At 51.9% G+C, this 282485-nt stretch overlaps 3 protein-coding genes and 1 long non-coding RNA gene across 8 annotated transcripts; 3 read left to right on the top strand and 1 right to left on the bottom strand.

The window, feature by feature from the left end:
* Positions 1–1082: 1082 nt before the first annotated feature.
* LOC104020599 (1-phosphatidylinositol 4,5-bisphosphate phosphodiesterase gamma-1-like) lies at positions 1083–21557 on the bottom strand. The gene is made up of 32 exons (XM_009474043.2): positions 20739–21557; positions 14467–14616; positions 14264–14357; positions 14103–14150; positions 13384–13468; positions 13189–13269; positions 13064–13098; positions 11525–11597; positions 11311–11412; positions 11113–11231; positions 10926–11011; positions 10611–10731; positions 10327–10495; positions 9920–10039; positions 9598–9705; positions 9308–9495; positions 8950–9150; positions 8698–8817; positions 8183–8366; positions 7792–7869; positions 6637–6740; positions 6321–6417; positions 5804–5870; positions 5186–5349; positions 4967–5063; positions 4604–4828; positions 4163–4311; positions 3274–3388; positions 2874–3035; positions 2502–2590; positions 2194–2378; positions 1083–2116 (listed from the first exon to the last, which is right to left on the bottom strand). Exons 1-32 carry the CDS (start codon positions 20956–20958, stop codon positions 2065–2067), a joined length of 3888 nt encoding a protein of 1295 aa, XP_009472318.1. The 5' UTR covers positions 20959–21557; the 3' UTR covers positions 1083–2064.
* A 13316-nt stretch (positions 21558–34873) lies between these two features.
* ZC3H3 (zinc finger CCCH-type containing 3) lies at positions 34874–216304 on the top strand. 5 transcript variants are annotated; one of them, XR_015700085.1, is made up of 14 exons: positions 34874–35000; positions 37117–38527; positions 40279–40475; positions 112168–112318; positions 156690–156883; positions 171317–171398; positions 174020–174175; positions 176712–176781; positions 182495–182626; positions 199426–199601; positions 201339–201547; positions 209621–210239; positions 214320–214400; positions 214581–214849. XR_015700085.1 is itself a non-coding variant. In XM_087737893.1 (13 exons), the coding sequence occupies exons 1-13, from the start codon at positions 34955–34957 to the stop codon at positions 214610–214612; spliced, it is 2937 nt and encodes a 978-aa protein (XP_087594019.1). In that variant the 5' UTR covers positions 34874–34954; the 3' UTR covers positions 214613–214849. The 5 variants fall into 5 exon arrangements, 4 of the variants coding, with proteins under 4 accessions (XP_087594019.1, XP_087594222.1, XP_087594085.1 ...); XM_087737893.1 differs by lacking the exon at positions 209621–210239; XM_087738096.1 differs by lacking the exons at positions 209621–210239; positions 214320–214400 and having other exon boundaries at positions 214844–216304.
* Positions 58162–62160, top strand: LOC148057224 (uncharacterized). Its single transcript, XR_015700229.1, has 3 exons — positions 58162–58653; positions 60675–60905; positions 61485–62160. It is a non-coding gene; the product is annotated as an uncharacterized LOC148057224 (long non-coding RNA).
* Positions 216305–220160: 3856 nt separating the features above from the next.
* MAFA (MAF bZIP transcription factor A) lies at positions 220161–222185 on the top strand. The gene has a single exon (XM_009474041.2). It carries the CDS (start codon positions 220958–220960, stop codon positions 221822–221824), a length of 867 nt encoding a protein of 288 aa, XP_009472316.1. The 5' UTR covers positions 220161–220957; the 3' UTR covers positions 221825–222185.
* Positions 222186–282485: the final 60300 nt, after the last annotated feature.

Genomic DNA, 282485 nt, shown 5'->3' on the forward strand with positions numbered 1-282485 from the left:
GCCCTGTGTCCCCAGAGCCGTGTGTCCCCGTGCCCTCTGTCCCCAGAGCCCTGTGCCCCGTGTCCCCATAGTTACTGCATCCCCATAGTTACTGCATCCCCATAGCTGTGTGTCCCCATAGCCCTGTGTCCCCATAGCCTTGTGTCCCCATAGCCCTGTGTCCCCATGGCCCTGTGTCCCCACATCCCCATAGCCGTGTGTCCCCATGGCCCTGTGTCCCTGTGTCCCCATAGCTGTGTGTCCCCATAGCCCTATGTCCCCAGAGCCCTGTGTCCTCATGGCCCTGTGACTCTGCATCCCCATGGCCCTGTGTCCCATGTCCCCATAGCCCTGTGTCCCCCAAGCTGTGTGTCCCTGTAGCCCTGTGTCCCTATAGCTGTGTGTCCCCATGGCCCTGTGTCCCCATGTCCCCATAGCCCTTTGTCCCATGTCCCCATGGCCCTGTGTCCCCATGTCCCCAGAGCCGTGTGTCCCCGTGGCCCTGTGTCCTTATGGCCCCATAGCCCTTTGTCCCCATAGCTTTTGTCCCCAGAGCCCTGTGTCCCCATGGCTCTGTGTCCCCGTGTCCCCATAGCCATGTGTCCCCAGAGCCCTGTGTCCCCAGAGCCCTGTGTCCTCATGGCCCTGTGACTCTGCATCCCCATAGCTGTGTGTCCCCATGTCCCCATGTCCCATGTCCCCATAGCCCTATGTCCCTGTGCCCCTGTGCCCTGCATCCTCACGGTGCTGTGTCCATTGTCCCTGTGTCCCCAGAGCCCTGTGCCCTGTGTCCCCTGGCCCTCTGCCTCGTAGCCTGTGTCCCCCTGGCCCTGTGCCCTGTGTCCCATGTCCCCTCCCTGGCTGACCCTGCCCGCCACGCCACAGCACACACATCCCAGCCCCAAAACCACGCACCGCCTGGGTGTCCCCACCGCCGCTGGGACACGTCATGGGGGCAAGGGTGACACAGTGAGCTCAGGGGTCCACGACCACCCAGCCACCATCCTGGGGACATCACCCACCCCGGGGGACATCAGTCACCCCAGGGACATCGGCGCTGTGGGCAGAGCAGGGGGGAGCAGACCACGGCGACGCGGTGTAAATATTGGCTAAATAGATTTATTTTCATACAAAGAATACACAGATCCCCCCGCTGGGATGCCCCGATCCTGGGGGACACCCCCAGATGTCCCCAGCCACCACCCCACTGGGCACCACCTCCGTTGGCTTTACCGGCAGGATCTGTCCCTGTCCCCAGGGTTTGGTGCCAACACTGGTGTCACCTCAGGGACATCCTTGTCCCCTCTGGGGCCACCTTGGTGCCTGTGTCTGCCCGGTGCCCGCTCCGGGCACCCTGTCACCGGCCACCCTGCCCTGTGGGCCACCCCCAGACCTGGTGCCCCACTCCCTAGTGCCCATCCCAGGGGCATCTCCGGACATTTTGGGGTCCCCCCCGTGCCCTAATACTGCGTCTGGTACAGACACCCCCTCCCCTCCCCCGCGCCGTATGTACACGCTGGATAAAAGAAGAAAATACAGATATTTATAGCAGAGGGGGCAAAATGCCCCCCTACCCCCCCCCCCAAAGTGTCCCCTGTGTCCCCATCCTGGTGCCTCACTGCCAGCCAGTCCTTGTCCCCTGTCCCCAGGATGGAGGTGGCCGGTCCTGCCCCATCCTGGGCCAGCTGGGCACCCATGCCTCAGTTTCTCCATCGCTTGTGGGGCTCATTGCCCCTCCCCACCATGGGGTGGTGGGACATGGAGGTTGTGGGGTGAAGAGGAGCTGTGGTGGCCACCCCACAGGGATGGGAATGTGGCCACCAGCCCCAGGGGACATGGGACGAAGCTAGAGGTACCCCAGATTTACACTGGAGCATCCCACCTCCTGCCTCGCCCCAATGGAGAAATGTCACAAGCAGAGCTACCCGAAGTCCCCTTTTGTCCCCAGATTTGTCACACCGCTATCACCGAGCCCCCAGTGTGGGGGGCGGTGTCTGGATCTGGCCACCCCACCTCCCTTTGCCGCAGGAGAGGAGGTGGCGGGGGGGGGTCCGCAGCAAGCTGGTGGGCTCGTGTCCATCCAGCTCAGCTGCGTTTGGTGACCATTTGCCGGTCCCTCTTCTTCTTCTCCATCAACCTGGTGGGGACCAAGGCGGTGGCCTTAGGGACCCTCCTGAAAGGGACCTCCTGAAGGCACAGGGAGGGGACACTTACTTGCGGTTGCGGACTTCAGTGAGCTCCATGAGCCGCTCCTGGGCCGCCCGTAACTCGTCGAGGCGCTGCTGGTAGCGGGAGTCGCAGCCATTGGTGCGCTCATAGCTGGAGACCTGGCTGGAGAGCTCACTGGCACGGTCCCGTAGCTGCTGGATGGATGAGTAGAGGTTCTCCTCGTCTTCCTCCTGCTTCGACACAAGGGTATGAGGCTGGTGAGGTGGACAGAACACCCCAGGGTGCTGTTCCCCACCCTGCTCCAGCTGGGGAAACTGAGGCATGAAGTTCCCCAGGTCGCCCAGGCCACCTGCCTTGGCGTTGATGATCTCGATGTGGATGAGGAGGGCGGCGAGCTCCAGGTCCTCGGTGTAGCTGTTCTTCAATGGCACTGACCGGTAGCCTGGACACAACACCACAACAAGAGCTCAGCCCCATAGCAGGGTCTGAGCCCCTCGCCATGGCCAGATCCCCAAGAAGATGATGATGATGATGATGATTGCAGGGGGGTTGGACTAGATGACCTTTAAAGGTCCTTTCCAACCCAAACCATTCTATCATTCTATGATTCTATGATGATGATGATGATGATGATGATGATGATGATGATGATGATGATGATGATGATGATGGTGGTGGTGGTGGTGGTGGTGGTGGTGGTGGTGGTGTGGATGGAAGGACCATACCTGTTTTGAGGCCCTTGACAGGGAAGGTGGCTTGTGCCAAGAAGTTGGGGTCGCTGAACATGTCCTCCTCGTACACCACGAAGCGGAGGAAGGCGAACTCGGGGTTGTTGATGTCGAAGACGAACTGCTTGAAGAGCCAGACGGGGTTGAAGCCGTTGTCAGCTGGGGGGTGAGGACAGAGCAGGGAAGGTCAGAGTGGGGCTAGATGCATGGACATCACCAGCATGGCACCAGCACGTTAGTGGGAGATGCCTCTCCTCTTCACTCCTCCACGAAAGCCAGCCCCATCACCCACATGCCCAAGAGGACCCCAAAGGGCACAGTTAGGGTTGTCCCGGTGTCCCCGCCTGTCCCCAGGGTGCAGGGGCTGGGTGGGAACATCACCCGCGTGGACCCTCACCTACGACGTCCGTCTTGTTCTTGCTGTTGTCGTACTCGGAGCCGCACACCTCCACCTCCACAAAGGGGCACACGATGCTCCTCCCATTCTTGGGTAGGTGCCGGGCACCGAGGATCTGCAGGAGGAAGAGGAGGGTGACGTCTGGCTACCTCAGATTAGGAAGGACTCGCCGGGGCAACCCCATAGCTTGGCCATTTTAGAATCATCGAAACGTTTGGGTTGGAAGGGACCTTTCAAGGTCCAGTCCCCACTGGAATGAGCAGGGACATCTTCAACCAGATCAAATTGCTCAAAGCTCCGTCCAACCTGACCTTGAGTGTTTCCAGGGATGGGGCATCTACCACCCCTCTGGGCAACCTGAGCCAGTGTTTCACCAGCCTCAGCGTAAAAAACTTTGGAAGTTTTGGGCTTGCCAAAAACTTTATGGCCATAATTAGTCACACCACACCTTATTTATGACCTTGGACAGTTTTTAGCTTGATTTTAGCTGTATCCACCAAATTGTTTAAAAAACTTTTGCTGGATTCATGTCAGGCGCAAGAGTCAGGTGCCTACAGACCAACCTGTCCCAGCTCTAACACCGAAATTACCCAAGGGTTGGAGGTAAGGTGTTTCTGGGCTTGTTTTAGCTACTTTACCCTCCACCTCACTCTTGCTCAAGTTGGGCTCAGCCCTGTGTAATTTTGGGGTTCTCCCCTGGGAAAAATGATCCCGCAAGTGGAGAAAGAGCGACAAACCGAAGAAATCATGTGGTAATGATGTCCACGGAGCAAAGATGGGGCTGAAACATGTAAAAACCACCCCCAGTTGACCCAAAATGGAGGAAGAAGCAAGCCCTTATCTTGGTGGTGACCATCTCAGGGTGGACTTGCTGTCCTTGCCCACTTGCCTGCAGCTGCACCGTGATGGGCTCCACGATCTTCAGGCTGTTCTTGTCGAAGGGGTCGAATGTTTCGTCCCTCATGATATCAGGCTGCAGGACGTAGCCGCTGCGGCCGCCGAGCATGAAGAGCGCCTGGTTCAGCTGCATTGGCTTGTCTGTGGCCATGGGGACAGAGCAGCTTTGAGCTGTGGGGCTCAGGGACTCCATGAGGTCCTGCCCTGGCAAACCCCCTGCTAAGAGCCCCCAACCCTGGTTGAAGAAGGGATGCAGCTGGTTTTGGCATGAAGCACCCAAGAATTGCATGGAGATGTCCCCATCAGGATGAGGACAAAGGTTGGAGAGATCATCCAAACCACCTCCAGCAATAGGATGGGAACCACCAGGGATGGGAATTTTGGGTTGACCTGTGGGGATGAGCCCAGCAGCCACCCCAGGAGCAGGATTTACCGGGCGTCTGGAAGTTGAGGGCCACGAGCTGGCTACCACAGATCCACATGGGCAACGGGTCGTAGTTGGAGGAGTCCAGGCGCTGCCCTTTGGGGTAGATGCGGCTGAGCTGGCGCCGGTTGTACTGCAGGAACTTCTTGCCCTTGCTGCGGTTAGCGTACTTCTCTGCCTTAGTCTCCGGGAAGGAGGACATGTCCCGGTAGCACGCCTTGTCCGTGCCAATCTCTGAAAGTACCGAGGCGGCCATCAGCAGAGGACATGGGGCTCTCTGGTGGCCCGGGGGCTGGCCCACCAAGACCGCTTGGTTCCCCCTACCCATCTCTTCCCATGATTCTCCCATCACCCCCCTTCTCCAGCTCTTACTGTCCTCGTCGAACGGCACCGGGCGGCAATACACAACCAGCTCGGAGAGCTCCAGTGCAATCTTCTTCCTCCGCTCCATGATCTTCCCCTCTTGCATCTGCACAAAGGAAAAAAGGAGCTGAAAGTCTTGCCCCAACCTCCTCCTTTGGAGATGTTGGGGACCATCTGCTGGGGGATGGGACCATCCACCCCCATCCTCTGCACCCCGGTGCCCCTCACCCTGGCGTCGGCGTTCTGCGTGGCCTCTCGGATCTTGGCCACCCACTCGCTGAGTTCCTCCTGCGTGTCCGCGGCCACGTCCAGCGACTGGGCTGCGTGGGACATCTGCTGGGAATGGATGGTGAAGACAAATGGTTTGGAGCTCCTCCCGTCTTTGGAGATAACTATAAGGACATCAGAGGGGGGCTTTACTCGAAGACATTCCCAATGGATGGCTCTGTGGAGCAAACGAAACCTCAGCGGTCCCGCTCCCGGGCCCCCGCCAGCCCCTCCTGGCACCCCACCAGCCATCAGGGTCCTCCTCCTGCAGGGGTCCCATTTCATTAATGAATGGTTTCAGCTTTCCGTGCTGAAATGCATTTTCCTTTCAGGCAGGGGTAAATATCTCCCAAATCATCTGGACCTCTGAATTCCTCCAAATCCTCCCCAAAATCAGCCAAATCCCCCCAAATCCAGCCCCATGTTGCTCCTCGGCATGTTGCACCAAGCATGAGCCTGGCTAGCAATTGTGTGATGAGTTTGGGGAGCCTCAGCTCACAGCACCGAGCTTCAGCACGGGGTGCATGCCATCCCGGCGGGCTCCCGCAGCTGTGGCCAGGACGTGGTGGGGACACTCACCGACGTGGCAGGACGGCACATCGATGAAGCCCTTCAAGAAGTTTCCCAGGGGGCTGTTTTCTGACGACTGCAAGAGAGGAAAGAAGAGGGGGCAGCGGTGGGCGGCTGTGCAGCGCCAAGCCCAGTGCCTGCTCCATTCAGCAGCCTCCCTCCAGCCCTCCAAATTGGCCAAGTTTGAGCAAAAGCATAGAAAAAACACCCTCTTGGCATGCTCTGCTCCGCAATCGAGCATCCCCGAGCCTCTGGATAAGGATCCAGGCTGGAGCCAGGACCATGAGCATCCCCCAGCTTCCAGATAAGGGTCTGGGATGGAGCAGGACCATGAGAATCCCCCAGCCTCCGGATAAGGGTCCGGAATGACATGGGGCCAGGAGCATCCCCCAGCTTCCAGATAAGGGTCCGGGATGGAGCAGGACCACGAGCATCCCCCAGTCTCTGGATAATGGTCCAGGCTGGAGTGGGGCTGGAAGCATCTCAGGCAGCCTCGGTCCCGGGTGCATGGGGACATGGCACTCACGGCCTCATCCTGCTCCTGTGCCTGCGTGCTGACGATCTCCTCCACGTAGTTGGCTGGGAACCACAGTTGCTTCTTGCCCCCGTAGTCCCCCCGCCACCTGCAAGGGGTGAAAGGATCAAGGCAAGCGGACTGATTTGGGGGGGGACAGGGGTGCTCATGCTTCATGCAGTGTCGGGGAGCAGTTGGAGAAGGGGTGGGGGGACAAAAAAGGAGGCAGTTAAAACCCACTGTGGGACGACCCACAGGAAAACCCAGAGTGTCCCCTCCACCCCCCACCCACGGTGATGCCCACCCAGGGCCACCCAACCGCCCTCACCAGCCGCCGTCCTGCTTGTCGACATTGTGGATGATGGCCTGCTTGCAGAACGACAGCTCGTCCTCCCGCTGCGCTTTGTAGTCGTAGAGAGCCTTCACCGTGCACTGGGCCACCGGGGAGAGGGACATGTGTCACCACCCAGCACCGGGGACGCTGGTGGGCAGCACTGCCTGCTCAGCCCAGCTCCTCGAGCCCCCATGGTGGAGCACGGAGGCTCCTGAGAGTCTGACACCACAAATGATATCCCCAAATCGCCTACACCAGCAGTGAGACATGTTAGAGGGGACAGGAGGGCTGGAGGTGCCCGCGGTCCCATGGGACCACCACGTTCAATGCAAAGCGGGTTCCTCTTCTGGGTCCCCCAATGGTTTCTTCTGGTGCACTGAAAGGGTTAATCCCCTGATATTCCCACAATCCCTGGAAAAAGCCCTTTGGGTTAAGCTTTCCTGAGTCTGGTCTTAGCCTGAGAGCTGCTCTGCTGCAAAGGGACTTTTAAGAAACAGCAGTGCTGGACCATGGGATTGTAGGATGACAGAGATGGGACCTTGCTGCTCCAGTCCAGCCTCCTCCAGGGTCAGCTCTGAGACCAGCCCAGTCCCAAAAATGTCTGAGGATGGACACTGGGTCAGCTCCAAGAGTAGTCCGGTCCCAAAAACCTTTGAGGATGAACACTGGGTCAGCTCCAAGAGTAGCCCTGTCCCAAAACCCTTCAAGGATGGACACTGGGTCAGCTCCAAGACCAGCCCAGTCCCAAAAACCTCTGAGGATGGAGACTGCACCACCTGGGAACTGACACTAAACCTGCTCTTTCGGGGTTCCCCAGTGCAAAAGGATCCATGGGGGTTTCCCCACTGTTCGGGCAAACTTGTGCCAGGTTTTTGCTTCTGGCTGGGCTCTCTGCAGACCTGTCCCCCCCACCACACTGTGACAATGCTGTTGCTGGAGCTCGGACTGTCTCCATGTGATGGTGATGTGGGAAGCGTCCACCTCCAGCATTGCTTGAGGGTCAGAAAAATGCAGCAAAACAACACCACTTCTCAGGTCAGTGGTAGGAGATCTGGTAGGTCTGGGGGGGGACCACCCAGAGGCTGCAGCACTAGAATCATCATGTCCCACCACCCTCCATCTCCCATGGACACCAGCTTGGCCCCTTACCCTGGCCATTGGCATCTTGTTGGCCTCTACGTAGAAGTGGGGGGTCCGCACCTCATACAGGGCTCCATAGTCCAGCTCCTGCAAGGAGAGACACTTGAGTGGGTCACCTGGATGTGGGCAGGGGCTACAAGGGGATGTGGTGGGAGCCAGACCACCACGTGTGACCGAGAGGAGGTTGAGAGGGATGTAATATCCCTTTGCAACTCATTGGAAGGGAATTATGGTGGAGCTATAACCATGGGCAACGGCTGCAGTGCTTGGCCAGTTCTGGTTGGGCTTCAACCACGAGGCTGGAGGAGACCTTCCCACCACAGTGGACCTGGAGATGGGGCTTGGTTGCCCATGGCACAGAGCCCCCGTCCCCACCATCCCCAGCACTGGGAGCACTCACAGTGGTGCCCATCTTCTCCAGGGTCTCCTCATTGATGGGGTAGCGCAGCTTCATCTTGCGGTAGAGTGGGTGCTTCTCGTAGTAGCTGACGAGGTCCACGAGGCTCTCGAACTCGGCTGAGCTACCCAGCATGAAGAGCCGACCTTCCTGCTGGATGCGGCAGTGCTTGATCTTCCCCTCCGCCCTGGGGCCAAGAGAGCCGAGGGGGATATGTGAGGGGTGGCCGGACCCTGGCTCCACGGTGGGGATGGGCAGGAGGCGATGCCCTGTCCCAGCAGGGATGCCAGTGGGGTGACCGCCCTGAGGACATGGCTTTTCCATCACCGCAGCTAGGGGGTCCCCCCCATGACAGCATCATGCGTCCCACCGTGTCACCCTGCTGACCCAGAGCAAACCCCTGCCACCTGGTGCTGAGTCACAACAGACATGAGCCAGGCTGTTCTCAGCTTGGCTGGTAATGTGGGCATCGTGGCCAAGCCCAACCGGCCTCAGGGCGCCGGGGTGGCCACACTCACCGGAAGGAGATGGCGTAGGAGTTTGGTTCACTACGTTTGCGCACCAGGAAGGCTCCGTCCCGTGGGACCCGCATCAGCATGTGCTCGGCCTGCAGGCGCGTCAAGCTGGCATGGTACCACCTGGCCAGGCAGAGAATGGAGGCGGTGGGCTGGTGCAGGCATCCCCACATCCCGGGGGCACCCAAGACCTGACACCGGGGATGGAGGAGGCTGGTGGACCCAGGGGATCAAGGGGATGGGGACTGTCCTCACTCTTTGCTCTCATGGGCATTGGGTTGGGGGACGGGGTCGGTGAGGCGCATCTCGAACTCGTTGCAGCGGAGTGGCACCTCGCGGTAGTGGCAAATGAGGCTGTAGAGGCTGTCGAAGACCAGGTTGTCCGTCAGGTAGAACTTGGTGGCGCCGGCCTCCTGCCGCGAGTGGATCCGGCAGTGCTGCACCCGGCTGGACCTCCTGCCATGGCAGTGGGGGGAAGGCAGGCGTGAGTCAATTCAGTTCCATGTCCCCACCATCCTGCGCTTGGGGGTCCACATGCTGCGCAAAAAGGTGGCATTTCCCCCCCAAAAACACCATTCCAGCCACCAAACTGCCTCCCCGCTGGGCCTCTTACCAGAAGGAGAGGGTGTAGTCGCCCACAAAGGTCTCGCTTTCGCGCACCAGGAATGTGCCGTCCTTGCCACCCGTCTCAGTGCAGTACTCATGCAGCAGCTTCTCGGCGATCTGCCGCCCATCACGGCCGCCTCCCAGCTTCCCGTGGAACCACTTCTCCGTGAAGTGCAGCTCATTGTTGTTGAACTCCTGCAAGTTCACACCAAAATGGGCATTGCCACCCTCTCGCCGTCCCCACGGAGTCCTCCCTAAATCCCCCTGCCACGTGGATGCATCCTGCCCCTCACACACCTCCTTCTGCTCCACCTCCTCCTCATCCTCATTGAACTGGTAGCGGGATGTCTCCTCTGAGTAGTAGATCTTGTTGCTCGTCAGGACAAAATAATGGGGGCTCCAGGTCTGGGAGGGAGGAAGAGCATCACTGGGATGGGGAGGATGGCGGCATGGAGGGACGGGGCTTTGAGACCTCCATTTCTGCCCCTGCCCCATCGCCCCATGGCATTGCAATGGTCTAGGAGAGCCTATGCCCCATGCCCACCCCAAACCCCGATGCTCATCCCCATCCAGCAGACCCTGCTCGGCCCCTGGCTGCCATTGACAGGGAGATCCTTACGTGGTCGATGGGGTCTTCAAGGTAGAGGATGCCATTCTTGATGGAGTTGCTGATGTCATTCTCCGAGTAACTGGCAGTGGAGACCTCCTCGTACAGGTTCCCTTCGACCAGTTTCTTGTGCTGGGGACAGCCCAGGCAGGGGAGCTCAGCAGTGGGCATGGTGTCCCCATCATGCTGAGCTCCCAGCCCTCAGGCCACGCTTGGGCTCCTACAGGTCCCCCTCCACCAGCCCCTGTTCCCCCTAACCATCTCTTGCAGTAGGACGTCCCTCTGATGTCCTACTGTATGTGCATAGAGAGATATTGCTCTTGAGTCCCAAGATTTGGGATAATCACCACCTTTCCCAGCCCAACATGGTCATTGTCCCTCCCACCAAGAGGGGCTTTGGGGTGGCACCTGGTCCACACCTTGATTAAGATCTTCTTCTTGAGCTGGGTGGGTGAGGGCAGCTCGTCGGCATTGATGTCCACCGGCTTGGTGAGTAGCATGTCCCCAAAGACCTTCTTGAAGTGGGAGGCCATGTTCCTCTGCTGGACGATGCTGCAGTGGTCTTCGATGGAGAGGATGATGGGGAACCTGGAGGAAGCAGGTGAGAATGGTGGCTTGGGACGAAGGTGAAGGAGAGGGGAATTCAGGCAGGGGTTACCTGCCTGTCCCAGAATTGGGGTGTTGTTGGGGGTCTGGGGCTTACTCGGAGGTGACGAACGCATGCTCCTTGATGGTGTGCAGCACATCCAGGAACTTGATCTTGGAGGTGAGTGTGTGGCCATGGTAGATAATGGGGAGATCATCTGGGCCATCCCAGCAGTCCACTGAGTGGGGAGACACCTCAGTTAACGCATGTCAGTCACCGACTGTGCACTGGGGACCATGTTTTTGGCCCCCCAAAGGGCATGAAAGACCCCACACCCAGTGCCATGGGATGGGTGCAGGGGACGGTCTGTCTGATGGACCGTGGGGTGCCGGGGGGGACTGAGCATCACCGCTGGGTCCTGGGGGGACTCACGCTCAATGCAGCGGCAGCCCATGCGCAGGCAGCGGGCGTACGCCTCCAGGGAGGACTCGCTGGAGAACTGGTCCCCTGTCAGGTACCTGCAGAGGAGTGAGAGGGACCATCAGCAGCCAGGGCTGCCCCAGGCAGGGGTCATGGGATGCTCATGGGGGTCCCCGAGGAGAGCCTGCCCCATCCTTACGTATTGTGAGAGGAGGAGATCCAGTACTGGGACAATGGGTGGTTCATCTCCTCAGGCACCACGCGCTCATACTTGGCGTCCATCACCATGTTCTCCTTGGAGAAGAGGTATGTGAGGAACTAGGGGGAAAGCAGAGAGGTCAGAGACTGCCAGAGCTGGGGAGACACCCCTGGGTGGGTGCCACGTGGGGCCACCCACCTCGTCCAGCTGGAAGGATGGGTCCACCGCCTCGCTGGAGCCCTCTTTGAGGTAGGTGCACATGTAGTCCCGCACCATGCCCACATCGCTGGCCCAGGATTCCTGTGGTGCAAATGTGGCCGCCGTTATGGGGCAAACAAGGCTGAGGCATCCCATGGGGGTCCCCGAGGCTGGGGCTGAGAGGGACGCTGCAGGGGTCTCTAACACCACCCACCTTCTGGTCGTGCAGCAGGAACTTCTGGAAGTCATAAAGGGAGACTTGGCACAGCTCGGGGCGGTCCACATTCCTGGGACACGGAGTGGCCATCAGCAAGGACCGGGAGCAGGAGTTGGGATAGACCCCATGGGGGAGTTGAGGCCACCAGCGTCCACCTGCAGCTTAGCCCCCTGATGCCCCCCACTCCTGCCCCACTCCTGCCAGCTGCGGCAGCTGGCAAGGGGCTCAGGGAAAGTGCACACTATGGGGGGTGCGAGGGGCACCTTGAGATTTTGGGTGCTGCTAGAGCAAACACTCCCAGTGTCACCCTGTGAGCTGGGAGAGGCAGGCACCCAGCCAGAGCACGCAGCGTTGCCCAAGGATGTGGGACGGAGGGCAGTGCGACATGTCCCTGCATCCCTGGAACCCATCCCTGCTTATACCCCCGCTCACATCCCCAATCCCATCCCCGCACCCATCCGTGGTCACATCCCTGCTCCCATGCCCACACCCATCCCCGCTCAAATCCTTGCTCCCATCCCTGCACCCATCCCTCCTCACACCCCTGCTCCCATTCCCCCTCCCATCCCTGCTCATCTTTGCTTATCCCTGCTCCCATCCCCACACCTATCCCAGCTAAAATCCCTGCTCCTATCCCTGTGATCCCTACTCCTATCCCCACTCCCATCCCCCCTCACATTCTGCTACCCCTATCCCCACTCACATCCCTGCTTCCCTCCCCTCTCCCATTCCCACTCCAATCCCTGCTTATCTCTGCTCATCCCTGCTCCCATCCCTGCTCATCCCTGCTCCCATCCCCACTCACATCCTCGCTCATCCCTGCTCCCATCCCCACTCCCATCCCTGCTCCCATCCCCACTCCCATCCCTGCTCCCATCCCTGCTCATCCCTGCTCCCATCCCTGCTCATCCCTGCTCCCATCCCCACTCATCCCTGCTCCCATCCCCACTCACATCCTCGCTCATCCCTGCTCCCATCCCCACTCACATCCCTGCTCCTATCCCCACTCTCATCCCTGCTCCCATCCCTGCTCATCCCTGCTACCATCCCTACAGCTATACCCGCTCCCATCTCCACTCACATTCCCTCTCCCATCCCTTCTCCCATCTCTGCTCATCCTTGCTCCCATCCCCTCTCCCATCCCTGCTCATCCCTCCTCCCATCCCCTCTCCCAGCCCTGCTCATCCCTCCTCCCATCCCCTCTCCCATCCCTGCTCATCCCTCCTCCCATCCCTACTGCCATACCCACTCCCATCCCCACTCCCATCCCCTCTCCCATCCCTGCTCCTCCCTTCTCTGATCCTTGCTCCTATTCCCTCTCCCATCCCTGCCCCTCAGACCACCCTTGCCATCCCCACCATCCCCTCCACCCCAAGCCTGCCCGGATGCTGGGAGATGCTCCGGGGCCACGCGCACTGCCCAGATCCTCCGCTCTCCCCAGGCTCTGCCCCGCAGCCCGGCTGCATTGCCCACCCGATGGATCCGACCCTCGGAGGCTTGGCTGGGATGGGAGCCGCGGGGCTCCTGGGTACTCACCGCAAGGGGAAGGAGAGCTCCAGCTGCTCGATGACCTGCAAGGCAAAGGAGAGGACCAGGCTTAGCTGGCCGGGAACACACCACACCGGGTGGGGATGCTTGGGAGGACAAGCTGTGGCTCTTACCGACTTCTGCGCATCAAACATCAGGTTTTTGTAGAATTGGATGAAGTGGGAGAAAGTCATCTCGTTCCTGGCTTCCACCTCCTGCCAGAGAGGGTGCTGCATGAGAGCAGGGCCACCCAACTGGAGCCAGTGACGCCGAGGCTGGCTCCAGCCCGGCTGTGGGGGCTCGAAGACCCTCTCCTGGGGGTTTCTTACCACGAGCTTGTCCCTCAGGAACCTCATGTTGGGGACGCGGTAGTTCACTTGGGGCAGCATGGCCTTCAGGTCCTTCACCGTGATGCTGCAGGAGGGCAAGCCGGTGTCAGGGCACTGGCCAGACCCCACAGAGGATGGACAATACCCAGATGGGTCTCAGCTCCTGATATCGAGGGTCCCACCCCAAATCCTGGTGCCAGCGTGGTCTCTGGCATGGGGCTCCCACCTACCGGGCTGTGGATGCCCGCAGTGGCACAGGTTATTAATTAATTACACGAGGTCTGGCAGAGGGTCGAGGAGAAAGAGCGCATCCAAGAACCAATCGAACGCTTTAAGCCATCATTCCATCTGCAGGTGATGCCCATCCTCATCGCCATAATCATTTAAGTCCAAATTCACTTGATTTGGGGTTTTTCCTGACTTGGGGAGATGTTTATGGGCTGCGTTAATGGTCCAGCCCCTCCTGGTGGAAATGCAGCAGCAGGCATGGAGGCATCGGCATCCCCATGGTCCCTACAGCGGCAAGGAGGGGACTTGCGCCCAAGTCTCTGATTTTTGGTGCCTTCAAGAACCCCAAATAACCTGGTACTACTTTGCCGCACAAACCCTGCTCCCAGCCTGGCTCAGCCTCCAGATTTGGGGTGCAACTGGGGGGGATACGGCCCTGTCCAGCTGAACCCACTGGCCGCTTCCCAGCATGGGGCCGTGCCAGTGCTCACCTGCCTTCCCGCGACCGGTCCATCCCATCAAACTGTTTCCGCAGCCACCTGGGAAGGAAGGGATGGACAGACGGTGCTCAGCTCCAGGGGTGGACCAAACCCAGTGGGGTTTCGTCCCTCAGATGGGGACTGGGAAACAGGAGCCACTGGTCCTTCCTCACCTCTCAATCTGCAGCGGGGTCTGGGCTTTCTGGGTGTCCGCCACCAGCCAGTTGAGGCCCGTTATCCACAGGTTGATGTCCTCCTCACAGAAAGCTGGAGGAGGAAGAGGAGGATGGTGAGGCTGGGATGGGGGAAATGGGATGCTGGGGAGGGGGTGAGAGCCCAAAGGTGGCCAGCGGGAGAGGGAAGGGAGCCCACGCACCGGCCACGCTGAGAGTCCGCAGCCTGAAGTCCATCCCGTAGAGGATGATGAAGCACATGGTGAAATCAAGCTTGCGAGCGTCCTCGGGGTAGCGCTCGAAGTCCCGTGAGTTCTTCCCCAGGCGGATCTCCTTGATCTCCCGAATGTCGACTGCGAGGAGAGAGGGACATGGGATTGTTCCCTGACACCCCGCCACCGCGGACCCATGTGCGGGGGCTCAGGGAGGCTGCAGGAGGTGGGACTGCCAGGAGACCACATGCCCTCTGGGGACCCTTGTCCCCAGGATGGGGTGTCCCCATGGCACTGCCCATGGGTGTGTGATGGCATTGGGGTGCCGTGGCCATGTATCCTCCAGGGAGATATGTCCCCGCAGCCCTGCAGTGACATGTCCGCTAGTGCAATGGCACCATGGCTTGGCATGTCCTTCAGGGAGCTGTGTCCTCAAAACGAGGTGTCCCCATGGCACTGATCGTTGGTGCATGATGGCATTATGGGTGCTGGGTCCATGTGTCCTCCAGAGAACCACGTCCCCAGGACAAGGTGTCCCTGTTGCAGCTGCGTGACAGCATCATGGGTGCCACGGCCATGTGTCCTCCAGGGAACCGTGTCCTCAGGATGGGGTGTCCCTGTGCACTGCTGTAGCTATGTAGTAGCACCATGGGTGCCATGGTTATGTGTCCTCCAGGGAACCACGTTCCCAGGACAGGGTGTCCCTGCTGCAGCTGCGTGACAACATCATGGGTGCCGTGCCCATGTGTCCTCAAGGGAACCACGCCCCCAGGATGGCATGTCCTTGCAGCACTGCTGCAGTTGTGTGACAGCATCATGGGTGCCACGGCCATGTGTCCTGCAGGGAGCCATGTCCCCAGGACAGGGTGTCCCTGCAGCAGTGTTGCAGCTGTGTCACATGGGTGCTGGGTTTATGCGTCCTCCAGGGAGCCATGTCCCCAGGATGGTGCATCCTCACAGCACTGCTGCAGCTGTGTGACAGCGTCATGGGTGCCACGGCCATGTGTCCTCCAGGGAGCCATGTCCCCAGGATGGGGTGACCCTGCAGCAGCTGTGTGACAGCATCATGGGTACCACGGCCATGTGTCCTCCAGGGAGCCATGTCCCCAGGATGGGGTGTCCCTGCAGCACTGCCCCCAGGTGTGCAATGGCACCTCACTCCTGTGCATCATCGAGGGACTCGTGTCCCCGAGATGTGCCGTCCCCACAGTGCTGCCCACCGGTTTCCCGGCTTTGTGAGTGCCACATGTCCTCCAGGCTCAGCCTGCCCCATCCCAACCAGCACATCTCCAGCCACCCTGCCTTCTCCTCCCCAAGACAGACCCTGCTCCGGGGCAGGCTGAGCTCATCTTTTAATTGAAGACGTCTGCCCAAAGGTGGCAATTTGGAGCCCTGGCAGCCCGGACCACAGGGCGTTTCTTTCCTGCCATACTGCTCTCTCATTATCTTGCTATATAAAGCCCTGCCGGCGGCAGGAGGGCTGGGTTTCCGGACCGCAGTCTTCCTCACCGCTACGCTGCCGGGGGAGATTTCCAACCCCTGGTTTTGCCAAGCAGACACATCCCACCGGGAGCAGAAAAATAATATGATGATATTAGTAATAATACCCAAAGTTGTTCTCGATACCACAAGCATCACCCCTGGGCAGCTTTGCCCTCCGGGGCTGAGGCACCGGCACCGGAAAGGGCTTTGTGTGGCCGAGGGTGGCCGGACCACCGCGCCGGGGTATTGTCCTGCCGAGGAAATGGATCATTTCCCGGAGAATTTCCAGCCTGGCCACGTTTCCGATGCGGCGGTGGGGAAGGGTGCAGGCGTGCTGCTGCCTCGACAGAAACCCTCGGCCTAATCCAAAGGGGATAAATAAAAGCTGAGCGTGAGGAGGAATAAGGGATTGGGGAGAAATCAGGCTGATTAAGCAAGAAAAGAGGTGCAGAATAGTTTTTCTTGGCAGAAAAGCTCTGGGAAACACTGGAGGCTTTATCCAGCCCTCCCTCGCTGGAGGACCGCAAGCCAAATTTCACGGATCGGGGTGGGATTTTAGGACACGTGATACACGGGAGGTCTGCACCCCTGCATGTGCTTTGTTTTGGGAGTAGATCTCAAGAAATGAAACCCTGTTGCTGTCTCTGTGCAGCCCGCATGGCTTGAAGCAAACCCTCTTTGGTATAAACAGGCAGATATTTGGGGGTAAAAATGGGTCTGTAGGTTAAAAACAAACTGCTCATCCCCAAATCACAGGGGGATGCTCAACCCCAAATCCATCCACAGGCGCTGGAGCAGGGTGAAAAGCTGGTGGTTACCAGGGCTCTGCCAAGAAGTTGCAACGCAGCCATCCCCCTGATTCAACTCCTCCAGGATCTGGCCTTGGACCCAGCCTCTGGGTGCCACCAATAATCATAGAATCATAGAAGGGTTTGGGTTGGAAGGGACCTCTAAAGGTCATCTACTCCAACCCCCCCCTGCAATGAGCAGGGACATCTTCAACCAGATCAGGTTGCTCACAGCCCCGTCCAACCTGACCTTGAATGTTTGCAGGGATGGGGCATCTCCCATCACTCTGGGCAACCTGGGCCAGTGTCTCACCACCCTCAGCATCAAAAATTTCTTCCTTAGATCTAGTCTGAATCTCCCCTCTTTTAGTTTAAAACCATTATTCCTTGTCCTATTGCTACAGGCCCTGCTAAAAAGTCTGTCCTCATCTTCCTTAGAAGTCCCCTTTCTACATTGGAAGGACGCAAGGTCCTCTGGAGCCTTCTCTTCTCCAGGCTGCACAACCCCAACTCTCCCAGCCTTTCTCCATAGCAGAGGGGTTCCAGCCCTCGGACCATTTCCGTGGCCTCCTCTGGCCCCGCTCCAACAGGTCCATGTCTGTCTGGTGCTGGGGACCCGCGAGCTGGAGGCAGGGCTGCAGGGGGGTCTGAGGACATCGGAGCAGAGGGGCAGAATCCTCTCCCTCGCCCTGCTGCCCACGCTGATTTCGATGAGGCCCAGGATACGCTTGGCTTTCTGGGCTGTGAGTGCACATTGCCAGCTCATGGCCAGTTTTTCATCCCCCCAGTACCCCCCAGTCCTTCTCTGCAGGGCGAAGAGCCCAGCCCCACGAAGAGCCGAGGGAAGAGGGAGCGGCGCGGGGCTGCACAATGCAACGCAGCCGGCGGCTTCCTGGAAACCACATCTGCAGCGGATTTGCAGCGATCATGTCAGAACTATGTCTCCAAACTCCTCCCTGCATTGTCTCAGGGGTCCCGGGCGATTAAAACACTCTGGAAGTCGGTTCCAGCTGCGAAAATCCCTTTTCTCTTCTAATGCAAAGTGAACAGCGTGGTGCAAAGAAGGTTTTAAATATAGGGATGGTGGGAAGATGATGTAGGACCTGGGTCTGCCCGATGGCTTTTAGGGATGCTGAGAGCCTGGGAGTTTTCTTAATGCATTAGGAGAAAAGCAAAGCAAAGCGGTCGGAGGGAATGGTTGTGCTGGGAAATCCCGCTGGCCTGGCCAGAGCTGCGGTGGCATGAACCACGTTCCCTCGTGTTCGCCTCAGTCACCCTTTCTTGCAGGACACGTGGCAGCTCAGACCGTCCTGTAGAGGGGGGATTGGGCGACCGCATTCCCCAGGGCTCCCCGTGGTATTGTGAAGCTGATTTAAAACCTGAAATAAAAGATTAACTCCTGGCCCAGCAGTGTTAAAACCCATCTGGATTTTCTCCTCCCCAAACGGTCCTATTTCTAATTATTTGGTGTTAGCGAGGCTGGAGGTGTGATCCCAATTAGCTGTCGTTGTGGCAAACCACCCTTCCAAAATCCTTTTGGGTTTGCCAAGCTGCCTTCACCCCTATTTCTTTTTATTTCTTGTAAAGATCCCTTTTGGGCTGTTTTCCACTAGATTTCATCCTTGCACTGGGGACTGGGGTCTGTTGAGGGCGATGAGCTGGAAAACCCTCCAGGATGAGGTTAATTTTGGAGGCAATGCTACAGGCGACCTCATCGGCATGGACACGCGTCCATCGGCTTCTTAACGAAGCGTGTAATTAGCCTGCATGGTGTGGGGCATCTCAGGGAGAGCCAGGATCCGTGTCCTGGCCCTGCCAGTCCGTAACAGAGACATCAGCGCTGTCGGTCATCCCCGCTAATCCCTCTGCAAGCGGGGTGCCTGGTTAAAGGGGGGATTTAAAATGGCCTGGGCAGGCGTGAGGTTGGGTGCGGGGTGGGAGCGAGACCCCAGGGATGAATTGGAGATCCTGGCGCTTCCATAAAATCACGGCAAGTGGGAGGACATGAGAGCACGGAGCAGGGCCGGAGCAGGGGGTGAAGATGCTCCATCCCAGTACCAAGACGAGGATTGCTTCCACCCAGGGCTGGGGGAAGCGGGTGGTGGGGCTAGATGGCAGGATTGTACCATTTCCAGAGGGATTTTCCTTTCTTTTCCCCTTTCTGGATGACCTCGGAGGATACCCACTCATTCCCACAGGGGGTTTTGGGCTGTCGCATGGGAGAGGTCAGATTCCAAGGCACTGGTGGGGAAACTGAGGCAGGGCATCGGGAGCAACCTGAGACCCCGACTCGGCAGCGCATGGTGCTCCCAAAGGAAAACAAGCAGCCGGAAACGCATTATTTCCGCGAGCGGAGAATGAGCTCTTCCCTGCGAAGACCAAAACCACTTCTCCAAAAATGGGTGCCCTTCCTCCCCTTGCTCATCCCTCCTCCTCCTTCTCCCACAAATCTGCTCCCCGCCAAGGGCTGGTGGTGAGTTTGCCTCCTGTGCCCAGCAGGTCTGGACAAGCACGGATCCTGCTTGTGCCAGTGCTCATCTCCAGGTGTCACCCTTCTTTCCGGCTCAAAGCCTCTCCACGGCCAGCAAGCCCACCTTGGCCCCTCTGAGCAGGAGCTGAACCCTCCCGGGGATTTTGCTCCATCTCATGCAAAATTAGCAGTAGATGGTGGGTTTTGGGTGGGTGATTGGTGATTTTTAATAACACACTCTGAGCCCCACCAGGGAAAAGGCACCTGTCATCTCCCAAACCTCCAGGGTGGGATTTGCCATCGTCCAGGTGAGATGATACCCCAAAACTGGGTTCCTCCCTGCATGGGGATGTGGGATGAGGTGACGGTATAGCTCCATATCACCCCAACCCCGTGTTTTCATCCACTGGCTCTTTTTAGCTCAATTTAAGTAAAAGTGAAAGCCTTGAGATAACAAATAACCAGGTACTGAGCACCAAGGCGTGGAGCCCCACCGATGCCCGGTGGTGGGAGTATGCCCCAACAGCCTACTAGCCACCACTGAATCCACAAGTAAGGGTGATTTTTATGGATGCTCCAGTGGGAGCATCTCCTGTGCCAGACACCAGTGCCACCAGTCCAAACTTTGCATTGACGTCATTAATGCGTGTGGGGCAGAGCTCAGCTGGCCAAGTCCTCTCTGGGCTGCGTGGGGCCACCACCATGTTCCACCCCATGCTGCCGCCTGCCCCAGAAACCTGAGAACCCCTTTTTGGGGGTTAAAAGCATCGTGAGCAGGCAAGGGGGTGGCCGGCTCCTTCACCTCCTTTCCAGAGAGGGTATAAAACCCCAGGGATGAAATGGCAGCAGCTTGAGTCCCACGGCCACTTATGGACCACATGAGCTGGGATGGAGGAGGTGAGGGCTGCTCAGCCCAGCAGCTCCTGCATTTATATCTCTGGGCATCCTACCATGGCCAGGCACCCCACCATGGTAGGGCATCCCACCATGGCTGGGCATCCTACCATGGCAGGGCACCCCACTGTGTCCAGGCACTCCACCGTGGCCAGAGACCCCACCGGGGTAGGGCATCCAAATATGGCCAGGACCCCACTATGGCCAGGTTACCCACCGTGGCTGGGCGCCCCACCATGGTCAGACATTCCACTGTGGCCGGGCACCCCACTGTGGCCAGTCAGCCCCCCATGGCCAGACATCCTACTGCAGCCGCGCACCCCACTGCGGCCAGGCACCCCACTGTGGCTGGACACCCCACGGTGGCCAGGCACCCCACTATTTCCAGGCACCCCACTATTTCCAGGCACCCCACCACAACTGGGCACCCTACCATAAGCAGGCACCCCATCATGGCCAGGCACCCCACTGCCAGGTACCCCATCATGGCTGAGCACCTCACGGCCGGTCACCCCACCACAGTAGGACATCCCACCATGGCCAGGCACCCCACAGCCAGGCACCCCACCACAGCCAGGCACCCCACCGGCACATCCCCAGCCCACAGCGCCGCTGCCACCGATACTCACTGTCCCCTTCCACCTTCTCGGGTGTCCGGCTCCAGATGATCTGCCGGGTCTCCAACTTCACCTGGAAGGTCCTTCGCTCCGGCCTCTGTGACTTCTTCTGATAGAACAAGGTGAGGACGGTGCCCATCTCCAGGCAGCGGAGGATCCTGCCCATGTCCCCTGCCTCCATCCTGCCGTCCTCCAGAAAGCCATTGACGCTGTTGAGCCTGGCCACAGACATTTTCACTGCGCGGCCATCGCCCGGCGGAGCCGCAGAGCCGGGGTTGTCTCATGCAGAAGAGGACGAACCAAATAGCCGAAACCTCCCCGGGGATTTTCTCCGCTCGCCCCGGGCACGGGTTTCCTCTACGGCCGACGTCCCCTCCGTCGCACCACGGCCACGGCACACAGCTGGACTCGGTGGCAGTGGGGAGGAAAAGGGTGGGCTGGAGGTACCGTGACCTTCTCGCCGAGGCTGAATCTGGCCCCGGCGTTGGCATCCAGCGGCGGTGGGAGAAGATGGGCAGAGCCGGCAGCGACGGCCTTGCGGTTCAGAGCCAGGGGGGAGAAAAACCATCCGGCCACCGCAGGATGGCGGGGGCACCTTTGCGGGCGAAGAGGGTGGCGTGGGGGGAAAACCCAGCCAAAAAAAAAAGCAAAGTCACCCCAAAACTGATGGTGCCTGCGTTGAGGCGGCGGATCCCCCCCCGGCCTCCGGGCCAAGCGGGGCCGGGGTTGGGAGAGGGGTGCGGCGAAGGGGTGCCGAGGGGTGCTCGGCCAGCCCGGGGAGCAGCGGGGTCCCAGCGGGATGGGATGCGGGATGCAGGGTCGGGGTGGTGGTGGGTGGGGAAGGGGGGGGGCTCCTGCCAGCCGCCCGCCGCCCCTCTCCTCCGCTCCTTAATTTCGGGCTGATGAAATGGACGCCCAGAGGAAACTGCAATCACACATGGCCGGAAAGAGATCAGAAAGGAATTTAAAAAAAAAAAAAAAAAAAAATGCAGGGTCTTGGAGAAAGGAAAATCCGAGTGGGGGAAAAGACGGCTGAGGGTGACATCTAGAGGAACTCAAGATGGGGACCAGCTTTGTCGGGGTGCCCTAGGCCCTGCTACTGGCTGGGGGGCACCCCGGGACGGGGATGGGGTCTCCTGGGTGGAAATGTGGTTGTTTGGCAAAAAAGGGTTAAAGATAAGGAAAGCAGCTGCCGCGGCTTTAGCTCCTGGCTGTCCCTGCTGTGACGCTGATCTGGGACTAAAGCCACATGAGTGACCGGGACTGGAGTCACTGCTGTTATGAGTTTTGTCCTGCCTCAAATATATGGGGAGAAAGGAGCTGGGGACTGCAGTGGGGGGAAAGAAACACAGCTGGAGAGAGGGGGGAAGGCAGCAAGGAACAGGGCTCAGTGTCACAGCCCCTGATTTGTCCCTTTGATGGGTGCTGGATGGGCAAAAGCCTCGCCGGTGCTGTGGAGGCTGACTTTGCGCAGGGATTTGGGGAAGTCAGGGGTGCGAGGTGGGACCAGGGGTGTGGGAAGGGGGCAGGGGCTTCTTTCCCAGCCCCACACTTTGAGGATTTGGACCAGGAGGGGATCTTGCAGTTCTGGGACTCTGAGACTCCTGGAGTATATTGGGCTCCCGGCGGTGGAGGCTCAGGCACCTGGGGGTCCTGGTGATGGAGGCTGAGCAGAGCCAGGGCTGGCTGCCAGCCCTGGTGGGAGAGAGGACACAGGATCTGCCATGAACGGAGAGCTGGGCAGACCGTTTCAGGCCTAAAAATCCCTGAGAAACCATTTTACTCATTAAATACGGGACACATTTAGAGTTGGTCTGAGCCCTCCAAAATCCTTATTCCTTCCCTAGATGCTGCCAAGATCCTCCTGGCTTGCAGGTTTACTCCCTGCTTATGGGACCCATAAATTTCTCTCCTCCATGGAGAAGTCTTACCTTTATTTTAACTCTTATCTTGCTGGAAACACCGCCTTTCCCCTCCCTCTTCCCCAGCCATATCCGATCTTCTCATCCCAGAGGACCCCAGAGCCCCGCAGCAAAGCAGGAGCAGCTCAGCGTTGGCCACCAAGCAAGGCATGTGTCCCAGCGTCGAGGAGGATTTAGGGTCAGGAGAAATGTCCCATCCGTGTGCATACCCATCCGAATTGCAGCAACAAGAGCTGAGGAGCAGCGATGGCCCCTATGGTGGTGGCATGTATGGAGCCACTGGAACCCACTGGGGTCCCCAGTGTCACGGCATGGGGTGGGCTGACACATCTTGATGCTCACACGTATGAGGGGCTGCAAATTAAAGCAGTTTGTACCTTCACCCCTCCAAAAATGCAATGGTGGGACTGGAACTTCGGAGCAAAGCACCATCTCGCCAGGTTTTGCCAGTGCTGTCTCCAGATGCCGTTGCAGGGGCAGAAATTTTGGCAGCCCTGGCAGGATTTGGCCCATGCAAACCTCATGAAGGTCAATGAGGCCAAGTGCAAGGTCCTGCACCTGGGTCTGGGCAATCCCCAGTATCAGCACAGACTGGGGGATGGAGGGATGGAGAGCAGCCCTGAGGAGGAGGACTTGGGGATGGATGAAAAATGGGACATGACCTGGCAATGTGCGCTCACAGCCCAGAAAGCCAAGCGTATCCTGGGCCACATCGAAATCAGCGTGGGCAGCGGGGCGAGGGAGAGGATTCTGCCCCTCTGCTCCGATGTCCTCAGACCCCCCTGCAGCCCTGCCTCCAGCTCGCGGGTCCCCAGCACCAGACAGACATGGACCTGTTGGAGCGGGGCCAGAGGAGGCCACGGAAATGGTCCGAGGGCTGGAACCCCTCTGCTATGGAGAAAGGCTGGGAGAGTTGGGGTTGTGCAGCCTGGGGAAGAGAAGGCTGCGGGGAGACCTTCTTGTGGCCTGTCAGTGCTTAAAGGGGGCTGGTAAGAAAGATGGGGACAGACTTTTTAGTGGGGCCTGCAGTGACAGGACAAGGGGTGATGGTTTTAAACTAAAAGAGGGTAAATTCAGACTAGGTATAAGGAAGAAATTCTTTATGATGAGGGTGGTGAGGCACTGGACCAGGTTGCCCAGAGAAGCTGTGGATGCTCCATCCCTGGATGTGTTCAAGGTCAGGTTGGACGGGGCTTTAAGCAACCTGCTGTAGTGGGAGATGTCCCTGCCCATGGCAGGGGGGTTGGACGAGATGACCTTCAAATGTCCCTCCCAACCCAAACCATTCTGTGATTCTGTGATTCCATGACTTCAGCAGGGCTGGGCATCCAGGGAGCAGCTTTGAGCTACCTGGCAGTGGCTCAGAGAGGATTGGGGCGTTTAGGCATTTCCCCCCATGAGGGCTGGTCCCACACTAAGGGTCTTGGCTGGTTGGGGAGCAGGGAGAGGTCTCCATCTTTGCACTGACTGACTGCAAAACTCCCCTTTCCCAAAGAACTAGGGGACAGATGGGGTGAAAATGAAATCCCAAAGGTTTTTTTTTTTTTCTTTCTTTATTCATGAATTAACTTCTGTTTTCCCCCTTCTCTGGAGCGGAATAAGCTTTTGTTTAAGGCAATAAGCTGCAGAGATACTGGCTTCTTGTGTTTATGTTTTCCATTTCCAGGCAAATCCCATTTCGGAGCCCCCTGAACGCTCGTCTGGGAACTGAACCATCCCGACCGCAGCAAGCCACGGTGGACTGGGGATCAGAATAGAAGATTGTTTTTGCACAGGGGATTTAACAGCCTGGGTTTGGCTTCTGATGTCCATCCAAAGCACGCGGGCGGAGAAGGAATGCTCTGTTTTCAGTCTGCAATGGAGTCACTGTTTTAATTTTAGCTTCTCTGGAGCAAAGCTGTAAGCAAGCTGTTACCAAAGCAAAGCACCCTATGGAGGCTGGAAGGGGCAGAGGAACTGGAGCCTCCATGGTCGCCCGCACATGGCCCCCATGGGTACTGGGGGGGTCCCCCAAATTGGAGATGCTGAGCACCCAAAATCCATGCATCCCTCTTTAAAACCCCAAAGTGACTCATCCATGCAGGTCAGAGGAGGTGTTGGGACACTGTGGAGCTGCCAGTGCCGGCGCAGGGATGGCAGAGCTGCACTCAAGGAGGAGCCATGAATGCACCAAAGGACCTTCGTTTTGCAAGAGCAAAGCTCCATCAAGAGGTGCCAATAAACCCCCACCGAAACACAGAGGAGCTTCAGTGGGTGCAATGTATGTGTATGGCAGGAAAAAATGCTCCCAGGAGGAATCAAGCAGGTTTAGTTTCTTCTGCAGCTTTCCATGGTTGATAGTTACTGCTGGATGTGAGCATCAGCCTTTGCTTCGCTCGTGGCTCACTCGTGTCCCAGTGGGTCGGTGCTGCCCGCAGAGCTCCCAAGCCCCTGTCGGGACAGCAGCCAGGTCAAAACAAACCCAGAAAGGTCTCAAAATTTCACCACCTTCTTCCTGAGCATCCTTTCCTCCCTGCCAGGGCTTGCAAAGAAATATCTGATGCTGCTTTTCCTTCAATAGCTGCTGTAAGATCCAGTGAATGCCACTGCTCAATCACTAACTCGCAACTCGGTATTTGTCGAGAACGGTTTGCTTCCCCTCTCTTTGGCGGTATTGCGAAACTCCTGAAACCTTGTTGTGCTGAAAGAATTTGCAAATGTTTTTTAGCAATGGATCCCCGAGCTGCAGGTTGTGCAACATGGGAACATTGCAACGGCGGCTGGTGTTGCAACTGCACTAGACCGGGATAAGCGCGGATTTCTGGCCGAGCGCGCTCTCCGGCAGAGCTCCGCCGAGCAACGCCGGTCAGCGGTGCAAGCTGAACGGGCAAACCGTATTTCTAATGCAAATATTTATAATTGTCAGTGTATGGATTTCTTTCTTAACCTTTCCAAGCAGGGAAAAGTCCAATGCCCAAGCGCTTGGGGAGCAAAGTCTTCCTCCCTTCACAACTGAAGCTGGAGCAATATGAATTTTTTCATGTGAACAAATATTTATGGAGATGCCACCATGGCCTCATGCCGGGTTGGTCGTACCCCTTGGAAATGAGGCATTCACCACAAGGGAAACAGCCATGGGAACCAGGAGCTGGTGGGGTCCCGCAAGCCACCGTGGTCACAGACACCTCCTCGCTCAGTAAAGGAAAATGCATTTTGCTGTGGGGTGTCCTTAGCCCGCAGGATCCCCTGCCCCACCGAGCAGAGGACTTGGGACGTCATTGGATTAATTTAGGTGTAGCTGCTCTTGCTGCTTAGAAAGGTTTATGGTTCGTGGTCGGTCCTTGCTGCCTCAAACGATCCCAATTTCAGTGGGTGAACATGAAGAAGAAAAAAGAGGCTTTGCTCTCTGTCCCCATGTTAAATATCTTGGAAAATAATCGCCCCGACTGGGAACGACGGTGACGTGGAAGCACACAGATCATCGCTCTGATTTCTCCCCTTCCCCAAATACATGTATTTAGGTCCGCATGCAGCTCATGTACCAGCAGTGAGACTGCAGGCAAGAAAGAGGGTCAAAAAATAGACATCGCAGCAGAAAACTAGTGCCCACTTGATAAATGACAGTGCCTTTTCCTTTAGGATCGTGCAGCAGTTTCTTTTCCTGTTACTGACATTTTCCTCTCCGTTTTCCATCTAACCCAAGAGACATCTCCTTCCCTTGAGCCCGCGCTCCTGAGTCTTGCTATTATCAGCAAAAATGCGATTCTAGAGCTTGTTTGCCCTTGGGAAGCACTTTTTTCGCCTCAAGTTAAAATAGCAAAAGCTTTTTGGAGAAGAAGTAACTTTCTTCAGCGGTAAATAACCGCTGAGCTCCTCTCACAGCTGGAGGCTGAGCATGTCCGTGGGTTGCTGTACGAGTGGTGCTCGCGCTCCAAGTCGCAGCGGCACGCAGAGCCCAAGACGACGTCAGGAAGGGCTAAGACTGATAAGCTGGTGTCCCAAACGGGTTAAAAACAGAAGTGGGACACAAAAAGACACAAAATAAGCTCCTGGATGGTGAGCCTGGGAGGAAATAACTGCCCAACTACTTGACCATGGGCAGGGTGGTTTATCTGCATGCGTTTGCATCTACGTTAAGTTGCCACTGCACAGCAGGGTTGTAGAGCTGCAGGACGCAGGGTGCAATCTCCTTGGAGCCTGAGCTCAGTCCTCTGCTCACCTCTTCCATATAAGCCCACTTGGTTCGGGCTCTGATTCTTAGGAAAATTAGAGGCATCTACTTAGTTTCAAGCCTAATTGTAATAATCCAGTACTAACTTCTTGTGTTTCGAGGTCCTGCACTTGGGTTGGGGCCACCGCCAGTATCAGCACAGGCTGGGGGATGAAGGGATGGAGAGCAGCCCTGAGGAGAAGGACTGGGGGGTACTGGGGGATGAAAAGCTGGACGTGAGCCAGCAATGTGCACTCACAGCCCAGAAAGCCAAGCGTATCCTGGGCTGCACCCAGAGCAGCGTGGGCAGCAGGGCGAGGGAGGGGATTCTGCCCCTCTGCTCCGATGTCCTCAGACCCCCCTGCAGCCCTGCCTCCAGCTCGCGGGTCCCCAGCACCAGACAGACATGGACCTGTTGGAGCGGGGCCAGAGGAGGCCACGGAAATGGTCCGAGGGCTGGAACCCCTCTGCTATGGAGAAAGGCTGGGAGAGTTGGGGTTGTGCAGCCTGGGGAAGAGAAGGCTGCGGGGAGACCTTCTTGTGGCCTGTCAGTGCTTAAAGGGGGCTGGTAAGAAAGATGGGGACAGACTTTTTAGTGGGGCCTGCAGTGACAGGACAAGGGGTGATGGTTTTAAACTAAAAGAGGGTAAATTCAGACTAGGTATAAGGAAGAAATTCTTTATGATGAGGGTGGTGAGGCACTGGACCAGGTTGCCCAGAGAAGCTGTGGATGCTCCATCCCTGGATGTGTTCAAGGTCAGGTTGGACGGGGCTTTAAGCAACCTGCTGTAGTGGGAGATGTCCCTGCCCATGGCAGGGGGGTTGGACGAGATGACCTTCAAATGTCCCTCCCAACCCAAACCATTCTATGATTCATTGATTCTTGCTTGAATAGGTCTTCCTTCTCCTGCAATATTGCCTTCTTCCTCTGACACGTTTGCAGAGAGCAGCCGTATCATCCCTTGGTCTGTAAGACTAAGAAAAGTCAGCTGTTTTGGGCACCTCTGGTGAGAGGCTCTCCGTTCCTCAGAGTATCTCAGCAACCATTCCCTACACCTCTTCCAGTCTGGGTTTATTTAGCTAACACAGCCATGGCATCGTGCACACCATTGCACGTTAGTTTTCACCACTATCTTGTACAACGGTGTTACTTGTTCCTGTCTCTAATGAAAACCTGTCCTACCATCCTCTCCGTGGTCAATTTTCTCCCCCCCCTTTTTTTTTTTTAATCTTTGTATTGCTTGAGTCTAGTCAGCAAGCTGCTGCCGCTACTAAAATTATCTCCTCCGCTTGCTGCTTGGCCCGTGTCACGCCTCCTCCTGAAGCTTTGCATCAGCTCCTGGTCTCCTTCCACGGCAAATTGAGATGCTCCGTCTTCCTCCTAAGTGCCTGCACAGCTTCTGCTGGCTCCCCGAGCTGGGTGAGCCCCTGCCATCTGAGCAATGCATTTCCCAGAAACAGGAATCTGGACAGCCATGAGACTGGAGCAAGCGGGAGGCAGAAATTTCTCAGCAGCTGGAGCTTGGATTTAGGTCTTCTTTCTAAACCAGGGTCTTTTCATCTGGTGATCAGCTGGACTCAAAGCCACAGGTGTTCTGAAACAGCGTGGGCTTGTGCTCGGTTGGAGCGCTAGAGGTCCATGTTACTGCCTAGAAAGGAGCTCCCTGTGCTGTTCTCCTCCCATGGACCTCTGTCCCATCATTTGCACTCCATACACTGCATGCTGAATCTCAGTAGAGACCAGCTCAAGCTGAAAACTAAACCAGAAGGAGAAGGAGAAGGAGGAGAAGAAGGAGAAGGAGAAGGAGAAGGAGAAGGAGAAGGAGAAGGAGAAGGAGAAGGAGAAGTTGTTTTGCAGCCAGATCACATCCCATGAGTCCATGCCATGGCTGTACAAGTGCTGGTCCTGGTGCTGGGAACTGGGAACGCAGCTCAGGACCCTTTTCTTCACGATGCTTCAGCAAAAGGATGCGGGACACAACCACTGATGTTGGGACTGCACATGCAAGATGCCACGGAGCTGACAAGACTGTAAAAACAGAGGTTGAAAACAAGCTGAGGAGGACACCTAAATCAGAGCCCCCAGCAGGGTTCTGCATGTATCAGCCACCCCAGGAGCACACTTACCTTAAAGCTTCCCATCTTCCCCAGGTAACCTCTTCTCTGGAGAGTTGGAAATTTTTTCCTGAGCTGTAACTTGAATCTCCTTTACTGCAAATGAAGCCTTTTCTGCTGCCTGGCAGAAAAGGAGCTGGGGGTGTTGGTTGACAGCCGCCTGAACATGAGCCAGCAGTGTGCCCAGGTGGCCACAAGGGCCAATGGCATCCTGGCCTGTATCAGGAACAGTGTGGCCAGCAGGAGCAGGGAGGTGATGGTGCCCCTGTACTGGGCACTGGTGAGGCTGCACCTCAAATCCTGTGCTCAGCGCTGGGCCCCTCACCCCAAGGCGGCCATGGAGGGGCTGGAGCGTGGCCAGAGCAGGGCAGCGAGGCTGGGGCAGGGGCTGGAGCCCAAGGCTGGGGAGGAGCGGCTGGGGGAGCTGGGGGGGCTCAGCCTGGAGAAGAGGAGGCTGAGGGGAGCCCTCATCGCTCTCTGCAACTGCCTGAAAGGAGGCTGGAGCCGGGGGGGGTCGGTCTCTTCTCCCCAGGAACAAGCGATGGGACGAGAGGGAACGGCCTCAAGCTGCGCCAGGGCAGGGTTGGGTTGGGTATTAGGAAAAACTTCTTCCCCCAAAGGGCTGTCAGGCCCTGGCCCAGGCTGCCCAGGGCAGGGGCTGAGTCCCCATCCCTGGGGGGATTTAAAAGATGGGTAGATGTGGTGCTTAGGGACATGGTTTAGTGATGGACTTGGCAGTGCTGGGTTAACGGCTGGACTCGATGATCTTAAGGGTCTTTTCCAACCTTAACAATTCTATGATTCTAATGCCTCCTTTACTACCACCGGTGAATCAAGCACACTTGATTAGATATCCATTTCTAATATTATTTACCTTTTTTTTCATCAAAACCTGAAAATCTTCCAACTTTTTTTTATAGGTGACTTTTTTAAACTTTTACTCTTTTGATTTTTCCCTTCCTTCTGGATTCTTACCGATTTTTCTACATTTTTATTAACACGTCTCCCCGAAAGCTTGACGCAATGCTCCAGCTGAGACTCACAGGTGCTCCCAGAGCGAATAATCACTCTGCTGTCCGATACACAATGCTCCTGCAAATGGATCCCAGGCAGCGCTGGGTGTTTTAGGCAAAGCAGGAGGATCCGGGGATCCTAGGAGATCCCTGTGCCTTTGTAAACCCGCTTGTGGGAGCAGGCGGCAGAAACACCAGTGCCTCCCACTCACCCTGTCATCAGGTCTCAGCAATCTGCTGGTGCAGCGCTTAACGAAGTTTGGTGGTTTAGCTTGTCTCAGCAAGTTTACGGAAAGCCATCGAGAGACTCCAGACTAAACCAAAGCTGATGAGGCCATGATTTCAAACGTGTGAGCAGCTTAATTGGGTCCTATTGCCTGCTTGTCACTAGATCCACAGTTCGGGTGATGTTTAAGGCCATTAGAGGGATTAGCACTGTGTTTATTCTGGGCTGAATGAGACAATTTAATTTCTCTTAAATGTGCTACCCTCTCTGGGGTGTTTTCTCACATGCAGACACCCTGCCAGCGCAGCATCAAAAACCTGCACTTGCTTTTTACTGTTTTTTTAATTAAATTAGACTTACAAACAAGCGTCAAACGAGCGTAGTGCTATGAACAAAGAACGAGCACCGTGAATTCCTGTAGTTTTCAGACGCGTTGCTTGTAACAGGCATTGAGTGGTGAATGGGTGAGCGGCTGAATGGGTAGCGCTTCCTCACGGTGGGCTGGAAAGAAAAAAAGCATTTATTTTAGTGATGCAGCATCCTTGTTTCTCCTTCGACCTCTGCATGCATCTCAGGGGAGATATGTGCAAGGACTGTGTGCCTCGAGGGAGGATGCTCCTCTCTGTTGCCTGGAGAAGAGCCAGTTCCTGCTTAAAATGGTGTCCCTGCTCCTCTGGATGTCCCCACCCCACCAAAGCTCTCCTTGTGGGGAGCACCCAAGGAGCATCAGAGGAGGATCCCAAGTAGCCCAAGACCCTCCAGCACTGCCTTGCCCCATACTTTGCTTTTTCTAGTTACGTATTTTGGCGTAGATTGGCAAAACAGGGCCCACTGCTTTTAGCTCACTCTTTCCTGAGGTTGCGTTTTGTGGGAGTGGTGGATACATGTCTTCCCTATGTTAAAAATTAGCTTTTCCTCTGCGTGTGCTGAATTAATTTTAATTCAGAGCAGCCCGTTCTAGCTCATTTATGCAAGCCACTCGAATCCTTGTGCCAGCACAGGAGAGGGAACGAGCAGCTGGGAGCGGAGGAGGCTTCTTTTGGCAGAAGTGCCAATTTCTGCCAGTTTAAAGCGGTTACAAAACTCTGGGTGGGGCTTTGTGATCGATGGAAGCTGATCTGAGGCCGCGGAAAGGGAGGAGATCTGCCATCTCTGCCCGCCTGGTCCCCAGCCTGTTCCCATATGTGCAGGGCTTTGCAACGAGAGAGGCTGCAGGTTTTTTTTTTCCAGGCGAGGCAAATCAGGGCCAGGCTCCCTGACTACGTAGTATTTTGAAGCCTTTGCTACCATCCGCACAAAGTGGTTTATTCCTATGGGCTGGCTCTTCCCCATTTTCCACTCCTGAATTGCTTTAAAAGGCCACTAAACACACCGTAAATAATTTACTAAATCTACCTTTCCGAGCAGGCAAATCGTGGGCTTGCCCCGGGGATGTTATTTGATCAGAGCTGGGACAGGCAGAGCTCCCTAACTGCGACGGGAAGCAAGATGTCCCAAGGGAGAGCCTCTGTTTTAAACGATTTGAGGTTGATGATCGGTTGCTTTTATAAAGTTCCCATCATGGGAGCGTTTAGAAGGAAATAGCATTGTGCTGGTACAGCTACTTGGCTCCGCTTTTTTTCCCCAAATTGTTTAAAAAATAATTTTAGTCTGGATTTTTATCTCCTCTGCAGACTTGAGGTTCTGTTATGGCTTTGTTTAAAGTTACGGGTTTTATTCTCTTAGGGAAAGAATGAAATTATTCAGAAAACAAACTCCTTAAGGATAACGTCCATATAAATTACGTTCTCTGATTGTGCTCTGGATACACTTTGCGGATGCTCCTGATTTATACTGGCAGCACGGGGCTGTCTGACTTTCAGGATGGGGCACGTGCTCAGGGGGTACGGTTTGGGTCAAAGAAAGTCTTTTTAGGGGCTAAGGACTGGGACCAGACCCAAGAAAACTGCCTTCTGCTCCTGGTTTCTAGGAGGAATCAGGAAACTGGGAAGAACATGAACTGTCCTGACAGCTGCCAATGAAATGTGTTACAAACCACGACTCGCAAAGCCACTTACCCCCTTTTCTTGCTTAATTAGAAAGTGCAAATTCCCATGCTCGATGTCTCAAAATTACCCCGACTGCAGCAGCTATTTTGCTCTGCTGCTGCTGAAGCCTTACTGGCACATCTAATGCACAACAAAGACTTTAAATTAGGAAACAAACTTGCCCGTTCTTGCAGGAAGCTGAAAACCTCTCTGGTTTTCTCCACTAGCACAAGTAACCTTTGCAGCTCAGCTTTGGGACTAGTTCTCCTGCAAAATATTTTAAAGAATTACAGATGAAGTATGAGAAATAAGGACTCACAAGGCTGATGTGTGAAATTAAAGTTTTCTTGCTGGAAATGGTCCTATGGTGTCACCAGGAAATCCTTCTCCTTGTGCCTGCAAGCGCAGACTGGAGCGGTGGCAGGCTGTGGGCAGGCACTGGTGATGGGAGAGGGCAGAGATGGGCAGGGGGTCTGGCAGGGCAGGGGACAGGGGCTGGGGACAGGGGATGGCTGGATGAGGCTGGGCAGGGGAGAGGGGACAGCTGGTATAGCTCAGGCTGGGGACAGGAGATGGGGAGAGCTGGACCAGGCTGGGCTGGGGAGAGGGGACAGCTGGGATAGCCCAGGTTGGGGACAGGGGATGGGGACAGTGGAACTGAGCTGGGCTGGGGACAGAGACTGGGGGCAGCCAGAGCAGGCACGGCTGAGGACAAGGGACAGCTGGGATAGTCCAGGTTGGGGACAGTGGATGGGGTCAGGGGACAGCTGGGCTAGCTCGGGCTGGAGACAGGGGACAGCTGGGGACAAGGGATGGGGACAGTGGGACTGAGCTGGGCTGGGGACAGGGGATGGGGACAGCTGGAATAGCCCCAGGATGGGGACAGCAGGACTGAGCTGGGCTGGGGACAGTCTGGGGACAGCTGGACCAGGCTGGGCTGGGGACAGGGGCTGGGGACAGCTGGGATAGCCCAGGTTGGGGACAGGGGATGGGGTCAGGGGACAGCCGGGTTAGCTTGGGCTGGGGACAGGGGACAGCTGGGATAGCTCAGGCTGGGGACAGAGTCTGGGGTCAGCTGGACCAAGCTGAGATGGGGATGGGAGATGGGGACAGATGGAGCAGGCTGGGCTGGGGACAAGGGATGGGGACAGCTGGAATAGCCCCGTGATGGGGACAGCAGGACTGGGCTGGGCTGGGCACAGAGTCTGGGGACAGCTGGACCAGACTGGGCTGGGGACAGGGGCTGGGGACAGCTGGGATAACCCAGGTTGGAGACAGGGGATGGGAACAGCGGGACTGAGCTGGGCTGGGGACAGGAAATGAGGACAGCTGGACCAGGCTGGGCTGGGGACAGGGGACAGCTGGGATAGCCCAGGTTGGGGACAGTGGATGCAGTCAGGGGACAGCCAGGCTAGCTCGGGCTGGGGACAGGGGACAGCTGGGATAACCCAGACTGGGGACAGGGGATGGGGACAGTGGGACTGAGCTGGGCTGGGGACAGTCTGGGGACAGCTGGACCAGACTGGGCTGGTGAAGGGGCTGGGGACAGCTGGGATAACCCAGGTTGGAGACAGGGGATGGGGACAGCTGGACCAGGCTGGGCTGGGGAGAGGGGACAGCTGGGAAGGCCCAGGTTGGAGACAGGGGATGGGGACAGGGGGACAGCTGGGCTAGCTCGGACTGGGGACAAGGGACAGCTGGGATAGCCCAGGTTGGGGACAGGGGATGGGGACAGGGGACAGCCGGGTTAACTTGGGCTGGGGACAGGGGACAGCTGGGATAGCTCAGGCTGGGGTCAGAGTCTGGGGACAGCTGGACCAAGCTGAGATGGGGATGGGAGATGGGGACAGATGGAGCAGGCTGGGCTGGGGAGAAGGGATGGGGACAGCTGGGATAGCCCCGGGATGTGGACGGCAGGACTGAGCTGGGCTGGGCACAGAGTCTGGGGACAGCTGGACCAGGCTGGGCTGGGGACAGCTGGGATAGCCCAGTTTGGGGACAGGGGATGGGGACAGCGGGACTGAGCTGGGCTGGGGACAGAGTCTGGGGACAGCTGGACCAGGCTGGGCTGAGGACAAGGGACAGCTGGGATAGCCCAGGTTGGGGACAGTGGATGGGGTCAGGGGACAGCTGGGCTAGCTCGGACTGGGGACAGGGAACAGCTGGGATAACCCAGACTGGGGACAGGGGATGGGGACAGCAGGACTGAGCTGGGCTGGGCACAGAGTCTGGGGACAGCTGGACCAGACTGGGCTGGGGACAGGGGCTGGGGACAGCTGGAATAGCCCAGGCTGGGGACAGGGGATGGGGACAGCAGGACTGAGCTGGGCTGGGCACAGAGTCTGGGGACAGCTGGACCAGACTGGGCTGGGGACAGGGGCTGGGGACAGCTGGAATAGCCCAGGCTGGGGACAGGGGATGAGGACAGCCAGACCAGGCTGGGCTGAGGACAGGGGATAGGGTCAGGGGACAGCCAGGCCAGCCCGGGCTGGGGACAGGGGGTGGAGGGATCCGGAGCCCGCCAGGCCCGGCGGCTCAGGCTCGGCTCAGGCTCAGCCTAGGCCCCAGGCCCGGCTTAGGCCCCGCCGGGCCGCGCAGGCCCCGGTTGCCTCCGTTGCCAAGCGACGGCCGCCGCGCCTGCGGACGCCACGTGACGGCGGTTGCTCACGTGACCGGCCAACGGCCGGCGCTGGGCGATGACGGCGGCGTGCGGGGCGGTGCGGGAGCGTTGCGGGGATGGAGGAGAGGGAGCGGCTGTGGCGGCAGATCCGGCTGCTGCAGGGTACGGCCGGGGCCCGGTGGCGGGGGGGGAGCGGGGGGACCCGGGGGGACCCGGGACTCCGGGGGGAAGGGGCGGGTTGTGAGGGGGACCCGGGTGGGGGAGAGGAGGGCTGTGAGCGGGGGACCCGGGTGGGGGAGGGGAGGGTTGTGAGGGGGGACCCGGGGGGGGGGAGGGGAGGGTTGTGAGGGGGGGACCCGGGAGTTTGGGGTGGGGAGGGGAAAGGAGAGGAGCCCGGAGTGGCGGGGAGGGCTGAGAAGGGCCCAAGGGGGGTGGGGGAGGGCTGGGGGCTGGGAAGGGCCCAAGGGGGGTGGGGGAGGGCTGGGGGCTGGGAAGGGCCCAAGCGGGGTGGGGGAGGGCTGGAGGCTGGGAAGGGCCCAAGCGGGGGTGGGGGAGGGCTGGGAAGGGCCCAAGGGAGGGTGGGGAAGGTGGAGGGGACGCAGGGGTGTTTGGGAGATGGAGGGAGGGCAGAGGACCGAGGTGGGCCAAGGCAGGGAAGGAGCAGAGACCAGAGAGCGCTGGGGGTGGGTTGGGGGTCCCCGCTGGGGGGGATTTGGGGGGAGGGATCCCCGCGCTGCTGGTGCCTGTGACCCTCCTGGCTTGGGGGGAAGGGGGTGTCCCCTGCCCCACAGCCCCTGGGGCTGGTGGCACACGGGTGGGATGTGCCCGTCGCCCTCTGCCCCTTGGCTCCTCAGCATGGCGGAGGAGCACGGGGGGGGGGGGGGGGGGGGCGGATATTTGTGTGCCCTTTCCTAGCTCTGGTGAGCATCAGCGCTTATTCTTAGCACTAACTCGCTCTATTTATAGACCCCAAGGTAATTTTTCCTCATTAGTGAGGCCACAAACTCCGCTTAGGCCTTGCGGGGGATCTGCCTCCGTCCAGGAGCTCCTGCCTGGGGGAGATGTGATGAGACGGAGGAAAACATGGTCCTCACCTCCTCCAGGAGGGATCTGCAGATGCTGCTTTTCCGGCAGCAGTGTGTAGGAAAAACTTTTAAACATAAGGCTCAAAAATCCTTTGATAATCCCTTTTATCGGAAGTGTTTTCTAAACACTGAGGCTTAACAAGTGCAGCCCCTCCCTGATTGATACACATCTATTATCCAAACGACTTCTTTAGTAGAGCGAAGCACCGGGGAGGTGTGGTGGCTTGGCAGAGGGATGTGCAGTGACTCAACAGCAAAGCTCAGAGCCTCCTTGTTGCTGCTTTGAAGAAGAGCAACGAAGCTGGGGAAGGGTCTGGAGCACAAGTCCTGTGAGGAGCAGCTGAGGGAGCTGGGGGTGCTCAGCCTGGAGAAGAGGAGGCTGAGGGGAGACCTTGTCGCTCTCTACAACTGCCTGAAAGGAGGCTGGAGCGAGGTGGGGGTCAATCGCTTCTCCCAAGTAACAAGCGATAGGATGAGAGGAAATGGCCTCAAGTTGCACCAGGGCAGGTTTGGATCAGATATTAGGAACAATTTCTTCACGGAAGGGGTTGTCAGGCCCTGGCACAGGCTGCCCAGGGAAGTGGTTGAGTCCCCATCCCTGGAGGTATTAAAAAGCCGTGTGGATGTGGTGCTTAGGGACACGGTTTAGTGGTGGGCTTGGCAGCGCTGCGTTAACAGTTGGACTCCGTGATCTTAGAGGTCTTTTCCAACCTAAACGATTCCATAATTCTTTGTTTTGTGTTTGGGGCTGGTGGTGACCGTGCTGGGCTGTGTGTGTGAGCCGACCCTCAGAGACTGCTCTGAAAAGATATCTGGAAATAAAATTCACATTTTTTTAAAATTATGCTCCAAACCCAGTAATTCAAGCATCTGTTTTTTGCACATAAAAAAGAGCGTAAAGGGGCGAAAGGTGGCTGACAGTGTTAGTGCAGCTTGTTAAGGGTCTGTTGGTGAGTCTGTGGTTCAGACCTGTGCTGAACTGTCCTGTGAAATAGCTTTTGTTGCTGATTTGTGAGGATTGAGGGAGATATTTCTCTTCAGTTTTTCCTTCCAGCACCGGTTATCTGAAATGTAGCCTGTGCGAGCCTGCACGGAGCGATCGTCCTCATTGCAGCGCAAGGAAAACCAGCGCTGTGATGCTGTCAAACTCCCATGGGACCGGTGATTAACAGACGCTGTCTTCTTCTCCGTAGGTCTCATAAACGATCATAAAAACACACATGGAGATGCGCCGCGGACGCTGCCATCCGCGCCACCGAGGTGGAACAACCCCCGCCAGCCTGCCTTCAGCAGGAGGGGGGCATTTTCGGCCAGGTACCCTCAGCAGGCTCCTAGGGATTTCCAGCTGCTCCAGGGTCACTCCTGGAGGAAAAAATATTCCCTCGTCAACCGGCCACCGGGATCGGCGTATGACGTTGGAAGCGGTGGAAGTGCCAGCACGTCTCAGGCTTTTGGAAGCCATGGGGACAGCCAGGCAGCTGAGCCACCAGAATCGTCCCCAGAGAGACATGTGGACTTAACCACGGATGGTAATATAGTTGTGGGGATCCAGCTGCCACAGAGGGCTGGCCCGTACGTAGATACGAAAGGTTTTGCTGATGTAGGTTCTTACTGTGAGTTTTCTGGGCTGAAAACGGTGGTCACTGCTCCAGGTGACAGTAAAAATGTGCAGAAATCTCCGTACACAAGCCGAAATGAAGAGAGAAGACCCTCTCTCTCTGTTTCATTTAGTTCATCTCACCGGTTTGTGAGCTCAGCGTACGTGAGCGTGTCAGATAAGCCTAGAACGGTGCGTCTGGCTGGCGACGTGGCCGGGAGCTCCCCTGCCTCCTGCGGAAGCACCAGTGAAAGCGCTGTGACGCTGAAATCGGAGCCACAGCAGCCTTCTGTGTTGCCAGATCGCGAGCCGGCTCGGCACTTGGTACGGAGGAAGGCAGAACCGCCAGCTCCAGGGCAGTCTAGTTGTGAGCAAGTCAGGGATGCGTTCAGAGGGCCGAAGCTCCTTGGAAATGGTGAGACGTGCTCTCGACCTGCTCAGGCTGCGGCTTTGGTGGTTGGGATGACACCAACAAAGAGCAAGTTTTCCGTAGTCTCCAAAGCTGCCGGTCTCCAAAGAGCTGCCTCAACATCCATCTCCAGCAAAGCTCCAAAGTTCAGGAAAACTAATTACACGTGGGTTGCAAACCCTGGTAAATGCTCTCGTACTGTGAAGAGATGGGTCAGCCCTAGAGCTTCTGAAAGTGCTAAGAAGGTTGCTGGTGGAGCAGACAAAGGTGCTAAACTATCGCCAAAAACAGACTCGGGAGCAAAGCTGAAGAAATCGGGACTGCAGACCAAACTGGGGGTTTCTCCCAGCAAGTATAAGTGGAAAGCCTCCAGCCTCCAGACCTTGCCCTCCACCTCCAAGTCAGCATTCAGGTGGCGATCCGAGGATCAGAAAAAGCCTCCAGCCCCCAACCTCCCTCGAGCTGGCGGCGCCCCGCCGCCTCCGAGCGCTGCGTCCCTTGGTCTCGGCGGGGTGAAGTCCTCCTTCGGCGATGCCGCGCTGTCCAGTTACAAAGTGAAGAGTCGGACAAAAATTATCAAGAGAAAAGGAAGCTCGGGGTAAGTTGCTGGTCGCCTTTGGAGCGGTGTCGTTGTAGTCGTCGTATTTGATGTCCGTTGGCCTCACATAAGTCATGGCCATGCGTACGAGTGAAATTCCACCGAGGGTTGTTGTATACTGGAAGGTATATTTGCCTTTCTCTTTCCAAGTGCGGTGACTTTGTTCTGGGTGGAGGCATCCCGCTTTCCAGGGCTGAAAGGCCTCATGTTTTAATTGTTTCAGCAGTCTGTGTAACTCTGACTTGAACCTTTCAAACAGAGCTGGGTTTTCTTCTCATCTCCCATCCCTGTTCTCCGAAGACTTTGCCACAGCACTTAGGAGACTCCTCCCTGACCTGAATAACAGACTGATATTGAAAGGGAAGGAAATAGCTGTCTTCCTTTATTGATTTATTTTCTAATTCCCGTAACTTTGTTACATTGGGGGCTGGGGAAAGGAGGAGAAGTGGCTTAAATCGCTGTATCGTGTATGGTCTGTCCCTGTAAAGCATTGTGGGATGGAGCAGGGATGGGAGGTGAGCTGTGCATGCTGGGAAGAAGTGCTGTCCATGATGCTCTGCTGGTACTTTCCTCCCTTGGGTGCCATCCTTTTGTGCTACCCACCAGTAACCCAAAGGGTCCTCTCTGAAGGCTCTTGCTCTTTCTTCTCCTTGTTGAGTCGGTGACAGATCTGTGGCCGTCGTAGCTACCCTGGGAGAGCGCACTGTGCCGGATCAGCAGATAATCCTGGGGTCTTGTGGAGCAAGTTCTCCCTCCGGCCGTGTCTGATAGGAACAGAGTGCAATGGGAAGGTTGTAAATGAAGCTTGGCGGAAGGAAAAGGTGGGTGGGCCGAGTTATCTGCAAAAGGGCTTTGCACCGGGCTGGGAGCCGAGGGGAAACAGATAAGAGATTGGGACCAAACTTTCTCTGAAAGCTTGTGTGTCGTGGAAGTGTTGCGAGGGCTTCGTTAAGTTGTGCTCCTGGTGGGAAAGCTGTTTTGTGCCACTTTTCTTGGCAGGGCTGGATGCGAGCCCAGCCTGTGCTGCAGGGAAGGGATAAGAGGGATGGGGTGAGGGTTGGTGGCACATCTGTGTGACCTCTACTCTACCACTGAACTTGGAGATATCCTCAGCGTAGTGCACGCGTGGTTTGGCTCCTTTGTCACTGCAGTAACTCCAAGCCTGAGCTCTTGAAAATTGAGGACTGTGGCTTAAGTAATTATTCTACGTCATGCAGTGAGCTGGTAACACGGCGCCGACTGAGGATCTGGTGCCTCAGTTCCTGGTTCTGTTTCCCAGATCCTCCACTCAGCACTTCACCACACATTTCCATCCTTGCCTTGCCCTCCTGGTTTGCTGGGAGACATGTCTGTGAGTGGATTGTGCTAGGAAGATCCAGCAAGGATCTTGCTCCAGCAAGGTGCTTGGAGAAACTGGGATTGTATTGGATTTTTGGCAGTCAGGGAGATGAGACCCCCCTCATCTCGCTAAAGGACAGCATCCTCTCCCCTGCATCTGTTGAGCAGAAAGCAGAAGGGAATGAGTTGAGTTCGGCTCTCAAATGCCTCATTCTCCATCAGTACTTTGCCAGAAATTCATCACGCTTGCCTATTTACTTGCAATTTTCTCTTTGGTGCTTCTTCTCACCCTTGGGTAGGGGAGCAATGTGGAGTTTGGTGACCCAGCTTCTCTTCTCAGCTCTGGGCAAGGGGACCAAGTGCGTTTTGGTCATGTCTACCCTCTTCTAACCGTGTGGCGTTCCCCTTCGCAGTTCTCCGACAGATAAGAAGAACAGCTCCTCGCCCACCACACCTCTGAAAAGCCACTTCCATCTCAGGAAGAAAAACTCCTCACGGGGGAAACCTTCGGCGACGCCGAAACGCTCCTCGCCCAAGGGCCTGGTGCAGATCACCAAGCACAGGCTCTGCAGGCTGCCGGCCACCAGGATGCAGGTCTCCACCAAGGAAGGTAGGAACAGCCGTCCCAAGGGATGACTGATGGTGCTCACTGACCGTGTGCCGGTGAAGCGGTTCCAAGGGAGGCTTTTGGATTTGGAAATGGGTTACCAGGTCCTCCAGGAGGTGGATCTGCTGTTGTTGGTCCCAGAGCAAACATTGAGGAGCAGAAGTTTGGCTGGAGTAAGACTTCTGCCTTACCCCAGAGCTGTCTTGTGCTTTGACACCTCCAGACAAGGCCATTTTAAAGCTGCTTCTTGCTTTTAACGTGGTTTTGCTGGACTTACAGGCATCAAATAGGAAGGTGCTTCAGGAAGGAAGAGGATGGCAGAGGCAGTAATGCATCTGTAAGACTAATCTCTCTTTTTGGCACTGGGCAAAAGCTTGTGCATGTCATGAAATACTCCTCTAGCAATTACAGACCTACCTAATGCACCTGTATCGCAGTGCGATGTCTGCAGGCGTCTAGGTTTTGTATGTAATTTGCTTAAAATTGCAATTGTTAGAGGAATACCGGGTTCATCGTGTTTGTGAACAGGTAGTTTGCGTCTGTGTCCTGCTGCCTTGGGTTGGCAGTGGTCAGAGCAGAAATCAGCGGCTTGGAGAGCTGCACCTACGCACGCGTGAAACGTTTTCGTGATGTTTCTGGCTCGAAGTCTGGTTCTGCTATTCCGTGGTGATGTTATCGTGGACAAGTGGCTTCACCCCTCTGAGATTCAGTTTTCTCAAACGTATATGAAGCGCGTTTTCCTTATGTGCCTGCGCTGTGCTTGTTCACGTACGGCAGGGTGGCCGGTGACACGGTGGTAGGCATCGCTTGAGTGGGGAGGGCTGTTCAGACCACAGCTGTCTCCAAAAGTAAAGCTGTTGAGCCTCTGTTTTCAGGAAGACGCTTCTGTGGTTTCCTGTTCTACGCTTCAACTACCGAGTTTACACGTGATTGTTGTTATTTCGTGTTCAGCTCTGCGTTGAGATGTTGCTGTGTTTTGACGGATGAAGAGATGAGAATGGGGGCTTGCGGTTCAGGAGAGGGAAAAGCTTTTTGTGGGAGGAGAAGAAAAATATTTTTCATTTGTGTGTTTGAAGAGGGGTTTGGAGGGATGAGGGGGATGGTGGGAGGACAATTTTGGATCTGGCGCTTCAGGAGGTGGGCAGTGACTCACGGGAGAGGCAGGGGCAGGGAGAATAAGATGTGTATTTGTGCGGTTGCATCGATGGTCCAGCATTCACGCAGTTGCCTGACTTTGGGGCTGAGTCTTGCTCTATTTAAGGATGTCAGCAAACCCTTTCGTGTCTGAAGAGGCATGAAAGCTTCACCTCCAGACGCTCTGTGTTGGAAGTTTTCATGCAGTGCATGAAGGCAGCACGTACGGTTGGAGGTCTCGGTTGTCTTTGCGCTGTGGTTGCTCTTCTGGGATCTCTGAAACGAGATGTGGTGGATACAGCACGTGGCCAGATCCAGCTGTGATGATGATGTGGGGGCCACGAGGCTTTTCCTCCTTGGGTGACGGTGATGTGTGGGGTGGGGAATGCAGCACTTCATCCTCTCAAGAAAAATCCGCTGCCTATTCTGGGGTGAATTTAGGACTCAGATCTCACAAACTGCTTGATGGGGACCTTTCTCCAGTGTGGCATGCCCAGTACAAGTTATTGAATAAATCTGTGCTGTAGAGCTCCTTTTTAAAGAACTTAACGTGCTTGCTGAGAACCTGATATGAGCAGCTCCGCTGTGGCTCTGGAGACGCAGAGCAATTTGGGGTTGCAACAGCATTTTACGTACGAGGAAATTGAGACACTGCTAGTTTCAGGAATATAAGCTGTTTGGGTGATCCAGGAGCAGACCTGAGGTTATACCAGATCCTTGTTCTCCATGTAGCTCCGTATTTACACCTGGGTTTGCTCCGAGCAGAGGCCTTGCTGTAGTTTGCTCAGCTGCGCACGGCGTCGAGGAGATCACAGCACTGAAGCTGCTGCCTTGGGAAGGCTCCTAGCACCCATCGAAGCTCGCTTGACTTGGCAAACATCTCTTCTTTTTAGAAGCTGTCCGTAAAGCTTGTGCCCAACCAAAGTGAAGCTTCACATAGGTTAAGAATATACAAAATGGATCAAAATCTTCTGCCCCCCCTGGGAGCCTGACTGGCAGCTGCCAAAAGCCTGTGTCTTTTGGGAACGTATTCTGAATCCTAGTTTCTTGATTGAAGGTAATGTTCTCATGCTGAAAAGATTTTTGATCTTAAACTGCGTAGGGCTGAAAATATGTAGATAGAGCAGAAATATGGTTGTGCTCCTGGCTTTGATCAAAGTAGGAGTTGGCAAATAAAAAAGTTTAGAGAAAGTAGGAAAAAAAAATGAATAAGGGAAATAGCTCTGGAAGTGACTTTGGGAGAGCACGTAGTTCATTCCCCTGTCCAAAAGTGGATCAGCTTATCAAACCATTCCTGATGGATGCTAGCCAAACCTAGCGCAGACAAAACCCGGGGTTTATAAGAGTTGAGTTGTCTGTGTTGAAGTGACTTACGTTATTTTCCAGCTTGGATCTGCGCACCTCACAGTCTTAGCTCAGAGACGTGGAAACGAGTATCTGCTTTCCTAAAACCTGGCGACCATGCCTTGTGGCTCTTTTTCTTTGCAAACCGCAGTACCTGCTGTACAAATGTGTCTTGATTTGGTTCTTAAAATGACTACGAGCAAAAGAAAATGTCCTGCCTGCCTTTTCCTGCGTGCACGCACACGTGAGACTGCTCTTCCTCACTTCATAAATGCCACAAATGCTTCTTTTCTCCGTGCCTCGCTGTGCTAGTGGGAGCACGGACACTGATGCCTTAGATGGTGAATTAAAAATGCTTCCCCACCGTAATTATGAAATGGCTTCTAAATGTCTTTCTTGCTTTCTGCAGTGGAGAGGAATTATACTCCGGTAGATGAGCCGTTATTTGGACTGGAAAATGGACTGGCAAGTGGCAGTGGGATCCGTTCACTTGAAGCTCTGGAAGGACTCCTTAGGCTGCCTTTCTCTTCCCCAGGGAGGAGGGTACAAGGTTGTTTCTGCTGTGTTCGCTGCTGCTTTCTCCAGCCTCTCTGCAGAGCTGAATTAAATACATCTTTCCGCTAGGAGGACTTTGTGCAGTTGACATCTCTTGCTGGGTGTATTTTCTGTTGACGTGGTGACTGTGAGAACTTGGCCGTGTCCCCTTTTCCTGGAGAGGTTCTCTAAGATGCGACGCAACGATGTAAGTTCGCAAGTTCTTGTCGTCTTTTCTCTACCGCGCTTACAGGCTTTCCCCTCGCTGCTGGGGCATCAAGTGCTAAATGCTGCTATCACACGGGTAGATGGTTGCTGGTAATCTAATCTCTGTTGTACCATCGTCTCGGGGGATCCCAAAGGACTTGATTTGCTCCTTCCCGTGCCGTTGGCAGCTCTGTGAGGCAGCTGCTGAGCGATGCCTGGCTGCTTTGCTTCTCCAGTCAGCAGAGAAATTCAGCGAGAGTCTTGACTGCTTTGGAATTGCAAAATGAATTTTGGCAGGGTTGGTGCTGCTTGTGGGGCATCTGGTTAAGGCTGAGGACTAGCAAGGTGCCTGCCCCACGCATTCCTGCTTTTACCTTCCTCTTGGCAGCAGCAGCCTTGCATGTAGCATGGAGGTCGAGCAAATAAGTCCAGCAGATGCTCACCTTCATAATTAGCCCGTGGATTTGGTTCCTTTGATTAGAATTGAGTTTATAGGTTTGAATCCCTTATACCTTAAGGTTTTTCTTTTTTTTGAGAGGGTTCAATCCCAGGCAGTGCATTTACAGCTTAATGTGTTGAACTGTTCTCATGTTCTGGGTTTCTACAGCTGTTGAATTATTGCTGGACTTTTCCTACATGTGCTAGGACTTTTTTTTTTCTTTTTCTTTTTTTTTTTTTTTTTTTTTCCCCCCAGGGAGACATGTATGGTCTAGTACAAAGAGATTGTTAGATGCTGGATGGGCAGGGACATTTTTAAGGCAGCATCCCGAAGTCCGATGAGAGAGCCTCGCCACTGATAGGGCTTGGAACAGCTCAGACATCGCTCACGTTGCCCCTAAATGTATAATTATGTATACAGTGGTAGGTGTCGACTGCTTTCACAGCAGTCCTATAGTGAGCTGGGAGTAAGTAAAGGCTTGTGGGTTCAATTCCTGGCTTTCAGGTTATCTGAGAGGTTTTGGGAGGGTTGTTTTGTCATTGTTATTTCTCTCTGCTTGTGCGAAGTGAGGATATTAATCAGGTGGTGGAGGTTTAAGGCTTGCCATTTCTCGCAAGACAACTGCGAGGGACGTAGGTGGGGTACAGAGGAGCTACTGGGAGCCTCTGGGAGCAGAGCAGGGCACGAACGGAGCCGCGAGACCGATGTTAAAGTCTCTGGCTTGATGCCGAAGCAACACCCATTGCATCTCTTGCTGGGAGCAGACCAGTGACAGTCCTGGGCCAGCCGAGTGGCTTACCTCGATCAGCTTGTCATCCTGAGTCTGGACACGCACAGCCCAGCTAACAAACCGATTAAAAAGCCGGATGGTTCACGCTGGGCTCGTGATCCCACCGGGTGGATGTGGTAGCGCTGGAGCCCGGATCCGATGGGCGTTGATGCCTGTGCGGTGAGTGAGCATCCAGCATTCCCAGGGAGTTGCGAGATCCCACGCTGGACACAAACAGCATGTGTGTCAGGGCTGAGGACGGAAGGACGGCTGGGGAGGAGCATGCCCTACTTCATGTACCGCAGCGTGGGTGCAAAAAGCTGGGTCAGCCCCTTCCTTCCCCGCTGATGCGGTCGGCGTTGCGACGCAGTTTTGCTGTTTTCTTGTTTGCCCTGTTAAACAGGCTTTTGGGATACGTGGCAGGAGCCCTGCGGTACGTGCCGAAGGCATCGGTCCTGCCTTTCCCAAGTGTGTAACACAAAGGCCTGTCCATCTCCTGGTTCTCCAGTTCTCTTTTCGGACCCAAATGGACCTGAAACTTGGTGTCAAATTGGTGTTTCCTGATGGTCTGTGTTTGGAGGCGCTTGCCTCTGTGGGAATCGCCGTGTTTTCATTTAAGGATCAGCGATCGTACTGGAGAGGAAATGGAAAGTGGCAGACTGGTAGCGGTTCTCAGGATTATTTAGGCTGTTCTCATGATGAGTGTTATACCTGCAGCTGTTATCAGTTAACTCCAAAATACTCATTGATTAAGTTGGAACATTTAATAACCACTCAGAAATTGAGGGATGTCCCGAACTGAAGTTGCTCTGATGGGACGGTAGAGCGGCGAAGCATTTCTAACGCGGTTAGCGGGCTCTTCATCCGCCTGTTTAACGCAGGGCTTGCGCTGGGGCAGAACGCGTGCGCAGGAGGAGCTCGAGTGCTTGACCAAAGCAAAGAGGAACAGAAAGTGTTCTGTTGCTCAGCGGAGCCAAATCAATGTTGATAAAACAGCCTTTAGACGCTGGACTTCTTGACCACTTAGTACTTAATATTAATGTGCCATTAATATTAGAGTTCCTTTTTTTTTTTTTTTTTATTCTTTCTTCCCATTTAACTTCTTAGGCTCTTTTTGGAGGGAAGGAGAACTTGGAGATAATTGCTTTGCTGGGAGTCGTGACTCCACTCAGGTAACACGTCCCTGCTTCGGGCACGGTCGCGAGCCTGACGAAGCCGCTGGCCTTCCCCTTGTTTGAGCGGGCTTCGCGACTTCTGCACGGGGTCTGCTCCGTCCGGCACCCGCAACCTGCGTATTTCAGGCTTCTGTCTGAATGCCAGGCTTCCGATATACATTTGTGTATAGAAGTGGCACATACAGGCTGTCTCGCTTGCCTCTGGTGTAGACAAGACAGTTTGGATCTGAATCAGGTACGAGAAGGATAAAAGGCAGCGGTTGCTTCTCTCTTTATCCAGGGAAAAGCTGGAGGACCAACAAGGATCATCAGGATGCTGAATATGGTCCTCGGGCCACGGGTGTCACTGTGTTGCGTAGAAATAACACAGCCTGTTTCAATGCAAGCTGAAGTTAACTATGCGATTTCTATTTTATTTTTCTTCAAACACGTATATTTACTTTTTTCAAATGACTTACCGTAATTGGAAGTGCTCTTACAGCCTGAACTTTTAATTCCTCTGTTAACTGTGTGGGAGTCGCGCCGGGGAGGTTGCTGGGCTCTGCCCTCATACTGCAATCCCTTTTTGGATGCAAGAAGCCGGGGGAGGCTAGCTGGTAATGAAGATGTGGGTGGAATTTCCACGGATGGCAATTCCCCCAACCATCTTTTTTTTTTTTTCCTTGGCATCTGAACCAAAGGATTTGATTTGGAGAATAAATACTGGGCTCCTGCTCTGTCATTTCCCGAGTAACTTCCCTGCCAATAACGGTATGTTGTAATTATGTTGTCTAAATGGCAAATGTCTGTCCTGAATTGGCTTTTTGTTGCTTATTTGTTACAGAAAATGGCCAATATAATCAAATTGCGTGCGTACGTTGGGACAACTCCGCTTTCTGCAGCGCTTTTTGGCCCTGTGCTGCCCGATTAGCTTGGGCAGCCTTTATCCGCTTTTTCCAAACTAGAGATGGGGTTATTCCCGAAAGTACAGGGGCGTGATCTTTTTATCACCAGTTTTAAGGGAAAATACCAACTTTTAAGGGAGGTTTGACTGATCCAGATGCGATGGCAGAGGGATGTGCCTGTTCCTCCTGTACTAGGAGTCCTGTCCCAGCAGTGCGGATGAGGGAATCTCCCCGCTTTCCCGACAGCCTTTTACTCCCAGCTCTAGCTGGTCGCTTAGTTAAAGTCTTGCAGGATGAGGCCCTTTCTCAACTCTTGTTTTTGATGAAAGACAGGTGAGTGCTTGCAGTTGTGAACCTGTAATCACCCCTGCAAAAAAAAAAAAAACCAAAAAAATCAATGCTCTTGCCCTCCTTGGCTGCCACAGCTCTTGTGCAACGCCGCTGCGCTGGTAAGCGTTCACCCTGCTCGGGCATTCGGCATGACAGCGCTGTCGTTTCTTATTCCCCTGGCTTTTTCTCTAGGAGAAACTAGAAGTAAGTGCTTAAAATGATTTATTTTTTTTTTTTAAATTTCTTCTAATGTCAAAGATGTGACAGCTCTATGGATGGGGAGCAGCACCGTGGCTGTTCGTCGCGTGTCCGGCACGGGAGCGGCGGCTGTACGGTGCGTTGGGACAAGCAGGAGAATTGGGGATTTTGGGGAGTCTCTCGTGCCGCCCTTCCTTGCCCGCAGCCCTGCAGAGGGCACTCGTGCCCCTCGCATCTCCCCGGTCCACCTTTTTCTGGTTATTGATGGCCTAATTTCGTCTTTATGTGAAAGAAAGCAGATATCAAGTAATTTGCAGCAATAACCTACTAATGCTGGGCCAGTATCAAAACTCCCATGTTCATTTCAAGTGGCAGATAAAACACTAATATATAATTATCCTTGCAAATTGGATTGTTTTAAATAACCAAAAGGCTATGGCCAGGAGAAAACTATCCCATTTCCCTTGAGTTACTATTGCAGTGTAATTGCTGCGTTCAATCAATTTCCTTGGCATTAGAAATTCCATCACAATCAACATTAAGCTTTATTCATTGTGATGGCTAAGAGCCGGGCCATTTCTCCTCTTTTCCTTAACTGGCAAAATTAATCAGGGAAAAGATTTTAAACATTTACCCGTGCGAAAGAGGTCAGCTCTGCCACTATATTGCTCAGCAGATAAGGGGGCTAATAAAAAGAAAATTGAATTACTAATGATCGCCAGGAACAGAGTATATAAAACCTGGCAATCGCCCGGTTCAGGAAAAAGGAGAATCAATTTTCTTCGGACAAGGTGCGCTCATTTTTTATTTTGGCGCATATTATCAGCAATTTAATTTGAAAGCGCATAAACAGGAGGAAACAGTTAGAAAATAATGAGCCTGAAGGTGTAAAATGCTGCAGGATATATGCTGTACACAATTTATTTGGCACAACAGATAATCACTTTAATTGAATTCAAAAGTGCATTGTTCAGCAGCAGTGCGGGCTGCCCGCCTCGGCCCGCGGGGATTACAGAATATTACAAAGATGCCGGCAAGAGGCTCCTCGGTGTCTTTTCCCCTCTGTAATGTCCCCTTCCAGGCAGGACTTCTCCGCCGTGTGCCCGGGATTGCTTAGGCACAGTCACAGCTGGCTGAAAGCAGGAGATGGAGAAAGTGAGAGGCAGATTTCTCTAGGGACCCTTGTATCGCTATGTATATTTGTTTCTTAAATAATTTGGTATTTGGGTTTGATGGTTCAGCGCAAGATCATCACGTAAGCGTGCAGCGTTAGAAACTGGTCATGTCTTCTGCTTCACGTGAACTTATTTCGCTGAGTCCCAGCCAAACCTACCGAGTTAAAAGCCTAGCTACCTCCTCTGGCTTGTAGTGATCTCCTGGTCTGCTTATTAAACTGGTTTTTAAGTGGTAGCTTTTGGATTATGCCTGGGTGGCGGGAGAGATGCTTTTGCCGCTGCCGGTCAGCGCGATTGCCATGCGAGGAGCTGTGCTGCGAGGGTTCATCCTTTAATTTCTTTTGTTCTTTGGGTTTGGAGAGCGGAGCGGACTCGTGTCTGGGCGCGAATAACACCGTCATTCGGCACTTTGCCTGTCCAGAGCACTTTGCAGGCATTAACTAATGAAACGGTGGTTTGGTAAGGTGGCACAGGAGGGGTTGTGTTACCATCTCCGCCGTACGCGTGCCTTGGCAAGGGAAGCCAAATAGATGGGGAACAGCAGCAACGACCAGTCTGTGGCCTATCCTTTGCTGCATCTGCTACGTGCACAGCTAGGAGACTAGTTTTTGTGTTTTCCCCCTTTAAAACATTCCTTTCCTGCTTATCTTTGCCTTTCTCCTGCTCCAGACTGAGATAAGGCAGCGCTTCGTGTCACCGGCTTCCTGCACGTCCTCTGTTGCCGCCACCAGCGCTGAAGCTGGCTTCTGCGAACGTGAACAGAAGGAAATCCTGTTTGTATTTCCTTTTTTCCAGAGAGAAATTCCATCAGGATTTGTAAGACCCACTTCACCCTGCCACCTGCAGAAGAGTTTCTACAACTCTCTTAATTTCAGGCAGAGCGATGGTCACCTTCCAAAAAATTCCCTAAACCCTCCTTTCCCATTCTGCTCGCCCAGTAACGCGAGCCGTGCGGCACGAGGGTGTTGGGACGAGCAAGGGGCGCTTGCTCGGAAAAAGGCTGGCGGCAGAAGTGGAAGGAGCTGGTTTGCATTACTCGTGCCCAGGCGAGTGCAGAAAGTAAACGGGGCGTAAATGGTGAGGAGTAAGTTATGGCTGGCATCTGAATGCTCAGCTGCTGTTAATTTTATTGACACTGGGTGTTTGTATCCCTCTGGCAGCTTTGAAAATCTCAGCAATGGATTTTATACCCCCTTCTATTTTTTTTTTTTTTTTTTCTTACAAAGTGAAGACCAATCAGTAAATATTTCTAATGGGGAAATTCCTGTTGGGGCACTGTGTTTTTTGTTTTTTTTTTTAATTAAGTTGCATTCCTTGCTTCCTATTTTTTTTTTTTCTTTTTAGTAAATTGCACAAGGTGCTGCTGCTGTTTGTAAGGTGACATCTCAGATCACGTTACGTGGGAGTTAAGCTGGTGCGACATCTCTGTTACGTCTTATTAGAAGGAGTCGGAGGCGGCGATCCCTGCCCTCGAAGGAAGCCCTTGTATCATGCTCGGCACTGCTCAGGACCCCTTGGAGTTCGTCGCGTCTTTTCTTTGCTCCATCATTAGTCTCGTCTTTCAGAGCGGGTCCTTTCTAGCTCATCCGAACCCTTTGCAGGTTCGCCGCTCGAGGCCAGCAGGGCTAATGTCGTTACGCTGTCATACGTAGGTTTGACCTTGCCCGTAAATCATTACGTTGTCAAGTCTCTCTTCTCGCTTTTGCTGGCTTGTCCTTGGGAGCCAGGGGTGGAGTGTGGCTGGCGAAGGGGCTGCTCGCTCCTTCGCGGTAAGTGGGAAAAGTTCACGTACTTGGCTTTTTGCCGGCACCAGTTAACGTCAGCGTTCGTAAGTAACGGTTTTGGGTTTCTGGCTTTACTTGGCATTTACAGGTGACTTGTCCCAAGCTGCAAGAGGAGCTGCGGGCAGGCAACAGCAGGGATTCTGTTTTCAGAGCCCTCTTTTAAAAATAACAGGCTGCTTTGAGCGAGGGAAGTCTGCCTTGCTAAACGAGGAGGTGTCACCATGTAGACAACCTTTTCCCCAGCGCTCAGCTCGAGCGTTCCAGCGTTTGGATTTGGGGTCAGGTAAAACAGCGACTGCAGTCGGGGGAACATCCAGGCTGAAATGCCTCAGAGACGTGATTTGAAGGTGATAGTCTGCCTCTAGATAAAGCTGGGTGCACGGTGCTCCTGGCGTGGCTGAGACCTGTGGATAGACCTCTGCCAGGGGTAAAGGTGTGGAGCAAGTGATGAAGGTCTGGGGAGCAGCAGGCGACGGCGTATAAAACCACTCTGCTCTTCACGTAGAGTTGCTTTAAATTATTCTTAGTTTCTGTGTCCACTCTTTCTCCCTTTTCCTGCAGAATTCAAACGGCGTGCTCAATTTAATGTTGAAAATCACCTCTCAGTACCCGTCTCCCTTATTTCAGAGACTCTCCCGTACCTGTGTGCAGTGCCAGCTACCATTTGATTGTGAAATTCTGTTAGTAGCAAGCAGCTCTTTGGGGAATAGTATATTTATACGGTAATAGGAAAAATATTTGGCTTTGAGGATGCATGACATCCTTTCATTGGCTATGACCCTTGATATTTTCAAGTCCGTGGGGGGCTTTTCTAAGAATTCAAACCTTTCAGGGACGGCGCGGTGCAGAACAAAAATAGAAGGGGGGGGGGGGAAAGAGAGGGGAAAAAAAAATAGAAAACAGAGCAGTAGGTCTTAGCAGAGCGGTGTGCGCTTCTCGCTCGTCCTCCTGGGGCTTGCGTCACGCCGCTTCTTGACGAGCGCCTGTAATCCTTTACTCCGAGTAGCACTCGGATCAGGGTGGCACAGTGTAATTTTGGTCATCGGTGCTTTCTCGTTGAATGCTGGACGTCTCTCCTTGCTGTTATTTTTACGGTGAAGCTAGTATTCATCGCTGGAAGGGCAGGGAGTTGATAAAAAGAGCCTATGTTTATAGCTTGTGCTACTAAAGAGTGGAGGTTGGACGCTGTCGTGCTGACTTTACGAATGCGTAGTGTGTGATTTCTCTGCTGTTTGGGATCTTTTTTTGTTCGGAGGGGTTGAAAGCTGCAAACCTGGCTTGTAATTCTGAGCTGGGTTAGGCCCTCGCTTCTCCCTAGCGAGCGTGAACGGGTTTGTCTTCGTGGGGACGCTCCGGCTGCGTACTGAAGCTTTTTAAAACAGTTTTCAACCTGTCTGGCCCTCCCTGCTCCTCTGAATTGTGCTGAATTTCAGTGCTGCTGCCTCTTATCCCCTTGGTTGTCTTTCCTTGGGCTCTTAAAGTAAAAATAAGGAAAATAAAAGCGGGCATTTAGGGCACTTAAAAGAAATATGAATGCCTCCGTAACCTGAAGCTTGACAGTGAGTCTCTGGTTTTCTTTTTTCGTTTCCTCCTTTTGCTGTTTTCTTTCACCTAATACCCAAACCGACTGAAGGTATCCCCGGCACAGTCGCAGTTGAAATTACCGATGTTTCCCGTGCTGTAAACTGATGATCGGAGCATCCTCCGCGGCGCTGTCAGGACTCCCCAAATCCCGCCCCAGCAGATGGTCGACTCTCTGTAAAACCTGGGTAGGTTTTTCTGTTCTGCTTTCTGCTTCCCGTTCTTCTCCAAATCCCCATTTACAAGTCTTTTTTTTTTTTTTTTTTTTTTTTTTTAAAATTTTCTTTTGCGAACACTTCCCATTTGATTTTCCTAGTAACAACTCACAAGCTCCGTACGGCGATTCCTCTCTATTGCTGCTGGGCTGAGTTAGAAGCCGTTCATTCGAGGACTTGCCTGTTCACTTTGCGTGCTCTACAAAGTGATTTAAATGAGTAATACCCCTCAGAATACGTAACAGATGCATAAGTGCACCTGGGGTAGGTGCTTTGCGGACTTGACAACATCTCACGAGTCCTACAAAACTGTGCTGTTGCAGCAGCTTTTGCGGTTTCAAGTTTCTGCTGTAGTCTAAGGGATGGGGAAACACGTTTACTTCAGTTGTCAACGGGAATTTTGCTATTGCCCCCGGGAAATTTAAGTTCGAGGAACGTTTCATCCGCCCTTGTGCCTCTGTATAATCCACACGTGTGCGGTTTTCGACAGACTTCTATTTTGGATCGTGCTCGGGGTTGTTTTGGATAGTATCAAGGAAGGGTGTTGAGTGGGTGTACCGGCACGGCTGGTGAACTGTGGGTCCAGATCTGTTCTTAAAACTGATCCTACGTGTTATTAGCCCTTAAGCCTGCCCTTGGGGGCTCTCCGGTGGAAAAGGGCATGAGCATACTTGGAGCCTTAGCGTGGGCTATTAACTCCCGCGTCGGTCGCGATGGCGACGTGTGTGCTGTTGCTGACTTCACCAGCAAATGTCCTGGGACATCTTGTCCTTGGGTGGGACAGAGAGTGCCTGGGAAGCGTCTGCCTGTGGGTGGGATGTGCCACACAACTTCTTCGGTTTTCCTTGAAGAACCTTCCCAAAACAGGTCTTGTGAAGCCCTTCAACAAACAAACCGGTGTGTATTGGCACCCCATTTGTAGCCTGGGTAAAAATCAAAGAGTTCTCTTGAAAAAAAACACCCCAAAATCAATAACTGCTGAGCTTATTGAAAAGTGCAACGGTGCTGTGTAACGAACGGCTTCTGGTTGTAGGAGAGAAGCGGCCACGTTTTTATGGAGAAGTAAGGGAAGGTCCAGCTCAGGAACCGTGTTGAGGAGGTCCAACGTGGTGCCAGATGTCTCGGGGCAGCCTGCCTTCGCTGGAGGGGCTGTAGAGCTCCATGTGCCGTAGGATGCTCTGGTGCATCTCCTGGTAGCCTCAACTCTGAGCTTTTTGGGGTGACAAGGACACGCTTGAGTCAAAGGGCTCGGACAGAATAGCTTCAAATACCGCTTTTTGAGGGAGGAAAAAAAAAAAAAAAAAGAGATGAACTCTCTTCTTCTGAAGAAGCTATTTGAAGAAGAGACCAACCTCTCGCCCAAATGGTGTTTTTTCTTGGCTGGGTCATGGCGATCGGGTTGATTGGTGAGCTTAATCTAGCCATGATGACTTTGAAATGGTTTCCTCGCAAGGTGGTTGTTTGCTTGCTTATTAGGAAAGCAAGGTGCTCGGTGTGGAGGTATCCGTTATCAACGAGAAAAATCAAAAGGGGATTTGATAGGGTGAAACAAGTTCATCAGAGATACCACTCTGTGTGTATATATATATATATATATATGTGTGTGTATGTGTTTTTAAAATAAGATTTACTCTACTATCTCAGCATTAAGTGGGGCATTTTACAGTGCTCCCCTTCTGTGAGCTTCCGCGATCCATCATTTCCCTGCTAGCGTGCTGTAGCGGCTGTTAGATTTTACTACACCAAACACTGTAAAAGGGCATTAGAGCAGTTAAATCTGGAGTCTTGCTTTCATAAGGAAAAAGAAAATGCTGAATTAGGCAATGGAAAAGGCAACCACAGCGATACTTTAATCTTGCATAAATTATCAGAAGAGTCAGAGGCTAGCAATTTTATGTATTGTTATAGCTCTGCTAATTAATTATTCCAGAATAATCGATGTTTAGAAGAACCAAAGTTTGGTCCTTTTCTGTCTTAATGGACTACGGTATTTACTTTCAATATGGCAGCTGTATTTTTTTTTTTTTTCTGATGTGGCAATGCTTTAATTTTACCCCGTGGGGTTAATGCACTAGCTTTTCTAAATATGTACAGTCTAAATGATAACCAAACAGGGAAACGTTACTCCGCAAATTGTCAGTGGGTCTAACTCGCAGTGTTGGCTTTGGAGCGAGGCATTCCTGACGTCCAGGGAAAGTTGAGTCTCCACCATGAATATTTGAAGGATGAGGTGCTCTAAAGAAGCAGAGGAATTATTTAAGAGGCTATAAAATGGTCTATAAATTGAGATGAAATGGTCAACACGCTGGGAAGATCTGTGCAACTGGAGCGAGTAAGTTGATAATTTTTTTTTTTTTAAAGTAGATGGTGAAATTCTGGCCCCGTTGAAATTGTCTGGGCTTAAACTTTTACCCTCATGCTTCATGGCATATACATTTTAAACCCTAACGTTTGCTCTGGCTCATATACTGGGGCTAGAGTAGCGGTGTGTCACAGGTTTGTCTCTATCTCTATGTATATAGATAGATATAGATATGTATAGATATATAGGGAAGCGAGCAGGGGAATTTGGTAAACTGGGTTATATTAACATTGCTATGCTACCATTCTGTTAATCTGACAGAATTCACGACATTTATTCAATTTCTGAGTTAGGGATCAAGCTAAAGACAAATTCCACTTATGGAAAGTTGAAGTATAAACCTTCCAGAAGTGGAACAGCGGGGCTTGTTGTCACGTAAATAATTTTGTGACAGTCGGATTGTTTTCTTAATGTCATGCTTTGTAAAGGGTAAGTAGAAAATCATAAGACAAGAAGAGGTCTCTGCCAGCTCATAAAAAAAAAAAAGTTTTGCCATTTTAGCGTGCTTTCTTCGTGCGCTTAAAAAAATCTCGGTGCTTTGGCACGGCATGCTTCGTTCAGGAGGGACCCCCTTGCAGAAGGATGGTGCTGACTGTCTTGGAGCACTTCCCTGCCTCATCCTCGTATCAGAAAGAGGAGGGAGACAGCTGAGGGATGCCTGGAAAAGAAAAGTGCAGATTAGAGAGGATGATCAGGACTGTTATAGTTGAGATGTAATTAAATATTTAGTATTTAAATCATGTCTGATGTTTGCCTAGGAATAATTAAGTCAGGACACTTGCTTTGGGAAGATAGATTGAAAAAAGTAAGTACTTTGCTGTGCGTTGCAATGTAGGGAGCAGTTGAGCCTGTGGCTCGTCCTGGTCCTAGTTTCTAGACTTGGCAAGTTATTATCAACTTTGTGCTTCGTTTTGAATATTCTGTTCGATAGAAAGAGATTACCTTCCTCTGAACGGTGGAATCGCACAGAGCTGCACATCAACGTCTTCATCTCTTTCTGGAGAGTTTGAATTCTTTGTTTGCAAAGGACTTCGGATCCCAATAAACTCAGTGCCTTGAAACGGAGCTCTGGAAACCTATAAAGTCCCAGCGTCCTTGGATAGCATGCACCTGACCTGATGCCCTGGGAGGCAACTGGTTCAGTAGTGGCTTTGGTAAAACGGGCCTGGGGCTGCGTTGGACCCGAAGCTGGAAGCTCCCAAAGTGTCCTCTCATTACAAATAGAGCAAACTGGATTGGGCTATGTTAAGAGGAATATGGCCAGCAGATTCAGAGATGATATTAACCCTCTTTCTGGTGCTGGTAGGGCCATACTGGTACACAGTGTCTGGTTTGAGGCATCCCAGTTCAAGAAGGATGCGAAGAGACGGTCCAGTGGCAGAGCATCTTGGCATGACCTTGGGCGTGCAACCTAAAGTAGGAGGTTGAGGGTGCTGGGCTTGTCTCAAGAGGCTGTGGAGCGTCGGCCCTTGGAGGTATTTCAGATCTGGGCAGGTGAAGCTGGGGCTGCCCTGATTTGGTGCTGGTGATGCTCGCGCTTTAAGCAGAGGGTTGAGCTGGAGACCTCCAGAGATGCCACCAACTTTTCTGTGATGCGAAGGAAGTAACTTCTGCTACAGTGCTGAAGTTTTCCCTTTAAGCACCAAAATCCCTATGCACCTTACGGGGTTTTGCAGCGTTCGTGACTGATGTGTGAAACCCAGCTGATAAAACCATCCAGTTCCCATCTAGCTGGGAGGAGGTTACTCTCAACAAGACTGGTGCAGAACTGCCGCTGTGTACTCGCTTCGCAATCGCGTCTGCAAGGACTTTGGAAACTACAAAAGTGCCAGAGATGCCGTGCCAAAGCCCTTTTATTAATCTTTCCTGAAAAGAAGGAAAGTAGTCGTAAGATTCGCGGCATTAGGAGTTGATTCTGGAGCCCCGTCGTAAAAAAAGGAAATCGCTTGTGCAAGGGATGAGGGTACCATGTTCTCAGATGTGAAGGTAAGGACCAAAGCAGGAGCAAATCCAACGACTGTATTTCCCTGCTTGAGAGGACTTTTAATCTAGCCGGTAGGTCTAAGTTAACCCAGCGCTCCCAGACCGCAGCAAATGAAGATCTTTTTTATGGACTCAAATTAATCTTATATTCACAAAACCGAGCGTTCCGCTTAGCACGATTGCCTCGCAGTAGCCCCGCTGTGGCTAGGGCTTGCTTCATTTTGCGTGTGCTGTTGTTCCGTGCCGTTATTCACACAGCGCCAAGGCTGTAAATTATCCTTTACAGTCAGGAGAATGTGCCAAGCAATTAATATAACCGGTGTCCTGAAGAGCTGGTGATGGAAGGAGCCTAGGAAAAGAATGATGCAGAAGAAAAGCTGGTTAACGAGCAACTAGGTCGGCTTGTGAACAGGTGGGGTTTGCCGTGATTTGCTTCTAAAGATTGTACTTAAGCGAAAAGATCTTATAAAGAAAATAAGGGCAGCATCCATTCCTTGTAACAGTGTGTCTCCAAGCTTTGAGCTGGTGCTCCATCAAATAGCCTTGCGAATCGGTTGAAAGCGTACCGGCGTCTGGATTGCCCAGCTTGGTGCAAACTTGTCTTTACCTTCATTTATAAAAAATGCTTACCCGAGTGGATGACGCAAATAGTCAAAATTGCATTAGGGCTGAAGGCTTTTTCATGAGGCTTCGCTACCAGGAGCCGCACTGTGATGCGCTGGTAACGCAGACGTCGTCCCCCCGTTCCTGCAGCACGGAGGGAAATCGCCCGCTGCTGACGGCTCGGAGTCTTTCCATTCCCCAGGAGGGAAAGCTGCTCTGCTTCTTCTGGGTTTTGCAAGACTGCGTCTAACCTGTCTTCTGGTGCCGGAGCAGACTGAGGATCACTGCGGAGCCTCAGCGAGGACGTGGAAATACCCCTGAATATGCGGGTCTCTCTTTTCCCTTCCCTGCTGGTGGCTTGTGGCACGTCCATCCCCATCCATTGCTTCCCAAGTGTCCTCCTGGGCTGCTGCCTGTTGTTTGGAAGGAGTTTCGACCTCTGAGATGCTGTAGGTGCCTCTCTGGGATGAGGTCTCTGGGATCACGAGCCCGTGAGGATCCTGCCTGTGGATGTTGCTGAGATCAGCAATTAAAAACACAGCTCCGCATGGGCAGATTGGGCTTTGCAGTTTCTTTCCAGAGCTTGGAGAAACATCTGCTTTACGGGGTTTTAATTTCTCTCCCTAGCACATCCATCCCCTCCCCGGCAAATTTTAGGGCCGGGGAGGATATGTGCTGCAGAGGACAGGGCGGAGCGGTATGTGAACAAACAGTCGGTGAGCCAAAAGGGTTAGAAAAACCGGGACATACAATGCCCGTAAAGTGATCTCTGCTCCTGAGCAATTCCTCCCACCCGTACCAGGGGGATGCCCAGCCCCAGCGACTCTCCCACTGTCACCACTTTCCTTCTGGGGCCGGGCAGGGCGTGGGTGACATGCCATTGCCTGGACATCGCGTGGGGAAAGCAGCTTTGTTGAAAAGCTTTCTAAACTTGATATCCTTGTTTATCTCTTCGCAGTCCCTGCCTGGCCCCTCTAGATAAACAGGTGCCAGAGCGTGCAATTCCCAACAGCCGCTTCGCTGCCTGGATCGTGCCGAGAGCGAGCCGTGTCTACGCGGGGAGTTATTCCTGCCTCCCTTCAGGGTTGGAGCATCCCTATGGCAAACGGGCCGTGACTCTGGAAACGGACCCAGGACCTGGAGTTGGCTCGGGGAGGCTGGTCCTGGAGGTGGCGGCGGCTGCTGCCGTGCTCGAGAGCTTGCGGGATATTTATTTTGGAGCGGTTAGACTTGTGCAGATAAGCTCTCAGGCCTGTCCGAGCCGGGGGAGGCAGCGTGTTGGCTTTCTAATAAGGATAAAAACCTCCTTGCTGTGCTGAAAAGATCTCGTATATGGCTAGAAAGGGTGCTCTGACCGACGGCTCCACGGCTGTTCTAGGACTCGTCTCTATTAGTGCTGCAAACCTCTGCAAAATGGGTTGTTTAGAGGCGTGTGTAAGACAGCCCAGCCATTTAGACTCATTGGTAACTTAAAAAAATGCCATCCTTTGACTTTCTTATTTTGCTTTCTTTCCTCTCTCCGTGCCCGGCGAGGATCCCTGCTGCCAATCCCCGCGCCGGCCGAGCGCTGGCACGGCTTGGCTTAGCCCGGTGAAGCCGCAGCACCTCTCCCGGGTGCTCTCGGCATTGCTTACGTTCCCCGAGATGAGCCGGCGGTGGGAAAGCAGTGCCCCGCTGCGGGATTGTTTAGTGTCTCGACTTGAAGACATTCCTGAATGAAACCCTCTTAATTCCCACCTGAACGCTTTGCGGTGGCGACATAAAGCCCAGTAATAAAACGTAATGAAGAATACCAGCATGAAATCAAGATGTTGAACCTCTGCTGGTGACAGGCGGTAAATCTGCAGCCTGGTGTTTCCCTTTGCTTTTTAATATATATTAAAGCGAGCAGCTTGTTTTATGTCTTCTTGTCTCATGGGCTTTTAAGCGGAGCGGTGCTCAGTCCTGGCTGAGCGGGACTTTTTCTGTTCCCTTTCTTCCATGCTGTACCTTGCAACTTTGGTCTCCTACTTCAAGGATTTTCAATCGAGGGAATTCTGGCTTTCGGAAGAGTTGCTCTTTGGTTCCTGTGTGTTTTAAAGGCTTCGGTGCATGGGAGCTTTCCTTGCTGCTGCATGTGAGCTAAGCTACAAGTTTCTTTTCAGAGCAGCAAACGGCGTTAGATCTGCTTTGCTCGATGTGACCCCTTGCTCTCACTCTCTCTATCTCGAGGCCAGTGCGAAGCAGCAATGGTTGGGAAATGTGGACGTGCAACTTGATTTCTCTTTCAGAGTAGTTCAGATTTATCGTAATTAAATTTTTTCCATTTTTTTAACGTGGTCTCAGATTTTTCAGGCTTTCTGGTAGTACATGGTAAGAAACATCGGTTCAAATAGTTCTTCTTTAATCCGTGCTGTGTCCTCATGATTCCCAGGCAGTTTTACCTTTAAAGTGAAGGGATATTTTTGTCTTTATTATGTTTCCCTTAATGGATACTCAACGTGGATTCGCTTTCTGTTGCACGTCAGTAGCTGCGTGTGCCGAACGCGTTGCGGAAAGGCTGGTTTCATACTAACTGGGGTGGGATAGGACCTTGCCTTTTCCACTTCGTTCCCTAAAAACAAAAAAAAATAAAAAAAAATAAAACCTGGACATCACACTGGCCACTTTGTATGTGCTGACGCTTCTTTTGTCCTGTCCTCTCTTCTCGAAGATATTAGAGCTCATCCCAGGCTGCGTAATGCTTTGCTTTTTCTCTTTTAAATATTCATGTGAGCAGAGTGGCTGGGTTACTTAATGGAGCAGCATGGTCTCTCAAATCCAAAGCAGAAGTGGACTTGTTGTCGATAGCTTTTAAAAACTTTTCACTAATCTGGCTGATAGCCTGTCAGATTGACATATTTCCCCTCTTTTAAAGTTTAAATGAATTCTGGTGCAAGAACGGTTGCTGCTTACGAACCTGGCCTTGATGTGTTGCGCTGGGAGAAGGGCAACCTCCGTAAAGGAGAAGAAACTACCGATCCCCCATTAGACAAGGAGAGTTTCTGCTATCGAGAGGATCGCTGACATGCCTGAGGGATTTTTAGTGGGTTGCTTTACCTGTAAACCCTGGACAAGAAAGCAGTCAAGGTGGTAAGGAAGCAATTCAGAGGAAGAGAAAGTAGAGTTGAACGAGTATTGCGAATATCTGCAGCGGCGTGGTTTAACGAACCCTTGATTGAAGAAGGGAACGAGCTCTGGGCTGTCACGGGTTGTGTAAGCTCCCTGGAGAAAAGTACCTCATCCTTCTCGGGAGAGGACTTTCCCTTTGCTTTCTCCCATCTTTTCTCTCTGTGGGGTCTTGAGATGATGTCCGTGCTGACAGGTTGTTGTTGTCCCGGTGATCTCTCTGCGCAGTGCAAACGAGATGCAATATTGTTTGGGGCTTTTAACTGCTCTGGTAGCATGAGGAGTCATGTCCAGCTCTCATTTCTATTCAGATTTACAGCTCTCTGCATCTCTTTCAGGAATCTGAGGGTCTTCTGCACCTTGCTCCCTCTTTAAGGGTAAAACCCTTCATCTTTTCCCACTGTCACCGGAGAATTGACTAAAGATCGAAGGAGTTGGATGCTGTCCTTTCTTCTGCCGCGTCAGGGTTCGCGAGGGTTCCTCTCTTCAGCTTGGTTTATTGGCTTCACTCGCCAGTCACCCGTACCTTGTTGTACAAATGAAGGATTTAACTCTCCTGGATTTGTCTGGTGAGTGAGAGTAGTAACGCCATGGTGTAGAATAGTAAAAAAGGCTGTGCTGGACCTAGGGTGCTGTTTAGTCTCTCCCCTGCTCAAGGCACCCATCTACATCGTTCCAGCCTGGTGGACATCTAACCCTATTTTAAAGACCTCTAGCGATGGGAGCTCCGCAGCCTCTCTGGGTAACTTACTCCATTTCTTCTTTGGCTGTCACTGATGCTTCTCGAGCCGAGCAGGGGGGAAGGATTACAACCGGCTTTCCTGTTTATGCATCCCACTCTGAAATTTGCCTTTGTGCAACCGCATGACCTTGTCAGAGGATGAGCGAATGCCGAACGACATAGTGACAGAGGATTTTCACTTGCTTTGTTGTTTGTTAGCACTTCCTACGCGGCTCTCGTGGCAAGGGAAAGCTTTTGGGAATGGCTCGGCGCTGGTGTCCTGTGGTGGTGGTGCAAGGATTGAGGAGGCACCGGGTTTTAGATCCTCAGACAGCTTCCAAAAAGTTGGAGAAAGGATGGAGTGAGGTGAAGTTAGAGGGGTTAATAGGGCTTAATGCTAATAGGTCTTCGGTGTCTTATTCTCCAGTTTATTTGTTTTAACCTGGTTTGAGCCTGGCTTTCATCCACTGGTTTGCTGGAGGCCATCTCCTGTGCTTCTGGGCTACAGAATCGCTGCGGTGCCAGTACCGATGAGCGTGTGTGTCACCGGTCGTGTCTGGGATGTCGAAGACCAAATTGATTTTTCAGCTCGGGGAAAGGATTTTTCCTACGCGTGCTGGTCAGGTAATGCGAAGAGGAAACCAGCTCGGAGCTGGAGCGATCGGACCTACTCCGGGAAGATGTATCAGCCTCTTGCTCTGCCATTTCCCATCACGAGAGATCTCTCTGCGAGTGAGGAAATATGTCTCTCTGACTTCTCCTTCTCCTGAGCGTGCTGGGCATATTCCTCATGGTGACTAAATGACCAAATCCCTTTTATTCTTTAAAGTCATCCGCTGCTGCTTCTCGGAAAAGATAAAGGTGAGCTGCTGCAAGGAGCTAATGAGCCTAGAAAAAAAGGAGACTGAAGGAAGAATCATCTCTTCTTGTCGGACAGGACTATCTCAGGGAGGACCCGAGTTTGCTTATGGCTCTGTAACTCTGGGCGAATCACGTAATCTTGATGCTTTATTTTTTTTCCCCTCTTGGGTAAGGTATTAATAATACCTTTACAGTAGAATCAGGGCTCTATTCAGTATCTGCAGCTTGCTTTGAGGTGCTCTAGAATATCGCTTGGGTTATTTAAGAGTAAAATAACACGCTGAAGGAATGTCAGAAATTTTTCAGAGAATGTTTTTGTTTCTTACAGCTCTGCCAACCAGTCTACTCCCACTGCATTCAGGTCACTGGTGGGATGAGGGCTGGAAGTCTGACTCTCCTGCTATTAAAATAGCCCGTAGATTTAGGAGATCGCGCCTGACACATGGCCTGGAGAGCATAATTTGACGTGGCAGCTGAGTGAAAAATGCTGGATGCGATTTTTATTTTCAGTGCATGCAGATGCATGAAGTTTTTCACAAAGGAAAACAAAACCAAACCAAAAAAACCCACCCAAACCAACAACAAAACTATGTTAAAATCAACTGGGGTCAAATGGGGATTCAGACAAGACACTAGAAGAGCGGGGGGATTTCTTTTCCCCGTTCTGTAATTTCTGATGGCCTGAAGAGGTCTTCTCTGCCATTTTGGTAATACTTTTAAATTTGAATACCAGACATCCCTGTAAGACCCAGGGAGTGTCCTTCAAATACATTTAGAGTCGATTAAAAGCAAACAGCCTTCGCTGCCGCTGGACAGAGTTTTATAGACAGCCCTGCAGGCTGCGTCAGTGGAGGGTAACAGTTCCCGGCTGGTGTTGTTGCAACTAATTTTCAAGCCACTTTCAACCTAATTTTCAAGGACAGAAGCAGGCATTTCAATTACCTGAATAATTGGAGGGGGAAGAAGACACTTGTGTGGGGAAAGGGGCCTGATAGAGCAGGCTAGGAGCCAGGAGACTTTGTTATTAATATGCACTTCTGCTGCCGATTCCCTCTGTGACCTTGGGGTAAATGCTTTTAATGGTGCACCTCGGTTTTGCTGCCTGTGTGATGGGAAGAGAAGACCACAGCGCTGTGAGAGAAAAACACACACACACACACACACAAAATCACCCGTGAAACAACTGTTGCTGCTATTCTTCGCGACAGACTTTGCTGTTTGCATCTCAGTTGGCCAAAGAGGGTTTGCTGCCTTGCTCGCTCCGAGGGTTTTTGAGGCTTTCTTCCCTGATGTGAATGTGATGCCGGGTATGACTGCTCTACCGCAAAAGTGAGAGGTTTGGACTTTGAGACCTGATCCAGCACGGCTGGTTGCCCATCTGTGGTCTGGGTTAGCGAGCAGATCTGGATGAAAGAGCCTCAAGTTTTGCCTCTGCCCTCCGTTCTCCAGGCTGGGTAATAGCTGGTGGATGGGTTGAAGGCCATGGCGATGTTCTCGGCAAGTAGAGCAGTTCCTAAGACCATGTGGTTACGTGGTGGAGGAGAGGGTTAAGCCCAAGACGTTGATCTTTCTCTCCCACCCGGAGGAAGGCGATGGTGGGTTTGCAGGACTGCTTGGAGAATGCCGAGGCCGAAAGGAGATGCTGAGCCAAGCTGAGCTGAGACTTGTGCAACCTCAGGTTTAGTCCTCGACCCCGCAGCATCTAAATGAAACCAGGTACTGCTGTGGGAGCCGACTTGCCTGTGTCTTCCTTTTCTGAAGGCTGGAAGCACCGAGAGTGCCCCAGGTAGGGTGCTGTGAGGTCCAAGGCCGGTCCACAGATCCTAAATAGTTTATTCCCCTCTGGGGTCACACTTGTGTTCCTGGAAAAGGGGCTTTGTTTTGTCTTGTCGAGAGCAATCAGGCCACCGAAGGGACTTTTTGTCCCCATCCACCCTGAGTCCTCCTGCCCTGGGGTTTGCAGAGTTTTGTTGATTATGCAAGTTATTAACTCACAGAAGATACAAGGGAAACTATTTGCAGAAAGCTATGAGAAACGTTCAGCTAATGTGTTTTTCTTCCCCTGACGTTTCGGAGTGGTTGTGATATGCCGGCAGCCGGGTACCGCGGCTCAGCTCATGCACACTAACTCATTGGCCATGGTATTTCATTGCCTGCCTCGATGGCAGGAGAGGATTGGGATGAGTAATCTTTTGTTTTAGACCCCAAATAATCAAATTGCAACCTGAAATAGCTATGACAGCATAAAACCTGTGCGCCGGTCTCGTTTAAACCTGGATCGGGTCTATATGGGAGGTCCGAAGCCTTAACGTGAGGATAAACAGATTATAACTGTACCTGCGTGAAATGTAGGTGCACGCCAGCTCTGAAAGCGCCAGCGCTCGCAGGAATTGGGCCTGCGAGCACTCCCTGACCCGCTTCAGTCAAAATGAGCTGGCTTAGCAAAGACATGGTATTTAAACCGTCTCGGTTAACGCGGCTTATATTGACTGATGCCGATTAAGGGGCGCTCACGTGAAGAGGAAGGTAATTTCTGGCGCGGGAGGGATGATGCTGGTGGATAGCTGGGAGCGGATCGACAGCCGTAGCTTCTTGCAGGTGGCAAAGCGAGGTCCAAAAAAGATGCTGAGCTTGGTGAGCCGAGGCTGTTCCTGTCCCTCTCCTGAAGATGCTGCTGCAGGGGAGAGCTCGGGGTTGCTTATTTTTTTATTCCTTAGCCTGGAATAAACACAAAGGTGCGGACACGTGTCCGGGCTCTGGCTCCGTCTGCTAAAGAGCTTAATGTTCCCCGCTGGTTTTTGTACTTGGCTGATCTCAGACAATATCAACAGATGGACAGAGGTGGCAGAGACGATGCATTTCTAAAGGTTTCATGGAAATCCGCTGGGTGTGGATAAGTGGCTGGATGGGACTGATTGGTACCCTGGAAAAGCAAAGAGCCGTTGTCCTTCTCCGTGAGCTGCCTGTTCCATGTACGTGCAGCATCAGGTCACCCCCGTGTCCAGCCAGCACGCCTGGCGTGGGGCATTGGGGTGAGGTACATGGGTTCAAGAGGGACCCAAGAAGTGCTTGGAAGGGTCACATCTATTGAGTTTATTAAATGCCTGATGTTCATCAGGCTCAGGAGCTCCCCTGCTCTCTTGCTCCTTCTTGGGTGCCCACTTGTGGCTGTTGTTCCTATAGATCCCTGTTCCTGTAGGATCAGGGGAGTGTTGGGGAGATAAAGCATAAGAAAATGGGGAGCAAACCGAAGGAATTTGGGGATGGCAAAGAAGAGTGGATGGGGGCCAAAGAAGTGGGGAACTGGAGGCAGAGAGAGGGCGGCGAGTGTATCTGTGGACTCTCAAATGAATTTGGAGACCAAGCTGGCCCATGGGCTCTTCAGCAGTCCTGGTGGGAAGGGCTTCCTCAGAAGCATGTTGTGCTTGGATGGGAAAGAAAGGGATGAAGTGGACATTCTCCCAAGTGACAAGTGATAGGACAAGAGGAAACAGCCTCAAGTTGCACCAGGGAAGGTTTGGATTGGATATTAGGAAAAATTTCTTCACTGGAAGGGTTGTCAAGCACTGGAACAGGCTGCCCATGGAAGTGGTTGAGTCCCCGTCCCGGGAGGTATTTAAAAGCCGGGGAGATGTGGTGCTTAGGGACATGGTTTCATGGTGGACTTGGCAGCGCTGGGTTAACGGTTGGACTCGATGATCTTAAGGGTCTTTTCCGAGCTAAACGATGCTACGATTCTAAGTGTGCCCGAGCTCCTAGACGTGTTTCTGAAGAGCAGTTTGGAGGCATGTTGGTGGGATGTCCTGCAGCCTGCTCAGGTGGTGGTGGGGCTCTGAGAAGAAGCTCTTTGGGGCTGGAGAAGGAGAAGTAGCAGGGACTTGGGGCCGGTGCTGGGGTGAGCTCAGTGAGGGCTATATCAGTGAGAAAGAAGAGGCTGAGGATATCGTATGAGCAGGTTTTTAAGACGAGAGAGGAAACTTGGAGGCGATGCACTTCTCCAAGGGATGCAGGAGGGAGCTGCGCAATGGGGGGACCCAAGCAGAAGGGGAAAGCATCAAACTGTGGGGTTTTTTTTAAAACTTTTTTTTTTCCCCCTCTATCTTTCTCCGAGTTTAGAAAGTTTGTTTCTGAGGCAGAACAGGGGAGCAGCGTTCTTCCAGTGTGTAGTGGTGTTAATTGGTTTTTGTTTGAAATATTTACTGGATGGGAACATCAGTGATGATCAGCTCTCCCTCTAAGTGCGCCTGGGGAGCAGGTGTTGACAGGTGACATTCCCGAGCAGCTAAAAGTCTCTGCGGTGCAATCATGGGTGTATTTTAGAAGTGCTGACTTAAAAATAAAAAGGTTTATGTATCGGCCTAAATCTTGTCCAGCTCTTCTGTTTTCTTTTGGTTTTCATGGAAATGTTTCATGTGAACTGTTTAATATTTTTTGATCTTGGCAAGTTTTTCTGGTTAAGGCTAGTTCGTCTAAAATACAGTGCAAGGTGTTCTGATATCCGTAAAAGTCCATTAAAAATATTTTCCAGCTTATTTGTCGGTTGTGGTGTCAGTGAGTTCCTTGCACACATTTGCAGGAGAGGGGAGATGTCCTCCCTAGGTGGTGAGGATGAAAGATGGGCTTGATTTGCTTCAAGCTCTTGGGCAACATTCATCACCATCCTGTCTCCAAGCCCTTTGCAAGGGCTAAAAATCTTCTCTTAGAATTTAGTGAAATATTCTTTTAATCTCTGAAGTAGGATCTGATGATAGACGGGATCTCTTTGTCCCAGTACGAGGAGGAGATGGAGTTTTAGGGGCCGGCACGTGTTTGGTACGTGTGCCAGCCCTTGCAAACAGCTGAGCGGTACCAGAGGGCAACTGTGACCCCGGAGGTGCTGAACCGCGCACGTGGCCGAACACTAAAACAAACGGAGAGGCAAACCTGCACCTGAAGACATGGAAATAGCTTAGAAGGGAGTGTTGAAGGAGACTGTGGTTCTCCCATTATTTTTTTTTTTTTTTGGTTGCAGGTGGAGCTTTTTTTGCCCTGGAGTCCAAAGATTCCCAATTTTCAGAGAACCTGGCTCCGTAACCCTACCGATTGCTCTAAGACAAGGTTGTATTTTACGCAGGTCCCGCAGCCGCAATGTTCGCGGGGCCGCTTAGAGCAGGCAAACCCCTTGTCCAGAGGTGCTCAAAACTTGGGTTTATAGGTGCTGGGCGTTGCAATCTCAACAAGATGGAGCTGACGGAGAGGAATGATGTGCTGGGGGCGAGGAGGTGACGCCGCTGCCTGGCTGACACCGGTGAGGAACGCAGCTTGGGTTGCACCCACCTCCGGCGAGTGCGTGTCCCTTCTCCGGATGGAAGGGGTGCTGAAAGCGGGGGGCCTGGCCAGGGGTGATCCTCGGAGCAGAACCGGTATCAGGCTCCTTCTTCCTAGTCCCTCGGGGCTTTTCTTGCCTGTGCCTTGTGGCCCCGTGCTGTTGCGCTGCTCGGGTTGTTTTTGGCGCTGGGAAGCTCGCTGCGTGCATCGAGCACGTTCCGCGGGAATGCGGTAACCCCATTCCTTGGGAATACAATTTGAGCTATGACATAATCCCTGGAGCAAGTGAGGAGCCGTTAGCAGCTTCTTCCTTACCGCAGTTGGTGGAGCGGAGCTGCGCGTCTTGGGATTCTGCTCATTCCTGGGTATTTTCTCATGCTCCAAACGCTAACAGGTGGCACCCTTCACAGCGGAATGGGTGGGGGTGAATTATGTTTTAAATCATTCAACACCTCGGCATGGCTTCCCCTGTTTGTCTGAATTATGGCGTTGACCTCCAGAATTCATTACGAATATGCCTTTAATATCAGCTCAAACTTGAGACCGGAGTGCAACAGGAGAACCCCATCCTGGAGCATGACATTACCTGCGTCCCATCAGCTGTCCAAAAGGTCTCTTCTTGACTCTCTCGGGAAGGAGAGAATTGGGGTAAATGTGAATGAGAAGGAAAAGGAGCTTGAGATGATCCCAGCTAGAATTACAACTGGGTCGCAAGTGTTTAAAAACATTTATGGAGAAGGTGGTCTGGGACCACGTGCGGCGTGCTCTGCAATGATGGGTAGGGTTCAACACATTTAGGTGCCGGTCTCCAAGCTGTCCTGCACCCCCCTACGCGCCTGTTAGGGTGTGGGTCCAAGGGTCCACGCCTGCCTGTTCTCTGTGCCCCTGAGGGTGAGCATCCCCTCTGTCTGTCTAGCTTTCCCTTTGAAAAATCAGGCTAAAAATTAATTACTTTAATTAGAGATGGTAGTGGAGGATCTCAAAGCACTTCATAGCTGCTGGGTCAAAAGCACGGGGTGCGGTGAGGCATCAGGAAGGGAGAAGGGCTGCAGGGAGCAATGCTGGCTTTTTCCTTTTTAACTTGGAATTAGGGAACAGTTGGGTTTCCATAGTCAAAATACTGCTTTTCTCAGCTGTCCCTGCTGCCAGCGATTCTCTTTCCAGAGACGGGATTTTCTCCGAATTTCCGTCCCTGAAAGCAAACACACATTGAAACCCTGAGGATCTGCGTGCTCAGTCCTTTATCACCCAGTTCCTGAAGATATTTTGGTGACCTCTTCCACAGCACCAGAGAAGAGGGCCAAGATTTAGCTGGTTGTTGTGAAGTTTATCGCTAAACCTCTTGGCCGGCGGGGTCCCCGGTCTGAGCAGCAAGTTCCTTGGGAAATGCTCGTGGGAAGTAAAGAGCTTAAATTGAAGGTTAAGGAGAAGAGTGAAAAGAGAGATCCGCCCGCGGCATGCTGCCTGCCTGGGATCGCTGCCTGCGGGATGCTGCCCTGAGCGGTACCCTGGTAGCGGAGCATCACTTGGACCCGGCGTAGACAACGGGAGACGGAAAGCAGCAGCACCTCTGCTAATACTCCCTCCTTTGCTGTCTCTCAGAGAGCTGCCTCCGTGGGTGAAAGGAGTGGGAATGGATTAAAAAATATGTAATTAGTGCAGATAGAGCTCTGCTGTAGGCTCCAGCGTGCATTAATTAGTTGTCCTAGCAATTGTTGCATTGTTAGGAGAAATAAACTCATTAAAAGCTTTTTGTTTTGTCTTTGTTTGGCACCTACCGTGATGGGATCCTGGACAATGACCGTAGTTCCTCTGCGCGCTGGCGTTGCAGGCAGAGAGCACCGGTGAAGGCAGGCAGACAGGACTGCTGAGCGGCTGCCAGCAGCCTGGGTGATCCCATCGAAGTAATTCCACCATAAAGTCGATCTAGAAACCTTGCTGCCAGAGCCAGCATCATTTTCTGTTGTTGCTTGTTCAGTTTTTAGTGCGTAGCAAGGCCTTTTCAAACCAGGGCGATACATCAGAGGATGCTGCCTCCTCTTCGTCACCTTTCCCCACCTGCATTTCTGGGAAGGATTTGTTTGTAACCTGTGAAGCCTTACATGAAGCTCTTCTGCCTTCTTTAGAGCTGGAAAACGCGTAGATCTGTGCTCTGATTCAATTCCAGCTCTGAAGACTGTCCTGGGAAGTTTTTCTGTTGCTCCTTAGAGCATCCCCAGCTCCTGCTGTGCTGGTGACAAAGCAGTCTCATGTCGCCACCCCTCTGAACAAGCTGCCTGAATTACGACCGTTGCGGTTTAAGGAGCGATATTAATAGAGCATCTCCCTTTTAATACCTAACCTCTCCCTTATTTTCCTTCCTGTAGATGCGCCCTTGCTTGTGCTGGTCTCTGTGCCGTCCCTGCAGCTTTCCGTGCTGGGTTTTGGTGCTGAGCGGCGGTGCTGGGCCAGGAGCCTCACCCCTGTCAAATGCAGTTCATTATCTTTGTTTGCTCCCAGATGCTTTCTGTTCCAGGTCACTGCTCCCTTCCCTCCCCGACACCTCCGGGGGAGCACTCTGCCCCGTGAACAAATGAAACCATCCGTCGTTGGCTAACTGTTGGGGAATCGTAGGGAAGCAGCCGCTTGCTTGGAAAGCTCCGAGTATTTTCTACCTATGGAAAACAATAAGCGCCGCTTTCTTGGGTCTTGTTTCTGGTGGGATTTCAGGGGATTTTTGTGCAGAGGGGGAGCAGAGGTGCAGCTTGGGGGAAGAAGCATCACCTCTGACGGTGGATGCTCGCTGGGACTCCTCTGGATGCTGCCGGTTGTGTTGCAGCCAAGCTTTGATATCTGTAATATTCTGCACTTGCGTAAATACCGGTATCTGAATTTGGTCCTGGGAACAAAACATCATGTAAATAATGATCGTGATTTACTTATTTATTACTTATTTCCAAGTGTCAGTTTGGCAAGCCAGGAAACTAAAGCCCTTGCTTACGCATGGGATGGGCAGAAAGGAGGCGCAAGCTAGCGCACGTCGGAGGGTCAGCTCGGGCATCATCCCCTGAAACTCTGATGTGATCTTGGACAAGACGCTTGCTACTGGATTTTGAGGGTACGTTGGTATCTACAAGTGAAACTAGAGAACTTCAGAGATCTGCTGGAGCCGATCAAAGGAGGTAGCAATAAAGATTTAGGTAATTACCTAATTAAGACAGTAAGGTAGTATCCTGAGGTGTGTTCAGTGCGCTGAGGTTGCAGATGAGGGCTGTCCTCCCGGAGGGATGTGTTTAAAGGCTGTACATCAGCACCCGAAACAATCCAAAACCTGCATTTCTTCCAAGAGCTGCTGGCTGGTCATGCTTTTCATCCAAAGGTTTGCTTTCTGAAAGAGGTACGCGCATTCATCCTCTGCACGGCTGGAGGGTGCGGGCAGGGAGGTTCCCCGTGGTCACGCACGGACCAGGGATGGAGCCAGAGTTAGAACGGCCATTCCTGCCTCTTGGTCTCTGGTCGTACAGCTCTCCTCTCCCTGGCTCCAGCTTTGCCCTTTGGTTGGGGTTTAGACACTCAAATTACAAGTTTTGCAGCAGTTTGAATGACGCAGGTAAGACTTGGATGCAGTCTGCAGTGGCCATTTCTCTGCACGGTTCGGGCAGTTTGTAGGCAGGGTGGTTCCTGCCCTTTCAGCTTAGGTAAAGTTTGCAGTAAACCAACCAAAAATATCCTCCACCCTGGAATAAAGAGCCTTTTCTACCAGGTAACGTTTAACCAAGTAGCGGATTAGATTTTTATTGGGAATTTTTAGTGCATAACAAATTGAATCGAACCGAGGCTTGCTTTGGCTCAGGATGACTGCAAGGGCCCTTGAAAGCAGTGTGCACGCAGGCCGTTACTTGCTCGGGGCTTAAATCACTGCAGGGAACCCCTGATATTTGCTTTGCCTCTTGGTGTTCGCTCTGGTCCCTTCCCAAAGCTGTGGTTGTGACCCACATCTCACGGTCCTTGCAGGTCCTCGGTCCTCCCAGGGCTGCTGCCTCCTCTTTGCTTGTTCTAGAACAAAAAGTGGGTTGCTGAAGGGCTGCAGCTGGTGGCCAGAGTGGTCCACCTGCGTGGCTGGGATGCTCCAGCAGTTTGTCAGGTTATTCTTCCACCAAATTTTCCTGAATAATACAGTAGCACTAAGCAAAGATGAAGGAAATAGAGCTCGGGCATTTTTTTTTTTTTTTTCTCTTTGAGGATGCTTGAGCATCCATGGGGGAGGAGAGCTGGGAAAGGATAAGGGAGCATTGCGGCTCAAGGTAATTTATTGCATTGTAATGATTTATATTGCTGAAGCAGTGTCGGTGTTGCAGATACATAACCCAGAGCATCCTTGTCCCAGAGCGTTTGCAGGTTTGAACTGGATGGATGTGGATGTGGCAGGTACAGGAGGGTGTTGTAACTCCTTGTAGGAGAGGACAGGCCTTTCTCTTTGTTCTAGCAGTATTTAAAGTACTTACAACTCTTGCTAATTAAGACTTATTCCCCCCCCTTGTGCTATTTGTTCTATGTATTTTCTTTTCCTATTACGTTGCTCTACGTTAATGGGTGATGTTTTCTGTAGCTTATTTGCCATGAATAGTAATGAACACTTCAAGAGCATCACACACGGATGTTTTTGAGGTGACACTTACGGTTCTTACTCTTTTGAGGTGGCCACCATGACATACTTGTGTGTCTTTAACGCCAGCCTGGGAGAGCAGCTGTCAGTGCCACCATCATCTCCGATCACCCAACTCTCGTATTGAATCAGCCCATGGAAAATGGACGAGGGACGTCCTGAACTGCTCCTTCGCAGGGCTGCGTCTTGGGTTTGACTCCTGGAAGGTGGTTTCTGCGGGCTGTGGAGACGTTTCAGCTGAAATCCTTAGTGAAAGCAACTGCTCCAGCCATCGTCTTTTCCGCCTCTTCCCTTTTCTATCTCTTGTGTCCATATATAACAGCAAATGCTTCCAGCAAGAGTGATGAAAATTACCAATTAACTGCCTGTGAGAAAGCAAGGGAACGCCAGCTGTGAGCAAGCCCCTTCTCCCTCCCCAGGCTCACAAGTAACCCTATCCCCTTCCCAACTTGCCTCCCAACGCCCCGGAGGATCTAGCCGACCCAGGTGGGTGTATCGCTGATGGGGGATAACGGGGAGATGGCACACGAGTAAGAAGGGAGACGGGGAACAAGAGAAACTTCAACTGAAGGTTTATTCTGGTGCGCAAGAGCTATCTTTACCCGTCTTGGCTCAAGATGGCACTTCCATTTGTAAAGTCCCTACAGAAGCATCCAGCTTGGCATCCGACTCATGACAGGCATGTCGGCCTTGGCTTGGCCTTCTTGCCGCAGCTTCAGGAAGCTTCTCGCTCCCTTCCACAGGTGCCTTTCCAATTTTAAGATTTGGTTCAAATGCGTAGAATTGATGGAATTTCGAATTGAAAGCTACAGTCAGATGCAATTACCGTAAATTAAAAAAGCATCCAGGGCCGGCACGGAGAGCTGTTGGCGTTGGGGGCCTGGAGATCAGGGCTCTTGAGGCCAATGGGGAATCGTGTGGTATTAAAAAAGGGATTCGATGCCTGACACCAGTAATTTTTGCTGTGATGATCTCACCCCAATCCTCTTGTTGATTTGCCACTTGGCTCATCTGATTCCTTGTGTCTTGACCCCCCCACCCTTATCTGTCAATCTGGGTGGGCTGTGAAGGGTAATTAGTTGCAGGAGCTGATGGAGGGCGTGGGGTTATTGCTATGGCCATGCTCCCTTCTCTCTTTCCCTGGGTAAAATCCCTGCTCGCTATTGGGTTAATGGCACTTGCCTTCCTGCAGGTCTCCTTCAAAAATCAGAGCTAGTGGTGGGGAAAGTCTCATGAGGTCGTGTCACCAGGGCCGGTTTGGGTGCAGACGTGTCCCTGTGGTGCTCAGAGCTCCTCTTGGGCTGCTGAGCTTGCGTGTGAATCTGCTCCATGCTTGGAGGGGCTTTCAGGGCACCCGCTCTAATGCTGAGGAGCTTCTCCTTGGGTTCGGACCTTTATCTGCTCCGTGGTGGATGTCTCAAGGAGTGGCCTGAGGGTCTCTGCTCCCTTCCCAGGTGGCTGCTTCTGTGCGTCTCTCAAGTAACCCCCAAAGATCAGCTCCTAAATCCTTCCTTTGAGTTAGGAACAGGCCGTTTCCATCCTCCTGTGCCTTCTCTCACCCATAATTTTGCAGGACTCTTGGCACTTCAGGATGCCTGCGGACTGAGAGTTGGGAGCAGAGTTGGGCAATGTGTCCAGGTGTCTCAGCTCTTGGTCCCATCCTACCACATGGGTATGGTCCACCATGAGGTCGGCCTCACCATCAGAAAGGATGCTCTGGAGAGATTCCTTTTTCCTTTTTCCACCCTCAGCGTGTCTATCAGTGACCATTCGGAGGCTGGACATGCCAGTCTGGTATGGGTATCCCCTGGTTATCCCCTTTGCTCCCTGTAGTAACAAGGGCTGCCCAGGTGCCCTCTCCCAAACGCGTGTTACCGAGCTCCAAGAGAGAGCTCTCCCAACACCACCTGTACCTGCAAATCTCCACTTTTTTTTTTTTTTTTTTGGAGCCTAATCCAAAGCTCTGAAACAAATGGGAAGCTCTCGGTCAGCGTCCGCAGCTGTCTGCATGCTAAAGCCCTGCAGCTTGTGATGAGCTGCAGCTTGCAGGAGGCAAACAAGTGGCGTGGGGTTTCTTTTTTTTTTTTTTTTTTTTTTTTCCTCCTCCCCTTTTGCCCCAGGGAATGCGACAGGGCTGGACAAATCCAGGTGTCTGATTAGCCACGCTTAATTAAGAGCCTGGTATTCTGGAGTAAGCCTGAGGGACTCAATGCCGTCTTCAGCAGAAGGGAGCCTGGAAAGGCTCAGCCTGTTCCCCGTGGGCACGGTGGATCTGGGCTGCCCCGAGTGCCGTGTCCCCGATCTTCCCAATTTGATGTTTCTTTTGGAATAAGCAGCAAGAATCATAGAATCGTTAAGGTTGGAAAAGACCCTTAAGATCATCAAGTCCGACCCTTCACCTAACACTGCCAAGCCCACCACTAAACCATGTCCCTAAGTGCCACATCTACTCGTCTTTTAAATCCCTCCAGGGATGGGGACTCACCCCTGCCCTGGGCAGCCTGGGCCAGGGCCTGACAGCCCTTTCGGGGAAGAAGTTTTTCCTAATATCCAACCTAAATCTGCCCTGGTGCAGCTTGAGGCCTTTTCCTCTTGTCCTATCGCTCGTTACTTGGGAGGAGAGACCGACATCACGAGAGGTTGGAGAAGTGGCAAAGCACAAGTCGTCGTTGTTGCTGGCAGTGGAGCAGAACGTTTCTGCGCCCCGTGGAAAGCGTGGCCGTGTTGGCCGTGCCCCGGTTTGTGATTTGGGATAAACCAGGGTTGCTGCGTGTGCAAATACACTGATTTTTGGCTCCTCAAATCGCACCAGGAAAACACTCTGCTCCCTGCCAGATGGTGCATTTAAAGAGAAGCAACCATCCCCTTCCCCATCCTCAAACGCCCCTCTGGCTCGCTCTCGTGTCGGGATATTCCGTTACCGTCCCCGCTTGCAGTAACGCCTCTCCGCGCTGCCGCCGTGCGCCCCGTCCCCTGCCCGGGATGGGAGCCTTCACCTTGGCAGCTCCTTCAGGCAGGAGCAGCCTCTCTGCGTTTTATTTCCCTGCCTCATTGACTCCCCGTCTGTTTTCAGTTGCCGCCTGCAAACGTACCTATTCCTTTTGGCTTTTGCCTCTTCTTTTTTTCCCCCCCTTCCAGTTTTTGTTTTAATTGTAGCCGCGTTGTTGAGCTCAGCACGTTTCCAGCGCTGAAACGCGGAGCAGCAAGGAAAGAGGTTTGCGAAGGGAAGGGCGGTCAGTGAATAACCCCCCTCCGGGGTTTGCTTGCTGGGAGATGGGCTCAGTTGCCCCTGAAGCAAGAGTCCATCCTAAAGACATCATTTTTTGGATGATTTTTAGAAGGACCTGGGCTCAGCCCAGCACCACCAGCTTCTCCGATCACTCTGGGGTAGTGAGCTTAACTCCACGTACGTCTTGCTCCAGCGAAAGCAAGAAGGGGTCCTTTCAGGGGGTTCCTTAGTTTGGGATCAAGCTAGGGTTTAATTACACATCTCCTAATTAGAAAGGAAAATTCTGAGCAATATGTAGTTACCCACAGCCTGTTCTGCAAAGTTTTATATTCACGTATGCCTTCCCCCCCGCTCTTTTCAAATTCTTTATATATCATATATTTTATAAAGCGTATTCAGGCAGAGGTGTGCAATCTACGGCAGAAAATGGCTTTTTTCCTCTCTTCTTTTTCCCATTTGGATTTAGAAAAGCAGATCTGAAGCCCGCGATATGCAGACCCTCGCACGGTGTGGACCCTCGCACCGCCGGACCCGCGGCGGTACCCTCTAGGGGGCACGATGCATCCGCGTTCGCGCCGCGCACCGCCGGCGAAACCTGTGCCGTCTTTGCAGAGAAGGGTTGTGGTTTGGTTTTTTTTTTTTTCCATAGGAAACCATGGTAGGGAAATGAACTGAGAGTTACAAGAAACAGCAAAATATCCGTGTGTTCAGCAGGAAAAGCAGCCTGGCCAGAGCTGGTGGGCTTTTACCCGTTAAGTGAAGCTCTGCTTTAGTTTTTGCCGTGATTTAAGATGTGGGGCTTGCAAATGCTCCTGCATTTGGTTTTAATCAGTCCTGGAGGTTTAAAAATCGCCCAGAAAGCAGCTGCGTTTTGAAGCACGGTTGTTTTAAACCAGCAGAAGTATGAAGGGCAACTTTTAAAAAGCCAAATGCTGCCAAATAAAGGATGTGGTTGTGCAAAAGCGCTCGCGTCCCCGTGAGAGCTTCAGCTCCGGTGCAGCGGGAGAGGGGACAGGCAGCTACATCGCTTGCACGGGGGACCTTGAAAGGCTCTGCCTATCCTATTTTTTTAAGACAGGCAGCACACTTGTGATTTCTGAGCTGGCTTATTGGGACTTTGCAGCTTGCTTTTTAAGCCAAACCTAATTCAACCCTTTTAGCCCCGATAAAGTGAGTGCTAAACCAGGCAACGCTTGCGACCTCCTCTTTGGTTAAACACCCGTGACTGTCACCGTGCTTCCAGGACAACTCGGGGTCTGTGTCAAGGGCCAAGAATTTAATTTAAACAGCACGCTGGGGTTTTTTTTTTTAACTATTACACAGCCTGCGTTATTGAGCTGCTAGGCACGAGAGCTAGTGGCATTAATACGCAGAGAAAATGACTCTACGTGCAGTAAAAACCTTTCGGAGTAAATCCTGTTTTCTGGTGCTCCTGTAATTACCTGTTACCTCGCCGCGTGTGATTACTGCGTTAGCGATAGAGCTTGCATTGCTTTTGTGCTGCCTCCGTGATATTTCCTATACAGTGCTGATTTCTGCCCCGTTAATTGATTCCTAATACTCACGTGAGTTGACCGGTCATTTTTATTTGGTCTTATTATTTCAATAAAGCCGGCACCCTGCCTTCCCATGTGTCTGGGAGTGTCACTTAAGCTTGTCACCCTGTCCTCTCTGCTAGGCTGTGATTAATTGTTTGCTGTATTAATTGCTCTACCAGGCAGAAAGGAGATGGTGTGGCATCACCTCCGGACCCTGCGGTCAGGCTCCGGTCCCGTCTGTACAGGCTCCCTACTCGAACACAAAAGCAGAGCAGCGGAGGGAAAGGCTCTGCCGTTTAATTAAATGCATCTTTGCCAATCGGTCGACCTGGATTGCCTTGGATTAAGATGGTAAATAGCTGTCTTCGTGCCAGAGATATTTAGTGACTCTGACCAAGTTAACGGGCTAGCAGAGGGCTGGCAGTTGTTCCTGCTTGTCTAACGCCGCCCGCGATAGCCCAACGAAGACAGTTGCGCGCGGTGTAATTCCTACAGGCGAATCAGTGGCGTACACGGCGGTGTAGATAAACCTGGGAGCCTGGACGTTTTGCTTTCTGGGTCTGTAATTACACAGCGGGTAACGATGCCGCTGGAAACAGCCCGGGTCTTTGTTATCCCCGCGAAGGGTGGCTGCAGGAGTGATGAGATGCACGTAAAGGACAAGAGGAGGAGGGGAGGATACGCAGCCCCCTCTTTACAAGGGCAAAAATGTGGGATTTAAAAAAAACCAACCCAAACCAAACCATGTTAGTATAATCTCAGTAAGCGCGAGCATTCCATTTTTATAGCATAAAATTTCTTCAACCACACAAAAAAAAATAGGAACCCCAAAACTCTTCCAAACCCTCACTTTTCCATGAAGCATCCTTTAGCTGGGGTATTTTATTTTTTCCTTTCTTTCTCTTTTATACTTGCCCGTGAGGATTTTGTTCTGTTGAGGAGCACGGCGAGGCACGAGCACCGTGCTGTAACTCTGCTCGAGCCCGACACTGCTGCGTCTGCCTCCTTCCCGACTTTTTCTGCTGGTTCAGTTTTTTTCCAGCTAGTAATCGTTTTAGCAGATGGTGGGATAAAGTGATGCTGACCAGGAAATTACCTGTAAGCTGAGAGAAAAGGCGCTTTTATCCATCACAAAACACAGAAAGTCAGTTTTTGGCACTGCTTGGCTTGTCCGAGGAGGGCATGGAGTTATGGAAAGGGGTGGGAAAAGCTCTGCAGGCTCTTTCCTGGGACTCTGTTGAACAGCACGAGGGTTTCTTGGCTGTATCGGTGATTTAAGACTGCTGTGTTGGTGATTTAAAGTGGTTTTGGTGATACGCTGCAAAGCAGTGCACGTTTCTGCAGGGCCAAACTGGGTGCTCCCATGGCTTCAGGAGCCAGAGTGGGATCTCCGGGAGATTCCCAGAGGAGTGGGGCAGAGCCTTTGGGATGTGTTGTCTCTGCAGGGCACGTTTCTCCCATGATTTTAGCACCCAGAAAGGAGGGAAGTGAAAGATGATGTGATTTATCTCTTCCTCCCTCCTGCCCTGTGCCCCTTTTTAAGGGATATCAGCCAGGGAAAAGCTGCTCTGGGGAGATGAGGCTCTGCTCCCATCTCCCCGACGCCTGCCCCGGGCTCGGCAGAGCGCGGCACAACCGGCTGCGGCATCGGTAACGCGGCGCGGGCGGCGTAGCCGGTAAGTAAGACACTCGCTGGCTCACTACATTGCGGAGTAATGAAGTGGAAATGAACTCCCTGCCTGGTGAGGAGAGGGGGGGATTAGCTCCCGACAGCGGCACTCGGCTGCGGAGATTGATGGGATGTGCTGACGTCGGGTACCAAACACGACCATCTCACTTTGGCGAGCAATTAATCTAAAGGTTCGGTGATCTGTCATCCTCTCCTGCTTCCTAAGAGCCGGGAAATTTGTTAGGAGAGTTTGAAAAGAGCTTCCACGTTGCGGTTTTTGGCCGGTCGCTCCCTCCCCTCTCTCCTTCACCCCGCGGAGAAAGAGTCGAGGCGAGATGCAAAGGCATCTTGGGCTCTGCGCCGCTGGGGCAGGAGTTTGGGGACAGGTTCAGGGCCCAGAGCTTTTCCGTGGGACCCCAGGTCTCTGGGCACGTTAATTCAGTGACACACATGAGTCTAAATGTGCTGAAGCGCTTGGATGAATCTGCATGTATAGGAACTGTTTGATATTTTAAAAAAAAGTGGTTTACTGCTGTTTTTTTAAAGAGTGGGGCCAGAGTGGAGAATGGGTAAAGAGATATATCATCTCCAACTTTTTCCTGTTCCCCTTGTTCCTTTTGAGGTAGCTGTGGGGAGTAATTCAGTTGTTCTCTGCCCTTCCCAAAACATTGCATGGACCCCTGAAGATCTGCAGGCAACAGGTTGAAATGCTGGGATGAAACATTGCTGTGCAAGATACCCTCCCCAAACCCAAACCCGAGCAGGTCCTTGTCTGTGGAGACGCGTTCCTTGCAACTACACGCACAGTTTGACATCTCTTTTTCGCTCTGCACTTGCTGCATCCCTTTGCAGGGCATTTTTCCAGCCATTGATTTAAAAATATGCATTTAATCTGAAGGCAGGAAGGTTGGTGACTGCAAAAGTGATGGCTCAACTGTGCTCCCGGTACCAGGCCGGTCTGCAGGGTGAATAGCTAATGCATTAATCCGCCGTGCTGGGGAGACTGGGGAGGATGATTTAAAAGCAACCAGCACGCTGCTCCACTTAAGGCAGTCGAAGAAATGTCAAAGCAGCTTTGGAAGGAAGAAAAAGGTTAGTTTGGGGTGGGTTTTTTTAGTTTTATCCCTGCTTCTGCTGTTGATCCCTTTGTCTGGTTTAGGAAGAGTCCGTTCATCTTTCCCTAAGTGGGGGGAAAACACTTCTGGGAGGTTGAGGAATGACGTTAAGAAATTCCTTCGAGGTATCCTAAGGGAAGGACAAAGTATTCTCCGTTGCGCTCATCCCTGAAAGATACAGCGAGAGAAGGTGCCTTGGGACGCTAAAAGCTTTGAAAATAATGTGCAGGTGGGGCAAGATTGCTGAAAACAGGAGAAATAATTAAGGAGGGGGAAAAAAGGAAGAAAAAAGTTGGCCCTTAAGTTCAAACATCACTTTTAAACTGGCTGCGTAGGGTTGGTGCACGGGCGCTACCCGAGCACACGCGGCTCTTCGACCGGGGGCTTATCGACCATGGGGGGATTTAATGGCACGTAATATGTTGATGGCTATTACCGCCGAGGCATTGCTTGCCCGTTTGGTAGTTACCACGGGCAAGCAGGCAGCTGCCGGCACCGAGCCGGGCGCTCCAGGTGATCGCTTGGCCGGGGCTGCGTGGGTTTTGCTGCCGTGCCGAAAAGCTGCCCCTGCCTTTCTCTTTGTGTGCTGAGATGGATCCTGTGGTTTTGTGATGCTGGAGGAGCCTTTCTCAATTTTTTTTTTGGGGTAGCGCTTGTGTAAAATTAATTTGCTTTCGGGAGGTGTTAGAGGATTATTGATGTGGGATTAATTTGATACATGGTTTTCGGTCCCAAGTAAAATTGACGCTGCCTTTTAATCGACGTCTTGGCTTGGCAGAGGCTAAAGCACCTTTAAACCTCAGCTAGAGGCTTTTCTGTGTGGGTTTGTAGCAGAATTAAACCCAAAGACTGAGTAAGGATCCAGTTTAACCATGTTTTATGGGTGCATCTCAGGCGGTGGAGGGCAGAGCGGTCCCTAGAGCCTGGGACCTGGGCTGTGGCAGGGGCTAAAGCACCTTTAAACCTCATCTAGAGACTTTTCTGTGTGGGTTTGCAGCAGAATTAAGCCGAAAGACTGAATAAGGATCCAGATTAACCACGTTTTAAGGGCAAAGCTTGAGATGCGGAGGGCAGAGCGGTCCCTAGAGCCTGGGACCTGGGCTGTGGCAGGGGCTAAAGCACCTTTAAACTTCAGCTAGAGGTTTTTTTGCATGGGTTTTGTAGCAGAATTAAACCCAAACGCTGAGTAAGGATCCAGATTAACCACGTTTTATGGGCGAATCTCAGGCGGTGGAGGGCAGAGCGGTCCCTAGAGCCTGGGACCTGGGCTGGGGCTGGTACTGGTATTAATAAAAGGGCAGCACAGTCGTTAGTCCAGGCTTCCTGCACACAGTTGCTGCAAACCCGGAGGCACAACTGGCATGCCATGTTAATGTCCTAGCGTTTAACCCCCCCTCCAGCAGGCGAGGATGCCTCGCAATATTAATAGCCATACAGTTTGTGAATTTACACGGCTGTACCGAAACCCGACGCCGGCCGCTTTCCCACATGTCGCCCTGCAGATGGACAGAATTACTTTGGAGAGTCGCTGCGAGCTTGACAACACAACGCTGCTGTTTCCAGCGCCGGCAGCCCCGGTGGGGAGGGAAAACTGCAGCCCTTGTGTTTACATCCCGCTTTAATCCTCTCTCCTCTGCTTCGGACCGATGCGGGGAGGGGGGGAATGGATGTTAAATTGAAGCGAGGGGAGTCCTGGAGATGAGAGCCATCAGTGATGTCCCCTACTCGTTTTCCACCATGGCTTGCAGCAAGTTGCCCTGGCCACTCGCTGCCTCAGTTTCCCCATCTGATCAGTGGGGCTATCACCTTAATGCTGCTGAGGATAAAGCCAGTAATGTGCTGTAAACTGCTGGTTTTGAAGGCAAAGGAGCGTGCCGGGGTGGAAAAGCAGCTACGTGTGTTGCAAAGCTGTGTGATACTTCAAGGCTGAGCCCTCCCTGCAGCCAGGAGGTTTCTTCCAGCCCTTGCAACTCTGATTTCCCCTGCCTGTGATCGAAGCAGTGCTCTCCCCTCTGCAAACCCTCTTTTCCCGAGTAGGTGCCTCGCTCTCCATCCCTTGCTCTGGGTAGGCTTCTGTTCCTGGACGCGAGGGAGCAGCAAGCCCTTCTTCTTAATCACCCAGCTTAATTGCCCCCAGGATGGGCTACCCTGCGTGGATCAAGGAATTTCTTCAGGGAAAAGCAGCTCTCTGCAGGGGGCTGGAGCCCTGAGGAACAACTCTACGTTGGAGGTGGCCAAAATGCTCCTTCAAGGTAGCAGATGAGTGGGTTGACACCTCCACGTGGCCCCTTTGCTGGGTGTTCCTTTGCTGGGTGGGTTCCCGCTGCACAACCGTCCCATCCCGTTGCTCCCCGAGCTGTTCTGGTTGCTTCAGACCTCCTCAAGCTGCAAAGCCCATGAGGTCCTCCAGCGCTCGGCGCTGGGGCTCCGTGGGCTCCGCTGCGGTGTTTCCTGAGATTATGGTGGTTCCTCACCATAGCCACGTACTTCGGTGGCCATTTGGTCCCAACGTTTAAAAGGGGATCTCAGCCTGCATCTTAGGTAATTATCATTTATTAATCTTCAGGCAAAGACACCCCTGCACGCAAAGCCAGGGCTTTCTTTGCCTCGAGAGGTTCTCCCCAGATGTTATCACTGCGAATTCATACTCATTCTCCCTTTTTTTCTCAGCTGGCTCTGCAAATCGCCGTGTAAATGCCCTGAGAAGAAGAGCTCAGACCTACCTCACCTTTTATACCTTTGCTGCTGTATAGTTAACGCTAAACTGTCCGGGCTTTGCTGCTTTAAATATTGTGTGATTGCAACCCCCCCCATAATAATTAGGCACCATCAAGAAATCATGTGCATTTTAGGGTGATTTCAGAGAATACATCACGGCGTTGCAAAAACAACTGAGTTTGAGGAAACCTGGTTTTGCTGCCTCGACCAGAGCGAAGGGTTTTGCTCGTCGGCGCTGTGAACGGTCCGTACCCGCGCGGCACCGACAGGAGGGAAGCGAGAGCCATTTTGCAGCTGGGCAAAAAGCTTATCGCATGCCCACGATGACAGTAATAGCAGCTGTCAACCCGCTCGTGGCTGCTCTCGAAAGCTGTGATGATAACTTCACGTGGGTTTCCCTTCGACGGGAGCAGGATAAAAGGGGTAAGCCCGCCCGGAGGATTGCATTAGGAAAGCTGGCCGGTGAGGGCTCGCTTGCAGAATGCTCCTTAGGAACCTCATTTCACCTATTTTCCCTATAAACTTGGCAAACGGAGGGCCGAGCTCTGCTAATTTTTGCTACTTACTTTGTATTGCCTTATGCCCCGTTCCTCTTTATAAAAATAAATACGCCGGAGGTATATTTTGTCAGTGGTAAGTATTGCCGTTGCTTTGCATCAAATCTGGTGCAAATTACTGAACCCTGTATTAATAATTGCTTCCCAGGTTGTTATAAATTTCCATGTAGCTAAATATTGATATTCCACTCCAGCTTTATTGATAGGCATCCTCCTGGGCTGCCATATTGTTCCAGGTTTTATGAATATGAAAAATCAAAGGCGGTTTATTATTTTAAATAGCTTTGAGCTGGGTTGTATTGTTTTACGTCTGAAACCACTTGCATTAATCAAGGGGGAGGTTTGGGGTTTATTACTCTGTCAACCAAGAGCTTTCGCTACGTGCCATTACGATACCGAAGGAAGGCAGCAAGCTCTCGTGCTTGAGCTAACGGATGGTGTTATCCGTGGGGGGATGCAGAGTGACGCTGGGAAGCAAGTTAACAAAAAAGTTCTCGAGCTCTGAACAGGGCACAGGATATTTTTGCCCACCTGAGAGCAACTTTAGCGGGAGCCTGCGGGCGCCGCGTACCGTTTCGTGTCATCCTCGCCTCGAATCTGGAGGAGCTGCTGGAGGGGCTGGCAGATCCCCGGGTGCAAACGAAGCTCCGCATGGAAGGTGCTGCTCCCCGGGTACTTCTTCCCGTGTGCCTCGGGGCTTCTTGCTGAAGTGGCTGGTGATCCCGCGGGCACCCAGGCGTCCTCCCTTCTGATATCTGCACCCAGCAGGAAGGGAAAAATTAAGAGGCAGAGGATAAGAGGAGCAATCTGCCTTGTGCTGCTCTGCTCGCTCTCCCCAGCCTCTAATTGCTTGAAGATGTGGCACCGGTGCCGTCTGTTCCTGGGAGCCACCACCCCGAAGGAAGCGCGTTGCTTCCCCAAAGAGCTCGCCGACGTCTGGGGACCTCTCTTCCACATCTGGGACTTGCACAGGTACATCAAGAGGAGAGGATCATCCCCGAGAAGCATCTTTGCAAGGTTTTGCTGAGCTTGTAGGAAGATTTTGCTTAATTGGTTGTCTTCTATGATTCTCAAGTATTTAGCCCCCTCTGGAAGACTGGTTTGTTGGACTGAACGGGGAGTTGGGCAGACACCGGGGACAGCACAAATTTAGCTCCTGGAGAAAAACAGTCAGCTGGAACGTCTCATCCCAACGCTAGAGGTACAACAGTGCTGGTCTTGTCCCCCATCTAAGGTGCAGCCTGCAGTTTCTGGGCAGATCTTTCTCCAAATGCTGCCCCTGGGTCTGGCCTAACTGAGCAGTTTTGCTTTGATCGAAGGTCAAAGCTTGTCAGCCTTTTCCCTCCGGCAGACCAAAGCAGGCAAAGCCCACGCTGGGGTGTTTTGACTGGCGTAGAGTTCATTTTGACCCTTATGTTCATCTACCATCAGGCATGAGTGCCCAAGGAAGGTTTTCAGGTGAGCTTGTGTGGCTTTCTGCCTTGAATGCAATAACGCTGGTGGTAAAGTTACCATGTGCTTGGCTATTTTTTCTCAAGCCAACCTTTCCAGTGAGCTAGGCTGCTGTGCATCTGCTTCCCGAGTGCAACGGCGGCTCTTCGAGTTCCTTTTGCAGCCGCCGAGTTGTAATTCTCAGCTTTTTTTTTTTCCCTTTTAATTGTTATAATTACTTTTAAAACCTGGCCTGTGATAAGGGGACTAGGTAGACACACTGGCTAGGTTTTATTACAGAACCTGCTCTTGCTAAAGAAGTTATTTTTGCTGAAGGCTTCCATCAAACTGCTGAGTCAAGACAACGGCTTGATGGGATAACATCTCCTCCGCTACCTTCTGTTCAGACCCTTGAGCCCCATTTGCCTGGGTAAAGACATTGTGTTTCTTGGAAGGCAGCTTGTGTTAAAGGAGCCCTCGAGCAAACGCGGCGAGCTCTTGCTGGAGGAGACAGCATGCGTGTCTATAGTCGAAGGGTTTGACCCCGGATCCGAGCATGACGTACCCCGAAGCTGGGGTGATGTAATGTTGCCAAAAGTTGCTTCCCCATGTTGACCGTTCCTTGGGGTCTACCAAGACCTGCAAGTGGTTTGACTTCTCCACTGGTCTTGGAGCTGGTCAGTGCTTTTCTCCTGGAGATGACAACACCTCGGAGCTCGGTGCCGGTAGTTAACTGCTCTTAACTTGATTTTTCAAGCCGGGGCTCGGCCAAAAGGTTACGCTGCTCAACGGACCCATCCACGAAGGGTGCGCGGAGAGGATTCGAGGGGGGCGCGCGGGGCTTACAACAAAAATAGTTACGCATCAGACTGAAATCATTAATGCCTGTTGCCCGCAGAGACTAATTAAGGAGAGCTGCAGCTGTTTTTGGAAGCACTTTGTGGGGATTACACGGCGAGCGCATGCTGGAGGAGCTCTCCGAGTGTGAAACATTAGGCAAGGCGTTTCGTGCCGCTGCGTGTGCAAGCGCTGCGCCCCGAAGAGCTGGGGGGGGGGGGGGGGCCGTGGGGAGAACAGGACAGAGTTTCCTAAACTGTTTGCTTGGAAACGGTTTGCTTTTGTCCAAACAACAGGCTGTGAGTGGTGACAGCCCGGCTTAGGCACTGACAGATCATGAAGCCTGGACATCTAATGAAAAAGGCTAATAAGGTTTCCCACCTGCCTCCTCCTAAAAACCTGCTGCCTTTTCCATTTGCCTCGTGCGGGCAGCGGAGCCGGCAGCCCCACGCGTGCGGTGGGACAGCTCGGGGCATTGCCGCTTCGCCGTTGTCTGTAAACAGCCCGTGGGAAAGACCTCGTGTTTGCTGTTGCACTTGGTTATCTGCCTATCCGTGTTAGGACAGTGCCAAAATAGCTGCGTGCTCAAAGCCGAGGGTAAACAAATCCATCTGAGCTGGTTTTGCCCCCGCAGCGTCAACGCCTCGTGCCTGCGGTGTAATGCCAGGCTGCTCCTCCGCGCCGCTGGCTGCAGCTGCTGCTCGAAGCCTCCGTTGCGTGTCGCGTCTGAAGAGGTATTTCGTCCCGTGCAGTTGCATCTCGGCAGGGCTCGGCTGCCATCCCGGGAGGGTCCAGGACCATGCTCCTGCCCGTTGGTCCTTGCAGTCCTCCGACTTTGCGGTTCATGTACCAGCAAGTGGTTTTACCTGTCTTAAAAGGCAAAGAAACATTGTGTGCAAAAGCTCCTGAGATCCCTGTCTGAAGAGCACTCTGTGCTGGTACTTGAGGACCAGGAGTATTAAAGCTGCCTGGATAATCAGCGTAGTTTCTAATTTCAGTCACTTTATTTTAGAGCTGGAGTAACGCGACTGCCCTGCTGTCGTGGTTTAACCCCAGCCGGCAACTCAGCACCACCCAGCCGCTCGCTCACTTCGCCCCGGTGGGACGGGGGAGAGAATCGGAAGGGTAAAAGTGGAAAAAAAAAACCTCGTGGGCTGAGATAAAGACAGTGTAATAGGTAAAGCAAAAGCCGCACCCATAAGCAAAGCAAAACAAGGAATTCATTCACTGCTTCCCATCGGTGTTCAGCCACCTTCAGGAAAGCAGGGCTCCATCCCACGTAACAGTTCCTTGGGAAGACAAGCGCTATCACTCTGAACGTCCCCACTTTCCTTCTTCTTCCCCCAGCTTTATATGCTGAGCATGACGTCATACAGCGTGGGATATTGGCATTGGAACAGGCCCTGGCCCAGGCTGCCCAGGGAAGTGGTTGAGTCCCCATCCCTGGAGGTATTTAAAAGCCGGGGAGATGTGGTGCTCGAGGACATGGTTTAGTGATGGACTTGGCAGTGATAGGTTAACGGTTGGACTCGATGATCTTAAGGGTCTTTTCCAACCTAAACGATTCTATGATCCTATGATTCTATAGCCCTTGGGTCAGTTGGGGTCAGCTGTCCCAGCCGCGTCCCCTCCCAACTCCTTGTGCACCCCCAGCCTCCTCCCTGGTGGGGTGGGGTGAGAAGCAGAAAAGGCCTTGACTCTGTGTCAGCGCTGCTCAGCAATAACGGAAACATCCCTGTGTTATCAACACTGTTTCCAGCACAAATCCAAACCATAACCCCGTAGTAGCTACTGTGAAGAAAATGAACTCCATCCCAGCCAAACCCAGCACACCTGCAGATCCCTCAGGCCTGCTTTCGAAGGTGCTCTGCCTCCCAGCTCCAGCCTGGCTCCTTGGCGTCGTTGCTCAGCTGCTTTGTGGGTCTACAGAGGTCCCCTTCACACATCGTTCATCTCGGCGGCGTTGGCAGCACCTGGAGCTTTGCCTAGCCTGAGCTGGCCCCGGCGGCGTGCGGCCAGCGTTCCCCCATCCCCTCTCCCACCGTGCAGCTCCCGATGAATTTAGCCAGCCTGCAAGTTGGGACTCAACCTCATTTCAAAGGGTGGCTTATGTTTGCTGGGAACCCTCTACCCCATCGTGCTTAAATTGTGTTCTATAAGGTTTCCTTTATTCCGCCTTTTGAATTTTCTGGTTATTTTATCTACTTATGTGTCTTGGCTCGCATAAGATGGTGTTTTCTGCACGTGGGGCATAAAAGCGTAGCATTTAGTTCTCCAAGACTGTGGGTCACGTTGGATTATCGTAAATGAAATTATAAGGATGCTTTGTAAAAACAAGTGGCTTGAGACTCTTGAACCTCACCTGAAATCTTTCATTCCCTGATCTTAAACCCTCGCAAAGCAGCACAGAGTTTGTCATGCTGGATTAGATCGTAAGGCCGTATACTCTGGCCCCGTGCCCGAGCAATAGCCAAGGCACGGTTCTTCTGGGAGCTAACGGGAAAACTTTGGGAGGCGTTAGCGAAGTTGAGAGTCGGGTTCGGAGGCCAGCTATTCACATGCCTTCGGTGAGCTGCCTGGTGGCATGCGCAGAATCCCTATAGCGCTGGGGATTACGGTTTTATGGTTTGCACATGGGATTTGCTGTGAGCTCCTGGTTCTTTTTATAGAGAGACTATTCTGGGGGTATTTCAGCGAGGGGATTTCTGACCTTTGAACGAGAAGCCATCGAGTCGTGAAGCAGCGCGGAAAATCCAAAGTGCCTTTGCTTGGTGGTCCGTGTTAAAATTCAGTCGTTTTCTGGTCTAGGATGTTGCTTGTTGGGGTGATTTGTTATTGCCGTATGCTGGGGCTGTGCCGAGAGGTCTGTTTTGGTGGGGTGGCCTCTTGGCGTGCTTGCCTTGCATCTTGGCGTTATCAGAGAGGGTGCAAGAGCCCTGACACCCCGAGGAGATTGTTCTCCCGGAGTTTGCCGAGAGAAGCGCCTTCAGGTGACCTGAAATTGGTAAATGCCCTTTACAGAACAGAGTTATGCTACAGGCCAGCAATTTTTGAGCATGGATTTGGGTATTGATCCAGCGGGGCTGGTGATAAGTCTAAAAGAGGTGATAGTAGACAAGGCAGAAAAAAAAAAGGCACGGAGAGGGTTATGCAAATGAGAAGTAACCTAAGCAATGGAGTATTTTATTAACTAATAATACTCAGCACTAATTGTCTTTATGAGACTGTGCAAACATTAATTAAGCTGCTACCACCTGTGAGGCAGGTAAGGAGGAATACTCAGTTTTATGCGCAGGAGAACCGATGAGGCTGCGCTTTGGCAGGATACTAAAATCTGTGCCTGTTGTAGGGCACCGAGGACTCCCACGGGTTTCGGTTGGGCTCTTTGCCAACATCCCCACAAGACGCCCCGTGCGATGCCTTGCCTTCAGGTTGCCTTCTGGTTTTTAACCAGAAATGGGACTGCTGGTGGGGTTGGATATTTATGAATTATTTGGAGGCCAGTTTTGAAAACAAAACCACAAATTGTATGGTTTTCTTTTCAATTATAAGCATCCGCACTTTGTACCAGAATGGGATGCTGGCACGACAGCTCAGCAACCCCACAAGGAGTGTCAAGAAGTTATATCTTCTTAAGAAGAAGAAGAAGAAGTCTCTGTGCTCAGCAAGCGAAAGGCTGTCTTATTTTGGGGAGATGCTGTAGTGAGGGTGTGAAAACTGGCTTCATCGGGGTGGGAATCGGAATATTGTCTGAGCTGAATCCAAGCCACAGGAGCAAGGTGGTCCATAGGGAATTAGATGAAAAGAAAATAAAGGAGGGCTTGTTCAGGACCCTCAGGGCTGCGTGGCCAATGGATAAGAAATTGTAGGTCAACTTTTTCTAGTGGCTCTTTGCAGGAGGAGGGTGCTAAGGAAAAGAATGGCAGGAAAGCGGTTTGGCTTTTCCCGTGTTCACCCCAAACTAGAGCTGACACTGATGTTATCAAGAGAACTGTCCTCCTCCCTACGGTGTCATCTCTTTGTCCTTTGGTAGGTGGGAGATAAGGTAACAAGGAGCTGGAAGCTTCCTTGAGAGAGGTGGATTAAGGAAAGAAATTAAAGCGTTGGGGGAGATCTCGTGCTGGAAACACGCGTGCGTTTGTCCGTATGGCATTCCCATTAAATCTTTCTGGAAGTGGAAGATGTCTTACAGCTCCTGTTTAAATCTCGTGCACGTACCCGTTCTCCTGGGCTATCAGCGAGCGTGACGGGGCTGCGCTGCTTATAATACCGTGTCGGTGCCAAAAGGCTCCAGGTGGGATTTGAAGAGGTGCCGTAAGTGTCTTGGCCAAAGCGAAGACCTGAATGGGCTGTCGTGGTCATCTTGGCCATCGTGGTGCACGAGTGCTGCACGGGGACATCCTGCACCCGTCGGCACCAGAGCAGCACATCTTCCACGACATCCCTCTACATCCCCCGGGCAGGCTGTGAGAGGACCTCCTGGCCCAAAGAGCTCAAACCACCTGTCATGAGCTTGGTGAATGTCAAGAGGCCAAGGATGCAAGTCATATTGTTGGACTGATACATATGAAGGAGAAAGGAGCAGGTTTTCATCGAAAGGTCTGGAGAAGAGGAGACCCGAAATAACTGTGCTGTGAACTGGGACAGTTGTTGTTGCTGGAACAGCTCGGTAATAGTAGGAGGCTGGTCTGGGAATGTGGAGGGCGTCACTCCTGCCACGGTATCAGGTTGTCGTTTGTTAGTATTTGCCTTTGCAGCCAAGTTTCTCTTCTGACTTTTTGGATGAACTTGGTGTTAAAAGTTGGAGGGTGGGATTTTCCAAAGCACATCTCTGGGGGGTTTGCTCACCTACCTCTCACAAGCTCTTTAGGAAACCATAGCCATACTCACTAATGGGTTGTCACCGAATGGAAATTGTCCCGGCCTCTGTCTGTAGTCTCCTACCGGACTTCACAGTTTGAAAAAAACACAGCTGACAGTTGCAAAATGGCAAAAAAAAAAATACAGCAGGGCTTTGGCTGAGCCCATGCTGGGGAGCAGAGGGCTTTCTTGGATCTGCTGCTTTAGGTGCTGCTGATTGGAGCGATTCCGCACCAGTTTCTCCTTCCAGGCTGTTGTTCCTAAACCTGCTTCTCTCCAAATGCTCAGAAAAAAAAAAATAACCTGCTAAAAATGATGAAGCTGAACTGGATTGTCTTACACAAGGCAGGCAGCAGACTGCAAACACAGTTACGCTCATACATCTGGTGCAGGTTGGTCATGGCAATGTCCTAATGCTGGTGAGATGCAGCCCGAGCATCTCACCGTGTCCCGTGCTGCTGTCCTTGCCACCGAGCAGAGCCCAGCTGCTCCAGAGACCGAAGAGACACTGCTGCTCCAAACTGCACTGTGGAGGCAGTTTTCTCCCAAAAGGCTGTAGAAAGGCTGGTCCTGCTACCTTTGGTACGGAGGGTGGGTGGTGCAAGGCCTTCCATGGCTTAGGAATTACCCTCCTCTTGTAAATAATTACCAGAGTGAGAGGTTTGAAAGCAGTATTTAATGATGAAATGGAGACCTGGCAGTTTTACGTAAGATTCTTGCAGTTTTTTCTCATTGGCGCTGTTATCGGTGGTATTTCTGGCCCTACTTTAATTTCTTTTCCTGGATCAAATGTTCTGGGAAGTTGACACCTTGGGCTTCTCTCCATGTGACCTTTCCCCAAGTGCAGTAATGAAATAGCAAGGAAAGAAGGGCTTTAAGGGAAGGCTCCTCTAACTTAAATGATCTTCGTTTATTGATTTAACCAACACGAAGAGAAACTATTTGCCCTGTGCCTGTAAAATGGGTCAATATTTCTTGACCTGCTTCCCCTCTGCAGGGAAACACTGACAGTGCAGTGAGAACAGAGGGTACCATCATTTCCCTTGGGAAATCCTTTTTTATTCTTCCTTTTTGATAATTCTTCCTCTTCAAATTGTTGATGCTGTTCCTTTGCAAGGCGTGGTGGAGCTGGGAACTTTGGGACATGGCAATCGATGGGGCTATCGTGGGCTTAAGTGCATGCTGCGCTGCCTTTGGGGAGGGCAGCGGGGCTCGGTACCAGGATAGGCCTGACTCAGACCTATAGAGATTATGGAGGATGCCTGTTGGTTTTAGCAGGACTTGCCTTCACCCATCTCTTTGGGCTGGAGCAGAGGTTTTGCTCCGTGTAGTGTGGAGGATTGACTTTTTGGTTGGTGCAGGGTGCAAAGAAGTAACATGGCTCTGAGAAGCAGAAGTGGTGCCCGTTCTTTATATACGGTCACAGTTTTGTTCCTTCTGCCTGTCTTGCTTCTGGGGGAAATTTAGCATTGTCCGTAGCTGTCCTCCATGTCCATGGAGGCCCATACTCCAGCCCTCCTTGTACCTCTTCCTTTAGTGGAGAAGCAGGAGGAGAGAGCTGGTTGGCCTTCATCCCAGGTTCATCTTCCCTCCATCTTCAAGATCTGATGGTAGCGCCTGTCCTGGGTCAGGATATGGGCCCTTGTCCCTCAGGGGCAAGCGTTGCGCTTGAGGATGAGGGTTGGTGCGACTCCTTGCATGGCTGGGAGCTCGATCCAATGGCCTCACATGGTAGTTTGGGAACCACCACCGAGCTGTGACTCCGGAGGGTATTATTAGAAATGATGTGGTCACACTTAAGCCACAGAAACGTCTCTTGGCATTTGAGTACTAGTCACTGTAAAATTATCCCCCTAAGAGAGAGGGGGAAGCACGGTCGCTTGGGTGGTGAAAGGAGACCCAGAGCTAGTGGTGGTTTCAGCCTCGGATTTGTGCTGGGGAGTTTCCAAGGGCATCGCCTGGTGAACCGGGCTTCCATGCGGCTTGCATGATGTATGGAGTTACGCAGGACTCGTACCCGGAGGATTTATTTGTAGGCGGTGGTGGATAGTAGCTGTTTCTCCATCTGAAATATGTATTTGGTTTAATAACAAGCAAAAGCACATGCCCTTTTCCCTGTGACTACAGAAAACCCCTGTAGCGCTGTCAATAAAAAGATTACCTGACAGCCTCGGAAGGGAAATGAAAATTTATCAAATATTACCACCCCTGTCTAGGATGGCTTGTCAAACTTGGAGGCAGGAGAAGTGAGATTTCTTGTTCTTCTTTCCCTCTCCCACGCTGACATCCCTGGGTGATCCCGAGGATGGTACAAGGGGAGCACTCTCCTTGCCTGTCACTCAGGGTTTAGAAAATTAGGTGTTTATTGGAGGCAGAATCTAGCACTACCGGAGGTTTGTAGTCGCAGAAGAAGATGCCGTTTCCTTCAACGTGTGGTGTCGGAGAGGCCAGGATGACTGCTCTGGGCTGCAGGGATGGAAGCCTGGACATATAGCTCTCTCGATTGGAGGGTAGAGATAGGATTATTGACACGTCGGGTAAAACTGTGTTTGTTTTCAACTGTAAATGGAAACTTTTCTTCTCCATTTCTCTCCCTTCTTCATTAGCAGCCTTGGATATAGCAAAGGTAATGGGGACCGGGTGACTTGGAGGTCAGCTTTCCTTATTGCGATGTCTCTAACTTTATCGTTGACTTCAGGAGCTAAGATGCGGCCAACGCCAAAGCTTTCCTCTTTGCTTCCTTTCCTAAAATGACGGCGTGGGCTTGTCTTTGTTCCTTTATGCTAAGAAATCATGGCTGGAAGGACCTTGAATCAAAATTAATGCACAGTCTCATGTGGTGTGGTGCTTATTTCAGATTTCCTAACGACGAATGGCTCGCTTGAGCCATCCAGGTAGCCAATGGAAATTTCCTTCTTGTAATCCTCTCTTACGTATTCAACACCATAAATTTAGATGACCATAAACCCCGTGTGGACTTCAACCAAGCGAAGGTCTGGTTGTCATGTTTCCATGGTTTAAGCTCCCTCTCACTGCCCCCACCCCAAAGAGGGCCATTTATTTGCATCACACCCATGAGAAGATTTCATCTCTGGTACAGGAACAGTGGTTTTGGCTCATTGGGTCCCACTGAAAACCTGGTGGTGTCAGTTCCTGCAGCTCTGACCATGGGATGGGATGGTGGGGTAGGGTTTGGGTGCCTCTCGGTGCCATCTAGCCCCACACTGAGCATCCAGAGCTGCCTGTCGGTGGAGTGCCGGAGGGTCCTTTCTCCTCTAGCGCAGATGAAGCCATGGTCTTTGGGGAGGTGGAAGAAGTGGATGCGTGCCAAGCTCACCCAGCTGTATCACCCAAATGGGCAATACAAGCAAATAAACCACATGCACTGATGCTTGTGCATAGCTTAGGCTGTGAAAATTCTTATTTATAGTAACTTAATGGATCCTGTAGCTGCTTTAAGCAAATGAGAACATTTCTTTAAAGCAATAGCAATGTTTTTCCTCCTCCCCTCACTCCTCCAAACCCTTTTAAAGTTCTAGCACATGAGCTAGCACATGCATTCGCTGCTGGCTGTCCGCATGTGGTGGCAGCCCTGAGTCTCTGGTGGCAAGCCACACGTGTACTACTTCCAAAAACTGATGGTAAAATGGCCCCAACCTTGGCTTTGAGAGCAGAGCTTCTGAGGAGCAAAATCACTGCTTGCCATGTAAGCTGGATTTGGGAGCAGCATCTATCCCCAACTTCGTCTGTTGGAAGCAGCTCAGATAAAAGGATTTTTCCCCAATGAAATGAAAACTATGTTGGAGAGAGGTCACAAAAATCGGAGAGGCCATGTTATTGCGGTCTCTTCGGTCGACATGAAAGTGGAGGTGCTGAGAGAGGCGGGCAGCCACAACGACGAACTAGGCTTTGTTCCTTGGGAGATAGCTTCTCCTCTTCAATCCAGGTTTCCCTTGGTACAGCTGAATGCCTCCTTGGCCCTTGTCTCCTTCCCTTCATACCTCTCTTTATGGCTCAAAAGTAGCTTCTCATCACCCTCAGACTATGGTTCCCTTCCTTTATGCCATTGGGAATTTAGTACAACATCTCGAGAGTGATGAATTCACTCTAGATGGTGTGTTTGTATTCTAGGAGAAGACTTTTCTTTGGTGTCAACCCAAAGTTTCATCTGGTCCTTCGCTGGGAGCGAAACGAAATGAACTGGTGGATGGTGGCCATGAGGGCCAATGGCATCCTGGCTTGCATCAGGAACAGTGTGGCCAGCAGGAGCAGGGAGGTGATGGTGCCCCTGTACTGGGCACTGGTGAGGCCGCCCCTCGACTGCTGTGCTCAGCGCTGGGCCCCTCACCCCAAGGCGGCCATGGAGGGGCTGGAGCGTGGCCAGAGCAGGGCAGCGAGGCTGGGGCAGGGGCTGGAGCCCAAGGCTGGGGAGGAGCGGCTGGGGGAGCTGGGGGGGCTCAGCCTGGAGAAGAGGAGGCTGAGGGGAGCCCTCATCGCTCTCTGCAACTGCCTGAAAGGAGGCTGGAGCCGGGGGGGGGGGGTGTCGGTCTCTTCTCCCTAGTAACGAGTGATAGGACGAGAGGGAACGGCCTCAAGCTGCGCCAGGGGAGGTTTAGGTTGGATATTAGGAAAAACTTCTTCCCCGAAAGGGCTGTCAGGCCCTGGCACAGGCTGCCCAGGGAAGTGGTTGAGTCCCCATCCCTGAAGGTATTTAAAAGACGGGTAGATGTGGTGCTTGAGGACATGGTTTAGTGGTGGGCTTGGCAGTGCTGGGTTAACGGTTGGACTCGATGATCTTAAGGGTCTTTTCCAACCTTAACAATTCTATGATTCTATGATTCTGTGCTGTGTTAGATGGAAACAGGCGCCGGTGCGGTTTGTTGGCTTAGAGATGTTAGCAGTGCTTATGTCTTATCTCCATGGGTTTTTTCTGAGGGGATGCTGAAAAGCAGTGCAATCTCAATAGCGTTGAGTGGACGTGAATTCTTCCTCCGTTATGACACTGCAGCTGGAGATGCTGGGTTTTCCGCTTCTTTCCCTAAATGCAGAGCTTTGACCATGGGAAGGAAGGGAAGGAGTTCACATGGATAAATCCGCACCAGGCTGGCAGTCCTGCATGTCAAGGGTACCTTGGGCTGCTACCTGCCTCCAGGATCAGCGTTTGGTGATTTCTTTCCGACATAATCCCCCCGATCTGTCTATGTGAGCATTTCCGTGCAAGGATGTGCTCCTGAAGCATCATCCTGATGTTAGATGCTTGTTGGGATGATCTGAGTACGGCTCGCGTGCTAGGAGATGCGCGTGTCGGAGGAGGCAGGTTGGTTTTCCCAACCGGGAAAGCGTCCTGTGAGCGGCAAACTTCCAAAAGTCGCTTTGAAGGTAAAGAGCTGGGATAGAAAAGGCACCTAAGTGAAGGCGCACGCTTTCCTCTTCTTCCTTCCCATCCATTCTAGGCTTTGTAGAGCAATGGATAAAAGGGGAAAAAAAAAAAAACCACCCCAACCCACCCACAATAATCTATAGCAACTGTCACCCAGCAAACTACTCCCATTTCATACGGATAGGTTAGGTGTCAGCGCGCGATCGATGGCTCTCGTACAATAATTATAAAAACTAGCGGGTTGTGTTGCTTGAGTGAGTTTAAGAAGAGTAGGGTCTCAATCTTTCCTCTAATAGGGCTTTGACAGTCCGCAGCGCAGAGGCTTCGTCTTAGTCTGACAGTGTTGTCATTAAACACCAGGTAGCGTGGAACAACAGAGAACACGGGTTCGGAGCGCCAGGGAACACGCGGCTTTGACAGGAGTTATTTGTCATCCAGGAGCTGCCCAAACTCCTCAGCCTGCAATACGGACGGCTGCTTAAAGTGACTTATTGCCCCTGTCTGCGGCTGCAGTTGTGATTTGATAATCGGTAAATGTTTGTCAAAGATGAATTCCCTCCCTGATTCAGTGCTGTGCTGGAAAAGCAAATGAAAAGCAGGGAGAAAACCATATTGAATGGATTAAAGACTGGGGCAGGATGAGGATGACGGAAACAACAGGTTTCCCAGCTAACTTGCCCTCCTTCCTTTGGGGAGGTAGAGCGTCAAGGCTCGGGATGCTGCTGCTTCGCTGGCGCGGCGGGATGGAGGCTCGCCGTCAGCACGGGCGCTGGGGGACCGGGAGAACCGCGTCCATGACAAAGGGTGGTTTTTTGCAGGCTTCGAAGCTCCTGGAGCTGCAGGTGGCATTCCTGTGCTTGGTCTCAAGGGATCGCAAACCGGTGGGGAGCGATGGTTGTGTTCTCCTTCGCTTAAGCACATCGCGGTGTTTCTGATTTTGGCTCCGTTCTCCTCTGCCGGTCACTGTCCTGGAGATTTCAAGAGTAAATTTTTGGTAAGGAGAGCAAAGTCTTGATTTTTTTTCTTTCCATGGACATGGTGCTCATCAGGCCTTTTGGAAAATATTCCCCTTGGCAAATGCGTGTGCACATACTCGGTAGTTGCAACTTGTAGTTGAAACCTTTTGTTTCTTGTTTGGATGGATTTGGAGCCTGTCCATTGCCTGCTTTATACAGAATTTTAGAAAGGAGAATTAAAGGACCTTAATAAACCTGCTGCTTGCAAAGTTTTCCTCCGTTCTCACAGAGTTTATACAAGTTTCTCTGCTGATGCCGGAGTCGGGTCAGGGTCTTTTTAAATGGATAGTTAGGAAAGGTAAAAGCCGGGTGGCCTTCAGATTGATAAATGGCTTTGAGGGTGGGGGAATACCTAACAGATTCAAATTTCTCCTTGTTAAATTAAAAAAAAAAAATAAAATAAAGTCAATCCTAAAGCACGAATGCAAATGGATTTCCAGCCCGACAAGCGCTCCCTGTCATTTCCCGAGGCAGAGCCACCTCTCTCCGTGCCACGGCAAGGCGTTAACACGAGATCCGTGAATCCATTTGATTATAGCCGGGGTTTTTCTAGTGTCTGAAGTGCTGAAAACGATCAAGAGCAGGAAAAGTGGAGTGATTTATTAGACTCATAAAAATTCATACTTTGTTATTCCAGTCGTCTTCCATCTGCAGCTTGTTAGAACGAGAACCCCTGGCAGCTCCCGCCGCGAGGCCGGGGGGAGGAGGGCATTTATCAGCCTTCCTCCTGCCATCCCGTTCTCATTTAGAGAAATGGACCCAGCTCCTGGAAACACATTAATAATCATTCACTGAAGGAAGGGGGGAAAAAAACCTCACCACCCTCTTTTGTTATAATAATAAGGGTTGTGTTTGAACAAGGTCCAATGCTCCAGAGACCCATTCAGGCTCTTTAACATGGGCCGTAGCCAGGAAAAGTGTGTTTAGTGAATTAAGCGTGACCACCTCTCGCCGGTCCCAGCGGAGGGGTGGATAACGTGCTCTCTCCCCCTCCTTAGTGGGCTCATCTGCTCCCACGGCCTTTGGACGGGGCCACCCCGGGGCCTCTCGGCAGCGGGGATGGGGATGCGGCGGAGCTGGGTACCGGCGGGGGGACCCCAGGGTGGGGATGTTGTGCCCACCCACCAGCTGCCGAGAGTGGGAACGTGGTTTCGGGACCATGCATCTTGGGTCACTGGGAGATAGGTGGCAAGTGATGTGTCCTCCTGTCCCCAGGAAGGCTTGTTGGAGTCCGTCCGTCTCTCCCTCTCTCTCTGTATTTTGTGACTGGAGAGAATAAATCTAGATATTTGCCAGCGTTTCTGTTAAATATTGATATTAAAATTGTAGAGCTGAGTGAAAGACGCTCTGTTCTGCCCGTTACTCTCTGTGGCTTCCCAAATCACCTGGCTTCAGGTGCTGGCGTTCCTCTGAAGCCTGCCGACCCCGACCTCTTCGGAAAGCGATATAGCTGAGTCTTGCCTGGGTAATCGGGCTGACTCGGGACCACGCAGGCAGCCATCACGGGGATATATGTTCTTATCACTTGCTGGTGTGTCCAAGAATGCTGTAGCCATCACCCTTTTGCTACAGCTCATGCAGCGTTTGCAAATTCGGCTGCAGCCAAAATTCATTTGAAAATCACTGAGCGTCCCAAGGAGGCAGGGAGCCGTGGAAGAAGCACTTGGTGGATCCGGGCCGGACTCTGGGAAGTGATTTCCATCCTGCTGCACTTTTAATGCAGTCTTCAGCCTGACGATGGTCCTCGTGGAGCTGCCCCTATCTTTACGGATGGAGGAATGGAGATGCCACAGCACATGGCTGCGTCCCAGGCATTCCCCGCTGTAGTTCAACTGGAAAAGTTAATCCTTACTACTGCGACTATAAGGGATGGAAAACCCTATGAGCAACCGGGTGGTTTCCTGCTCGCTGGAGGAAGGGGAGCGCAGCCTGTGATGTATAACGTGCCGACGATCGGTGTGTAATGGGCTACCAATCATCAGTAAAGATCTACGTGTATTAAATCAACGTTAGCCTTTCCAGGACCGGGAGACATACATCATGAATCTTCAACATTATGTGCAAGATTTAAATACCTAATTTAGTATGACAAAAGAAAAAAAAAAGAATTCCCCAGCGGTGTGGTCCAGGGGAATGGCACTCACAGTCAGAAGCAGAAAGTCTCTCGCTTGTTGGGATTTTGTGCCGGGCTGGTTCAGCGGGCGTAGGGCTCGCGGTGGCTCCTGAAAACAGCCCTGAGGATTCAGTCCGTGCCACTCTGCTTGCGGGCTCCCGCAGCGAGGGGCTGTGTGGCACCTTGTGCTCGGCAGCCCGAGTGAGTTGTTAGCGATTACCTTTCCTGAATGGAGATGCTGACCCTGAGCATCTTTAGTCTGGTGCTGGCAAAAAAAAAACCCAAACCAAAAAAACAAAAGAAACTGGATCCAATAAACCTCCTTTGACCCCACGCAGGCTGGGGGAGGAGTGGCTGGAGAGCTGCTTAGTGGAAAAGGACCTGGGGGTGTTGGTCAACAGCCGCCTGAACATGAGCCAGCAGTGTGCCCAGGTGGCCACGAGGGCCAACGGCCATATTCCTTGTATCAGGAACAGCGTGGCCAGCAGGAGCAGGGAGGTGATGGTGCCCCTGTACTGGGCACTGGTGAGGCCGCCCCTCGAATGCTGTGCTCAGCGCTGGGCCCCTCACCCCAAGGCGGCCATGGAGGGGCTGGAGCGTGGCCAGAGCAGGGCAGCGAGGCTGGGGCAGGGGCTGGAGCCCAAGGCTGGGGAGGAGCGGCTGGGGGAGCTGGGGGGGCTCAGCCTGGAGAAGAGGAGGCTGAGGGGAGCCCTCATCGCTCTCTGCAACTGCCTGAAAGGAGGCTGGAGCCGGGGAGGGTCGGTCTCTTCTCCCCAGGAACAAGCGATGGGACGAGAGGGAACGGCCTCAAGTTGTGCGAGGGAAGATTTAGATTAGATATTAGGAAAAATCTTCATGGAGAGAGCGGTCAGGCCCTGGCAGAGGCTGCCCAGGGCAGTGGTGCAATCACAGTCCCTGGAAGTGTTCAAAAACCATGTGGATGTGGTGCTGAGGGACATGGTTTAGTGGTGGACTTGGCAGTGTGGGGTAAACAGATTGGACTCGATGATCTCAGATGTCTTTTCCAACCTTAATGATTCTATGATTCTATGTGCAGCATCTCATCCACGGATGGCAATGGGGACGGGAGGCTGCAGCCTGTACCCGAGGTGGGAAGGAGGAAACACTCGCTGTGCCGCTTGCAAGTGCCCAGTATTCCCAGCATGTAGCAATAAAGTTCGCCTTTTTCCCCATTCCTCGTAAAACGCGTGCGTGAGCTCTGAGGGCGTTACACCAGAAGTGGCACGCTCAGGCAGCAAATTGGCAACGATGCTTTCTGTAGGGAGATGCCTGTATCGTGCTGCGTCAGCAGATGGGTCGAGGAGGGATGGGTGGAGGAGACGGCAGAGGGGTTGGGGTAGATGAACCAGATGGGTGGGCTGATCAGAAGGGTGGATGGGTTGATCGGAGCTGCAGATGAGTTAACTTTCTCAGTGCGAGCATGCATACAGATGTACACCACGGAGGCAGGAGTCCCAGCTAGCGAGGATGCACGGTGATGTCTTTTCGCCTAGTTTTTGTGCAAAGGGGGTATTGCGAACCCGCTCCCTAGTCTCAAGAAGGAATTCCCAACCTTGCACGATGCTGTGTGGTTTCCTTCTCTTGATCTTGTTCAGCATCGGCTGCAGCAGCAGGCTGAAAGGGGAGTGCAGGTCCTCAGCCTTTTGGGAGCCTGATCTTGAGTGTCTCTTGCAGCAGCATTTTTCCAGGGAGTTTCTTGGAGCAATCCGACTTTCACGTCTGCTGCTTTTCATTCTGCTGCCTCCCCTTCTCTCCTGTCACGCTTGCTGATGATGTTTCCTTGCTGGCAGTGTTCTTCTTGCCGCGCCGTCCCCAGCTTCTCCAGATGCTCTCCTCCTCGCTCCCTTTCTCTCCGCTCTTCTCAACAGCCAAGGGATCACCTGGTTCCCCCATGCCATCGCCATGCATGGTGGAGCTTTCCTAAACCTTTGGATTATTTCTAAATAGGGAGCAAGAGATGTTGTTTCTTCCTTTGCATTGTGCTGTAAGCTTCGATGCCGTCTAACAGCCTTGACATTGAACCATAGACTGGTTTGGGTTGGAAGGGACCTTAGAGATCATCCAGTCCAACTCCCCTGCCATGGGTAGGGACATCTTTCACTAGGTCAGGTTGCTCAAAGCCCCGTCTAACCTGACCTTGAACACATCCAGGGATGGAGCATCCACAACTTCTCAGGGCAACCTGGGCCAGTGTCTCACCACCCTCATTGTAAAGAATTTCTTCCTTATGTCCAGTGTAACCCTACCCTCTTTGAGTTTAAAGCCATCACCCCTTGTCCTGTCACTGCAGGCCCTGGTAAAAAGTCTGTCCCCATCTTTCTTACCAGCCCCCTTTAAGCACTGACAGGCCACAAGAAGGTCTCCCCGCAGCCTTCTCTTCCCCAGGCTGCACAACCCCAACTCTCCCAGCCTTTCTCCATAGCAGAGGGGTTCCAGCCCTCGGACCATTTCCGTGGCCTCCTCTGGCCCCGCTCCAACAGGTCCATGTCTGTCTGGTGCTGGGGACCCGCGAGCTGGAGGCAGGGCTGCAGGGGGGTCTGAGGACATCGGAGCAGAGGGGCAGAATCCCCTCCCTCGCCCTGCTGGCCCCATCACTTGATTTTTCCCTTGAAGCTGTGCAATGCTTTCCCCATTGCCTCCACTCCTTATTTCCAGGAAACAAAAGTCCTTTTTGCTTAAAACCAGGAATTTCAGGTGCATACCCGAACACATGCCATTCATTTGAAGAGTATATGAGGATTTTAATACCTTCCCTGCTAAAATGGGCATTTCCTTACAGTTGATCTGTAGCAAGTGCCACCGCACGAAAGCACTGTCGTGCCTGATGGGTTACGTTAACTTCATCTTCGCCTGCGGTCCGTTCAGCGTAAAGGAATTAGCGAAGCAGATTTGGTCTTAATTCCCCAAATGTTCCCAGCTGAAAGTGGCTGCCGTGCTAAGCAAATATTGCAATGGGTTTGGAGCCCGCTAAAACATTTCAGCTGCAAAGCCCGCGCTTCTCTTGTCCTCTGCGAATATTACAGCCTGAACAGCAGTCTTGCTTGGGGTCACAGGTAAAGCACTTTTGATCAATTGGATTTATTTCCTATTAAGCAGCAGTTCATGATCATAAACCATCGTTTACATTCTGGCATAAATAGCCGTTGCTCTTGAAAGAGCTCAGAACTGAATGAGTGTGAAAATTAAATTCCCCTCTTAAACCGAAGGATGGTCCTTTTGGAAGCTGATTCTAGTAGCAATATAATTAACCTCTTGCTGTGCCATTCTGTGTGAACATATTGAACATGCTCTGTGATAATCATCCTGTAATACTGGTGTCTGCTTTCACACTAAATTCGTAACAGTATTACAGTAATCCCAAATCCTTTTGTTAACTCTAGGGACTTGGCCAAGTTGGTAGCCAGAACAAAAAGCATCGGAGCCGCATGGCTCAGGGCTGGTGTTTTACAGGTGCTTCTGGTGTAATGGGAAACACCGAAACGATTTGCTTTTGGGTGTAGGAGCTGTGATGAAACTTTATTCAGGTTCACCCACAGATCAGTCCTCGTTGCAAGGTCATTTGATACATGATCTGTTAATATAACTCTTGAAAGGTTCATGCAGGAATTGAGTAGGTCTACAACCTCTTCTGGAACTGCACAGGGTTTTTTTCAGGCCGTTGGAGGCAGAGCTACACTGGCTTTTAGTGGCTCATAGCTTTTAACTGCTGGGACCCCTCCTTTTTCTTGCATATTATTCAGCGTAATTGCTATTATACGCTCTCTGCTCCTGCATCCAGTCCCCAAACCCAGCTGCTGCCTTTTCGCTTTAGCCCATCTTCTCCCTGCCTTTCTCATTTTTTTCCCTTCGTTTTCTGTCCTTCCCATCCGCAGTATTTCTCACCCCAGGAACCACATGGTGTTGGGGATGGGGATATCCCCAAGCGTTGTGTTGTCACCTTTGCACCCAACGGCAAGCAGAAATCTCTCTGAGAAAGCAACACTCGGCGAAAGGACAGCGAGCGTTTCTTTACATCCCTCTGTCTATACCAGGGTAGTTCACCCGCCTGGTTTTAGGGAGGATGCTGTGGACATGGCTATTTTATCGGCGGCTGGCATCAGCGTTATTTTTTGTGAGGCTCTCAGTGCATCCTCAGCAGCCCCGAATGCGATGGCCGCAGCGTGGGACTGGCAGGTTGTGCAAGCAGAATGGCCTCCAGACCGGCACGTTACTCTTCAAGCGCCGTTTGCAAAATACCCATTGCTGTGCGCAAGTCTAATCTTGGACCAAGGTGAAGCTGCTGCCTGGTTTAACAAAAGAAAACAAAACTCACCCCAAAACGGGATCCAACCTCTGCCGGGTTGCTGCAGAACCCCTTGCCGTGGTGGAGATGTGCTGGCAGAGCTGTCTTGGACCTCCCTGGTGGGCTCCAGCCACTTGTGTCACTGCAAACCCCATGGTTCCTCAACTCAGTGCCGCTCTCAGTCTTGATCGTAAGTGCTAAAATATTTGCGATTGTGTTATCTTTTAAAAAATACTGGAATCCCTAACATGCTTGAATGGCACGACGTTTTAAAATTCGCTGTGTTTAAGGAAAAAGAAAAAAATAGCTGCGTGGCTCATCCCGTCTTCAAAGCGCCTTGCAAAGTTTTGTTGCGGACCCTACAGCAAAGCGGTGTCTTTGTATGTTATTTTGTTTTCCCCTCAAGAAATTGAGCTAAAGGTATGCCTCAACCAAACCACCTATTTCATAGAAATGGGAGAAGTGGGGCGTAGGCTTTTAAATTCTGGGATTTTTAGCTTTCCTTCTGTTAGCGTGGCATCACTTCTCTTTAGAGATGAATTTTATAGCAGAAATTGAACTCTCGAGTCCTTCACTAATGAATAATCACTGAGAAAGCGTTGTCTCCGCCGTGGTAGGAAAGCAGGTAGCACGAGGCTCTAGGTTGATAACAAGGGATAGTTGGGACCCCAAAACCCCGTAATCCACCTTTCTTCTCCATGTGCACCGAGCTGTCGCAGCAGGAGGGGAGCTGGTGCATCCTCACCGTTGGAGCTTCCCACGGTGCTTTTGCTGTTGAGGTCTCTCCTGGCTGAAAACCCCTTTCTGCCACCAAATTTGCCCTCATGTCCTGGTGTGGCCTCACCACAGGGGTGATGGAGGGACAAGGGTGATGCTTGGGATTTTCCCTGTATTTTCCCTCTGTCTCCCCATGCTGTTGTGCTGAGAAGCGGTGGCCTGGTGGGTATCGCAGCTCCAGTATCTGCAGCTCATCTTCACGGCTGCTCCGCTCCTGCGAGCCGGCTGGATCGATGCCTGTCGCCAGCTGTGACCCTGCACCCCTCACCCTCCCGTTGTATTGCCTATGGTGCAAAATAGCTTCTTGCCCAGCGTAGCCAGGGAAGCTACTTGAGATCCCTTCCAAGGCCGTTCTTGATGGGATGGTGAGTTCCTGAGGCTTTTTCAGCCTGCAGAGCCTCTTGTGGGGACATGGAGGGAGGACACCAGGCTCAGCGGGGCGGTGACAACCTCAGCAAGGCGTACAAGTCACTGGCTTGCAATGCGGATGAGAAAATTTCTCTCTTCCCTGGCATGCTCTTGTTAAACTGCTCTTTGGTAGCTGCATGCATCTCCAGTTTACCCACATTTTGGGACCGGACTGCTGCAGCTGGCTCCTTGCATGCTGGAAAAGTTTCTTGCCTCTGTCATGCTTGTAAAATTTCCTTTTCTCCTAATAGTCCTTGATAACTTAAGCTGCACCTTTCAGTTTCCCACGTATTTCAGATATAAAGAGCCAAAGAGTTTGCTGTGAATTTGTGTTATTGCTGCTGTTGTCTGGATTCTTTTTGGCTTATATTTATTGTCCCGGTATTGAGTTGAGTTGAAAGCACACATCAAGTTTTCGAAGAGAATAGAATAGTCCCAGTTGCGAGGGACCTAAAACAATCCCCTAGTCCAACTGCCTGACCAATTCAGGGCTGACCAAAAGCTAAAGCATGCTGTTAAGGGCATTGTCCAAATGCCTCAAACGCTGACAGGCTTGGGGCATCGACCACCTCTCTAGGAAGCCTGTTCCAATATTTGACCACCCTCTCGTAATGTCCAGTCTAAACCTCCCTTGGTGCAGCTTTGAACCGTTCCCACGAGTCATAGAATCATAGAATCGTTAAGGTTGGAAAAGACCCTTAAGATCATCGAGTCCAACCGTTAACCCAGCACTGCCAAGCCCACCACTAAACCATGTCCCAAGCACCACGTCTGCACTTCTTTTAAATCCCTCCAGGGATGGGGACTCCACCGCTTCCCTGGGCAGCCTGTGCCAGGGCCTGACAGCCCTTTCGGGGAAGAAGTTTTTCCTAATATCCAACCCAAACCTGCCCTGGCGCAGCTTGAGGCCGTTCCCTCTCATCCCATCGCTTGTTCCTGGGGAGAAGAGACCGACCCCCCCGGCTCCAGCCTCCTTTCAGGCAGTTGCAGAGAGCGATGAGGGCTCCCCTCAGCCTCCTCTTCTCCAGGCTGAGCACCCCCAGCTCCCTCAGCCGCTCCTCCTAAGACTTGTGCTCCAGACCCTTCACCAGCTTCGTTGCCCTTCTCTGGACACCCTCCAGCACCTCCATGTCCTTCTTGTAGTGAGGGGCCCAACCCTGAACACAGTACTCGAGGTGCGGCCTCACCAGTGCCGAGTACAGGGGCACTGTCACCTCCCTGGTCCTGCTGGCCACACCATTCCTGATACAGGCCAGGATGCCATTGGCCCTCTTGGCCACCTGGGCACACTGCTGGCTCATGTTCAGGCGGCTGTCAACCAACACCCCCAGCTCCTTTTCCCTCAGGCAGCTCTCCAGCCACTCCTCCGCCAGCCTGCACCTTTGCATGGGGTTGTTGTGACCCAAGTGCAGGATGCGGCCCTGAGCCTTGTTGAATCCCATACAGTTGGTCTGGGCCCATCGACCCAGCCTGTCCTATCACTGAATCTCAGGGACAAGAGCTCAGCACCTCCCTCTCCCCCTCCTCTGGAAGATGTAGAGAGCGATGAAGTCGCCCCTCAGCGTCATTTCTCCAAACTAGACAAGCCTAAAGTCCTTAGCCGCTCCTCACAGGACATGCCTTCCAGCCCTTTCACCAGCTTTGTTCCCCTCCTCTGGACACATTCAAGTACCTTAACATCCTCCTTAAATGGTGGGGCCCAGAACTGCACACAGTACTCAAGGTGAGGCTGCACCAGTGCTCAATCTAGTCCAACGCTAGTTGGTAGTTGGACTAGATGATCGTTGTAGGTCCCTTCCAGCTGGAGCTGTTCTTCCTTCTTCTTCCTTCCTCCTTCCTGCTCCTTCCTCCTCCTTCCTCCTCCTTCTTCCTCCTTCCTCTTCCTTCCTTCTTATCAATACAGCAGGATAATCACCTCTTTTGACCGGCTGGTTATACTGTGTCTGATGCACCTAAGGATGCGGTTTGCCCTCTTGGCTGCCAGGGCACGCTGCTGACTCCTATTGAGCCTGCTGTTGACCAGCACCCCCAGATCCCTGGACGGGATCCCTGCATCCCCCAGATCCTGCAGGACTGATCTCCATCCACTCCTCTCCCAATCTATATTTGTGCCCAGCGTTACTCCGTCCCAGGTGCAGAATCCGGCATTTGTTCTTGTTAACTTTCATGCCGTTGATGATTGCCCAGTGCTCCAGTCTATTCAGATCCCTCTGCAAGGTCTCTTGTCCCTCAAGAGACTCAACAACGCCTCCCAGTTTGGTACCATCAGCAAACTTGCTAAAGGTGCAATCACCTCCTGCATCCAGGTCATTGATACAAATCTTGAAGAGATCTGGCCCTAGGACTGAAGCCTGAGGAACACCGCTGGTGAGCGGTCGCCAGCCAGATGGAGCCCTGTTCACTGCAACCCTTTGAGCCCTGCCCTTCAGGCAGTTCTTGACCCAGCGCAGCGGGTACCTGCTCAGCTCACAGCTGGACAACTTGTCCAGAAGGATGCTGTGAGGGACAGGATCAAAAGCCTTCCTAAAATCCAGAAAAACTACATCCACGGCGTTCCCTTCATGCACGAGGCGGGTGCCTTTATCGTAGAAGGGTATCGAATTAGGACACGGTCTTGCTGGGGCTTTACAAAGGGAGGGAGGTTTGGTCCCATGCTGTCCCGGAGCATCACCCCACGTGGGTGATTTTCCTGCTGCTGCAAGCGCCTGCTGCCGCAGCGTGGGTTGGCTTTGGGTAGCAGATGAGCAGCAGCTTCATTCTGGGAGCTGAGGAAGAAATAACAGTGGTTTTTGCTGAATCTTTGCTTCCAGACCCGGAGCAAATCCCGCGGCGAGGATGTTTGCGGGATTCATCTTCATGTTAGAAAGTGTTTGCTTTCAGAATGCTCTTCGGCAGAGATTTTTAGTTCTTTTTGGAGCTGCTTTTGGTTTCAAATGTGGGTTTTTTTAAATCTCTGCTAGCATCAGAGCCTGTATCAGGAGTTAACGGCACGCTGGTGGCATCCTTTGCACATGTACTAATACTCCTTAGCTCTTTATTTTCCTTCATAATGACTGTCTTTGAAAAAGCAATTCAGTTTTATCAGAGGTTTTTGGCCTCTGCTTTGCTTTTTTCTTAGTGGCCTTGGTGTGACTGAGTTAAAAGGGCCCCTTAGGGTGGCCCTGCTGCATTCCTTCGCCTCCCTGAGGTTTCCTCCGGAGCTGAGGACGATGCCGGTACTGTATCAAAGGTAGAGCTTCTGCTCCCCAATTTGCATTCGTTCCCGCTCTCATCTCGCTTCCAAGTGCTGGAAGATCAATGTACCTGTCACTCATCGCTTCTCCGGCTCGTCTCAGAGAGGGGTTTAACAGCAGCGGCGGCGGCGGCTCGGCACCGAGCCGCTGGTGGTCCAGCGTGCCCCGGCGGAGGCTCACGCATGGGGAGGCTCGTGATAGCCGATGATGGAGGGCAGGAGACCTGGTAGGGACTCAGGTCACGTCATGGCCCACAGCACTGATTACTTTAATTTGTTTCCAGTTTCCACAATTCCCATGCCCACATGGGGTGCTTTCTTTGTCCTACATCCTTTTCCAAAAGCAGCATTAACCTCTTGAATTTGGGAATCTGCGCTCCTGAAACTACCCTTGCTTCTTTAACTTTCTTTTTCCCAGCAGTAGGTGGACAGAATTTACTCCACCAATATTGCAGTTTCCTTAATCCGCCCCGAGCATCTTCCTCTGGCCGCATGGACTTGCACACTTGCTCGTTAGGGCTCGGCTGGCTGACGATGCTGGCCCGTCCCCGGAGAGATGCTGTAATGGCACAGCCATGCAGAAATAAATGGCTCAGGGTGTGGTGTTCCCCACCGCCTGCGTGCCAGCCCCTATGTTATTGTAGGACCGAGATTATAGGACCTGGTTCGATTGAGAAGCAAAATTAGCTAATATCTGCCTCCCCTCTGCTTATTTTTTGGCAGATACAGAGGATTCAGATTTGATGAGAGCTTATAGGGATGAAGGATTTGGAGTAAGTAACAGCAGGTCAATGTTCCCCCTGCATTTTTCTTGCCATGGGGATGAAAACATGTGTTTACAAAAGGTTTTACTTTGCTTGTTGAAGCTTCCTTGCGAGTGATCTTAATTCTCCGCTTTGTATTGGTGTTGGGAAAAAGCTATCGCTTTTAACTGCTAAAGCTTCGTTCATTTTGGGGAGGCACAGAATAGAAATAAGAGGCATTTTGGAATGGTTGGAGAATATAAAAGTTTAGGGTGCGGCGGTGCTTATATGTTTTAAGGATGCCAGAAAGCGAGCCGGACCTCGGGTTGTTTCCAGCTCTCCCGCCGACGTCCCAGGAGCCAGCCCGGGTTTTGCCCTCCCTGCTTCAGCTTCCCCAGGGGGTCGATTCCTGGTACTTCACGGCAAAATAAGAGCAGAAATAAGGATCCTTGTAAGCGTGTTGCATTCAACCCCTTTCCTAAAGGATGCGTGCGCTGGTGGGTCCCGGATCCCATCTTCTCGGAACGCCGTGGCAAGAGGTTTTGGCAGCAAATTGCCCATCTCAAGGTCAGCGGTGGAGTTTGCAGCAGGATTTTTTTCCGCGGGCACGGTAGGTGCGAGCGGTGCCCGGGGGATGCACGGCTCCGAATAAAGCACCAACCTCAGCAGCGTGCGGCCCGTTGCGATGGGCATGGGCTGCGAGCCCTGGCTGATAAATGATGCTCATATCCCATTCAAATATGATGCAAGCAGTTTTTTTGTAGTTTGTCTTCCATTGCGGTAGTAAAGTTTTTAATTAGGAAAGCTAATGAGATCGATTAGTCATTAGAACTGACCTCTGGATCTCTGCGAGGAGTGTGCATGTGTGCGCCGGGCTGATAACGGGGGACGCTGGGGTATTGTTTGTAATAAAAGCGTAAAGTGTTTGATTTGAGTGAAATGTGCCACGGGGAATACATCATGCGGAGAAAAAAAATTACAACCCTGGGAGCCTGTAATGAAGGGAATTAAACCAACATCCTATCTAAATAACATGATTATCTACACAAAACCCCTCAGCTAGCAAGTAATAATAGAAAACTGAGCTCTTCGGAGAGTCTCTTTCAGGAGGTGGTTAATGCTGGAGCTGTGTGCGCAGGCACTTTCAGAAGAGCAGCTCCGGCATGAATACACCATCCAATTACCGCCGGGGAATAGAGTTTACCAGGTGCCAGCCCGTCTGTGCAAAGCGGGGGGGGGGGACGCCCGCAAGCCGCAACAATTTGGGACCTCTATTTCTTGTGCGAGCGTGAGGCGGGGGACGATGTCAGGCAGGAGTTTGATGAGGTTCTGGGTTGATTAGTGACCGCTAGAGCTTGCGTAGGGGCAAAAAAAAAAAACAACAAACCCCACGTTAATAATGTATTCAACAAATTCCCAGCTTAATAATTTTATAAGGTCGGAGCGGTGGAGGGAAAGGGTCAACTCGTGCTGTCGCTGTTTGGGGAGTGGATTTGCGGCTCTAATCCCTTCCCTGATGCGAAAGTGCTGATTTGGGTACGTGGTTGATGCTATATCTGTGGGGAACTGGATGTGTCCATGCCTCGTGGGTGACAAAAGGGTCTTGTAGTCACCAGCCCTCACCGTAGCTGGGATGTCATCGTGTGTGTGCAGCGTTGGGCCATGCAGGGGTTTGCATGTCTGTGCTTTTGCGGTTCCCATTTTGCAATCCTAAATACAGTTCTCTGAAGCAAAACGCTCCAACTTTGCCGGTGCTTGTGAGCAATTATAATTGTAATTAGAGCTTAAACCTTGCAAAGGGCTTTAAAAACCCACGCAATGGTGCAGACGCTGCCCCGAAGAATTTAGTCTGATACAAAAAGTTCCAGGAGAGGGAAACAGCGATGAAAACCTGTTTGCTTTCCATCTTCTTTCCTCTCTCTTCTTGCCTAACCTCTAAAGCGACGGGTGTCTGCAGCTCCTCTGGTCATCGAATCATCGAATGGTTTGGGTTGGAAGGAACTTTTGAAGATCCTCTCGTTCAACCCCCCTGCCATGGGCAGGGACCTCTCCCACTGCATCAGGTTGCTCACAGCCCCGTCCAACCTGGCCTTGAACTTTTCCAGTGATGGGGCAGCCATAACTTCTCGGGGCATCCTGTGCCAGTGCCTCACCACCCTCAGCGTAAAACATTTCTTCCTCCTATCTAGTCTGACTCTCCCCTCTTTGAGTTGAAAACCATCACCCCTTGTCCTATCATTGCAAGTCCTACTAAAAAGTCTGTCCCCATCTTTCTTACCAGCCCCCTTTAAGCACTGACAGGCCACAAGAAGGTCTCCCCGCAGCCTTCTCTTCCCCAGGCTGCACAACCCCAACTCTCCCAGCCTTTCTCCATAGCAGAGGGGTTCCAGCCCTCGGACCATTTCCGTGGCCTCCTCTGGCCCCGCTCCAACAGGTCCATGTCTGTCTGGTGCTGGGGACCCGCGAGCTGGAGGCAGGGCTGCAGGGGGGTCTGAGGACATCGGAGCAGAGGGGCAGAATCCCCTCCCTCGCCCCGCTGCCCACGCTGCTCTGGATGTGGCCCAGGGTACGCTTGGCTTTCTGGGCTGCGAGCGCACATTGCCGGCTCATGGCCAATTCTTTGTCCATCAGTATCTCAAAGTTCTTCCCCGCAGGGCTGCTCCCAATCCATTCATCCCCCAGTCTGTATTGATACTGGGGCTTGCCCCGACCCAGGTGCAGGACCTTGCCCTTGGCCTTGTTGAACTTCACGAAGATCACATGAGCCCACAAAACATCTGGTTTAATTTTAATTTCTTTTAATTTTCATCCCAAATCACCAGAAGCTCTTTGAGTTACTGGCGTTAACTTCCTGGCTTTTCCGTTTGTTCAACATTTACCGGTTGACTTAACGCATCCTTACTTGGAGCGTACTTTGTAGCACTGCTGGTTTTATGGATGCTCGCTGGTTAACAGCACTGCGCCGGTCTTGAAAGCATCGTCAAAAGCGTGCTGCTTACTGCGACGCCGCAGAAAATAATTTGCACACAGACATTATTTTGATGCATTAATTAAGCAGGGGTCCCGCGCAGGAGTCGAGGGGATGTAAAAGAGTCTCTCTCAAAATAACGCGTCGGTGTTGGGATCTGGCTTCATGCATGGTGCAAAGAGGAGGTCCCATACGCTGCGGCGTGGGCAAGCGCAATGCCAAGTTAGAGCTGGCCCAAAAGCCTTCCAAATTGTATTGCAGCCGTATAAAAGAGATTATTTGTGTAGTGTCGTGAGCGTGCTCGGGCTTTATAAGCAGCGTTGAAGGCTGTGAATCCCTTCATAGGCTTCTCGCTTGGTGATCATTTATCTTACACCATAGTATCGAGGAACGTCAGCTTTATTATGAAAAATTCCAGTGATTTTTCTGTCGTGGCGCAGTCTGCTTTTCTCCTCCCCCCCCAGCAGAAGTTGTAACTCTCTGGCTGAGTTTGGAAGTGGAAATTCATGCTGCGGGTTGCCTGATCCCTCCCGAACCCAACGCGAGATGCCGGCTTGCTTGGGAATGCACGTATTAAATATAAAGCCAGGGATCGCCATTACCACTGCTGCAGGGAGATGGGGAAGCTGCTCCCTCTCCTCTAGGGAACGAGATTGGCTCTAAAATGCATTTCCCTGATTTTCTTGTTTAGACACATCCTGGGATTTCCAGTTTACGGGGGAAGCAACGCTATTCTCCCTTCTCTCACAGAGACAAACATGGGGACGGGTATAACATTTTCAGGGGAAATAATGATTCGGCTTTTCCCCTCTCAACCTTGCAATAATTTTAATTAGAGTATCTCCAAGAAAAACAGCCGGCCCTTTAAATCAGTTATAAAACCAGAAGACTTAGTCTCAGCATGTAGTGTCAGCTTTAATTATCTGGGCAGTTATAGCTGTATGTTATAAAAGTCGGGCAATTAGATGCATTCCTTAAAGCCGCAAAAAAAATTGCTAGCTATCAAGTGGAGGAAAACCAGAGTCAAACATATAACTGTTAATTGCATGAAACATTCAGCAGAATAAACCGGTGTGTAGATCATCCTGCAAAATATGATGAAAACGGGAATGATTAAATGCGTAAATGTGTTTTCCAGTGTTGGGGATCAAGGGATTGTTGGTGAATGCATGATTCACCTGGTAGAGTTTCGCTGCCGGGCTGGTGAAACCAAACACCCTCAAGCCCATCAGAGCCTTTCTGTTACCGTCAACCACGGTGGTCCCACGCCTGACGCATCCCAGGGGTCTTCTGCCCCTTTTGCAGGTGCAAAAGAGTTGGCCGTAGGACCTACCTTGGTGAGGTCCCTTCTGTCCCACGCACACCTGAATTTCAAGTCCTTTTTTCCATTTGCTTTCTCGTAGGAGCCAACTTGCACTTCGTAAGGAGCCCCCCAGCCAACAAGGTGATAAAGACACGCTACAGGATAGTGAAGAAGAACGTAGTGTCTCCAGCCTTATCGTCCTTCAGCAGCCCCATTCCCAACTGGAAGACGAGGCGTCCGGTGACATCCAGGTAATTCTTCCATCCCTTGCGTGCAGCTGGTTGGGACACGGGAGCCAAGGGAGCTCCCACGTTGGCTCCGTGTTATTGCTGTTGCATGTTCATCGCTTAATTTCGCTATTTGTTTAGCCACTTCTACGCACATTTTATTGACTTAAAGTGTAAAATCGCATTAGTAATCACGTTAGCCTGAGTCGGCGGCCAACAGCTTACCGCAGTCTGTGGCTTCATATTTATTCCCTGTTTGAAGTAATTGTTTCTACGAAGCAGTTAAATAAGCTGTAAGGAAGATGAATAAACGCACACAGCTTTTTACATCCAAGTAAACTTGCTTTTGGAGATAGACGTGGCCTGTCAATTAGGGATGGTCAAGCCTGCTAACGAAGCCAGACCTTCCCTCTACTTTATAACATTATTGTGTACATTGGTGCTACAGAGGAGCTTATTGAAAGCGTGGTGGAGGCAGATGTCCCAAACCTACACCAGGAGGTGGGTGCAGGCACAAACTTGCTTCTTGCTGGGTTATCTGGACGGGTGGAGCATCAGCCCAGCCCTGTAGCGAATAATTCGGCATGCCAGCACCCGTCTGAAGAAGAGCGTCAGCCAAGGATGGTGCCGTACCCTTGAGGCTGAGTCTTCTTAAATCAGCTGAGCTGCTGTCCATATTTCAGCTACAAGCGAGCTGCAGTCACATTATCTGGTGGAGATGTTACCAAGGAACATCTCAGAGGGCAAGACAAAGTCTGGAAGTTGTGTGTAAGCAGAAAGGTCATTATGGTAATTGATACCCTAAAAAAAGGCACTATTAGAACTGGCGTTTTTGGTTATAACCCAGATTCAGGCTCTTCTTAGATTGAGAATGACTTCTCCTCCCCCTGAAATGCTGGTTTGCCACTGTCACAGGCAATATTTTGGGCAAAGAGAGCCTATGGGCTTGTTCATTTTATTATTCATTCCACCGTAGCAAACCCGAGGAGCTGGGGGATGCTGCGGGCCGTCCCCCACCATCGGCTCCTCTGGTGGAGCAGCAACACGGGTCGGCATTGATGCCCTGCTCCAGCTGGTATCTTCCAGAAGTTATTTCCCCCAGCAGTGCCCCAAGGGTTGACGGCTTTCATGGTGGGTGCTGCGGAGAGACAAAGATTGCGGTGACTGTTTTTAAAGCCGAATTTTGCCTGATTTTTCCCTATACTAAGTGAATTTGGCTTTGAGTTTCACAAATATTGGTATCTGAAGGGAGGGTTGGTTTTGGAAGACTTCAGGGTGATGAGGCAAAGTTCCAGGTAAACAGAGAGATTTAAAAAAGAGGTGTTTATTTTCAAACTATTTTTTAAATTAGAAAATTAAGTCTATTATTTTGTCGTGTTTTCTCAAGCTCTTAGTTGAGAAACTCCTCATCTTGTGTACTATACCAGCCTCGGTTTCAAAGTGCTTCTTCTCACATGGAAACTGTGGGATCCAACAGCTGATTTCCACCCAAATTTGCTGCGGTCTTACCTGCACCGCCGCCTCCTTTTTCTTCACCTTCTACTTTTGCCTTCAATATCTTCCCACCTGCACATCGTGCCCTTTTATCCAGTCCTGAGAGCCACACGTCTCCTCTTACTGGCCCCCAAAAGCAGCTGGTTTGCCTCCTCCACTCCAATTGCTGCTCTGTTTGTAGGTGCCACCTCCATTTGCACGTCCTTGGGGCCAACTTATTACATTTCCCTTGCCACAAACAAACCACATATTCTTTTTTTTGCTCCCTTATGCTACGTTTTCGCTGAATCAAGGCAGCATGTGTGCGCGTCTTACCTGCCAGTGACACTTCTTGCTTGCTCACCGCTCTCAGGCTACGACAGAAAGCCAGACCATCACATAAGTAATTGTTGTGTTTCTTCTTTGGCCCCAAAAGCAGCGTTTTAAAAATATTATTATTCTTGATTTTTCAAAATGTGGCTTTTGCATTGTGAATGTACAAGTATGTTATGGTAAAATTTTAAATTGTACTGCTTCTTAGAGGTTCATCATTTGCTGCCGGTAATTATGGCGCCTGGTATTTTCAATGCAAATGAAGATTTGTTTCTCGTGGCTTTTAATCTCCTGTTCCCTCCTGCAGTGCTGGTGTAATGCTGACTCTGGTCCTGGTCACTCCTGTAGCTACAGTCACTGATCTGCTGCTCAAATTGCCCCTAATGAGCGCATTTACATCCACATCGACATGCATCTTGCCCTTTCCCATCCCCAAGTTTGCTGCTCTTTTGGTCCTGAACCGGCCTTTTTTTGCAAATCCTCCTTTTATTTAGGTGGAAAGAGCTGCTGCTTTCTGCTCCTGGTACAGGCAATCCTGTTCAAACAACCCTTCTTGCTCCGTCACTGCCCTCGCTGCAAATCCTGACCATTTATCGGAGAAAAGATTGATTTTTGTTTCTAGTTTTTGTGACAGTGAAATGTTCTGCAACGGATCTGTGCAAAACTGATGCTTTAGGGTCTCTCTGCAGTTAATGTGCCTCAGCTGGGACCTTGAAAGAGAAAATGTGAGCCAGGCAAGGCTCGCCCTGCTCCGTAATCCTCCCAATTTTATTCCTGGGAGGGGAATTTGCGTCTTGTACCTGCTGTCTGTTGGTGGATTCGGTTCTGCAATGGCTTTCCCAGCCAGTGAAATATGATGGGTTTTTTGCCACTTGATGCTCTTTATAGCAAGACTCATCGTGTCATACTGTGACATGACATTGCCCAAACCCATTATCCCGTTGATGTACGAGCCCGACTCGTGAAACCCTTTCAGACATCAGTAGTAAGGGAGGGAGTTGTGTCAAATTTAATCCGCTGCCCCTTCATGACGTGCAGATGCATGTGTTTAATCCAATGCTGTAAGAGATGACTGACTTGGTTGCCCAGAGAGGTGGTAGAGGTCCCATCCCTGGAAACATTCAAGACCAGGTTGGACGGGGCTGTGAGCAACCTGATCTGGTTGAAGATGTCCCTGCTCATGGCAGGGGGTTGGAGTAGGTGACCTTTGAACCCTTCCAACCCAAACCATTTGATGATTCTATGAACTTCAGCCCTAGTTAATAGAAAACAACTCGTGCTCCAACTGTTTGGCTCAGGTTCTTTCCTTGTAGCTGGTTACTCCAGACCTGGGTGGTTGATGGATGGAGGACCTGCGGTGAGAGCTGAGGAGGGCAGGAGCTTCAGGCAGGGGATTCAGGCAGGGTTAGAGCAGGAGTCTCCAGCTGCTGGGTGCTGGGTCTTGCTCAGCCCAGCAGTGATTTTGCAGAGGAGCGACCTGGTTTTGCCGCTGCGATTGGCTGAGCGCTTCCCCTTGTAGAATAATTTTATCCGTATTAATCTTTGACTTCATTAAATGATGCAGTTTAGATCTTACAACTGTTTCAGACAAATCTTGATAAAATGCCATCAGCAAATTAAAACAATTATATTTTAAAGAAGCAATAAATCTCTTACTCAGTCTCCCTATTACCTTCCTTGTGTGTGATCAGTCATCTGGACTCTCTGGAGGAAGCACATGGCAAATGCTTCTGTAGTTTTTACATTTATTTTTTTTTGCTCCATCCTTGATAGCATCCTCTTGGACCTGTAACAAGCAATGAGCCGGGAGCTGCTTTCTCGCTGCTTTGCTGTGCTTATGCCAAAACAACGGGCAGCTCCGGCAGCGGTGGGACACGCTGTGCATGCCTGCAGCACTGGTTTAGTCACCTTCTCATTTTTAATCTTTCGGTGGGCATCACACCGAATGGTCAACTATTTATTTTTAATATCCTTTTCACCTTAAGCCAGAAGGATGATGTTAAAAGGCTGGTGGTGCTGCAGTCAAGTGCTACTCCCAAATTGGTTTCTAGCTGACGCTAAGTTCCTACCATGAAATCCAGGTTTTGGGGGGTCCAAAAGTGACGTGCAAGGGTTTCACACAGGCACCGATCTTTTCAGATTTAATACGCTGCCTTAATAAACTTTAGGCAGGAGCTGTGTTCTTGTCCGTCTTGTCAACTTGTTGTCGCTCAAGATGTTCTATGGGATTCCCCCCTCTCTTTTTGGCTATCTGCGCTGCAGTTTGCAGCAAGAAACCTTGCTGGGGCATCCGGGACGTTGCCCTCGTTGCCGACAAACTCCCCCAAATCAGCAGACTAAGATGAAGAGGGACGTGTCTTTGGGAAATGAGTGACGGGGAGAGTCGCTGCAGGTCCGGAGGTACCCGGTGCTAATCCCTCGGTGATGAGTTGCCTTCTCCCCTTATTGCTGGGTTGCATTAAACTTCACCCTGCTGCTGACTTTTCTTAGAGGCAATAGATGGGAGTATATTTTAAATTAATTTTACTACACTTTTTGTAATATTTTTGTTTTAAATAGATTTATAAGCAACTTGGGGGCTATTTCTCCAAATTTATGAAGATAATTTTCACTCTCTTGATAAGGTTAAATTTACACCTGCTATTTCCATATTAATTCACATTGCTAAGTGGATCTAATTTTCTTCCGTTCTTCTATCTAGTGAGTGTGGCCTTTCCTAATGCAATTTCCCCCTCACTAAATCACTGTGATCGGGAGTCATGATCGAGTTAAATTAACTTAAATTAATTTACTTAATAAGAGCTCCAGATCATTGTGAATGAGGTTAAGATTTATTGATTCTCCTTTTCACTCCTCCCCCTTATCTCTCTCTGCTTTGCAGGAGCGCAGCTCAGAAGGGCTGTGATTTGCTTGCCTTAAATTTCATTTGCTCCTATTGACATTGCGGTTGGTCATCGCTTAGAAATCGCGGGGGGATGCCCTCTCCCCACACAGCCTCTCACCGCCGGGAGAGGGCTGAGCGAGTTGCTACGGAGGAGTTGCGACGGACGAAGTGGCACGCTGAGCGACAGCGGCGACGCTGCTCCTGCTTCCAGCCTCTTTCCGTGGTTCACGTGGTGTCAGCAGATGCGGCCGCCAGTAAACCAGGATGTCCAGGTTTCATAGATCCTACCCAAAGGCAGCAGAAGCCTTCTGGGGTTGAGGGCGCTGTAGGATTGTGGAAACTGCTAGAAAGGTAGGTAGGGCGTCTGCCATTCTGGCTGGGGTCTTCCACCCCAACGCACCTTGGCTGGAAGGAGCAGATAACAGCAGGAGGATGCTCCTGGCCATTGCAGATACACCCCTTTGCAAAGCCACGTGCTCCACCGAAGGGACAGTCTTCTTGCAAGCGGAGCAGGGCAAACAGGACAAACCCAAATGCCATTGAGCATCCATCCCAAGGCAGCAGTGGGAAATACCCGTGCCCCTGTATGGGGGATGATGTTCCTCAGCCAGGAACTGTGCCAAGAGCAACAGAGAGCATTGGCCGGGAGAAGGAGGGTGCACCAACGTCTGCAGGAGACCCCAGCTCACCTTCTCATGGAGAGACAGAGCCACTTTAAGACACATTTTTGGGAGCAGGGAGACCTATGCGTAGCGGCTGACGTTGTGTTTATAGATCCCCGATGGGCGAGTTAAACACTGACCCACTTTGAAGAGTTTTCTTCTAAAATACTGATGCGTGTGTTTAAAAGTAACCTGTCTGCAAATATAGTCTGGCACTGATGGAGAAGCTCAGATATTTCCTTCAGAAAACTTAGCAGCACCTCTTGAGGGACAGTCCTACCCCTCCAGCACTATAAATAAGTAAAGAACAAGATAATATAACATTTGTCAGAGAAATGCCTGCTCAGTAGAAAAGACTTGTCAGCAGAGGATACACTTGTGTGGTTTAGTTTTGTTTTCTTCTTTTCTTTCTGTTCCTTGGCCTGGAGCACATTGAATGGACTAAGATGGAAACGAGAGCCTTCTGGGCTTGACTTGGGTCCTCGCCACCCATTCCCCTGCAAAAGCCTTTAGGGTTTTGCGCTGAAAGGTAAAGTGGGTGATGCAGGCTGTGAAACGGGCTGGTGCTCAACCGCAGTGATGGGTGCAAGTGCCACCTCCCCGGGGCAAAGGGACATAGGGCTGAGCGCCCAAGAGGAGGAGAAACCACTGTCTCTGCCAGTCGCCGTCTTTTCAGGAGGTTGAGATGCTGTGTGCTGGGTGGCTTGGACACACCAACCTCCCTGTCTCATCCCTTCCTTTCCTTCATGGTGGGTGAGTTTTTGGTTTCCAGTTTCTCTTTACTCTCTTACCAATGGTCTTCAGATATCCATTTCCAACTGATCAACCCAACTCATCACCCAGGTCATAGAATGATAGAATGGTTTGGGTTGGAAGGGACCTTTGAAGATCCTCTAGTCCAAACCCCCTGCCATCGGCAGGGACATCTTTCACTAGATCAGGTTGCTTAAAGCCCTGTCCAACCTGACCTTGAACACTTCCAACGATAGGGCCATCCGATGCTGCCTCTCCAGCTTCTGCTGACCAGCGAAGGTATCTGCTGAGGGTGTGTGGAGGGCACCATTCTCCAGCGCTATCCCCACACTTGGTCTCCTCTCTTGTGCAGCATCATCATTGGTTTTTCCCCCCAAGTCCCGCGCTGGGGTGCTGAGCTAATTTCACGCAGACCCTGCTGTCCCCTCCTGGGGAAGCCTTTCACATTTTCCTTGCTACGTGATCCCATTTTGCTGACATGTCTTGAGTCCTGTTACATGTTTTCTTGCAGAAGTGAAACAGTAGTTTCAGCTCCTTGAGACAACGGTATCGTGTGGGAAGGGTGCTCGGCTTCCCCCTCTGCGGTGGGGTATTTTCCATGTCTGAGCGGGGCGAGAGGAGCCGTAGGTGCCGGTCTTGGTGTGCTGTCAGCATATAAGTTAACTCTTTCTACCTAAATCCTTTGGGAAAGGAGACACGGTTGAACTAAAGTCTTGGGTTGCAAGATAGAGGCGTGCGTACCCCAGTGGGTGCGTGCCAGCACGGCTTTCCCAGATCAGTTGCTCTATCTAACTCCTGCAGAATGCAGAACTGTATGGTTGGCTTGCCGTGAATACTAATTGCATGGCATCAACGTGAAAACTCAATATATCCTCTCTTTTTTTGGAGGAGGAGAGCATATTCTTGTGACTTTCCGGGGAAGCTGTCTTCTCCTCTCTGCGTACCTGCCGTTACATTGCAGATCAGGGCGGTGCAGAGCGGCCGAGCCCCCGTGGCACGGCACCTTAAACCATAGTGTTTCAGTCTGCACCGAGTCATTTGGCATAATCGAAGCTGATGGGCAGTAACGTGTTAAGCCACAGTTGTTCAATGGCTTCTGAGCTTTTTGATTGCACTCTAAGGCTCCCCAGGAGGTCCATCTGTTCTGGAAATGGGATGGGTTCACCCAACTTTTGTGACATCTCTGGAAACCGTGGAACAGTGTTCGAGATGCATTGGTGCGTGTTGCTTGTCCTACAACCCAACGTTGAGTAGCTTTGCCCACGCTGTCGATTACAGAGCCAGAGTGACTCCTGCGGGGAGTTTATTCGGGTCCGTTTGGGCATGATTTAGCCCTCATCTCACCTGTCAGTGTTAGGGGAAATCCCTTCTCCAGTTGGTTTGCTTTGCTGGCATGGAGTTATGATGACCAGCACGGCTTGAGGCTCACTGGGGAATTATTTCCAGCACTTGGGGAAGATACTGCTGTATAGGGTGAACACCATGGGGCATATTTCTGGAGACTCAAACGGTGGAGAACGCCCTTCTTCTGCTTCAAAAACCCAACTTTGGGGAGGAAATAAAGATGCCCTTTTAAAATTATCGATTGGCTAAGAATTGGAGAGAGCAGGGGAACGGGCAGCCCCAGTTGTGCCTGCTGTGCTTTGGGGACTGTAAGGAGGGTGATCCCCTAAATTACCTATATGTTGACAGCGTCTTCTGAAAAGGGACGTGGGGACAGCAGCAAATGTCCTAAAAGCCTCATTCCCCTAACAAGACCCAGCGATCGTTAGAAGGATAATGCTGATTCAACAAGGCTCAGTGCCGGGTCCTGCACTTGGGTCACAACAACCCCATGCAACGCTACAGGCTGGGGGAGGAGCGGCTGGCAGCTGCCTGGCGGGAAAGGAGCTGGGGGTGTTGGCTGACAGCCGGCTGAACATGAGCCAGCAGTGTGCTCAGGTGGCCAAGAGGGCCAATGGCATCCTGGCTTGTATCAGGAACGGTGTGGCCAGCAGGAGCAGGGAGGTGATGGTGCCCCTGTACTGGGCACTGGTGAGGCCGCCCCTCGACTGCTGTGCTCAGCGCTGGGCCCCTCACCCCAAGGCGGCCATGGAGGGGCTGGAGCGTGGCCAGAGCAGGGCAGCGAGGCTGGGGCAGGGGCTGGAGCCCAAGGCTGGGGAGGAGCGGCTGGGGGAGCTGGGGGGGCTCAGCCTGGAGAAGAGGAGGCTGAGGGGAGCCCTCATCGCTCTCTGCAACTGCCTGAAAGGAGGCTGGAGCCGGGGGGGGTCGGTCTCTTCTCCCCAGGAACAAGCGATGGGACGAGAGGGAACGGCCTCAAGCTGCGCCAGGGCAGGGTTGGGTTGGGTATTAGGAAAAACTTCTTCCCCCAAAGGGCTGTCATTCTGCGGTTTCCCATTTGAGGGATTCACACCTCTTCTCCAAAAGCACCTGGACTTGGTGGCTGTAGAAACCAGATTAGTCCATGAAGCATTAGTTTGAACTGGAGAGGACTTTTTTTATTTACTCCTGATATAGCTGTGAAAATACAAAATCCAGTGGCGATGCTATGCGATGGAGACCATCGGTTCATCGGTTTAACAACCGGTGGTGGAAGTTGGTAGAAGTGGGTTGGCAAAGCGGTTTTCAGTGCCGGCTCTGCCTGTGGTGCGCTCTGTGCCGGCAGGATCCTTCTCTCTTCATCCCTAACCACCGCCTCAAAAATCTCAAGGAGAAAGAGCCAGAGGCAAATAAACGACACCTGATTATTTCTCTGTGTTGCTAAGCAGACACTGCTCTCATGTATTTACTCAACGCACCTCCAGAAGTCATCAAGCAGTTTTGGAGAGCGAAGATGCTGCTCTCCATGCATCTTCGAGATGATGCAGGGTCTGGAGATGTTTGTGCAGTTCTCCAAGAGGAAGGCGCGTTAAATCACGGCGTGTTCCTGATCCCTGGGGGGTCAGTGGTTGGGGTTGAGAGCTGAGAGTGGGGTTCGGGACCGTAATGCACGACGGATGGAGCAAATCCATATTTCTCCAGTGCTGGGGCATCATCTTGAAAGTTGCAGAGAAGATGCGGAAAGCTGTTAACGTAGGCCTCTACCGCTGATAATTGCTGAGTGCTCTGATGGGGGGAAGCTTTAATCGAAGTTATCATATATTGTGAGCAGACAGGGATGTGGGTTTTTTTAAAGATCTCGGCAAAGGCTGTCTTCTCTCCTTGGTCGATTTGTTTTTTTCCACTGGTCGGTACCTTTGCTTTAGAGGGGAGAAGGGGTCCAAGAGGTGGGATCCTGACCTCCCGTGGACCAGTTTAGAGCTCCTTCAAGCTGGGGGGAGCCTGCAAGGACCAGACCGCAATCTCCAATTTTTGGGGGGCTTTCAAGCACAGCTTTAGAAATTATTTGTCTCATTCGGATGATGCTCCGGTGGGATTTTGCCTCCTCTGTTCCCGGCGCCGATTGCTCCTGGATCTCCTCGCACGTTGGCGAAGGATCGCGAGCATCGTAACCCTACGGGCAGAGGTTGGGGCACCAGGAGTTAATTTTCTTTTATCAAGATGATAAAATACCCCTCCGCCTGCCCGGCTTTTGATGCGTTAATCTGAAAAAGGAGTCGAAATGTGACTAATGTCCTTAAAGTTCCTGTCAATTTTTTTCTTCCCAAATTCATTTGACATGAAAGTGAGAAGTAAACAGAAAGCCTGTGTTTAAGCAGATAACTTGGAAAGCCTTTTCCATCACATTTAAAAACGGCCGTGTCATGGATTCTGCGAATTGGCGGGTTCTATTTTGTTTTATTTTATTTTGTCTGTGTGGTAAATTTTCTTTTAATAATCTCGACGTGGTTTTACGAGGTTTAGGGCTAAGATTTTTTTTGAAGGGATGTTAAACCATTCTCCAAAATGACATCTCATTAAAGTGAAATTCATCTGCCGGGATTGGAGACATTACAGGCAGGAGGAAACTGTGGCTCCCATTTGAAAATACGTATTTTTTTTTTTTTCTATAGGAAGTACTTTTAATCTTTTTAATGAGGGTGGTATGAGATACACAACCCCGTATTGTTTCTGAGAAGCCCTGACATCTGGCCCAGCATAATCCAGTTTCTGTTAGGGACTGGTTTAGAGGCTTTAAAAAACAATGTCGCCTCTTTTGGGCGAAGCTCGGGATTAATCTTTCATACACTCAACGCTCCCCCCTTGCAGAAAGACAGACACTTTATAACGCTCAGTCCGCCCTTTTTTCTTTTTTTTTTTCTTTTTATTTCTTTTTTTTTCTATTTCTTTTTATTTCTTTTTTTCCTATTTCTTCTTTCCCCCTCTTTCTTTTTCTTTTTCTTTTTCTTTTTCTTTTTCTTTTTCTTTTTCTTTTTCTTTTTCTTTTTCTTTTTCTTTTTCTTTTTCTTTTTCTTTTTCTTTTTCTTTTTCTTTTTCTTTTTCTTTTTCTTTTTCTTTTTCTTTTTCTTTTTCTTTTTCTTTTTCTTTTTCTTTTTCTTTTTTTCCTTTTCCTTTTCCTTTTCCTTTTCCTTTTCCTTTTCCTTTTCCTTTTCCTTTTCCTTTTCCTTTTCCTTTTCCTTTTCCTTTTCCTTTTCCTTTTCCTTTTCCTTTTTCTTTTTCTCTTTTCCGTCTCCGTCTCCTTCTCCTTCTCCTTTCCCTTTACCTTTCCCTTTTCCCTTTTTCCCTCTTTCCCTTTTTTCCCCTTTTTCTTTCCTTTTTTCTTTTTCTCTTTTCCTTCCCCTCCCTTTTTTCTCCCTTTTGCTATTTTCCTTTTTTCCCCTTTTTTTCCTTTTTGCCTTTTTTCTCCTTTTTTTCTTTTGTCCTATTTTTTTCCTTTTTTCTTTTTTTCCTTTTTTCTTCTTTTTTTCCCTTTTTTCCCCCCTTTTTTCCCCCTTTTTTTTCCTTCCCCTCTCCCCTTTTTTTCCTTTTTTCCCCCTCTTTTTTTCCCCTACTGCTTTCCCCCAAACCAGAGCTGACAGCTGGGGGCCTGAGCAGCAGATTCACGATGGGCAGCTTTGCCCAGGAGCCGGGGGCTGCACCAGCCCACTCCCTGCCCTGTCCCCCCCAGTCCTCCCAGTCCCCCCAGTCCTCTCCTGTGCCGAGGCAACCTCATGCCATGAGATTGTATTTTGTGCTGCTTTTGCCTGAATTTGGGGCTGCCGGCGTTGCGGGGAGCGCTCTGGTTTGCTCCTCGAAGGGTCGGCCACAGTAATTGAGCTCTACTTTGGAGGAACTAATGAAAACAAAATAAAAACGGGACTCAGAGGTTAACTACCAGCTTTAAATGCATATGAAAATACTTAAGAATAATGGGATTTTCTTTTTTTAATTTTGGTTAATGGACTAGTTGAGTTTTGAATGGGTTCTATTAAAAATAAAACTGTCACAGCCAAACCTGGGGAGGCAATGATGGGTTATTTACTTGGCAGGGTGTTGTGTTGATGTTGGATCAGCCCTTCCCCGGAGCCTGGAGCATCTTTCTTTGGGGAGCCCACCGTTCCCTAAACCCAGATCTTTTCTTGCTAGGAGATCTCAGAGCTTCATCACGTGTTGGATCTGTGTTGGTCGTGAGCAGAAAAAGGAGATGCTTGACTAGTTTGGCTGAAAAAATGGACAATTTCTGCTTTTTTTTCCTCCCTTTCTGAATTAGTGGGGTACAGCTGATAGCCCTCGCCTTACGTTATTTGGGGGGAAGTGCCTTGCATTTCCAGCAGAGGTATGGAAAATAACTTTTTTTTCCTGTGGGCGTAAGGCACCTTGGAATAATCTGGCTTCTTATTTGGCTGCTGAAACGTGGCTTTAGATCTGTAGCCCAGGAAACGTCTTGCTCTCTGGATTTAGGGGAAGAAAGGCAGAAATCTGGGTTTTGGCCTTAGGGAGATCGTACGGACACGGAAACAATGAGCGTAGTTGAGAATAAAAGCAACGTCTTCTCGTTTAGCATCATGGGGGCATAGTTTTGCTTTTGTAATACTTAAACCCAGCCAAACACAGATGTCCCCCGTAAATTAAAGATGTGTAAGAGGTGGTTTCCACCACCAGACTCTTTCCCAGCGTCCGCTGAGAGCCATCCTCCCGGCAAACTCCCAGCCTGGCACCGGCTTTCTGCTGCATGAGATGGTGAACTCACCGCACCCTCTTGGCCTGAGATGCCCACGATGGATGGAAATGAGCCGGAAGCCAACCGGTCCGTAGACTGGATAATGTATAAATGGAAGGTCTTCCTTCTCTTTGTTTTTTTTTATCCTTGAAAGCAAAGTTTGGTGGTGCAAAACCACTGGAGAAGAGCACGGTACTGTCCCTCGTGGCAGCCAGCAGCTGCATTCCCAGCAGGATTTTCGGCTAGGTCAGGACAATATTTCGAAGTTGGTCTCCTGAGCGGAACACCTCCAGTTATTGGGCTTCAGATGGCTTCAGAGACCAGTCTTAGAGGCTCAAAGGTAACCCCTTGTAGATGCAACCAGTCCCAAGGATGTTTCCAGCTGCTGGTGGGCACTGGGTCATCAAGGCCAGGCAGGAGCAAAGCAAAGGACATGGTTTTGCTGAAATGGGTTTAATTTGTAGTGTGGATGTTGGGTCCTCAGCACCAGGTTGCCTCTACAGATCTGCTCTGAAGGGCCCACACTACTTGCTAGAAGAGATACAACCAGCATGGGTCAATAGTGTGGGCACCAGCCTGCTACCAGGAGATTTTGGATCCATGCTGGCATCTGTAAACACCCGTTGGATGCAACAACCTTTTTCTGTTTCCAGCCTGCCACTTTTATCTCCCCGTCAGAATGAATCCTTCATGCTGTGTCCTACTGCAGGGCAGAGAGAAGAGGAGGTTCCCCGGGCCAAGTGATTTCAACTGTAAATATTCACCCAAATGCCAATTCCTAGAGAGCTGAGCAGGTTTGCGAGCAAGGCATCGTTGGGCACAGAGAGCTATATTGCACCCGTGGCGCTTGTTTGACCAAAGGGTCCTGTAGAAAAGGATAAACCAAAATGATGAACCGAGCTAAAAAAAAAAAAAGTAAGGCTGCAAGAAATGCTTGTTTTGAGGGGTGCAGGGGAGTAATGGGGGGCTCGCGGCTTTTCACACCAAGTCCACCATATCCCAGTTGCATCGTGGTGCTGCGTGAGCGTTACCAGCTCCCAGGGCTGGACGAGCCAAGTGGAAAGATCTCTTAGGGACTAAAACCAGCACGTAGGGCATCGCCTACGTTGTATAACAGCGCAGACGTGCTCGCAAGTGGTTGCGTGGCTTCTCAACAAGCTACTGCCCATCAGCAACGTCTTGCTGACTGGCTGCTCCCACCCCGTGGCATATTAAGCTAATATGTTTTACTTAGTGTTTATAATAGGCAGAGAGCACACGCACAGTCGGTTAGTAGAGGATTTGCTGATGAGTGGTAATTCATTAGCTGGGATTTTTTTTCCCCTCTTTTGTGACCGCCTCTCCTTGCTTTCAGAGTACAGCAGCTATCAAAGAAAAGCAGAACATCCTTAGAGAGGAGGTTTATACAGATTAAAAGTTGGGAGTTTTCAGCTGCAGATCAGCAGTTTTGGGTCGGGGCTGGATCATCTGGTGCAGGAACTCAGATGGGAGACGGGAAGGTTTGGGCCCAGGCAACCGGAGAAGTCATCTCCAGCGTTGGGGAGCCCATCTTTGGGTACTGGGGCACCAGATTTAGAATCATAGAATTGTCAAGATTGGAAAAGACCCTTAAGATCATCGAGTCCAACCATCAACCTAACACTGCCAAGTCGATCTATACCATGTCTTCGAGCACCGTATCTATCCGTTCTTTAAATACCTCCAGGGATGGAGACTCAACCACTTCAGATGGTCCTCCTCATGCCATGGCTTTGCGGAGGGTTTGCCACCCCTCTGCACGGTTGGGTCCACGTGTCGTCTCCTGCAGCCTCAGCCCAACAACTCTTGCAATGATGTGTTGGGGTGGCAGTGGTCCTCGCATGCTGAAGGCAGCAATCGTTCCCTTCCTCTAGCTTATATCCAAAATACCCTAAATGTGATGGCACGTAGAGGAGCTGGTAGGTCAGGGCTTGCCCTTGCTCTTCGTTTACTTTGAGTCCACGTTTGAGGATCTTGAAATGCAGCGTGGAGGTGGAAAAAGCACTTTGAACTCCAATCATTAACTCCAACAGAAGCACAGGGAAAGCTTTAGGGGAAGAATGTTAATTACGGATGTTATAATGTTATTTATGGATTAGTGCGCAGGTTCTAGGATGGACCCCAGGCAGCCAGGGCAGATGCCACGTGGAGGAAAGCGGAGCGTTGATACCCTCCTCATCCAGTCTTGGGGACACGTCTGCTTGAGGTCACGCAGGGACTGGGCATGGTGACAGTGGGAATTGAAGAAGGTCTCCAAAGCCCTTTAACCCCTCTCGATGCTGCTCGCTCTCTCCCGGGGCATCTATTTCTTCCTGCCTGGATGCTCCAGGATGAAATATCTGGTGGGACCATGAGTTTTCAGGTACTGCTGTTCCTTTTGTCCATCCAAATGCCCCAGATGCCAGCTGCAGCTTTAAAAAAAAAAAAATTATACGATAGCATTCACCCTTTCTAACCCAGGTTTCAGCAAAAATATATATTTTACATGGTAGTATTCACCCTTTGTAGCCCAGGCTTCAGCAGCAACTGAGTAGTCTGGCCAGATGAAATCTGCTTGGGGATACAGTTTTCCAAATTGCTGTATTTAAAACTCGTTTTGAAGTGGGTTTTATCCTTTGGAAGTGGTTTTTCTAAGGCTAATAATCCCTCCTAACAGCATCCTATTTTGAGAATATTTTTTCCAGCGCTGGGTATTTACACAGTCCCTGATTTTTCACCTGACAGTGACAGCTGTGCGAGTGAGCCATGTATTTAATTTCTAAATTTCTACCCTACTAAGGGATTAGTAATGGCAGAGCTGCTTTTTTTTTTTTTTGCACCCCTTTCCCCAAATGGTTTTTGCTATGAGGGGTCCTAACTTCTCCAACCTTTTAGCAAATCGCTCCGAGAAGTTTTCCTGTGCCGATTCCGGTGTGAAAGTTGGTATTTAAAAAACAAAAAAAAACACCAAAAAAAGGAGGAAGGGGGGGAGTGTGATTTTTCTGCGCTGCAGAAACGACCCGAATCACTTCTTAGCCGTTCCTGGTGATGGTAAAAATTGTGATATCTTTGTTGAAACCTCACCGCGAGCTGCTGCGCTGAGCTGAGTCCAACTGCTGCCGGCATCTGGGCTGCCCGTGCCAGGCTGCCCCCGGGCAGGTCTCGGGGCTCGGGAAAGAGCGAACCGGTTTGCGAGGGCAGAGAGGTCGCTTGGCAAGTGCTCGAGCATCGTTTTCAACTGATTAATTCTTTCCAGGCTAAGTAAACATTTAGTCGTCTTTCAGGCTGAAGGATGGACCCACCTGTTTCTTCCTGGCGTGAGAAAAAAAATGAAATCCTCTAAAAAGGCTGGATGGAAGAAACTCCGGGTTTAGCGAACGCGGAGGGATGCGCGCGTCGGGGGTGCTGCTCCCGCTCTGAGCAAACCCTTTGCTGGCAGCAATCGGGCTGCAGAAAGCAAAAACGGAGCGGGCATCTCGCTCTGCCGCTTCGTTAATCAGCCGTCCGTTAAAAGCTCCGTTATTTCCATGTCCTTATAGGTGACAGCTAAGAGGTAAAATGGTTTAATGGGGTAGGAAGGTCAAGTTTGGAGGATGGTGTGGGGCCGGCTTGCGAGCGGGACGGACCCTTCGTATAGAAGATATCGGAGAGCTTTGCTGGGCAGCAGCAGCCCTTCTCCGGGGGCTGCAAAATGCTTCGTGCAACGGGGGGAAGGAGCGGAGGAGGGAGATGCTGCGGTACCCCCGGCAGCCAGCTTGTGTGTCTCTCCCGGGGCAGGTCAGGCGTGTTTTACCCTTGGGCTGACATCATGAATATTTCCAGCTGAGTTTAAGTGTATTTTATACTCGATACGGAGACAAATACCTAAATAGTAAGTTATATTCATACCTTACTGTACACCCAAGACCTACGGAATCAGCTTTCTTGATCCCTGGGCATTTATTTCCTTCTGCTGCCTTTGAAATAATCAGAATTAGCTCGTTTAGTACTGAGTAATACCGCTCCTGCCAGGTTTAATCTCTCCCCAGCAGAGCACCGCTGTTTTCTCCTTCTACACCCAAATTCTCTGTCTGATGGAGGTTGCTCTGGGACGAAGCCGTGGTGTTTCCTCCAAACCTCGTTTTTTTTTTTTTTTGTTAGGGATTGTGTGGTTTTCATATTGGATGATCTTTACTGAGCCAAAGTAACGCGAGGACTTGTAAGAGGTGCTTTGGATGTCTCTAACCGCTGTGAGGAACTTCTAAATTAATTTCTTTTACCTTGCCTACCTGCTGTAGCATCGAGTTGGGGAAGTAATTTGCGGATTTATCCTCTGCTTGTGTTACTGTATCGCTTCTAGGTGAAGCCAGAAGTGCTGCTTACGGCGTAGGCTTTGCAAAGCCTCTTGCCCACTGCCGGGCAGGAGCATCCTCTCCTTGGCTCTCCCCTGGGCCGGATCCTGGCACCCCCGCGTGCGGCAGAGCTGGGTTTCAGTGCGAGGCCGGATCCGCGCCCGCCCTTGGCACGGGTGCCCCTTCGATGGGGCTCACAGTGAAGCCAACCATCTGCGCCCGGCAGCTTCCCGGCTCCCTGTCCGTCCATCCGTCCGTCCCCGGGCGCCGACCAGGCACCGCAGCATCTGCGGCTCGCGCTGCCCGCCGGGCTCGCCTGGAAGGAGGATTTGCAGAAGGATACGGGGAGGTCTGAGGGGTCACAGCTGTTAAAGCTGGGAAAGTGGGAAAAAAAGGGCAGAGGGGTTCCCGAACTTGGCACGAGAGCTGCAGCCACCTGTCCGCGAGCATCAACGATTTTCCAAGCCGAAATATGTTTTGATTGCAAATAATTTCCTTTAAACCCCCCCCCCAACAAATCTGGATTTAATAATTGCTGCTCGAATTATCGGTTGCAAATTCAGAGCGGTGCTGCCGCAGGCATTCCTGCCGTCCTCTGGCGTGGAAAGGAGCGTGTGAACGGAGGTGGTGAGGGACGAATCTCCGGGGAAACCCCAAAGCCGTTCCGGTTCCGGATATTTTATATGGAAAAAGGTTTTATGACTTGGTAAGGAGGAGCAGAGGGTGCAGAAGGCAGCATCTCTGCTTGCTTTAAATTCCTTCTTAAATGCAAGAATAAAAGGGGGCAAAGGGGAAATGTTACTTTCTTTGTAAGGGAAGGAACTTTCTTTGTGGGAGTTGTGTTCACGAGTGAGACAGCGGGAACGTTTTCCTGTTCCCTCCTAACAAATTCCAGTCTCTTCTGCACCTAAAATAACCCTGTTTCAACCCAGAACAGGGCTCAGCACCGCTGCAGCGGGGATCGGGACGCGGGCACGTGCCCTTGGGCGGGTGGAAGAGATGGGAAGATGCTGGGAAGCTCCAGCATGGAAGTCCAAAGACACGAGTGGGTTGGTTTTTTTTCCGTCCACGTAAAAAAACTGCGTGGGACAGGGCGATGGCTTTGACGAAGCGAGCTAAAAAGTTGCGTTTCTATTTTTATAATTTATATTAGGTAAAAATCTCCTTCTGCTGTTTTTGTTAATACTTGGCAAGCCTGAAATTTCCTTTTAAGCGTGAAGAAGAAGGACGGGAATTCAGGCAAGCAGCTGAAGGTGCTTCAGAAAAGGAGCACAGCCTTGAGGGGTAAAGAAAAAGCCGCTTGAAAAAATAAAATACGGAAGAAATGTGTGTCCAGGTTGCTTCTGAGCACTTAGCCACCCCCATCTTGGATCTTTCTACAGGAGGGGATATTTTTGCATCAGGGTTATTTCTTTTCTGCACGTGAGCAGCGCACTTGCATTGCTCTGAACAGGTTTTGGTGATGGAGGTGGTGGTGGGAAGGCAGGGCTTTCGTCTTCGGCGATCAGTGGCATCCACCACTTAAATGTTCTTCAGGAACTTAGAATCATCAAATCATAGAAGGGTTTGGGTGGAAGGGACCTTTGAAGATCATCTAGACCAACCCTCTGCCATGGGCAGAGACATCTCCCACTACATCAGGTTGCTCAAAGACCTGGCCAACCTGACCTTGGTTCTCCACAACAGAAGATGACGGGTGGATGGTTTTCTCCTTGGTGGAAGTGCTGAAACTTCACATTTGTACCTGGATCTGAGTGTCCCGTATCAAAGGTGCTATAGAAATGCATTTTCTTTTTATTACGCTTTTGGCCGTGGTGCTGTTCTGAACTCCCAGGGCTTTAAGAATAAAAAGCCTGATGAATAAGAGGGGAGAAAAAAGACCTCCTTGGGCAACTCATGAAGCTGTGTGGTTGGGACTACCGAGGCACGCTGTTGCTGCTTGTCAACGGAGGTTAATCCTTGGGTTTGGGTTTGGGCAGGGTGAGTGTTAGGCAGCGCTGCCCTTACCCCCGGCCCTGCTCCCCGGTCCCAGGGCATCGCAGCGGGCGCCTGCCCGCAGGTCTCCATCGCTCCCACCTCTGCTGGGGTCTGGCTGGGGGGGTTTCTCGTCAGAGCCTCCACGTGAAATCGCGTAGGAAGCGCTTCGGCGAGCAGCTGAGAGCGCGCTGCCCGCCCGGGGAGAGGGGCTTTGGGCTGCTGGGAGACTTTTTGCCTGCGTTTGTGAAACTCTCGGCTCCTATTTTGCTTTTTTTTTTTTCTGTTGGCAATGCTGAAGCAAGGCTTCCTCCGGCAGGTTTTTTAAAATTTTATTTTATGAGAACAGTCGGTTATGACTCCCCAAGTGCCGTAAAAGTTAATGTGATAGTCGCTCTGCGCCTGTGCTCATTTTTATAATTTTTTATTTTATGAAACAGGACAGGGAGCTTAGTGACTTATTACTATTCATTTCGTTTCAATGCGGTAAATATTGATTCAGTTGGGGGTTTTCAATTTAAACCACTCGGCGATTATATAAAATATTACTAGCCTCTGAAATTATGCTTACCGATCCCTTCGGCTGCTCATTAATGAAGGAGTGCAATTTTTAGATCCCTTTGCTTTCATCATTCTAATAAATGGGCTAAGCTCCCTTTTCGCACGGAAGGTGCTGTAGACTCAGCTAGCAGGGGCTTGACAGCCTCGATGCAGCTCTTAATTTGGAGCTGGTTTCAAAGGATTTTGTATTTTATTTTTTTATTTTGAGACATGGAGGTCTCTTCTTCTGATTCTTCAGCCGTGACGGAGCTGGGGAATGACAGCCGGGATAGACGGAGCTGGTTTGTCCCTGCAGCGTTCAAAGCGACGTGTCCTGGGCTTCTCCCACCATTGGGTCCTTGGGTATTGCCTGACCTCAAAGGACCCGTTTACATGTGTCACGAGGAACGAGAAATGAGATGTGGGAAGAGGGAGAGAGGGGGAACAAAGCCTGACCCAATGGTAGAAGGGTCTCATTAGCTGTGGAGAAGCTGGTTGCTTGGGGCCTCCTACGGACGATGGGTATTCTCATGGCAAAGCTCTACGTGTAACCGGCTCAGGCAACTCACAAAGTGTTGCTTCAACATTGCATGGAGGTGTTGAAGCGTAGCCTCGTAGGGATGGGGTTAAATAAGCCTTTGGAAAATTTCTTAGGTGCCACCGGGGGCTCGGTTGCAAACTGGTGGTGGTTGGGCTGCGGGCTGGGGGTGTTGCCCATCCATAGATGAGCCCGTTTGATTTTGCAGGGGCTTTCCCTTCCCATTCTTGGACCTTTCCATCCCCACAGTCTCCTGTTGAGCCCTTTGGAGTGTGAGCTTCTTGCCATGCTCCTCCTGGCATCTCTCCACTAGAAGGACATGAGATCATGATGTCCATACGCCACTTGCCCTGAAAAATCAGGGCAAGCTTCTTCTCCAGCTTGCCTGTCTTGAGGCAGATGCAGGATGTCCCGATGGGATTTGAAAGAAGCTAAAAAATTCAGACCTACGGGATCACCTCCACATGCAAGAGTTGAGTGTTGTCAAATTTTGGGGTTAAGCAGCTGGGCAGGAAAGATAAAAAGTGTTAATTGGTGGGGAAGAATCCAGCAACTTGTTGCAAAGTGCCTTCAAGACAAGAAGAGGGGAAAGCTCAGATTGGCCTCGAGTTCTCTGCTCCTTTTAAATGCAACAAGAATACGCGATGGCCAGGAGGAGACTCAGAAATCATCTGGTTTAGCAAGAGCTACATTAATTGGATCAATGCTAATATGTGATTTAAAATACATTGTCAATGGAGCAGAGTATTTGGCCGAGAACCTGGTGTGACGGGTGAGTTACGACGTTGTATCTCTTGGGGCAGAGACGTTCACGTTGTGCTTTGCACAGCACTTAACCCTTGGTGGACTTCCCCGAAAATAAGTGATGATGTGGCCAAAAAGAACCTGGATGAGACTTCAAATCGGAAAAGAAAGAGCTAAAACTCCACTGCTGTGCACACTGCCGTGTAGCCAGCTTACCTAATTAAACACTGTTTTAAATACCACTTCTAGGCCAGTTTTAAGGGTGGTAGTAAACTACCTTTACAATAATCAATAGATTTTTAGACTGCTTGCATATTTCAAACTTGCCAGCCCGATCTCCCTGAGTTTTTAATAGCTAATCTTACCAATTTGTTGCGGCATGATTGAGACCGTTGCAGTGAAGGTGACCGCGGATGGCTTTGCCAGAATGCCTTTGTGTGAGTGGATTTTTGTCTGCTAAATTCAAATAATTTATCCTTTTTTATGCAAGCTCTTAGACTAATAGGCTCATCAGGTTGTTGGGTACCCATTGCTGAAGATAAATGCGTATTACTTTAATACTAAGATTGAAAAAGAATTTCTGAAGTCCTGCTTGAAGTATTCCTTGTTGATATTTGAGGACTTAATTTGTGTGTAACGATAGGACGATCGCGTGGTGTGGCAGCACACGGCACCTACTTGGAGTTTTGGAGCAAGGTGGGCAGCTTCCACCAGAGACCGACAGAAGCTGGGTACCAGCTTCCCCAGATCCCCTTGAAGTCTCCTCTGTGAGCTTCAACCGCTTTAGGATTTTTAATTGCTTTGTAAAATCACAGAATCATTGAATCGTAGAATGGTTTGGGTCAGAAGGCACCTTCAAAGATCACCTAGTCCAACCCGCAGAGATGAGCAGGGACGTCTTTCACTCGATCAGGTTGCTCAGAGCCCCCTCCAGCCTGACCTTAAACACTTACAATGATGGAGCATCCACAGCCTCCCTGGGCAACACGGTCCAGTGTCTCACCACGCTCAATGGAAAACATGTCTTATGTCCAAACCTGCCTTCTTTAAAACTGTTGCCCCCTGTCCTGTCACTGCAGGCCCTGGTGAAAAGCCTCCGTCTTTCTTACCAGCCCCCTTTAAGCACTGAAAGGCCGCAAGAAGGTCTCCCCGCAGCCTTCTCTTCCCCAGGCTGCACAACCCCAACTCTCCCAGCCTTTCTCCATAGCAGAGGGGTTCCAGCCCTCGGACCATTTCCGTGGCCTCCTCTGGCCCCGCTCCAACAGGTCCATGTCTGTCTGGTGCTGGGGACCCGCGAGCTGGAGGCAGGGCTGCAGGGGGGTCTGAGGACATCGGAGCAGAGGGGCAGAATCCCCTCCCTCGCCCTGCTGCCCACGCTGATTTCGATGCGGCCCAGGATACGCTTGGCTTTCTGGGCTGCGAGTGCACATTGCCAAATGTTTTGGTCTCTTGCAGCGATGGTAAATAACGGACCAGTCAGTCTGCGTTCTGCTGGGGTGGTTTATCTCACACGCCAGGGAACCAATTTGGGCTTCCCAAAGCGACGTAGCAAGCGGGAGATTTTCCTTTAACGTTGCAAAGCCAGGCAGTCGCTCTCATTTGTGCCACCCAGGAACACGATCCTTTTATTGCGATGGAGGCTCGCGAAGTCATTTGTCCTTGTTGATTGAGTATTTATGATGGGAGCTCTGGATGGTGTTTCCCTTAGATTGAATTTCAGCAGCTGGCAAGAATTGCTCCGGTCCTCCCCGTAGGTCACTTTTCGCCTGTCAGGACACATTGCAGCATCTTACCTGTTTATTCTTGTCCTTTGATTTAATTCCCGGCCATAGGTACAGCCCGAGCATGGGGAACGTTGGAATTTCTCTACTGCGCTATATGTATGTATTGGCTTTCTCCTTCCCTTTTATTTTTTATTTTTTTTAACGCCTGCTCAATATTCAAGGAACATAAAAACGCTCACCACTTATCATGAGCTGTTATCACAACAACTCTTCACAATTATTAATAATAGCGCTTAGTTTCGTGTATTGCTTTTCATTATAGCTCTCGAGGCAAATAATAGATGCAGGGAAGTATTGCTAATGGTCGGGTCACAGGCTGGGAAGCAGCAAAGCTGTTGTTGCCTCTTCGTGAGAGCAGGTTTTGAGCCATTTCTATGGTTCCTGGTGGTCACCTACCATAGGGGAACCTCTTGGACGTGCTCCTCTGCACCGTGCTGTGTCCTCCTTACAGACTGTGATTGCGTTTGGACGCTGATGAAGATGCTCTAGCATCTGCAATGGGCATGTTGGTACCTGCCTTGCATGTGGAGCTGCGCTTTGGGGGAAGAACGGGGTAAATTTGAGCAGGTGATGTTGTGTCCTGGTACAGGCGAGCCCTGGGCAGGTGATGTAGGCTGGCCAGTCCCACCAAGGTGTTGGGGAGCCCTAGAACCTCCCAAGCCTTTGAAGTGTGAGTCTTCCTCCTTTGAGATACTAAAAAAACCCATCTAGACACAGTCCTGGGCTACCAGCTCTGGGTGGCTTGAGCAGGGGGTTGGACCAGATGACCTCCAGAGGTTCCTTCCAACCTCAACCATCCTGTGATTATATGATCTCTCCTCAAGACCCCTGGGCATTGCTGTTGCTGATCGTGGCTCATCATATCTTGAGGCACCAGGATATTCAGGGGTATTTGAGATTTCGCATCAAAAATTAGCCCTGGGCAGGTGGTTGGACTCGCCTGCTGCAAGCCCGAGATGACTTGGTCTTGCATGAAGCCTGGGAGACCTGGAGTTGCTGGTGGGTCAGAGAGCTCCTGCTCCCATCTTTGCTCTGTAAAATAGCTGTTTCCAAACCCAGCCTTGAATTCTCCATCCCATGCTCCTCTCTGCTGCCTGGTTTTCACTGCTGGGTGGTGGCTGTCTTGAACTTGAGTCCAGAAAACAGCAGGCACCCAAGGTTTGGGTGATGAGCACCATGCCGCTGGGAAAGGCGACTTGTTTCTTTTCTTTTGCAAGTTAGTGGTGTTTTTTTTCTTCCCTTTGTTTTGGGGGTTGTTTTTATTTTCTCTTTTCCCAGCTCAGCAAGGTTCAGCGGTTTGGCCTTGCACACCGCAAGGCGTAAGAAACACCCAGTTTAATTTGCGGTTAGATATCTGTTAAGATTGCATCCACTTCCCCAGTCAGCACTTAATTGGCAAGTCGCTTGATTTAACAGCGTGGGAGCCGGCACCGGAAAAATGGCTTGAATAAATCACTGCCTGACGCCAGAAAATAGATATAATCTCAACATTAACTACATTAATAGTAGCAGGAGCCGAATTAAGAAAGCCATAAAGTATAGGCAGGAGAGTATAAATTATAGCCATCTCGCTGTCTTCTTCTCCACACTCTGCTTTCCTTCCTCCCCCGGACCCTCGCCCAGCCGGTGGCATGCGGTCATGCTGATGTTGGCTCTTGTTGGGGACGGGTTGCGGTTGTCTCCGTTGGGGACAGGGAGAGGAGCGATGCCCCCAGCCCACACCTTTCCCAATTCGTGTCGCCTCTTCGGGGGCACCACCAGACTTGGCCTAATCAGTTTTAGTGGCTTAATATTGATTTCGAAAGGATCCAAAATGGGAGGTAATTGCTCTGCTGTTGCAATCATCCATTTCATTTCTTCCCTCCTTGGCCCTGGCCGTGGCCATGTGGTCTTTTATGGTCCTCTGATCACATATATTTTTAACGTGATTACTTTGGGCTGGGCAAGGGGAGGCAAAACACTTTCTAATGCTGTGGAAGGAAAACTTCGTTAGGGTACCGGCTTCGCGCATCTGCATGTGGTGAAGTGGCCGTCCCCCCAGGTCCTGGGGAGCCCATGGCAGATCCCTCAGCTCTTTGCTTTTGGGTGTCCGTGCCCTTGTTCCCAGGCTGTTTTAGGGAAAGCTCTGCCTTCATTTCCCATCTGTGAAAACAAGGGAAAGCAGCTCGGGTAAGCGCCACGAGGACTTGTTTTTTGCTGTCTCTGTGGGAGAAGGTGGCCTTCACAACTTCTCCTGCTCTTCAGGAAAGCCTGGTGAGACCCAGGGAAGGTGTCCCTCCAGCTTTTGCATGCCGTGGGGTGCAAAAAACCATCTCAGCTCTTCCAGCTGTTGCTTTTTCCATTTGTGCTGGTGTCAGCGCTTTATAAAGTTAGAGGCGCATCTGTTTGGTTGTTTCTTTTTCCTTTCAGTCAGGTGTTAGGTCCACCTTTGGTTCAAAAGATGATGTTTTTAGGTTTTGCTGTAAACATAGCGGAGATACTTGGCAGTCCTGGGATGGGGGTGGTGGCTGAGAATCCTTGCGAGGACCAAACCCTGAGCGGGAAAATGAGCTAGAGGTGCTGAATTGGTACCTGCCTGCTTGTGAGCGTGTGCCTTAGAGCATCACGAAAATCCTTTTTCATCCACTTTTGCAGAGGGGGGGGGTGATGTCGAGAGGGGGATGACGATGCCATGGAAGTGATTGGAAGTGCGAGTTACATCCCACCTTAACGCGTCTGTGGAGGGTCGTGTCAGTGCCGTGAGCCGGACGCTGGTTTGGGGTTTATTTAGGAAGTTTTCCTCATTTTCTTTTTTCTTCTGGAGCCGTGAGTTGCTCTGGGTCTGGTGCCAGCAGAGGGAGACAGCTCTGTACGAGTCCTGCGCGGGGAAGGCTGACGGCTAATTTAGTTTTAATGAGAGAGCAACAGTGAACTTTTTTGGTCTTTGCATACACATTGAACACACATCGCATCGCAGCACCGACGTGCTGAAATTGGGGACCGAATTTTACACCTCGGAGCCATCAAAATCCTATATAACAGAGAGACCTTATTAGAGATAGCTCTGCGTCCTGCATCAGGAACTGGTGTAGGTTCACAGCCCATATTTCCCAACAAATGCAACAAACATTTTGCACATCGTTCTGCTTCTGTGCTGGACCCCTCTTTGCCTAATTTCACTGCACAGTCCTGATTAAGGGCACCTCTGCGCTGTTTGGAAGCGCACAGACGATGCTCTCGCTGCTGGGGCTTTATCTAGAAGCTGTGCGTGAGCGACGGCTTTGGCAGACGATCATCCAAACGCCTCAGAAACATATTGAACGCCTGCCCTGCCTACATGACCAACGTATGTGCTTTTTTCCTAGGTACCTGATAAATCGGTCTGAGAAGCGCACAGAAATGATGCGGCTGTCTCGGCACCTATGGAGTTGTCACCGCGCTGAGATTTAGCGTGCTGACAGCTCGGCGCGGATGAGGTTCCCCAGCAAGCTGGTAGATGACCGGCATGGCTGAAACGTGCCACGTGGCCCTGTTTTTTTCTGCAGGAGGTCTCTTTTAAGCGCTCTAACTAGTAGAGCCAACTCAGAGTTAGTAGAAATGCTCGGAAACTCCTCGGAGCCTAACGGTGACGTTTGCTCAGGATGATGCCATCAAACAGTTGATTTTAGAAGCCGGATCCTGAGCCCAAGCGGGCGATTTTCATACTAATTGGTATCCGTTTTACTGTTTCTCTGGCCTGATCTAAGGGGAGCGTGTGTTCGTAAATGGTGAGCATGCCCATAGAGATGCTGAGTGTTGTCAGCAGGATGCTGTTACGCGATTCCGTGCAGATGCTTTTTCCTTATTGCTGCCATGAAAGCTGGGAACAGCATTTCCCAACGTAGGGGAATCTCTAGGAAATATCCACGTTAATTTAGGCATGGCTGGACTCTGGCTTACTGCCACTCTGGTGTATGAGGCAGCCGGTGCTGGAGTGCATCGTGGCGTTCGCCGTGTTTTGCTCGCCCGGTGCTGGGCTTTTCACTGCTGGCGAGGCCTTTCCCTTGCCTGGGGCTTTGCACAGCACATGGCAATGAGCCACTGGTCTATACTGGTAGGCATATAGTAAATATTAGGTTGGATATTAGGAAAAACTTCTTCACCGAAAGGGTGGTCAGGCCCTGGCACAGGCTGCCCAGGGAAGTGGTTGAGTCTCCATCCCTGGAGGTATTTAAAAGCCGGGGAGATGTGGTGCTTAGGGACATGGTTTAGTGGTGGGCTTGGCAGTGCTGGGTTAACGGTTGGACTCGATGATCTTAAGGGTCTTTTCCAACCTTAACGATTCTATGATTCTATGATTCTCTTAAAATTTATGCCTCGTTTCTGATCACAAGAGGATTGTTGGGAGCCCCAAAAGTTGTTTTTCTTGATGGGGTTGAGACCATATCCTGTCTTTCCTCTGCCCTGCTGCGTTTGGAGCATGGTCCCGTGCTCGAGGGGAATCATAGAATCATCGAATGGTTTGGGCTGGAAGGCACCTTTAAAGCTCATCCAGTCCAACCCCCCTGCAATGAGCAGGGACATTTTCAACCAGATCAGGTTGCTCACAGCCCCGTCCAACCTGACCTTGGATGTTTCCAGGGATGGGGCATCTCCCACCGCTCTGGGCAACCTGGGCCAGTGTCTCACCACCCTCAGCATCAAAAATGTCTTCCTTAGATCTCGTCTGACTCTCCCCTCTTTGAGTTGAAAACCATCACCCCTTGTCCTGTCACTCCAAGCCCCACTAAAAAGTCTGTCCCCATCTTTCTTACCAGCCCCCTTTAAGCACTGACAGGCCACAAGAAGGTCTCCCCGCAGCCTTCTCTTCCCCAGGCTGCACAACCCCAACTCTCCCAGCCTTTCTCCATAGCAGAGGGGTTCCAGCCCTCGGACCATTTCCGTGGCCTCCTCTGGCCCCGCTCCAACAGGTCCATGTCTGTCTGGTGCTGGGGACCCGCGAGCTGGAGGCAGGGCTGCAGGGGGGTCTGAGGACATCGGAGCAGAGGGGCAGAATCCCCTCCCTCGCCCTGCTGCCCACGCTGATTTCGATGTGGCCCAGGATACGCTTGGCTTTCTGGGCTGTGAGCGCACATTGCCGGCTCACGTCCCATTTTTCATCCCCCAGTACCCCCCAGTCCTTCTCCGCAGGGCTAACACGACCTTCTCAACTTCTTAATTTCCAGCCTTTTGGTTCGGTTGCAACCTGCTTTACAAAGTCCCAATAGCTCCCCTTGAAATGGATTTTTAAAAGCGTCATCTTACGGTGAATTTTCCTTTCCATCTTGTTGTTTATTAGGCTCTTAAAGGGAAAGCTTGTAATGCATCCATTGATCGAAATACCAATTGAATAGATGTGAGCACATAAAATAATCCCGACCCTTTAATAATGGAGCAATATCATTTGTAATGTAGGCAATGCAATTAGTATTGCTAACCAATACACTGCCCCTTGATGGGTGCCTTTGAATCATTTTTATACATTACAGTATATACCGAGTCGGAGCAGGCTTCCTTTAAGTGTCTGCCCGGTGAGTATCTTATATACCGACGCTCTCCGAAGTGTTGGACCTTTTTTTCTTTCATTTGGAAGCAGATCTAAATTCTTTATACACATGTATTTATTTATAAAATATACATGTATACCTTTATAAAATATATATGTGTATATAGCTAAGTATATATACTTATCATATATAAGTATATATACTTACCCAGGCATACGCAACACTTGTATTAATATATTTACTGCCTGGATCGTTTGGTTGCGGGGAAGCCAAGAGTTCAGGCTGAGGAATCAGGAGCTGACAACGCTGCTTCAGTTGTTTTGTGGGTCAGCTTGTAAGAGGTGCCTAAAAGTCACCGTACGGGGTATAGATATGGATATGTAACCACTGCCTGCTTTAAATTGAGAGAAAGAAGCCTGCGGTAGAAACATAAGCTCGTTAGTTGTTCCTTAGGATAATATAAGGACAGCAAAGCCAGCTCTAGGGGAAAAAAAAAATCAGAAGCAGCATTTATACACTGTTTGCCTTAGTAGGTAAATTAAACTTAATTTAAAATATTGCATTACCGTGGATATGTATCTATCCCTAGCCAAAGCCCCTGTAGCCGTGGGCACGCGGCTTTCCGGAGCTGGCCAGGAGTTGGTGTTTTCTCAGCGGATAATTCCCTTCAGCGCAACCCCGCTGAACTTCTTTAACCTCTTCCATGCTGAGGCAGTGCCTGATGCACGGTTTTCCATTGAGCCCTGCTGCCTGACCGAGATATTCATTTGCTTTAATTAAAATATATCAGCTGTTCTTGCTCTTCTTAATATTATTACTATTTCCTGCATGAGAAAAAGAGCATTTAAAAAGAAGCCGTCTCTGGAAAAAACAATTATGGCAGGTATTTTTGGAAAGCAGGCAGGAGGGAAAGCCTCCAGTGGGATTTGGCTATATGTCTGGCTGATTATTTTGGAAAATATTTGAAGCTGAGGCTGCTTTGGGTTTGAAGGCGATGCAGATGGCTCCGGCCGCTTTCGAATTAGCTTATGCTTTGCACAGCATGGATATAACTCGATCGTCGATCTACTCGGTAATGCGAAATGTAGGAAACACCCGCTGTACGGAAATGCACGGTGTTTCGATCCCAGCAGCAACGGGACTTGGCGTTTGCACGATGCTTCATACAGATTTGTGCATTAGAAAAGCAAGCGGGAAGGTGCAATATCGCCGCGCTTGGAGCACATCCAGAGGTCTGAAGTACTGTTTACTACGCTCCGGTATGAGCAGATGATGGAGTATCACTTCTGTGCCAGGATGGAAGAACGTCGATGACCTGCTCTCGCTTTCCTTCTCATTTTAGAGGGCTCTGTAGCCCATCACCGAGGGTGGTAGGACGCTGCCTCGGAGGGATTAAGCATTAATGTCCTATCCCACGTGGATGTGGGACCTGGTGCTGCCCAAATTGTGTCGCTCTCAGCGTGGGCGCCCGGCTGGAGCACGACTTAGGTGCTAAAGCCGGTAACACCTGCCTGTCTCGTATGCTGAAAGAGATCCATTTCAGCTAATCAGAATTAAACCGTAATGAACTTTGTCCAATCGTTTGAGCTAATGGGGGTAAAAGGAATCTAATTAATGGGACAATGGTCCCCGGTCTTCCTGGTATAATTGCTGATCTGCTGCAGCATTAGAGCGGCGGGTTGGAAAGCTGTGTATTAGGGGTTGTCAGCATTTCCATTCTCAGTCCTAGCTTAAGCGGTTTAACGGGACGCTGTCATGGGTTTTAGGCTGAAAGTTGACCTACCTTGAAAACAGCTTCATCTGGGCAATCACGTCTTCTAGAATGGGGCTTTTGTCTTTTCTCCAGGCCAGCGTTGCAGTGGAGAAGTTTTTATAGTGGAAACTTTGCTGGAGAGCTTGAGTAACTTTGAAACGTTTCAGAAGATCCTTCCATGGCTGTCCATGGGTGGGATCGGAGCCCTTGCTGGAGAGAAGCCAAGCAAGGTGGTTTTGTGTTGGACTCCCAGATGAGCCAGGAGGGAGCAGACCTGCTTTGGGCTGGGGTTGGTCTTCTGAAAGATGGGGAGGAGGTATCTAACCACCTGGAAGCTCTGGAGAAGAGGCATGCAAGAGCCTAAGCATGAGGAACTGAAAGAGGCAGGGAGACGTAGGATGAAAGGGGGAACTGAAGCTGTGATTATTTAGGCAGCATTTCAGAAATTGTGAAGAAAGGGACGGTGCAGAGACAGGGGGAGCAATGAAACGGGAGTGAGTAGCCAGCAGAGCAGGAGACCTCAGCCAAAACCTGCTTAGTCCCTACCTGAACAGAAGAGTCCACGGAGTCATTGGAGTAGACACGGTCTTGGCCAGAAGGACTGTGTAGAAATCCCTATGAAGCTAAAATCCTGGCAAATAGTCTGAACGCAGTCGTCTTGGCCGAGACCCTCTGGTCATGAGGTGGCAAAATAAACCGAGCTGTTGTGGACCACGGGAGAAGGTTGTGGATGAAGGCAGAAAATAAGAGGTTGGTGTAATGCCAGCCACCCTTTAGGAAAGCGAGAGCCACAAGAAGATGAGTGATTGAGACCGCAGCAGCTGTTTGCTTTCAGGAACGATGATGAAACATTAATTACAGGCAGAAGCGGCATCCTGCCGAGAGTAATATTGTCCTACTGGCAGCTCAGCAAAGATGCATTTAGCTGGCGGAGCCGGGCACCTTCGCACGGGTGAGGCTGATGTGATGGGGGTGCAGAAAACGCAGAAGGAAAAAACATACTGGAACCTGGTCGCGGGTCTAGAAGGTTTATGGCAAGAAGTGAGCTGGGTGGCGTAATATCTCTCGCAGGGTACATATAATATGGAGGGACAGCCAGGACATTGGGGTGGCTTTGGCTGGTTTCTGGTGCTTTGGATTTCTCGCAAATTAGAAGACTCATAGGAACGATCAGAAATTATTTTAAAAGAGTGCTTAATTTGGGTGTATGCCTGCATTCCTGTAGCGCTGGCGGATCTCCTAGTGAGTGGATGGAGAACCCCATCAGCGTGATGATCTTAGCAGGGCATGTCCTCCAGCCCAAAAGCCCCAAGGGAAGGGGTTGACGTTTTAGGGACAGGGGTTTTGATGCATCCAGTAACAAGGATGATCTTAAACTAGTTCTGTATCAAACGATGGCTCTTCCTTTGTCCTTCTGTCACCAGTGTCTGGTTACTCAATTTCAGTTGCGTTAGAAAAGGAGATGCCAATTAAACTTGTGGCATTAGCAACACTTTCAAATTTAACAGGAAAACTCTCTTGTTATCCCCAAGTAATTAAACCCTCAGTCAATATCCATCTTCAGTAATCCTCTCCAGCTGTACCGGGGGTTCTTCCTCCATGATCCTCCAGCATTTCCTCCATGGATCGGCTCTGAGCCACTCCAGTCCAACCCCCTGCAACTGGCAGGGACATCTACAACCAGATCAGGTTGCTCAGAGCCCCATCCAGCCTGGCCTTGAATGTTTCCAAGGATGGGGCATCTCGCACCGCTCTGGGCAACCTGGGCCAGTGTTTCACCACCCTCATCGTAAAAAATTTCTTCCTTATACCTAGTTTGAATTTACCCTCTTTGAGTTTAAAACCATCACCCCTTGTCCTATCAGTCCAGGCTCTACTAAAAAGTCTGTCCCCATCTTTCTTATCAGCCCCCTTTAAGCACTGAGAGGCCACAAGAAGGTCTCCCCGCAGCCTTCTCTTCCCCAGGCTGCACAACCCCAACTCTCCCAGCCTTTCTCCATAGCAGAGGGGTTCCAGCCCTCGGACCATTTCCGTGGCCTCCTCTGGCCCCGCTCCAACAGGTCCATGTCTGTCTGGTGCTGGGGACCCGTGAGCTGGAGGCAGGGCTGCAGGGGGGTCTGAGGACATCGGAGCAGAGGGGCAGAATCCCCTCCCTCGCCCTGCTGCCCACGCTGATTTCGATGTGGCCCAGGATACGCTTGGCTTTCTGGGCTGTGAGTGCACATTGCCGGCTCACGTCCCATTTTTCATCCCCCAGTACCCCCAAGCCCTTCTCCTCAGGGCTGCTCTCAGTCCCTTCATCTCCCAGCCTGTGCTGATACCAGGGATTGCCCCAACTCAGGTGCAGGACCCTGCCCTTGGCCTTGTTGAACCTGATGAGGTTCACACAGGCCCACCTCTCCAGCCTGTCCAGATCCCTCTGGATGCCATCCCGTCCCTCAGGTGTGTCAACCACACCGCTCAGTTTGGTGTCATCTGCAAACTTGCTGAGGGTGCACTCGATCCCGCTGTCTATGTCATTGATGAAGATATTGAACAGCACTGTCCTGCAATAGCTTCTTAAATATCCCACCACCTCTGGGTGTTGGCACTCGCTGACCCTTTCCAGCATCGCTAGCTCACCCTCTGTTGACATCCCCGTATCTGATGCTCTCTTCCATTTGCCGAGGACAGTAGGAAGCTGCCATGCTTGGACCACCTTCCATCATCATTCTCACTGGTATCAATGGGTTTTTCTTTTTCTCATCTTGCTATCCCGTCCCACCCTTCAGTTGCAAGCCTGTTTAGGCAATACGTCTTTTTCTAGCTTGCAAAGAGAAGAAATAAAACTAATGATTGCTGGTCTCAAAACTGGGAGGATGGGGATGAGGCAGGCACAGAAATGGAAGCAGACACAGTGCCCTGAGCCTTTCTATAGCCTTGTATCTCTCATTTGCATGGGGAAAATGTAAAAAAATTGCATTAAATAACTAACCTGGAGTCCCTCCCAGTCTGTAAACCTACCTCCCAGCCTGCCAGCGTTGGGAAGGGGAGTGCTGCTGGGTTAAAAAGTCTTCCAAGAATTTTGAAGCATTTATAAATGAGAAAGGCCCAGTCCTAAAGGCAGGTTTGTAACATTACCATAAATTGCCTAAATACACAGTTCAGGCTGTGTGCGACACTGCCGGGAGCGGGAATAACGGCAGGAAGGTTGCAGACGTGGTAGCAAGCCTGTTGACATGCTGCTGTCTCACATAGTAGTTGGAGATGAAGGGGCTGGAGAGGAAGTCCAGTCCTAGGGAGGCTGAACATGTCATGGGACATTAAAGGTTATTTGGTCCTTTCAGTTTCTTGTTCCTGACCCTGGTGTTCTTTGGTGGTCATTGACCAACAAGTGATACCTTTGACCAACAACTGATACTGTCCGCAGATGCAGCCTCAGGGTAGATGTTGGTGCTCAAAGTAGAATCATAGAATCATAGAATCGTTAAGGTTGGAAAAGACCCTTAAGATCATCGAGTCCAACCGTTAACCTATCACTGCCAAGTCCACCACTCAACCATGTCCTCGAGCACCACATCTACCCTTCTTTTAAATACCTCCAGGGATGGAGACTCAACCACTTCCCTGGGCAGCCTGTGCCAGGGCCTGACTGCCCTTTCGGGGAAGAAGTTTTTCCTAATATCCAACCTAAACCTCCCCTGGCGCAGCTTGAGGCCGTTTCCTCTCATTCTATCACTTGTTACTAGGGAGAAGAGACCGACCCCCACCTCGCTACAGCCTCCTTTCAGGCAGTTGTAGAGAGCAATAAGGTCTCCCCTCAGCCTCCTCTTCTCCAGACTAAACAACCCCAGCTCCCTCAGCTGCTCCTCATAGGACTTGTGCTCCAGACCCTTCACCAGCTTCGTTGCCCTTCTTTGGATGCCCCAGCAGTACCAGCTCCTTTCTTTGATCTTCCCTGGAAAAAGGGGTTGAGCCATCAGGTGAGGCTTAGCCTACGGTTGGATACGACTCACTGCCAAATCACCCATCTGAGGCTGGGCTACATGGGCAACTGGGCCAATTCAACCGATGCTGGGATCTTTATACCTATTGAAATGGAGAGGGGATATCCTAAGTGACCTGAAACCCAGCCTGCACTGGATTTCTTTCTCTGTGTAAAATCTATGCAAATTATTTCAGCTGGCTTAATGAAATTGGTGAGGGTACCTGTACCAATGGTTTTGGAGTATCTGTGTTAGTTCCCATGGTGTGGCGTGTTGTCCAAGAAGGCTCTTGGTGCTTTGGCTTTGTGAATCTAAAAGGATTTTTTGCAGCCTGCAGCTTGAATAAGCACCAGGTGAATGCATCGCTTTGTGGGGCTTAAAACCCTGAAAGCACAAATCCATCTGCCTTTGGTTTTATTGTGGTCTTGTGTGCTTCCTTGCAGCATCTCCCACCGGTCTCTGAAAGCAATTTAGGGTTGGTGGCAAGGATGCAGGATGCTCTCATTTTGTTTCCTCGGTTAATTAGGTAGCAAACATTTGCCTTATGTTTATTAAAATCTTCTGTCCCCTGGGTTTCATCTAGTTCATAGATAACTTCATCGCTTGCTTGGATATTTAGGTTGGATATTAGGAAAACCTTCTTGGATATTAGGAAAAACTTCTTCCCCGAAAGGGCTGTCAGGCATTGGAAGAGGCTGCCCAGGGAAGTGGTTGAGTCTCCATCCCTGGAGGTATTTAAAAGCCGGGGAGATGTGGTGCTTGAGGACATGGTTTAGTGGTGGGCTTGGCAGTGCTGGGTTAACGGTTGGACTCGATGATCTTAAGGGTCTTTTCCAACCTTAACGATTCTATGATTCTATGATCTTTGAAGGTCACTTCCAACCCAAACCATTTGATGATTCTATGAAAGCTACTCGGTTGCGGTGTTTGGCCAGTGAAGCCCCTCGTGCAAGGGCAGCACAGTGCTTCCCCTGTCTTGTGCTCCTGGTTGGGGCTCTTGGGGAAAGGAAGGCATGAGCTGGCTCCTGGCTTGCTTATGAACCTTGTGTAGCCCAAACTGTGTCTTTTTCTGCAGGCTTAATTAAGCCTTTTTACAGACCTAATGCTCCCGTTTTTAATCCCCGTCTCGGAGTAGGATTTGTGACACTGGGGACATTTCTGTCTCTGACTCCAAGCTGTGTGGGTGGTGAAAAAGGATCAATGTGGTTCTTACACAGAGCGAAAATGTGACATATTTCAAACTGTGGTTAAAATAAGGAGTGTTGAATGAGTCTTGTACCCCAGATGGAGCCAGTGCTGGGGGATTTTGGGGGCAGCTGTAGAGGGAATATGTGTTGGCTGCCCTTCAGGGTTCAGAACTGTCCCCAAACCAGCTGTGGGGTGAGCCGATGGGCTTGGCTGTGCACCAGCATCTCAGTGTGCAACGAAGGGTGACCCTGCCTTGGAGAGCTGGCACTGACAGTGGGGTGAAAAGCTTGAAGCCTGTGGAGACCTGTCAAATCTCACCTGTCAAAACCCAAAGATGTGGCTTACGGAGACGCAGCCTTTTGCATCTTGGACACAAGGACTCTGCGTGGATCTTGTCCCTTTCCTAGTTTTTCAGCTTCAAAGGATGAAAATGATCCAGAGAAAAGGATGAGAAAAACTGGGGAAAAACAGAGCAGAGGCTGATTCTAGAAACAGGTCAGGAACTCCAAAGAATTTCTGCTGATTCTTCTCTTCTCTCAGCTGTTAGCAGCCCACAGCAAAGGCTTCCTTGGTTCACACCATCGTCTCTACCTGGAGCTGCTCTCATCTGGGCTGGCTGCTGGCTGGCTCCTGAGGATGGGACCTTCGGGGCTTGTATTTGCCCCCAAACACTTACAGAGCTGCTTGGGCAAAGCTGGACGCAGAGGTACCCATGACCCGTGGGGGTGTCAAGCTTACATTAGCTGATTTTGGGGTTCACCACCACTGTAATTCCCCCTTGCTGAGCTGCCAAGCCTGGGCCTTTCCCAGAGGTGTCCCATCTCCTTTCTCAAACCTCGCAATGTTTGAAACATTGGATATTGCCGGGGCTGCCTCAGTGCCTGCGCTCTGGCAGCTGGCTCAGAAACGTCATTGTCTTCCCATGGCCTGGCCTGGTCCTTTGCGATGAGGATTGTCAGAGTTGCTCTGGTCTCAACTTCATTTTGGGTGAACAACTGAAAAAGATTGAAGTCTTACAAAGACAGTGGACCAGGTTGCCCAGAGAAACTGTGGATGCTCCATCCTTGGAAGTGTTCAAAGTCAGGTTGGATGGGCTTTGAGCAACCTGATCTAGTGGGAGATGTCCCCATCCATGGTGTGTGTGCGGTTGGCCTAGATGATCTTTAAAGGTCCCTTCCAACCCAAACCATTCGATGATTCTATGAAAGATTCCCCATCAGTTTAGCACAAGATTGGCTGTAAGTTTTAAAGCCCTTTGAGAAGGTGCTGCAAGAAGATTGGGATACTATTTTCAAACCTGGGTCTTTCTGAGCGTAATTATTTGAGGAGAGAACTTCTGCAGTCTGTGTGAGGACTGGGAAGAGGTGTCATGCCTATGGGATGCGGACATTGGGGGAAACCACTAAAAAACCCTCAACAACCCTCCATTGCAGGTGTAATCAAATGTTTCTTAGACAACATGCAGCCATAAAAGCTACTGCGATGGTTTTGATTGCAGGATGGAGTAATGGGTTGAACTGTGAAGAAGAAATCCATTTAGATAGCTTTGGCATTTTAATAGCGTTGGCAACAGCATACAGGAGAAGCCGAAAGCTTTTCAATAGATGGAGAAAATATTAAACATTTCAAAGGCAGTTTGTATTGTTTGCTGATGTTCCTGGTGGCTTTGCTGTTGGTGCTACAGCTTCTGTGGTGAAGAGCGTGGCACGTGGAAGGATGCTCGGGGCCAGGGGAGGAGAGGGGCCCGTGCCACTGCGGCTGCCGAGGGAGGTCAGCGGCTCAGTCTTGCCGAAAATGGCACAAATCGACCGTGTCGTGGTGGCTGGTCATCTGCTCCTCCACCGCATCACCATCTCACATCGGCGCTACCCACCAAGCAAGCGATCCTATCCCCATTATTTCAGCCCTTTCCGTGTGGCCGCGTGGCACCATCTCAGCTCCCTCTGATTTAATTGCTGAGGTTAATTAGGATTTAAATCCAGGAGATGGAAACCCTTGCTTTCAATCATCAGGTCTAGTCTTGTTCCCCATCTTTATTCACCAGCTGTTTTTCTGGAGGAATCTTTATTCTCGTTGGTTGATAACCATAAACTTGCAACCATTTTTCTTTCGCAAGTCAGGAGGATTTATTAGGTAGGTACGTCTTTATTTAGGCAATTAGGTAGCTTAATAAGTACTCATTGAGGTTGGTAATTTTTCCCAGGTTTTGAAAATGGTAAATGAGATCTGTGCTGGATTTTTTTTTCCTTGAGATTAACATTAAGCTGCATTTGAATGGAAATTCAGATTCAATGGAAGCAAATTAAAATAGTTTTTTAAAGTTTTTTTTTCATAATTAGAACAAATTATTGAAAGCAGAGAATTGTTTATGGATAAATTAACAGGTTCTTCTGGTCACTATGTATTTAAAACTAATGGAGTATTGATGTTTGTATATTGGAAGAAGACACGTGCTTTTCTATTTTTCAATTTCCGATCACTTTTTCAACCTTGAATATCATAGTCAGTGAACTAAATTATCTGAATAATCAAAATCAGGTTCTTTAAATAAATTAGGTCTTAAGGTAGAAAGTGTTTGAGATTTGACCTTTTTATTTTTAAGAAGAAAATAATAATGTTGATATAAACTCCATAAATCAAACACGTTAATGAAATTACTTGTTTTTTTCCTGTGGGTTTGGGGTCCTCAAGCAACTGGAGGGTGGGGATAGAGACGTTACGGGAAATGGGAGCGGCTTCCAAGGGGAACCGGTGCTGGAGCTCGGAGGACTGCTGGCATGCTTGAGGAGCACTTTTAAGCCCCAATCCTGTGTTTTGATCTGCTGTGTGCTAAGGAACAAGAGTATTGTGATTATTTTTTTTTTTTACTATTTCTCTCAAATCAGGGTTTTGCATTGCCACCGGGGAGGCTTGGGGTGGACGAGGTCCCTCCTGCTTCGCTGCTCCCTGATGCTGTCCATAACCGTTGCCCTGGTTATGATCTGCTCTTTCCTCAGGAATCAAATGCCAGCATGCAAATGTGATTTCTTACTATGTAAGGATTACTCTAAAAAAAAAATAAGCTAAGCCTAAAGAAGATAACCAGTAGTAAAAGAAAACCATCCTTTAAAAGCCACTTGTATTGCCGTCAGCGCCAAGAAATCCTCTCCGTTTCAGCTGGCTGAAACGCCGTTGGGATGCTCTTGCTCTGCTCTTGGTTTTGTGTTTAATTTATATACATCAAATACTCTACTATTTCAAATAGAGGTGCATTTATGCAGGTGTTTATGTGGGTTTTTTGGATCAGATGGTCTCGTGTGTTGAGTGCGCACTCGTGCATAGCTTGAGGGTGTTAAATCTGAGCATCTCCTACAGCTCATGCAGTGCGCCGGGGCGAGTTGTCCTCGTTGCTAACCCTCACTTTCCACATTGGCTTGGAAGTCTCCCCCCCCTTTTTTTTTTTTGCTTTTTTTAATCTGTTTAAGAGGGGAGCATGTTTCAGTAGCAGCACTTGCTGGCTCCTGGCTGAAGTTTTGGTGCTTTTCTTCCATTTTGAGCAGCTTTGCTGTGTTTGGAGGCAAGGAAGGCGCATTGTTGGGCATCAACTGACTGTTGACTCCACGTTGTCTTGCTGAGCCCTTTTCTTCCTCTTGGTCCAGTTTTTGCTTTGGGTTTACCAGTCTGTTAGAAGAAACATTTCCATTTCCCAAGCGATGTGAAGTTTCTCTTGCAGAGAAGACTGGAGGAAATTTTGTGTCAGAAATAGCGTGGCCAGCAGGACCAGGGAAGTGATCGTCCCCCTGTACTCGGCACTGGTGAGACCGCACCTCAAATCCTGTGTCCAGTTTTGGGCCCCGCACTACAAGAAGGACATCGAGGTGCTGGAGTGTGTCCAAAGAAGGGCAATGAAGTTGGTGAAGGGTCTAGAGAACAAGTCCTTTGAGCAGCGGCTGAAGGAACGTAGGTTGTTTAGCCTGGAGAAAAGGAGGCTGAGGGGAGACCTTATGGCTTGAAAGGAGGTTGTAGCGAGGTGGGGGTCGGTCTCTTCTCCCCGGTAACAAGTGATAGGACGAGAGGAAACGGCCTCAAGTTGCACAATGGGACGCTTAGATTGGGTATTAGGAACAATTTCTTCATGGAAAGGGTCATCAGGCACTGGCACAGGCTGCCCAGGGAAGTGGTTGAGACTCCATCCCTGGAGGTATTTAAAAGCCAAGCAGACATGGTGCTCGAGGACATGGTTTAGTGGTGGACTTGGCAGTGTTAGGTTAACGGTTGGACTCGATGATCTTAAGGGTCTTTTCCAACCTAAATGGTTCTATGATTCTATGAAGGACACAGCAGCCCAATGTTTAATCATGGGAAAGAGAATAAGAAAAGTCAGACTTGGTCAACACGAGCATCTACGAAGCATCGGCATGAAATGGCCAGACTCAGGCAAAGTTGCTGCTGTTTTGAGGAATGCAAGGGAAGAGCCCAGATCTCAACCTACAGAGTGTTTTATCAGCCCAGGACCTCCACCCGTAACGTTTTTAGGGCAAGACACTGCGGTCTTCCCATCGCGCTCAGCCTCGGCGTTGGCGGTGGACCTCCGAGAGCTACGACGCTGTATTTAAACATTTTTACAGCGTTCTTCTAACCCCTTTTCATTAAAAATTTTTCTTCCCCTGTCCACCCCGGGGGTGGGGAAAGACAACCCTCAACCTTGTGTAGTCAAGGTTATGGCGATAAATTCTGTAGCATTGTCACTTCTATTCGGAGTAAATTGGCTGGCCGCTTTCGGGCTGAAGGGAAGATAATTTGCTGTAGTATTTCAAATGGATTAGAAATGGATTTGAAGGGAAAGTTCATGCCTCCCATTACAAAGGCTAGAAAGAAGACTATCTTAAGGCACTGTTCACACTCTGGCCTTCATTATCCACGCTTAATACCTTTCCTATTTTCCAGCGTTAATGAAATTTCCTGCCGGAGCGGGCCTTCTGGACGGACGGGAGGACTCTTTAGATCCGCGGGCTTGTGCGGCAGAAAGGGAATTACAAGCCCCTCGTGTCGAGGGGCCGGTGTATTCTTCAGGTCCTTGGCCCGGCTATTATCGCATTAATTTTATCCCCTTTTCTCAGTACAGTTCATTTCCAAAGGCTGTCCTTTCCATTAGGGTAACAATTCAACGGAGAGCTGTGACACCGCCGCCGATGAAAAGCGACGGGGCATTTGACGCGGCTCCTTGCCCTCCGTTACAGCCGTCCTTCCCCTCGCCCACCTCGCCGCTGGCTTTTCCCCGCCGCTGCCAGGTTGGATGTCACGAACGGGGAGGAGGACACACACCGGCAGTTGTGTTGGGGCTACACAACCGCTTGGGAGCAAAAACTTGGCTTAAGAGGAAAACAGAGGTTTCCTATGGGTGAAGGTTGGGCAATTAAGTTTCCCCCCCGCTCTTCTGTACGAGCTCAGGTTCCACCATGATTTTTCAATATAGAACATATTTTGCCTTCAATTTTAAATCTCTCATGGCTCCTATAATATACATAAGTATAATAAATATTCTAATGAACGTAATAAATAATAAATATCATAAATATTCTAATAAATAATACTCTATAAATAACAGTTATGTGGCCAAAGCTGAACCCAACGCGTGCGTTCAGGTGCCGAAATCCCCCGTGAAGCATCGCCAGTGTTTCCCGGTGAGCGGCATCTCCTCTCCCATTGTGTTCGCATCGGGACCCCCCCCCGATGGCACGAACATCTATGGGCAGGGGGTCCCAGCAGCCCCAGGCTGCATCGCCGGGCTCACCCCACTGCAAAGTTGCACCTCCAGTTTCTGGGGAGCGAAGAGTGGAGGAGGCGATCTCTGAGGTTAAAGGGGAGTAAATATAAATACAAATAGCAAAGCCCCCTGGCGAGGTGTTTAAGGTGGGTTGTTGGGGCCCATTGCACCCTATGGTGGAAATAACCCCCATTAACGTTGACTTTTTAGATAGGAGGGTGTCCAGGTGAGGAGCTGGGCTGGTGGAGAGCCTCCATGGAGGCTGAGGGTGCTGGGGACATCCCTACTCGGACACTTCCACCACCCAGAAGGTGGAAATGGAGGTGGTCAAGCCCCCAGCGAGCTCAAGCTGAGTCCCTGGTTGAGACTTTGGTCCGGTGGCACCTGGGGCTTTGGCAGCCTGAGCTGATGCTCTGCAGAAGCTTTGCTTGGAGACCAACCTAGATGGTCATTCTTCTACCTCAGAAATGCAACGATTACAAATTGGAGGAGGTTCAGCCCCACTCCCTTTGCAGGGTGAGATGCTTTTCAACGCTCTCTGCCAAAATCCTTGAAAAATCCCAGCGGGAATGTCTGTAACGGGAAATACGGTGCCTGCGGTCCCACGTGTTTGGGGCTTGACCATCCCTAAGGACTGCCGAAGAGGAGAGCACGCCGCTGCATGCATCGCCGCTCCTCTTTATAATGGCTTTTTCTTTTTTTTTATTAATATTGCTTTATAAAAGTATAGAATGTTTTATAATGTGTTACTATTTGCTTGGCAGCTGCTACCTGCTTGCTCTCTGCTCACATACCAGGGGTCAGATGCCACCGGGTAATAACTCTTGATAAATGGTGACTTTCGAACAAGGAGCGCTGGAAAGTGCAACCAGTTCAGCGTGTTCAGTGTAGCAAAGTGAGAAAATAAATATCTCAAGGATTTGGGGGATTCAAAAAGCTGGGCTCTTAAACTGGTGCTTAAACCAGCGCTGTTTAGGCTCAGCCGGCATGAGCAACCCCCAGGGCTGCGCACGACTTGGGTTTGGTTGGATTTTATTGATATTAGAGCCCTAAGAGGGTTTTTTTTTTCCCCTATATTTTTTAGTTTCCCCTATTTTTTTTATTTTCCCCTATATTTTTATTTATTTTTATTTTTTATAATATATATAGTATATATATAATTATATATTCAATAATATCTATGTATTTTTATATAGATATTATTATTTAATATATTTAAAATATATTTAAAATACATAATCTATATTGCATATGTGAAACAGATATAATATGTGTATTATGCATATATACACATATATATGAAATAATATCCAGGCCTCATATCTCGATGGGTAACATTTTACAGGCGTTCTTCTGTGTTTTCTATGTCAAAATCTAAGTCCATACATCTCCGGTCGCTAACCATTCCCCTGACGCCGCGTGTGGCCGGGCCTTATGGACACGGCAAGCAAATGCTCGGTCTCTGGCTCGTATCCTGGCTATCTCCTTCGCTCTCAGCAGTTCTGGCCTTTCTGTCCTGCAGACTTGGGAGTTTTCTGGGGGCTTTTTTCCAGCTGGGTTTTCTGAAGAAGACTTTACGGAGCCTCCTTGAAGGGGCTGATGCTTATAGCTCAGTGCTGGGCAGAACAGGAGCCCAGAAGCCATCGGCACTGCAGACCCTGGGGATGGTGGGCTGGAGCATCCTGGTGCCCTCCCAGAGCTGCTTCATGGGGAGGAAGAGGAGGAGGAGGAAGATAAGAGCTGGAGCTAGGATGGGTCTTGTCACAGCCACAGTGGTGCTTTGCTGTATTACGATACCTTTATTCGAATCATAGAATGATTTGGGTTGGAAGGGACCTTTAAAGGTCATCTAGTCCTGCCATGGGCAGGGACATCTTCAACCAGATCAGGTTGCTCACAGCCCCGTCCAACCTGGCCTTGAGTGTTTCCAGGGATGGGGCATCCCCACCGCTCTGGGCAACCTGGGCCAGTGTCTCACCACCCTCAGCGTAAAACATTTCTTCCTCCTATCTCGTCTGACTCTCCCCTCTTTGAGTTGAAAACCATCACCCCTTGTCCTATCAGTCCAGGCTCTACTAAACAGTCTGTCCCCATCTTTCTTACCAGCCCCCTTTAAGCACTGACAGGCCACAAGAAGGTCTCCCCGCAGCCTTCTCTTCCCCAGGCTGCACAACCCCAACTCTCCCAGCCTTTCTCCATAGCAGAGGGGTTCCAGCCCTCGGACCATTTCCGTGGCCTCCTCTGGCCCTGCTCCAACAGGTCCATGTCTGTCTGGTGCTGGGGACCCGCGAGCTGGAGGCAGGGCTGCAGGGGGGTCTGAGGACATCGGAGCAGAGGGGCAGAATCCCCTCCCTCGCCCTGCTGGCCATTACAGCCACGAGACCTTTCTCCAGGTCCTCCAGCCAACTCTGGCTGCAACCTTGGGTTTGCAGAGGTTTGCTGTGAGCTGCTGGGTGGCCCACGGGTGGCCCTGGTGGCCCTCCTGCCATCGGTACCTTCAGCCAATGATGCCATCTCTATGGCTCTTTGCAAGTAACCTCGTTTTGTAAAAATTAAGACTTGATGCTTCTCTCTGGAGCAGTTTTATGAGGACCAAGCCCTTGGGGAAACGGGAACCGGGGCAGCGGCTTCTTTGTGCATTCCGCATCCCCTTCGCAAAAACCAGGCAGCAATTCTCCGAGCTCGGTAGCCAGTGGCAACAGCCCGATGAAATGAATAGGCTGTCACGCTAAGCACTAAGAAATGTAACTATTACATTTTACAATTCTCTTTTTCTTTGCAGCACATGTTCATTTAAGGGTAATGCTCTCCGGGGTTTGCATTCTGCTGATAGGATAGCGGGATCTTAATTTACAGATATTCTCCAGTAATGCGCGGTTTATATACGTTCTGTTAATAGCATTATGAGCATAGTTTGGACTAATACAAAATTAGAGCTCTAATTTGCATAAACAAATTACTGTTTGGATTAGCGCTAAATGGGGAAGACGACTGATAGTTGAAGAGATTTGATTTGGCTGCAACGGCTCTGTTTGTATAACGACGTATGTAGGAAAATGAGCTGGGTGGCTCCGTGCGGGTTGGGAGGGAGGTGGGATGGCGCAGGAGATGCCAGGTCATGAGCTGGGGCAGTTTTTGGTGACAGATGAGCCCCTCTGGGCCATATTTGTCCCCAGGGTGTCACTTCAGAGCTTACTGATCCTTCAGAATAACCGTACGGGCAGCGCTAACTGGATCGCAGCTCCCGACCCATCGCTGCCTCGCTGCAGGGTTTGTGGGTGCAGGGGGGAGATGAGGAGGTGGAGAAGGGTCCCCAGTGCTGCCCACTCAACCCCCCGTGGGTCCCAGCATCCGCTCCAGGTGACAGATGGGGGACGGCAGCGGTCTTGGGCAACTCGTCCCATGCAGGGATGTAGCAAAACCCTTGCAAGAGCCAGATTTGGGGAGGGAAATAATAATATCAAAGTTATAGTACTTAGTAATAATAATAATTATGATAATTATGATACCAAAAATATCAAAGCTTGTAGAGGTCCGTAAAACTTGGCTAAGCTCAGCGGAGGTCCCACATTGCCGATTTCCTCGTGGGATTGCATCCACGTTTCTTTCTCTGTTTGCTGCTGAGGTTGGAGCTCAAGCCAAGGGTGTGAGATGGGGCATCAGCCCCGACAGCGTGGGCTCACCTGGATCCCGTTTTGGATCCACCAGGCTGCCTATTAAGAAACCACATTCCAGCAGCGTGGATCGAAGCCGTGCCGTGTGCGAGGCGTTGGGGGCAATGGCAAATGTCTGTGGGGTTTAGGGACAAACACCTTTGCTGTGTCCTAGCAGGCTACGGTTGGGTGGGGACCTGACCTTCAGCACATGGTCTCTTCTCCTGCGGCTTTGCCGTGGGCGAGCTGGGGGAAAGGAATGGCTTTTTCTTGCATGGAGGAAGCGGTACCAGGGGGAGAGTCCTTGAGGGATGCTTTTTTAGGCGTAAATCACAGGGAATCAGAGCTTCTCCTCTGTCCACGTCAAGAGCAACCCTGGTTCTTCCCTGCATCACCTCCATCCTCAGGCAGCCGAGGGTTTGCTCATGAAGCAGCAGCTCCTTGCGATATCTTCCCTAGTTTGGGCTTACCTTGATTTTATCGTTTTCTTGCAGATCCCCGCTATTAAACCAAACGCGCCCGTCGCCTCAAGGCGGCAAGTCCCAGCACGTGCAACAGAGATGGAGGAGCAAAGGCTATCGCTGCATCGGCGGGGTGATGTACCGAGTGTCGGCGAATAAACTCTCCAAGACTTCCAGCACCCCCGGCCGGGGCAGAGACCTGAGCACCAAGAGCCCTGGCAGAGCAGGTGAGCACCAAGAATTTGTCCCGGTCTGCATCCAGAATCTGTTGATGTCCCAGCTTCAGCGTTGAGGTCAGCTCTTAGCTCCTTTAGCTGGCTGTATGGCCATGCCCAGAGAGCGGTGGTGAATGGAGTCAAATCCAGTTGGTGACCGGTCACCAGTCGTGTTCCCCAGGGCTCAGTGTTGGAGCCGGTGCTGTTCAACATCTTCATTGATGATCTGGATGAGGGGATCGAGTGCACCCTCAGTAAGTTTGAAGATGATGCCAAGTTGGGTGGAAGTGTCGATCTGCTGGAGAGTAGGAAGGCTCTGCAGAGGGATCTGGCCAGGCTGGGTCGATGGGCCCAGGCCACTGAGTGAGGGTCAACACGGCTCAGTGCCGGGTCCTGCACTTGGGTCACAACAACCCCATGCAACGCTGCAGGCTTGGGGAGGAGTGGCTGGAGAGCTGCCTGGCAGAAAAGGACCTGGGGGTGTTGGCTGACAGCCGGCTGAACATGAGCCAGCAGTGTGCCCAGGTGGCCAAGAGGGCCAATGGCATCCTGGCTTGTATCAGGAACAGTGTGGCCAGCAGGAGCAGGGCAGGGATGGTCCCCCTGTGCTGGGCACTGATGAGGCCGCCCCTCGAATGCTGTGCTCAGCGCTGGGCCCCTCACCCCAAGGCGGCCATGGAGGGGCTGGAGCGTGGCCAGAGCAGGGCAGCGAGGCTGGGGCAGGGGCTGGAGCCCAAGGCTGGGGAGGAGCGGCTGGGGGAGCTGGGGGGGCTCAGCCTGGAGAAGAGGAGGCTGAGGGGAGCCCTCATCGCTCTCTGCAGCTGCCTGAAAGGAGGCTGGAGCCGGGGGGGTCGGTCTCTTCTCCCCAGGAACAAGCGATGGGACGAGAGGGAACGGCCTCAAGCTGCGCCAGGGCAGGTTTAGGTTGGATATTAGGAAAAACTTCTTCACCGAAAGGGCAGTCAGGCCCTGGCCCAGGCTGCCCAGGGCAGGGGCTGAGTCCCCATCCCTGGAGGGATTTAAAAGATGGGTAGATGTGGTGCTTAGGGACATGGTTTAGTGGTGGACTTGGCAGTGCTGGGTTAACGGTTGGACTCGATGATCTTAAGGGTCTTTTCCAACCTTAACGATTCTATGATTCTATGATTCCCAGCCCACGTGTTGCAACTCACCCTCTGGCCTCGCAGGAGCCCAGACGCAAGGTGACGGGCAAACCGTCTTTGCCAAAGCGCATCCCCCGGCTCTTCTTGCTTTACAGTGGCACCGAAGGGAAAATAATGTAGAAGAAATGCAAGGTTTAAGAAAATTGAGGTTTTTCTTAACTCGGGCTTAGTTCAAGCTTGTAGAGACACGCCGTTAAACTTGTTCCTTTTTTTTAACCTGAGCAAAGTCTTGGGCAGCTTCAGACGGCGCCACAAGGTTAAACATATTTGAGATGCTCATCAAATTACGTTCAATATTGACCTAAGAAAGACGGGAGGATCATTCTGCAGATAGCTATGAAACAGGCATTTCGATGCAGTTGCTGGCTTTCCATTTAGCTTCAATTAAATTTGTGTTTCAGCTCCTCTTGTACTTGACGCCTCAAGTGTGGCTCTTAGGCGATGCCAGGTTTTTACCTGTGCTTAAAGTATTTTTTTGAGTTTCTACTTGGGGTCAAATGTTTTTGCTCCGTAACTGCTTTATCGACAAATTTTGGGGACAGTTAAGCTGGAAAAGGCAAAGCCAATGGCTTTGTGCTATTGTTTTTCTTTGCTGGAAGGATGAAGGGTGCAGAGACGAGTATGTTCGTGGATGATGCTGTAAATGAGGCAATTTAATGCCAAAGTCGTTTTATATACAGTGGGAAAGTGGCTGAAGAGTGTCAATAAATAGCGCAGCATCGTTGAGAGGTGCAGCCTCTGAAACTGCCTGCGCCCCGATTCGGGTGAGCGTTCTGGGGCGTCCTGGGTCGTTTTAAACCCACAAAGAACAGGGATTAGGGAGGGCAGGAGCTTTGTGCAGGCACAAAAATCCCATTAGCAGGAGAGCTGAGCAGCTCCAGCAAGTTTGAAAAGCGTGAGGAAAATTAGGAGCAAACAGCAACACCTCAATAAAGAGTAAATAACTCCCCCCGCCGCTCGCACGCAGCTGGTGAGTGGTGTTGGAGAGAAAATGGAGAGGGGAAAACGAGGGGCAGGCAGAAGAGGGACGGCCAGTGATGATAAATCCTTACTGCACATCATTGCCGGTGGGGAGGAGGGCAGAGATTTAGCTTAAAACGCAGATTAGCTGCCTGGGCACCCGGGGATGGGAAATGAAGACGCCTGCAGATGATGACAGAGATGAGGATGCTGCGGTGGCCGAGGGGGCGCGGAGCCGATGGAGCATCGCTTTCAGGTAATCTCCCTTCTGAGAGCATTAAAGGGATGCTCAGCATCAGTTTGGGGGCGGTTTGCTGGTGGTTTTGCAACTCAGCTCTGCTCGGGACAGATTTTCTGTGGCTGACGAGCCTGCAATGTCCTCCGTGCTGCTGGCTCTGCAAATAGGTACGTGCACGCTCGTGAGCACGCATCCCTACGGCTTGTTTTGAAGTCTGCGATCCTACCTGCGAGCTGTTAAATCCATAGCTTTGGTGCTGTGTCTGGAAGAGGATGGGCAAGGATCAGCCTTCGGAAGCGTGGAAAAAAGGCCATAAAGTGAGCTGAGGGGTCTGTAGACCAAGCAAATCCTGGCGTCAGTGATATTGGATTTTTTCAAGAGCTTTGCTAACGGCAGTGGGATTTTCCGAAGTGTCTGAATGAGGGTAATCAGCTGCACAAAACCAACTCGAAGGTGGTTCTGCCATAAGCACCGTCCCCAGGCGTTGAAGCTGTCACCGAAGGCAGCAAACATCTTGCTGGAGTGGAACAAAAGGGGTGAAACCCCCAAGAGGTGGGCAGGGAAGATGTTAGATGGAGCAGGTCTGGTTTTGGGGCCAGGTTTCAGGACAGAGTTGGATCACTATGAAGGGTCCAGGGGAGAAGCGATGGCTGGAAGGACTGGAAGAGAGGAGGACCTTGGTCTGTGCAATCTGAAGAGAAGGAGATGGAGGGACTGCAGGTCCCCAAGTTCATGAAGAGCTGCCAAGCAAAGGAAGGATGTCTTCTCCATGGCCAAGTGGAGCAGCCAAAAACCAAGGGGCTTAAACTGTTGCAGGAAGGGTTCAGGGAGAGCTTCCGAAGGATGAGGATTATGAAGCGCTGGAGTAAGTTGGCTGGGTTGACTCTGAAATCTCCATTATTGGGATTTTTTAAAGAACAGGTTACACAAACTTCTATTTGGGGAGGACACAGGTGGAGTAGGTCCTGCCTTGCAGCAAGGACTCAATGATCTTAAAGGTCTTTTCCAACCCCAAAAATTCTGTGATTCTGTGAAGGAGGGGGGCTTAAGCTTCTGCCTAATTTCCAGTCAGTGCATTGGTGGCTTTAATTTAGGTGCTGGGAGATGGTGGGAGGACTTGACTGGCCGCCACCGTGCTTAAATCACTATTTCTGCTGCTGTTGGGAGCACCAGCGTTTCTGAGGCAGCTTTTCCCAGGCCCACATCTTGAACATGCCATATTTAAAATGCTTGTTCCAGACTATTGGGTTTTTTTTCATTTATCTAAGTGCAAGAAAGTCTCTAAATTTGTCTGGCCACCGGGAAACAGCAAAAAGTCATGCGTAGGCAGCTCAGCAAAGGCTGATGGATTCAGCCTGTCCATGAATATCCACCACTGGGCTGGGACCAAGCGGAGAAACGCCAGCCCAGAGTGCAATTTCTGGGAGAGGGATTGAGCCAGAGGTTCGACGGGAGGATTTTTGTAAATTCAGGCATTGGCATTGCTCTTGGGGTTTTGCTGGTGGGGATTTGGGGTATGGGGAAGAAAACAGCAGTGATTTTCAAGGGATTTAGTTTGCAGAGGTGACCTAAATGAGTCACGAGTGGTGTTCCTGGTCACGAGTGGTGTTCCCCAGGGCTCAGTATTGGGGCCGGATCTGCTCAATATCTTTATCGATGATCTGGATGAGGGGATTGAGGGCACCCTCAGTAAGTTTGAAGATGACACCCCGTTGGGCGGGAGCGTTGATCTGCTGGAGGGCAGGAAGGCCCTACAGAGGGACCTGGCCAGGCTGGGTTGATGGGCCAGGGCCAACTGTATGAGGTTCAACAAGGCCAAATGCCGGGTCCTGCACTTGGGTCACAACAACCCCATGCAACGCTGCAGGCGTGGGGAGGAGCGGCTGGGAGCTGCCCGGTAGAAAAGGACCTGGGGGTGTTGGTCAACAGCCGCCTGAACATGAGCAGTGTGCCCAGGTGGCCAAGAGGGCCAATGGCATCCTGGCTTGTATCAGGAACGGTGTGGCCAGCAGGAGCAGGGCAGGGATGGTCCCCCTGTGCTGGGCACTGGTGAGGCCGCCCCTCGAATGCTGTGCTCAGCGCTGGGCCCCTCACCCCAAGGCGGCCATGGAGGGGCTGGAGCGTGGCCAGAGCAGGGCAGCGAGGCTGGGGCAGGGGCTGGAGCCCAAGGCTGGGGAGGAGCGGCTGGGGGAGCTGGGGGGGCTCAGCCTGGAGAAGAGGAGGCTGAGGGGAGCCCTCATCGCTCTCTGCAACTGCCTGAAAGGAGGCTGGAGCCGGGGGGGTCGGTCTCTTCTCCCAGGCAGCAAGCAACAGGAGCAAATGGGCTCAATTTGTGCCAGGGTAGATTTAGATTAGATATTAGGAAAAATTTCTTCACAGAGAGAGCGGTCAGGCCCTGGCAGAGGCTGCCCAGGGCAGTGGTACAATCACAGTCCCTGGAAGTGTTCAAAAACCATGTGGATGTGGTGCTTAGGGACATGGTTTAGAGGTGGACCTGGCAGTTAGGGGAACGGTTGGACTCGATCATCTCGGAGGTCCTTTCCAACCGTAATGATTCTATGATTCTAAAGCAGCTTTAAAAAGCAAAGAATCAGTAAAAGGCAGGGGGTGAGCGTGCACCAGCGAGCACTGGAGTGCTGCAGATGCTTTTCCCCCTTTTTGATCTCGGTTTTAAAATAATGAGATTTTCCTGGAGATGTGCAGCTGTCTCGGGGTCAGCAGGTCGGACCTGCTGGCCGGTGGTGGGGAGGGAGCTGCTCCCCATCGTGGCTTTATCGGGGGTGATGGGGCTCGGAGGAGGTGTGATCCCCCCCATCTTTCTTTCCCCACTGGTACCATGTCCTTCAGCGAGGTCTCGTTTAGAGCAACAGGTTTAATTAGTCCCACTTTGGGACAGAAGGTCCCTTCCAAGGTTATTTTCTATAAAATACAAACCCATCTGGTTATGTTTTTTGAGATATTTCTTACTTTGCTGTAGCCTCCTTCCCCCTGCCACGCTGCCCATTGGGTCCATAAAGCCCTGGTAACTGGTGTGTGTTGGTATTTTCATCTCGGTTTTCAGCTCTCGCCAGAATTCATCCTCCTTTGCAAGGATGAATTCAACAGACACCGGCGTCTCTTGCTTTACGATAACTGGGGCTGGCAGGGCGGAAGATTTGTGTGCGCTCATCGGGTACGAGCCTTCACACGTTTACTCAATGCTCTGTGTTTTCAACACTTGACAAAGTTTATTTAAAAGACGAAAAAAACAGCTTTTCCTTTCCCTTCCAGTGCCAGACGCTGTGTGTTTGGGGTAGCAGAGAGATGGGAAACGCTCCTGACAGTTTAATAGCTTGGAGTTTACTTATGGTGGGTTATAATTCTGCTGTTTGCCTGAATTTATTGGGTTGGTATTTTGTCTTTTCGTGGCCCGACTACAATAAGAAACACGATGCTGGTTGCTGCGACTGATCCATCAGTGCCGTTGTACCAGGCGAGCAGGATGGGCAATCGTTTTGATGCTGGGGGTAAGTTAAAATTGGGTCCTGGGGATGCACTGCCTGCAACCCTGTGCTGTATCGGGGTCAATCTTGGGGCTACCAGGAGCGATAAAGCAACTCACCCGTCTCCCGGAGCGAGGAGGAGAGCAGGGGTTTTGCCGCGGCTCATCCGCAACCCGTTTCATTACCGGTGGCGCGGCGTGGGGGACATCCAGCTTGGGGACAGGGAAAGCATCGTTGCAAACCCAGAAAAAGTTTCTGAAGGTGTTTTCAGCAGAAAGAAGCTGCCTGGAGTGATTCGTGGTTTTGGGCATCACGGTGGTTTGTGTAGCTGCTGAGAACTGTGCTCTCATCACACGTGTGGCTCTGCTCCCAAAGGGCTCGCTGCAAGTTCTTGCGCTTGTCTCCTGAACACTACAGATGAATTATAGAAATAAAAAGACTTTTTGCTTTCCTAGCCGGCTGGTGAGCTCAGATGTACCGTAACTCAGCCGCTCGAGCAAGGATGGAAGAGGCTCAGAAGAAAACATCTGGCTGCAAACGCAGGGCTCGGACACCCGCTCCTCATCCCGGTGCAGGACGAAGATGCAGTATCAGACATGGAAAAACCCTTTACCCCTGGGCTGGTGTTGGCAGTAACTAGTATTTCTGCAAAGATATATTTTTCACTTTGCAGAAGTATTAGAAAATAGGCAGCGGACGGTGTGGAAAGCATTCGATATGTTGCAATTAATTAAGCAAGCGTAATAATTGGGTTTCTCCGCTCACAACGAACCTCTCCTTCATTTCTTTCTACAGCTGCTAAGGCGTTATTCAGACGCTTGAGGAATTTCCATGAAATTGGGGAAAGAAGCAAAAGGTCCTGGCAACATAGCATTTTACAAAGAAATTTGAAAGGGAAAATAAGAAAAAAAAAACCCACAACCCTGTACAAGATTGAAAGCAGCAGAAACCAAATTAAGGTTTGACATTGTCCGGAAAGCAGCCCTGACCCCAATCTAGGCACGAGCCGCCGCCGCCGTGGTGAGAGGTATTGCACACCGTGAGCTGGGGCTGGCTCCGGTGGTGTTTTGCTGCTGTCCCGGCTGTTTCCATGTGCAAACCCTCACCTGCACGACTTCCTTGGATGAGGTTTTGCCTCCTGGGAAGCACACAGGAGCCTCGGTGTGACAAAAGGCTGGTGGCTTTGGGGACCGTAGTGTGGCTGGGCTTTGCCTGCCGGAGGGATGCTCATGGGTGGCAGCCAGCCCCTCGAGCAGCGTGATTTTATTTATAGGTGGTTTTCAATTTTTCTCCGCAACGGTAGGACCCAGAAGCCTTGGAGATACCCGTATTCTCTCATGATTGCTGAGCACCCAAAGGTGGAGGTTTAAGAGGAGCTTTAAGTTCTGCACTCTGTGCTGGGTTAAAAACTGGCTGGATGGCTGCGCCCAGAGGTGAATGGAGTCAAATCCAGTTGGTGACCGGTCACCAGTCGTGTTCCCCAGGGCTCAGTGCTGGGGCCGGTCTTGTTCAACATCTTCATTGATGATCTGGATGAGGGGATCGAGTGCACCCTCAGTCAGTTTGGAGATGACACCAAGTTGGGTGGAAGTGTTGATCTGCTGGAGGGTAGGAAGGCTCTGCAGAGGGATCTGGCCAGGCTGGGGCGATGGGCCAGGGCCAACTGTATGAGGTTTAACAAGGCCAAATGCTGGGTCCTGCACTTGGGTCACAACAACCCCAGGCAACGCTGCAGGCTGGGGGAGGAGTGGCTGGAGAGCTGCCTGGCGGGAAAGGACCTGGGGGCTGGAGCGTGGCCAGAGCAGGGCAGCGAGGCTGGGGCAGGGGCTGGAGCCCAAGGCTGGGGAGGAGCGGCTGGGGGAGCTGGGGGGGCTCAGCCTGGAGAAGAGGAGGCTGAGGGGAGCCCTCATCGCTCTCTGCAACTGCCTGAAAGGAGGCTGGAGTCAAGGGGGGGGTCGGTCTCTTCTCCCCAGGAACAAGCGATGGGACGAGAGGGAACGGCCTCAAGCTGCGCCAGGGCAGGTTTGGGTTGGGTATTAGGAAAAACTTCTTCACCGAAAGGGTGGTCAGGCCCTGGCCCAGGCTGCCCAGGGCAGGGGTTGAGTCTCCATCCCTGGAGGTATTTACAGGACAGGTAGACGTGGTGCTTGGGACATGGTTTAGTGGTGGGCTTGGCAGTGCTGGGTTAACGGTTGGACTCGATGATCTTAAGGGTCTTTTCCAACCTTAACGATTCTATGATTCTCCTGAGCTGCTACCACATGTCTCCCAATACAGCTGTGACGGTGGCATGGCCATGGCTTTGACTGCAGAGGAGCAAATTATTTCTAAACATGTGGTTGAGTTCAACCCTCCAGGGCTGAAGGTCTTTCCCTACCTCTAGACGCGCCCCCTCCCTCACCCCTGCTGCCTAACATCCCCTCCTGCCTCAGTTTCCCCACCCTGCTGCCACAGCATCTTAGTGCACAGCTGAGGAGGCTGAAGATGCGATGTCCTCCACTTCATCACGCTGAAGATGGATGTCTGATGCTCATGAACACGATTTTGGATGCGGTGGGAGAACTCCATGCTCGGCGAAAGGAGGAGGAAGATAACCATGGCGCAGGGAGCCATTCGCTGGAGGAAAGCGCGCTCTCGGCTCCTTGTTTACCAACTAATTTTAGAAGTGCTGAGCGCTGCAGAAACGTGTTTTCTGCATTTGCAAGGATGATAAAGTGCTCAGCACCGCTGCTGGGCTGGCTGAGGGCTTGCATGAACGATGCTCTCTCCTCTGAGCTGCTTGACTTCTTAAAAAAAAGAAGGGAAAGATTTAAGACTGGACAGCTTGAACACATCGGGACCGAGTGGTAGAGGGGTAAGGAAGAAGTTGGTGGAGGAGAGGTCAACCCAATGCACCGAGGTGTGAGAACAGTGAAAACTGGAGTGGTGCTTTCCTTGGGTTTCAGCTGGTTTTGGTGTTGCTTGTGCTGGGACCCGCTTGTGCTCAGCCCCTTCGAGCTCAGTCCCTTGGCTTTGGGATTGCTCAATCCCGTACCCCTTTTGAGCTCAATCCCTTGGCCTTGGGATTGCTCAATCCCTTACCCATCTTGAGCTCAATCCCTTGGTTTTGGGATTACTCAATCCCTTACCCCTTTTGAATTTAATCCCTTGGCCCCTTCAAGCTCAATCCCTTGGTTTTGGGATTGCTCAATCCTTACCCTTTCACGCTCAATCCCCTGGCTTTGGGATTGCTCAATCCCTTACCTGCTTTGAGCTCAATCCCTTGGCTTTGGGATTGCTCAATCCCTTACCCCTTTTGAGTTTAATCCCTTGGCCCCTTCAAACTCAAGCCCTTGGCTTTGGGATTGCTCAATCCTTACCCCTTTTGAGCTCAATTCCATGGCCCCTTCAATCTCAATGCCTTGGCTTTGGGATTACTCAATCCCTTGGCCCTTTTGAGCTCAATGCCTTGTTTTTGGGATTGCTCAATCCCTTGGCCCCTTCACGCTCAATCCCCTGGCTTTGGGATTGCTCAATCTCTTACCCCTTTTGAGCTCAATCCCTTGGTTTTGGGATCACTCAATCCCTTGGTCCCTTTTGACCTCAGTCCCTCGACTCTGGGATTGCAGGCGCTGGTGGGCAGGGACCTGGTCTCCTCGAGGAACACCGCTAGATCCAGCACTGGTGTAGACCAGGGCTTGCAGAGCTCGGGAGATGCTCTGCAGCAGCCGCTCCGGGCTGTACAAAATCGAACCCAGAGCGTGCTTCATTAATTGAGGTTGCTTCACTAATAAAACACTCGTGACTGCCTGACCCAGGGACGTGCGTGGTCCTGGTAGGAGCTGGGGTGGAAGCAGGCAGGAGAGTGCAAAAAACTGCGGTCGTGTAGTGGCAGCTCATCCCTTGTTTTGCTGTTACCTTCTGGAGAGTGAGGGCTTCTGCTGTCCGGTGAGTAAAATAAATTACCCCCAGCAGCTGCTAGTGCTGATCGTCGGAAACAGTGGAACCCACTTAAATGAATAATAATTAAAGAAATAAATTTCCCTGTGTGCCAGCCTCAAAACTTTTTGTTCAGCAATAAAGCGAAGGAGAGCCTCACAAAATGAATCGCTTGGCTGTTTCCGAAGTAGGCTGCCTGTGTCGCAGCGGGCGAAGCGGGGTTATAATGGGACTTATTAAAGGAGCCGGTGTGGTTCGAGGAAGCCTTTTCCTAGTTGCCAAGGTCATGCGTGAAACAGGCTGAGCAGAAGCACGTGCGGCTAACGGCAAAACCCCTTCCCTTGAGGAGCAAAAAACTAACGGGAAGCTGGGATGAGCCTGTTACGGTCATCCCCGAGTTGGAGCATCGGATGGTGGAGCCGATCATTGGCCGGCCGTGGTCGCTTGGGCAAAGCCCCGGTTGTTTCCCTCCCTGTGTAAGATTTCCATAAATGAGCCTTGATTTGCGGCAGATGGGCAGCAATGGGCTCGGTGGTTTCCTCCGTCCCCAAGGAGGGTGACCCGCACGGTGGGCACAGGCCGTCACCCTAAGGATGCTCTCACCCTCTCGCGCGTCCCTTGGCCCCGGCGCACCCCGGCTCTGTAACTTCTCCCTTTTTTTAGGCTATTTCTATTTTCTACAGTCTTTCCACCATATGAAAAATAGATCAGATGTGCAAACAGACCTTTCCACACGATAAGGGCCTGGTCCTTGAGTTGTGCCCTAGGAACAATAAAGTCCTTCCTAAATAATTAAGCAGGTAATAATTAACCGTGCTCCCTCTGCGCAATATTTGCAGCCGATTTTTAACGTGCATTTGCTGCGTTGCAAACCCTTGGGCGAGGGGGAGCTGAGCAGAGGTTTTGGAGCTGGATGGAAGCATCCTGCTCCCCGGGCTGGCATCCTGGAAAGCACCACCCGTTGTTCCCGAGCGTGGTTCCTGGGCTGCCAAGGCAAATCTCTGCGGACCTTTCCCTGGAGGAGAAGGACCAGGATGCAGGAGAGGGACCCCCTCGAGCTGTGTTTTGGGGTTATGGAAAAAGAAAAGTCCTAATTTATGTATGGGTGTTGGTGGATGGGAGCGGTGTCCGACCTGCTCGTTTTAAGCATTTTTTGTGGTTGTGGAGCTTTCGACAGGGATAAATTCTGCCTCTTTCCCCTTTTCCATCAAAAGGTGGAATTTCGAGCAGGAGGCGAACGCTGTGGAAAACGCTGCGGGACCGCTCGGCTGTGGATTCCTTCAGAGGAGTAGGGAAAAAAAAACCAACACCAACGGAGTTAGGCTGTAGCCCCCGCTATTAATCATAGCTGTAATCATGCATTTAATGAACATGACAGCTCCCGCTCCCTCCGGAGAGACGCGTCGAGTCTCACGGCTGGGTTAGGTACAACAATCACTTCTCGACGCTCGCGCTTGATAACACCGAGAGCCGCCGGAGCAGCCAGTGTCAGGTTGGGATGATGCATTAAGAGAAACAACCCCGTTTGCACGGGCTGTGTATTTCCTTACAGATGATGCTCTTCAAACCGACTAAATCATTAAGAAGAACGAAGAAAAAAAAGAAAAGCAGAGAGAGAAAACCACCTGTCCCTTATGCAGGGTATAAAATATCAAGCCTGACGCCGCCGTGCTGTGTGTAATCAGTTAAAAAGCCCTTAATGTGCAGTTCTTGATGCTCTCCCCAGCAACTTTTCTTTTTTTCCAGCCGTTTGTTTTTTTTTTCTCCCCTTCTTGTTCCCGCTGCCTTTGAGCGTGCACGCGGGGGGATCTTGCCATGCCACTTATGTAAATCGTTGCAGCCAGGGACTTTGGCGCTGCAGAGGAAAATGTAATAGGGGATGTGCGAGTTGCTCGCCCGATCCGACGGCGCCGCTGCATCCCGATGCTGATGCTCTCCCCGGCTGGAGAGCAACTGGGGAGAAGAACGGGACAGATTTGGGACTGGCATCTATCCTGCAAAATAAAAGTGTGTTATGCCTGGGCCAAATGAGATTCCCAGAGACCGGAGTCAAACCCTGGGGACATCATTTCACCTTTTTGTTTAATTTAGTCCAGACAGCAGCATATTTCAGCTCCTAATTTTTCAATTTAACCCTTATCCAGTTCTCTGGTGTCTTTTGCTCAGCCCCGGTTTCACACCGCCTGGGTTACTTTGAGAATACAGATACACCCTGAATCTCCACTGTCTGCAAAATATCAGACACTTGGTATTTATTAATGCCAATCTCTTGGTAGCGGCTCTAACTGGGCATCCCGAGGTGGTAACCACTCTAAAAATCAAAACTTGGGCTCCTTGGACCTCCTTAAAGGTCTGAGACGTCAAACTCGCTCTCCTGCATCTCCTTCCTTGCTGCTTTGATGCTCACAGAGCCTTGCTTGTATTTAAACTTCTTTTTCCACGCTGCAAAGGCTTCTAAAAATACCATCGCGCCGGAGCCCGAGTTCCCTCCGTAAATCCCAATCGACGGCGAAACGCGGAATTACGGAGCTTCTTAACCAGCAGCGTTACGCAGCGCAGGGCTGTCTCCTCCCGGGTAAATATTTAGGTGGTTTTCTAATAGTTATGAGATGATTTGCACTCAGGATGAGTAATTAGGTGGTGGGAAAGCATGGATGAAGGGTTGCTTTGCCAGCTGGCCATCTGATGCTTTGCCAGACCTGGTCGGCGTGCTGGCTGGATGCATCTCACCCGGATTTTGCCGTGGATGGGACCGGCTCTCGGGCGGTTAAACTGCCTCCAGGCTGGGAGTTAATTCACAGCAAGCGCCCGTAATGGGAGATGCGCATTGCCTGTCCACGTATAACAGCATGACTTCTTGCCAGAAGATAAAAGCTGAGCAAAAAACCCCCAAACATTATGCCACGGGTGTATTTTTGCTATATATCAATTTAAAAACCACTGGCATGAGGCTGTCACACCTTTTATTTATTTACTTATTTATTTCTTTAGTGATTCCTCCTTTCTGGCTGAGATGTGGTTGTCAGGCTGCTTTAACTAAAAGGGTGGCACACAAGCACGGGAGCGTGTTCATCCCCGAGAGTCCGCTTTTATGCCCAGGTATTAAATATTTAGAGAAATTGTCTGCTGCCCTGGGGAGCCAGCTCCTGGTATGGCCTGTCCTGCTGAGCTTGCTTTAAGGAGCATTAAACGTAATTGCAGAGGGCTGAGGGATGCTCTATCCCTACCCTAATGGTCGGACTTTAATTTGGGTCTTTCTCCCTGCATCAGTTGGGAGGTCAACCTTGCTCGAGCGCGCTGGCCTCTTAACCCACGTCCTCGCTAAAAGATGCTCTGCGGCGTCCTCGGAGCGACCTGAAGTTGATGTGCATTTATTTTAGTGCTGAAAACCAGTTCAAAAGATGCTCCTAAAGCAAGGCAGCTCTGCGACGGGGGGGAAGCCAAGAAAAAAAAATGCAAAAAAACCCTCAGCGGTGGCTTAAATGCCCGGTTGATACTCGACGCGCTTGCGGCAAGCTTGAGTGAGCTTGCGGCAAGCTTGAACGTGCTTGCCGGCGAGTTGCACGGAGCTTGCTCCATGTCTCTGATCGACAGGCATGTGTCGCCCGTGCCGGCATCGCGCCTGCGCCAACTGCTTTTATTTGCAGAGGGAACAGATGGGGCTTCGCCGACGCCGGCAGCCCGAGTGACAGCTTGCGCGCGGGGAGAGCGCGGTGCCGCGCTATCAAATTCCACTCGCTCACTCCCCAACACGCCCGGGCTGGCAGGTGAGTGACTGAGCCGCTCTCGTACCACCTGGAAAGCTGCGACACAGCCTTTATTTTCAATTCATTCTTTCCTACGCCGGTCAAGGACAATTTAATTACGCGCGCGCGTATCGGAGGCAGGCGCTGGGCTTCCCCGGCCGGCTGCAGGGAGCAGCCTAGCCAAGCGTGGAAATGTGCTGGACCGATAGCGCATGCGTGTGAATTGCCCAGAGGGGGTTTTTGGCACGTTTGGCTGCCGAGGGGAAAGGTCCCTGCTGTGTTTGGAGCTGGCAAGGAGCCCTTTTGCCGTGGCTGCTCCGGAGATGCCGGCAACGTGGAGGTCCGTAAAGAGCATCCTCACCTATCTGGGCTCCGGGAGCGGCTTGCTTTGGGTTAAGCAATAAGATCATAGAATCACAGAAGGGTTTGGGTTGGAAGGGACATTTAAAGCTCATCCAGTCCAACTCCGCTGCAATGAGCAGGGACATCTTCAACCGGACCAGGTTGCTCACAGCCCCGTCCAACCTGGCCTTGGATGTTTGCGGGGATGGGGCATCTCCCACCGCTCTGGGCAACCTGGGCCAGTGTCTCACCACCCTCAGCGTCAAAAATTTCTTCCTTAGATCTAGTCTGAATCTCTCCTCTTTTAGTTGAAAGCCATCACCCCTTGTCCTGTCACTCCAAGCCCCACTAAAAAGTCTGTCCCCATCTTTCTTACCAGCCCCCTTTAAGCACTGACAGGCCACAAGAAGGTCTCCCCGCAGCCTTCTCTTCCCCAGGCTGCACAACCCCAACTCTCCCAGCCTTTCTCCATAGCAGAGCTGTTCCAACCCTCGGATCATCTTTGTGGACCTAAGATACTGAGGGCTGTGTGAATTCCTGCAAAATTTGGTGATTCTGAGCAAATGGCCGATGTTTTTTTTCTCTGTTTCCAACAGCGAGGTTGCATTGTACACCCAGCCCTGGCTTCTCTCCACCCGGCTGCCTGAACAGATCAGCTACGAGCCGATACATCGCCAGGTCAGTACTTGCGGGGAGGAACGACGTGCTCCCCCTCTGGATGCTGTGCGTGATTTATGCTCAGGAGGGTGTCAGCAGCTCGAGACGCAGCTATTTACCAGGCTGTTTATTCGGTGAAGCTCTGGCCGCTACTCTTCCCCCCGGCGTCTGCTACGAGGTGCTTTTAAGCTCAGCAGAAAGCCACGGTTTATGCTTGGAAAGGGTTTGAAAGGTTATTAGTGGATAGCAACACCTTTCTGCGAGCAAAGAACACCAAATCCTGCTCAGAAAGTCCCTTTTTAAATCAACCGTATTGTTCTCAAGGGCTGTTTTGGGTTTTTTCCCCCAACTTAGAAGCCCATCCCAATTTAACCCAGCAAACCCGCAGGTTTTCCTTCTTGCCGTCCCTCCCACAAACTGGGAACCTGCCACGTGGCAACTGGAAAGCACCGTGTATGCTGGAGAATGACGACGCTGGTGTTCAGAGCTCTGCCAGATTTCTCCTTGCCTTTTTTTTGTTTTTTTGTGCTACAGATGTGCCACATATCATTGTGTCCTTAAGTGTGAGCGTTTGCAGACAAGTCCCTCTTAATTGCCGCAGACTAAAATTTATTCCCGAAATACGTCTGTTCCAAATGTCTGTATACAGACATAATGCCAGATTCTAGCTATATTTTATCATATCCCACCACTAATATCAACTGATTTAAAATGTGTCATGGGAGTTAATTGGTCCAGCTTGCAAATGCTTTCTGTGCAGGTCAACGTGCCGGTGACCTGGCCAGGTATCACAGGTAGCTGAGATGTTGACTATGGGAGACCCGTTTTTTCAATATCATAATTTCAGCAAAGAAATATTCTTTTTTTTAAAGGCTTGCCTTGCGTTAGCCTTGGAAGCACCTCAAGAAGCAATTTGTGGTGGGGTTTGGTGTCCCCCGAGCCATTTGTGATGAAAGAGGTGGTGGCATTTCTGATGCTGAAATGGGGCTTTCACGTTCAGCATTTTGGCTGGATGAAGTTGTCTTTTTCTCATTGCATTTTAACTCAAGAACTGCAGAAAACCAATAATTATAGAGGTAAAAATGCGTATTCCCCCCTAAAATGGTTTCCTTGAGTGAGTATTTACCGTGGGCAATGCTACTGTGACCCTTAGACCTGTGGTTCTCACACAGGGAGGACCAAGACTGTGGAAATACATAAATATTATATAATATTTCTATATTATACATACGTTAAAATAATTTTGTATATAAATATTTCTCCTTACTCTCTAAGGAAGCAATGCGTACAACTACCCAGAGAACCTAAGGCGAGTGGTTTTGTTTGCCCCATCCAGAGCACTGTGTCCTCTGCAAACTTGAGTTGACCGTGCTGTACCGTCTAATTATCTGCTCGGAGAGATCAAACGTGCCCTCCGTGGCGTTGCATTCACCCAGATCTCAACGCTTCCCTCTTCCTCATGGTCCCATACATCTCTAAAGCTGCTGGGTAATTACCTCTTCAGCTGGAAGCTTATGGAAAATGGGTGCTAAGCAACTTTTGATCTCCTTAAGGAACTTCTAGTGGTACCGGGCAATTAATAGTGAGTTTTTCTGATACTTGGTGTTACCTTGTGTTCCTGCAGCTGTCACGTAGGCCCTCATTCATTGAGGTCCATAAGCAGGTGCCCACTTGAAGACCTTGAATAGCCCTGGGACGTGCAGCAGGCCAGCTGGCAGGGACACGTGCTGAAGTGTCCTCTAAGTTGTTCAGTGTTTGCATCCTGTGCTGCACGAGCCCAGCCCGGGAGAGGATGTTTTCTGCCTCACCATGTTCCCCAAAACTGCAGGAAGCTCTCTCCATGCTCATAAAATCATAGGAGAGGACCATGGTCATGGAAGTGGGAAGGGATCTCTGGAGAGCTCTGTCCTTCTTCCTGCCCCGCAGAGCCTCTTGTCCTTCCAGCATATCTCTCTGAGAAGGTCTGGTTCCACCCTCTCTGCGCCATCCCATTAAGAAGTCACAGAGGACAATAAGATCCCCCTTGGCCTTCTCCTTGCTGAGCAAATCAGCCCGCGGCCTCTGCTCAGATGTCCTGTGCTCCAACCCCAACCGTCTTGGTGGCCTCCACTGAACACACCGCCATCCATCACTGTGTTGTACTGGGAGCCCCAAACTGGACCCAGTGCCCAGCTGTGGTCTTGCAATTGCCAAATAGAGGGGATAGATCCCCTCCTTCGTCCTCCCGGCTGCACTCCTGCTCATACAGCCCACGGTGTGGTTGGTGTCATCACCGCAAGGCCACCTGGCTGGCTCCTGGATGCCTTGTTGTTCCCCAGGGTTGTCTTCTGCAGAGGTGCTTTCCAGGCAGTCGGCCACAACCTGTCCTGCTGCATGGGGTTAATTCTATACCAAGTGCAGGTGTTTCCAGGGAGATTGTCCTCTTCTTGCAGATTTTTAAAGATTCAGGGTGAAGTTGGCCAAAAATCAAAAAGACCTAAGAGCTCGTGGCCCAGGACGAGCTTCCTGAACCTCTCACTCTCTCTTCAAAGCGAAACTTGGGCTCCTCTGTGATTTCAGGTGCTGTTGTCCTGTCTCCTCTACGTCATTGTTGCGTTGAAGTTGGAGATGTTACCTGACCCTGTCTGTCTTTCTCCGTTTAGCCGTGCTGTTCAGCGAAGTTTGGCCATCATTCGTCAAGCCAAGCAGAAGAAAAAGAAGAAGGAATACTGTATGTACTACAACCGCTTCGGCAAGTGTAATCGCGGGGAGAGCTGCCCCTACATCCATGATCCAGAGAAGGTGGCCGTCTGCACCAGGTATGGATAGACGCAGCATGGTTTGGCCCGTCACAGTAGACTGGGCTACTTTGGGTTGGTTTTGGTGCTTGCTCATGTGATATTCCCCAGGGAAACAACCCAATAATGGAGACGTAAGACCATGAGAACAGCTGTTGTGGGTCAGGCCCAGGATCTGCCCAATGCTGTTGGGCTGGCAGGTACCTACAGGAGGAGGACAAGACGAGGCACAGAGAGAAAAGCTCTTTCTCCTGGCTGGGACCTCTCATCTTCTGGCAGTGAAGCCCTGCAGCCTGGTAGCGTTCGGTTGCCAGAGGCTGCAACCAAACCGTCATCATGTAATAGTCAGTTCTTTTTTTTTTTTTTTTTTTGTGAATTTATTTAATCTTTTCTTTAACACATGGTATTTATGACAATGGGTTGCACAACTGAATTACGGACTGCACGAGAAGTGCTTCCTCGACTGGCTGCTCCAATATCGCACTGGGCTCCTCCTGACTCGTGGTTCATGAGAAGGATGGAATAACCATTCCCTGATCACCTTCCAGGCATCATTTATAACTATATGGTCCTCCCTTCTCTGTCCAAACTTCCCAGGCTGGAGAATCATGGTCTATTTAATCTCTTCTGGTAGTTTTTCTCTAAATTTACACAGCATTTTATGCCTATTAATGCTAATAAAGCATCGCACAACCAACCTCCAAGTTAAATACGCATGTTTTGGTTGTTCTGCACAGGCAGTAGGGATTACAGAAATATTTATTTCACATTTTGGAGGTAGATACCCTCACCAGGATGTTTATGTCTAATAAGTAACCTTCCAGGTCGTAATACAGAAGCTCTAAAAAAATTAAAAAATCAGAGTAGTGTTTTAAGAATTAATTGTAAGATCAAATCAACATTTCTTAAAAATAATTAGAATAATAGTCCTTAGTCGTTTACTTACTGCTGTCAGGTTGAAGATGCCATCAGGGTTTGCTGGGTGGAATTTAGAGCCAGTCCCCAACGAGACCATCTGACTTGAATGATTTTGTGGGTCCTGGGTAATACCTGGTGCAGATATCGGAGCGGTGCAGATCTGAGCTGAGCGACTTGAGAGCCTGCCCTGCTCACGCACCGGGTGATTTCTTCTAGCATCATTTCTCAGATCCGCTCGGATCCGTGCAACGGATTCGAATCCTTCAGCCTGTGACGCCATGCAGCTACGAGACTTGATAATTTATTACAGGAGGACTGATTCATGTTGCCAGCTCATTATACCTGCCCAACAGTTGATTAAACTATATTATTAGTCGTTTTAAAAGTGTAGAAAAGCCAACTCCACTGATGAACTCCTTGAGTAATTTCTCTGTAAAATTGCTGCTGTGCTAGAAATCATTTGGAGGTTGCACAAAGCTCGATGGGAGACCATATAGGAGGGAAAGGTGATTTATTTTTTACTGGTTTCATTTGCTCTCACTCATTCTCCCATAACACATCCTCGCGAGCACTGAGGCACGTGTGTCCAAGGTATCTGGTCAGGATTGCTTCTGGTGACACAGAGGACAAGGGATGCTGGCTACTGAGTCCTCACTTTGGATCCTTGCTTCTTCTTATGTTGGTGACCAAGTCTGGTTTTGGGCTGTGCTCTTTGAATACTTTAGGACAACACTGATTTACTCCCGGTCTTGTGTCTCCTTACCCTGGTGCCTTCTAGCTCCAACCCCGTTCTTTAGCTTTCTGTTATCGTCTCTTAATTTTCTCAGTCTGCTTTTGGTTTAGGTTGTCCTTTATTTTCCAGATCTGGGTGTTTGGAGGAGGTGCACGTAGCTATGCTGTGATCACAATCATCTGCACACCTGGTTGCCATCAACCAGCTGGTTCTCACATCTCTGTGTTCCCATTTATACTTTGTTCAAACCAATCTGAACTTGGTTTTATTTTTAATGAATCTCTCTGGGTTCAACTCTAAATTTACCCAGATTTTGTAAATCCAGAACCTCCCTGCAGCTCCCTGCAGCTCCGAACACATACCCCTGGAGTCTGCTTTTGGGGGGTTTGGACCAGCGCTCTTCCCATGATAACACGTCTGTTTTATTAATCTGCTGTCACGCTGGTACCTGCTAGGAAAACTTCTGAGTCCAAACATCTTCACGTGCCTTGGGATCTTGGTTTCTGTTGTGTGCCTGTCTCTGCTCCTCCTGGTTGTTGGCCGCTCACACCTGGAGGTCCCCCTGGTGCTTCACCCAGCATCTGGTGTAATCAGGGCTCTAGGAAGGACCTTTCTCCTTCTGGGAGCAACATCTGACGGTACAGGCCTTGCTCTGCCTACTAATAAGCAGCCAAATACGATGAAAGAGCAAAATCTATCGGGAAGCATCAGCTGCTCTTCTAAGAGGAAAGACCTGTACTGATTTAGGGCGTGAAATGGGATTTAACAGCGAGCTCGGCAGCAGCCATGTGTATTCGCAACCTCAGGGCAAACGTGGCAATGGGGCAAGGCAGATGTTCGGTGTTTAAAACCGCATGTTTTGCGATCCACCTCATGCTCAACCCTGTCCTTCTGGTGTATCTACAGGTTTCTCCGTGGCACGTGCAAGAAGACGGACGGGACCTGTTCGTTTTCCCACAAGGTGTCCAAAGACAAGGTCGGTATGGCTTCCCAACGAGCGCGGTGCGGCTCTACGAGCGAGCGGACCTACGCTGGTGGTTGTAGGGAAGTCTACTTCATTGAGTGCTTCCAACAGAGTTCGTTTGTAGTTTGCTTGCCAAGCTGTTGAAGCTCATGATGGGGTTGTGAGAGCAGAGTGTGCTTCTTCAACCGGTGCGGTGAATTGGTAGATGAACGCGTTAAGCAGCGGATTGGAAACCAGAGCACCTGGGGCTGTGTTGGGTAACGTGCGTTGGGTTAAGGAGTGCTTAAACTCCAGGGATCGGAGAGACAGAGCATGGGAGTAGCTTTTATGTGTGTCTAATCCTTAGCTACCTCCATAAGATAACCCTTCCCTCTAAATCACCCCATGCTGGGGTCGGAGGAGGAGGATGTTTTAACATACAAGAGGTTGGAGGTATAAATTAACCTTTCTAAAAAGCTAGGCAGTGAAACCGGCTGGCAGAACGGCTTTTGAGTTCATCATCGTTTTCAACCTTCTTGGTATATTTGGGGCTCTGCGGTTTTATTACACAGAGCGAGGTGGAAAAATAATTAGGTTTTGTTTTGGTGATTATCAGTTGACGATTTAGCAGATTAACCTCCGTTCAGTGGCTAGGATCTCCGGTCGGACGTAGCTTTGGAGACCTCAAGCGTTGAAGCCGAGGTGAAGTCGGTGCTGAAGGTTAAGTGTAGCTGCGGGTCCTTCGCTGAACTGGGCTGTGCTTCAAGTGCGTATTTACATGTTGGCTTTGTTGGAGGGATTTGGAGGATCATTTCTCTGCTACAGACAAAGGATCACCCAGACAACAGCAGTAAGGTTAATCCCACCGGGGTATTGAAATGCCAACCGGCGCAGTGTCGTTGCGTGGGGATCGGTTTGTGATCGGCTCTGGTGTCAAGGCTCTGCTGTCGGGTTGGAGATGCCAAAAAGCGGGATGAGAACGAGGACCGTTTTTCCCAGAGAAGCCCGTAAGGCTCAGTCCTTCATCGTGTCGCTCAATGAGTCTGCAGCCCCCCTTGGCTGTATTTCTGGCATGTCATTTATCGAAAGCAGCTTTGTCAAAGCTTTCACAGCTGTGCCTGGGGCACGGCGGGGACCGGAGCTCGCCTGAGCCGTGCCGGATCTGGAAGCGCTGCTTTTAATTACTCAAGCTTTGGTTATTTAGCCCGTTCCCTGTGAATTGTCCTTATAGCACCTTCTTCTCCCCACTCCCTTCGGGCATCGCCATCCTCCATTCCCCATCCACAGCATTGTGTAGGTAATTACAGTGCAATTACTGACCTGTAAAAGGATTTAACCCATGGGACGTTGGGTCTCATCAGCATCTGGGACAGGACCTTTTCCAGCAGCCTTTGCCTTTGGGCATGCAGTTTTCCTGTCTCCCTTTCCCTCCGTTTGCCTAAGGCACGTTCGTTGTCAGTGGGGAGCTCATAAGTTATCCTGGCGGTGAGCAGAGTCGCTCTGAACGAGGCACAAAGCACCATATGTTTTTTACATGTATCTCTCTTCAGAGTCACTTAATCACGAGTATATAAAATAGAGAAGATAGACTGGGGACAGCTGTACTCCCTGACTCGTGGCACGTCAAAGGAGGAATGGGGATGAGAATTGATAGAAGGAAAAAGAGCTGGTTTGGGTTTTTTTTCTCCCTACAACATCTAGTTAGACTTCAGAAATGCAGAAGCCAAGAAAGAAGAAAGTTTTGCAAAGGGACTGGCTGGTGGTGTATCCAGAATTGTTATAATTAATGCAGATTTTGAGTGGACGTGGGGCCAGCGACTTCTTTTCACCCGAGTAAGTGATGCGCAAGTGCTAACGTCATCACGCAACCCCGTGCCTGCGCCTCCGAGCCGAAGCATTGATACTCATCCAGACTGCATGGGACCATTGGGTTACATCTGTGCCGGCGAGTTAAATGGTATTTCAGCAGCTGCTGGAGCTTGGTTTTGATCCCAGGGCAAAAACCTGGGTGAGACTTGGGAATTGGAGATGGCCAAGGAGCCGTCGTGGTCGGATTTTTGGCCCCAGCCCTGTGCACCAAGAGATGTGAGGGCTGGATGTGGATGGGTTTGAGCCAGCTGGTCTCAGTACCTGGGAATATTCCTCGGGGTGTTTAATTTGCTGGTGGAGATGTGGCCTCAGTTTCCCCTCCAGAAACCCCGGTGTGTCTCGGTGCCTCAAGGAGAACCTCAAGCTTTTGGCTTCTGGGCTCTGTTTTGGGTGGATAGATGGAGAATGATGGCTGCAGCATGGAAAACTCCACCTTTCCCCCTTAGCAGCACCTCGCAAGTTAGGAATTGGGGAAGAATAATGATAATATCATCGTGGTAATAAAACTGAATTAAAAAGTAGTGGCCATGCTGAAGTCTCTTGCGGAAGAGCTGGTTTGCCGATGGCATTTTGGGGACAGAATCCCTGGAGAGGGGTCCCCCAGGGCGTGGGTGGCCTCTGCCCATCTCGCCTTCTTCCTTAGCAGTTTGCCGCTACCGAAGCATCATCTAAACCCAAGCCGAGTCGTTCAATTAACAAGCCTAGAAACGAAGCAAGCAGGTGCCAGCACTCTGAACGTGCTTTAGAAACAAATGCTTTCAGAGCACGTGTTTCTGGCCGCGCACGTCGCGCTCCGTGGGGAAGGAGGATTATTTTTTGCAGGATTAGGCACCCCGAGGGCGGTTCAGAGGTCTCTGCTCACCACCTTGTCGTCAGCGCGGGTTGGAAGAGAAACAACCTCCTCTGCGGAGTTCAAGCCTGTTTCAGGGTGATTTATAGCTGCGGGGATGCTGCTACCCAAAGCGAGAGGCGACTTTGCTTTTCAGCTCCCGTAGCTCCCTGTTAACCCGGGTGATTACTAGCAAAGGTGGCGTTAGCCTCATTTATCAGCGGCGGAGAGAGGCAGGTGAAGTCGCTCGGCAGAGGAAGGCAGCGGTTTTCCCCCGCTCGTGGGTTTTTTTGGAGCAGATCCCACCCGCTCCTGGGATGAGGGATTGGCGGGGCGGCTTGGTTTTGGCTATTTGAGTTGGGGCTTTAATGCGATAAATGATTTTCTTTCCCCATTTTGCTGATGGGGACTCTTGATTTCACTTTGTGGTTATGGGGCTAGGGAGAACCCCACAAAGTCCTCATCGGAGGAGCTTCAGGTTATTGTCATCATGTATCAAACCTCGGTGCGAATTCACCGGGGATGGGGCCCCGTGCCCGGTCCAGGAGGTGAAGAACCAAAAGCTTGGGGGGGCTCAGCTATTGGTTTGAGGACAAAACCTCTTGCTCAACCTAGGGGCGATCTCGTGCCTCAGTTTCCCCACTGAAAAATGGAGACAATCCCTCTGTTTTACCTGGGAAAGCTGCGTGGGTTCAGCTGTCGCAGCAGCGGGGAGCTTTTCCCCATCCTAAGCAGCAAAACTTTTGCTCCAAGGAGAGGATGCTCTCCGGGGCGGAGGGCTGCTCCAGATGGGCACGATGCTTTGCAGATGCTTTCAAAAACCAAACTATTCCTCCGGCAATGGAAAAAGGATCCTGGAGGAGAGGGAAAGCTGGCGGTTGGGGAATTTTGCTCCACAGGGGATGCAGGGCAGAGCCTTTGGCTGAGGAGCATCCGTCAAAGGGATGCGCAGGGAATTTCTCCGCGACGGGGCAGAGCCACCGGCGCATCCCAGTGATTGAGAGAAACCGGTAAATCTGAATGAATGGGTTTGTGAGTGAAGGTTAGCGAGAGGCTAGGACTCGGGCAACCGCCCGCTGCTGCTACAACAGCTTTTCCCCTTGAGGAACTCGAAAAGAATCAGCATTTTTCTCCCTAATAGAGCTTCAAAACTCTGTTGTGAGCAATTTGGAAATTCACGTTGAGTTTCGGGTTCATTAGCTGCTGGCTCCAAAGCGTGTACATAGTCAAAGCTGTCTAATACGGACGCACCGCACCAGTGCCTTGAATTAATGTTATTGTTATTTGTGTGGACGTAGTGGGGTGCAAACAAGGTTAATTGAAATGAGAGTGCTGCTTCCTCTTGATAATGGCTCAGGCCTGACAGCTAGGAGGAGTTTATTTTTGTAGAAGAGCTGCCTTTATTATCCATTTTTATTAGAGCTAATTTGGGCTCTATATCAAAAACTACATTAAGGGAATCATTTACGGTCACACCACCACCACCAAAAAAGATAGCCCCAGAGCCCTGTCCTTTATGTTAATGTCTGCAGTTAAAAGACAATTAAAAATAAACTCTTCTCTTTTAAAGCACCCTTTGTTTTCTTTCTTCTCTGCTTCCCCCTCCTTCTCTCTATTTCTCTCTTTGCCTCAAGTGAGCCAATTTAGTTAAAACCCTAATGCGCCCTTCAGGGAAAGGGATTTTTCCGGATAGCCTCGGCTGTGGTTATTGCAGAATTGTAAATATTAGTTTGGGGATGCTCGAACCGGCGGGACTGAGATGCTACCGGTGAACGGAGGGATCGATACTGCGCCGAGCCGTAAGGAAATTTGGCGTGTGGGCGAGCAGCAAGGGAGTGAGCAGGAGGAGCCGGATCATCGCGGCGGCTTCGGGAAGCGCGCGTTCCCGCCGGCAGCTGCCGAGTCGGGTCGGGAAGTTGCCTGCGGTAGCCGGTGAGTTAAGGATGCTGAAATATCGCAGCAGGCTGGTAATTTGTTTTTAATTATAACAGCTGGCAGAAGGTGAAGTTTGTGGTTTGAGGATGATGAGGATCCTCGCTCGTTCGCTTTTCCCCGTCGGCTGTCGTGCTGCAAAAGCTTGGGAGCGGTGAATGCGGGAGCGGGGCTCTGCTCCGTGTATCTGACCGCTCTCCTCCTCGACCACTCGTGGCAGGAGCCCGGGCTCTCCTTCTCCTTTCCCTCCCTCCTGGAGCACCCCTGGTCCGGCACACAGGGACAGGCATCGCTCACGGCGCTTGGGGGGTGGCAGGCTGATGCCTTGGTGTGATGCAACCCCCCCCAAAAAATACTTGCGGAGGAGCAAGCGCTTGTTTTCCCCCTTGCCAGGACCCACCTTCTGGAGCCTTTATCTAACCACGTGCTGTGCATCCTCCAGCCACCTCCATACCCACAGAAGAGCCAAACAGTGGGGGCACCCCCAGGATGCTGTTTTGGCCCTTGCGATGGCCAGAACCCCCCATGAGAGAGGGCAGCCAGGCTGGGCACAAGCCCTGTGCCACTGTTCCCATCACAGCCGCTGCATCACCCCTTGGGAAGGGTGGTTTGGGTCCTCGGCCATGCGACGGTGCGCTCGGCTTAGTGCCTCTTGCGAGCGAGGAGCCGGGGGAGCAGCCGCCCCTTCTCTCCTCTGCAAGGTTAGTTGGGAGCGTTGGCAGAAGATAAACCTGCCACGTGCACCGTGGCAGCAAAGCCCCCATGATAGCAGGGTTTATTACGATTCCCCCATCCCTTCCCCGTGCTATACAGAGGCAGTTTTCTTTCTGGTGGCAGTTTCATGCTTTCCGCCCTCTTTCCAGCATCCTGAAGGATGCTAAGGGACGCGTGTTCGCCCCCTGTGCATATATACACCGGGACCACGTAATGTCAGGGAGCTGCGTTGCAGGAGACCAATAGAAGAGCTAAAAATACCTCTGGGACCAGTGGCTGGCAAAAGGCATATATTTATTTTACACATGTCATGGTTTTATTTCAGTTCTGGGTGTTGGAATGGTTCCTAATCACGAGTCAGGGGGGGAGCGCTAACGGGTTTCTCATCCTCTGCCCTTGCAGATGCCGGTGTGCTCCTACTTCTTGAAGGGGATCTGCAGCAACAGCAACTGCCCGTACAGCCACGTCTATGTGTCCAGGAAGGCAGAAGTGTGCCAGGATTTCCTCAAAGGCTATTGCCCCATGGGAGAAAAGGTAAAGAGGGGACCAGCTCTCGGGATCCCGGGACAGATGCGCCTTTGCCAAAGCCACAAGCTGCTTTTCGTGCGAGCTACGGCACCGAAGGGAGTCGTAGAGCTGGAAGCTGCTGAACACCTGGATGTGATGAACAGCAGTCTTGTGCCTTTCCAAAGGGTTATGGGCAAAGTGGCTGGGTTGCCTTACAGCCAGAAAAAAAAAGGAAACAAATTAAAGGCTGCAGCTTGCAAATGTTGTGCTGGTGTTTCCCCGGGAAGAGCCTCCCCGGGATGTCCACGTTACCGGAGTCCGGTACCCGAGCCGATAGCACCTGCCCTGAAAATTGCTCAGTTAAATAGATGAGAAGGGAAGGAAAAGGCTTATGAGTCTCTGTTTTACATAGAAAAAACACAGACGTTAACACATATTTCACAGGCTGGCTCCATGACGGGTTAAAACTTGAGCCTTAGATCTTGTGGCTCAGTCTTAGCAGCAAGACCGCCCTGAGCCTCAAGCTGTGCCCAGTTATGTACCTGGGGGCCTTCGTGGAGCCCACCTCCAGGTCCTGGGGGCCCTCTGGTTTAAATCAATGCAGTGAAGTCCTACATGGACTTTATGTGCACCCTGGGTAGACTTGCAACCTCGTCCGTGAGCTTACGGCACGCTACGTAACACGCAGAGCTCGAGAGAGAGCAGCTTTCCTGGAGCGGGGCCTGGAGCCAGCTGTCCCTTGCTGGTTTCCAAAGGAATTTTAGGGCTGTTAATTGCAAAACAAATGAAATTTTGAGGTTTATCTGACATCTCATGGCTCCCTGCTTCTTTGTAAGTGTCGGGAGAAGCAGGCGGCAGCAAGTTCAGTTCCTCGGTGGTGCGGAGCCACGCTGCAGGATCTCACCTTGCCTTGCTTCATGGCTAAGGGAGAGCGTTGGCTGTGCTGGTGTTCCCCTGGGAATCAAAGTGACCGTCCTACCTGACTCCTCTTCGCTGTTTTCCATAAATTTAATAATATTTTTGCCTCTAAGTGTGAACCACTCTGTTGTTAGTAGAGCATGTGGTTTTCTTTTGGGTCCCGTGAACAAGATATGGGCCACCTTCACTTGGTTCCTCCAGCTGCCATCTCAAACTTGCGAGAGCAACGATGCTGTCACGTCAGAGTCCCCAGGCAGTTGTAGTTCAGAAGGGGCAGCCCATCAATTTGCCACCAGGTTTGAATAAAGCAAAGGTGGACTCAGATTTATGGAGATGATGCTTTTCTGCTGTAATTGAGAGCTACCAGGCTTTTCTCTTCTGGGGTGGGTTATGCGGTGGGATTTCTACTCATCCTTTGACCATGCTCATCCTTTGATCATTGTGGCCAGCAGGTCAAGGGAAGTAATTCTCTCCCTCTACTCTGCTCTGGTGAGACCCCCCCTGCAGCCCTGCCTCCAGCTCGCGGGTCCCCAGCACCAGACAGACATGGACCTGTTGGAGCGGGGCCAGAGGAGGCCACGGAAATGGTCCGAGGGCTGGAACCCCTCTGCTATGGAGAAAGGCTGGGAGAGTTGGGGTTGTGCAGCCTGGGGAAGAGAAGGCTGCGGGGAGACCTTCTTGTGGCCTGTCAGTGCTTAAAGGGGGCTGGTAAGAAAGATGGGGACAAACTTTAATAGTGCCTGGAGTGATAGGACAAGGGGTGATGGTTTTAAACTAAAAGAGGGGAGATTCACACTAGATCTAAGGAAGAAATTTTTGATGCTGAGGGTGGTGAGACACTGGCCCAGGTTGCCCAGAGAGGTGGGAGATGCCCCATCCCTGGACACATTCAAGGCCAGGTTGGACGGGGCTGTGAGCAACCTGATCTGGTTGAAGATGTCCCTGTCCATGGCAGGGGGGTTGGACTGGATGAGCTTCAAAGGTCCCTTCCCACCCAAACCAGTCGATGATTCTATGATTCTATGATTTGCTGTGCAACGTTGGCCCATCTCTATGAACCCAGCTGGAGGATGGGAGCCATCCTCTTCTCTCTGGGGAGTTTGCTAGTCACCTCTAGGGCGCGTTTGATATGGAAGAAAGCATTACATCAGTGTCCTGGCTTGGTTCAGCCGCTTCCACGAGCCGACAGCAAGCGAACGGGAGGAAACGGTGAAAGCCTCCTCCTCGAGCTGGAGACTCCAGGTACCACACTGAAAACACAAAGAGGACCTTTGCAAGCCCTGCTTGAAATCGGCTCTTCTGCTGAAAAAACGAACCGCTAATGAAACAATCATTTTGTTCGCCTCGAGTCTGCCAGATTGCAGGGCACCATCCCAAATATGCCCCAGCGGGCCTATGGAACGATATTATTTTATTGCATTTAATAGATAACACGTGAATAAGTGTCTGCCTAAGCACGGTTTTGCTTAGACTTGCGGCTCCTGGAGATTTCTAACTCCCTCGTGATTTCATCTGCTTTTCACCCGGGGAATTTGCTGGGATGAGCAGCCAGGTGCTTGGATCCACGTGCTGCTCTGGGCTGGAGCCCCAAAGGGCTCTTCTCCTCCTTTTCTCCATCCCTGTAGCTCTCGTTGGCAGAGGTACAACCCAGCAAGTGAAACCGTAGGTGCTCAGCGCCCATCACCGTGGCATCATCGTGCAAAGCCACCAGCCTGTCCCAGAACTCAAATGCGACAGCGGATGGTGCCTTCTGCAAGGCAAAGCCATCCTTTCCCGTGGAGAAACCGCTACGGAGCAAAAGACAGGCAAAAGGAAGGGGAAAAAAGCCAAAAGTGCAAGCTTGAAGGAAAGCAGGACATCAGCAGGAGTGGAGGGAAACGCTAATAAATTAGTCTGTGCCTAATTACTTCTTGTGGCACTGCGTGGAGGGGACCGCGTGCAGGATAAACATTTCCTCCGAAGGAAAACACCGGCATCCTGCCGCCTCCCTCCAGCACAGCGCTAGCCACGCAGGCAGTGTCCCTACAATTATTTTTAAAATATTCCAATTTAAATGAAAATATAAAAGAGATATTTAGAATATTTATTCTATTAGTAAAAGTGCTTACTGTGTCACTTTTAGAGTGTCAGAAAAGCATTCTCCTACAGATGATGGATAGCAGCCTGTAATTATATATGGGGAGAAATTGCTGAGCGGGCCATATTTAACTGGGGAGGAGAAATACCAGCTTGGGCCATTAAGGGTTAATTTTATTCTCTAAATAATATAAAAAGTGCTGAGTCCGTGCCTTTGCTCAAAGTAGAAAGTCCTCAAATGGACCCCGGAGAGTTTATAATATTCTACTGAATCAAGTAAAAATGTTAACCTTGCTTCATAAAACGATGGCTTGTTAAAGATGCGCAGTCCCTTTTCTTTTGAATAATTTAGGACGGGAGTAAATCTTCTCTCGTTCTGCCTTTCCCTGTCCGAGGAACGGCGAGAGCCATCTGCCTGTGGTCTGAACCACAAAAGGCTCAGACGGCAAAGGTGTGCGACACCGGCGTAGCATCCTCAGAGGATAAACGCCAACGAGGATGGCCGGTAATTAGGAATTGAGCTTCTTTTGTGCTGGGATTGGTACATTGGGCTCTTCTCCCAGTTGTGTTTTCCTCTTTGTGCTCCCCTGAAGAAGCAGGATTTCTGATTTTTATCAGACCTTCATAAAAAATGTCCATTATTATCCATAATTTATGGCATGTTGTTGGTAGTGTCACCTCTTAAGTGCTTTCTAGAACGTCTTGCAGGATGCGCAGGCCAAGTTGATCGGCCTTTGACTGTCGTAACTCTGACTGCGCGAGCTCTTTGTACAAACAATGCCAGGACCGGCCTGCTCTGGCTTCATCAGGAACTCAGAATAAGTGAGAAAGCTTTAATTTTGCATTCCCAAGTTCCTTTTTCAGGAATGTAGACTGTAGAGGGTAAAGGTCCTTCCACCCTTGGGGAGAGGGGACAGCTCCTGTATGAGAGCATGACCACGTCCTTCGTTAAGGGAGCGTTACCCCCAGTATTAATCGTTTCCAGGAGGGAGCTGGTAGAAGAGCCAGAACCTCCATCCTCACCGCTTCCTCGGTTGTGGCTTGGGAAGTTTCTCCACCCTGTGTGGGCTCATGCGGACCTACAGCTTCCTAAAGAGAGTGGAGGGACCTGCAAGTTCAGCTTGGTGAAGCAGTCGGTGAAATATGGCTCCAAATAGCTCTGCTGCCTGAATCATCTCTAAACACAACGTCATACGTGTCTTAGCTAAAGCCATGAAGCAATGCCCACCATGGAAATCTCCTTGATGCCTTGCGTGGAGCTCCTTGACCTTCTCTGGCACCATGAAATGGTCACGCTGGGTGAGGCTGGTCCCTCTGGGCTGGTCACCTGCACTGGAGGAAGCCCAAAGGGGGAAGTGGGAAGAGAGGGAGAAATGAGGCCTCTTGCAGGTGCTCCCCAGGGTTTTCCGAAGACGTTTGAATGAGCTGCTCTACGGTAAAAGCTCCTCTCTGGTTCCCCATCCCTCCTCCCATACGGGTCCTCGTGTCTGCATCTCGGCTTGGGGCGTGGGTTCACTAGGAGAGGATGGGGTGAGGCTGGTGGGTGCAAGGGATGAGGTAGGACCAGCAAGCGAAGCCATGGTGGAATGTCCCCCAGGGCTAGGGAGAAGCCAGAGGAGATGTGGTGATGAGCAGGCTGTGTGGCCAGCGAGCCTGGAGGAGTGATGCTCGGCTTGTCCGAGAGGTGATTTCTCTGCCAAGCTGCTCTCCTTGCTGTGCCCACACTTGGCTCCTGAAATAATACCCAAATAATATGAAATAATATGAAAAAAAATGAAAAAATGGACCTGGGAATTATGACAAGCGCTTATATTACATCCCTAGATGACCCCAAGGAGCAGGTGCCTTGAGATTTGCTTTACAAACACAAAACATGACTTATTGGGGAATAAACTGTATTTGTAAGAATCGTGGCTGGGGTAGGTTTGGTGCTGGCGTCCTCCAGCCCTCGCAGCGTGTCAGAGCAAAGGCAAGCGAGTCAGCCCGCTCCCCTCTAACTGCTGCATCTGTAAAAATGTTTTGTATTAAATAAGCTTTTCCCCCATGGTGTACATTAGCGAGCGTGCCGCATTAAATACCTATCTTCATATTGTTTCCATCAGCTGCCTTGAAGCCTGTGGGTAAATTGTTCCCCCGTGGGAACTGTTAAGCAGGAAGACACAGTGAGATTAAACAACGAAGCTGCCGTGAAAACGCACGGGGAGATGTACTGGAATAAATCACGGGGAAGCGGGGGTTGTGTGCTCCGGTGTTTGCTGGCAACCCATCGTTCCTGGGGACCCCGACCGGCACGACCAGCCCCGTCGCTGCCGATGACGCTTGACCAGGGGACCTGCCATCGCAGCAGGGATGCTCATGCTTGACCTGCGCTGAAACCGCTCATCGGTCTCCTAAAATACATCTTTTCAGTCCTACTGAGTTGCTCGGCCAACAGCCTTTCACCAGAGCTCTGATTTGCACCTTATCCACATAAAATATCGGCAACGCTCATGCTAGCGGGGGCAGGTCTGGTTAGCGTGCCCTGCCCGAGGAAGTGCCGCTTCCTTAGGAAAAATCCTTTTCCTCCCCCAGGTGGAGTGTGGTGTTTTTCACAGTGGCAGCTGCTTGATTTTTCTGTCGAAAATTCAAATGCGGGGACTTTTTCTTAGCTGCCGCCTTGTTCTCGTTTGCGTTTCTCTAGTCTGATGACGTGTTAGATTGGTTATTTTCTCCTTTTCTGGTGGAAGTTGAACAGGTTCCCACCATAAACTTATTTCATGTGTCCGATACGTTAAATTTAACACAGTTCATTAGGAAAAGCCACATGAGCTGTGTTAGCAGCAGCTAACAGTTAAATGTCTTTAGGGTTTTCTCTTAATCATCTAGTGCTCGGTTCACAATGGAGAGCGGCAACCTGGGGTCCTTGTTCCCCTTAATCTGTTATCACAGAAAGGTGAAGATTGACGCTGTTCATGTTGCGTGTTCTCAGCCATTTTTTGTTGCCTGCTGGCTAAACCAGCATTTTTCTTTTCTCACAGCCAACAGCCATCCGATGTTGGTCTTCCTGGGTCTGTCTTCCCCCTCCTTTGGTCCCAGGTTGACCCCCAGCCAGCTTGCCTTTTCGTTGAGCATATGCAGTCATCAAGGAACCCATGCACGTTCATCCAGGTAGTTGCTGGCTGATTCCCAGCGCTGTAATTACACTCCACCTCCATCTTTCACCACATTGATAGAATGGTTTGGATTGGAAGGGACCTTTAAAGGTCCTCTAGTCCAACCCCCCTGCCATGGGCAGGGACATCTCCCACTAGATCAGGTTGCTCAAAGCCCTGTCCAACCTAACCTTGAACACTTCCAATGATGGGGCATTCACAGCTTCTCTGGGCAACCTGTGCCAGTGTCTCACCATCCTAATCATAACAAATTTGTTCCTCATGTCCAGTCTAAGCCTACCCTCTTTCAGTTTAAAATCATTGCCTTTCGTCCTGTCGCTAAAGTCTCTCTCCATCTTTCTCATAAGTCCCCTTTCTATATTGAAAGACCTCAATAAGGTCCTCCTGGAGCCTCTTCTTCTCCAGGCTTCTTCAACCCCAGCTCTCTCAGCCTTTTTTCCTAGGACAGGTGATCATCCCGGACTTCTGTCCCAGGTGGTCTTGATGGCTATCACAGTACCCATCACGTATGGTGTGGAGGTAAAGGACACTGTCTCTCCTCTTCCAACAGCATCGAGAGACTTTGTGACAGCAAAAAGCTTGGAGGTGCTTAATGGCAGAAGCTTCTTGAGTCTAGCAATAGTAAGAATCAGAGGGAATTATTAAGCTGCATATAAATCCTTTAAGAATATTTTCTTGCTTCTCCATCCTGCTGTTGTGATCAGTTGTGCTTCTTCTCCCCAAGGTCCCCACTGCTGTGGTTGGGCTAGTGGTGGGATGGGAGCTGCTCTATGCTCACTGCTGCCATTTCAGAGCTCCAACTTCTGCCTTAGAGGAGAAGGATGTGGACAAATCTCTGGATGAAAAGTCCATCAAGGGTTGCTAAACATCTTCTGGGGTGTGGAAATCCTGAAGGCCCAGACTGCTCCTTGATCTCGTCCCTCTAAAACTGGTACTGGCCGTGGCCAGAGAGGATCTGGGAGAGGTTTTGGATGTGTTGGGGGTTGTGAAGGGAATCACCCCAACTTTGCAAACAGCCTTCCCCTTTTCCTCCAGGTGTGCTAGCATCGAGAGAAGCCATGTTTTGGGGCTGAGTTTCTTCCCGATCAGTTTTCTGGGTGGCAGCCTCGTACCCGTGAGTCTTCAGTGTCGCATCAGTGGGCCAGTGAAGGTTTGCTCCTCTCCTGGAGGCCCTTCAGATACTGTGTGAGACCTTAAGAAGCTCCTTCACGTGCAGATTGTTTGGCCCACACTTTTAGTTTGGGACTGACTAAGAGGTTTCAAATGCAGATGATTTTTCCTTCAAATCGCACCAGGGCTGATGCCTGGAAATACCCAGCTGCGGCAGGAGCAGATTTCCTGGCTTGAAGCGCTCATCTCCAAACTCCATGATGTTGTTGTGCTGAATTAGGCCCAATCAAGCTGAGAAGCTCCTCCATGCCCAGCTACCAGGGGGCCTGTTTGAAGTGCAAAAGTCTTAATATAAAACCTCTCCTCTCAGTATTAGCATGGCGAGGGATACGGGGAAGGCTAAGCTTTGAGCCATCCCAAATTTTCTGTATCTTGGCCGTACCTCCATCTTATTCCTTTTATGATCCTATCACAACTGCTTCCAATTTCCTCTCCCCTTTGATTCGGAGGGAGCTGGTGGTGGCGGGACACGCTTGTGGCGTTGGATAGGGAAGGACAGGATCTTGTAGGTGTGCGGGATCTGGCCAGACCTGAGCAGAGGGGCTGTGGGGAAATGGTGATGGACCTCTCAAGACGATGAAGGGCTGCCTAGGAGGCAACTGGGGGAGGATGTTCATTAAAGTTGTAAATCAGTAAAATGAGTGAGCTGGTCAAAGGGTGGAGAAGAGGAAGAGGAAAAAGACTTGCATGATTTTGCTGCTTAGAGACATATCCCTTTTCTCTTCCATCTTGGTGAAATTTTTAAAGATGACCCACATAGGGATGGGCTTGCTGAGCCCTGACGTCCTGTTCCGTAACATCTTGTCATCAAACACATCCTGCACCAGGGATAAAACTCACTCCGGCTCCTATGAGAAGAATCAAACCTCAAACAGATTGAACCATGTGCGTTCATGAAGGCTGGGCATTAAGGTCTGGACATCAGCAAATTGCTTCTTCTAAAGAGGTGATCCATTTTATACACTTCCAGCGGGAGAGCACGATGAGGAGGTGTCACGTTAAAGCATCTCAGCAGCTTCTCCTCCCCCTTCTCGCTCACGCAAGGGAAAGAGCCATTTAAGATTTAAATTTATCTCCGTCTCGCGCGCAGCTGTTTTGGGCTCAGATGGAGGACAGGTGGTAGAAACGCTCGGTCTTAGCTATGGAAACGCTGATTGTGTGCATGAAGCTTTGCATGGGGCTGGTTTTAGAGATTACGAGCCCTCTCCGGGCTTTCTCAGGTAGGATGTCAACATGCCCACGGGAGGAAAGGGGAGAGGAGTTTGCCAAGTGGATGCATTGGCATCCTTTTTCCTGGTGCTGGAGCATGGAGAGCTACCTGGGCATGGCTCCCTCACCTTCATTTTGACCCAAATTGTGTTGGGTCTGTTTGCCAGGAGTTTGTAGTGATATTTTAGGCATATCTGTAGACGGTAGCCACGTATGCACCAGTTCTAGCTGTAGGTTCATGGTGTGCTGAGTGGACCTCAGCTTTCCTGCTGATTTTCAGTGCTTGCTGGGTGGCACTGGAGATAACTCCTGGGCAGTGGGGCAGCCCCTTCTCTGCGATAGGGAATTTGTGGCTTACTTTCTTCCATCATTCAGAAATAGCTGATGGAGAGCACTGCCTTTGATAGCTCTTTTATAGCCCACTGCAGCTGTATGAAAATCAACTGCAGAAGCAACTTCATTTCATTTATCTTTAATTTTGGCTCTGGTTGACAGATGTTTTCTGGGTGCTAGAGTTGCCTGCTTGATTTGGGTTTTTTTCCTATAACGTGTAGCACATCTCTTCAGTCACCAAACTGATGAGTAAGTAAAATCTTTTTTAAAAAAAAAATAATGGATAGGCTTGGTAATGAGTCTGCTTGTAAGATCACGAATGGTGGCCAGGCTGGATGTGAGCAGGCTGAGATCTGCCTGGGTGCATCCCGTTGGCTCACTGGGGACGTTGAGTCCCTGTGCATCTCCTCTGGGTGACGATGGCTGCGCTCCTGATAAAGTGATAAATCTTGGTACTGGCGACGGGAGCTTTCCAATGAAAACACTTCGTAGCCTGCAGAGGAGGTTTAAAACTAATCAGGTTTCTTCTGTGCCCAGTCCTACCCGTGTATCGCTGCGGAAATCTTTGTGGGTTTCCAGTTGCATCTTATTTACCGTACTCTGTAATGGCATAATGAGGGTTCTTATTGCTACTTTAATTTAACTGTAGTATCTTCAACAGCATTCAGATGCTTACATTAAAGATGTTGCTTATCAGGGCAAACTTGAACTGCTTAATAGCCTGGGCTAGTTGATAATAGTGCCTAGATAAATACCGGTCTGCGATTTTCTCTCTTGCAACTTTAATATCTTTGTACAAGAAGGTGCATCGCAAAACATGAAAATTAGGAAGTTCGGGGGAGAGCAGTCGCTGAATCACGGCTATAAAGTGGGAATATACTGATGAGGCAGAGAGTTCTTGATTTCAACTTGAACTTCTGTACAGATGAACGCAAAGAAGAGCAGATTTCGTCTTTGCTTCCCATGCTGGAATCTCCCTTCGTTCCCATCTGTTCTCTGCTGTCAGACAACCTCTGTGTCCCGCGAGCAGTGGGTGACACCTTCCCTGAGCCACCTGAAATCACGCACGTGGTGGAGCCCCTGTCATCCCTGATGCAGGTGACACTGTAGGGGATGTTCAGTAGGTGTCTGGCTTGCTCCATCCCCGACGGTGATGATTTGGGGTTGGTAATTACCATCGATGGATTCCCCACGTGAAACTGGCTCCGTCGCAGCTTTGGGGCGTGATGGAGGAGGTTGTCAGGGGCTCTGATGGAAACAGAGTTCCTCAACAAAGCAGCGAAGGGAATGATTGAATACCATAGACATTGCCACACGGCGGTGAATGCCAGGTTGGGGATTCACCTTCTGGATGGCTGCGTCCAAAGAGTTGTAGTCAATGTCTGTGGCTTTGCTTTTGTGGTGGCTCAACTGCTCCTGGGTGCTTTGGGGTTGGAGTAGGGCTGAGTTGCTCAGTGTTGCTGGATGGTCTTCCTCCGTCCTCTTGGCTTGCCTTGTTTCTTTTATTTATAGTTTGGCTTATGCTGTCCGCAAGCATTGTCAGAGCTGTGCGGCTCTCCCGCAGGCTGATTCAGGACACGGACAGAAACCAAGCCTGGAAAATCCAACCTCTGCCCGCTGCGACTCCAAGCAAAGCTCTTGCCAGTCCGCAGGGAGCTGCGGGCGAGGAGCAAAACAGGCGGGAAGCAATTCCCAAATGAGACAATACATTTAAAGAAAAAAAGAAATCATTGGAAATGCCCAATTATGGTACTTCTGCTCCTGCTCGGAGCTGAAAACTGGAGGTGTTGCGCGTTGGGGAGGTGCAATGCTCTTTGACATCATTTTGCTACGTGGGAAATTCCAATTACAGAGGAGTAACAGCCTCAAACCAAGGAGCAGCAAGATGAGAGGAAACAGTCGACGGTGATTTAGAAGAAGCTCTAAGGTGGCGGAGAAGGGATGCGAAGGAGAGCCCCATCCCTTAGGTCATTTCTGTCCGGGCTGGACCATGCCAGGGGAGTGGACGCTGCAGGGACAAGGCTTTTCCTTGCCCTCTTCAATCCCTCCCAGCTATTTTGCCTCTTAAATATGATGTTCCTGGTGATTTTAGAAACACCGTCCCATTCTTGCTCCAGCTCCGGAGGTATTTTAGCTCAAATGCTGTTTTATTGCCTGCAGATACCAAGGGAGAGGGTTCACGGCTTTGCGGTAGATCCTAGAGAGCATTTGATAGATCCCAAATCCCAGCAAGCATTTGGAGAAGGCCACCAGAAGTCATCGCTTCCCTGCAAGCATTTTGCTGGGGCACCAAACTCTGTTTTGGGAGCAGAAACGTGTTTTGGAGCAAATTCCTTTAGGATAATTTTGTTGGCTAAATATCTCCATCGTTATTCCACAACCTGGATGATGTTCGGATGTATTGTCCTCCAGGTTTTAACGACAGGGAGCTGGGATTTTTTTTTAAGGCTGCTTCCATCTGCACCCAATTATAAAAAAGCCATCAAAAAAAGCTATTTACTGGCTGTCAGTTCAGAGCGGCGTTAGAAAACAGCTCTGCCACCTCCAGCGATAGCTTCCCAACAGCCACTTAGTGCTGAGACGTGGTGGGTAAGAGGGACATAAAACCAGCCTGACATCAATCCAACCGGTTAATCCTGCTGCTCGGCAATGGGGCTACCTGTAACAGCTCCGGCGAAGCTGCGTGGATGTGGAGAGGGCTTTAAAAAAATAGAAAGCACTTGAGTTGAGGCACTTGGATTTTGGGCATTAACTCGTGCTTTTAATGCTCCCCTTCCCCAAAAGGTCTGCTTGGTGCTTTTATCACTGCAGTACTCGAGGTTTCTAGGCAGGAGCTGGACTCTCGTTTCCATCACGGCGAACGGAGAGATGGACGCGGGTCCAAGGAGACAAGAAAATGCTCCAGCACTTTGCCATCTCTTGTCTGTCTGCTGGTCCCTTGTCACCTGCTGTCCCCCAGCGCTGGGAAAGGAGGGATCGAGCAGGGGGTGAGAGACACTTGAGAAGTTCAACCTGGGCAAACTGCTGGTGGAGCGGAGCCGGGAATGCCGGGCTGGATGGGACCTCTCATCCCTACCCCGTAAGGTCAGTGGGCGGTTGTTGATCGGCCCAGTAACCCAGCTTCACCTTCCTCCCTCCCTCCAATGCCTCCTGCCAAGCTTGTTCATGGAAAATGTTAATTAACGTCATTCCCGAGACTGAGCCGGGACCTTGCACCAGTTGCTGCCTCCTTCTTAGCCAAGTCCGTGCTAAAGAAGGTTGTGCCCTGCAAACCCCCTCGTCCCCGTCCCGCTCCTCATGTGCGTCGGGGCCCGCTGGGCCATTTAAGGCTTTGTGGGTCGTTAGTGGCACCTTGAATTTCACCCAGAGCTGCCTGGCAGCCAGGGAGGAGTCCCGGCCGCGGGGGCTCCCAGCCGGGCACCGTCCCAGCGCCAGGCACTGCTGCCTGTCTCCTCTGCGCAGGCTGCGGGGGGAACCCCGGAGCGGGGAGACCGGGATGGGGACAGCATCAGTGGGATGATGGCATCCTCCTCAACACCCGATGCAGGCAGGGGGGTTTTTCCCCAGGGCTTTTTAGGGGTGCTGTGGCTTTTCTGTTGTCTCTGTTGGAAGGGACCAGAGGCTTTTTTCTCTTTTTATGGTCCAACCTGTGGGCTGGCGGGGGTCCCGTGGGGGTATAATTAGCCACCTCGACAGGTGGAAGGGATCGGATGGCCCCCAGCGCGAGGTCGTGCCCGTCACCCCGCAGCCCCGCTTGGCTTCACCCCGACTGACACGCGGTGAGCAGTAAACCACCGTACAGCAACCCAGCCCCAGCATGTTTGCTCTGGCATGCAGGTCAGGAGCAGAAGAGCTGCCGTAAATAAACAGAAGGGGCTTTTCCAGCCACCGAGCCTGGTGGGGAGGCGATCCCAGCCTCACCATCCCAGTCCCGAAACAGCGGTGATGGACGGGGTGGTACGGAAGCAAGGCCGAGCGCTGGGAGCAGCGTGGAAAAGCCATTAGAAACTTGAGCCGAGGACACGGCCCTGGGATTAGTCGCACACGGTTTGTTTTCTTTATTAAGTATCTTTTTGCCATGGAGCCAATAAATGTGGTCTGGTACAACGATGGGCTCAGAGGTCTGTGCTGGGGCAGTGGCACATCCCCGTCCCGGCACCCAGCTGGGACCATGACACCGTCCCCCGGCAGGGATTTGTAACCGGTCCCTCGGGTGCTGTGTTTCTCAGCTTTTCCCCCAAATAGCATCATTCCCCAGCATAGCGGCATCATCGCCGGCTGCGAGGGTGATGCATCTGTGCAGCTTTTTGAGGCCAGGGCTCTTTTTTCCTGCTCTTCCCCTTCCCAAGTCCATTTTGTGCTGGGAACTGCTACACCAGAGCCGATCTCACATCCTTGGGCAGAAGCTCTAAAGAGCTGCCACCCTGCCAATAATTAGAAGTAATCGACTTAAGGCAGGTTCGTAATTAATAGGAGGTTTGCAGGGTGTCACCGTCATCTCATGGATGGAGATCTGGAGGTGGCGGTGGACTAGAAGCCTTCCAGCGTGCAGTAGATCTGACGTACCACCAGGCCAACTTGCTGTCACGTGAGATCGGTGTTGTTGAACTAGAGCTGGCCGCAGCTATAAGAGCGATATGGGAATTATTTCATGTTGATGCCAATCAGAAAGGTGATCGTACAGCCTGAGAGTCCGTCCCTCCCTGTTTTGCTACCTAATATCACATGAAACGTGAAATCCTGAGGTTTTGCTCTTGCTTTCCTTGAGATCCACTTGTCCCGGCAAAGCGGGCTCAACAGCTCTACCCATCCCTTGCCGACGGAGCCGTGTAATTTCTGGGCAGGCATCATCATCCATCGCTGCCCATCCAAATAAAGAATGGCTTTGGGCAAAGCATGTGGGGAAAAGGGGAATGAGAGGATAAACCACAAGGGTTTTCAGGTCTTGTCCATGCAGGTGGTCTCAACTGGTCCCGTGCCGACTTGGCTTTCAACCTCCCCAGCTCTCCATCGCCTGGCAGCCCCCATGTTCATCCGAGCCTTCCATCCCTAATGGGCCGTGCCTTTATTTTTCCTCTCCCCTAATTTTGTTTCACCTATTTTTAAAACAATTATCAGGTTGAGGAGTTTGCTTTTCTACTCGCTAATATTTTGGGAAAAATTACTGCTCTTGAAAGCTGTCCTGTCACTGCCTTTTCCAAGCATTTATTCTTGGTCCGGGCCATATCCCCTCTGCAGGTGGAGGTGTCTGGACCAGCACAAGTTGGGAAAAAGGTAGGGAAAAAGTGAAAGCCGTTCTCCCAAACCTCTACTTGATTCAAACGTGTGTTTTCTGGGTGGTTTGCAAGAGAATGGCTGCTTAAACCGAGCTTTCTGCACCGGAGGAGATGGTTTTCCCATACCTGCTCTTGAATGGCATACCCAAAATAAGCATCAATGTTCCTACCAGCTCAGGACAGGCAGGAGGCTGGGATGCTCTAGTCTCTCGTGATGCTTTTCCAATGCTAGTCCATGGGTGGAAGAGAGCAAACCATCTCCTGGGCTGCATCCAGAGCAGTGTGGGCAGCAGGGCGAGGGAGGGGATTCTGCCCCTCTGCTCCGATGTCCTCAGACCCCCCTGCAGCCCTGCCTCCAGCTCGCGGGTCCCCAGCACCAGACAGACATGGACCTGTTGGAGCGGGGCCAGAGGAGGCCACGGAAATGGTCCGAGGGCTGGAACCCCTCTGCTATGGAGAAAGGCTGGGAGAGTTGGGGTTGTGCAGCCTGGGGAAGAGAAGGCTGCGGGGAGACCTTCTTGTGGCCTGTCAGTGCTTAAAGGGGGCTGGTAAGAAAGATGGAGAGAAACTTTTTACCAAGTCCTGTAGTGACAGGACAAGGGGTGACAGTTTTAAACTAACAGAGGGTAGATTTAGATTAGACATAAGGAAGAAATAATTTACGATGCGATACTGGACCATGTTGCCCAGGGAGGTTGTGGCTGCTCCATCCCTGGAAGTGTTCAAGGCCAGGTTGGACAGGGCTTTGAGCAACCTGATGCAATAAAAGATGTCCTTGCCCATGGCGGGAGTTGGACTAGATGATCTTTGAAGGTCGCTTCCAACCCAAACCATTCTATGATTCTATGAAACATAGGCTTTTGGAGTAACAGCAGAGCCTGGGCACTGTTTAGAGATGACTCTACTTTCAGGTCGCCCATTGGGTTGTAGACTTATTTGCTGTTGAAGATCCCTCAAATAGAGAGAGAAAGTCATAGGAACTGGGTTTTAAAATGAATTTTCAGTGGAAAAGCAGTGCTCTCGCTGCGCCATTCCCCCCATCGAGCCAATGTCCATGTGTCCGTCTGGATCCCCAGACCTCCTGCTGCCCAATGCCATCCTCAACCTCCAGCAGACAAGCTCCTTGCTCCGCTGCCGACTTCAGCGATCAGCCCCGGGCAGCAGAGCTGCCGAACACTTCTGCCCTTTTGAGGAGAGAGCTGCCACGGCTGAGCAGGGCTGCCACTTCATCCCAAAGGTCAGCGTGGGGAGCTGCTCCCATGCCCCCAAAGTCAAGTTACATTAAAAGGGCAGGAGCTCACCTACATCCCGCATCGTCAGGGAGATGCATTTTTATAGACAGGCGAGGATGATCACGCTGAAACCCTCACTGTGGTTCTCTTCCCGTGGATTTGTCCTGTTTTCCCCTAAACCGGTGCAAAATTTGAGCATTTGTGCTACCCTGTAGCAAGGACGTTTGCAACGTGGGCATCCAAGTGTGGAAGGACCCATATGGGGAAAAAGTAGGCTGTGTCTTTGCTCGTGGAGAAGGTGAACAGGCGAATGGATCCTGGTGTTGGGGACCCTTCGTTGCACCATGTGTCTTGCCATGGTGTCGTGGTGTGGTGCCTGTCGCCCTGTGAGAGCCAAGGTGGGCTCATCAGGTGGGGTGGGAGGGAGCATCCTGGGTGGGAATAGGTCCCCTTGGACATTGCAGGGCTGAGCAGAGCTCCAGGACCTGCTCCCATCCTCCATCCCTCGGGATGCACTGGGACGAGCTCTCTGGCTTGCTGGGTGTTGCTGTCATGGTGTTGGGAACAGTTGGAGATTAGGGAAAGGCTGTTCTTTCTCCCTTCCCCAGCCAACGTTCCCAGCCCCCCAGCTGGAAATCACACCTGAAGGTGTCTCCTCTGCCTTGTCTGCATCTCTCGTGCCTTTCCCGCTGACAAAAAGTGCCATTTCCCAGCAGAAGGCCTTGTCCGGAGGAAGCTGTGGAGCACTGCCGATGCCTCCCTCCCACCGGCACAGGCGGTGGCTGCGTGGATGGCTGGGAACGTTGCTGCTGGGAGCCACCAAAATGTTGGGCTGGGAGCGCAGAAGCACTTTCAGGTGTGAACATCTCGATGCTGTCATTTTGCCAATGCTGTGCTGTGGCCGCGCTAAGTCTCCCCAGACAGGAGAGCATTGGCCAAGCTCATTCCCAAGCCCCAGGCAGAGTTGGTTGAGCTTCAGCTTTGGGCCACCTTCGTTAGGAGGGTGCTCCAGGCAGCGATCCCAAAATGAGTCCTAAAAGGAACGTGCTTTGTTGCTGCTCTTCCCTGCTCCTCCCCAAGTCCCAGGCATGTCTGGGGCAAGAAAACCCTGTGTCCTCTCCAAAACCAGCTTCTCCAGCCCGGTTAACCTCTTTGGGACCTCCCAGCATCACCACCCTGGGGGCAGATCATTGCTGTTAAGAGTTTGGTGGTTTGGGTCTGTAAAATCCGGCACTTGGAAAGCTTTGGGTGAGTGTGTAGGGTCTCCCAGAGGAGAGTATTATTTTTAATAGTATTTTGGCATGGAATAGTATTTTAATATGGAGAAGGAAGCACCAACACATCCTTCTCTTCCTTTAGCATCGTGTTGGTGCCACCTGAAGGAGCCCAGCTCTGGGAACCTGTGCTCCCCGCGAGACTTTCTCTGCCTTTCCCAACGTTGCTCTCTTTTTCCCTCGTAGTGCAAGAAGAAACACACGCTGGTTTGCCCCGACTTCGCCAAGAAAGGCGTCTGCCCCAGGGGTGCCCGGTGCAAGCTGCTGCACCCACAGAAGAAGCGCCACCCAAGAGAGGCTGAAGATGGGGACCGCGGTGACCCCCCCTCCAAGTGGAGACGGGTCTCGGAGGAGACGGGCAGGTAGGAAAGAGGAGAAGAAACTCACTTTGCTGCTCTTAAACAGTTTTCTTCCCAGCCTGCTCTGGATGTTTCCTCTTTCAGATGTGTATCCATCTGTGTGCTGGTTTATTTTAAGATGTGGGTTGCTGCGGTGCCTTCTTGGTAGAGCCACCACGGGCAATAGGCTTGGGCAGGGTCCATGCTCGAAGGAGAGGTCTCCAGGCAGAGCTGATGGAGAGGAAAGAGAGGATAGCTCGCATCTTGGTACCCGATGTGTGCTGTTGGAGCGTGGGTATCTTCACCCTTAGAAATGTGCTGCCCAGGGCTTCAGCACCTCCAGGTATCTCTGAGGCTTTTGTAGACATTCCTCCTGGGAGATGGAGGAGCCCTGATGGAGACTCCACCACTAAAAGTGTGTACAGCGTATCCATAGCTCTGTGGGAAACTGGAAGCCATCATCCCTCTTCTTCTCTCTTCCTCACCTCCGTGGTGGAGAGCAGAGCTGAGCCCTCGGCACGGCATGAAGGAGCTCGCCCTTGGGGCTGGACTCAGTGCCTGAAGAAGGAGAGATGGAGTTGGATGTGGAGATACAAAAGGCTTTGTGAAACCTTTTGATGCTGGGCTGGTTTCTTGGTTAATCCTTGCAAGCTCTCTTAGCTCTCTCTGATGCTTTTGGGTGCTGGGACGGAGCCCGCAGGCTGATGGACACGTTGGTCCTCATCCCTGCAGGGAGACAGATCTTCTTGAGCTTGGCACATCCTTGCTTTTCTCTGCCCTCATCCCCAAGCCCTGCCTGCAAAATGACTACATCCCAACGTAATTAAAATTAAAACCAAATTGAAATTTGGCTTTAAAAGCCAAAAATCTAAAAATCCTGGTTAGCGGGAGGAGAAAATACCGGCTTGGATGCTCGGCTCCTCCATGGCTCTTTGCAGCGGGACGTGGGGATGGAGGTGGGATGGAAATGGGGGGACCTGGGAGCTGTGCCAGTCTGGTCCGTGCTCTTGCCCGGCCCTGGGCCTCGTCCTGACCCTGCCTTGTAAGGTAGCAGAGGGGGGATGAGCACTCAGCAGGCTCTCCGACCTTATCCTGAGTGACGGAAGAGCCTTGGAATGACACCCAGCTCACGTCCCCGGTGTGAATGAGGTGTAAAATAGCTCCTTGCTCTTATTAGGTAAGGAGGCATGAGCACAGGGCTGGGCGGCGGGGAGGCACCCTGCTCCCGTCCCGGGGCCGGCTCCTGGCATCCTCCACGGGGAAGGGAACACGCCAGAGCTTGGAAGCTGCTCGGTTTGTTTTTTTTTTTTCCTTTATTGGCACCACCATCGCGATGTCGAAGGAGCTGAAGTGTCACGTTAGCTGGGCTCGGAGGAGGACGGCAGGGCTGGGGCTGAGCCAAGCCCAGCGGGGCATCACCGAGCCATCCCTGCTCCCTACCCCCTCCATCTCCCCTCTCCTCCGCTTGCTCTGCCCAGCCGGCACCCGAAGGAGAACCCAGCACCTCCGCGAGCATCCGAGAGCTGCAGGGAAGCGCAGGGCAGGGAATCCAGCTGGGGAGTGAGAAACTCCAACTGAATCCGAGCTGGATCCCAGGAAATCGGAGACACGGAGCAGCCTGGGATGGAGCTCGGAGAGCCTCCGTGTGCAGCTCTGGGGGTTCACCCCAGCCTCCTCCATTGCATGTGATGCCGTACCCAGCATTGCCAAGTGGGATTGTTTTTATTTTTCCTTATTATTTTTCCCATGTGCCTCCTACAGGAATGATCCAGCTCCGCTCCATGATGATGGGGAAATGCCTGGACCCTCCAGCGCGGAGCAAGAGGTGAAGTTTTGGAAAGAGGCGCGTACCTCGCCAACCAGCTGGCTGCAAAAGCTGCCGTCCTTCATCTCCCTCCAGTCCCCAGCATCCCCCGGTGACCAGGGCTGCAACGTGGAGGAGGAGGAGGAGGAGTTGGAGGACGAGCCAGGTAGGAAGCACTTGCTTTGCTTTTGCTCACGTGTGCTCCGAGCTGCTCCGATTCACTGAGTGGGAGAGTCATTCCTGGGCTGCTCTCCATAGGTTTTGGTGGGATTGGTGTTTCTCATGAGTTGCCAAACCAGTTACGCTGGGAGCTCAAACTGGGATGGTAACTGGGATTTGCATCTCTGGTCACGCAGGGGCACGAGCCCCTGGCTCTGCTCCCGAAACCATGCAGTGGGATTTTGTCCCCATCTTTTCTCATCGGCTCCTTCTTCCTTATCCTATAAATTATCCGATGATGAATCCAGTCTCATCCTTATGATGGAGCCGCAGCGGTCCTTGGTAGGAGAGTGTCTCAGAGGGATGCGGTGATGCTGTGCCTCGTCACTGGACGCGCAGAAGGACCTCTGGACCATCTCAGGACCTCTGGACCATCCATGGGACATGCTTCCCGGTGTGAAATAGCTTCGAAGCTTTGAAATAAAAACATCCCTGGTGGGAGGTGGGATGGGGTGTTCGCAGATTGCAAGTTCGAGGGAAGAGCTGTGTTAGTCTGAGACGATCTGCTTGGCTCTTTTATTAAAAGGTGAGGGAAGAGGCTTTGGAAATCAGTAAAATTTTTGGAAACTGCGGTTTTAGGATGAGCAAAACTTCTTACGAACTCCGACACGTGAGAAAAAACAGCTTCTGCCTCGACATTTTTTTGATTTTTGGAAAAGTTCAGGGAAATGTTTCAACTGTTTGAAAGTGAACTGACTGGGGAAAAAAAAAAGCAGGGGAAAAGTGTTGAAGCGGTGAGAAGAAACGTCTTTGTTTCTCTGCAAAGCGGCTCGTGGTGGAGGTTAGCTGCATTTCTGCTTCTCCAACATTTTTCCTTGGTTCCTCCTCTCCTAATTCAGCTCCTACACTGGAAAATCTCTTAATCCCCAGCAGCTCTGTGGGAAGGGACGGGATTTTGGGGCAGTCTGGGGATGCATCCGCAGGAGCAGAGGTGATGGAGATGGTGAGGCAGAGATCGTGCCCCGTCCTTCCCAGCGCCGGGTGGGAGTTTTTTAACCAGATGATGCTCCACGCTCTCCTTTTCATCTCCCGTCCTTCGCTGGCGGGATGTGCAGCAGCTGCATCTCCTGAGCGCCGTCGCAGAAAGGGAGACAGCGTCTGGCTCAGAAATCAAAATATTTTGTGGCAGTAATGGTGAAATCCCCACCGCCAGCTCGGCTGGCACAAGATGTGGCTCAGTATGAACCGAAGGGTTGGAGCATCCCTCCTTGTCTTCAATCCCGTGCCTCCTCTGACCCAGTGTGCCGCCGGAGCAGGATCCCACTGGGAGAAGGGATGAATTCAGCACCGAAAGCCGGGCTGGGGCGTTTGCCCAGTCACCTGTAAGTGGGTGCTGAGGATCTGCAAGGCTTTGCCTGGCTTGACCACGAAGTCCTTCGAGCCGGGGAGGGCTGAGATGCCTTAATGCTGTCGGGAAGAAAATTCCCAGGATTAGCAACGTATTCCTGAAGTCATAGGTGAGCGCGTGCGCTGTCAAACCACGGTGCGGCGGAGACAGCGAGGGACCGTTCCGGCTGGGAAAGCTCCTCTCGGAGCACTCGGCTTCCCTTTCCAGGGATTTCTTCCCCCACATGCCTCCCTCCTTCCCTCTCCTTGGCCCTGGTTCAACTCCCTTTTGATCTTGGCGGCGGGGCTGGGGAAGCAGCGGCTTAATCGGGTTTTTTTATCTCTGCGATGAAGACGGAGCAATTAATCCGCGGATAAGAACGCTGTCAAAACGCCCTGGATTGCACTTGGCAGCCTAGAGTAACTCGGTCGAGAAGGCAGAGGCATCATCCTGGCATCCTTTTCCTCTTAACTCCGGTTTGCATGTTCAGGGGAGGATGAATTCCGGGTGTTTTGGGTGGGAGGATGAGTAGAAGGAGCTGCTTCAGCCCAGGGATGTCGGGAGGAAGGCTGCGGGGAGCTGATGGGTACGGGGTTGGGGTCCGCATCCCTCCGTGCTCCTTTGCCTTTGCCTCGGGGAACACGTGGTGTTTGGAAAGCGGATGCTGGAGGGTCCGTAGGAAAGGAAAACCGGGCAGGAATTGCAGATGGCTGTAAAATCAGCTGATGATGAAGCAGTTTCCATGCCAAACGGATGCAGCGATTGCACGCGGTGAGTCCGGGCGCTGTTCGGTGCCTGGGTTTGCCCGTACTCGGTGCTGGGATGCGCTCGGTAATTTGAAGTCTCATCTCCACACACAAATGAAGGGGCTTGGGGACACAGCAGCAGCTGGGGACCCCCATAACCTAAGGGGAGAAGAGGAGCCTTGGCCACTAACGAGCCATCATCCGAAGAGGCTGCGAAAGGACCAAATGCTTCATGGTGGCCAAATCATCTTTAAAGCCAAAACTGGTGCTTGTGAGCTTAAGGTGCTGTTGTGAGCTAAGCGGGTGGTCAGGATGAGTCCTTGCGTAGTTGTAGGTAGTAGCTGGTGTCTGCAATGGGGTTTGAGGGTCTGCGCCTTCCCCGCTGCAGCCTTTGTACCAAGGATAATATTCGGTTTCTGCTTGTAAAGCCTGAAGATGACACACAAATTGGTGGGGCAGTAAATAAGGAGGAGGACAGATTATTATTACAGAGTGAGCTGAATTGCTTGGTTAAACAGTCACAATTTGAGAAAAGGCGCTTTTAATACTGGTAAACGCAGGGGGAACGAAGAAAAATGCCGGCGCCGCGTGCGGGAGGGATGGAGCGGGGGTTTGGAGATGATCTTTAAGGACCCGTGTGGGCAACAGCATCAGTTTGCGGGGTCTCGTTGGGGGTCTGCAGCCTCTGGCCTTGGGATATAGAAAAAGGGGACTGGAAAGGAGTGATGTGGTCTGCGTGCGTGGAGCGGAACCCGCTGTCATCCTCCCGTGGGGAGGGTTCCCAACCTGCAATTGTAATTCGGGGTCGGAGGAGTAATTTGAGGGCGCTGGTGCTTTCTGAACATCCTCCAAAAAGCCCATTTGTACGACATGGGGAGAGCAAACGGCTTCCAGCCGAGCATCCCAGCTAGGAAGGGTGGGCTTGGTGGCATCCCATCCTTCACCTCCTTGTGTTCTCCACCCGTGAGGGCAGAGCTGGAGGGAACGCGGGCTCCCCTACCCCTCCGACACCAGTTTCCAGGTAATGGGCTTTTCCATATTTCACCTTCCAGTTAAATAGCCTGCGCTGGAGCCTAACTGGCCTCCCCGCGCTAATTGTAAGCAAGCGCACCAATGCAAACCATTCCAATCGAGTGCTAATTTAATTAGAAAGCACCCATTTTAGTTAATTTGTTCGAGAAGATCACTGAAAACTCCTGGAGAGAACAGATGTTCCCCTCTCCCCCGATGAACATTCAGGGGTTTGTAAATGGCTCCACTCAGCCTTGTTTAGGAGAGAAAAGAGGATTTTATAGCTGCAAACGACCCTTTCTGTAAACATTTTACAGCTCTCTGCACGTTTGAGTGACGATAAACCCCTAGCAACTCGGCGGGCTGCAAATTTGCGACCATACGGCTATCATTTTATTGTCATATTTCACGGTCGTAACGTTAATGGAAGATGCTCGCTACAGTCTTTTTTAACGGCTCCGCTGAGCACGCTCAAACGCTTTGGCTTTGGAGGAATTCGTGGAGGTGCAGCGCTTCTGGGTTTGTTTACAGCTTTCACTTCTGGAGGAATAACTTTGGAAATGCAAATTTCCCCCCTTCTCCGCTGGGCTGGACCAGTGCTTGAGAGCCACCCCCAGCGGGGCACCGACTGCAGGGATGGGCAACCCCTTGGTGCCAGATCCTGGTCCCCAGCTCCTTAAGAATTTAAGAAATTAATCCCTTTACGTGGAAGCGGCCGGTCCTCCTTGGCTGTGCCAAGGGTCCCGTGGTGTCTCCAACGCTGCTTCTGACACCAGCTCTTTGATCCAAAACTTATTTTGGCAGCCAGGTGAGGCCACCAACCCTTTTGATCGGTGTAAGCTGCCGGCAGAAGATGCCCTGGAGCCTTCCAGAGAGCATCTTCATGGTTGGGGGTGGAGGGCTAAGATACAAGGGGGTGTCGTGGTTTAACCCCAGCCGGCAACTCAGCACCACCCAGCCGCTCGCTCACTCCCCTGCAGTGAGGTGAGGGAGAGAAGCAGAAGAGTAAAAGTTAAAAAAATAAATCCTCGTGGGTTGAGATGAAGACAGTGTAATAGGTAAAGCAAAAGCCACACACGCAAGCAAAGCAAAACAAGGAATTCATTCGCTCCTTCCCATCGGCAGGCAGGTGCTCAGCCATCTCCAGGAGAGCAGGGCTCCATCACGTGTTGTGGTTACTAGGGAAGACAAACGGCATCACTCCGAACATCCTCGCTTTCCTTCTTCTTCCCCCAGCTTTATATGCTGAGCATGACGTCATACAGTGTGGGATAGCCCTTTGGTCAGTTGGGGTCAGCTGTCCCAGCCGCGTCCCCTCCCAACTCCTTGTGCACCCCCAGCCTCCTCACTGGTGGGGTGGGGTGAGAAGCAGAAAAGGCCTGGACTCTGTGTCAGCGCTGCTCAGCAATAACAGAAACACCCCTGTGTTATCAACACTGTTTCCAGCACAAATCCAAACCATAACCCCGTAGTAGCTACTGTGAAGAAAATTAACTCCATCCCAGCCAAACCCAGGACAGGGGATTGTCCTGGGATAACAGGAGTCAGCATCTACTGTCAGCTTTGACCCCAGTGGGACAGTGCAGTTTGCTCCTCTTAGTAGGGTCATGGAGGAAATGTTTTTGTGGATAAAATACAGGGAACTGATTTCTCTGTATGGTCACAAACATCTCCTCGTACATCCTGTGCTCCAACCCCGACCATCTTGGTGGCCTCCACTGAACTCACTCCAGTATGTCCATGTCCTTCTATACTGGGGAGCCGGCAGAGCTCCAGGTGTGGTCTCGCAAGTGTTGGATATTTTCACAGCGCTACCAAATTAGCCCAATCCTGAAAAGCACTGCTAATGAAGCATTTAGTGCAGACCTCAGTGCTGAACTCAGACTTCTTCGTGATAAATCTGAAGCCTTTTGTTTATCCAGGGGAACAATTTTTTATATGGTTTTCTTTTATTGATCCATTTTCCCTTGTGCACCTCCATGGAGAGTCCGGCTCCATCTTCAGTCACCTTTAGGCAACTGAAGACAGCGATTATTTGAGCACAGTCGAAGATAACAGTTCCCCATTAGTCTTCTCTTCTCCAGACAGAAACCCCCTCGTTCCATCTCTTCCATCCCAGTTACCCTCAAGAGACATCTGAGCTACCTTGGACTTATCTGAGCATCTTAAGTCCTGGCTGGTGGGGAGCAGGGGTCTTGGCCTTCCTGGTGGGGCTCGTTGCCTCTTTTTGGAAAAGACCTGGGCCATGATGAAGTCATGGGCCAATGGCTGCACCTGCAGCTGGTCCACCTCTATGGCTTCTTCTTTGGGTGGGACCACATCCATGGCCTCTTGTTCAGGTGGGGCCACCTCCATGGCCTCAGGATCTACCACAACTTGGCTGAGGGCAGCTGTTCTGTCCCACACAGTCTTCCCAGCCTTTCTTCTCCTCCTCTATATATTCCTCCTCCAGGTTTCCTCCATTGACTTGTCATTGCCAGCACCTCCTTTCCGAGCAGGGTCCTGGTGGGTCTCCCCCATTGGTGGTGGGGGCGTTATGGCCAATTGTTGTTAGGCCTCTCTTGGAAAGCTGGTCGCTGGAAAGGACCTCTCTTCCCCAGAGTCTGGCCTAGGTGCTGGAGAAGCTCTTTCCTGGGCCTCCCAACTTTTGAGGAACCTGCTTGAAGGTCTTGGTGCATCACCCACAGGGTGGCAATAACTCCTTGACTCTGCCGTAACCCTGTTTGCTCCACACCTCCTGGGTGCTCACAGCAGCAAGAAACTCATCAAGCTTTGGAGCCAGATCAGTCGACCATCTAATAAGGGCTGTGGGAGAGTGGACGATGAGGTGGTTCGTGACATCTCAGGGCCGCTGCGATGTGTGCCTGGCTTGGTCACCCACCAGGCTGGGAAGAGTGAGGAGGCCAATGGGCTGAGGGCTGCTTTGCCTCGGGTTATTCCCATGTGGCCTTTCGCTTGCGGAGAGCCAGGGGACTCCGCAGGGCTGCTCCTGGTCCCCTCATGGGTCCCTGGGGCGGGTCAGACTGCTGGGAGATGGTTACAGATCATCTGAAATCTTCGGTCACAGTAATTTTAGCCTCTGCAGGCAAGAGCAACAACTGAAATCTTTATGCAGGAACAGGGCTTTTAGCAGGATAATGGCGTTTGACCTCTGCATGCCTCAGTTTCCCCATTTGCCGTATTCTCCTAATTAGCAAGAGCTGTGAAGCTTTATTGGTCATTTGTGGGTGGCTCAAGGAGCTGCAGGGTAGAAGCATCTGGGAGGGCTGGAGGAGAGCCAGGGATGAGTTTAGGCACAAGAGGACATGCCTAAACAATAAGGTCCAGCTCAACACGTCTCTGAGAAGAGACTGAGAAGTCAAGGACATGTGGCTGGGGACTTGTCCCTTGGCAGAACCTCTTAGGAGGAAGGTAGGAGATGGCAGGAGCAGGTGGAGGCACTTTGGTGGTCATGGTGAGAGCCCATGGGAGTTACAGGACCTCCTAGATCCTCAGCAGATGATACCAAGGGGACAAGGACAAGCTAAGGAGAGGAAGGGCAGCAGGACACCAAGCCCTGAAATCTGCAGGGAAAGGAAAAGGGAGTTACGAGCATGCTTGATGTACCTTCTTGTCCTTAAATCAGCCTTCCCATCACTGCCTTCCCCTGAGGTCTTCTGCTCTCATAGGATAAATTAGCAGGGTCCAGATAGGGAGCAGGACATCTCCATCTTCCTTCCTGAAGGTACCCATGAACCCTCCCTGTCTCATGGCTCATCAGCCAGGAGGGCTCCAGGGCAGCGTGGACCTTGGTGGTACCTTCCCAGCTCTTCTGGCACTTGGCAGATCTTTCTTATAACGGAGAGGATGAGCCATGCACCTAGCAGGTGGTGATGGGTGGCTCCTGTGCTCACCCTGATCTCCTCCTCGCCTTTGCCGTGTTATCCCGCTGCAGGTGGATGCTTCCCTCGCCAGCCCCCCGGCCGACGCACGCTCCGTCGGGCACGCAGGGAGAGTTTAATTAGAGAGCATCAAAACTCTTTCATAACTGAATTAACAAACCTCTAATAGAATTGCTTTTTCTAATGCAAAAATCTATCGAGCTGCAGGTAGCGGGCTGCACCCATCCCTTGCGCAGGACAACGTGTATCAGTCTAATTGGTTTCCTGTTAACGGGCCGGATCTGCTCGGGTCGTTAACAATTGCATCTTCTCCTCCTGAGTCAGCAGGTCCTTACGGGTTTGGGGGCTGTTCGGTGGGGGTCTCTGCGGTGGGGGAGGCTTAGGTTGCTTTCATCTATCCTGGATACTGGTTTCAGATATCTTCTTCTTGGCCATGGGTGCTTCCTTCCCAGCCTGGAGAGACAGACGGGCTGGTACTCACGCTGGTGGACCTCCCCAGGGGGGTACTCCCTGGTGGACCTTGCCCCTCCCTCTGCAGCGATGCCTTATATCTGGCAGCCCTTGCCTCCATCCCTTCATCCCCTCCATCTCCATCCCCTCCTAAAGCCCTGATCCTGCTTCAGGACACCATCAGGCTTGGGGTACCATCAGGCTTTGGGGTGCTGCAGATACCACGGGTGTTGTTGAAGGCTGGGGTTGGACCTCCTCGTGTCTTGGTGGCTCTGAGAAGGTCCAAAAGTCAGAAACTTCACTGCCGTTTAATTTCCTTATTGCCAAGTGGCCAATTTAGTTGAAACTTCCAGTAAACCCGATGAGTGCTGTGACTTTTTCTAATTGGGCTCTCGCTCTGAATCAGAATCATCGGTTTCTTATCCCACAAAAGGCCGTCGAAAATACTCTTCTCTGATTTACTTTCTGCCTGGACCGAGCCGCCTGCATGTTTCCAATCCTCTTCCCATATCGATTTGCAGGCGACTTTCAGGTCTGCCAAGTCTCACTCCTTTGCCAGGACTGAAATCTGCTTCTTCCATATTAATTTTTTACCCATTTTTTAGGGTCTTGTCTGCCTGTGATGGAGGGTCTGGAGACCAGGGCTTCTAGACTTTGCTCAGGATTTCTGAAGACCCCTCTTGCTCAGCCCACTGCCACGTGGCAGCCCTGTTGTTCCCCCCCGAGTTATTTAATGGCCTAAAAACTGGAGATGGAAGAGCCCTCCGAGATGGTGAAATCCTGTCTTCTTCAGGATAGGCTTCAGCTCACCAGTAAAGATAAGTCGTGGTGTTCCCCGTACGTCATCGTGGCCATGTCAACCTGTACCACCAGGCCGCAAAGCATCTCTGCCATGCCCGCAACCCAGCGAAGCCCCTCTCCCACCGCTGCAGCTCGTGACTGGTTTGCTGGTTGCTTTTTTCCTCCAAAAAGAAGGAATTAAGGAGAAGACACATGGAAAGGACGTCCCGACACAGATGTCCTGCTCTGCAAGCATGGCAGGAGATGGACACTGCCTGGTAGTTGTGGGACATCTCCCCCAGCACGTCCCTGCTTCAAACATCCCGGTTAGGAAGCAAGAAAACATTTGAGCATTTTTCCTTCTGGACAAAGCTTCTCCCAACATCCCAACCTTGATGTTTCCCTCACCTGAGGGGCAGAAGGTTTGGGTGGAAGAGCGGCAGGGTGAGTTTTTGGGGCAGGTTGTCTCACCGGCTGGATTTAGTGCAGGATCGAGCCAAGGAGATCCAGCCCTCAAGCTGCTTTTTCCATGTGAAAAATCACTTGCGGAAAATTCTGGGGCTAAGCCTTTGCCGCTGGCCTTTCCACCCCGCCTTTTGTTCTTGGGCTTTATTAAAAAATAATAATAATTTTAATTTATTAAAAAAAGGCATCTCCCAGCATAAGTTTCTCTGGGAGCTGACTCAGCTGAGCTCTTTCGCTGCAAAAGGAAAAGCCATTTCCAAAGCAGATTCAGCCTCCGGGCTCCCCCGAAGTGGCTGGGAAGGGGTTAAGGGTTATTTTTCCTTTGGGAATGGGGGAAAAAAAGTGTGCGTGGAGTTTGGGGGATTTCTCCTCGTGGGTGTTAAACATCGAGCATCCGTCAGGGAGATGCTGGGACGTGTCTCAGTGCTCCGAGCCATCAGGTGGAAACTTTTGCATCCCCTTTGCTGTATTAACAGCCAGAGCGTTGGCTGGCTGGCCGTTAAAGCTCCTGCTAATTGCAGCCTGCTTTCCTTTGGGAAACGGGATTATATTTTTGATTTGGGGCCATTTCACATGGGATCAGCTCTCAGGGAGGAGCGAGGTGGCTGTGGGTACCGTGCCCTGTGTGAAGCCCCTTCCTGAAGCCCGGTTGGATGCGGGAGAGGACGAAACCCCTTGGCAGCATCGGGAGAGCGATGGAGACCGAACATCCCATCGGGCTGGAGGTTGGTTGGGAAAGGAAAACATCAATATAACCGGCTTTCCCTCCGGCAAAGCTTTTTATAGTCGGATGGTGGAGTTGGGAAAGCTGCAAGTGAGCCGTCTTCCCCTGCATGCCCTGGTTTTGGGGCTTGGGCATCTTCCAGCCGTGATGTGGGGCATTTCCAGCTGCCTCCCACCCTCGCAGCTTGGGGAGAAAAGCCATTTTTTTAAACCCTCAGCAGTCAGGAGCGGTGGGCAGGGAGAGGCTTTGGGGACAAGGACCTGACCCACCTCCTTTTATCCCCCATCTGAGGGGATTCCCCACCTTTAAATCCCTTTAAATCCTCCTGTAGCAGCATCTGGATGAAACGAATTTTATTTTAACTTTCCCGTCGGGTGCAGCTGGAGCCGCTCGGCTCGGCGGCGTCTGGGGGAAGGCCAGGTTTTATTGAAAAATGTAATGGTGCCACCTGAAGCGTGATTTACTGCACTGTCCACTCCTCGAACTTGATAATATATTTCTATTAGATTTCCTTCTTTTCCCTCCCTTCTCCTCGCGAAGAGTGGCAAGTTTCTCCGTCTGCCTGACACCTTCTTAGGCTTAGGCAAAATAAATGTTGATTTTCATCAGGAGGAAGAGCGCTGGAAGTCCTAATTCTCCAGCGAGGCTGACAAGCTCAGCAAAAGCCACCCGGCTTTCGATGGAGAGCTCGCGATCCAGCCCCGGTTCCTCTCGTTGGAAGCAGTTCAATCATCGTAATGAAAAAGGGGTTTCTTAGCCCGGCTTTCGCTAACTAGAAATTATATACCTGGTTCCTGGAAGATGGATTGTGTGGCTGCCGAAATGCAGAGGAGAAAGCGGGGGGAGACAGTGAAGGCGCGCGAGATGCGACCCAAGATTGATCACGCCATTTGCAGGATCTCCCATGCACAAAAGCGGAAAATATATTTTCGTTTGACGGGGTGGGTTAAGCGAGACCCCCATTTTCTCCAGGTCTGTCCCCCCCCCAGCTTTTGTGGCAGGGCGTTTTGGGATGCGGCGTTTGCCTGTCGCCGGCTGCGGGGTGAAGCATCCACTGCTCCATCCTTTCCAGGAGCAGCATCTCCCTCCACCCGAGGTGAGAAACTGGACCGGTTTAGTCCTTTTACAGCCTATTTTGGTTTTATTTCATTTTTACCCTCCTCGATGTTTTGAGAAATACATTTGAAATCAGGCATGGATGCTCTGAAAGCATCTCGGCTCCGTGCAAGCCCGTACCGAAGTCGGGAAGCTAATTACGGTCGATTTAAAAATCACCTTTTTTTTTTTTTTTCTTCCCCAAAAAAAGAAATCTATATTTCTACTTCTGTAATCATATTTGCTCTGAACTGCAAAGCATGGGTTTCGTGCTGCTGCATGGATATTAGCTAATGAAGTTTCCTTACAGAGAAATGAGCCGTTTCCACCGTTCTTCTTGGACCGGAGCCGCAGTCGCTGGCGGGGCAGGAACGAGGAGATGCTGGTTTTTGGCCCCTTGAGGTTGATGGGACCCTAACTCCAACAACTGGGGCCAGATTTGGAAATTCCAGGCTGGGAAAATCATCTGACTCGATGCAAAAGGGATACTTGGGGTATTAGGAGGGTGGTCAGAAGCCAAGCGGGGTGCAATGGGCATCTGCATTGCCATTCCCCAAAGCCGAATTTGGCTGCGTCGCCGGTGACTAATAGCCGAGGCCGTCGTGGCTGCCGTGCAGCCCTCTGATGTATGGGTGTTATATTAAGGGTGGAAAGGTGCTAAATGAGCCCTCTTTATTTTACATAAATTAGCTCAAAAGCTATGTATCACTGCCACGGCGGCTTAGACTCCGAGCAAGTTTGTTTACCCAAGTTTAAAAGGAAAGAAAAACTCTCGGTGGCTCCCCGTTGTCGGATGCTGCTTGAGGTCCTCACCTCTTCGGCCTCCCCTGCCCCAAAACCTTCTCCTTCAGGCTTTCAGGGCTGCTTGAAGGTGCCCATGGTCCCACCTTCACCTTGGGCATCATCGTTGGGAAGTGGGATGCAACGGGGAGCACCGCCGCTGGGTTTTTGCATCATGTGCTGCTCATCCAGAACATCTGCATCTGGATGGGGTTTGGGCTGGATCCCCTCCAGCTCCTCCTTGATCTTCTCCACCTCCTGTAATCCCAAGTGAGAGGGGACTTTTCCCACTAAACGTTATCGCTCAACAAGCTGTGGGTCCTGTTTTCTGGGAAACCTCCTCTTTTTCCCATCTGCATTCATCTCAGTGTCTTCTCCTTGCCCAAGTGGCCACCATGCTCCTGCCCACCCCTTGTTCTGGCAGTGAAAACCCTGTAACCACCTCTCCGCACCCTTCAGGGAGGGAAAGCAGGAGAAACTCTGCAGAAAGGCATGTCCAGCATCGTGGTTGAAACAGAGGAGGACTTCACGCTGTCCACCTTGGTCCGTGGGATGTGCCTGGACTCATCCTGCAAAGAGGTCACCTCCTTTCATGGGGTTTTGGCTTTATAGGAGCATCTGGGACCCTCTCTGGGGGAGGCACAGTGCTCCAGCAAGCAGAATTCATCGCCCAGAGCATCTTGGAGGGATGCTGAGGGCAGCTGAAAGGTTTGTTCTCCAAACCTTTCACCGGCCTGGCCAGAGCACTGAGCGTGAGTCAACCTCTTGCTTGCCGGTGCTCTGCTCTTGCCTGCTCCGGCCCAGCCCCAAAGCAGGTCATGATGCTGCAATTTGAAGGTTTGGCTACTTTTTCTTTTCTTTTTCACCTGTAACTTGGGGATTTTGCAGCCGACTTGCTGCTCTGCGGTGGGAAGGGACCTGCCAGTGCCTCCGTCCCATGCCGCTTGCAGCGGGGGCTGAGGATGCTCGGGGATTTGGGGAACCAGCCAGCTCCATCCTGGCCATGGCCAAGGGCGACGTCGCCTCTGGGCTCGCAGGGAGACACGTCCTCACCCCAAAGGGCCCAGCTCTGCACCAAAAGGCTGGGGAAAGGGCCACGGGGCAGCAAGGCCAGGCTGAGCACCACGGTGGGGACACACATGTCCCCACCAGCGGGCTGGCAGGGCGGTGGGGGAGCCGCAGCCGTCACTGCAGGCTTCGGGATGGGAGGCGTGGGATGCAATTTGAGGGACTGCTGTATTTTTCTCCGTTTGCTCGCTAATTATTCCTTCTCGCTGGCGATACCGTGCCCTCTGGGGCAGCTTTTACTCCCTTTTTCCCGTGTTAAAGCACGAAGTGACGGAGCTGCGGGAGCAGGAGAGGAGCTCAGGATGCTCCTGCGCCCGCATCCCAAGGGATTTCCGTGGCGACCCAAGCCAACCCTGATGACTTTCTCCTCTTTTTTTCCTTTCTGCTCCCAGGCAGCACCAAATGGAAGAGGACTTTGCCGGCAGCATCCTCGCGGGACTCCGAAAACACCCGTCTGGAGGAGGGTGGCAGAGGTGAGGCCGATGGGTGCTGTCGGGGTGGGATGCTGCCGGGGCAGAGGACCACCCGCATTCCCAGTGCCCATGCCCATCTCCGGTGCGTTAATCCACCGCAACCGGGCAAGGAGAAGCCCAGGGGTGTCCAGACTTGTCTCACCCACCTCCCACCAGCACCTTTTCCTTTCCTCCCTCCAGGCAAACGGCTGCAGATCAAGCCCCGTCTATGAGCAAGACCCGACCCCGCCGCAGCCGACCAGCTCAGGAACCGCAGAGCCGGGCATGACCTGGCACCTACCTCAGGACGCCGCGGCCGGACACGGCACCCCCTTCTCACCTTGCTTTTCCGGGACATCATTTTGGCAAGGAGCCGGGTGGCAGCGTGGGGAAGCACCACCCGTTCCCACAGGGAAGTAGCTTTGTTTGAAATCTTTTAATTTGCCAATAAATTATCTTTTCAGCTGGTTTATTGAAGGCGAACCCCGCCGCCAGGCTCCTTGGATGCTTGCGGGACTGGGAAGAGGCTCCCATTCCCATCGGTTCTCCCACAGATTGCGGCTCTGCTGCTGTCCCGGACACGAGGTGACACGGGGACCTGAGGAGCTTAATGCCATCACCCGATGGGCCCTCATCCAGGTCAGCCACTATATTGGGGACAAGCGTGGCCGGTGGTCGCAAGTCGCCGTGCCGGGATATAACGGGGCGTAAAGCCCTGGCATGGCTCGGCCCCAGTCTCTCTGTGCCAAGAGCCCACCCGCATCCATCCCGCTCCATCCCCTTGGTTTTGGGAGATGTCTTGGAGCGGAGCCGTGTGCCGAGAGCATCCCTAGTGGAAACGTGCGTTGGGAGCAGCGCTGAGCTCACGCCGAAGCGCTCCTGCAGCACGGCGGGATCTCCCATGGCCGATTGCACCCCGAGCCCCACCTCTCCCAATCCCAACGGGAGTTTGGTCTCCCTTGGGAGACCCAAACCACCTCTTTTGGGGTTTTTTGGGGGTCACTCCAAATCCAGGCAGGAGCAAAGCGCGTGGGGAGCGTTGTGCCGAGCCGAGTACTGTCAGTTCTGCAGCTGCTGGCGCAATGGCTTTTTGCATCTGTGGGTACAATTTCCAAGGGGATTTTGGGGTGGTGGATGCTGTTCCCCCCCACGGATGCGATTTTGGGGACAGCTGCAGGATCTCCCCTTGCCAAGAGGTGCTGAGAGCCGGGGGCAGCCATGTGGGGCGGCCGGATTTGCCCATCCACTGCATCTTATCGTGCACCTTAAGGCAAAGCCCTGCAGGGAAAAGGCGTCAGCAGGGACGTGGGTGAACGCTGGGGCTCCCTGGGGAACCCAGCACCCAGGTGCGCTTGGTGCTGGGGTGGCCGACGGAGCCACCACGATGCCGTGGGCTCAGGTGTGCCGCGGCTCCGGCAAGGGGCTGACGGCTGCGGTTTCTTCCCCCCCCCCCCCAACTGGGCGGCGTGGGTCCCCACAGGGGTTTCCCTTCCCCAGGTGACCCCCATGGAGGGCTCTTGTGATCACCCCACATCTACAAGCTGGGATGCTCCCCCCTGCCCGGCTCGTGGTGGGCGATTTATCGCCTGGCTCGGGTGACTCGGGGCACGGCGTAAGGCACGATGTCACTGAAGCCTGTCACCTCCTTGGGCTCCTCTTTAAGGATGCTGCCTGCTGCTGAGCCAGCAACTGGGGGGGGGGCGTTTAGCACCACTCGGAGACCAGTTTGGGGTGGCCGCGTCCCCAGCATCCCCCCAGCCATTGCGAGGACCAGCGGGTCCCCCCGCCGGGGCTGCACTCATACCCCGGTGTGTGTACAGCGAGCCGTTTTTTAATAAATCTTCATCGTCTCCGTTGATATTCAATGTCATTTATTAACTTGTGTGTTTTGATATGTAAATAAAGAGTTTGGTCCCCGGGGCGCCTGGTCGGAGCGTGGCTTTGCTCTTTTTTTTTTCAGCGATACTGCACGAAAACCCCCTTGAGGAGCTGCTAATGCTGGCGGAGGGGCTGCTCTGCTCCCCAAATCTTCTAGGGTTTGTAATTATTATAACTTTTCCCCACCCTTACCCAGAAAGGATGATTCTTCACGTGGTGGTTTCCTAAAAAAACCCACAAAATTCAATAAAAATCACCCCGGAGGCGGCGATGATGCTGCGGGTCCCCAGGGATGGCCGGTGCGGGGTGATGGTGGCCGGGAGCTTGGGTGCTGCCCGTGGCTCCCTGACGGGAGCTAACGGGGATTAAGGCTCGTGCTGCACTAATTAAGCGAGGCAACGAGCAGCTTCGCTGCGAGCCGCAGCTCTGCCGCCCACCGACGCCGCTGCCGCTCCCTTCCCGGGGAGGATTGTAATTTATTGCCGGCTGTCGTTAAAGCACTGCTTGGGGGTGATTAATTTCCAAGGAGGGATAAACGCGGCCCCTGGAGAGGTGTCGCTGAGCCCCGGTGGGTTCCCCCCCTCTGCCGCCGGCAGCCACGATGCCTCGGTGATGGGCTCCGATAGGGGTTTATCCATCCAACCATGAAGCTGGGGATGCTGCGGTGGTGGGCGCGCGGCTGGGCTGTCCCAGGGCCCCCCCAACCCCTGGCAAGGACGTGCCCTGGGGGTGCCTTGGCCGGAGGGGTGGCACGGAGCGGCGTTTCTGGAGGGCACCGTAAACATTTCCTGGAAAACCCTCCTGCGGCGGGTGCTGCTGGCACAGCTCTTGGTCCCCTGCCGGGGAAGCAGGTGCCAGGCTAGCATCACCCGCCGGCTCCCTTTTCTGCCTGTCATCAGGGTGGCTGTCCCCTGCCCTCCTCCTCCTCCTCCTTGATGCCCGTAGCTGGTCGCACCGTGGGCATCAGCCCCTTTGCATGGTTTTTTCCCCCTCCCAAAATCATTTCCGACCCTTCTCCGCGCAGCAACGGCTGGATTCGCGCTGCGGGTGCTGGTGGAGCATCACCAAGATGGTACCACCGGCTTACGGGGTGTATCGTGATGGACACCACCCTCACCATGGGGTGACGTCCCCGCGAGGGCTCTCCAAGCCAGCAGCAGCCCAGACTGGGTGCTGGGCACCATCACCCCGTCATCAACCAACTGGGGAAACTGAGGCAGCCCCCACGGCGGGCACCCAGGCACCCAGCCCCGCTCGAAGGGTTAAAGAGGCACACGAGCTGCCCGCTCTAAAAGCAAAAGGTGACGCCATCCCACCGCCATCCCGCGGCCACCAACCTGGTTATGTCACTCGACTGCCTGCGAGTAAACTTAGATGACCGGCCCTGGTGTTTGGCGTGGCGGGGAGGGCTGGGGACATGCCACGGGGCCCGGCCGCGCTCCCCCGGCCGTGTCACTGTACCCGGCCACCCCGCTAAAAATACCCAAGGGGGGGTGTTGCGGGCAAGCGACGGCCCCGTTGGAGCCCGGCCCGTTCCTAATCCCTTCGTGGCTGCTGTCCCATCGTGGGTGGCAGCTGCTGATGGGGGCCAGGTGCCCCCAAGGTGCGAGCGGCTCCGGGGAGGAACGTTGGTGCCAGGGGTGGCACCGCATCCCGGACCCCCCCCCCCCCCTTTTCCCGGTGCGGGACCCCGTCGTTCCACTCCACGGGGACACCGATGCTGCCTTCGGGATCACACAATTAAGACAATAACGGGTTAAAAACATCCCACGAAAAGGGTTTTTTGTTGCGAAAACATTGAGCCGTCCTTTTTGTCCCCTTCTCTTTTGTCCCCCAGGTTGGGGGGGGGGGGGGAGCTCCCATTATTCCCTGCCCAAGCTGGGTTTTCCAATCCGGGATAAGTGTCCCAGGCTATCCAATACGGGATAACCTCCAGCGTCGCTGGGGTTTTCTCTGCTTGCATCCATGACCCTCCCTCGGGGGGACGAACCCCCCGTCTGCCCCGACTCAATTTTACCTTGGTAGGAGGAGAAAGATGGGGACGGGGACAACAAACTGGAGACCGGCTCCAGTAAAAGGAATGATGTGGGGTTTTAATTGCTGGGGATGTGGCGGGATAAAGGGTTCTCTTCCCCCCAAAACAGCTTTTTTGCCTTACTTTGGCCCAAATAATCCCTGGTTTTGACTGGTCAGTTAGCAGCTGGGGAGGGCGGTGTCCCCTGTCCCCAAGTCCCCGAGCAGGGACGGCCATCAGCTGGGCGAGGGGACCGTCATCCCCCCAGGGGGTGCAGCGGGGCAGGATGCGGCCCGGGATGGGATGCAGGAGGGTCTGGGCCTCATCCTGCAGGGCGCTGGGGATGATCCTGGGATCGCTACGTGGTGGGTGGGTATCAATAACCTCTGTGGGATGAAACGGGTCCACCCTTGGGGTTAGGTGGGACAACTCGACGGCCACTGGCCTGTGCCTCAGTTTCCCTCGGACACCTTGGCGTGGAGAACAGTTGTGCCTGCAGCTGGGACCAGGGTGCTGTGTGCCTTGGTGCCTGTCCCCGTCCTAACCCCGACCTCCCGGCCCTGACCATGACCCCACCGGTGTTAACCCCGACTCTCGCCTGGGCGCCCTAAATGTCCTTGTCCCTCCCGTGCTGCAGCTGCAGCAGCCACGAGGTGGCAGGGCTCAGAGGCCAGGGCCTCATCCTGCGGTGGGCTCAGCACCCCATTGCCACCCAACCGGCTACCGCTCGGTGCCGGTGATGCCTTTTCCATGCGCCGGGATGGCGGGCCTCGTCCTCGAGCTGGTGACGCTCCTCGCCACGTGCCGGGCGCGAATGTCACCTCCTGCGGCACGAAGCCAGCTGCAATCCAGCGACCGAGGGCTTGCGGGACCATCAAAAAAATCCCTACAAATATATATATATATATATATGGCTTTTTGCAGGAATGGCGAGCCCTCCTCATGCTCCGGGAAGGATGCTGGGCTGCTCCCGCCTGGGAAAACCGAGGTGGGAAAGGGGCTTGGCACCCACAGGGGTGAGGTCGCTCAGCGAGGCGGCGTGACGCCTGGTTTGGGATCAATAAAATCCCCGTTTTGGGTCTTTCCCATCTCTTTGGGAGGAAATGATAATTTTTTTTTTTTCTCTTTTTCGCCACTCCTTGCTCAGGCTGCTTTGGGCCCGGGGCGGTTGGTGGCAGCTGGGGTGGGGGGTGAAGGCCCATGGTGGGGCTGGGGGATGCAGGGGGGATGCAGGGGGGTGCAGGGGGGTGAAGGGGGGTGCCCGGGGGATGCAGGGGGGTGCAGGGGGGTGAAGGGGGGTGCCCGGGGGATGCAGGGGGGATGAAGGGGGGATGCCCGGGGGATGCAGGGGGGTGAAGGGGGGATGCCCGGGGGATGCAGGGGGGTGCCCGGGGGATGCAGGGGGGATGCAGGGGGGATGCCCGGGGGATGCAGGGGGGATGCAGGGGGAACGCCCGGCGGATGCAGGGGGGATGCAGGGGGGATGCCCGGCGGATGCAGGGGGGATGCAGGGGGAGTGCCCGGGGGATGCAGGGGGAATGCAGGGGGGATGCCCGGAGGATGCAGGGGGGGTGCCCGGGGGATGCAGGGGGGATGAAGGGGGATGCCCGGAGGATGCAGGGGGGGTGCCCGGGGGATGCAGGGGGGATGAAGGGGGATGCCCGGGGGATGCAGGGGGGATGCCCGGGGCACGGGCAGCGCCGAGACCTCTCCCCGCGGAGATTGACAGCCACCCCGGGGCGTTGCCATGGGGATATGCAAATCAAAACGGGCGACCGTCACTCTGATAGGCTAAAAGCGACTAAGCCCGCCCCGGGAGGCGGGTCCAGGCCGCCTTCCACCCCTATATAAGGCTGCGGGCTCCATTCAGCCGCCCGGCAGCGGCGGCGGCAGCGCCGAGCACCGGCAGCGGGCGGGCAGGGTGCAGGCAGGGGGTGCGGCCCCCGCCCCCAGGGCGCCGTGCCCGGGGTGAGGAGGAGGAGGGCAAGGGGAAGGCTCGCAGCCCAGGGAGGTGGGGCTGGGGCAGGTGCCAGGGGAGGCAGGAAGGGGCGGGCAGGGCGCTGCCTGCTCTCTTCGCCATTGGGAGCACGGTTGCAGGCAGCGGCGGAGCCTGCCCCGAGGAGCCGCAGAGCCCTGCTGGAGAGTGGCCGGTCCCGGACCGACGGGGCTCCGCTTTACCGGCGGTGGGAAAAGAGCAGCCGAGCCGGCGGAGGGGTCCCGGAGCCCGGCTGCAACGCGGTGCAGAGCCCCGGTGGAGAATCCAGCAAAGGGAGCCCGGCTGCGGAGCGGAGCAGAGCCCCGTACCGAAGCCCCGGTGGAGGCGCCCGGCCGCAGCCCGCAGCGGAGCCCCTTCGGAGCCTCCCGGAGCCCGGCTGAACCCCGCAGCGGTGCCCGGCTGCGTCCCGCAGCGGAGCCCCCTCGGAGCCTCCCGGAGCCGGGCTGAACCCCGCACCAAAAGCCCCTCGGAGGCTCCCGGAGCCGGGCTGAACCCCGCACCAAAAGCCCCCTCGGAGGCTCCCGGAGCCCGGCCGTACCCGGGAGCGGAGCCCCGTCGGGGGCAACCGGTTGCAGCGGAGAGAGAACCCCGGAGCCCGATCGGAGGAAGCTCCCGGAGCCCTCGGGATCCCCAACCCTCGGTGAACGACGGTGCCCGGGGGATCACCCCCCGCTCCCTCCATGGACTGAGATGGCCTCGGAGCTGGCCATGAGCGCGGAGCTGCCCACCAGCCCCCTCGCCATCGAGTACGTGAACGATTTCGACTTGATGAAGTTCGAGGTGAAGAAGGAGCCGGCGGAGGCGGAGCGGCTGTGCCACCGTCTGCCCGCCGGTTCCCTCTCCTCCACCCCGCTCAGCACGCCCTGCTCCTCCGTGCCTTCCTCGCCCAGTTTTTGCGCTCCCAGTCCAGGTGGGCAACCGGTTCCCGGGCCCCCAGCTACCACCGCCGCTTCCCTGGGCTCCAAACCTCAGCTGGAGGAGCTGTATTGGATGTCGGGTTACCAGCATCACCTCAACCCCGAAGCTCTCAACCTGACACCCGAGGACGCGGTGGAGGCGTTGATCGGGGCCCCTCACCATCATCATCATCACCATCAAGGTTACGAGCCTTTCCGACCTCAACCTTTCGGTGGTGAGGAGCTTCCACCGGCCGCCCATCACCATCCCGGCCATCACCATCATCATCATCACCACCTGCGCTTGGAGGACCGATTCTCCGATGATCAGTTGGTGAGTATGTCGGTACGGGAGCTGAACCGGCAGCTGAGGGGCTTCAGCAAGGAGGAGGTGATCCGCCTCAAGCAGAAGAGGAGGACCTTGAAGAACCGAGGCTACGCTCAATCCTGCCGGTACAAGCGGGTCCAACAGCGGCACATCTTGGAGAACGAAAAATGTCAACTCCAGAGTCAGGTGGAGCAACTCAAGCAAGAGGTGACCCGTTTGGCCAAGGAAAGGGATCTGTACAAAGAAAAATACGAGAAGTTAGCCGGCCGGGGTTTCCCGAGGGACCCCTCCCCCTCCGCTGCCCCTAAACCCGCCGCCGACTTCTTCATGTGAGCCCCGGGGGGGGTGGGGGGGTGAGGGGGGTCCCCCCCCTTTTCTCCTCCGTGTGGGGAGAGCAAACCCTCTGCTTGTATAAAAAAAAGTATTATTATTATTTCCCTCCCCTCCTTGAAATTTTGGGGAGGGGGAAATTGAACCCCCACCCCACCATCACCACCCCCCAGTCGGGACTCGGGGGGGGGGGGGGGTCCCGAGTGGGGTGCGGGGTGCGTGGACCTGGAGCCAGGCTGCATGCGGGACGTGTACGGCGTGCCTCCCCCACCCCGGGGCAGCAGCGCCAGCCAGCTGCCTTCCCCCCCTTCCCCGGCGTGTTTTACCCCTCATCCCATTGGATTTTTTTTTCCCGGGGGGGACCCCACGGAGCATCCCGGGGGGGGGGGGGGGGGGGGGGGGACACGCCCCCGGCAGCGCTGCGCCCTGCCCGGCCCCGCCGCCCGCAGCCCCCTCCCGGCCGCCAAACCTGAGCCACCTTTAACTTATTCACCCTTGTAAATATGTAGAAATTAGTTAGGTTTTTTCTGCCTTTTTTTTTTTTGAGCCTATATTTTGCTTGGTGATTTACGAAAGAAAAAAAAAAAACCAAAATCCTTTAGAAAATTAAAAAAAAAAATACACGAGTCTTAAAAGTTTGTATGTAATAGCATGCAAATAATATCCGAGTTAATTTACCGATGTTGGGAAGAAGCCGAATGCACTATATACAGGAATCAATTGGGTTAAATAATACTGTTTTATAGAGATTTAAAATTATCTATGCTCTTAAAAATAGTGTGTGGGGGGAGAGGTAACAATTCTAGGGTGACCTGAAAGGCAATATAGTAATATATGGACTGCAAACGGTTGGCTGCTATCTCACTATGCACCAGATTTATTTATTAACCCTCGGGAAATGGAATATTATTTTAACCTCGATGTTGAAAGAAAGAAAATGCACATTATTTCTTGCGCAGAAAAAAAAAATAATAATTTGTGCAATTGTGCTTGGAGCGAAAGCGGGGCCGATCCTGCGCGGAGGAGCGGGGTTTGTTGTTTTTTTTTTTTTTTAACAAGTTGCTTATTTAAAAAAGAAAAACGATAAAAAAAAAATGAATCTTGGGGAAAACACAAGGGTCTTGCGGACAAAGCGAGCTTGGGAGCCTGGTGCATTTTAGGTACTGATCGTGCGGAGCGTTTTTAACGACCTGTTGTTTCGATTTGTGACGGTTTTAACGATGTTGCATCAAGATAAAAACTTATATTCAACTAGAGCCTGGGTCGGGTTTTCTCTCAAGCGGGGGGTCCCGCAGCATCGCCTTTTCGTTTGGGGTTTGCTGCTGCTTCCCTTGGAATCCTGGTACCGGTGCCAAACCCTCCCCGAGCGAGGGGTCGCGGCGTGGGGGGCTCGCAGGGAGAAAGCCAACGTTGGCCATCGCTTGCGAGCCAGGGGCCACCGTCAGCTCAGCCCCACCGACCTCCGCCTTTTCACTTTTCCTGCCTTTATTTTATTTTTTTCCAGCCTGGGTACTGTGGGTTTGTTTTTTTTTTTTTTCCCCCCCAAAGCGCCCTGGAGACCTTCGTCCCCGCGGTCGCCGAAAAGTCACCTTCACCCCAGCCCGGACCCAGTTTGGTCCCAGCTTGTCCGACACCGCCCCGATGAGCCGCTAGCTTGATTTTTAAACGGTAATAAATGATTTTTCTTCCCCCTCTTGGCTTCTCCCTTTTGAGTTTTTAATTAAGGGGGGGGGGGGGGGGAACCAAACCAACCAAACACACACCTTCCCTAAAGGAAACATTTAGGGTTGGTATTTTTACAAATGTTTTGGGGTTTTTCGGGACTGCTTGCAGGGACGTACGTCCCCCGCAGCTCTGCTCCGCGCCGCTGGGAAGCCCGAGCAAAGCTGCCCCGTTCACAGTTTTCCCCAGCCGTGCCGCGCTCAGCGGAGCCACTTAAACACAGTCCCTGGTCCAACATGTTTCTGAGTATTTTATATATATTTTTTGTGTATATATATTTTTTTCTCCTGTATTTTTGCACAGGCTCAGCCGCAGCCGGGAGCTGCCCCAGTGCGCTGAGCTGCTGCGTTATTTCCTCCTGCCGCGCTCCATAAATCACCGCCGCGCTGATGCAAACCCCCCGGGACTGACCGTCCCCGGGCTTCGCGGGGTGCGTGTGGCCCCAGGACCCTCTGGTTCTGCCTCCCCTGCACCCCCACACCTCATCCCCCTCTTTTCTTCAGCTGTTTCAGCCTTGTTAGAGTCTTATTTTGTGTCCAGAGGGTTTTTAAGCAGCCCGAGCTCGGCTCGATATCCAGCTCAGTTTTTGGGATGGGAGCTGGGATGCATGGCGGGACCCTTGCCCCATGCCTGATGCACCAGGGCTGGGCAGAAAGGGGGGTTTAGGGGGGTTCACCCCCCATTCTTATTTTTATTTAAAGCTGGGAAAGCTTTGTAAACCCTGCTTTAAATAAAAATAACCCATCCCGTTGCCTGCACGGCCTCTTGCAGGCTATCGCCACCTCTCCCTGTATTTTTTGGGGGGTGAGTCGCAGCTCCCTGGTGAGTTCCTCCCCAACTTTTCCTCCCAACATCCCCCTCCTTGGCACGTTTTTTTGGGAGAGCACTCCCAGCCGCCCGTTCCGTGACTAAATAAGGAGACTTGGAGGAGGAGAAGAAGGGGTTTGGGGCCAGCGCCTTCCCCAAACCATGCTGGGGACCTCGGTCCCCCCATATATTTCCTCGCCCCCGGATCTTGCCGTGGTCCATGCTCCCTGTGGGCACATCCCGTGTGTCCCCCAGGGGCTGGTGCCCCTTTTCCCCGGCACGGTGGGGTCGGCTGGAGGCACAGAGCCGGCTTTGGGGCTGCGGGGGGGTTTGGGGGAGCTCTGCCCTGTGGGGTCTCACCCCAGCGTGATGCTCTGCGATGCCCGTGAGGCGGCGGCGATCGCCTCCTGCCCCGTGACGCCTTTCCCCTCCGCCTCGGCAGAGCGAAGGCAGCGGTTTGGGGCTGAGGACGCCTGATTTTCCCCCTTGCCTCGGTGCCCAGCGCTGCTTTGCCCCTCTGTCTCCCTCCTTTTTGATTTATATTTCTTTTTTTTTTTTCATGGTGCAGCAAGCTGGGGAAGATGCAACCTGGATCTCGCCATGTTGCTGCCCCGGGAGCAGATTATTTTGGTGATTGTGGTGTTACCCCTTCCCCTTCATCCCCGATCCTCCAAGGGCAGCTTTGGGCAGGGGAGCAGGGATGTGACCCCCAACTCCTTGCACTGCTGTGATTTTTTTTAAATCTTATTTTATTTTGCTGTTCCCTACTGATTTATTTTTTTTCCCAGCACCTCCTGGAAATCTCCCAAGCAGGGGAATAGCTGGAGCAGGGCACGGGGTGTGACTGCCACCCGGTAACGGTGGTCCTCCGTGGGGGACCCCATCCCACGGCAGCTCCTGGGGAGATTTGGGGGGCAGAATCTCACCCTTCTGCCCCTTCGCAGTGTTGGGGTGCAGTCGGGGATCCCCCAGTGATCCCCATCACCCTGACTTGCTCCGGGCTGCTCAGGCTCCCGGCGCTGCCTGGGGGTGGCTGTCCTGGATCTGGCCGTGCTCCCGTTTGGTAAATAAATAATAAAAACTAAAGCAATTTATGCCCCAATGGGGCCGGTTTATGAGTTGTTTCCTTGCTGGGGCTGGATGGTTTCTGGGGGGTCCCTGCTTGGTTTTGCAGCGTCTTTTGGGGTGGCTGCAATGTGCTGCCCTTTGCTGCAGGACCCGGGGTTTGTGCAGCGTCACGGGGCTGTGTGTGCGTGGTCGGAGCGTGTTGGCACATGTTTTGGGGGGGTGTTGTGGGATGGGGTGGCATGTCAGCCTGTGTCACCCGTCCAACACGCCGCAGGGCTGCGGATGTTTGCGGGGTGCCACGTATGTGTGTTGCAGGAGGGTGTGTGGATTTTTGGGTGGCTCTGACCTCTTTTGAAAGCTTTTTTTCCTTGTTTCTCCCGATCTCTGCCTGGGGCTGGAGCCCCCTTCCTCAAGCGGTTGCTGCTCTTTGGGGGTTACAGGACCTCGGGCCACCGCACACACCATCTTGTGATGCTCTGCAGCCCCTGCGCTCATCCTGGGCATCTCCTGCACCCCAGCCTGGCCTTGGGGTGGGGGGGTGAAAGCAGCAGCCCCATGGTCTCACCCCAGCCCTGGAGGGTGCACCGAGGGGTGGCTGGCTCTTGGGACTGGGTTATGGGGATAAGCCCCGGGGGTTCGTGCACGGTCCCCTCTGTACCCCGCTCCCGCAGAGCTTTTTAAACCCATTTTCAAGCTTTACTCGCACCTTGGCACGCACTTGAAGGCACCACGGGCATCGCTGAAACAGCCGGAACTCCTCCAGCCGTCCCCACTGATGGGTTTTACACCCCTCTCCCACCAAGCAGAAGGGTGATTTTGAGGGATGCTCGGTCCCAAACCCCTCAGCACCCTGAGGAACCTCACCCAAGCACACATGGGTGCCCGGCACCAGTTACAAACCCCGGCAAAGCCACCCACCGACCGGTGCCGTGCGCTCCGTGTCGTCCCCGAGTAGCGATTAGCCGGATCGTTGCAGATAACCGGGTTTCTGCCAACAGGCAGAAAAACCACAACAGGCCAATCAATGCGGCATCGCCAAAGTACCCCTCGCTCCTTCCTCCTCAATTATTGATGTTAATACCCAGCAGGTTTGCCACTGCGCCGCTGCGGCATGCTCCGCACAACGTCCCGACATCTTGGTAACATGATAAGTCCAGCCCTGGGATATTAAATCATGATTAGGAAGCGGGGTGGGCCGCTGGGCGCGCATGAATTTGGGGGCTGCGTGCACCGGAAAAGCGCAAATTAATTAAATTCCCAGCAAAATAATTTCCCCAACAAAACGAAAGCCCCGGCGGTTTGCAGCGCAGGCTCTGAGAGGCCACGCTCGGGGCTGACCCGCTGCGAGCCGTGCCCGGGCGCGGTTTGGAGCTGATATTTTTTTGGCTCGAGCTGATCTTTATATTCCGGCTCGGCCGAAGTTTGTTTTTTGCACGCTGCCTCCCTCCCGCGCTCCAGGCCCGGCTGCCTCCTCGATGCTCCTGCGTCCCCGGGAGCCAAACGCTGCCCTGTTCACCATATATAAATACATATATATATATATATATATAAAACTACATATATATATACATATATCACCTTGGCAAAACAGAGCTCATTTGCTTCTGCCAGCTCGTGAGCTCACTTGCTTTGGCACTTGCACGGCTCCGACGGCTGGGATTTATTCCTAGGGATGTGCATAGCCCACTGCCTTCCCCCAGCCCGCGCATCCCTGTCGCACCGCTATCGGCCCTGACCTGGGCAGGAGGTGGGGTCCTTCCCGACAGCCGGCACACGGGAAATCCCCCCCCATACCACGAACAGGACCACAGCTGGGTTTTGATCCCAAACTCCTTGCTTTTGGGTGGGTCTGCATCGCCCAGGGGTGCTGCTGCTGCAGGAGGTGGGATGCGGGAAGTGGGATGCAGGATATGGGATACGGGATGCAGGAGGTGGGGTGCAGGATGCAAGGATACAGGACATTGGATGTGGGGTGCAGGTAGTGGGATGCGGGATATGGGTGTGGGATGCGGGATATGGGTGTGGGATGCAGGATATGGGATGCAGGAGGTGGGATATAGGATGCAGGAGGTGGGATGCAGGATATGGGATGCAGGAGGTGGGGTGAAGAATTCAAGGATACAGGACGTTGGATGTGGGATGCAGGATATGGGATGCAGGAGGTGGGATATAGGATGCAGGAGGTGGGATGCAGGATGCAAGGATACAGGACACTGGATGTGGGATGCAGGAGGCGGGGTTCAGGAGGTGCGATGTAGGATACAGGAGGTGGGATGGAGCAGGTGGGATGCAGGATATGGGATGCAGGATGCAAGGATACAGAACATTGGATGTGAGATGCAGGTAGTGGGATGCAGGATATGGGTGTGGGATGCAGGAGGTGGGATGGAGCGGGTGGGATGCAGGATGCAGGAGGTGGGGTGCAGGATGCAAGGATACAGGACATTGGATGAAGGATGCAGGTAGTGGGATGCGGGATATGGGTATGGAATGCAGGAGGTGGGATGCAGGAGGTGGGATGGAGCAGGTGGGTTGCAGGATATGGGATGCAGGAGGTGGGGTGCAGGATGCAAGGAGACAGGACACTGGATGTGGGACGCAGGATGCAAGGAGACAGGACATTGGATGTGGGATGCAGGATATGGGTGTGGGGTGCAGGAGGTGGGATGCAGGAGGTGGGAAGTAGGATGCAAGGAGGCAGGGATGTGGGATGTGAGATATGGCATGTGGGATGTAGGATGCTGGATGTGGGCTGCAGGATGTTGGGTATGGCATGCAGGATGTGGGATAAGGGATGGGCCAAACGGGATGTGGGATGCAGGATATGGGATATAGGAAATGGGATACAGGATATGGATATGGGATGGGATGCTCCCCTGCAGCAGGCCCCTGTGGCTGTGTCAGCAGTGCCACAGCACCGCGTGTTGGCTGTCGTTGCCGTTGTGCCAGGAGGAAGGGGCAGCGCTGGATCATGCACGAGGAGCAAGAAGGAGCCCGGCACTGCCCAGCCCTCCCATCTCCGACAGGACAAGCTCCAGCGAGGGTGCAATGCCGACAATTGCCAGCAATGCCAGCTCACTCCAGGCACATTTGATAATGATTTATTGGGTGCTATCACTCATCACCTACCCATCACGCCATGCAGGTGCGTGCACTGGTATCCACGTGTGCACGTGCATGCAGTTAGTGGGATGTAGGAGGTGAGATACGGGATGCAGGATGCATATCCATGTGTGTGCACAGGGAACCCAGCTGCATTGCCAAGTGGGAAACATGCAATGACAGTGTCAGTCGTCAGGTCTGGTGGTGATCGGGTCCCATCAGCCCTGGCCCTTTGCTGTCCCAGCTGCCCACCCAGTGCAGCTCTCCTTGGTGTCATCATCCCCAATCCCCAAGCATCCCCTCGTCCCCCACGCTGGCCCCACAACTCCTCATCCCTGCCTGCCAAGCTCCCCAATGAAGTCATCAGCTTAGTGCCTAATTACCCGCCCAGTAAAATCCAAAGGCTCCTTGGTGTTTTTTTTTCCATCCCCTTCCTCCCTTTCCATGGATGAGAGCAGGGGGAAGAGACGGGGGGAAGGTAGAGCATCCTCCTTCCCAGCACCAGGTTATTTATTCATGTAACAGGCCGAGGCTGGAGCGCAGCTCAGCGCAGCCCTGGCAGCTGTCTGCTCCCTGGGAGCGCGAGCTGTAATTTGCATAAGCAAAAATAAACTAATTGTTATTTTCAATTTACATAAAGAGAAGGGAAGAGAGGTGGGGGAGGCGGCTGGGAGGGCGAAGGGGAGCCTCGAGCCGCCAACCTCTCCTAGGTGATGTGTGCTGAAGGACCAGCTCTTTCCCAGCTCCCGTGGGTCTCATCCTGCCTGCCTGGGGGATGATGCTGGTAGGCAGAGAGGTTTACAGGGGAGGTAGGTTTATTTGGGGTTTTCACTTTGGCCATGATATGTGTGGATCAAAAAGCAGGGCCTGGTCAACACTAACCACAAGAGACAAAAGGGGAACTCGAGCTGAGTGGACACCCCACATGTTCACTGTCCCTCTTACTTCTTAGTGCAGGTCCTTTGCTTTCTGAGGCCTCTTTTGGTTTTTTTTTTCCATGCCCACGCACCTTTCACCTCAGGAGTTTATTGTTCCCCCTTCTGCTTACTTTGCCAGTCTCTTGTTTGAACATCCTCAGTGAGGCTCTAGCCCTTCCTCTTACTGCTCCACTGATAGGGTGGGCGGAGAGACCGTCTTGAAGGTCTTCCTGTAGACCTTAGACCTTTGAGACGTTCAACCATTTTCTCAAGTGAGAGCTGTGGAAGGGCACCTGGTGGGGACGTGATTACTGGATCTGGGCTCGTGATGGAGATGAGCGTGACACTAAATAGCAGAGGGGGCTGTGAGTGCTCCCCTCTCATCAACTCGGGGCAGCCCAAGGACTCCTCAGGCCAGTGAGGAAGAAGAGGAGGAAGAGGTAGACATCCATGGTCCCATGCATGGGAAGGGGAGGGATTGGAGATGCTGGGGCTCACCATCTCCAGCAGCATCCCCACCATGTGGCGCGGGAGACCCCTGCCATGCCGGCACACCCTGGGAGCCTTTGTCATAACACTTTGAATGAGACGTCGCGGGTGTTTAATTTAGATTTACGCCGACAGGTTCTGTCCGTTAATTAAATATCAATTGATTGTTCGGAGAACACTTCCTTGGGTTTATCGTGTTTCTCAGAGACAAATCAAATTGCCATGTCATTAACTTGCAGCTATACAATCCATACATAATTACTGTCTTATTAATACCTTCAAGTTACGAGGAAGTTTTAGGCAATTAATATTTGCGGGATAGTTTGTATCAAGTTAATTCCGTCAGGGTTATGTTAATAATGCGGACATCTAATAAGCTGGATAATTAACGTCTTTCTCGTTAGCATCTTCTCAGATGCCAGTTAAATGTCAGGCCAGCCTTTGTGGCCAGGCTGCGTTTAATTAAACATGTTATTACAGAGGGACTCGTGTCTGTTACATGTGAATAGAGCCAGGTCGGGGCAGTGCGCGGCTCCCACCCTGCCTGGACTGTGGATGCAAAATGGGTTTGGGGATGGTTTGGAAATGGGATTTGAGGACTGCTCACAAGCCAGGATGCGGGAGGAGGCATTTTTTTTGCCTTGCAGGAGGGTCAGGATACCGCCTTGATCAGTGTTGGCCCATTGTTGCTCGATTCAGAGCAGGGTCTGGATTTAAGGGTTGGTCCTCCAAAAAAGTGGCCAAAGCCATGGGCTCCCTGCCGTGGACGTGGGCACAGTGGAGTGGGCAAGGGACTGGCCAGCATCTGTGACCACATTTCCCCAGCGAGCCCAGCCTTGGCTGCAACTCCAGAAATGATCACCATGAAAATTCAGGCAAATCTTAGGCTCAGCTTGAGCCAAAAGGTGGGGGGTTTGGTTGGGTTTCTTCCTGGGCTGGCAGAAGGTTTACTGGTGTGCCCCAGCCATGGGATCATCTCATCCATGTTGATTTCCTGGGGCTTTCATGCTGCCTCATCCCTTGAGCTGGTGCCACGGGGAAAATCAGCAGCGGAACGTGGCTGTGTGTCCCCATGGCAGGGACTGGTGGGACATCGCCATCTCCTAGCATGGATGATGCCAGGATGCCCACAGGACAGGGATGTGCATAAGCTCTGCAAGAGGTCTTGGCCATAAGATCTTCCCTGGGAGAGGTCCACAACCGAACTGAGCCTGGATCTCTCAGCCCACAGCCTTCTCTGATGCTCATAAATAAAAGATTGACCCTAACTACCTGGCCTGTTTGTCTTTGTGAAATATTCATCAGTTGCTGATTAACTTTTAAGGAAGGGACATGTTGCCCAGGTGGGTTGCTGTGCTCCAGCTGCCCAGAGGCAGCGGGTTCCGGGTGGAAAGCTGTGGGGTTGGGGTTTGCCCCCTCCGATGGATCTGGGAGAGGGATGGGGAGAGTTTTGCTGCTTCCCTGCTCCTGGCTGTGGTCCCTGCAAGAAATCCTTGTGGGATAGTGGGATGGGGAGGACCAGGCTGGGCTCAGCTCCCATTTGGGGAGGTGACTTGATGAACAGAGAAGCCCAGCACCTCCAGAGCGCACCAGAAAGAGCTGAATTCAGGAGAGGAGGCACAAGCCTTGCCACCATGACCGCAGAGGAGAAAAAGACCTCAGGTGACCCGAATGAGGTCCTCCATCCCTGGTGATTGCGGTGGCTGCAGAAGTACTGTCTGCTTTCAACAGTGAAGCCTTCCTGGGACAGCATTGCCACTGGGAAAAACAGGGAATAAACAAAAATTAAAATAATTTTCCTTTATGGTTATCCATAGTCCCAAAAATAAGGGCTCTGTTACTTATTTCTTCCCTCCCCTCTTCTTGTTTCATTGCAAGGGCAGACAGGAGACACTCAGGAGCTCATTTTTAAATTGCAATTAGGAGCTCAAGTAATGATCTCCCCAAAAGGGCTCTTGCTGGGGGTGGCTTTTCGCGTGCCCTGTTCTGGGACAGGCTGGGGAAGGAGAAGAGGGAAGGATGCTCCACCACCCGATGTGCTGGGGCCCATGCTCACACTGCCACCACAGGCAAGGTTGCCCCATGTAGCCTCCCTGGCCAGAGGTTCCTGCCCCATGAATATTTCAGGAGCCAGTGTGGGGGTCTCAAGGGTCTCCTGAGACAGGGCATTAGTGCAGGCTGAGGAAGCACCAGACAGACAGTAGCGAAGGAATGAAGAAAACTGCAATGAAAACCAAGCAAAAGGCTGCCAAAGCCACAAGGTTGGGCATGAAATATTGATGGGACTGTGCCACGCTGGAAGGGAGGTGTGGAGGTCCTGGTGAGGCTGCAGTACCCCAGGCCTGGCTTCTTTCTCACCCATCACAAATGCACAGCCGACAAACTTTGGGCAGTGGTTAAAGATGTATGAGCCTACTTTTGCAGCAGCTGGACCCATCTGGCATCTCGTCTCTGTGGTGCTCCTCTCCTGTGCTCTGTAAAAGTTGGGTGGTGGAACCGAGGAGGGAGACACGGTGGCCCCAGTGTGAGCGATACTGTGTGGGTCAGGCCCTCTGGGAAGCACCAGGTGTGGTTCTGGTGGTGGGATGGTTGCGTGGGAAGGGTGGGCCATGGGATGGAGATGGATGGGTGGGAAGAATGGACAATGGAATGGAGATGGTTGACCAGGAGGGCTGGGCAACAGGCAAGAGATGGTTCTGGTGGGAGAGATGGGCAACTGGTGGGAGGTGGTTGGATGGGAGGGATGGGCAATGGAATGGAGGTGGTTGACCTGGAGGCATGGGCAATGGGGCAGAGGTGGTTGATCAGGTGGCATAGACAATGGGATGGAGGTGGTTCAGTTGGAGGGATAGGCAACGGTCTGGAGGTGGTTGTGATGGGAGGGATGGAAGTGGTTGTGGTGGGAGGGATAGGCAATGGGATAGAGGTGGTTGAGTTGGAGGGATGGGCAATAGGAGGCAGGTTGACTGTGGGAGGAATGGGCAATGGGATGGAGGTGGTTGGATAGGAGGCATGGAGCCTTCAAGCGAAGGCCTGTCCCCAGATGGGGACTGCGTTTCTCTTTTTGGGATGGTCATGTATCCTGTTTGGCCCCTCCACGCCCTGTGTGAGCGGCTCAGAGGCAGGGCTGTTGCCTGTGGTGTCTTCACCAGGCCTCCTTCCCAAATCCACCACCGTGTCCAACAGAGAAATCAGCTGCATGCCCAAGGACCATCCCCTTCCTTCCCTGCTGCTGCATCTCCTCCAGGCAGCCCCCGACCACCCCGAAGATGAAGTTCCCAAGCCGGTGTTGAATCAACTCTTCCTAGAAATAACACCCCATCAAGAGCTGTATTTTCTTACACAAATGATTTCCTTTTGCCTTCGTGCAAGCTCATTAGCATTCCTAAACGTGACCGCGCGGATCGATGCGGTGCTGGGCCAACGCACGGCAGTCAATTCCTGTTTGCCGGGAGACTTTACTACCCCGTCTAATCAGGCAGGGCCCAGCTGATGGCAACGTCTTTCTCCCTGCTTTTTGCTCTGGTATTGGTCACCCGCTGATTAATTTCCAATGGGTTAGTTCATCAGAGAAGGAGGCTCTCCGGTTTAATTAGAAACGGGTAATATGAGTGCGTATTATCATGCAGCTGTCCAGCAGTGGGTTATTGCAGAAGCATGCTGGGAGTTTCAGCTTTTCTTAAAATAAAGTTAAAAAAACCTGGGAATAAAAGGTCTCTGGTCTTCATATTTGCAAGGACAGCGTCCAGCCCAGGAGCTGATGTAAGCGCCTTCATTGCCACCTGCCTGAGCCTACAGGCAGCCTGCCCCAGCCCTCGCCACCGGCAGCTGCCTATCGCAGGCATCTTGTCGGGATGCTGTTCCCAAGATGCTGAGCGCCACCAGATATTAGGGGATGGAGCCACTCTTTGCTACGGAGACCTTATGGGATGGGATGGCAGCCTTGCCCCCGTACCGTATTGTTCCCCCAGGAGCCACGTGGTGCATGGGTCCATCCACACGTGCTCGCTCCCGCCGGCTTTGCTGGCTCCGGGTCTCCTTGCGAGGAGCTGCCGAGTCAGCAGCCTGCACATCTGCAGCGCGGGATCCACCGGAGGACGATATTAATCAGTGTTTTTTCTCCCGGACTTTGGCAGCCTCCCTGCGCTCGCAGCTGTGCTTGCGCCCTGGGAAATAAGCTCTGGTGGCTCCCCCCTTGCCTGCTGGGGGCGCTTTTGGGGCCATGGGGACAGATGTGTCCCCCTCTGGTGGGCAAGCTGGAGGGAGGGGAGATGCTGCTAATGCCCCAATGATGGGGGTGCTGCCCTGGCACCCCTTCCCAGGCATAAAGCAGCTTCTCAGACTTCTTGGTGGTCCTTGGAGCATCTTTGGACACTACCAAGGAGATCATCCTGCACGACATTTGGTGCTGGACTGAGTGGTGTCATCAGGGTCATCAAACCATCCCCACGATGCTCAGAGGTGGGAATAAGGTGTTACGAGGCATGGGAGACACATGGGGATGGGAGTACCCATGCTGCCGGCTGCACCCACCTCCAAGCGTGGGGTCCCACGTGGCACGTGCTGCTCGGCTGTGCTCTCGTGATGTCACGCAGTCATCATCCGGAAGCTGGATGAGGCCATGTGGATAATTAGGATATTACACTATACTAATGCAGCACTTTCCCACCAAGCTCTTTATGGGCACTAATGAATTTAGCCTTGATGGGAACGGGTGGGAGGGGTGGAGGAGGATCTTCTCCCAGTAAGGACCTCTAACCCTATTCTTGGAGAATAACCTTTCCCAGTGCCTCAGTTTCTCTGGCTGCAAATGTGAGGGAGGGCTGTGGCTTGGCCCATCTAGCTGAGGGTTATATTATGTTGTCCAAGGGACTTTTGAGGCAGGGACTGCAGTGTGCATGTGCTTTCAACCCTGTTTTCCATCACCTGGATTTCCAGTCTCCTTTCCCATACCTTTATCCCAGCATTTTTCATTAGGGGCAAGGCAGCTCTGCCAGGGAAGATGGGGGAAATGGGATGTGGGAGCTGGGAAACTGCCACCCCCCGGGGATGGGGACACTTCAGTGGCAGCCGGTGAGGACAGGGAGGGTTTGCTCAGCCCTTGCTGGCCCCTACGTGTTCCATTTTTGTGCTGTGCTCCCTTCCCCATGGGCATTGGCTCTCCGTGGGGGTTGGAAGCAGGAGGGGTGCAAGGGGGGAACTCGGTGCAGTCTGCCGCTCGCTTGCGATCGCTTTGTGTTGTGGTGTAATCAGCACTCACTTATTCTCTTTGATTATTTTTTTTTCTGCTCCTTTTTGTTGTTGCTATTTTTCATGTTTCCACCGTGTCGGCAGTTTTCTCCCCCATCCTTCCCTGTCTCCCTCTTCCCCTGGGATACACCAGAAACCTGAGACCAGGAATCATTTGGGTTGCAAAGGACTGTTAGTGGGTCACTGGTCTCCTGCTGTGGCATCTCCCAGCCACCACTTCCAAGCTGTTAACCCTACCCAAACTGCAAGAGCAATTCTCCACGCATCCCCCTTGTCCTCATACAGATCTCCATGCAAAAATCCCCAGCGAACCTGAAATTCCCTAGCAGAAGGGCTAGAACAGACCGGTTTGGAGGACTTGGGGCTGAAAAAAAATGGCTTTGTGGCCTTTGAGCGGTCAGACTGGGGAGGCTGGATGCTCTGGTGGGAGGTGGCCAGGGGATTTATTGCCCTTTTGGGGATTTGGGGTAACATGGCTGCAGTAGCTGTGGGGGGAACGGGGGTGGGATGGGATATTGGAGGATGGTAGGGGAGGTTTGCAGGCAGCATGGCACTATGGGCAACGCCAGCGCAACAGACCAACAAGGTATTCTGGGGCTTTGGGTAGGGTTTTAAGCACTGAGGCACTCTGGCATACTGGGGGCATTGGGGCTTTCATGGCAACAGGGCGGGAGTGTCTTACGGAGGCACGGTGATGCTGTGAGCAGTAGATCCTCCTAGGATGCTGGAGACGGACTCACGGGCACCAAAACATTGGGGGACACTGGAGCAGGATTTGGGATAGAAGTCTTTTCAGGAACGGGGTGGAGGTGTGAGCAGCTGGGCAGCACCATGGGCAGGGAGGTGTTTGGGGACAGCAGGATTAGACCTGTTGGCCCATGACTATAGAGGGACAGTGGGTGGGATTTGGGGCACCACAGTAATCTAGGATGGGGGCGCATGATAGGCGTGCTGTTGTTATCAGGTATTAGAGATGAAGGGCTAGGAAAGAGAGCTAGATTATTTTTCAGCTAGATCAAGTGAAAATGGACTATAGAATATTAGAAAAAAAAGCAAGGGAACGAAAATAGAGTCTCATTTCCTTGATGTCAAGTCCTATAAAAGGGGCATATTTGACCTTTTCAGTGCAGGGTGGGGGCTGAAGGGCTTGTCCATGCCAGATCCTGCATGAAAGGGCTGTACCACCCCTGATGCATGCTCAGAGGTGGTCTGGGCAGCTCTGGGAGGCTCTTCTTCTCCGGGCTGCACCCTTCCAGAGTGCTGTTAAGGGAGAACAAGGTGTTTCACTGTTTCCTGGCTTCATCCACGTGCTGGCAGGGAGAGGAGAAGGCGATCCGTTTGCTCCTCTCAGCTGAGCGCAAGATCTCGATTTCTACATTGCAGCTTGGGTTTGCTCATTGGGGTCACTGACTTTGCTCTCCTGTTCCTGCTCTTCCTTCACAGACCATCTCACAGGGAGAGTCTGGACACCTTCACTGTGTCACTCAGTCCTTTTTGGGGTGCAGGACCCCAGGCACCATGCTTAGGGCTGTCCCAGCTGCACAGAGCAGGTTTTTGGCAGAGCCCACGTAGCAGCACACTCTCTGGCTCCTGGCCATTGCTTTGGTGTTGCCAGGTCTGGCTGGTCCATGGGTCTGATACAGGGGTGAGAAACCATGTCCAGCACTGAGAGACCACCACGATCCTACAGCATACAAGTTCAGCTGCGGGTGGACAACAGTAAGCTGGGTTCACGTAGCCACACTAACACCAGCCTGGTGGGGCTGTCGGCCACCACATCCACCACCTGTCCCCACCAAGCTGCTCTTGTCCTACAATCCTAACATCTCCTCCAGCTCAAAGAGGAAAGCACTTGCACTGGAGGTTTGCCACCACTCCCTAAAGGAGAAATAGCACCATTAACATATGAAGGTGACTTTGCAGAGGCAAAAAAAAATACATCATGGGTAAAGATAGGCTGACTGTTCTTCCAGTATTTGGGAGGCGTCTACTTCTCTCCCTACTTGTTTGTCACCCGAGGCTATCAGGAGTACTCAGTCTCAACCTTTTTGATCTTTTTCCCAAAAATTCATTGGAGGATGCAGAAAAGTGGATCAGCTCCTAAGCGCTGCATCAAGAAAGTTGCAGTTTAAACAGATTTTATTTTTTTTCCTTCTGATGGTGAGTGGGGTGTTTGAGTTAAATAGGTGTTGACTAAAACCAACACGGAGCTGTTAGCTGTACGAACAGAAATCACTGGCCCTTGTTCCGCGCTCCTTGATGTCGTCTTTCCCTTTTCCATCGTCCCCAGTTATCCACTGATGCTTCCAGGAAATTAAAAAAAAATCCCCAAATGTGTAGAACAAGGCAGAATTACTGATGTGATAAGCAAATGGGGATAAAATGATACAAGATGAATCCCAAGACCTCTTTAGCCACCACAGCTAAGATAGCCAATTTTCAGGCTTCTCTAGCCCAGGTCATGAAGCAAGCAGAGATGCGGGGACAGTTCTCATGTCTGAATATTTGCTGATGGTTTTAAAAGCAGCCACTGTTTACACAGAAGACTCCTCTGCCCCTCACGGTGACACATGCATTGTGTGGCTAAAGAGTCCCTGGTTGCCAGGGTTGTCAGTCAGGCATCTTCTAATGGTGCTAAATTCACTTGAAAAAAAAAAAAAAACCACAAAGAAGAAATATTTAAGCAACCAAAACAAAACCTGGCCAGGATCCATAAAGCAAAGAGCTGAGCAAATTGGGGCAATTGTCAAGGGAGGTCAAATCTGTTGCCTGTCAAGGCTGGCAGTTTCCTCTAGAAAGGACTTGATGTAAATCATCTCCCCGTAACATGTGCGGTATCCAGGGGCAGCTCTGGTTTCCTAATGCGCATCGTTTCCGTGGGGCAAGTTTTGCATACGCAGCCGAGGCCGATTTTACATCACACTGAGCATTTAGCACCGACTCGCGGCTGCTCCTCTCTTGCTGTCTTTCCCGGTCGTGTTTTGATTCGGTTTGATTGCACTGGCTTTGCAGTCGGGGTGATCTTTCCCGGTGGTGTGGGAGCACGGGCTGGCAGAACGGGACATGGGTTCAATATCTTGCTCTGCACCGATGTGCCAGAGTGAGAGGCAGGATGGTGATTAAACTCATCTCCTCCTCAAAAAGGAGCCATGGGGCTCCTAAAGGCACCTAAAACTTCCCCAGAAGGCCGGGCTTTTGGCTACATCTCTGCTGCTAAGCTCAACAGGGCCACACACCTCTGGTCCTGATGGTGGCTGGCATGGCAGGGCTTGTGTCCAATGAGCCAAATTTAGCTGCAGTGTGGGGTGGCCTCGTCCAATGTGCCTTTTAGTTCTGGTACCCAGGAACAGTCCCTGGCATGGTCTAATTTACTAGCCTTTGTATGTGCAGCTCTCTAAGCCCGCAGGAAGAGGTGGCCATGCTCCAGCATGTCTCCAATAACTCTTCCCATTATGGTGAAGGATGCAGGGGAAGCATAGGGAGGTCTTGGGCAGAGGAAGGGCGAGCTGGGGTTTAAAATAAGCTTGTCAGCAACATCCATGTTGCCTTCTAGCTCTGTTTTCATTTCAGTTTGCATCTTGCTCCTGGGCGAGCCCTCAATGGTGGCTTGGAGAGCGGCAAAGCCCAGCGGTACAGAGGGGATGTCCAATCCTGCATGGTGCAAAGCATATTTGTCTTATCCCCCAAGGTCTCTTCTAACGCTGTGTCAGCAGGGATGAGACGGAGGGTGCTCAGCACCGCAGAGCAAGGATCCAGCTCTCGGTGCCTCTTGACCTCCCAGCTTCCAGGGCTGCTTTTTGGGACGTGGTCACTGCAGTTTCATTCCTGCTGTGTCCATTGCATCTTTTCTTCCTCCTTCCTCCATGAAATAATTAACAGTGCTCTTCGTGTTGCTTCCAAGCCCCCTTCTTTCCTGCTTCTCAGTCTCCCCCATCCTTGCCTAAATGAAATGCTCTCAGGGCTCTCAAGAGCTGCCCTGAGAGAGACATTTGGAAATGAAAGCACCGGAGTCTGTGTGCTCCATTAAAATCCACTGGAAGCTGCTTATGGTACCAAGGACGCATCTTAATACAGGCGATTTCAGGAAGGCAGTGCAAGAGGGGGTGTCTCCTATGGAGAGTGAGCAAGACTTGAAAACAATCTGTCTGCGTCAGCCTTTGCAGAAGTCTTCAGAGCTTCTGTCTCACTGCTGGTGATATGCACGCGGAGGCTGACTTTGCAGTGGCAAACAAGCCACACCGAAATCAAAGTGAGGAGCCCACAGATCCCAGATTTCTCACTCTTCCAAGCCAATCTTGCTTTCCTGGCAGGAGGATTAGGATAGAGATGCTGGAGGTGGATTTGCTGGAGGTCCACTTGCAATGCATGCAAACTGCTGCCTGGTGCCATGGTTGGAGAGTTATGGGAGATGGTGGGGGCGAAGGACCCATCCCACCCTTCCTCCCTTGTGTGTGCAATCATGCCCATGAGGCTGTGTGCTACCTCTCGTTCATTTGGGGCTGTCCCTGCCCATCTGGGAAGTGCAAGACTTGCTATTCCTGGGCAGTTTGGCAGAGGCTAAGCCATGCACGTGTGCTACCATTAGAGATAAGCTAGTGATGGAGGTAAAAAAATTTTGACTGTGCCATCAGTTGAATAAGAAGAAACCTGCTTGAGGTGAAGAAAATTAAAGCCATTACAAGTAGAAAAGAGCAAGAAAGCCTCAACCTAAATTTCCTCCTTTCTTTCCTGCTTGTAGAGCTGAAGGATACCCAGGCTTGCGGGGTGGCTGCGTTATACTCGGATAGTGCTCCCCAGTTGGTGGTCAGGTACTGCAGGTTTCATCTGATGAAACATGAGCGTCTCCCCTTGGGCCAGGGTCACTCTATCATCACCGGAGGTTCATTCAACCTAAAGTAAATGCTTACGTTTGTTTGGATGAATGCACCATAAAAATGCTGTTTTATCTCTCTGGACTATGAATGAAGCCATGGGTAGGCAGGTCAGATGGACACATGTACAACACAATTTAGGGGAGATGCTAATGCTTTTTGATGAGCCCTGGTTGTCAGTCCTATCCAGCTTTGGTGCACAAAACATAGTGTCTGCAGCCCATGTTTCAGCGACCTGCAGCCATTTAATCTCAGGACCTCAGAGCTGAGGGCCAAGCAGTTTTGCAGGGCAGGAAAATTATTCCCTGCTCAGCTCAGCTTGTTCATTGCTCTAAACCAGCTCTTTGGCTCTCAAGTTGTTTGAGCACTGGAATGTGCTGCCTGTTGAATTAACTAAACTGCCATCCCTATCATTCTTCCTCTAGGTCAAGGTGGGCCTTGAGATACTCCAATAGTACAATAACAAGGTCTGTGAATACCTAAGACAGGGGGGTGGCTAATCACTGCTGTAGGTGTGGTGGGCCAACCGTGACTTCAAAGTTGTCCTGTGCAGCCTTATGGTCTTGAGAGGGCTCCAAAGGTTTGGTACTTCACCAAGACCAGTGATGCATGGGGTCTGTTTGCAGTAATATTGCCCTGTGATGGCTGCTGTGGGTAGAGTGATGCTATGGAAATGCTGTGGCCCTCAAAGTAGGTTTGCAGGGCCATCAGCCATGTTTCATCCTTCAGAGCTTGTGACTGTCTCCTAGAGGATGTCACCAGGCAGTTACTGCCCTTGAGGTCTGTGTTGGAGAAGATTGGAGCTGTGTGAGATTAAATGTCAGGGAAGACATGGGCATCCCCTAGGTTGAGAGGAAGAGGGAGAGAAAGAGAAGATGTTGGTACAGGAAGGGAGAAGAGAAGCACTGTCTCTTTGCTGATGAAATGAAGGAGTGAAGTCTTCGAAAGCCCTTTGCAGGTCCTTTCCTCTGTGCCCGTTTTCGGAGTGCAACCAAAGGCAGGATGGTGGGAGTGGCATCCAGGGCTGAGGCAACCACGCTGGCTGCCTCTCCTTCCTGATAATTTCATAAAGCAAACTAAACTACCAGGCATTTGAAATGCTCCAGTACAGTGGCTAAGGAGCTGTGAAGCATTAACACTGATAAAAGCTTTGTCTTGATTAATTCTTTATTATTTTCTTTCAGGCCAGAAGTGGGCTTGTAGCAACAGTCAAGCAGGAGCTGAGGTCATTTGAGTGCCAAGGAGACTGATGTGCTGAACAAGTCCCTGGAGCCCTTGTGCTGTTCACATGGAGAAAACATCTCCAGCAGTTAGGGCATCATTTGCTTTCTCCTCCTCTTTTGGCCTCTCTGGTGAGGTTGCCAACAGGGGCTGGTGTTTATGACCTGCCCCAGCACTTTGTGGGGGCATGTCAGTGAGTGTGGGGTTTCATGCTCCAGCTAAATTGAGGATGACAGTGTCTAAAAGCATCCATCTTGTATCCCTTCTGTCCTAGCTATGTGGTCCTGCCCTGTCCCTTGGACCAGCACTGACCATGTTCTGAGCCCATGGAGAGTTGGTCCAGGGATGCTCCCCAACACAGAGTGCATCACTTTTGTTGTAAGATGCTTTTCTGCTGATTCAGCTCCTTCAGTAGGGCTGGATGAGCACTGGTACCAGGCCATATGGGTGGGTTTGGGTAGAGGGACTGCCCCTTTGAGTGGCAGCCAGCTATTTGACTGGTCTTCTCCATTGCAAAGCTGCCTTCAGGAACTGGGATACTCTTGGATCCTTCTCTGCCCATGAGCTGGATCACTCTGAGGGCACCGAAATACTCTTCCACGGCACCTACAGCTGGATGAATCATGTTCCCAGGTGGAGAAGTCAACCAAAGATGTTCTGCCTGTGCCCTGGGCCATGCTACTGGCTTGTGTCAATGCAGTTGTCCTTGGGACCTGCCCAGAGCCTGTCCCTGGGGTGATTTGCACTAAAAAGCTAACTTCTGAACCTTCTGGATTGTTGAAGGCATCTTCCCCACCCCAGTCCCAGAGTCCCTGGGTCTGACTTAGGAAGTGCCCTAAGACAAGTTCCAATGCTTTTGGTAAAGGCAGAGCTGTGTGCTAGCCCTGAGGGCAGCAAAGCATGGCCGGACCAACGGTGCTGGCTCCAAATCAGCATCCTGGGTATACAGGAGAGTGCAAGAAGGATGCTTCAGACATGGAGCCACCTTAGTTCCTGCCTCTCTAGGCATGCAGCAGGCTGATGGGATGCCTGTTACAATGTCCCAGCTTTTTCTTTCTCCCTTCAGTCTGTCCTTAAAACCTCTTTTTCACCAGTTCTTTTCAAATTATGATTTGCTTGTTTTGTTTTTCTATGTTGCTCTGTATTTCTGCCCTCTTCCCTCTGACCTGTTGTCCAGCTAATGAGCATATAATTATCTCCTTCCCTTCACTTATGTCAATGTTGAATGCTGACCAGGGAGGGTTTCTCTGAAGATTATCTCTGCAGCAATGGGCCTGAGACTTCTCTGGAGAAGCTCTTCGCACAGCAAAGGCCAGAGGTCAGCTCACTAGAGATGGCCTGAGGGACCATTTTAGAGGAATGTGAATTAGACTTCTGTATAATGTCTTTTACAAGACATAGGTAAGGAAACTTGCTGTGGATCCAAGGGGTGCCAGGGAGGGTAACCCCTAGGCACATGAAAAGGCATTTTTTACTACTTGATGGTTGCTGTCCAAGACCTCTGGCTCTTCTCAGAGGAGGCCATGCTGCTTCAAAAGGGTCAACAAAGTCCTCTGTGTTTTTCTGGCTGAAAAATCCCTTGGCTTTTAGCCCTGATCAGTTCCCTGATGAGGCTCACCACAAGTTCTTGGAGAGAGCTGGAGCTGGGACAGTGTAAATGGATTGGGGGGGATGGATTTCTTTCCATCGGGGATAGAAAGTAAGCAGCAGCTTTGGGTTAAAGAGCTGTCTGGTCTTGAAGAGCCCATGCCCTTACCCTGGATTGCCTTGATGCTCTTTGCTGTGCTCCCAGCCACTTGGAGGGCTGCTGTTTCAGAGAGCTTGTCTACATTTCTCAGCTGATCTAAAAGATATCACCTCTTCTTTGAAACCTTGCAGGTTGCATATACTCAGACTGCAGTCCCTGCAATATTATCCCTAGAAAGATGGCAACGCATAATGCAGAAATAGCTGTATTGCCCTGTTTAGCCCAGGATCCCATTTCCAACACTGGCCAGAGGTGGAGGCTTAGGGATGGAGCAAGGCAAGGAGAAAGCAGTCCTTCCATGAGCTGAGCTCCCTTTGCAGCCAGTTAATCACGATATCGCAAACTGCAGGGTAAAACCCAATCATCCAGAACTGGAATAGAATCATAGAATCGTTAAGGTTGGAAAAGACCCTTAAGATCATCGAGTCCAACCGTTAACCTATCACTGCCAAGCCCACCACTAAACCATGTCCTCAAGCACCACATCTCCCCATCTTTTAAATACCTCCAGGGATGGAGACTCAACCACTTCCCTGGGCAGCCTCTTCCAGTGCCTGACAGCCCTTTCATTGAAGAAGTTTTTTCTAATATCCAACCTAAACCTCCCCTGGCGCAGCTTGAGGCTGCTTTCTCTCGTCCCATCGCTTGTTACTGGGGAGAAAAGACTGACCTCCACCTTGCTACAGCCTCCTTTCAGGCAGTTGTAGAGAGCAATAAGGTCACTCGTCAGCCTCCTCTTCTCCAGGCTGAGCCCCCCCAGCTCCCTCAGCCGCTCCTCCTAAGACTTGTGCTCCAGACCCTTCACCAGCTTTGTTGCCCTTCTCTGGACACCCTCCAGGACCTCAGTGTCTTTCTTGTAGGCAGGGGCCCAAAACTGAACACAGTACTCGAGGTGCAGCCTCACCAGTGCTGAGTACAGGGGCACTGTCACCTCCCTGGTCCTGCTGGCCACACTATTTCTCGTACAAGCCACAATGCCATTGGCCCTCTTGGCCACCTGGGCACACTGCCGGCTCATAAGCAGCCAGATATCAACCAGCCCCCCCAGCTCCTTTTCCGCCAGGCAGCTCTCCAGCCACTCTTCCCCAAGCCTGCAGCGTTGCATGGGGTTGTTGTGACCCAAGTGCAGGCCACGGCCCTGAGCCTTGTTGAATCTCATACAGTTGGCCCCAGCCCAACGATCCAGCCTGTCCAGGTCCCTCTGCAGGGCCTTCCTGCCCTCCAGCAGATCAACGCTTCCACCCAACTTGGTGTTGTCTGCAAACTTACTGAGGGTGCACTCAATCTCCTCATCCAGATCATCAATAAAGATATCAAACAGGACCGGCCCCAACACTGAGCCCTGGGGAACACCACTGGTGACCGGTCACCAACTGGATTGAACTCCATTCACCACCACTCTCTGGCCTCGCCCATTCAGCCAGGTTTTTACCCAGCGCAGAGTGCACTTCTCCAAGCCGTGAGCAGCCAGCTTCTCCAGGAGAATGCTGTGGGAGACAGTGTCAAAGGCCTTACTAAAGGCCAAGTAGACAACATCCACAGCCTTCCCCTCATCCACCAAACGTCACCTTGTCATAGAAGGAGTCCAGGTTAGTGAAGCAGGACCTCCCTTTCATAAACCTGTGCTGACTGAGCCTGATCCCCCAGTTGTCCTGCATGTGCCGCGTAATGGCACTCAAGATGATTTACTCCATAATAGCTGCTTCTCAGTCATCCAGGGCTATGTAGGGCTGAGAGGGGAGGTAGACCAGGGCTGAGAAGGTGAGCAGGTAAAAACTGTGGGGCAAACCCATAAGCATTAGCTTCACTGCAGCCAGAGCTGGTTTCTCAACACGGCACAGCAAAAGGGGGACCTTGCTTGTCTCCACAAAGGACTCCAAGAATGATGATTGCTTTGAATCAGCCTGTATCCTCAGAAATGGCTGTGTCCGCACAGGCATGGGGAGCATTTACTGCAGCAACTGCTGGTGGCAGCAGGCGGCATAAAGGAAGTGGCAAGAAACTCCATGGGACATTATGAAACAAGTTGAGCTTGGGGAAATTTCTCCATCACCCTCCTCACTCAAAGGCTGGATTTTGCCTTCTCCATCACTCAGGAGAAAGGAACCCCGATTGCTGCTGGGTCGGGATGGGACTTGGAGCCAGAGCCTGGTCTCTGAATAAAACCTCCGCTTTAAGGGGGAGAAGTTGAGAGCTGGAAAATGCTAAAGACCCATTAGATCATCTGCTCCATCCCCAGGAGGGCCAGCAGGATTGTCCCCCCGAGATGGCTGGGATGGAAATGCCTGCTGTTGTGAGGTTTTCATGGTGGTCCTCTGGGACCAGCAACAGAGCCCAGCATGTCTCCCTGAAACTCTGTGAAATTTCTACCTTTTGCTTCTAGTGAGAGAAGCCTAAGCATCCCCCTTTTCCCAAGAGACCTCTGCTCTCCGGGTAAAGGAGACCCTTCCTCCATCTGTCTACCCATCTGTCTGTCTACTGAGGTCCCTGCAGCACCAGTGCCTACCTGCAAGTGACATTGCTGGGCCTTTGGGAGCTTGCCAGCCCCCGGGGTAGGACAAGAGGCAGCAACAACAGTCGAGAGATTGGGTAGGATGCAAACAAAGAGAAATGGTGCCCAAGGAGGATTGTCCTCACTTAGAAATTCCCCTGCTGAAACACATCAGGAAATTTCATCTCTCCACGCCTGTGAGTCTGCAGCCTCCTGAGGCTGGTACCAGTTTTCCCAAGCTGTGCATGAGCTGAAAGCCAGCACTGTCCCTTTCCCTGTGGGACAGCAGAGGCATTTATGTATTTGCTTCCAGATGGACAACCCATGCCACTAAGGGATCAGGATGCAGAGCATGTGTCAACGTGGAGGGCTGAGGGCTGAGAGCAGGGACTGGATCAGGCTGGGGATGGTTTGATCCAGCAGCCTGGTGGGCTGGGAGTTGGGAGGCAGATTAGGATGAGGACTGTGGCTCCCCTGGCCAACCAGGAGAGATGAGCTCTCTGCAGGAGGGGAAGGAAAGAAACTGCAAGGCCCCAGGTGATACACCCTTGGGTCTACAGCGGGTGCTGTGTCTGCCGGAGGGCTTGGAGAGCTGTGCAGATCCAGAGGAATGGGGAGAGGGTTGTTGGTGCAACACCTCTGCTCATGGGCTCACCACGCAATGGCAGGCTTTGCACTATATTGGAGATAATTCAGTAGCCAGCCTATGTCTGGCTCTGCCCGGTCTGGGAAGGAATTTATTGCTAGTCAGATCCAGAGACCATCAGAGCTGGCAGAGATCTCTCCACTGACGTGAAATCTGTTCCCATCACACCTCCTTCCACCTTGGCTCCCCTGACAATATGACCCATGTTCACATGAGCATTGCTTTGCTTAGACATAGAAACCATCCCCCCTGGTCCAGCAGCTCCTGTGCTGAACATAACCAGTCAAAGCAGCAAAAGCTTTGCTATTGGAGCACCGAGTCATTACAGCTTGGAAAAAAACCCACACTCCAGAAATAACCAAGGTGTATTTAGACTGTGAACGTGTGCAATCCAATTTAAATTGTAAAAAGTTTAGAAATCTAGCTGCTGATGACAAGGACCTGTCCGTATGCTGCACAGAGCATGGTGAGGGCCTGGTGCTATCACACCAAGTGTGACAAGGACAGCAATAACCAACCAAAGCACTCCTGAAGACCTTTGGACAGTAGTTCTGAGGGTTCCAGAGGCTGTTCGTGTCCTGGAGAAGACATGAATGCAACACGGGGCAACCGATGCATCACTCAGACCCACGAGGATTTATTGCTCCCAGGTCAAAATGGAGTAAAATTAGCTGAATTTATTTCAGTGCAGTTTGCTGCTGAAAAAGCTGAAGAATCTCCCAGGAAGAGGATCTTCTGAGGGCAGGAAGGGCAGAGATGGGCCCTGCAAGGTGTGGGCTTTCTGCTCAGCACCTAGCTCTGATGGGCCTAGGTGGGTGAGCTAGGTACCAGTGTAACCCATCATGCCACCAAGATGGGGTCATGACCACCCTGCTAAGTTCCCCAGATCCTTGTACTGTCTTCTCCATCTGAGCTCATTGCCATGGCCATACTTGAGCCTCTGCTTGCTCTTGCTGCATCTTGAACCTCCAAAGCTGCAGGAGGCTGCAGACACAAGCTGTTGTGGTCCCAAAGTCCTAGAGCCATCTTCCACCTGCTTAATTTGGGTCCTGCTCCCATCACTTGCTGGCATTGCATCGCCATCACTGTGCAGACCTGTGGCATGCAATGGGGGTTAGGTGAGGCCAGGACCAAGTGGTTGCAACTGCAGAGGACTCCCCATGTCTCAAAATCCCTTGATCACAAGATCGAGGAGGTCTTGGGCCATATTTGCTCGCCTTGTGCCGTTGGCATCATGTTGCTGATGAAGCAGCAGGATGGGGCAGCCCGTGGGAGGGACAACACGTGATCTTCCTCCCCTACAAAGACATCTTATATCAAGCATCTTTGGAATGCTGGTGTTTCTCCCCAGCCCATGGGGCAAGATCCCCTGGCTTCCACCATCCCACCCCGGCATTTGTAGCCTTGCAGCCCTCCGCGGTTAACCCGGTGACATCCTCCTCCCTCTGCTCCTCGCCCTCCCTTCCTCTCCCCATCTCGGTGCTCACCGTCACCAGCAGCCGCCGAGCCTCTTTCAGGTTACCTCTGAGCTTTAATTGAAAGCAGTCGACGCTGCGCGCAAGCGGCACACAAATATGCCGAGACCCGGGAGCCACTCTGAAGCCTGACTCAGGTTGAGGAACCTGCTGGCACGTCGCAGGGCCGACAGATAATTAAAGTGACAATCGATCACGCGGGAGGAAGGGGGGGATGCAGTGGTGATGGAGGCAGCGATGCCTCTCCCGAGGAAGTCGCGGCAGCATCGGCAAGCCGTGCGGAGCAGATGGTCCAGACAAAACCCCTTTTGGCCACCTCCAACCTGGCGGTGTGGCCACCCTCACCCCCTCACCACCCAGCGCAGAGGGGTTTGAAGTCCCCTGGGTGCCACCGGTGTGGTACAAAAAGGCAGGGCTTGATCGCTGGAGTATCATGGTGTTTAAAAGCGCGAGCAGGAGCGAGACTTGTGTGTGCGTATTAAGACAGATGGGCTAAAATTTCCGAATGCTCATGAAAGATTCAGGGGCGTCACTTGTTAAATTTAATTGGGAGAAACCCGACTCAGTGCCTGACTGCACGGTTTGCTGGCTTTTGCTTAAGAAGTCAACTGACAAGCTTGTCGTATGTGGTTTTTTCTTCTCTCTCTCCTTCCCTCTCTCCCTCCCACCTCCTTTCCTCAGCTCCTGCCACGGGCTGCATCGTGAATAATTTGGGGAGCGTTATCTCCTGCCTCCTGTTGGGATGAGCACCTCTCAGAGTAACAGGTGCATGGGGAGGAGAGAGGTGGACTTTTGTTGATGCTGTTGGCTTGGGATCCAGGACATAAGAGTTCAAGTTCTGCCTCTGCTGCAGGTTCCTCGCCTCCCCTCAAGCCAGTAATTTTCATCCAAATCCAGGAAAGGATGTACATGCCTCAATAAATGTCAGGTGCCAGCATAGATTTGGGCTGTAATCCCTCTGCCCCAGAGCTGGGACGCTTTTCTTCCCCACATGAACACCCGGTGGGAGAGAGGGGAGGTGGCAAAGCCCCTCTCCTGAGCAGGTCCTCCTCTGGAGCTGAGCTTTTCAGAGGGTGGAGGATACCTGTGTGCAAACAGGGGTGGTGACAGTGAAGTTTGATGGCTTCTTCTCATGAGGGGTTTTGAAAGTGATGGGTGTTTTCAGTGAAGAAGTACATGTGCTACTTGATTCTTGTAAAAAAAAAAAAAAAAGATGCCAGGAGGGACTCATCCCTCCAAAAGCAGCTATCTGTGCTCATTCTCTTCTGCTGCCAGGGAGAAAAATAGTCCCTGCTGGAGGGGCACTTCATCTCATCTGAACTTTGATGTCTGCATAAAACCAGATGAATCACACCTGAAAATGCCTGCTTCTCCCTAATGACTCCAAGAGAAGCTGGTGTGACTCCCAGAGGTGTTCTCCTGCTCCACACATATCCTTAGAGAGGTGATGTGGACCCTCCCCACTCATATTTAGGTGTGTGATGCCAGGTGCTCACTCCACACCTGGACCTGGGACTAGATTTGCACAAGATCTCCACATCCTTGAGCACTTCCAGGCTGAGCTTACATCCAGCCACAGTGCAGTGGGAGCAAAGCGTTTTGGAAATCATGCAGCTCCAAACGGTCCTTTGCCCAAGGTGGGATGCTGCTGGCTGGCAGCTGTCACATCGTATTTAATGCCTGAGTGCATCTCAGGCATAGCCTTAACTCCGGGGACTAGGGGCAGTGGCGGTGCTCACCAGGGCTGGTTGGTGGGCATGGGAGCTGCTGGGCACAACGTTGGGGGCAGTTTGCAGCCTGCCAGATGACCTGATCATCACTTCGCATGCATGAAGGATGTGGAACACGATGCTTTTTAATGGGCTATGTATTGTCTGGTGGGATCTACGAGCCTAAGTGGAACTATTTTTGCCATTAAGACTTTGCAAAACATAAAATCCACACATCTTTCCATCTGACTGTTCATCCACCTTTCTGTCTGTCCATCCATCCATCCATCCATCCATCCATCCATCCATCCTCTTCCAAGGCTGTCATTTAAGTATCTCAGTGTCAAATTCTCTTTCCCCTCCATGCCACAAGCTGGATGGGAGAAGTGTTGTCCTCCCCAGTTAAGTTCACATGGCCTTGTCGTGTCCCCTGAACCCAGCAGTGCAGCACAGGACTGCCCTTTATCTGAAATGGTTTGTGCATTTGGGAACGAGGATCTGAGGCCCTTTGTACTGCAGGGCCATAACAAAAACCTTCATGAATATTTCCTAATCACTCCTTTCTCTTCCTGATGAGTATCCGAGTGTCAGCAGTGCAGAAAGGTCAATTCCTCGTGATAGGCCAAGATGTGTCCAAACTGACACAATTGCCCCAGAGGCAAGAGCATGGCAGAGTATGGAGCCCCAGAAGTGTTTGCACCCTGTTGCCCCAGATAACCGGTTGCGTAGGGCTGACTGGTTTAAGCTTTGCCTCTCCACAGCCTTATTGGCCATGCAGCCTGAAGGCAGCACACCCAAAGTCATCTCTGCTTTGGGAACCATCAGTCCCCATTGACTCATCTGCCTCTGCGTGACACCTGGACATCCTGTCACCAAGTAGCATGAAGAGGTCACTGTTATCAAGAGTCCTTTGGTTCTCGAAGGATTTCCTGTAGATGGAGTGGATCAATTGCTTCACTGGAGTGGCTTTATGAAATGAATAATCACCTGCAAACACTGTGATTTTTTCTTTTATGGGTCTCAGTCCATGATCCTAGGGTCAAAAGGTGGCTTTTGATGAACATCTAGACATGCTGGAGTGCTCCTGCACAGAGAGGCAGCCCTGAGGTTAGGACACAGAGTTGTGCAGGGTAGATCTTCACTAGACTTTAAGTGCCAAACTCTCACACATCTCACTGGGTACCAGTGTTGGTGTTGGTACCAACACCTACACAAGGGTGGTAGGACACCTCAAAGCAGTCATGACTGCATTAAGCACACCATGCTGGTCTACTCTAGATGGAGTTACTACAATTTAGCATCTTCTCATTCATCAGTTGGGCTGTGGTAACCCCCTGTCTTTGTGGACCTCAGCCACCAAAATGCTTTAGTGTGAATGATGTCGATTAGAGCTCAGGTGAAACCACACAGTTGTAAGTGAAAAGAACACACAGCTGAGCTGATGGTAGATACCTCACGAAGCTGCTCTAACTCAGTTTTTTTGGTCATCTGCCCTTGCCATGAGCTCTCCCTTGAACGCATAACTGCTGGCTGGACAGGACCATCTCACGTACAACAGTATTCTCAAAGGCTGAAGGGACAGTAATGAAAGTGCTGCTTCCTTTTTGCTGTGGTTAATTATCCCCTTCATTAACAACTTGCTGTGCATATGTAGTATGCATTGGTCAAGCTTTGCCTTTGGCTGCTCTAAGATAAGTTGTGTAAAAAACCAGATGACAGCACATAGCCAGGTTCCTGCAGCTCCATGATGACTCAGTTGCAGTGTCACACTGATTTGGGTTCTGGCTTTGAATTTCTCAGGATAGATATGCACATTTTAAGAAAAAAAAAAAAAAAGGGTGAAATTTGCTAATCACCACAGCTGCCCCAGGGGGGAGTTTATCGCCTGTAATTACAAAACTTGCCAAACTTCTATTGGACTTGCGGTGTCCAAGGGACACACTCCCAGGCTGATTACCTGAAGTGACACTAACGGTAATGAGACACATGACTTGGTGACAGAGCAGCAGGAGATTGAATCTCTGCAGGTCCCACAGCCACTGGTGACTTCTGGTGATTCCAGTGACAGAGCATGAGGCCCCGGTGGAGAAGACAAAAACTCCTCTGAAACCATGAAAGAGCTGTGCTCGCCCTGCCACAGCCCTCCTCTCTCCCGTGGGACCTCCAGGGAGCCCTCTGCTAAACTCTAAAGCCTCTGATTTGCTACTCAGAGGGGAAAACACATTATTGTGCAAAAATAAAGGGCTAGGGCAGTCTAGAGCAGGTCAGCCAGCACCCCGCTTTTGGAGACAGTCTCAGCAGCAGCCAGAGATGCTCCTACATTCAGGGTCTGCTGCAGAAATCTCAAAAGAAAAAGCAACTGTGTCTTTTGACCACACATTCTGCTGGAGATTGCCTTTATATTTGTCCTTCAGTTTCTTTCTTTTCTTCTTTTCCTCCTTAAAAAAAGCAAAACCACCCCCCCTCCCCCTCCTTTTTCTCCACCAGCAAAGGGGGAGGAAAGGGAGGAAAAATAATTATTAGGAAAGAGGGAAAGAGATCTCTGCAACAGAAAAATGCTCCCTGTAATTTTTTGCTTCTTTTGATGCAGCCCAGGATATGTTTGACTTTCTGGGTTGGTTTCTAGACATTTCTGTTATGAAACCTTTAAAAAATCCAGAGGTTTAACAATGCAACAAGCTCAGTGGTAAGATGCTGACCTGCTGGCGTTATTGTGGTTGTCCTGGATGGGAGGTTCAAGGCTTGATGGTTCAGTTTGGATACCAGTGCCTTGCCTGGGTGAAGCACTTTGCTTGCCCAGGGTTGCCTGACCATGGAGCAGGGCAACAATGCTGCCTTCACCAGCTTGTGTCCCCTTGCAGAAGAATTCTGGGGGCTCCCTGAGTGTCTGGGTGGAGTCTGGCCATGGGATTGTGTTGGGACCTATTGTAATGTGAACAATAAGATTCCTGCCTGTGCAAACAAACCAACCCTGCTGGTTTGTGCTGGTGGGATATTAAGCCCCCAACACCAAAGTGCTGAGCTTCCCAGGCCTTTCTTGAAGGTGTAGGAGCTCTTGCCTGCACTATGGTAGGTGCTTCTCTTCCTTGGTTGGGCTACGTAACTTGTCCTGAACACCGGTCAGTGTTGCTACCTGCTTTACAGCAGTGCTCACAGAGGCTATGGACCACAGCCTAGAGCTTGTACAGCTAAAACTGCAGAAAGTTTGCAGCAGAGCAGGCAACTGGAGGGTAGATGAGATGACTCCAGTGTAATCAACATTAGCAAGGCTGAGACTCGAACCCTTTTCCTGGGAGCGCTCATCGAGTGCAATCTCTTGAAGGCTGGGAGAAGCAGCAGGCAGAGAGGAGCGCATGGGCAAGCCAGGGGTCCAACGTTTAATGTTACTGCTGCTTAGGGGCAGAAATAGCTGCTATTAGGTTGCATTTAGCAATTTGGAGCCAGAAGGTTGAGGTCACGGCCACAGAGCGTGACCTGGTGTTTTGTGTCCGCTGCGATTCCAAGATCTCTTCCCAAGAGCCGGCCCGGGAATGGCATCCCCCTCCTCCTGCTCTGGGTTAGTTGGGACACTACCCGCTTCTTTGCGGGGGATTTTGCTGCCTTTAATTTCACATGACATAAAAGTGTGTGTGTCTGTGTATGTGGGAAATGGGCAGAGGAACAAATTTAGGTCTGAGCTACAAAACACGGGGTTTTGCTCAAAGCACCCTGGTCTGTCCACTTGTGTTTGCCTGCTGCTGGTTGCTCTCTGCAATGGAGATAAGGGTGCAGCCAGGCTGGATGTGACATGCCAGCATTGAAGCATGCCCTGAAGAAGGTGGGAGAGCAGAGGGTGTGAGTCTGGGACTCTCAGACCTCTCCTGCTGGACTATTACAGTGGGATTCAGCTCAGCAGGAGCTAGACAGCATGTGTGGGATGATCTGGTCAGCTCCAGATCCTGTTATGGGGACATATCATCTGCTTTATGGTGTGAGCTGTCTGACCCATTTCCAAACTTTTAGGGTGAGGTGATGCATGCAAAGCCTGTGTCTCTCCCATGGGAAAAACCTCAGATGGAGATACCTATGTTGGGTGAACTCACTTACGTCCTGCCTCAGTTTCTTCATCTCTAAATGGCATTGCCCAATCTCATAAGGGCTGGTACACCCTCTTAGAGAGCTGGTGCTTCAAGAGCGATAGCGAGCTACTTCGGTAAATGCCAGTGTTGAGCTGCCCTTTGAAATCACCCCGTTCTGCAGGGAATGAGATTTCCCCTCTATGGAGAGGGGCCAGGAAACCCTGGAAAGGGGCAGGTTTGAAGGCCAGGGCTATGGGCTGCATCGAGATGAATATCCTCTTTCCTCAACCACCTGCTTTTGCTAGAAGGACTTAAAGACACCAGAAAGTTGTCTCTCTGCCTCCCTAGTTTGCATGCAGCCTCAGCCTCAGACCAGAGCAAAAGAGGATGTAGCAAAACTAGTGCAGTGGGAAGAGATCTGACCCCATGAGCCACATGTCCCACTTTGAGCAGTGATGAGCATGGTGACATCTCTAGGATATCCACATCTCAGCAGTTGGAGGGGGTAACTTGCCCCTGGGGTAGGTTTATTTCTGGTTTCATGGCTGACTCGAGAGAAATTGGGAAAAAAACAGAAACATCTTGGCACATTTCATGTGACAAGGACGGAAAGTGGTGAAGAAGTGATCTTTTCTGGGCTTAGTTTCGGTGTTACCATAGGCCTGAGGAGATGGGTTTGAGATCCGTCCTTCAGCGGAGCAGAGTCTGAGTTAATCATGCTGCCTCGGACACTCTGGGATATGCGCAACATCTGGCCAGCACCTTCTTGCTCTAAATAAACAACAGACAATTGGCTAGAACTGATCGTTTTCCAAGGCAAGGGAAGTCCCAGGTACTTCTTGATCAATTTTTCATGGAAAGCTTTGAATCTGTCAAAATATCCCTTGTTCACACAAACTCTGCTCTCAGCCTTTTGTCTTAATCTCGGGGAGGGTGAAAGCGCTGCTGTTGAAATACTTAGGAAAAAGAAAAAGTTGTAATTGCAATATGTTTGCAAAAAGAGGAGAGAGAACATTTTGGTTTGGCCCCAGGTGAGTTGTGACTGGGGAGAGGAGGGTGATTTTCAGTTTCGTTACAAATTTTCTTCCTGTCTACTAATTGGGGGAGAAGAAAATATGAGTTAAAAAAAAAAAAAATCTCAAAACTTCCCAAAACAGGAAAATCATCCAACTCCTACGTGCTGATTCCTACATGCTTGAATCTTGCTGCAAAAGCCCCTTCTGGACATGCTTATCCCACCTCCTCAGCCAGGAACAGTGACAGGAAAAATTTCAAGGGTTTCAAGGTTTGCAGGAGAGTCTGATGGCCCTCAGACTTTGCCATTCACCTCCATGCAGCATTATTTTCAGGCAGGGATGGAAAGACCTTTGTCTATCACTGGGCAATGTAGCAAAAGGGGATACCTTCTTGATGTCTGTCTGTGCTGTGGTGTTTGTGGGCTGACGGGGCTGTTTCTGTGCTGTCACAGCAATGCTTTTCTCATCCAGGCCTGTGCTCAGGGATCACTCTTCCTCTTCCTCATTGGTCCTGGAGAGATCCTGACTTCGGGGAATTGCACTGCTGTCGTCCATCTGGCCAGATTTCTTCTCCTTGCTCCCCTCATGAGACGTGAAGGGTAGTGAGGGTGGCCTGGGGATGGTGTCCGTGCAGGTCTGTGCCAGGCATGTGAACTTGATGGCAGGAAAAATGGGTTATTTCTCTGCTAGGCATCCTGCAGAGAGTGCATTCCATCCGCGGAGGGGTGCCTGCCCCTTCCTTGGCTTTCTAAACCACTTCTGCAGGGATGGGGAAGCCCATAGCTCTATTGCCTCCTCCAGCTGGCCCCGCTGGCTTGCGTCCGAGCTCTACTGCAGGACCTGTCCCATCTCCTGTGGCAGTGACCTCCACGGGTGAATGTGCCTGGGCACCCGTGACACCCCTGGCCACATTGCCTTCCCTCTTCTCTTGGCATCCTCCAGGCCTTGCTGCTGTCTCGGGGCGCGGCAGAGGCAATCGTTAGCGTTAAACCAGTTGCTTGAATTTCCCCCCTTCCCTCAAAGTAATTTTTTCTCACTTCCGCGCAGCGTGTGGAGTGAATTTTAGCACCCGTAAACACTTTGCGCTGCTGGCTCCTGGCTAATTGACTCTGACAGTTAGTGTAGTCAGCAGCTGAATGGTGTCACTGGGAATTAGACTGCCGTGATAGACTGCCAGGAGCAAATTACTTTGTCACTTCTCAGCTGACTCTAAAATATGGGGCTTTTTTTTTTTTTAATTCTTCTTTTTACTTTTGATTTTTTCCCCCAGTTTTTGTTTTGTTTTTGAGATTTTCTTCATGCATGTGTGTGAGCGCACACGGGCGTTTGAAGCCACTATAAACCGAGCCTGATTTGTTTAAGGATCATTTTCTGTCGAAGACAACCTGGCGAGTTGGGAACAAACTCCTCTATCCCCACTCCACCTCCTGAGCCCCCCCCGTAATGTTTATGAAGCAGATTCTAGAAATGCTCTTTTAAAGGGGACCCAAGGGGACTGCAGGCAAGTGACTCGCACACGGGGAAAGAGATTACACACAGCTCCTGCAGCGCAGACATCGCTCTGCTTGTCTATGGTGTCCCTCCACCCTGGTATCCATCACCCGTCTAGCAATGCCATGGATGTATCACTCATCCATCCACCTACACCAGGCATCTTCAATTTGCTTGTTCATCTCCCTGACACATTTCTTTTGCCGTACAGTATTTCAGGATTGTGTCCATTTGCCAGCTGTACCTCTCTGGTTAACCGTCATCTGGCTGTGGAGTTTCTCTGGTCCATCCTTTGATCTGTCCCTTTGCTGAGCTTATCCCCTTGCCCCGTCCCAAATGCCTCCCATGGTGCTGGACCCCTCCAAGCCAGCAGGCAGTACTGGGATGGTTGCTGTCAAGCTGTCCATCCTCAAAGCCCTTTTGAGGTCCCGCTGGCCACTTGCATGCTGCTTGTTGGAAAGCTGGCGTGAAAAGCTGCTGTTTGGGTATTCTGCACATGCGGTGTCAATGTAGCCCCTCTGAAAACAGGAGAGTGGGATTTTAACCAGGCAAAGGTAGGCAATTCATGTAGTGATGGAGCCAAGCCCTGTTTCAGTGTCACATAGATGCCAACCCACCATGGCTGTCCTTACCTGAGAGGACCTGGGCTCTCCCAAACAATGTCACTCTGACACTTATGTGCATTAGGGTTACGAGCGGGTTATCTCCCTGACAACATCCCTCTGCCTCCGTGCAGAACTGTGAAATGTCACCCAGACCAGCTCAAGGCCAGAGGAGAAAGGCACGTGGCAACTGCCTGGCTCCATGCTCAGTGGTTTGGGACTGGAAGTGAAGAAGAGCCCTGAACTGGTTTCATCCAGCTGGACCACTCATCTGGGGATGATCCAGGGCTTTGGTGCTATTAAATTAATCCTGCACTGGAAGGGCTTTTCATACACGTGGGAATGAGAGGGAAGGGCTGGTGTGCTTGAACACTGGGATGGGGTTTTTTTGGTAATGTCACTTGCTTTAATGAAAGACATTTCCACTCCCTGCTGTGCCTGCATCAGACCAGCGCCACTTGTGCAATGCTGCTACTATCACACTTTGCATCTTTCCAAGTGTGATTCCACCCCGTAAAAATAGTGACTTCAGGATTTATGCTGACAAAACCACACTTTATGATTTACCACCAGTGCAACCTCTCCCCCCACTCTCCCTTCCCATCACCCAGGTGCTGAGGGGTGAAGGGCAATGTTGGCCCAAAGGAAAGTCCCTGGCCAGTCCCTGTGACTGGACTCATTTGTTCTCCTCAGCACAGGCCCTGGCATCCCAGCCAACCTTTGTCATAAAGAGGAGAAGGTTGCCACCTCCTTTGGTCTAGGAGCTGTAGGGATCTCACAGGGTTGACTCCAAGACCACGTATGGACAGTTGGGCCCCAGTAATGGGGGGTTATAGATGGGATATGAGCACCCTTTTGACTCTTTCTTGAAGGGTTTTGTTCTTCTGTCTTGAGACCGGAGTCCTGACATTCAGGGGAGAGGATCAGCTGAACATGAAGCCCATGGCCACATCTCTTTGCTGCAGGAAAAAGAGATGAAGAAGTGGCAGTTCAGAAACTGGAGGCCAAATAAAAAGTCCTTCAAATGCATCTATGGTATCCTGGATTTATACTGGGGGGCACCTGGCTGACCCAGGTGTGAATCAGGACCCGCTGGGTTGTCGTGCTGGAGACATTCATTCCTCATTGAACTCCTCCATGGGATGATTTCCTAACACTCAGTTTCAGCAAGGCTGCTAACCTCCCAGCCTCTCCAAAGCCTAAAGCATCTGGGCACCAATTGTCCCCACCAGAGAGGAAGCCAGTGGCCAGGACCACGCAGCCAGGGTGGCTATTCTGCTACAAGACCAGCAGAAATGGGACAATCCCACCTGGAAGAGACTTTGCACAGCCAGGCTCACCCCATGCTCCCTGGACATACGACAGAGATACCCCAGCAGGTAACCCCCATGAAAATACCCACTCTGGCTCTGCTTCCCACCAATAAACCCAAATGTGTTTAATCCTCAAATTTCCTGGGCCTCCCTCTTGCCAGCCTCTGGCTCTGACACAAGATGTGCATCAGCCCTAAGCAGCTCTTCGTCAGCCATGCAAATAAAGAGGGGAAGAGTCCATGGTGGGGGAGATAGGCGCAGGGCTGGGGGCTCGCTGGAGGAGCTGGCAGGGGTGAGATGGCAGGATGGGGCTGCTGGGGTCCCCTCTGCATGTTTTCATCCAGGGCCCTTCTCATGGATGGCTCAAGCGCTTGGCTGTGGGCTGGGGAAGAGGTGATGTTCTGTGCACACATCTCAGTGTCCAGCCTGCCTGGATGCACCCCTCCGATTGCATTTAGCTGGAGCTAGGAGCTGCCATCCCTATTTTGGAGAAGAAACCGCAATTTCTGCCTGTTCCCAGTGGCCTATGTGTTCCTGGCAGGCTAACTGGTAAGCTTGGTGCCCCGAGGTCTGCATATGTCTCCTGGACCAGACAGTTTCATTTGCGGCTCTAAAGGAGCAGACAGTTCCCCAGGGTCCACCAAGCCCTCCCACTGGTCCTTCAGGTGCAGAGTCTTTTCTGGATTGCCAGGAGCAGGTAAGCACCTGGAATATCTCCCCATCCAAAGCAGGTACCCTGTTTCTGCCCAGTGCCTGCCCAGGTAGCGAGATCACGGTGATCTGGCCCTTGGGCTTTTGGCAAGGTGGGTGGTGCTCCTGATACCACTCATCTGAGACACCCGGTGAAAGTGTTGGTGTCAGGCATCAGGCTTTGCACAAGCAATGAGTGGTGTGATGAGCAGCGGTGATGTGATGAATGGCAGTGATGTGATGAGCGGCGGTGATGCCGACACATGTCTCCTTGTTGCTTTCAGAGCTTCTGCCTCTCCTCAGAGGAGAGTTTGACAAGTGGATGCAAGGAGGAACCTGATGGCTCTGATAAGGAGAAGATATCTCTGCAAAGCAGCATCCAGAGGGTTTTGTGGGCACTCACCTGGTGCATGAAGATGCTGTAGGCAAAATCAATGTAATGATTAACTTTGGTGGCATTGCTCTAATTCCTCTAGGCATGGGTGGAGAGAGGTGGGGAGAGCAGAGGATATTTCACATCAGCACGAGTCTGCTAAGGTCTGAGGTGTGCCCCAGCTGCTTCTGCAGAGCAGAAGCTTTCATGTTTTAAAGACAGCTTCTTATTTTCCCTTCAGATGCTCAGAGCTGAAAGCACCTGTGGCTCTGGAGGACATTGACGTGAGCGGTGGGTGTTCAGAGCTCCCTGCACATGTGACCTCAAGGTGACCCATGGCAGGGATAGTTTGGAGGGGGGATGACCTTTGGAGGGGAAGAAGAATACCTCCAGCCTGCCAAGAGGAGGGCTGGGGAAGAGCCAAAGGAAAACTGATCAACGGAGCACGGGAGAGAAAATGAGACGTCCAGACTAGCTCCGTGTCTGCACCTGCACCTCACAGTGAAAGCCTGTCCATCCACGAGACCTGCCCCCCTGCCTGGCTGCTGCCCCATCCCAGTGAGGGGCTCTCCCCATGTGCCAGGGTCCTGCAGAAGCGCAGAGACCCTGTGGTTTGGCCACGGTGGCTCCATGGGTCTGCAGACACCCCCAGATGTGGTCCCTGGCAGAAGCAGAGCCTGGGAGAGGGGTCCTGCAGGGAGAGCTGAGCTCAGGCTGAGATACATCAATTAAATGGGATTTGACTTATCAGGAGAGCTAATCCTGGTGAATTTGGGTGATTTGCAGTGGGGGAATGGCATCTGGCTGTGCTTGGGCTTTAAACATGCCCATCGTCGTGGCCTCCTGTCCCCCAGAGCATCTGCCAAGTGCTGTTTTGCACCCTGCACAGCAGGGACCTCTCCAAACTGAGCTTTCTCTTCCCTTTTTGGTCCACTTGCCTGTTTCGCCTAAACTGCTTGCAGTGCCCTGTACCACATGTGGCGTAGGACACTGCAGGGATTTTTTTCTGTCCATGTTCTAGTAGACTCAGGCGCTGTTTTTCAAAAAATCTGGTTCCTTCCATCGGGGAACAGAAACAATCCCCTGTGAACCAAGAGGCCAAATGAATCAGAGGGGGAACAGGGACTTTGTGGAACAGAGCAGTGCCAAAATCAACCACAGATGAAGAGTGCTGCCCAGAAAGGAACAGGATGTTTTGACAAACAATTAGAGGAGAAAAAGAAGAGCAAACCCACCCCAAAGCAGGAATGCAAAGCACCCCATCGCTGCCTGGGCTACTTGGCTTTGCCCATTCCCAGAACTCTCCTGGCTGTGGCCTGCAGGTGAAGAGTTTCTCACTTCACAGTTTTGGGAGCGTGCGTCCCTCTGGCCTGCGAGCTGTCATGGTTCAAACACATCAATCTTCCCCCACCAACGTCCTGCGACGAGTGATTTTAATTTTACCGGCTCTCGGATTACACTGAGCCATGGGCACTTTTAAAAACATCCCTGGGTTGGGGCATTTTGACTTTGCCCTTCTAGGATTCAAGAGCAATGTCTCAGAGGGCCGGATCCTGCTCCTTCACTATGCAGTTGTGATGACAGCACCAGGAAGATCCCAGATGACCCCCGAGCATCAGCATTTTGCCAGGAGATCGTACAGCACCGTGATGGCCCCAAGCCCTTCCCCGAGACATGCAAAGTTTTGAACAGCAGCCATCATGCTGCCCTGAATCGGGCTATGTGGTGTGGTTACAGGGCACCTGGATCTGGCCCTGGGAGGATCTGTGTGTAGATGTCCATGGCACTGTGCACGTGAGGCCGTGTGTGCAAAGGTACGCATTTCATCAGGAAGGCACAAGGTGGTGTTGGGAAGGGGTGTGAGCATGCACGCATCCATCGCAAGCACAGGAACAGCCTTACAGCTGCCTTAAAGGTTGCATCTGGCTGAATGCTGTCCTGTTTGCTACCACTGATGGCTCTGAATGCCCCATTTAGGCTAAGGAAAGGGATTCTGACAGACGAGGAGAAGCAGCATCCTCTAAAAACACGTCTGAGCTGACCTCATCCCAGCAAACCTCATGCCAGGTCCCTCGTTCTGCAGACACACTCATGGGCATTGCAGTGCATCCCATGCAGGCGCACACACACAAACACAGGCATATCCCTGTACAGTGACAGCCACATAGCCAAACCAGGAGGCTTCGCCCCTCTCCTCCCTCTGCTCCTACACCCTCTTCTTTTCTTAAGAAAATCTCTCTCTTTGGGTTTCTTCAGCTTCGCAGCCTTTAGGGGTCACTCCTAGCAAGATTTCCATCGTTTCCCTGCAGCCTCACAAGGTGGAAATATCTTGTAAGAGCCAGCTGTGCCGTCAGGATGCCTGGTTTCCCAGTGTGTTTCATGCTGAGTGTCCCCAGTTGCTAGTAGGGCCGGTGATACCTGATGGCGGCTTTTCCTGGGCATGATCCTTCCCTTCTCTTTCACTGGGTCTTTCCCTCCTGCCATGACGACATGCTTTCTTTACATGGGTGGGAATGCTGTATCAGCAGACGCGGTGAGAAAGGAGGTAGATGGTGCTGTGCTGGAAGCTGCATCTTCCCCTGACTCCAGAAGCTGGGTCTGAAAGATGAACAACCCAGGGCATGCAATGCAGCTATCCGTTTGGGCTGAAAACCCTTGCAGTGCTTCCCTGAGAACGTCTCTTTCAGCCTCCATCTCTGCACTCTGCTGCCTGTCCAGCTTGAGATGGGACCAGTAAAATGGGGTGCACTGGTTGGTAAGAGGTATACCAGCATGGCTCCTGCACCACTAACCTTTACGCCTTTCCCCATGTGCCGTGAGGGCAGCCACGCTGCAGGGATTCACCTGCTCTCTCTCCTCTTGGTGGTTGCCATCAGCTGTATCGATAATGACAATTTAAACAGCATGAGAGGACGTTCCTGGGCAGTGGCACTCCGTCATCTGCTCTGCTCCATTGGGTCCAGGCCAGAGGATGCTGTCTCCAGTGATTTGTGAGTGTGGTTCAGGCATTAGGGTGGGCTGAGGACTATTTGCAGATACCCACATTGTGCTGGAAGGTAAAAGAGCTGCAGTGTGGCTACAGGATGCTCCATGACACACAGTCCTAGGTCTGTTTAACAGAGAAATGTGGATGTGTCCCTTGTGCACATGCAGCAGTGCCCGGATCAGCATCACCGTCGCTGTTTGGGGCTGTGTAGATGTGCTGCCACGTGCGGTTCCCTTTCTAGGAGTTATAGCAGTCCCTCTACGCTACAAGATAATGCACATTGCCATGTGCCTGGGTTGGAAAGCCCCCAGCTCACCCCTAAAAGCAGGCAGGCAGGGATTTGGTGTGAAAACCAGGCTGTACTACCCAGAGGAGTGGAGCTGGCAGCTCCAGTTGGGACCGTTGCAGCAGAGCTCTCATGCTCCAGCCAGCACCAGCATCCCCCATCCCTGCACACCCCCTTTCCCCACTGAATCAGCAGCCCCCCAAAGCCCTCAGGGGATGGTTCTCACCCCTGAGGAAGCAGCCGGCATTCCCCTTCCACCCTGGGAAGGCAACATCTCCACCGGCACGACACTCAGCAGTGGCCAGACAGCCAGAGATCCCCTGCAGCTCCCATGCCTTTGGCCCCAGCGATGCCAATGGGGTGGTCGGGCGCAGAGGGACAGCAGGTCTCTTTGGTGAGAGGAAGAGGATGCAAAGCCAGCGTTTGCCTCGGGAAGCCTATTGATTTGATTTCCTGGACAAGCCAAAAAGCCCAATAAAGGGAATTGTTCAATAATGAAAAATAGACAATTGGACTCTATTAAGTGACTGAGCCAGCAGCCAGCCTGAGTGCATTAAGGGCCCTGGCTCAGGGCCCCTGCTTGCTCACAGAGGAGAAGTGGGTGTGGAACAAGGGATGGCCAGGAGAGCTGGTGTTGGTACCAGTTTGCCAAGGACATTCTGGGCTGCCCCATGCCCTGGGAGTGAGGCAATTGCTCCTGGCGGAGCTCCAGGGCTGGCACAACAGCACTGGGGTGCAAAGGGTCTGGCAGGAGGGACGAGTCTTGCAGGATGCCCCAGGGCAGACCCGAAGGCTGGCCGTGCAACCTTGATGTGCTGTGGATGTGCTACAGGATGGTGCAACCATGCAGTAGTGTGTGTAGGGACAGTGAGATGGGGCGTGAAGTCTAACAGCTTGAGAAAGGGAACATGGGGACAGGCAGTGTGCAAAGGCAGACAGACAGAGGGACAGGAAGGGGAATGTGGTGATGGCTGGCTTGCCTGCTCTCACCCTCAATGTTGTGGGTAGATTGACCATCCCCTCTGGATGGGTGATTGCCCTGAACCTGCAGCCCTGCTGTGTTGCTCCAGCCCTGTCTGCAGTGCTGAATGGTCTCACTGCGGTCCCTGGCCCACCTGTCCCTCCAGGGTGAAACCTTAGCCTGGTGCTGGGACCTCTGGCTGTGCCAGTTTGGAGTCTGATATATTTTGTCCCCCAGCATGAGAAGATATCTGCTGCTGGAGCCTCGCACATCGCAGGTCCCCAGCCCCACTGGTGTAAGCGGATCCCTGCAGCTCGTGGCTTGTTACGTTTCCCAGCACAGTCTGTGCCGGTTAGCATGCACCTCCAGGAATTTGGAGATGCTCCTTCCAACAGGGAGGCCCCTGGGTAAGAGATGGCATCTTCTCTCCATGACGTAAGCCCTTGCTGAGCCAAATAGCTCTATGCCTGGGTGCTCTGCAAAGGGCTTGCCCCAGCACGTAACCCTACTGTAAAACTGGTTGCACCATGCAACCTTCATCTTTCTCCACCCAGGACCTGCTGGGGATGCACGACTTCATTATAGTTGGGTGTGCAGGAATGGTGGGGCTGAGCTGAGCTCCATGCACCTCGTGATTGGGGTGCTGCCTGTGGGGTATCTCCATGCACTGATGAGTCTCCTGCTGCAGGGCTGGTGGTAACCCTGGGGGAAGCCCGTGGGTGGGAGCTGAGCTCAGTGTCTTCCCAGCAGGAGGTGGTGATGCATCGAGTGTCAGCCCTGGGTGCCAGCCAGGGTGTCTTCTAACACCGACCAGGGATCTGGCGCTGCTTTTAGGGTGAGGAAGCCGAGTGGCAGGTGCCCTGCAAGAGGGAAGGGCTGGGTGACAGAGCGGGGGGGATATGTGAAAGCCAGGCATGGCTTGCACCCAGCTCCCTTCACCCCAGGGCAGCCCTGGGGGGGGATGCCTGGCCGAGATGTACCTGCCAACCAGGCCAGAAAAGATGTACACCTCCCCTCCGCAGTACTGGGAAATGGCCGAAAAGGCTTTTGTATGGCTTGGATGCATGGCCAGCCTGGCTCTGGAGGATGCCCTGTAGCAGCTTTCCCCCTCCGGTCAGCCACATATCAGGGTTGGAGCCAGGTTTCCCTGCAGACACCTCCTGCTCTGTTGCTGGACTCCACGGGATCCCGCAAGAGCTGCCCTGATGTCTGCAACAATCCTGGTTCCCTAGATCAGGTAGTCCTGCAGGATGTCTGGGGGTGCCTGAGTAGCTGTAGGTTGTGAAGTCCTTACAGGACACACGGAGTGTGCAAACATGTGTGTGTGTCCCTGTGCACGGCTTGCAGCCATGCACGCTTTGGGTCTGTGCTGTGCAGACTGAGCAGTACGGATGGCTGCCCCATGCACGGCCTGCGTGCATGCCCGGCTGGTTTTGGGCACAATTTCCGTGTGTCAGGTAGCCAGCAAGCTCTTCCCGGAGCATCTCCTGGCCGCGCTACCCAGGCTTGTGTCTGGCACATCCTTGTGGTATTCACTCAGCTCACTTGTTTTTTCAATTTTCTTGTGCCCAGTCAGATACAATCTCAATTCAAACCATGTCTTAATCTCGGGTACGAACCTTGGTGGCTTCTTTGTTTTAAAAAGCAGACATTTCCCCAACTTCAGCAAGGTTTAAGCCAACTCAGAAAAGTTGGGCCGCCCTAAAGCTGTCTCTGTACTGGAAATAGGACCAGAAGTTTCGTCTTTTCGCTCTTTTCTTCTCCTCAGCATCCCTGACTTGTCTGTGCTCAACACAGTCCAGCTGAGATGCTGATGTTTCTCTGCATACATCTTTCTTGTCACTAAGAAGTTTTTTATCCTCATCCCATACTTTGTTTTTCCCCCTTGCAATTCCTTTTCTACCTTCCAGAGAAGGGCCCTCCTCCATGAGCTGAGTCTAAGGTTTTAGCTAAATTGTTCTTTAAGGAAAAGCTCTTCATAAGACTCCATCTTTCTTGTGTTCATCTCCAGGAACTCCACACACAGGTTACTAGGAGGGATGTACTGTGACTATTTTGGGGTCACCCCTGTGCCCATGTTGTGCCTTTGTGGCTTTTTGTAGACTTTACCCCCAAAGTAATAGGACTTTGCCCTATTCCAGCAGATGAAGCCATTTCTGCACTTTTTTGGAGAAAAGTTGTTTTCATGGTTACATATAGCCTGGCACCTAACTCTGCTCTCTTTTTGGGGTGATCTTCACAATAAGCAGCCCAAGGTCTCCTTGGGTCAGCCGTGAGCAGGACCCTGTCTGTGTGACAGTGAAATTACAGCAATGTGTTTGGTGAAACCTCTTGGCACCTTGGCTTTCCTGCTGCCTGGTTAAAGAAATGTCTTAGGGATGCATGGGTTGTCCAGATCCTCATATTCAAGGATTTCATCAGGGTTAAACTGGGCACTGAAGGAATCACTACTGGTTCCTTCTACAGTCAAGGCAGAGAGGTAAGTGCCCCCATCATCCCATCCTCAGACCTGAATTCACAGGGTGGTGAATTCACAGTCATTAATTACAGCTGTGAGCGGTGCAGCCTTTTTCCTCTGGAGTAATGACTTTTGCAGTAATGGCTTGTCCCCCCATTGGTTCTTTGTGTTCCCACATAACCCTCCCCCAAGCAGCAAGTGCAAGCATCTCTATCCAGCACACAGGGAAATCTAAAATCCAGGTTCCCTAAAGTAAGTGTAATCGCAAGGGTCATTTTCAACTCTGCAGATGCTAAATCGTGCTCTGCTGACTGCTGGAAAACCTCTCCCTCTCCCTCCCAATCCATCCAGAAGTTTTGCAACAGCAGCAAATCCCCTGATAACCCTCCTATGCTGGAAGCAAAGCCCTCCCCAACTCAGCACACCAATAAGTGTGCTGGGGCATAGCCAGCTCTGCAGAACATCAGCTTCGGTGATATCCCTCTGTTTCCCTCTCTGCTTGGGAGCTCCAGGCAAGTGCCGTGCTTCTGAGGCAGTCTTTTTCTTTGGGTCCTAATTCAGGGCAGTTTGCAAAAGGATTAGTTTCTGTTTGAAGGTTTTTTTTTTTCATGCTCCAGGATAGAATCTAGGCAGAAGAAGCAGTCTGAGGGAAAGAAGAGCCTTGCAGGGTCCCTTCCCATATCCAATCAAACTGGCTGCCTGTAATGGTGTCAGCGGGATCAGGCTTGTGTTGGACCAGGTCTAGCGGGCTTGATAGCCCCAGAGTCACTGCTGGATAAGGTACAGCTCAAGTCCAGCTCTGTATGGGAACACTTTAAGTCGCTTGTCATGTCAGGTGTCTGAGCTGATGCTGGTACAGCTCATGATGAGCATCATGCTGCACAGAGGTCTCTTCTCTCTACTTGTCCTTCATGCAGACATGAAGACACTTGGGGACTCACCATCTCTGCGCCTCATCCACAGGTACAGCTGTGACTCCCAGGCTCCTTTGTCTTCTCTCACCCTTCATCTTTGCCTGGTTGAGAGATATCTAGCTCCACTGTGGCTTTTCTACTTCCAGCCCCCAGCAACTGTCCACTGGCCCTGGAGGTAAGTGCATGGTACAGCTCATTTTGTTTCTGCCAAACTCTTTGCCTTGCATCCGAAATCCCAGTGGCTCCATCCACGTGGCCTCTTGGGACAGCTGCAAACTGCTTCTTGGGAACAGCCCCATCCACGCAGCCCTCCAGCAATGGTGCTGGAGATTTTTTTTATAGTCCCAGCTCCCCAAGCTTCTTCCGTGCTTTGCAAGGCAAGCTGCTCACTTTTTCCAGCAGTCCTTCCTGAAGCACAGGGAGACACCCATGCTCTCGGGCAGGTCGCATGGCCTCCTGCTGTACCATGAGCCTCTCCACTGATCTCCACCAACAAGTTTAAATCCATCAGCGAGTCCATAAGTTGTTCCATGGCTTGTTGCCCAGTGGTTGGCTTCTGGTGTAGGTCAGCTTGGTTCCTGGCTTGAAGTCCTGTATCAAGACCTTGCACTAGTTCAGGATAAAGGACAGCTTCACAGCCTGTGGCCACTAAGTTGACCATGAGAAAGTCCACTTCCATATCCTTCCAGGTGGCTTTTCATCTGGGCTCTGATATTTAGTGCAGGGCCTGTTCATGCTATGCAATGGAAAGTCATGCAGAGGGGTCCAATGGGGACCAGGAGCAAGGCAGGAGCATCAGCCTGGGGCTGAGCCTGGAGGAGTAGGAGGAGAGAGGCAGCCCTGTGACACATCAGTTTGGGTACCAACTCATGGGCACATTTGTGCTCCAGTGGGTTGGGCAGATGGAGGAGACCATCTTTACAGCAACTGTCCTGCCAGGGCAAGTAGGGCTTTCTTCCAGCAGGGATCAGATCCACTAGCATGTATCTGGCTGACCAAAGGCTCCCCAAACACCACTGGCTCTGCAGACCATGACTGCAGAGGGACCCCAGGGCTGGTGGCTCTGATGGAGACCCCGATGCTGAGTCCAAGCAAACCCATCCTCATGCCAGGGGCAGCACCTCTCACAGTGTGCTGACGGACTCCATGGTATCTGCCCTGCTCGTGTCTGTGCTTTCTTGCTGTCTTCTCCCAGCTCCTCTGCTCCTTCTACATTGCCCCAGTGAACTCAAGTGTTCCTGATCCCAAGGAGGGACCCTTAAGCTGGGCTGTCCGGCTGCTTTTCTGGCCTTGACACCCATTTCCACCGTGATTCCTGTTTCATCTCCCTCGTTCTGTCCAGGTCTCCAGTGATTTAGTGCTGGTGGAACGCAGTCGTTACAACCCAGTGTCTTCTCCAGGGCCACCACCAGCCCTGTCTTGATCCTCCCATGTTCACAGGAGCATCCTGAATTTGTATGCTCCCTAACTGCTGAAAGTTTGGCTGAACTGCCTAAAAAATGCTGCCTTTGGCCAAAACTGCCTTTAAATCCTCCACTCAAATCCCCACGGTCCTGCAGCAACTGGGTGGCTCCATCAGGTGAACATTTTCCCACCTACAGTCCTGCCCAAAGGAAAGGGCCCTGCAAGCTTTTTTTCTGCTCATCTCCGAATAAACCTCCCAGCACCCAGTCTCCTCCCCTGCGGTCTCTCCCTCCCTCTGCAGCTCGTGCCCTGCTCTCCAGCTCAGACACTGAAGCGAGTGCAGCCTTGGGTCAAGTGTAATCATTTTTATAGAGCTGGGGATCAATAGCCGCTTGAGATAAATGCTGTGTGTCAGAGTCCCCCTCGGATCCTGGAAAGCCAAAGCAACATGACATGAAAGAGCACTTACTATATTACTGCTGCAGGCGGGTGGAGGGGCCAGAGCTCCGTGCCAGAAGCTTGGCAGAGCTTCAGGAGTGGTGGCAGGATTCGTCCACGGCCTCTCTGGGGGGGGTAGGGGAGAGCATCCCTACTGCTGCATAGCCCTTCGCTCTGCCCATCTTTCCCTGGCCTGCAGGTACATCCCTGTATTACAGGGCACAAACCTCAGCTGCAAGGACACCTGGGGGCTGGTGGCTTCATCCCAAGCCAATGGGTAAGGCAGCGAAAGCATCATATAGATACATATAGATTTAACGCCATTCTGCTCCAAACCCTCTCTTTGGCAGGTTCTCTTATGGTATATAGTCTTTACTGCCTGTTTGGCTCTGCTGTGTTGCTGTGGGCTGTTAGAAGAGCCCGAGCCCCTCTCTGCCTCAGCTGAGATTGCCAGGGACAGACACCTAGATCCAGCCCTTGCAAAGCACTTTGGGACAAGGTGTTGGATAAGTGTCAACAGGAAAACTCCGGGAGTACTCTAAGCTGGCTAATAATTCTCCTGGGATGGAACCAAATTTACTTTGGGCAACTGATGGTTTGAAGAGGAAAATGTGGGGATGTGACGGAGGTGGCCGGATGGGCACACATCTTGTGACACGTGACCTTTTATTCTTGCATGATGCTTTCTGTGGTGCAGTGTGGTTGGTCTGTGGCTTGTTATGGATGTGTGACGCTTGCCTAAGTGGACCGAGAGCCTTGTCATCTGAGGCTTTTGCCTTCCTCTCCCTTTCTCTGTCTCTGCCTCTGGCCCCTCTGTAGCTATTGCGATGGAGTTGTGCTCAGGAGCTCGGTGCATGGGATTTTTAAGTGCTCAGAGGTATCTGTTCTGCAAGGAGAGTAAGAGCTCATAACACCCTCCCCACCATAGAATCGTAGAAGCGTTTAGGTTGGAAAAGACCTTTAAGATCATCAAGTCCAACAGTTAACCCAGCACTGCCAAATCCACCACTAAACCATGTCCCCAGGCACCACATCTACCTGGCTTTTAAATACCTCCAGGGATGGGGACTCAGCCACTTCCCTGGGCAGCCTGTTCCAATGTTTGACAGCCCTTTTGGTGAAGAAATTTTTCCTAATATCCAATCTAAACCTCCTCTGGCGCATGTTCATGTTCAGACCACACTGAGAAAGGGGTCAGCCTTAGCCCTCCATAGCCTGGTCCAGCTTGGCTTGGGAAATAAAAATTGATGCTTGGCCTGTTAAGATGCAGCATCATAAAGCTGGCGTAGGAGTCCAAGAAATGGGCAAGCAATGGATCTCGTGACTGCCACCCATCCCTGGGTAAGTTCCTCCGTCCAGTACTCATCTCTCTTACTGGTTTCCTGTGGTGGTGGCTGTGGCTGTGTCACTGCAGTAGGAGTGGAGGATCTGGAGAAGCAGAGGTCTTCTCCATGGACATTTAGTCTCTTTGTGTGGGACACCGTAGGGTGACAGTTAGAGTCTGCAAGAGAGGCATTTTATAGCAGCATCCTTTTGAAAGAGAAATTGTTCTCCATTGCAAGAGAGATCAGTTCTCAGTGGGGCTTTGTCTGCACCAATCCCATTGCTCCCTAATGGCAATCAGCATCGGGATGGGGATGTGGGGGACCAAGGCTGGGTGCATGTAACAAAGCAATGAAAATGGGTGAGCGTAGTTTAAGGTGGCTTAGACCTGCTGAGCAACGACGCATGCAGCCACCTTTCAAAACAGAAAAGCTTTAGGCAGCCTAAATGTTTTAGGTCTGTATAACTGAGAACTGAAATGCACTGACAATAGTCAGGATGCATGGGGAACCCATCCATCTCACCTCCATCCATTTCTGGTTAGTTTATCCTGTGACCCATCCATACATCAAACCATTTCTAATCCATCCTCTCAGTGCTGCAGAGGAAAGTTTGACAGGCGGAGAAGGAAAGTGCCAGGTCATCAATTCTGTTATTGTTGCAAATGAATTTTACGCATGTATATTTAGATACGTATATATGATCTGCGGTTATTTACTAAAGAAAGACATTTAAATCCATAGGAAGTATCACTGTGGCCAAGATCTTATCAAACAGAAAAAACAGTACAGAACAGAGCAGCTCTTCCAGTCAGAGTCCTCTGACTCTGTCTTTCTCCATCCACCACCACCATGCAGTGACTTTTGAGGCATATCCAAACTGCAGATTCCTCACCCCAGAGGCTAAGCCTCATCAGTATGCATGGGCAACAACTGAAAGCATGCCTCTTTGCCCCCGATGAGACCCTGGTAGGACACCTGAACCATATACTTGCTCTGACCAAGGCTGCCAGCTTTGCATCACCCAGGCTGTTGCAGATGCTACTGTAAGAGCGTTGTGGTGGTTTGGTGTCAGCCCTGGATTCGATCCCAGGGGATGTTTTGCCAGTGAAATGCTCCCTCCCCACTTCTTCCTCTCCTTTGGCAGGGGTTGGGCAGGCCGAGCTCAGTCTGCTCCTCCATGTGTCTCTCTAAGGCCCCCTTCCACCTCTGATCCTGGCTTTCTGAGTCTGGGTCCTTCTCCTAAGCACAGTGGCTGTTTCCCCTCCTCATTGCTGATTTGGTCCCGACTCCCCCTGTCCTTCTCCTGAACCTGGCTCTGCACACAGAGCACAGCCAGCCAGTTCGTAGAAGATCAGTCTCACAGAGGGGCTGCTCTTCCTTGCTTTGGCTACATTGCCTTGTTGTGCCTCAGTTTCCCTGCTATGGGTGGTGGGTTATGTTCTTGCCCCTGCAAGTATCACAGCCTTAGTGCTGGCGAAGACCATACCCCATCTCATAGTTGCCTGTGCGAGTTTGGTCCTTGCTTGACTTTTCATGCCTCAGCAAGACTGACTAAACTTCAATACCTTCCCTTCTCCTCCTCCTTACGGGTGCTCAGCTGACGGACACCCATCTCCTGGCCCCAAACCACGTGGGTGCTGGTTGCCTTGTGTTGCAGATGAGGAAACCCAGGCTGTGTCCACACTGCAAGGTACAAAACATACTCTGGAGTGGGAGAAGCACCGTGAACACTGCTGTCCCAGGGCGTCCTGTCCACACAGCTGCCCCCTCGCCTGGGGACCTGGTGTTATTTGAATGCCCTGAGCCACAGTGGTGTTGAACAGCTCACACTGTCCAGCTATGCTCCCTCATCATCCCCAACCAGGGCATCCCATCCACACTGCCCATGGGTACAACCCTGGCTGCACACCCAACCCAGGCACTGCAGCCTCTGACCTGGGCTAAAACCATGCCAGGAACCCTCACAGCAACACAACTGCATGGAAAATGTTCCCAAATGATCTTTAAATTGCTGGGCACATAACTGCTCTGTCCCATTGGGCCACCCAGTGCAATGGTCTATGTGATGTCTGATGTATGTGGTACCCAGAAGGTTCATGGGACCCAGAAATATCAAGTTTTGCAGAGGTGGAAGATGACCAAGGGGGTTTGCTGCATGTTGGATGGAGCTCCAGTATCTGACATGAGCCACGGGTCACAACACCATGGGTGGCTTCGTGGCTGGTGGAGAAGATCCTGACCAGGCTGGAAAGCCCGGGCTGTGACAGGGCTGTGCAAACCAGCTCAGCGGCTGTTCGAAGCAGGAGGAAGCTGGGAATGGCCTCTCCCCCTCCGGCAGCCTGCAGTTAAATATTGACAAGGGAGGACTGTTTTTAAGGGATAGCTAATTTTATGAGCAATCATCAAGGAACGTGGGGATGCCACTCTCTCATCCAATATCCTGTCTCTGAGAGCATCCCCTCCCATCTGCTTCGGAGGAAGGAGTCAGCCCCTGTAATGGACACTTATCCAATAATATGCCAATGGGGGCAGTTTCTTGCTAACCTCAAGTGGTTAGTGTTTGGCGTGTGTCCTGAAACACAACACTGACATCCCTCATAAATATTTATCCCAGCTGCTGGGGCCGCGTAGGAGATGTTTGACTATCTACAGCCTTTGTGGGAGTTTTCAATGCACTTGTTTCGAAGAGACCCGGTGCCCTGGTGCCCTCAGGGCAAAGTGCAGCTCCTGAATCAGCTCCGATCTGCTGCCACAAAAGTCTCTGGGGAGGAAACACACCCAGGAACATGTTGGGGTGCAGTCACTGTCATCCGGATTTGCATACTAACTGGGACCATGGCATGGACCTTCAGTCACTGTCCCTAATTGTCAGCACAGGGCCTAACACCGTTTCTACCCCGGCTGGCTGCCATGGTCCCGGGTGGCTTGTGGACACGGTAAGGGGAAACCAGGGTGTTTTCCCCGGCAGGTGCTATGGATGAGGCCACCATGCTGATCTGCCAGTGGAGACAATCAAATGTCACACTCCAAGGCTCGACCCGTGTGTCCCCAGAGGTCAGGAAGGGATTGCCTACTGGGACTGGGAGGCCAGGGAGCAGGGGTGAGGTCAAGGCTCCAAAGACCCCATTTATTCCTATACGTTACAGGCTCTTTTGGCACGGTGTGTGAACACGCCAGGCACTATGGCAATGCTCTGCGCTGTCCCAGGGGACCTTGCTGCATGTTGCAATATCCAGGCTGTGCATTGCAATCCTCCCACTCCCCTCTGCTGACACTTTGGGGGAATATTATTTTGATTTCTGCTAGTGGACAGACTCTCCTCCCTCTGTTTTTCTCCCCGGCGTGCTCTGAGCCTCCCCCAAGGGACACACTGCGGGGAGTCACAGCAGAGCCACAGGGGACCCTGGGCAGCCACCAGACCTGCCTGTGACCCTTTCCCCTCCTGCTTTTGGACACAAGCAGGCTCATTTTTATTGTCGGGGTGCAAGGGTTAAGCCATCCCAGTTGCCCTTGTCCTCTTGGAGCAAGGAATTAGTCTCATCACTCAGTCCAGGTCCTCCGCCCCTGGAGCAGCACCCAACGTAACCCTCCCTCCCCCAGCTCCTGGGGAGCAGCCAAGCCTGAAGCCCCTCTCACTTCCCACCAGCATCAACAATGTTATTCTGCACCGAGGCAATTACCTCCATCTAATTAAAACCAAGGCGCGTGCCATCCCTCAATGACATGGGGGTGGAGGTGGCAGGGAGCAGGGAAGGCTGCTGCTGTCTGCCTTATCCCCCCTCTTTCCAGCCCTTGTCCACCTTCCTCCCTGGCCCCTCTAGTTCCCTGTGGGACTTTGCTATGGGGCTGCTCCCCAGAAAACCCCAGAAAGCTCAGCAAGGTGGGCAAGGGGGAGGGGGAATGGGAGGAGGGACAGAAAAGAGATTGATGCTAATGATTTTGCGGAAGGTGCCTCTGTGTGTGTGTGCACATCAGCTCTGGGGGTCTTTGTCCCATCCTTTCCTCCCACCCCTCCCCTCCAACCCTTTAACAGCCACTCAGCTCCAGAAGCTCTTGATTGACTTTAAATGTAATTAAATTGTAAGCATGCCGAGTGGCATAATTCAGGGAGGTTTCATTGCCCATCAGAGAGCGTGAGGGAGCGGAGACAGAGGGGTGTTAATAATGCCCTTTTTATTGGTGTGCAATTGGAAGAGGTTCAGGGGATTTGTGGAGATGGGGGTGTTTGGGGAGGAGCCTTGGACCAGGCAGGGAGGTTGGGGTCAGGGAGGGTGAATCTGGGTTTTTTAGCTTCAATCCCAAAGGTTCTGGGAGGGATGGGGGGTGTCCCATGGTAAGTCAGGTGGGATGTCCTTGAGGTACTTCCCCATGGGAGCACTGCGTCTTTGGGTCAGTCCCCAAGGGATGCATGGATTAAGATCACCCTGGCGCTGCACAAAGGAGCATCCAGCCCAGTCCTTCTCTGTAGCCTGGCTACCTGTCTTTGGATATTTTTCCAGATGCTTCAGGGCTGTGCTTAGGTCTGGACTGGGATGGAGGCACTGGCTCGTCAGCCTTGCTTTGCTCTGCCATGGATCTCCTCTCTGCAAGAGGATGGACTGAGACCTGGTGGGAAGCAGGGGCTGCTTGTGCTATTTCAGTAGAGATCTCCCATCACACCCAAGGGCATGCAGGCACTGTGGAGGAACAGGGAGAGGCAGAAAGCCAGGCCACAGGGTCTGGATTTGGTGTTCCAGCCACAGTATTTCCTCTAAGCAAGGAGAGCATTCGCCTTGCACAGTCAGGCATGCCCGAACTCAGGATGAAGACTTCTGTTTTCTTGCATAGCAGCTTGTTATGCATCCTTGCTATCTCCTATCACATGGGGGGACAACTGTGCTTTAGGTCCTCTGGGGAAACCCTGTTTTCCTGAATACAGGCTTTCACCAAACTGGCTGATGTTTCCTGAGCTGGATGCCAGCTTTGAGCTGATGCTGATTTTTACTACTTGTCTGTTTTTTTGGATTCCACCAGAAAGCACTTCCCCTGTCTCCTCTAGAGGAGAAAGTGGGCAAATATATTCCTGGGGGAGATATTCTTGCACCAGTTTTGTTAAGGAGTGCTTCCCACCTGAAACCTCTTAGATATAGTCTCCAAGTTGAAGGCATGATCCTCTCTACAGTACTACTGTTACAGAAGTTTAGCAAAACTCATCACATTGTGCTGTGCGTTTCTTTGTTTCTCCTCTTTTCTTCAATCAGCGGTATGATCTCTTGCTGAGCCATTGGGGTTTGCTGTGTTTATGGGGCTTGGTGGGGTGATCTGTACAACTTACACGTTGGTTTAACATTGTATTGGGCTTCAGGCTGCGTCTAATCCCAGGACTGATAGCTCCATACTTGGCTCGATCCAGGGCAGCTCTGGAAAACTTCTACACTGCAAGGAAAGACCTAGCAGAGGTTCACTTGGTGTAATGCAAGGGAATCGGGGCACATCCTAGCTCTTTGCTGGAGAAACAAGATGCACAATCTATCTAAACATCAGTGATATCGAATGGCGCCCCACAGAACCTGAGCAGGTTGAAGGTGACTTCAAGGTTCATAAATTATGCTTTTGGAGGCTCTGCTGTCACTGCCTTGTTTGCAGATGCTGTTTGTCGCAAAGAAGGATTCAGTGGCGTGATGGTACCCTCCTGTCTCTAACCTGCTGTCCACAAGCCTAGATGAGTTTTGCTGAGCTCTGCTTAAGACTGGATTTGGAGGTATTACAAGCAGAGACACAGTGAGACCTGGGGAAGGTACTGTTGGTCCACACTGGTGTGCGCAGGCATGTCTGGATGCGTGTCAGCTGGCATGCACTACCAGTGGACAGGACAAGGCATAAGCACTGGCTATGCAGACAAATACTTGCGTAAAGTCTACAAGAGGTTTTGGAAATTGTGCTTGTTAGTCAAAATTTATGCTTGAGCATGGCCTTGAAGGTTTAGAGCCAAAACACCTGGGTTCTTCTTCGTGCTCAGACTCTGTACTTCTGCTTGAGTTTCAGAGTCTGCCAGTTGTGGCACCTCATTTTTGTCATCTGTCATTTTTGTCATCTGTCACATTGGGCTGTGATGCCTCAGTTCTTACAGTGCTTTGAGATTCACAGGTGAAAACGTGGGATGGGACTGTGGATCAGTATTCCCTTGGGAATGAAGGATCAGTATTTCCTTGGGCTGAAAGGTTAAGGAGTGCAGCAGGTCTGGCTTCCAGAAAGGAAGTACCTCGAGTAGCGTTTCTTGTGGTGGAAGGTGGTATAAGGACTGTGTTTCCAGAGGAAGGAAGACATCTCACAGTTTGTTGCATCTGCTCTGAGAAGCAGATGTCTCCTGGAAGGGGAGCTTGGACCCCCCTGCAGAATTACAGCTATCCTTCAAAGGAGAGCCACAGGGTGATGAGACCTGGACACTACATCTTCAGTCATCTGCTGGTTTGTCCTCTTTCTAAATTCCCAGGTTTGGAGGTCTGTCTGGGCCAATGTCTGTCCCTGTGGCATCTTGCATGGTGCTTTGCTGTTTGCTGCAGAAACACCACCTCTCCACTGCCGTATTTCTCAACTTTGAAGATCCTTAGAACAACCTGACTCACATGTCAAAGCAGTCGGTTGAAACCCCTCAAGATGCATTTAACCTTGATGCTCTTGGTGTTTTGTTCCCATGGACACCCAGGACCCTGGGGTTGCATGGGACCACTGACAGCCCAGTTCAGCCCACAGAGCAGAGGGTGGGAGCTGCAGGTGAGAAGCCATCACTCCCAGCTCCCAGAAACCTGGTCAGTGGGGCTGGGGAAAGCGGTGCCAGGCATGGAGTGGGTCCCCATGCCTGGTTAGGCCAGGCAGAGCCCGGTGGAGCAGCTGATGGGGTGGAGGGGGGTGGGGAGCGGATTAAAATTCTCGTTTCTTCACGCTGGGTGAGAATGATACAGTGGATTAGGCTGGGAGCTGCTCCTGGCTGCGGTGCTCTGCTGAATTAGCAACATGTTTGAATGAGATAAAAGGGGCAGCTTACCCCATCGCCCTCGTTCCACTAATCCCACTACAGCTGTGAAATGAATAGCAGCAGATCCGCTTTACTCCCTTCACTGACTATTTTCTACACTTGAGACCGATGCAGCTCCGTACCGCTTTACCAAACCTAGCCCCATAGGCGTATTCCTGCTTTGGCCAGATGCTCACTCTTCTGTGAAGGCTACCTATCCCAGGCCCTCTCAGGACAGGGAACTTGTGGCAGAGCATGAAGAAGCAGAGAGTGGAGCTGGTTGTCCTGAGCAGAGCCTGTCTACCTTACCATGGCCTTACAAGGGTCCTTGTCACCCTGGTGTCTGGCCACCGATGTGCTGGAGGAGGGAAAAGGCAGCCCTGTTATAGCAGGTCACCTCAGCAATGTGTAAAGGGTGGGTGTTTCTACTGCTTCTCACTGGGAGTCAACTAAACTGAGTCACTGGGAGGCAACTAAACTGAGGCTGCTCCTTGGCGCTGACTCTGGCTGGCTTTGCTCCCACCTCACCTCTGCTTCACTAATGGCACTTTACCTTGCAGTGGCATCTCTTCCTTGTTCATGGACATCCCAGTCTGGGATTGATCACAGCTCTAGGAATGTGGATAATGCCCAGGGAAGTGGTGTACAGTCCCTGGAAGTGGTCAAAAAACGTGTGGATGTGGTGCTTAGGGACGTGGTTTAGAGGTGGACCTGGCAGTTAGGTTAACGGTTGGACTCGATGATCTCAGAGGTCTTTTCCAACCTTAACGATTCTGTGATTCTATGATAATGTCTCCCAGTGCTGGAGGTGGTCCCACCAGCTTGCTAGTGGGCAGACCATGGGGCATACAGAAGCCTCAAAGGGTCAGGAGTGTCCTAGTGCACTTTCTTCTCTTTCAAGTGGGTCTCAGTATGGTTCAGACCACCCTTTCACACAAGGATGTGCATGTTGTAGTGCAGACCTTGTGGTAACTTAGGACCACAATGCCCCATCTCCCTTCATGCAAAGAAAAAGTTCTGGAGGAAGATGGGAGAAGGAGACTGTAAATACCCAGGTAAAGATGCTGTGTGCTAGAGCTTGGAGAAAGGGGTTGCAACCTGGGTCTGTTGACCTGCTCCTGGCACTGAAATGGTTTATCACATTGTTATCACAGTGAGACCAGGAGTCACAACAACTGGATGTCACTCCACTGGAGCTGGGGAGCTCATAGGTGTCCTTCTCCAAGTCACTTAGGCGTTGGGATTCGTCCCTTCTGTTCTGGGGAAGACTTTCACATAGATGTTTCCATCTGAGTAGGGTGTTTAGACTCCTGTTACAACCAGAAGTTTAGATCTGTGCCATCCACAAAGCTGAGAGAGTAAATTGTCCACTCAGATGTAGTTTTCTGCTTTAAGAAGAGTGGAAAAGTTCCCTCAGCTCCACTAACTGTATCAGCTCATTCTCCATCAATGGGAAAAGGGGCCTGAGACGGAGGTGTCTCCACTGCAGACACATCATTTATCCAGATGAATCCCATCAAAATGCCTTTTATCCAGATCTCCATGACATGGGTATGTAAAACACACTTACTGTAGGATTGGACCCGTCTGATTGCACAAGAGTATCCCAGATTTGGAAGCAGGAAGGCTGGAAAAAGTTTGGGGTGTTTTCCTCAATATTCTGTATATGCAGATTCAGAAATAGTTCAGCTGGAAATAGCTTTTCCAGAGGAAGGTTCAAGAGAGCCCACAAGGAACTGAGATGGTATAACGCATCCCATGGAGCTCCATCCTTGTTCCTGCCAGGGAAATGGTTTATTGCAGCAGGATTTGTTTGTGTGTTCAAACTTGTGGTCCTTAAATTATTCTAGTGGAGGTTCAGACCCCTACAGTAGTAAAGGTAAACTGCTAGTTCAGAGACTCGTTTCGTTTAGTCACTCCTCAAAAATAGCTCAGAACTAACCTATTATGTCTACTGTAGTTAATTAGCCAGTATTAAATAGAATTTCACTGGCTGGCTGCTGGAACTCTACTGCCCACATCGGTGAGGGCGAAAGGTTTTGGCCTCGCTGCTAGAAAATAGTTCTGCACCCATGTAATTTCCTTAGCTTTTGTGGCTGAGGGCTCCAGGTGGAAAAGCACTGTCTTAATGTGTGAAACAAGAGATTTGACCTTTCTCACATTATTCCTCTGCTGCAGTAACTATTCGAAACCCAAATATGGTTGCTGTGTTTCCCATGCTCTCTGCTCTGGAAGGACCTTTCTGCCTTTCCCTGCATGGCTCTGTGGCTTTTGATCACCTTTGAAGTTCCGAAGAGACTACTGCAACCACAACACTGGGTGTTACACCCCCCAGCCCTGCCTTAAACCTTGGGATTTTCCAGCAAGATAATTGGGCTGTGTCTTGCAGAGAGGCTTTATTCAGGTGATCTGAGCATCCAGGACATCTCTTGGTGACCCACGGGAGCCAGATGTCATCTACTTGTCTCCTTATTTTTCTCATTCTGCAGGATGCCTCATGCCATCCTGGGCATGGGTCATTCATTGCTCCAGCACAATTGTCCCCAGCCCTCTGCCTCCAAAACACCAGTTGCCAGCTGTGAAGGTGGAGGTTGAGCTTCTTAAAGGTATTTGACACTCAGAGCCCAACAGTGCACAAAAACATCACCTTTGCTGATCCAGAGCTGCAATTAGTTGATGCTTTTCTGCAGTTGTGGCCTAATTTCAGCATGATGAGTTCAAAAGTGATTGCTCAATGAGCAGCTCTGATCCCCTCATCTCCAGGTGTGGCTGGTCCCAGATGCAGTCGTTGAAGAAAAGCCTCCTAAGAGCAAGGTGAGGCTGATGATCTGGCCCTGGCCTGGATTTGCATGTTCAGTTGGATTCAGCTCCCTTAAAGAGTGTTGGCACTGAGTTTAAAGCACCAACTGCAGAAGGTGGTGCTGGATCCCTAGGGCAGAAGGGACGGTGGTGTGAGGGTGTCCTGAACAGAGATGACACCTTGCCCAAGAGTCTCAGTCTATTCTCCTCATCCACTGCTTGGACAATCAGATGAAGGTGCACATCTGCATTTGCACCTCCATCCCAAAAGGTGAGTCCTGTTTGTGTGTCATCACCCGCAGTTCCCCTCCACATCCTGCTGGCCCACAGTCCCCAGTGAGGTGGCATCCTTCACATTATCAATTTCAAAGACGTCTCTATTAACAGGACAATGGAAGAATAAGCACTTTCCTTTATTCATTTACCCGCTGTCTGATAATATCATATTGATGATAATTTTCCTTTAATGGACCATTTGCAGTAATTATGATGCAGTGGGTGAGTAATTGTATCTGACGCCCAATGCCTCCTACGTAACTCTGCAAACTTAATTCACTTGATTGTCTGAGAGGGAGGGAGGGAGAGAAGGAGTGAGACAGAGCAAGGACTGTGTCATAGGCCTCTCTCCCCTCCCAAATGGTCACTAGAGCAAATTATTGCTTCTTGTGCCTCTGTAGTCCATAGACCTCTGAAGAATGTGCTCCAGTGCCTCTTGTTCTGTAAGGTGATATATCCCTTTCCCCTTTTTTCCCTTTTCTACCAGTTCCCAAATTTGCCTTCTCTGTCATATTGTCTCCTTTGGAAACTCACTTTCCCCATTTTCACCTTCTAGCATGAGTTCCTACCTTGCCTATTGGGTGCTTTTTCCCATTGCCCACCATCAGGCTCTCCACTTGGATGAAGCAGATGGTGAAGGTTGCCTCTCCTGCAGGCACGACTTTGCACTCTCTTTGCATTATATATCTTGTTTCTAGAGGGACCGTGGTCTGTGCCCTTCATGGAAGCTGCCCTCCAGGAACACCAGGCAGGGGGACTGCTGCATTTTAATGATGTGTGTGATAGCGACACCTTGAAGAGAGGCTTTTTCATGCTCTAAGCCTTGCAAAGCCAAAGGAAAAATGGATTTTCTGCCCCAGCTGCTCATCTTCCTGACTACATCAGTGTGGGGTGGCCTCCATCAGTTGTTGCTATGCTGGATTCACTCCAGCCAGTCCTGTCTTGGTGTATTCCTTTAAAAAGTGCCAATTAGCCTTGCCAGACCTGGGATAGGCCCATGAACAGACTCTCTGCACCATTCTCTCCTCCTCTATGGCTTGCTGGCATGGATGCACTCTGCAGGGAGCAAAAAGCAGACCTCCAAAGTGGCTTGCAGGCCACTCCGACTGACAGCAAGGACCATCGCTCAATGCCAGCTTTCTGTGCATGATATCTCTGATTGCTTCAGGGACTTGTGGGGCTTGGGCAATCCAGCAAAGGTGGCATGGTGCTGTGAGAGGGGCTGAGCTCTATTCCAGGCTGCACTTTGTAAGCTGAATCAGCTCTGGGAGTAGCAGGCAGTGGCACCTCTGTGATGGTTTCTGCGGTAGCCAGGGTGTTAGCATGCAGCTATGCTCAGTCATTGACACCTTTGGGTGCAGAGTGTGGAGATGCCCCAGACAGCAAGCTGCTGGAAGAGGTGAATGGTCATGGATCAGCTACCACAGGCTGCAGTCTGTGTTCATGAGAGTGGTGGGATTATGGACCAGACCCTTGTGTTACCTCACTGCTGTATTGCCCTACCCTGCCCGCAGCTGGTCTGGATGCAGCGCTGCTTCAAGTGGTGCTCTGGGAATCCATCCATGATTGCCTTCCTGACTTTCCTGCTGCTTGCATAGGGTAACATCTGGAGCTGGTGAGGTGGAGTGACTTTTGCAGATAAGCAGTGGTTGGAGACATGGTATGGGGCTTCCAGGTGAAATGTTGTCATTAAAAAACATCAAACAAATGAAATCTGTTCCCTTCCAGTTTCCCAGGCTGCCCAAGTCCCTCCAGTTTCCAGGCAGTCAATAGCATTTCTGTTGAACACCTTGGGTAGGGCAGGAGGATGGGCTTTCAGGGGACAGCTGCTCACACCCCTGTTGGTGCTGGGTAGATGTGGCTGGGGAGAAATCGTTGAACCCTGTCTGTCTCCTGTCCACACCTTTCCATGCAAACTATCCAGCAGATAGAGCCCGAGTGTGCTGCACTTGACAATGCCACAGCCCAGTCTTGGTCAGATGATGGTCCTTCCCTCTGGGTCCTTCTCTGCAGGCAAGGGGGACCTCAGGGAATGAGCCTCTGAAAGGCTCCATGTTCAGAGCATCTCTGTGAAAAAACATGTTCCCCTGCTGTGGTCCAGTCCTAAAGTCCATGGGAAAGCTTTGTCTGTGGTTGAACTCAGTGCCAGAACCAGGAGATGTTCTTGAGGGAAAAATAAGCCATTGCATGATCTGATTATCTGCGAGTAGGGTGCAGCCAGCAATATATCCTTGCTCGGGAGAAGGGAACTGGGAAACAGTCCATCCCAGATTTGAAGCTGTTGGCCCAAGTCTCTTTGGAAGTCATGCCAGAGCCATCATCATGTGAGTGCAAGGGATTGGCAAGGGGTTGAAGTTGATCAGCTGAAGTCAGGGAGAGGCTGAAGTTGTGGGGGGATGAACATGGATGCTTGTGCACGGTGCTCTTGGTAGTGATGCAACCAGCCTGCCCAAATCTGTGGGTTCATCCAGTGGGAGATGGGGCTGCAGGGAGAGCAGCAGAAACAGAAGAGAAATTTGGACAGGCAGAGAATCTGGGTATGTTCTTAAAGCAGGGCAGATATAAAAACATCAGGTTCATCAGTATTCTTGAAACTGGATTGGAATGGAAATGAATATTTCTTTATGTACTTTAACAGATTGACTATTTGGAAAAAAATGACTTTGGCCAATTGAGATGTTTGGTTGTGAGCAGGCTGCAATGTTTTGTTTCAATTAGGAACACTCCAAGTTGGCTGCAAGTTTTGCCTTTTTTTCAAGATGAAT

This window comes from Nipponia nippon, unplaced genomic scaffold (assembly GCF_047370975.1).
Source record: "Nipponia nippon isolate SJK-2023a ecotype South Korea unplaced genomic scaffold, ASM4737097v1 scaffold_1, whole genome shotgun sequence".
NCBI classification, from domain to species: domain Eukaryota; kingdom Metazoa; phylum Chordata; class Aves; order Pelecaniformes; family Threskiornithidae; genus Nipponia; species Nipponia nippon.

Excerpts from the sequence above, each read along its gene's own strand:
- LOC104020599 (XM_009474043.2), bottom strand. The coding sequence starts at position 20,958 with ATGTCTGTGGCCAGGCTCAACAGCGTCAATGGCTTTCTGGAGGACGGC. Across the intron at positions 13,099-13,188 it reads TGTTTGATGCGCAGAAGTCG|GTCATCGAGCAGCTGGAGCT; the intron begins GTAAGAGCCACA and ends TTTGCCTTGCAG. Across the intron at positions 9,706-9,919 it reads TTGAAGACCCCATCGACCAC|ACCTGGAGCCCCCATTATTT; the intron begins GTAAGGATCTCC and ends CCTCCCTCCCAG.
- ZC3H3 (XM_087738096.1), top strand. The coding sequence starts at position 34,955 with ATGGAGGAGAGGGAGCGGCTGTGGCGGCAGATCCGGCTGCTGCAGG. Across the intron at positions 38,528-40,278 it reads AAGAGAAAAGGAAGCTCGGG|TTCTCCGACAGATAAGAAGA; the intron begins GTAAGTTGCTGG and ends TCCCCTTCGCAG. Across the intron at positions 199,602-201,338 it reads GTCTCGGAGGAGACGGGCAG|GAATGATCCAGCTCCGCTCC; the intron begins GTAGGAAAGAGG and ends TGCCTCCTACAG.
- MAFA (XM_009474041.2), top strand. The coding sequence starts at position 220,958 with ATGGCCTCGGAGCTGGCCATGAGCGCGGAGCTGCCCACCAGCCCCCTC.